This window comes from Pseudopodoces humilis, chromosome 6 (assembly GCF_049639895.1).
Source record: "Pseudopodoces humilis isolate 2021_Gansu_Grassland_sample_001 chromosome 6, ASM4963989v1, whole genome shotgun sequence".
NCBI lineage: Eukaryota > Metazoa > Chordata > Aves > Passeriformes > Paridae > Pseudopodoces > Pseudopodoces humilis.
The window spans coordinates 68,113,168-68,401,525 of record NC_142205.1 but is presented as its reverse complement, the minus strand read 5'-3'; the positions used below and the strand labels follow the sequence as shown (position 1 = coordinate 68,401,525).

The window sequence follows — 288,358 nt, the reverse complement described above, 5'->3', positions numbered from 1 at the left end:
CAGCAGCAACAGTGTGGTGCTCTGAGTCTCCAGCTCTGCCCGGCAGACGAAATCTCCAGCTCGCTGAACATCTGCAAGCCAAGTTTTTCATGTTCTATGTGAATGCTGCCGAACTGCACCAGGAAAATGGGCACAGGGGATTATCTCTGCATTGCTATGAGCGGAGGGGCGCCGTGGGGCTTCAGGCTGCAAGGGGGCAAGGAGCAGAAGCAGCCTTTGCAAATCGCCAAGGTAGGAGCATGACAGAAAGATGTTGTTGGAGTTTTGTGGGCACGGATGATAAGACCACTCTGTTTAAATCCAACCTGCATCCTGTTGGTGTGGATCTTGTTGTGATGCTTGTTCAAATTTGCTAATTTGTTTTACAGAGATTATACAGGTACTGATTCTGTCTATGTCAATAAAAAGGGACTATTACTTTTTGGTAGCTTGCAAGTGTTGCAAAAAGTTTTATTAAATTCCGAATATTTCAATTGTGACATGATGAGTGCCTTTCAGCTCCTGTTTGCTCTGCTCTCTGGCTCTGAGCGCACTCGGCACATCGCAAAACTCAATCTCATATTAGGAAATGCTGCTTCAGTCATCTATTTATGATAGTTTTTCTACTCTGGTCATAGAATAAATACAGCTTTATCATGAGAAAATGTTCTTACTATTTTGGGAATCCTGGAAAGCATTACACTGACTTCTCTCTGGTTTTGGAAAGTTTTCCAGTCTTAGAAGCAGCTTTAATAGATGCCAAACGTTCCCTCTTATATTTCATGAGCAATGCTGAAAATTACTGGACACTTTATAAATTATCTGCATGTATAGAAGGAGGGAAAGACAGATAGTAGAAGTTGACAATAAATTAAAAATAGGAACTGGTAGCCCCAACTTGCAGAAGTACTATTTCAAAAGTAGTTTTGTTAAAAATCAGTGCTCGCTCCAGTGCAACAATGAAGATTTGTCACAGTTATTAAGGCTTATGTAACTGTATGGAGCTGCATTCTGTTCCCTGAGACAAGAGGGACAAATTTTGTCCAGGGCTCTGAGCTCAGCAGAATACCTCTGGCTGAAACAGTATGGGGACTGATCATCATCCCATGAGCCCTGCTAACTAGTTAAACTGCGGGGGAGAGTTTAAAATGTATCTTATCTCCTTCCAGTGTCTTGACAATGCAGTACACTGAGTGTGTTTCCTTTATTTTGATATAGTATTTTAGATGAGTAGCTCAGTACTTAAGCTGTAACTTTCTCAAGGTGTCAATACATTTATTAATTAGTTAACTTGAATTTACCTGATCAGTTAACTTTTTCACAAACAGCAGAAACAATAAATCTACCTCATTTTATAGGTCTTTTTAGCTCCTCTGTCAAGAAAATAACATCTTTCGCTCTTCTTTTCACTTATTTCCAGCCTATCACATTAACCATATCCAGTAACAGAACTATGATTTATTGGGGGTCTGAACAATTTTTCTCATTCCTGTTAAGTTTTTTCTTTGTTTTTCTACGTTTTGCAAAACTTGAACATGCTCACTTTTTTTCTTACCGATGGGCAATTGTTGCTGTGCAAGTAAAGCCTCTGATAACAGATGGCAGTGGACTCCTGCCACCTAGTGAAAACTTGTAGCTAGAAGTCAAAAAATCGTGAGCAACGGTAAAAGGCAAGTGATTACATAAACCAAAAGTAAAAAGCACAGGGGTTTGAAAACAAGATTCTTACTAAACTTTAGTTTTCCTAATAAAAACGGCCTATTCAGGTGAGGGGTTTGTTTTGTCTGGTCTTTTTTTTTTTCGTATTCACATCCTAGACTGGGGCTCTTAATTCTGGGGTCTGTTTTAGGACTAAAAGTTGGGACTTGAGGTAGTTGTATCTTATTTCTAATGTATTTTCGGTAGTACATATTATTACTGTGTACTCCATAATCCCATTTTCTAAGTATAGGAAAGTATACCCACATTTAGAAAAATAATAATACGTATTTTTAGGAAAAAACTCACAGGTACATGTTTGCTGTAAATGAAAGGAAAGGCTCCAAAGGGGTTGCTTACCTTTGTTAGAGCAGAGGGAAGGACACTCAAGTTCTGTCATGAGTGGAGAAGTGATTGTGGTATAGATCTAAAGGGGAGAGGGATATGAAATGGAGGGAAATGAGATAATCCATTAAAATACGTCAGGACACAAAATTCCCAAATTTGCACTTACCTACTCTTTGCTAAAGGAAACATATTGTTTTTAAAGCTGATGGAATAAGCACTGCAGCTCACTGCCAGAAGCAGCTTTTACCAGGTTTTTTTATACCTTTTAAAATAGTTTTATTACATTTATAGAGAACATGTAAACCATCCGCGCCTTTGCCTAGCTCCTAAAGCATATATTCAAGTAGCAGTTCCACTGAAATCCATGAGAGTTTTGCCTAGATTATAAATTATTGTCTTCCATTACCACGTGAAGCATTAATAGAGAGATAAAGACAAACCTTTTACCAAAAAATATCTCGGTACTTCTTCACAAATACTTTTGCAGATAAAACAGGCAATTTTCAACAGCAAATAATTTTACAGCCACTAAATTAGATTCAAGACCTTTCAGTAATTTGTTAGTGTGAGATTGCAACAAACAGATTTTTCTGAAGTATGAGAAAGTATCATTCTGCTTTTTTAAACTCTTATTCAACACATATTTGACTCATTTTCTGTAAAGGCATAAGAAGTATTTAACAATTCTCTTCCTCTATTCCCTGGCTCTGACCACCAACTTAGTTTGTGAAGTCTGATAATGTTGCAAATACTTAATAAAAACCTATTTTCAGTTAAAAAGAATTTGCACATTGTATATGCTGTCCCAATATAAAACATAAGGGCTTTAAAAGAAAGTATTTTAAATCCTGTGTCCAAAGGCATACTGTGCTTAGAAGGTTATCTAATAAACGAATGTGATTTAAAAAAAAAACAAACAGCTTAATCAGGAGTCCAAAGCTAAGGAAAACAATGGTTGTGTGGATCCCCTCACTAAACCATGTCAGTGCTGTGCTGTAGGATGGCTTTCCCAAAGCAGGAGATGGGAAATCTCAGTGTAGCAGTGTCCCTAGAAGGATAAGTATCCAAGATACATAAAAGCTAAGCAATGCATGATGTCCTTTCCATTTTACCATGAGGTATATGAAAGAAGATTTTTAAAATTAATATAATTGTGGGTTTTTTAATTGAAAATTGCTTTGCAGCTTTTAATTTAAAATATACAGAAAATAATGGCTGGTTTTCTGAACTAGCATTTGAAAGGAAGTCCTGTGAGTTTTTCTATTAATACTTAACAATAGTTAACAGTAAAGATATATCCTTTAAGAAGCATCTCTTTTGCAACAGGCAATTTAATGGAGTTGTCCTAAAGATGATTTAGATTTGTAATTCAACTGCAATGTGACTCCATTAAATTATCTTTGCAAGAGAGGTACATTATTCTCAGCATATTTGTTACCTGCACCAAACAATAATTTTATGGACTCATTGTCAAAGTCTTGGTGCTCCAAGTTTGGGAACTTAACCAAATAGTTCTAATATTTAAGGGAGGCAAGTTGCACAACTCTGACCTGTAAGCACTTCAAAGGAAATCTGGATTAGTATCCTGAAAGTAAAAATGAACAGATGCTTACAAGGACACTTCTGCTACTGCTTCCCAAATTGTAGTTTTACCTTTGGCTTAGTAGGGACATGTGACAACTGGCTGCCTGGTCATTTTAGACTTGTGCCTTTGTCCATCAACATGCTCAGATTTCAAGTCTCAGTTTCATCATTTTGGATTCATTGGAACCTGAAACAGAAAGTGAAACTCAAAGACTTGGGAACTACCTGAACCAACAGTGTGAAAATTAATGTTTGAATATGATTACTTAATACTGGATGCACACAGAGGTGGGCTGTGTCGTGGTAGTTTGACTTTTTCTCTGCTTTTATCCAAAATACTTGACACATACAGAACAACCCCAAGAGGTTTACATCTAAGTTGTAAAGTTGACCTCTACACTTCTTCTAGCAGAAAAAAAATAAGGGGTGAGACATTGTTAGCACAGTTATGCTTTGGACCCTGAGGTAAGGCAAAACACGCCACTGTCACACATATATGTGTAAAGCATATATTGGTAAATAGTTGGCCTATCCACAAAAGACATCTCAGCTGCTGGGTTGAAGGAAACCTTTTAAAGTTGTTGTCATGCCCTCACATTGTCACCCTTGGCAAATACTCCCGCTTGCAGGCAGGTAAATGAGGTTAGGGAATGCAGGATCTTCCTCTCCCTCTCCACCACTGTTTGGAGCTGCAGTTGTCGTCGAGCTGGGTGAGGGCTCAGCCCTGGGCTATCGCCACCCTGCTGATACCGCCTCATTTGTACCCCTTGACATTTCAAACAGGATTTGAACACAACCTTATGCAATAGCAATCAGCAGAACAAGCCATGTTTAAAACATGCTAGTTGAACTTTGGCAGCAAAGGAGGGGAGTTTAGAGTCAACCTACATGATTTTAAACACAACTTGCCTTACTTGGCCTGTATTTGAAATTGTTTGTTTAAATTTGCTGGCTAATACATTTCCAAACATAGTTTGTTTTTGCAGCCTGGACAGACTCTTACTCTCAAATTCACCCTTCAGACCATCTGACACAGCTGGTATTTGCTGATATTCAGAAAACCCTGCAAGGCATATTTACATATTCTTTCACACAAGGAGTTACGTGGAAGATTGTGGGTTTATCTATCTTTTCTGGAGAGGATTTTGACTGTGTTACAAGCCTTGACCCAATTTAATAACCAATACATTTTTGCATGTGTTTAGATGACACAGTTCAACTTTTATTTAAGTAAATTCCTAAACTTCCATTGACAGACTGGAAGAAACGGGGCATTATGGAGCTTAAGTTAATTTATTTTGCAAAACAGAGGAACAAAGTAAGGTTCCCCAAATCTCTAGCTAACATAAACCACTGCTAAATAACTGTTCCAAAAAAATGTGACAGTACTAGTTGGAAAAATAATGAAGAAAAAAAATTCATACACCTTACCCACCAAAGGTTTACATGTTCTTCTAAAGGTTAGGGCTCTGTGTTCCCTACTTTCAAGCTTTTGCATTCCAGCCATTGTGCCAGTGGAAATGTTTAGCACTGGAGTCCCATCTAGCTGTTTGAAAGCTGCAGGCTGAACTAGCTCATGAGTGTATACCCTGCTTTGGATATGCAGGACTACATACCAAGCTGTTTTTGGCATGCTTCCCACTGCATTTAGGCAAATACAAGCATGTTTTGGATACATGGTATTATTCATTTGTGCTTATTTCCATCTGATGCTTTTCCAACTCTCACGCTAGGCGAGTTTTCAATGGAATAGAATGAACGCCATAATTCACACTGATTTTAAAAAAACAAACTAAAAACACTAAACAGTGTATTCCTACTAAATTAGATTAGCTGCTTTGTATAGAGCTTTGCTTCATTTTGTAGTTTCTTTGCTGGAAACATTTAAAATACACTGCAAGACATTATTACTTGTCATTGTTCTGTATTTTCTGCCATTGCATTCTTATTGAGAATGTGAATGTCACAGTAAGATTTCTGGCCAAGTTCACATTAAAATATCACAACAGGAAATGTTATTTACAGAGTCCTCTCAGATTGTGTCAGATTGTGTAAGAGGACACAGCTAACAATTTATGCATATCATGGAAGGCTATTCTTTCAAATGCAGAACTTGGTGTTCTTCCTATTTGCAGCAGAAATGTTTAGAGCAGAAATTACTTTAAGGGACCATATTTCATAAGTTAAATGCTTAGCACCCTATAAAGGGAGAGGGATTAGCAGAGATAGCTTCAGCTTTAAGAGGAATAATTCTGTGCATGGAATTAGCTATGGACAGAAATTATAACATTTAGATTGCAACCAGTACTCATGAGCACTGTTTGTTGGCTGGAACAAAACTGGCAGTAAAAAAACCCCTGGATATCAGCTTGAAGGTTTTAAATTTCAAACCTAATGTACACAAGTTACACAGTGGATTTTTTTTTTTTCTTTTCTGTAATTTATCCCATCTGCACCATTTCATTAGAATCTGTAGGCCATAGTCAATGGGAATTTTAGGATCAGACTAACGTACATTTAGGCTGGAACACTTCAGTGTGCACCAAAATCAAAGTGTTGTGTTTTGGTGACCTGCCAATACAACCTGGTGTTGAGCATGGTGAAGGCCAAAAATCTTCAAAACACCTCAGCACCTTGCTCTGGGTGGAGAGCTACGAACAGTGGAAAGTGGCTGCTTTATTTGTGGCTTATGTGGAAGGTAAATTCTAACAAAAACCTGGCTCAAAGCTCACCAGAGGAAACAGGCTTAGACCCTGAGCTGTCTATGATGTTCTGCAGTCCTAGGCACAGTATGGACCGTCCCTCTCTTATTTAGAAGAGAAACTCTGTCTGCACATTGTCATCCTACTTTATAGAAATATATCTTGAATCCTTTAAGTCTCTTTTTTGTTTTACATCTGCTTCCTACATCTGGGACTGGGCACTGAGGGCATGGGTAACCTTTTGCTTCAGAAAAGTTATGTCATCCTGGACTGAGTAGCTGTGGAATCATTATTTTATGAACTTGCCTTTTTGTAAGTATATTTGAGAAATATGGTACTATTTAGGAAACTGGATGCTTTGGGTTTTGAAGGCATGTTTTATATTACAATTCATTAGCAGATGAACTGGTGATGGGTCAAAACAATGAAGAAAGTAGATAAACTGTGGTGTTCTATACTGCTGGTTTCACTTGATACCTTCTTCATAGCATAAACATGCCACGTATGGCATAAATTGCTGTAATATCGAATTTCTAGAAAGTTTCTAAAATAAAAATAATGTAAGGCACCATATGTCCATTGTGGCTCTTCACAGTAAGAGAAAGAAAAGCAAACAGAATGACAGGGGAACATAATTTGATAGGACTAAATTTGCCCTTTCTAGTACTCTCTGCCTAATACAGGAATATCAGGAGCTGCTGGTTGTCTGAAGGCAAATGTGGCAAAGCTGAAGCTCTGTTTTGAAAACCTAACAGTTGAAATTTCACTAAAGGAACCCTTAAGAGAGGAGTTACTTTTTTCCCCACGAACTCATTGGGAGCTTTGCCATTGACTTCAAAGGGCAAAGGATTGGGTCCTAGTATATATAATATAGTGCAGTTATTTAATTAGAAGCAGATATCATGAATAAGAATCCTCACTGGGAAGAGTGGGGCAGATTTTGCTATGGATCTGTTTAGTACAGATTTCTGTGTCTAGCAGAAATCATTCCCTTCTAAGGAACAAAAAACCATCTTAGACTTTCGGGTACTGTGATAACACAGTTATATAATATAACTTTTATTCAAGTTATTTGGTAATTATTTGGTACATTTCTTTTCCAACCTGTCTTGGAAGTCTTGTGTGAGGATGAAGACACTCACTTGAGCTGAAGGCTTTTAAATCTGCTTATTTGTAAGAGAAAGAAATGCTTGCTAATAGTACAGAGTAGACTGATATTACTACAAACTAGAGGCCATTTATTAAAGGACTGATAATGTATCAGTGTAAGCTAGGGGAAAAATTTAGACAGTGGACATATCCCTCAGTTGTAAATGTTTAGTGGTTGAAGGCAGTCCTTGTAACTGCCCTCTCCCTTTCTTTAGCTCTGCAAACCGACTGACCTGTGTTGGCTGAACGGTATTTCCTAAGCAATTTAGATTTCAGGGCTTTGCTAACGCACCTCATTTTGCCTGATCAGCTCAGGCAACAGTCCTAGGAGCAGTTTATCTGTCAGATTTGAAGTGTAGAAACCCCCAGGTTAGGAAAGAGAAAAGGGAGAGGAGTGCCAGGCAGCTGGGGGTGACAACTTTTCCAGCTGGCACAGGTGTGGCTGGACAAGTCTGTAACTCTTTGACACTCCAACAATTTCACTGGCATCCCTTTGGAAAAGCTCTAAGGGTCCTGATTGTCATCTGTAAGAAAAGCATCTCTACAGAGAACCATACAACAGTAATTGCAATTGTTGTCTATACCTGTGTAATAGAAGGTGTTTCCAAAATGTGCTGCTGTCGAGGGGAATCACATGATGCATCCTAACAGCTTTATTCATCCACCACCAATGAAACAGCCATGTCTTTATTTACCTCACTAAATTCTCTTCTTCTCTGCCAGGAATTCTTGCTCTGCTTTCTCTTGTTATTCTCACTGTAGTACTTCTATTGAAATACACCACTACAACTACTTAAATATCAGTTTCAGTGAATTCACTGCAAATTGTGGGCAAAAATGCCTCTGACTTCAAACTTTGCTATTTGGTTAGAATAGTGCCCATCACTTCCACTGAACTTCCTTTGGACTGAAATACAGGAAGCTTTGTACTTTCATGAACTCTCTCAGCACAGAATTCTCTGAACTACTACAGCTTAACAGCTGTGGCTGGAATAGAGTGATCAGCATTTTGTTCCACAAATTACGTTTTCCTATTTTGCAGAGATCACTTCAAAGGCCAGCTGCCATAAGCCACTAATTTAATTACAGAGGATGCATATGGAAGTAATCTGAAAGGAATAAATAGCTTTCTACATTATCATATCTTCATAATGACCTTTTTGCATGCTGAAATAATACTTGCAGGACAGATACTGTAAGACTTGCTTGCAAAATCCTTCAAATTAGGAAAAACTACCATTAAGCATTGAAGTTTTAAGCAAATTCCAACATGTGATACTATTTAATGCCTAAGATACTCATGAAGGAGCAGCTGTTAAACATCCTTCAGAGTAAAAAAGACCAAAGTTTCAGTATTGTTGGCTTTCCAAAAAATAACAAACCAATGGATACCTAGGAAATTAGAAGTGTTTCACCTAAATTGTCAGTCCACAGAATAAGTATATTATGGTGATCAATATAAAATAAGCCATTCAAAAGAGTGGAGAGTTTCATTATAGAATACATAGTAAGATTACATAATTAGCCTTTGAAACAAAATGTTAGTATTAAAGTTGTTATCTCATGGTATTGATACTGTTAGTCAAAGTCAGTCTTTAGGTGCATCGTGCATTTTGGGGGGTATCTGAAGGAAAGTACTTGACATTTGAAAACCACAACCAGGACACTGTTTCCTCTGAAGGCTCCAGTCCCTTTGGTAAATGAATTTGCAGTGTGCCTTTATGTCCACTTTAAATAATCACCTTTTCATGATACTGTCATGATTGATTATCACTAGATGGTGCTCTTCACAGTCCCCAAAATCATAGGTAAGTGAATGTAAATACAGTTCTACCTTGGAGAAGTTTTGGTTGAAAGGTTTAACATTTCCTTACTGAAGCTGAAAGTATCATTCAGCTCAGTTCCCCTCAGACCACATAATTTTAAAGTGCAGAATTAATGCCCCCAGGAAAATTTGTATATAAACCAAGTCAAGAATCACAGAATGTCAAGTTAATCAAAATCATAACATCAAATTAGTAATTCCAAATCTTTCTTTCACTTCTACTTATTATTCCCTGCACACAAATAAAATGTAATCCCCCTTAAGGAGGGCTCCATAAATTTGTACTAGGGTTTGACTTGTGGTTTCATAACACTACAGTTAGGACAAATTTTGATCTTAGAAAAAAATTGACTAAAAAATATTTCAGTAGTGCAGAAGAAAGTGGCAGTTCTAATCCTTTAAAGAGAAAACAAAAGTATTTCTGCATATATTAATATTCATATTCATATAATGTTCATATATTATGAACATTAAATAGTAATATTACACACAACTATTGATTACATGCAGTGAAATAATAATTTAAAAGAGTACAAAAAATACTACCTCAAACCTCAGTTTCTTGCAGCCCAATATGATTACAACCTGAGCAGACAGGGCTGAGAGCCCTGGAGGTGTAAGAACTCTCCCAGGTCTTGTATCCAATTTAAATCAAATTTTGAGCTATATTAAAATGGTGTTTTTAATAAATTCCTCATTACCCTTTCTCTGCCCTCATTTTTAGTCTGTAACAGTCTGTAACACTAGATCTTCATTTTACTAATTTGATGAAGAATAGACTAACATGAAGTACAGCAAATCCAGGACTGCATCATTGACCAGCCATGGTGTTGGAAATCTACCCAAGTTTTGCAGCTTAAGCCCATTTTTACTCAAACAGTTTAAAATTAACAGATCAGTAGCACAGGTGTGATGTAAGTAAATTTTTCATGGTTGAATCTTCATTTTGAGGACCCTGATGCAGCTCCTAAACGTGCTACATTTTAAAGTAATTTTCCAGATCCCCAGAATAATGTAACCAAAGCATTTCTGATTTCATGGCATAATTTGTGACTACAGAAGGGGGTTGACTTTAAAGCCTCTTGTCATTCTAGTTTCAGTTTTCTTCCTCTATATTTACCGGAACAGTGAGAAACAATCCAATGAATCTTAATGTAGTGAGAGGCCCATGAATGCCTCTTTTTCTACACTGGCATGAGCAGTACAAAGGCTACAATAATTAAGCCTGAGGAGGTAGTTATGCTTGTGGCCTGTCATTTTTTTAGAGTTACACTATGAACAAACAGAGCACTGAAATGCATGGTCTGAGAACAATAGTGCCCAGCCCCGTACCAGCCTTCTGGGTCACTCACTGGTTGTTTGCTTCCAGGCCTGATTTGCATAAGGGGCCTGGAAAATTTGCAGAAGCTGGGAATTAGCACAAATTGATATGGGGTGCTAATTGACTCAGGCAAAAACTAAAGATGCACTGACCTGTTCAAACCAGACTTGGATTCCGGCCTTTGGGTTCCTGGACCGTCCAGTGCTGAAGAACAAAACCCTGGCACTGTTCATCAGCTGCTGGGCGCTGGGATAAAAATAGACAGGCAGAAATGGGATCATGTTTTAGCATAATCAGCTGCAGCTGAAAAGGGTGGGAAGGAACATTTCCTCTTCTGGAGAATGCTTTCTTTTCAGATGTTTCAGGTGCTGCTGTAGGCAACGGCATGGCAGTCGAGCTCACCTAAAATGAGAGCCAAACCAAATCTTTCCCCAAAGCCTTTTACTGCTCTAGACCCAAATACTTTTTTAAAGGTTGAAAAACACTCATTGTTGCATGTTTGTGGGCAGGTGTGTTCCATCAAGAGCAAGGAACATGTTTTATTTCAGTGACTGGATCAAATGTGCCGGATGCAGACGCAGTGATTCACAGCTGTAGGAGTTCCCTAGTGCCTCAGCCCCGTGCAGTGCTTCTCTTGTCTGATAAACATCTAAAATGCTTCTTCTAATAGTTTTCCATCAGATCATAATGAGAAGAAATGATACGTTAGGAAATCCTCTCTGCTTTTAGAGGTCTGTAGTACTGCAGACAGCAGTGTTCACCTGTGGGGATTCACATAATCTCATCCTATAACTGCATGTCCCTTAAAGTAAAAAATTACACTTAGATGCATGTGAATTTAGTTTAATTTAAAAGTTTTCATGAACTTCTGTGGATTTGTTCAGTTTTACATTTGCAAGATGCTCTCAGGCCAGATGATATTTTCATGTGGTTGGGTTTCCTTTTGGCCATTTAACTTGGCTCACACAGGCCTCGTGTATCTCTAGTTTCTCGTTTATTTTAACACAGTTAGTCACACCCTAAACCTGTATCTCAAATACACATCCTGACACAACTGCACTTGGCTGGTTTTGACTTGTTTCTTCCATGCTAAAGAATGTACAGTCCTCTCTGACACAGTGACATCAAAATGCTTTCACTGTGTTTTTTCAATTTATTGCGTAAGTTAATAAGAAGAAGGTAAGTTTCAGGGCAAAATAATAAAGAGAAAATGAAACTGGACACTGATTCTAGCACTGAATTTAATTTATGGAGGTGCTGGCCTGTGACATCTCTTTAAAGACTATGTAATCCTTAAAAATGTGCTTCCCAGAGAAACTTGAGGAGACACTAGCAGTCCATATAATAGGAGTTTTCCCTCAAAATTGTATTAGTAAGAGGTGTCAGCAAAGTCTTCTGAGGCAATCTGAGTCAGTTTATCATCTTTTAGGTGAAAAAAAGCACTGTACATGTTCACATTCCTATTCAGTTGCTTAAAAGGTCACTCCTGATCTTCAGTCAATACTCCTTACATCACCAGCATGCTGAAAACTGTGCCTGACTATAAGAGTTTCTTAAAAAGCTAAAATCAGTGCCATGAGATAAGGAGCTTCACAACCTACCGATTTTTAATGTACGTAAAAATTTGAATTGTTGGGAAGCACTTGCTTGGGAAACTAATACAAAATTATGGAACCAATTTACATAAATGTCTTTTCAGTTTATACCTGTGCCTTCACAAGTTCCTCCTGGCCTCTACTCCTTTTGTTTGGTGCTTGGCATTTGGAAAAATGCTGCAGATCAGGGTTGGCTTTGACATTACTAGGGGCTTCCTCACACTCTTTGGAAAAATCACCCATGAATGTCATGTTGTCATATTGCCAGATGTTCCCTCAGACTGCTTGACTGCTTTTTCTTTCACAAATAAGCTCTGAAAGCAGCACAGTGCATATGAGAGGAGAAGGCAGTGATGTCCATTTCTTCTGCTGCTTTTGTCTCCTGCTTTCAAGTTAGTATTTGACCTTTGTTAGGAGTTGACCCACTTTCCACAGGGAAATGTCACATGGAGGTTTTTGGATTTGTAGCTGCCAGAGTCTTCATTTCAGAAGTACTTACAAAAGGTGCCTCTTAATTCAGTACAAGATGCAGTTATTTGTTGCTTTCCTATGTGGTTTTCAGTCTAAAAATCAAGTCATGAGGATCTGGCACGGTTTAGAATTTAAACATACTAAGGTTACTTGGAGGTTCCACAACAAAGCAGCCAAGTCAGATGCATCATTTAATAGTGGAAAAATATGCAGGACATCTTGGAGCAAAGTTGGAGCAACAGTAGCCACACAAAATGAAAAGGGATTGATAGAGCAATATAACTAGGGCTATCTGAAATCTTTCTATGACCATGTTGGGGTGAAATCTGATGGCAAGCAGGTATTTTATGGCCACATGTTAATCTTCTTGAGCAGGATGAGTTATTAAATTAAATCCTCAAAATGAGCACTTATATTTTCCAGATGTTCGGTACAATCAAGATTACCCTGTTCATTTGCATGTGCTTGCTTCTTTTGTTGTTCTTTTTAGAAAATTCTTTAAAATTATTATTATTCTAACATCTGAGTAAGATTTGAAAATATTTCTTATTTTAGTCTCACAGCACTTTCCTGTTATCTTTCTTAATCCTTATTTCTATTATTTAAAGTTTCGAAAGAGACTGGGATTTAATTTAAACTAATTAAACAAGTAGAAATTTTGTCCTAGGTTTCACTATTTTGAGGAATTCAGCAACATCAGTGATAAATATCTGTCCTATTTAGCAGTATGGTTTTATAAAAATTACATCCATGCTAAGAAAAAAAGCTGTGGCTCAGCATAAATAACAGCACTTCAAATGGTGGTGTTTTTCAAGGCCCTACCTCCTTGACAGAACCAGCGTTGTGGAAAGTCAATGCTGTGTGTTCAGCACGTGGCCATTCCCTGGCAAGAAATGTGCACCTGGAGGTTCTGACCCTCTGCAGGAATTTCACTGCTAAAAAATATTTTAAACTAAACATCCAACTCGTGCCTATGATCTAATGGCATCAGTTACCGTGCATCCTTTTCCTCTGTGAAAGGTTTTTCAGGTAAACATTACTTCAGCTGCAGCGTTCTGTCTGTGGAACTGCATCCCTGACTCAGCAAATGGCTTAAAGCTGGCACAGATCTTGGACAAAGGTCATGAAAGTACTTCAGCATCTATCTGGGATGAGAGATGCCATATTATGCTTGTGTTAATACATAAAAATAATAATTCAGAGGAAGAAAATGAAATAAAATCATAAAAACGTATGCCAAAGGTCTCCTTGAAACAATACACCGGCTTCTTATATTAAGAATTGTCAAAAATGGCAGCATTAAAAACAACCCCAACTGGCTCCTTCCCAAGCTCCATGCCTTTTGGATTTCCTTAAAAATTCAATCTTTACAGTTTCAGAAGAATGCAACCATTGTAATTCAAGGACGCTCCCCTGCTGGTTTTGATTAATTTATTTTAACAACACAGAAAAGGTCTGCTGTAGCTCCTCTAGTAATATAAATCCCTGTTACAAAGGATTCTGTTGTCTCCACCTCTCTAATAAACGATAGTGTCAGGGGTTCAGAGCCAAATGGATGGCAAGACAACTTTAACAATTTGTCTCTGCTTATGTGTCTGAATTAATAGCAGGGGTTTTTTCCCCTTTCAACCTTTAACTAATTTATAACTCTGTTCTTACCTTCCTATATAAGTAACAGATCCAGTGAAATATTTTAATTTGCATACAATCACACATTTTATACTTTAAAAATTAATATCTTGAAAAGAATGTCAGATATCTTAAAAAATCCTCATAAAATAATTGTGGCTATCTGCTCAACTTTTTAAAACTTACTGTGAGTCTCATGATAAATGCAATTTTCCTTACAGTACCAGCTCGCAGAATCTTGTTCTTACCTGAGCTCCAGCTTTCTTTAAAATTAAAATACATTTCTGGATGTCCTGGACTGCGAAGTGATCCCGTCCCCAAGGGAGAAAAAACCCCAAGCAACTCCAAGTTTTTAATGTTTTAATCTTTTTTCATGTGGTACTAGAGAAACTGTTATTTGCTGGTTGCAGAGCTAATGGAACAAGCTTGGCAGGCCCACAGTCGGAGAACAAAATTCCCAGTGAGGATACCTAAATACCTGTTACAGTTTCGATGGACAGAAATTGAGTAGCACAACAAAGCTGCTATTAAAATAACAGTGGCTTTCAGAGGTTGCAGAGATTGTCACAGCAAATTACGGCATGCAGATATTCTCCCAAGTCCTAAGAGTATGTGAATTCTCCAGCATTCAAGCAGCATGATTCCTTTTGGGAATCATACAGCACTGGAAAAGAAATTGCTATTAGCTTACTTATACGATTACATACTCTTGAACTGTTTTCATTTCACATAAATATTAAATACTCCTTTGTTTAAACTAATTGATTAAAAAATATTAAATAAAAGGAAATCAAACCATTTTCAAGCTGTTTCTTACAGATTTCTGGTAAACTTGCTGCTCATTTGACAAGTTGCATGTGTTGTTTCAACAAAGCCCGTATGTGTGAGTGTATATACAGATGTTTTAGGCTAACATTAAACCATGTTCTATAGTAGGACTGTTTCTGTAGTCCAAATAAAGTAGGTAGTGTTTTCATAACTATCAATTCTTGGGTTATGGAGAATGTCTTCAAATAGAAATAGAAAGAAGTTTATCTTTACAAACAGGTCTCATTCCCTTAAAAGGAAGTTGTTTCTTTTTTCTTCTGCTTCTTTGGAGAACTGACTACAAACTGGGAATGGTTATTGTATGACTCATTTGGGAAGAATAGCTGCAGTGTAAAAAGTTCAGAAGGGATTTTAATAAAACCAAACCAAATTATCTTCTGTTTTGGGCATGATAAGGATAGTTTGAAAGAGCAAAATATGAAACTTTTCAGAATGCTATAAGTCAGCCTAATACTGTAGTGTTTTGAAGGGAAGGGAGAAAAGGTCAGGAAAGACTAAAACATTTTCCCCTAGTTTCAGTTCCACAGATAAGACAGAAATCCCCTTTCTTAAGGAAATTTTCATTTACTTTATTCTGGTCTGGTCTAGTCTGGCAGTGAGCTCCTGCATCTACCAGGCAAACAATTGACTGCCAAAACCAGACATCGAGCTTGGGAACGACCCCTCACTGAGCTATGCACAGATAATGGGACTTTCCTACTGCCATCCATATACTTCAGGTACTCCTGAAATTCCCCCAAACCCCAACACTGTCAGTTAAACTGTTAAAAATTATAACATTATTCCAATAAAACAACATTAATGCTGTTCTCTCACAGTAGAGACTGCAAATGCTACAAGTAAATATTACTGCATTACCCCCTGCATTGCCTTAAAGGATACAACAGCAAAGTTAGGACACAAAAACTTCTGTTAATGTTTTTAATTCAGCATCCTTTCCTTACAGCCCTCATGTTTGTTTTTACAGTTTTGTAAATGAAATCATGTCTTCAGCATGCCACTTAAAGTTGTGCTTCTCTTTGTGCTGCAGCACTTGAGTATCCTGCTTTCCAGGGGTTGAAAATGGGGTTATGTCTCATAAATTGAAGTTTTAGCAGGGTTTGTGATCTGTTCATCTTAGGAGCATGCTGTGAAAAAGTGCAGGCTAGCTCATGCAGTACCTGGGTGAGGGATGCTGCCAATTTAGCAAGTGTTCCATGCAAAACATGGGAAAAAGCACTTTTTTTTTTTTTCCAGGTTCAGCACTAGTTGTTTGCACATTGCTAATCTAGCAAGAGAATTTTATAAAATTTTTATTTTATTTCTCCCTTGTGTATATACAAAAGAATTGTAAAGGAATTTGCTGCATTTGTCACTTGCAGTGAAGTCACATTCCCTTAAATTTCAGACTATTATGTGGTTTTCTGCTTGAAAGTTCATGTCCACTGTTGTCCATTTTGTCCATGTCCAAGTTTTCCAAAGTGCTAGTAGGAAATTTTTTTACTATTTTCTCATGCTTGAAGCACTATGAAACTTTTCCCTGAGCATTTCTCCTAAGATTGGTCCGACTGAGGCTGAAGATATTAGAAAGTGATTTCAATGGGAGTTTCACATTTGGAAAGTAAAATCATGACTGTATTTTGGCAAGGCTGTTGATGTATCTGAACTCCCTTTCCTAGGAATTTTACAGGAGAGTGCTGAACATTTCACATTGCCATGAGGCTAACTGCATTTGAATCTTCTGAATATATCTAGAATTTCCTGTAGTCTTCAAGCTAAGTTTTAAAAGAAAAATGATTCAAAATCCTCTTCACCCCACTTCCAGCTTGCTCATGTTTGGCCATTTGGGAATGTCTTGGCCAAATAAGGTTCATGGATGTGTCACATGCACTCAGTTCTTTCTGCAAACCCAGAAATTATGACTCTGGGCTTTACAGTCTAGCCCAGATTTTACAGTAGAGCTTAGGCATGCAGTGCTGATCCTTTATGAGGTACCTGTGATGATGGGAGATCTACAGGCACAGCCATCATTTACCACTGCACTAGACTGTGGATAGATAAATTATAGAATTTGGATATTTTAATAGATTTTAAAAATACATGTATTTTATAGATCTCACATTTTAAAAAAGACATGGGTGAAGCTACTGTAGCTGCTGCTACTGTCCCAAAGTGCTGTTCAGTGTGGGGACCTAGCAGGTTGCTGTTTGGGAAAGGTCCTGCTGCTGGGAATAGGAGGCCAGCTGGGACAGGAGGCTCCTCCTTGACAATAGTCTGGATAGTGCTCTGCCTGATAATGAGGGGAGTGATATTTCAACAGACTGCAAAAAGAGAGTCTGTACCTCTTTTAAAGGCCTACCCTGGACCTGCAGGAGGGCCAAGGCTGGCAGCAGACAGGGAAATAATTCAGCTGAATTCAATTAGAGTGCATCAGTAGAAGTAAGTGAACTATTAAAATAAACAGTTTCCCTAAATCAGAAAGGGTTACGACCACAGAAACTGGAGCCTTTTCAGATTTCTTTATGCCATATTGAACTATTAATGCTTTCTAACATGAGCCACTGCATTGCAAATGTGCTGAGGACAAGATTGTGTTTAGGCTTGCACACGTGGCAGGGACCCACCTCGGCCCCTCTGACATCGGGCATTTTTCAGGATCCATGGCAGGCAGAGATACAGCAAGGCACTGCTTTCCCCACAGACTGAGAAGCTGCTGCCTTGGTTTGTGGATCAAAGGGAACCAGAGGTAACAGCATGAGAGAACCGGACTGTGAGCAATCCCCTCCTTCCCCTTTCTGCTGAGGATTGCTGCTGAACACCTGCAGAGAGTGTTCCTCCAGATTTTCCAAATATCCTGATCAAACCACTGGCCAGGACATAACCCTAACAGAGTAGACACAACCCAACACTTTACTAATGCCTTCGGATATCCTGGATCAATTTTCCTCTAAGTGCTACCAAATTGATTTAATGAGAGAGATTTTCTTGATTTAAAAGGAAGCATCCTGAGTATTTCCTGGACTGTAGATTTAATTTGTTTGGCACTGCTATAGGTATTCATCAGTGAGCATATACCTAGTTTTAATGTATAACAGCCACTGCACTTCATACTAAAGCCAGAGATTTAGGAAGAAACTGGGTGTGAGAAAGTGCTGCTTGCAATTGAGGCAAGTGAGTTCTTTGGGAAATATAGGAGTGCATTTCCCTATTGCTTTGACTTCCTTGATGGCAGCTTTTGCAGATATTTATGTCTAAGTGAAAAATCAAAGTGGAAAAATATAATAATACACAGCAATAGCTATTAGAAGAGCATGTACTGCAAGAGACTGCTAGGTCATATATTCAGGGGAATAATACAATGCCCAGCAGAGACAACAGAAATATTTACAAGTGTTGAATAAAGAAGTACCTTGGCTTTTAGGTGGTATTCTCAAATTATGATTTTCTGCCTAAAAGAAAAGAAGGATAATGAAGATAAACACAAGTTAACGATGAGAAATAAAGGAAACAATCTTAAAAAAAAATAATAGGGGAGGAAGCAGCATACATTTTGAATATGAAAAAAAAAAAGACTCCAAAGAAAGTGTAGTGACAGTCCATAAAAATGTTACCTCAAACTGATGTGGAATTTGCAGCTGAGCTCCCATTTCATTCAAAGGTTGAAAATGACAAGTTTCTACAAAGCAGCCTTCTCAAAGTTTGCAAAGGCCAATGGTTTAGATTATATTTTTCCTACTGCAAAGAAAAAGACTGACAGAGGTCAAGCACACAATTTGAAAGTTAAGTCCTTTCCCTGAGTCCCTTTCCTGTTGCTGCCTCCCCTCAGTGTTCCACTCTCTTGCTTTCTGAGTTCTCCTATGCATTAGTTGGCAGCCTCTGCTCATAGCAACACAAATTTACACACAGCACCACCAGAATTCCAACTTGGTGTGTTTTGAAAGCCTAAATTTAAACCAACCCTTATGGAAGAAAACTTAGCTGATACTTTTGCTGGAGGAAAATCTCCATGCTCACAACATACAATATCTGTTGTCCGCTTTTTTGCACTCAGAAGCAGAAACCTAAATTGTTTGAAAGATTTTTTCTTTTTTCTTCAAGTAATACCTTTTTTGGTTATGGACCAGTGGTGCTGACAAATATCCAAGTCTTGCCAGGAGCTAAACTACTAAATGTCCATCTAGTACATTTTTGACAGTACACATGCAAGATATGGCCACAGCTGTAAAATAACATTTTTAGCATGCTCCTTTAGAATATCTAAAATCAAAAACTGCCAGAGAAAGCAGAGCCAGTTTCAAACCTTGCTGTGTAACTGCAATAATTACTTGTGAAAGAAAATAGCCTGATGCACAGAACAAGAGTGACAGCAGGTTCTGTTAATCAAAGTATACTCTAATGGAGCTAAAGATGGAGTACAAACCAAAAAGTCAGAAATATTATTCAAACTTCCTAGCTTGACCCATTTTAAACTGTTGCAATGTGGGTGAGAAGTCTGTAATATTTTGTGCTTATAAATTTTTAGGCATTTGGATGCCAGGACCTAATTCTTAGCTTGGGCCCAAGACGGTTCCAGCAAACTCATTTTAGAAACATAAAGTTTTGATTATTGATCACATATTGATGTGATCAGCAGAACTGATTAATGGCAATGCAACATGCTGGTGGGCTCCTCTGGAAGAGCTAATTCCAGGAATTACTGCAGCAGTCACAGAGAGCTGATGAGGTGCAGGGATGAGTTACTAATCCACACAGAATAGTCCCACATTACAGGCCAGGGTCTAAACTTAAGAGTCAGATACAGCTTTTTCTGGAAATAGTTAGGGCTTGGGTTTCCAACTACTGCTCTTACCTGCAAACCTGCCTTTATCACATCTGAATTGTTAAGTGGATCAGTTCTGAACACATTTTGCTGTCAGGGCCTTATCTAATGTCTCACTGACCCTCATCACTCCACAGGCTCTGACACCCACAGTGTGCTCCTCTGATTTCATTTTGCACAGAGACATGAGTACACAACTTCCACCCTTGAATTATCCACCTTTAAATTACCTTGGTCTAAAAAGCTGTCTTTGAACACCTTGAATTTCTTAGTCTAACCTAACTCCTAAACTAGGCCCTATTTTCTTCTGCTCTCTCCTTGGTTTTCTGGTCCTTCTCCTCCATACCCCTCCATATAGATCAACTACATCAATTCTAACATCAGCTGGGGTGTTAGGGTCGTCTCTGGTCATTTCTACCAGGAGAAACAACTTCACTGTGCTTCCTCCTGTTTAATGGCATATACACATCTTTCCTGACATTTCCCATTCCTTCATCTCAGGTGTTTTAAGGAAGGGAGCTCAACAGGCACCAGGTAAAGGTACTGGGAAGCCCTGGTACATGATGAATACAACACCCGAGTCTGGGATTGTGAGGGTTATCAAATAAGGAAGAACAGTAACTTAAATGTATTAACTGCTTCACTACAAAGACTGTGTGCACAAGAAGATGTAAATGATGATGACAGTAGATTAAACTTGGTTCACAAGCCTTCAAATATACTCAGTATGACATTCTTTTTCATTTATGCAGCTGAGCAAATTTACTTCAGCCGGCAGGTGGGGGGTCTAAGAAAACTGTTTGGACTATAGAACATGGAGACATCTGTACAGCTGAGAGAACTTTGAAGATATGCCAGATTTATTTGGGGGTTTTTGTCTTTCAATAAGAAAAATCCTGGTATTACTTCTATTCCTCACACCAAAAATAAACCCCAAATGACAACAGCATCAGGGGCAGTCATTAAATATCTTTTGTGGCCCTATAGATAGGGTGTGACAAAACAGAACACTATATAAATGAAATATTAAATAGTTTGCATGTTATGCATTCAAACAACCAGCAGCCAAACACATCTTTGAAAGTGTTGATATGAAATACAGAAGTTGCCAACTCCCAGCAAAAATCATCTATTGTTGCTGGCAAATAGCAACATCCCATTACAGGATACAACTACTATTATTCTTCAGTATTTAACTAGGCTTGGCAGGCAGAAGGAGAAACAAAAATATACTCACATTCTGGCAATCTACTGCATGCTGAATTTTAGAGCATTAGGCCATGTAACCATCTTGTCCTATTTAGGAATTTTTTTTGGTCTAGATTCCTTTGTTTGGGTTTGATAATGTAACTGCAGGCTGATCCAAAATGACAATAAGCTTCATTCCAAGTGCAGTAGGAGAATGCAGGCACAGATGCTGCTTCACTGCTTGTCCATAAGGAGGATTGCAAAGGATCTGTTGGGCTCCTAAAGGAGAAAGTCTCTTGCTAGCACCTTTCAGGCAGAATTTGTAGTATTGCTGGTTTGCTACATTTGTACACAAAACAGTAAGGTACCTAAATTTCAAGCCAGCGTATCAAATTCTCTCATAACATAAATGTTCTAAGCATGAAGCTTGGAAAGACTGGATTGCATTTGAAGTTTGGGTGAAAAAAAAGTAACAGTTCCTCTCGTGCAGCTAAATTTGGAAAGCAAGAGACCCCAGGTCAGCTCTGCAGTGGTTTATGGGCTTCTTTAACAACATTATGCTACTCAGTACAAGTCAGGCCCACATTATCCCATTCCTCAACAGTGGGCATTATAGCTCCCTTGCTTAATAAGTGGAAACACTGGGAAGGTCTTTTCTATTTTCCTTCTATATTCTCTGTGCTCTGCATTACATAAATCTAAATTTTCCATTTGAGATTACTAGAGATTCAAATTCAAATGAACCTAAATGTGTAACTATCTTTTGGCTGCATCTAGACAATTGCTTTGCCTCCTCCTTTTATGATAGTCCTTCATCATTAAATCTTTCATGTTAAGACAGGTAACTGAAAATTTCAGGCTTCCAGTTCGCTGTTCAAATTTGGTTTTGAATCTCTGAAGGATACAAGGGGTAGAGCACATTGGAATTTCTTTATGAGCCCTACTGGTAGCTGTGCTGTTAGATCTCCCATGGCCACTGTGGAGGAGATGGCTCCAGGCCCCATGGACACATCCAACAATCCTCTTGCCAAAGTAACTGGACATCGTAGACATTGGTGCAGCATCACACAGAGGCCTCTCATATGTTATTGCAGTCTTATCTTTGAGCTTTTTTCTCCTCGGATGAGTTCATTTTTTCAATCCTAACATGAATTTGACACGATTTTTGGCCAAAAAGCGAGGCTAGTTCTGTGCCAGAAAAGCCCTGGATAAATGTGTCAGAACCTATTTTCATCTACTTGAGTCTTCCAGAACAATATTTAAGCCCTTCTCCCCATCCAGAACTATGCCTACCTTGAATGCTTTGTTTATTTGTAGGGTAGCTAGGCAACAAGGGAACAAGTACCCATGACCTGGTAAAACTGCATTATATTAAGCTGTGTCCAACTCTTTTTTAATGTCAAGAGATTAAATCAAATGCAAAACCTAGACCAAAACCATGGAGCTGTGGGTTTCTGAAGTTATCTTCATCTCTCATTTCAAAACATTAATACTACTACCACCCAGCATCCCTGACAGAAACAACTGTAGCCTTAACTCCTGATCCAAATCCTGCAGACTCTTGAGCTCACATTTGCTTTTTTACCATCAGCTGAAGATGCAGTTTTGATCAATCTTCATCTCCTCCCTGTTAGAGTGCATAGAGAACAATGTATCGTGACTCTGAGACCCCCAAAACAAGCTCTTGCCAGAGGAAGTGTGTGCTACCTGATGAGCTGTGGCTCTGCAAAGGGCTCTGGTATATGACAGAGCCAGGAACAGTGTGAAGGCTGTCAGGCTGAGTGTGAGGTAGGTTTGTCTGCCCTTGTATCCCAGTCTAGGAACTGGGAATACTGGGGAGCACCATGGAGGGGCGCGGGAGCCGCTTGGACACGTTCATTCAGGTGTAGCCAGATTCATGAGCCCAAGCTCAGGTCTGTGGCTGCAGCCAGCAGAGGCAAGGAGGATGCTGCAGCCACTTGTGGGAGCAGAGTGAAGGGGATATAACAGAGAACAAATCTGGCCAATTTTTTCAAGTGTGGCTTGGCCTCAGAACTGCTCAGAATCATTACTGTATAATATATTAGATGTGCCTGAACAAGCCGAATTTCTCGTTTTCTTGGACAATGAAACAATATTCCTTCTGTACTATAAATTACTGAAAAATACAAATTGAGATATCCTGTTGATATGTGGGTTTTCTTTCTGGTTTTGTTTGGTTTGGTTGTTATGCCTGGTTTCTAACAAAGCATAACTTTCAGTGCACATTCATGTCAGCAACGGCCTTATTTGAAACAGCAGCTCTTCTCAAGGTGCCTCGCTGGGTGATGACCCTTAATTCCAGGCATCCCAGCTTTGATTAAAACCACATGAAACAAGTTCATCTTTGTAACCTTGCACTAGTGGCTCGCCTGCTTTCCTCAAGCACACAAAAAGCCTGTATTAAGACTAACTCATCTTTATGTCGGTCACATTTTCTTAAACCTTGTCTGTCTCTCACAGTTTGAGCTCTGAACAATTTTTACAATCACAAGCATTCCTCCTGAATGAGGAGCAGAGTCATTCTCATTTTAAATCCAAGAACAAAATCATCTTTTCCTATAGGACAAGATTTCCTGCTCTCTCCTTTTACAGAAGTAAACTTCCTATTATCTTCCCTAGGGTTATAAGAAGATGAAATCATGTTCTTCAAGTCAGTGGCTATTCCTGTCCCTCCCAAAAGTAGCTCTCCAGAATGGAGAAGTGAAAGAAAAGAAAGGAACGTGGAATGCAAGAGCAAAACCACAAAGCTCTTTGGGGAATTGAAAATTTTAAAAAAGGGGAAAAAAGAAGGCAACACACAGCTGCCACCACCAGTAACTGCAAAATCCTTAAGGAAGAGCTGTGAGGAGCTGCTGTGTTTTTATTACCCATTTTAAGACAAGATCAACAAATATGGTACAGGGCTTTTCAACACAAGCCAAACTATGGCATATTCACATTATCACAGTGTCACAGGGCATTTAATTCCAACAAAAACCACCCTTTCTGATTTCTCTTTCCCTCTGAGCAACCACTACCTTCACTACTGCTGTTTTCTTTTTGTTTAGAGGTCCAAAATCTTGTTGGTTTTGTCCCTGTCTTTCTCTCTCAGGTTTTCACGGAGGGTTTATGAAAAGTTGGTATGATCTTTCATGATTATAGATTTGTGATTCCCATTTTAATGCCCACACCCTTTTCTTTCCTTCTAAGCAGCTGCTCTGATCATACAGGCCTTGTATCAATTCAGGTTTTTAAAACTGCACTGGAGATGCCTCAATCCAATCAGACACTTGTGGAAATTGATTAATAATGACAGCTTTACTGCTTCTATCCATATAAACATATTTTTATCCATCTTTCCCATTCCTGGGGAAGAAAAAACAGATAAATAAATGAGGCACTTCTAAAGTGTCAGCAGATCCCCAGCTCCATCATTACTGTTCCACACTTTCAAGAGGAATCCAGAGTGAATATTAAAGATATGAAATACTATGTGAGTTATCCTCTAGTATGACAGTATCAAATTTCTAAAATCTAGTTGTTGTTTCTAGCTTCTGGTTAGCAAACCAACATTCATTGCTTTTTGTCTGAGAGCACCATACAGTGTTGTGTGCTTTTCTGACTTTCACAGTGTATCCATTGCAATAATAAGCCATTTCTAAACCAGTGTAGACTAATTACAGCACATGGAGTAAAATCTCGTGCTCTGAATATATTAAGCATGGCAACAGAAATTATCTTAAGCACCTGCTCTCAAAAGTTGTAAAACTTCTCCTTAAATAAGGGAAATGCAGACAGAAAATTTAATTGATTAAACACCAAAACTAAGACTTTCTGGACCTTCTGTCCATAGGTGTGCTGATATTTTCTCAAGGTAGTGAAGCACTAATTATCCCCAAGACTAAAAGCAAATTCCTCATATAATAAATCCTGAGCATAAAGCAGCCACTACAGTTCCAATACTTTGTGAAAAATCAGTTGATCCTCTAATAGTTCAAATCCTGGCTGCAGAAATAATTCTGCTCATTGAATTATGAGACAGGAACCCTTTATGAGCCCCAGAAAGTAATTCAGCCTTACTAATTTTCCATCAGAGCTTGTAATCTTGTCTAAACATAAAATTCCAGATTAAAAAAACAATTAAAAAAGAACTTGAAAAACAGAAAAGTAATTCAATACTGATTTTTAAATTGTGGTTTCACTTTCTGTAGGAAGCAAAGGTTCCTGTGGGGATCACCTGAAGGAATGCCAAATATCCATAATAGACTTCAGCACTGCATTTCACAGAGTAGTGCAAACCTTTTCACAAATAAGCTAGCTCAGAGAAGCTTAGCTCAGTTTCAAGTAAACATGAAATTGCATTGTTGTTTCTTCAGTTTTCATGTGGACCTAAGTAAAACAGAGCAATTTTATCAGAATTTTGCAAGATTTGTATTAGTTCATTTTAATTCAATTACCAAACATATAAGCTGTTTATATGGACATACCCAGAGAAAGCAAAATTTAAGTTTTCACAGCAGTGCTTGTGAGTTTGAAATGTGAAGCTATAAAAACCACATACTTCAGAGTTTATAATTAAATAAAGGATGAGTGTCATCTCTACCTCCCTCTTTTAAACATCTGTAAAAAATAAAGCTAATTTAGCACAATATTTGATTTGAACATTAAGGTTGGTAATGCTTATAGAACAGGCATCTTTGTACAAGTTATATATAGAGCAATTGTAAAATTGCAATACAATTTTCAGTTTGTAAAATTACAATAAAATTGCAGACAGCAGTATATCTGCTTGTAATCTGGAGATATAGATAAGCAACCAGCAAAACATGGAGCATTATGTTGTGCTAATACAATGAGGGATAAGGTTTCTCAAAAAAATCTTGGAAGATGTGTTTTTCAGATCTTTTGGGACTGAGCCTATAACTCATAAACACAGATTCCTATCTACTCTCTCAGCCAGAAGTGGCACATGATGTGCACTAACAATAGTCATAACGCACCAGAGTGCTCAAGCACATAATTTGTATAAATATCCATCATTAATTTATACAAGGGCTATCAGATTAGGCTCAGAATAATGCTGATACAGCTGACTGAAGCACAGCACACAGAAATGTTACACAGTTACAATCCTGCAATGAAACATAAAATAGAGCCAACAGAAGTAAAAAATTCTGCATGAAGGTTCTATTGCCACAAAACTGGAGGTTTTTATAAGCCTGTATGAGACTCTGTAGATTAATGCAGGTGGTATTTGCTATACTGGTCCAAAGAGAAAATCCTCTCAGCATCTAAAACACACAGACCTTTTTTTTTTTCCTTTTGCAAGAGAATCGTAACTTGAGTTCTATCTTTAACTTGCTAAAGTGATTTCAAGTGTCAAACCTCAGTACTAAAGAATAGGACGGAATAGAAAGCACACAGCAGCCTCAGACAGGCCACTGGGGAAATGCTGAGTCCCAGTGACAACAACAATGGAAAAGGTAGGTTTCTGCAGCTAAAACCTGGAGCCAAACAGGTGCAGATGCTTTGTTTCCACTGCCATGGGTTTAGGTATCCTTCATAGGATTTAGAAACAGAAATGTGGAAAAATAGTTATGCCAGCAAAATTTTTTGTGTAGATAAAGTCCAAATTGAATAAATCAACTGCCTGGAGACTTTGTGCTCAGAGACCTGGCATTTATCTTCTTCCATCTTCTAGAACACACGTAGACATGATTGTTTTCTTTTTTTGTTTCTAGGAGACATAAGTTGAATAATCAAAAAAAAAAGATATCACGTTGAATACGCAGAGAGTTGACAAGATATCTTGGGAATGAATGTATCCACATAAAAATAAAGATAGAAAAAGAGGAGAACAGAGCTCAGTGAAGGAATTTTTAGCAGCATTAGAGCATAGTGTGTAGGTAAAAACATACCATGATAAAATGGTAAGAGTTAATAACCTTAGTCTTGCACAGAGGAAAAAAAAAAAGAGATAAAAAGCCTGAGTCTTGTTAAACTTTAGAAGTGTAATATAGATGTAAAGCACTAAAAATTATTGCTCTCATCTTATACATGCATAACTTTCTACAGAGTTCAGGCAGTGCCTTTACATCAAAGAGAGCTGGAATGAAGCCTGGTCTGGTGTCTGGCTGAGCCTGAGCTCCCTGTGGATTTATACAAGTGCTACAGAGCTGGGCTGGCATGGTCTGGTTGCCAATCATCAGTTGATCTTTTAGGGTAGCAGTGATGGAAGCTCAAGGGCTGGGCTTGAGCAGAAGCTCAGCAGTCCCTTGCACACATGAGCTGTAAAGCACTGCTGAGGATATAAATCCAGACAATCCTTTCAGAGGATCTTGCACCACTGATGTCTCCAAAGCTGAGCAGTAGAAGGGCAGAGTTACAGAGGAAAATACAAGCAGCAAGTAATGCTAACTGCAGCTGATTTAGCATAGAAAATTGTCAGGATGGAAGCTAAAACAAAAGTTTGGAAAGAAGAGTTTATAGTCTCTAAATGGAATGTGAAACTGCTGTACAAGGAGTGGATTCTTTTCTTTTTTGTCTGGAGAGAAAAAAATATTAAGGAAAAAAAATCCTCCCAAACCACTAGTGAGCTAATGAGGACTTCTGTACAAAATTACTTCAAAGTTTTCCAATTTGCTTCACTCTTTAACATGATTTATGAATTCCCAGGCTATTTAGCTTCAGTGTACCACAAGGAACCAGGTTTCCAAACTAACTGGATCCCGGTTTTTTGTGACATATTTAGGCAACAGTTTCCTGAGGATTTTCTTTTCTTGTTCAATTTCCTTGGTCCACATACTACTGAGATGCATTCAGTACCATTTTCTTACTGAAAGAAGCCATTTTTTTTAACAGTTTTCACAACTACTTTCATCTTTTTTTGGTGGAGAATATTAAGGCTAGTAAACAGTAATTCCCACTCTCTCACAGCAGAATAAGAGCAATTTTGATTGGAATTAGTACACACTTTTCTAGCCAGCTTTGGAAGAATCAGCACTGAGTCAAGTTCAATTACAAGCAGACTTGTTGGAAGCATTTTCCTTTCAGCAACAGCATTAGTCATCTGAAAATGTGTGTGGGTGTCCCTACACTTATATTTTTCTATACTTCATAAAGGAGCTCTCCCTGATAGCTTTAAGCTGCGATAAGCAGGCCAAAATGTCAATAAATATCTTTATCATCAGGGTAAATCAGCCATTTGAGACCAGGGAGATCCTAGTGTGCTCCCTGATAAGGGAATTACATAGGATGGGCAGCACTGCTGAGCCCATCCACTGTAATTATAGAATATTAAAGTATGCATTCAGTATTTATATCTGCTTACCTTGAGAGCACATCACAAAATAAGGTATTTGAGGGATAGATATGGTCTGAGGAAAAAATAACTGACTTAGCCATTAAATAAAAACAACAATCTAACCTGTTTAAAACAGCCAATATAGGTAACATAAAATGTGATAGCCACAGTCTGTGGAAAAAGGGATAACTGTAAAAATTATCTCCTAAATCTGCTTATTTTGAGAGTTCAGGATATGAGGAAATTCATATTAATAACATCCTTTGTAAAAAAAAAAAAAAAAAATACAGACCATGAGACACATGGGATTGCCTTGACTCTTAAGTTTATATTTTAGGATAATGCTCTCCAAAGACTCCTTGAACATTTCCTTGCTTGGCTTTTGTACAGTAAGTATGCTGTGAGATTTCAGGCTGACCTTTAGCTTTTGGAAATCCCTGAGTCTGTACTTGCAGAACAAGCCTGCACATTTCAGCTAAACAGAAGAAGGAAAAACAGTGAGGAATGTTTTGTTACAGGACAGACTAATTTCTTTTAAACAAAGGAAACACTGCTGATTCAACAAAATATACAGCTAGAGATGTGTTAAGCTGAAAGTAGGAGAAACACAAGCAAAATTTAAGTAAGGGGACATTTTTCTACATCTGGTTGACAATGGTTGCCATTACACAGAGGGTAAGAGGAAAGATGTTTCTTTTGCCTTGCCTTTTCTTGGGTCTGCATTGCAAAGAGCCTGTAGAACCAATCCTTTTTCCAGCTGCGTGTCAAATCCAGCATATTATCCTTTATGAGGGAATGGAATAAGCCATCTCATTTACTTTTTGGGTGCAATCTATTGTGGAGGAGCACATAAAGGACACTGTAGGATCACCACCATCATCATGATTGCAAAGCTCCCTGCTGGAACTGCCCTTGCAACTCGTCTCTCTCAGGCTGTAGTGTGAGATAGAAAGGGGTAACACAAAGCTTTGATCATCTCCTTATCTGCAGGGAGATGTGTACCAACGTTCTCATCAACATTCATATCATCTAAGCTGCTTCTTAGGGGAAAAAAAATCAAACCACAGCTAAAAGTTGTTTTATTAAGAGTGAGCAACCTCAATCCTCTTTTGAGATCTTGCAAGCCTACTTAAAACACTGCTAAAATTAGAATTTTGTCCTTTTTAATTCATTACAACCCAAATAGCTTAGGCTGAGACAATGCCAGTTGTTTCCAGACCCATTTTTCCCAGTAGACTGCTTTAAGGAACTTCTATACTGGGAAATAAAACTAATGTCTTGTTTGTTCTCATATCTGACTGGGGACAGCAGAGTTGCAAAAGAAATACAAGAGTTATTTGTTTATGTTAAGATAAAGCCCTGATGTAAGATGTCATCTCATTTATGATTTCTCCCATAAATTTAGTACACTCAGAACCAGATGCTTCTTATTCAGAGTGATTAATTGTAAGAAAACTTCTTAATATATGGGTTTAAGGTTTCTCACTTCATTTCATTGGAGTGTGAAAACAGACAGGAATGAAGTGAGGAGAGCAAATATTGTTCCAGAAAAAAAAAGGAATAATTTTTCACTTCAAAACCTGTGGTAAGATTAGCTCTTCTAAGTACAATACTTCAGGGCAGTCAAAACCGGTTTCAACTTCTCGTATTTCCTTTTGACATTACTGAAATAATTTCTAATTGAAAATTACTAGTGCTTTGAATGGAAAAGTTGAGTTACAGAAAAATGAGGAGCAGGGGTATAGAAAGAGAATTATTTTCTTAAGGGCCTTAACAGTAAGAGGAACATGAGCTCCAGTGCCTTGTGTTTGTGTCCATGTTCAAGTTAGTTGATGATTTCCTTATCTTCCTCAGCACGAGCATTAGAGCAGATGAACCATACGAGGGTTGTGCAATCCATATAGCATAGCATGCTTTCAGGTATTCCCTCTTTTAGTAATGTACCATCAAGCAAGGAATAATTCAGAATAATCATCAGCCAGGGGGTTTCTCTGATAAAAACAGGTTAAATGGGGTCTTCTGTAGGCTATCTCACTGAAGGCAAAGCTACTAGAGGCAGAGAAGAAATTGCTTAGAAAGGAAACAAGAAAGTAAAAACCAAACCGCTGTCAGAATTGGACAGGAAACAGAATTTCCATTCCAACATTTTCTTAAGGTGTATCTTCAAGTATAGGAAATTTCAGTTTTGATGAAACGTGTTTGGAAGTGCTGCAATCTTTGTAAATGACAACTGAAAAATTAAGCCAGCTTCCTCTAGGTAATCTAGTCACCAAAAAGCACTTGATTTCTGCTGTATTACAAGAGATTTTGAGGAATCATGTTAATAACAAATATCCAGCTGGACTGCAAGCAAGCATTAAAAGAAAAATGACTGGTGCCTTATAAGAATGGATCTTGCTTGCTGCAAACTTTTGTTGTTATATGCTATGCTTCTAAATACATAGATACTTTCCCTTAAGGAAAATCTGGAGAACAGGTCTGGATGAAGTAGAAATCTCTACATTAGTCATAATTAACTGTAGGGAAAGATTTTATTATTTTGTGGTCCGCACATATTGAGGGGTGGTACATAACATTCCCATATTTATTGCTCAGAGCTGAAGCTATAGTTTATCATATCCAATGAGTCCTACAAGTCATTAGCCTTTGAGAAAATCTCCTGCCATTTTGACAGTCTGAGTAGGAAGCCAGTACAGCTGTTGTGACACAGTGCTCAGAGCAAGTCTAGATGCAGAAACTGATTGAGAGGATAGACAGCAGTGCTAAATGAAATAGTTAATTTCCTTACATTACTCATACCAGGAATTGTCTGGGTTTACTACATCTCACTGCATACATACAGGAACAAGAAGAGACTTCCCAGAAGTGTTTTGTGTGTGTATGCCTGTTCTTTCCTCAATGTTTCAGTCTTGAGCTGCTATTTCAGTGTGTAATGCCTCTTCAAATACGGATGACTCATAATTGAGTATTCTCCAAATGCAAGGTGAACAAGCATCTGCAGGGGATTAGGGTGATGTCAAAGCCATTCCAGATTCTCCATATTAGATATGAACTTGGGTCAGGAAAGAAATGAAGCACTTGTTCATTGAGTCATCCAGACACTTAACTCATCTCAGCCATACTTTGGGAGGTAATTACACTCCCAATAGCAAAAGTGATCTGAAATCTGTTTTGCCAGATGAGTCCAGATGAAAGGCCTGATAAAGGCACTGGGAGCTATAGAAGTCTTATTTTCCATAACCAGACCATGTCACAGTCACCAAGTGGAGTAACCTTTTCAAGATGATTGCAGAATACTCTCTAGCACAGGCTGCAGCTTCCTGCACTGACCCCAGAAGAATAGGAGAGATCACATAATACACTCTCTTCTGTGGCTGCTGCCCTCTTGTGTGAAGTCAGCCAGGGCCTTATGGATAACTTAGCAATTCTGTGCCAAGTTATTCCAGAAAGGAATGCATTTCTCTTCTCATACGCTACTTCTCTTCAGACACAGAGGTAAAGTGGCTCTGTGTTTTCAAGTATTCATGTGGCAGGCACTCTTTCTCTCAAAAATATGGCTGAGATGAACCAAGGCTGTTTGGGGCACCATTCAAGACAGGTTTGAGTGGATCTTTTCAGTTACTGTGGCAACTACACATTCAGTTAGGTCCTGTAGACAGGGCTCCTGGCTGGTTTTCCCCTTTCCCATAAGATTATTTAGGTGGTTGCTTGCATTGAGCAGAGATGTGTGGGGCTGTTTGAGCCTTGAGGGGTTCTTACTCCACTGATTGGAGCTGAAACACTTCAAATCCACCAACCACACTCATGACCTCTTGCAATGGGGCTTTGTCAAAACCTCGTCAGCATAAATCAGGGCTTGTGGCCAGAGTAAAACTTCAGTGAAGAGCCACTGAATCCAGCTTCTAGCCCAGAGGATTAAACGAGCATAGGCAATTCCTGACAGAAATTTGCTTAAACTCTTCTAAAATCCTTCAGTGAAGGCATTTCTGGGACTCCTAACTTAGCAAAATCTTCCACTGTCCTCAAAAATACTGAATATATAAGTTTTAATTTACTTCACTGCAAAGTTCATTTCTTTCTGTTTCAAGCCTACAAACATGAACCAAAAATTTTCTTGCCTTCTTTATAATAGTTTCCTGCTGTGAAGAGGTTAAATCCTCCCTCTATACTTGTTTTTGTGGGGGGTTTTTTTCCAAATGAAAAAGACTGAATACAGTAAATTCCTCCCCAGCTTCCTCATAGGTCAGGCTTTCTAACTCTTTGAGCATAGTTACTGATCTACTTTGGACCCTTTCCAATTTGCCCACATCTTTCTGAACTCGACAGGGTACTCACAGCACCAAGTAAAGATGAAAAATTACCTCCCGTGTTCTGCAGATTGAGCTATCCTATTAATATGGCCCAGGATCACGTTTCCCTCCTTTCCTAAGGAAAAAACCCAACAGAAAACATAAAACCCCACCACCTACCTCCTGCCCCAGGCTTCCCTTCTTCGGTTTAGAACCACACTAAGCACTCCCCAGAACCTCTGTAGCTGATCTGGTGTCTGCAAGACACTTCTTGATTTATAAATTCCATTTTCCAAGTGAAACAGTTTGTGTTGCTCTAACAAATGATAAAAATCCACTTTTTGTCTTGCCAGATCATTTTGAATGTGGCTCTTTTACAATGCCAACAATCACACCTTGTGGGCTCTCATTAGTCAGTTATATGTGTATACTCTTGCTTCTGAGGGACTAATGAAAAGAAGAAATAAAAGGGCATCCTTTACATAGCTATATATCACTGTTTGGATGTAAATTGTTACTTTTTTTTTTTAAAAAAAAAGTACCATTTTCCAAAGGATCTAACCCTGCAAAGTCAGACAATAATGATATATGCCTTCAAAGGCTTGTAAGGAAATTCCTTCCCTGATGTCTCTGAGAACAACATTAGTAGTTTTCTAATCAAAGATAGAATCTTCTGGCAATAAAGTGTGGTGTGCTTTGTGTAAGAAAATACAGAAACTCACAGCAGATCTGTCATTAATGATAACAGCCAATTTTCAATCCCATGGGGATACTTTCCTCCCTAGAGAGATTTGGTGAAAATCCTCACATTCTCACATCAGATAACACGTGAAAGAGAAGCACAAGAAATGCTGTATCAGAATGGTCTTAGTGAGGACAAAAAAAAAAAAGGATCAAATGCCCTATCTCAGTTAGATCAAACTTGTGATTCTTATTGTTAATATGAAGACATTGTAAAAATAGATTAAGCAATGTGAAAATGGTGCTGGAGAATTTGCAATACTTTTAATGTGCAATATGAATGTGCTTAATTCCATCAGAACTTATGTCTTTTAATAAAGATGCTCGAATATTTCACATCAAATTACTCCTCTTTGCAAAACTGAGTTTTAAAGTCAATAGCTTTGGGGAGCAAAGAGTTTTATTGAGGGAAAGTCCCAAGCTTTCTGGGTTTTTTGATTGATTTGGTTTTGGTGGTTTGTGGGGGTTTTTTAACATCCTCAGCCTAAATGAACAGATCTGAGTATTTATATTTCACTTCAGACAAAAATATTCACACATGGAAAATTACAAAAAAGCCACCCACCACCGTAGCTGCAGCTAATAGTTTTTGTGTTTATAGTACTCATTTCCCTGAGTCTGAATTTTGGCCTTACCTCCTTTTCTTTTTTCCTCGTCCTTGTTTCTCTGCTCCCTTTTAAAATGTCTCAAGACAACAATTTAGGCAGTGTAGCAAACAGTACTCTGTCAAGTTACAGTTACTTACAAAATCATCTCAGTTTGTTGAATTGTGCATGATACCTATACATGTAATTTATTATAATTTACTTCGGGTATGTCCTACAGTGGCCATTTCTGATAGGGAATGAGTAGGAAGTGGGATTGTACGGAAAGGGAAGAAAAATTTTTCTATGATCAGACATTTTCATTGACACGGGGATTTACTGCCCTCTGCTGTTTGAGACAAGCACTGAGCAGTCAGGGAGCAGATCAACTTCAGCTGTAACACCAGCTGACTCGGGAAACTTGTCATCAGAAAATATCAGTTTCACCTGACAAGCAGAATTAAACTTGCACTGGTAGCAAAGCTTTCCACTAAAATAACACTCAATTACTGAGAAGGTCTTTGTTATTATCTCACTAAAGTAAAGCTACATTTTATTGCATTGTACAAAGGGCACAGTATGTGTGCGTGCACCTAAGCAACAGGAGAAAAAAAAAAAATCAGTAATTATCAAAACAGATCAAATTCCACTACTCTGCTTTTAATACATAGTCTGTCTTGTTTAAAGAGAGATTTGGGCCTTCTGATGGTGATCAACATTCACATAAATCCAGAACTTTATAAAGCTAGAGATAGCAGTTAAATTCATCAAATTATGGTTTTAATAGTGTCAGTTATGTTTTTATGTGCTTTATAATAATTTCATGATTTTTTTATCATATTTTTTTCTGTATCACAAGAAAGCAAGGATAGTGGGGTAAAAGGCAAAGAAACCATCCCACATTTGCCTGGTGTTCTTTTTATGTGATGTTTAAATATTGAGTTCAAATGAAAAGCACTTATGGTCACATACAATCAGACAATACTCAAAAGTACTCAACAGAAAAATAACTATTTAGCATTTCCCCTCAATCTCATTTCCTTTACCTAGTTTGTTTATTTCTTTATTGGATGCACAGAACAAGTATCACAGCAAATATGTTTCAAAAGAGCTACACAAAAGGACTCCAGGAGTTGTAAGATGTTTACAAATATTTTGGAAATTGGTGGCTTTTCAAATAAATTTTTATCCTTAACTAAATTCAGGCTTGTACTAACACATGCACAGTGCAGCTGGTTTTTGTAACATTGTGCATTTTGTGCTGCTGAATTAACCTTCAGCTAATAAGAGGAGGCCTGAGGAAATCATTGTACAATCATGACTTATAGACTGATGGTGTTTGTTTACAGCACAAGGGTGTTGCTTAACCCTATTTGTCACCTACAGCAGCATTTCAGTAAGAAGATGCTGCTGCTTTTGTTAAAGAAGTGCTTGGGCTCGCTATATACTTTTTAACCTTTTAACCTTTTAACCTTTTAACCTGCAGAACATGTTACTGTCTGACAAAACTGGAGACTACTGAGCCCAGGAAACAGAAGTGTGCTTACCTGGAGGGGCATGAGAGACAGACACTGGAACAAAGCTTAAGAAAAAATTGCGGATTGAGTTTATACTGGCACCAAAATTTTGAAGTTAATATAAAAAAAGAGTTTGCAAATGAAATATAAATATAAACCAATTTAAATGATCAAATATATATCACTAACCATTTCAGATGACCAACCAATTATGATAAAAATTCAGGTGTGATGCTGTGTCTCCCTGGTTTTCATGACTTTCAAGCTTTTTCTTCATCATACCCAGACAATGTAGTGGGAAAACCTCAGGTGATGCAGGGTTATATACCTTGCTGTAATCAAACAAAAAGAGATCTTGCCTCAGTTAACAATTTTTTTTCTCAGGTCCAAAAGTGCCTTGGAGCTTATAGTCCTTTATTGTCACCTTGGAATATGCATTTGTATATTAACGTATTTGTATTTATGTTTTTACAAATGGAAACACTATGCAATACATTTATGTCATTACTAAGAAGGTAGTGTTGATCAAACGGAAGCTTTTAGTTATTTAGCAATTATCACTTCTGATTTCGCTATGGACAGCAGCTAACAAAATCAACACAAATTCAAGGGCAGAAAAGTATGTTACAAGTGGAACATGAAAATTTCAGTGGAAATCACACTGAACAGGTTAATTGGGAATACATTCGGTAAGACAGATGACTGACCAGATGTACAACATTTTAAGAAATGGCTTGTCAATATCAGAAAAATGCTGCATTTATTATTAAAAGTGAGAAGGAAAAAGTTAATTTCCATCTGAATGTACAGCAAGCGAAAATCAGAATTAACTACTAAACCTTTAGCCAGTTGCTTGTTTGGGAAACAGTGCGGGGATTTGTTTAATCCCAGAAGAAAACTGTCCAGGAATTGTGGAAAGACAGCCCGGGATTCCTGCCTGGAGATAGCTGTCAAGGGGATGGAGCGAGGAAGGCGTCTTTGGACACCCTTGGAAGGACGAGGGGAACTTCATGGAGAGATTTCCTGAGGGCTGAGGGAAGAGGAGCCTCAGGGGAGGGGCAGAGGCACCTCGAGGGGAAGAGGGGAAAAAGCACTTCCCACTCCTGCGACGGGCTGCTTTGTGTGGACCCGCTCCAGGAGGATGCAGAAGGCCTTTAGCAGAGCGGTATAGCAGAGTTAGGGCCGCATTCCTGGGGTTTTTCGGGAACAACGCCTGGCCATTCCCGCGAAGGCTCTGAGGGCCCTCAGCATGGGCCGCTAGGGGGCAGTGCGAGACCGCGCCAAGCGCCGGAAGCGGGGCCCGATCCCGATTCCGATCCCGATCCCCATCCCGATCCCCATCCCGATCCCCATCCCCATCCCCATCCCCATCCCCATCCCGCCGCTCGCTCCTTCCCTCAGGAGCGGCCCCGGAGCCCCTGAGAGCGGCTGGGCCCGCCGATTGATCCGTCCCTGCCCTGTGCTCGCTGTCGGTCACCAAAGCTGATTTCACCAGAAACTCTGCAGACTGCTGCTAATAAAAAACCAGGATGGGTGTGTCGCGTGTTTCTGAATGCCAGTAATTTTATTTCTTTTGAGGAACAAATGTCAAAGTAGAGATGGTATTTCTCCCGCTCTCCCCGGCTCAGTGCTCTGGGTGGATGAAAGAATTTCCCGTGTTCGAGCTGTTCAGCCATCGCTGCCCATGTCCAGCTTCACCACCAACCAGTCTGCCCTGTACAGCCCAAGACCACTGTCTTTCCATATTTTACTGGAATGCACACATTACTTCCAGCTGCTGTGTCTCTTTCACCCCTCATTCAGTGTAGCTGTTCCCTGTTTTATTCCCCTGAAGCCAAAGAGGTTACGTCACAGCTAGCCAGATAATATAAAAACAGTAGAAAGCCTGGGCAAGTTAAGACCAGAATCATTTCAGTCCCATCCCTAATTCAGAATTCATCACAGCAGCTGTGTTGAACTGCAGAAGAAGTGGACCCAGTGTCCTTAATTTAGTTCTGTTACCTCATTTAGTCCTTACTCAAGCCAAACCAAGTTGGCTCCAGGTGCTGTGCTAACATTGGCAACAGCTGCTGAAACCGGTGTCACCTGGGCTGCCTCGGAAAGTCCAACCAGACCAGAAGCCCAACAGTTCCTCTCCAAACTGTGGGAGAAATCACATTGAGAACATTAATTCAGAGCACAAGTTCATTCAATTCTGCACAGAACTTCTTCCTATCTATTAATACAAACCCAGTGATTAAGGGTAATGTAATTAAGTGTTTCATGGATGATTCTATGTGATCAAAAAACAGGCTTCAGAAGAAGGCTCCCTAGCAAAGGCAGAACTTCAGATCCTCTTCCATTTTCCTGCCATTAAGTGTGACTTCTATGCTGAGTCCACCTGACCACTGCCTCTGATGGCTTTGCTGCAGCACCCATTCATTCTAGGTACACTTTGTACTCAGGATAACTAATAAATCTGTACCTGTAAAGGCTGAACCAAGCTTTACTTAGTTTCCCTGTGAAGGAAATGATAATTATTTGTGGGGTTTTCCCTTGTGTTGTCACATATTAGCATAGCAAGTTGTCTTTTGGCATCAAACTCTGCTTGGAACTTGTTTCTTCCCTCTTACATCATCACTTCAGATCAAGAGCTTGTCTGACATTTTTAATGGCTAAAGCACTTGTTTCAAGAAGTTGAGAGAAGTTAGAATATTGAAAAACAAATATTGAGTCTTTAGTTTTCATCTCGGTTCCTTCTCACCCACAAAAGACAACCAAGTGAGAGTATCTTTGTGTTTTCTACTTTTATATGAAATTTTTCCCCCCAACTGAGTAACAAATACTCTCACCTATAATAAAAAATAATGGTCTCCCCAGCACAGCCTTATATAGCTCTTTGAGTTGAATCTCTCTCTAAAAATAGAAATCTCTTTGACATTGAAGCCCAAGGCAGCAAGGAAACTTGCATTTCAAGCTGAAGCTTTTGGAAAGCATGCTCTGTATTTCCTTTACGAATGTCCCACAAATGTCCAAAATGCACGACCTGTCCTGTCATGAACTTTGAGCAAACAAGATTTTGTTTGCAGCCGGTGCTGTTGCAGCAATACCTTCTTAGAAACAAGCAATAAAAAAAAAAGTAAAAATGAAGAACTGGCAAAAGGTGCTGGATTTACAGCTCTGCAAAAATAACACTCTTTCTTTCCCTGCCCCAGTCCCAGACACAACTGCCAGCTTTTCCCAGACTGCCTGACTGGGCACGAAATCCTGAGTTAAGCTCAACACTTGCACTGAGGACAACAGGACAGACAAAAGCAAACAAACAGAAATCTCACACATCAGGGTAGCAGTTTTTTCCATTTCTCAGGCAGACATTCCTCTTGGGAATATACAGAAAGGAAAGGGCAGGGGGAATACAAATCCTCTCTATCCAGCCTTTGAAGATGCTGACAACTTGCTCTTACTAAAGTCAGGGACTAAACAAGCCAACTCTGCCAGCATGTTGGAATTGGAGACTGTAAGCATAGGAGGTATAATTCCTGGGAGCACTAAGTCCAGGAGCATTAAACAGAGCTCAGCACCTCTGTGTCAGACTGGCCTCAGACACAAATGTGCAAGGACAACAGCCACAGTTGGACATGGGAGCCAGAAGTCTGGCTCAGCTTCCACAACTTCTGTTGGAGTAAAACATCATTTCCTCAATGTTTTGACTACTACTATCCACTTGCCATGCCAAAATAGTTCTTCTTCCAGCACTGCAATATTCCCCTGGCAGCATATTTAACATGAATTTGAAAGTGCTGATATTTCCAAATTATGAAATGTGACTACTAATCTTAAAATCTGAATGAGGAGATGGCTTACCCTGTGACAGATTCATTCTTCTTTCAGCCTTCAGTACCAGGGCAAATCTCATGCTCTACTTGTAAGATACTTTATTTTTAGTCTGGTTGGTCCCACAGGTGATTTACACAGGATTTTATTCAGGAGCTGAAAGGCAGTTTATGAATACTGATCTCTATGTCAATTTAATGAAACCTGCACAATGGTCACATGTGTTCAAGGGTTGCCTTCTCAAGAAAGGATTAAGGGGGTGACAAAGAGATCTTTTCAGTAGAGATACTTATTCCTGTTTTTAATTGTCTTTGATTAAAGCCACTTCAGCTTAAGCCACTGAAAAAGCAAGATATCTTGTGACGGTTTGCATCAATCTGTCTATGGCCATTTTAGAGCTTGATGAAACTGATAAAATTAAAACTAGGCAAATTCTGGATATATTCTTTAAAAACTAAGACCCAGTTAAGGAAATCTCCGTGGCAGATTATGGGCTTTAATTTTTTGTTTAAAAGCACAGGTTAAAAAACTTGCCCATTGTTGTTGCCCAGGTGGGTGAGAAAGCCCACAGAGGGAATATTTTTGTCTCTTAATTCCCTGGGGGTTTTGAAAACATCTCTCAGGAGTCTCCAGCCTCCATTTCCCCCATCATTAGGGTTTCCAGCACAAGCACAGAAACCTCATCTCCTCTTCTGAGAGGAGCAGTAGGTCACTGGCCTCCCCTGGCAGGCTTGGATATCTTTGATGTACATCCACCCTCGGAGCCACCATTGCTCCATTCCTGGCCAGCTTTATTTGAGTCACCAGAGAGAGGTGAGGCTGATGAACATCCAGATTTCCTGATGAGTCACAAAACAGGAGCTGTCCAGGACAGCAGCCAGGCAACACTGGAAGGCCTTCACATGAACCTACGCGTTGGCGCTCACAGAACATTCACCAGCTTTGGCAAAGCTTTTCCTCCTAAACACCAAGACAAGAGGCCTGAGACTGCCTCAGTTTTAAAAGATTGTTTCAAAACATTACACCCTGAACATAAGGGATTTTAAGGAAATTTAAAAAGATTGATAATTGATTCTGCATGCTTTCTTTGACTGTTTGAATAGTGAGTCTTGGGCAACTTGTCTGAAACTCTATTTCATGGCTAAAGCTACTATTCAATATAAACTTGTACACTACCTGTCTAAGATATGAAGAATAGAGCCATTAGAGAAATGTCAAGGTAGAGTGAAAATTCAGTGAAACAGGCAGTTTTGAAATTTGTCAGTAAGAACTTTCATGGGAAGTAGGGAAGCTTGAACCTAGCTGACTTATTTTGAAAAGTGAAAGGAATAGACACAGTTCAAGAGAGGGCAACATGATGGAGTTTCATGTAAAACCCTGGTAAATAAATCTAGCAGCTTTTACAGAGGACCATTTTCTTTAGAATAATTCTGAGTTTACTTAGTTGAACAGTCTGGGTAAAGATGACTACAAGCACTGGGAGCTGGAACACAGCCCCTGCATGGAGCTCTCAACTGAGTTTGGGCCACTGTTTGATTCATGCTTCTCAAAAGACTTGGAAGACTGCTTTCTTGTGAAGATTATTTGGCATTGGGCACTTTGCTTGTGCATAACACAATAACTGTTTGGTGTATATTATCTAGATGCTGCCTTTACCAGATGCTCATGTTATTTGGTTTCTTTGAACAATGTCTCTCATTTGTGCTAATAAGCCACCAAAGCCCCCCTACCCCGTAATCTGAGATCTGGCCCAGTTGTGCTGAGCTTTGTACACACAGAAAGCTCCCACAATAAACACGGGGCCACTGCTTTCTCCACAGGGACTGAGGCAAAGCTTCCAGTTACCTCTGCATGATCCTGCTGGTGTTGAGTGAATTGCTGCCTCAGCAGTGAGGCAAGTAGCAAGAAATACATCACTGGGCACACATTTCAGGATAACCTTGACATCATTGACAGTGATAGCTACAGCCCTTGCTGAAACAGAAACCTGTAAGACGGCATTTGTTCCTTCTTGCTGCCTTTGCTATTCCTTTCGGGAGGATGATCATATGCCACGCTCATGTATTTGCAAGCTCATGACATAATGTTAAGGGATTGTAATAAACAATACCATTTCGGGCAATAGACTGGGGAGACCGAACATTTTAACTGTCACTGGAGTAGTTTTGCTTTAAGGATTAAATGTGTTGTCTCAAATCCAGATTTGTAATGAGAACCCTCCTGTCTTTCCTTCTCTGCCTGTTCCCTGTCCCCCTGTATGGAGAGAATTTGGGCAGGTGACCAATGGAGTGAAAATGAGACAGGGGAGCCACACAGAACAGAGTAATTGATACAGGATATGAAGCTAGGAATGAGTGGATTTGATGAAGCGCACACCAGTAAACTGAGTGGCTTATTTGCCTGCCGCCAGGATGGATTTATAGGCTGTGTGGCACTAAGAAGCCAGTCATCCCCCTACTCCTACCACCCCAAAAAACCCTCATGCCCCTTGTGCCCCCCGCCAAGCATTGCTTAATCTGAAAGGCAGGTCACAAGTCAAAGCATCAAATGACACAAACATGCTTTGGACTAAACTGGGGAAAGTACAAAGACCTCCAGCAAACTAATTTTTTTTTTCTTTTTTTTTTTTTTCTTTTTCTAAAGAAACTGAACAGTTCAGTAAATTGCCACATGCCTTTGTTGCTTTCTCCCAGCAGCCACAAGTCCAGGCTAGAAATGTTCTCTTTTTGACAGTGTGCATTTATTATATACCATCGTTCTTTTAGCACCACCAGCAGGTAAGTAAGGTGTCAGGTGTCAGGCTTTGCCTTTTACCTTTCATTTACCTGTCCTTTGACTGCAATTTTGGTATAAGAAATGTGCCCCTTTTTCTACTGGAAACAGCCAGTGCTTGGTCTTGGGACTGTACAAATACTGCATGCATATTGCAGTTTCTCTACTCATCAGTGACAAGAGCTCAGCCCCAGATTAAGCAGTGGATATACTTACCACAAGAACTGTCTGTAGTAGCACTTGTTGCCTCCAACTGTTCAGTGGCAGATAATAAAGACATTTTAAATCTCTATTTATTTTCCCTTAACCTTATAATTATAGAAATTCTGATCTCCAGGACCTAAGGTGTACTGCAGTTAGAGACTTTTGACTCTACCTTTATACCAAAGCACTCAGTAAAGGTGCATTACTTTCTCAATCCCAAAGAAGCACTGACAATTCAATTATCTCTCTGCATGGGGAGCAGTGGGAAGAAATGAAAACATAGCTACAGTGGAGAGATCAAAGCTGGTTAGGACTTAAAAATAAGGCAGGAAGCATACAGCCAGTCACTGCTCAAGCTGTGCAAGAAGAAAAGGGGAATGGAAATTGAGCAGACAATGCACAGCTACCCCACTGAGATGCAATGGCATCATTCCTCTCCTTGCCACTTGTTCCCCTGTGGCAAAAATTCACTGTAAAAAGGTAAATCAGCATGATGTTTTAGTTTTGACTACAAGTATGCAGAAGTACACCCCAAGAAAGGCTATGCACTGGATCTGTTGTACAAAATGAATAGCAGACTTTAAGTGCTGTACACCCAAGCTCACTGTTGGGAAATCTGCTGCGTCGCCAGCATACCAGATCAATATTTCAGAGGTCATTATCTCATCCCTTCTTCAGCTGCTAACTTTGGATTTCTGCCAGAAAAAGGCAACCACCAGTAAGATGATCTGCCAGTACATTAGGCAAGGCTTTTGGGAATTTGAGCAGGCTTTTCTTTTCACTGAGATCAGTCTGCTCTCTGGGTCCAAATGGCACAAGTGCTCTGTCAATATATAAATGGCCAAACAGGTTCTGTAACCCTCCCAAGACAGAATGTGCAAGAAGTTTTACGAAACTGCATTTGTCAAATACACACTGCAGAGAACTGAACCTTTATGTGAGTACTTCTGACACTGTGGGAAGGAGGAGACAACAATCACCGAACTGATCCACAATCAAGAAGTGTGATTTTACATGTACAGTGCAGCAGAAGAACTGAAGACAGAGTTAATCAAAAGGAAACCAATAACCACCTGGTACCATCTCCCCTCTGCAAGAATGTCCCGTGAGCTTTTACATGAGCAAACTATGATTAAAGGTCTATTTTAGCTGTGAGTTGTTAAGTAAAGCCAGAACCTTTGCAATGGTATCAATGGATTTGAAAGTTAAAAAGTACCTTTGTTTTACGTGGCTTGGCTTCCCAGATCTCCTATTGTGCCATGAGCTACTATAATATTTACAGCAGTGTTCAATTTTTCCAGTGATGATCTGAGTGATAATCAAAGGCAGCACTCCTGTGCATTCCAAGAGTGATATCCTACCTCCCCTTCTGGACAGACTTTATGAACACTTTGTAATAAAACTATGTCTGGACATAGTAACTATTTCCTCCTTTGATGTCTTTAATGTTATTTTGTCTCATAACCCATTTAGAAAGAAACCTTTACAGACAGACATGAAAGTGGATGTCTGTAGGCTTCCCTTAAGACCAGAAGGAGAAAAGGGTGGGCTGAACTGAACCCAATTCCCAATATCATTATCCTGCTCCTGGGAAGAATTTGGTGAGATAAAATGTTCTGTGCTTACCTTACAAGCCAAAGTTACTTCATTATTCAAAACTTTCCATTTGGGAGATAACTTAGAAGCATCTTTGTTTGACACAGTTAATTAACAGGTATTTGCATTGTCTTACTGGTCTTACTGTGTAGATCCTTCATACCATCCCCAAAGCAGGGGACACAGAGACTTCAAGGTAAAATATAGAAAAGTATTTTATACTCATGGTATCTCTATTCATATTATCTATATTTAGAGTAGCTAAAGTCACAGCACCTGAGCTTTAGCTCTGGGGCAAGGCTCCTCATTGCATTCCCATACATTCAGAGGAGCTAGGGAAGGGCTGGATCTCACAAATCCCAGTGAATTTGCCCTGTCTGAAGTTTTTACATTTTGACTTTTACCCTGACTGATTCTGAAAGAAAGTAGCTTATCTGGTAGAGAAATTTAGTCCAGAGAGGATGAGAACTGGAATCAGCTTGACGCAAAGTCACCTCCAGGCAGCACAGATGCAAATAGCTGGAGCCACATCAGGCAGCAGATTCAAGCTCAAGTACAGGCATGGCTAATGGAAGCAGACTAAAATTTGGTATGCCAGCTCTAAAGAGGACCTTTATAAAATGCATGCAGCCATCAAGGGGTCTGTATACAGAATACATACACCCAGGTAAATGATCCCACGCCATCTCCAGTCAACTGTTAACTCCACTGTTACCTCAATAGCATTTCTCCCATCTTGCTCATAACACAATCCATAAGCCTGAGCCCTGTCCTGCCAAAAATGCCTTCAGCTTAGACAGAACCTGGTATGTCTAATGAATTTATGTGGATGCAAAGCCCAGACAAGAGCTGTAGGCCAGAATATTTCCTAATTATATGACTTTTAAAACCTCTCAAGGAACTCCTCAACTACGCTACCATTACTCAGTTAAATCTACAAGTGGCTCAAATTCCCTTCCTGAAGATCTGATGACTCCTTCCTCTCTGCTCATTGCTATCTGTCTACTGACAACTACTTTCTCTTTATATACATATTAAAAGAGAAAGTTAAGAACACAAAGGTCTTCCAGTTTTTCTCACTTATGGACATTTTTTTTTCCCTTAAGGCTCATTATTTATAGAGCCCACACTGTAACTTGTGATGGCAGTGCTTGGGGATGGGGAAGAAAGTGTTAAGGTAGAAATACGTTTAGATATTCTTGTTGTAAACCTGATTTAAACTCCCCCCCTCCCCAGAAACCATGGAGTAAACACGGAGATGTAAGCTTGTCCCTTCATCACCCCCTCTGATTTAGCAATAGCAGTGTTTACCAGCCTGGAGTCTCTGAGCTATTTAAAGGATCTACAGAGATCCCTAAAAAACCCGAGCACATTAGGAGGTAGGCTTAACTTACTGTACAGTCCTTCATATCCAATCCCCAAAAAGCTCTCACTAACTGAAGGCTACTTTTCTGTCTAAAGGACTCCTGCATGCATAACCATTGCCAAACAAGGCCCTAGAGCCTTATTTATAAACTGTGGCTAAATTAATTTGATTTCTAACTTCATTATTAATTCCCTAACTTCATACAAGTCAAACTACTAGTACACTAACAATTGCACCTCCAAGTGCTTCTGTGTCCTGCTCAGAGCAAAGCACTGTTCATTTTATTAGAGTGACAGATAAATTTTAAATGCATTTGAATAATTTTCCAGCCACTGCCTTTGCTGAAGGGTTTATAATAGAAGAGATGAAGTGCGTTTTTTTGGTGGGTTTTGGGATTTTTTTTTAAATACTGTTTGCAGGAAACACTGATCTTTGATCCCAGATCCTGAACTTCATGACTAACACTTAGCTAATCAATTAATGAGAAAAAATAACTTCTGGAAAGTATGAGCTAATGTCAGATAAAATTAAACTGAGTAGTGAATACATTAATTTATTTATGCTGACTTTAAATATATTTAAGAAAAACATGTTGGCCAGATAAATTTATTGCAGCAATTAACAGGCAGACTTTTAATTGATGTAGTACTAATTTGTACATAGTTAAGTGGCAAAGCTGAGTTCCACTTCATGTACTTTCACATGTAGTACTATCTGTCACTTTGTCAGCAAGCAGAATACAACTTTCTGGATTTCTGGTTCTTCTGGTTTTTTCTCTTTTTTCTTATTCTTTACCATTTCTTATCTCTGGCAATACAACAGAACAATTCAAAAAACCTCAACACAAGGCACATTTAAGCAATGCCACTCTATTAGTTAATAGTTCTACAGAGTAAGGGTACTAATCCCAAGATTTAGGTTAATGATTACTTTTAAAAGGCTATTTAATAGAAATTTCTTAAATACATTTCTTCATTACTGATAACAACAAGACATCAAAGGTTGCTACTATAATAAAAAAAATTACTGCTTTAAAAGCTGGCTAATTGTTGGATCTGAGCAGGTAACATTAATCTGGGGAATCATTTTTCAGGAAGGGCATAACAGTAGTCAAAGGACACATCCTTTGTTACTGATGTTCAACCAACTGTGTTTAAAAGAAAACACAGTCACTGCTGGTAAAGTTTGCAGCTGACATAACTAAAGTAGTAAACAATAATGAGGATGGACAAGTGATCTACAGAAGTCCCTTGCCCAGTAAGCCTTACTATTTTGGGCAACATATTTCATCACAGCAGAACACAAGGCCAGCCACCAAAGACCCAAACCTACCACTGAGGACACACATGTAGATAAGGTCCACAGGAACCAGCTTCAAACCTTGAGGGGCAACAGCAGCTCAAATGAGGTTTCAGAGATCAGACAGGATATTCAGTGCAATAGGCTCTTCCAGAGGTGACCCCTCAATGAAAGAAACTTCTCTGTCTGTATGAACAAGGGGCCTTAAATGGCAGGGAAGGATACTTCCACTACATCCAGCAGCAAAATTTTCTGTCCTGCTGTTTAAAAGCTGCTGGCAAACTGAAAAAGTGAAAATAGTTCTGAAAATAACTCATGGTTTTTGAAATCTTGCTTTAAATTCAGAATTTTGCTGTGTAAATATATGTATATTTTTAAGCTACCTAAGTCTTAATTTATTAGATATAATTTTAGGCTAAATGGACTATGCTTATGGTCATATTGCTCATTTCCTCAGATTGGTTGCACAGCAACTTAGACATATCCCTGATCCTGATGCACAGCACTTAGACATATCCCAGATAAAAGTTTGTGCTCCTAGCTCCAGAATAAACTCAGTTCCAGGACAAGATTAAGATGCACATCATCCTTAGCAAAAAATCACTGGTAAAACTGAGATGATGAAATGTCCTAATAATTCTTCATTGTGCCATAAGAGAACCTGGACTAAAGAGTGTCCTCAAGTCCATTTGTCTCACTTTAAACTACAACTTGTTGACCTTGTTACCAGGTTCAAAATACCTCAACTCTGATCTGCTTATTATAGGGCTCAGACATGCACCCAAAATCATCAGCTGGTCAGCTGAGCCCCAGTTGCTGTCTGTGCATCCACTTGCAGCCACAACAAGTAACAGGTGCATCTACTCCAGCTTTTTAGCTTCATTCAGGGCAGCATTTTTTGAAGCAGATCTCTCTGTTATTCCTGATTTACCATGCCTTGTTTCAAAGCATGTAACATTTCTGGGTTGTAACTGGAGTGCTTTCAGAGTAAATCAAAGGAGATCCAGTTGCGTGGGAAGGAGTCTCCAGTTGGCAGAAGGAGACTTGATTTGTTTAAATTCAAAGCACTGCAGCATATACAGAATGAGGGCTGGGCCTTCCCATTTGCTTTCCCTAAAAATACCCCTTTTCTCCACACTCACAAGAGCACAACCACTGTGTATCCATCCATTTATTCTCTTTTTACTGGTTAAGAATCTGGCTGGAACTCCATATGCTGTGGGCATCCATGGCTACTCCAGCACGTGCAGCATCCCAGAGCCACCACCAAAGTTCCTGTCCTGCATTTTCCCCACATGCCTGTGTCTTGGGGAGGTGATCTTTCACCAGGCCAGCACAGCACCCAGACCTTGCTCGCTCACAGTTTCCACCTGAAATCTTCACAGACCCTCCTGAGCAGCCTCTGGAGAGCCCCCAGTTCCTGCTGCCTTTGAACTGGTGCCAGAGTGTCCTGGGTCCCCTGGGGTGCTCAGATAACACCCAGGTTAAGTTCTTCACATAGCATGGAATAGTTTTCTCCTAAGTTTAATATCTGTGTGGATATGAGGAATTGCCCAGCACCTGACATTTTAATCAACCAAGGGCACTCCTGATAGCGGGAAATTCTGGATACAGGATAAATCTGGGAATAAAAAGAAATTACAAGTTTCAGGTACATGAAATAATAAACAGTCCTAACTGAGGGGGAGCAGGAAAGCAATAGAGGCAGCACCAGCTGAAAATGGGGCAAAGCTCTTCAAGGTGCCCAGTAACAGCTAGTATCTTGGCAGGTTCAGCACCAGCCCAGTTTTGCTGTGTTATATTGGTACTGCAGGCATGGGAAAACTTAGGTCCAAACTTATTTTTCTTGTGGTCAGATGCCATTCAAAAAAAAATGATGGGAAAATGCACTTTTTCTTCCTAAGGAAAACTTCAACACCAGTGCATAGGAGAAAAAAGCACCTGAGAAATCCAGGGCTGCACTAGGAGGCAAGAGCAACCACTGGTTTTGTAAGAATCTCTCCTGCTTTACTACCAAATATGCCTTGCTTTAAGTTCCCAAGAACTGGATAAAGGTTTCTTACTGTCCTTTGTGTGACCAAGTTGCATTTCTGCTAAAAAAAGCAGCTTTTGTTTCCCAGTGGGGTCCTCAAAGGCTTTCTGCCAAAACTTTGAGAGGAAACTGTCCACCGAACACGTATTTTACCAGGGAGATCTTTCTTTCCACAAATCTTCTTGGAATTTTGTTGTTGTTTTTGTTGTTCTGGGTGGATTTTTATTATTTATTTATTTATATTCTTTTCCCCAGAAATCTGAAAAGTTTCAGTTTACACGAGTAAATTATTTATTCATTTTTGTGGGTTTCCAGTGAAAAGAATTAAAGAAAGCCAGAAACAATTACAGCTTGTCTGGCAAAGCAGTCTACATATTGTTGAGTAAGTGGGTGTTATGCTGAGACTGAAATAACATGAATGATGGTAGGATATTCTATCTTAGAAGCAACCTGCTATCATTTACCACACAATCTGCCCTTGCCTATTTTCTTCTGGGTGCTCTTTCTTCCCTTTTATTACCCCAATAGAAACACCAAGAAAAAAATAAATGGTTAATACTGACTTTATATAAACATTGTTCAAATTTGGGAGTGTTTTACTGCATGAAGTTTCAAATATCTCAGAATTGTGATCTCTCAACAATTCACAAGGCAGAAAAATGGACTGAGAAAACCTTTTAAGCACTTTGAAAGGAAAATCAATCCCCTTGTCTGTTTGCTTTTTTTTTCCTTTTTAATGCTACCAAGTAGTCCCTCAAACACTAAATAAAGAGAAACAGGTTTTCTTCTCACAATCTAGGTATCACATTATGCTATTTCAGAGTTCACAGGTTTCTATAATGGATGTTCATAGATTTTCTGAAAAAGGGTCACTCAAAATTCTTCATGGTATCTACATTAAATATTTACATTCAGGCCAAGAATGTCTTGTAAAATTTTAATAGCATACCTTCCTACTTAAAAAAAGATAGCAACTAAACCTCAACCCAAATGTTAGCTCTCATATGAAGCAAAACCTTCTAAACACTGCCTAAAGTGTCATTTCTTCCCAAGGCACAAGGATGTTTATGCTCTTGTCCAAGGCGAGATAAACAGAGCAGCATACCACTCCATATTTGTAAATGTTAACTCTGCAAGGTAGAAACTGCCTTCTGTATGCACCAGGCTTCTGTTCCTTCACTGCTCCAAGAGCCATAACGTGACATATGGGAATGTGTAAATTGAAACAGCAGAGATAGATATGGTGGTTCTGCCACAGAAAAATGTACAGTCTTACTGTTGTTCCCCACATCATCCTGACTCTAAGGAGCTTCCTTTCTGAAATGCATCTTAGGCACCAGCCCAGTGGCTTATTTGAAAATCTGGGACAATTCCATGAGTCTGTGGGGCAGTTCTACCCTCAGATCCAGAGTTATATCAGAAGTAGCTTCCCTAGAGTCAGAAGGGACTGACTCTGCTACTGTGAGTGTGGTGGAAATGCTACCTCTCTAAAAAAAAATTTCAAGAAAACTCTGTGAGAATTAACAAGGGTAACATCCTGAATCAGCAACTGGATATGGTATAAGGCCAAAATACTCACACCAACAGGTAGAAGATTGAGATCAAAGAACTCAAGGCCCGCCCTTTTATGTGTATATGTCATTCTAAAACAGATTTGTGCAAGAATCCTGGTTAATATAACACACTCTATGCCAAATATGTACTTCAAAAGTAGCCATCAACTGTAGGCATACCTTGAGTGTTGTTAGAGCTGTCTGGGTTTTTTTATGCAAAGACTGTGGTAAGTTGTAACACACTGCCAGAGAAAAAAGGAGTGAAACTGCAAAAAACTGAGCTGCACAGGATTCTTGAATGAGAACCTAACAGGGAAGTTTAGACCATAACAAGTGTGCTTTAATAAATCAGGGCACTTACTCACATGACTAAGCATGGATTTAGGATCTCCAGGGATGCAGATGTCTATAGTTTGGAGACCAAAACTACAGTTGGGCATCTAAGGAACAAGTGACCAGCATGTAGATAATGATACTCTGCCCAGAGAGGGCTGAATTTACATGCTCTTCTTTTACAATCTCAGTGCAGATTTCAGCTCTTCGTAGTCTTCATTTTCAGAGAAATTAATGAGGGGTTTTTGCAGTTCTGCTAAACTGTGATCAATTGATTGTTCTCTGTCCCAAATTTTCATGTCTCCCAGTTTTAAAAGAATTCATCTAGCATGTTTGACACCTAGCTCAAAAGTTCAGTAAAGCAGAAAGTTTTGTATTATTACTGGCCAGAGTAGTATTAACCGAGACAAGTTATTCATTTGTGTTACCGCAAATTTGTTTATGATTAGTATTATCGATCCTTTTGCACAGACAAAAAGCATGCTGAGGAATGGTTGCTGCTCTTTTCAAATGAACACTACTAATTGTGCCATTTGGAATTTGTTTTTGACTCGTTGTAGGTTCGCAGCAAAAGCAAAGCAGCCAAGGCTGGACTGTGTGAGGGGGATGAGGTGGTGTCTATCAATGGCAAGCCTTGTGGAGACCTAACCTATGCTGAAGTCATTGTTCTGATGGAAAGCCTGACTGACGTCCTGCAGATGCTTATCAAGAGGTACAGGAATGCTCAGGATGCTTTGGTGCAATTCAGTGAATCACCTGGAAAACGCTGGCTTTGAACCCACTCATTTTGCACACTTACACTGAGAGGTTCTGATAGTCCTGTTAATGTCTGTGACTCTGCTTGGATGGAAAAGGAAGACAGAGAATTTGAGCTGAAGGAGTTAATGTATATAATTTGAACAGCAGCAGTCAGGCACAGAATTAATAGTACAGTCTCCAAATGTAAGTATTAATACTTGCAAGGTGTCCACTACCATATATGCATACTGCAGAGCCTTGAGTTCAGTTATACTCTGCACCCCTTTGAAGCAGTCAAGTGTTATTCCCCACAGATAGGGAAGTGAGGCTTACAAAAAACAAAGGCTGTATAGATGGAGAAACTGTGTTACCCAGATATGCCTTGATGATGACATGGCAAATGATCTTCTTGGGTGGCAAAATATGTTAGTGGTCAGGAGGAGGAGAGGGTCTGGAAGTCATGAATTCTATTTCTGTAGCTGTTATCACCTCACTAGATGAGGTGGGGGAAGTCACAGCTCTCTGGGTCTCGGTTTCTGCCTTTGTAAAGCAGTGAGAGGGAATTCCAGTTTTCTTTGAAAATGTTTGAGTTTCTTAGAGCAGAGAAGCTTCATGCAAACTTGCAAGCAGGCCAGCATTACTGCTCACTGAACATCAGTCTGCTCCAGTGCCTGCTTTGTAATTGCCATCAGTGAAATAAATGCAACCTCAGTTCAGAGCCACCTACAGTAAAGCACATTCTCCCCAGACTGTTAATTCAGGCAGGATGAACTCTGAATTGCCTTCAGTGGGGGTAAGAAGAGGAAGAAGAATCTTGAAACTCCCACACTCCTTTTAAGGACTTAAGGCTCCCCACAGAGCTACTGCAGCTCCCTCTCACAGGCAGGACCAGGAAAGGATCAGGATTCATCATGACAGCTACCAGAGCAGTATCCAGGCTGAAAATAGGCACTTGTCTCTGGCTACCAGGGATGTCTGCACAGCATGTGAAATTCCTCATGGTTCCTGCAACCTGCACAAAGGAGCTTTCCTCAAGTGTCTAGGAGTTCAAAGTGACAGTCTGCCTTCAAAACTAGATGATTTCAAGGAGTGCTCATTTTATTTATAACAGACATTTTGCACGGTCTGTCTGTACGTGTCTGGGGCTGAGTTGTGGATCAGTGTGACAGGATCAGGGGGACAGTGGTAGCTGAGGATTAGAGCTTACCTTCCCCAGAGTGCACAGCTCCTGCTCCTGGTTCAGCAGGGGACCAGCTGAGTGCTCCTCATGTGATAGCTGCATTCTTCTGCTTTTAATTCATAATGTGGCTATTGGGACTGCACTTGTAAGAATGGTATTTGTGGCTGACCAGCTGCCTTCTCTTCAGCCATAGAAATAGCTCCACATACTTTGACTCCTGCCTGTTGCTGTTCCATAACTGATATTTCAGTTGTCTGAAGGCCACAGGATGCTGCAGCTGAAAGGGACTCTCCATTGCCCCTGACTGAATGAGCAGCAAGACATGTCCTGAAAATCAGAACCAAAACAGAGGGTTTATACCACATAATTCAGTGTTTCATGGAATGAAACCATGTCAAAAATTTTAGGAAAATTGAGTTGCTGAGGACTCTGAAAGTGACTATAATGTTCTAAAGAAATTCACCACGAGAATCTTTAAATTTTTTCTCATCAGCTCATCTCTCCCAAATCCCAGCCTCTGCTGTCTGTATCTTCCCAGGTATGGGAGAATGGACTGAAACATTTCTCTTCCCCTCCCACCTCCTTTGTGGGTACTATCCCTCTCAGTGTTACCCCCAGAAGGATTTTTCAGGAAGTATATTAGCATCATTTGAGAGCAGTGAGAAGCAAATCCTTCCTTTCCTGAGTAGCCACTTGTTAGCAGCCGTCTCAAGAAAATGGAAAGTGTGAGGAAAGAATAATTTAAGTGGTATTCCACTGGTGATCTTTACATCTAAGTATCTTTTGTTAGCAGGGAAGAATATTTGGAAGGCTCCTGGCTGTCCCTGAACTTTTTGCATGAAGGATGTGATTTTCACAGGCATTAATTGCTGACCTAATTCTGCTCTTACAAATCTTACTGGGAGGAAAATTGGGCTTTTAAAGTAGTTTTCAAAATGCTACTTGGCCTTTGATGTCTACCAAAAGTTTTCCCAATGCTGTGTAAGCCGCAGTGAGTTACTGACCAGCAGCAGTGCCCAGAAAATGCTGGGTTTACAGGATGAGAGGAAAGGGACACCCTGCAGGGCGGGCACTCCCAGATGCCGTGGTGGGGAGCACATCTCACTGACCTTCCCGGCAAGTGCTGAGCAGATGGATCCGGGAAACATGGAGAGAGGGGACAGACACCGAAACGCAGGCCTGCCCTTCTCACATCAGTGTTAGCAGCTCCTGGGCTGCTGCTGAGTCTGGAGAGAGCATTTCTAGGGAGAAGAAGGGAATGCTCTGTGCATGGCGACATGAAATGCTCCATGTAGGGAGTAAAACTTGAGCCTGTGACAAACCCTGCCATGCTGACTCCAGGAGTTCTGCTTCCTTCCTGGAATTACACCAGGGCTGTTGCTCCTGCAGTGAGCTGGAAAGGCCTGAAACAGAAACAATAATTTGCCAAAACAGAATCCGAAATGACAAAAAAGAAATCATACCCGGTATTCTGCCTTTTGACAGAGGCTACACTATTATGTCTATATAGAGTAGAAATACATCCATACGTAGCAAGGGCCTTTTAAGGTGGAAATCTTTCTCTCCCACACATACACACAATCATTCAACTACCAATAAAGGCTAACATTTAGCTGGCCCAGCCCCTAGTCCATATCTTACAAGGACATGTTTACAGATTTCTGTAATTTATCTGTGCGCGAGAGCAGTACAATTGATCATCCAAATAGCATCATCCGATGGGATCCAGCAGCACTCACAAAGAGCTCCCTAAATTAAAATCTGTCTGACCTTTACTAAGCCCCATATGTGGTGAAATGGATGTTACACATTTCGTGCTATTTGAGGCAGACCCAGACTGCCACAAGCAGTAAGCTGCATGACTAAAAAGCAAGCGATATTGAAGTTTCTTCAGCACACTGACAGATTTATTCCTTCTGCTGCTTCTTCCAACCTTTATTTCTAGGGGGTTCCAAAGTTTCAGACTAGCCAGGGCTGCTTTTGATTTCAAAAATCTCCATAGTACTTAATACTTTACTGGGGACATCTACCACTTCCCTCATTTGAAAAAGTGCTTTGCTACCTCCTAGCAGATAGAAATTCTTAATAACATGCTGCAGCCTTGCTGCACAGAAGGTTTCTCCTCAAATTAATATCAGTCAGTCTGGTCCAGCGTACTGAAAGAAGGAGTTAAAGACTATAGCAGGTGTCCTAACAGCAGTAAATCAGCTTAACTGGGCCAGGGGATTTAATAGCTTAGATGAAGGAGCTACACTGACATATATTGTAGGTTTCACAAGCAAGAATAACATTTTCCAGTTAGAAATAATATCTTTTTCAATAAGAAGGAATTATTGTATAGGTTCACTACGCTTTTATGCTGGACCACTGGAATAGGCCCAGAATATTTCAATTAATCCGTGATATATAAGGATGATGATCCTCACAGGAATTCATTGAATGTGAATTTCAAAAACACATTTGAATCCCTCTGATCCTTATCCAGTACTTCTCTATTCCTTAGAGAGTGAATGATTTGGGACAGGAACCACATGTAAGGATGGTGCCTGAAACATTTGCAGTAGTGGCTACAGAGCCAAAAATTAACCATTCCTCTGGTGTCATGCAAAGTTAATTTTCTCACAGACATGTGAAATATGAAGAAGTATTGTCTCAAAAGTCTCAGCAGCCTTTCTCTGGAAACCCTATAACAAAAATGTGTCTGTGAAAGCACACTGATGTTAAGAATGACACAATTCCACATTTCAGGTTTGTAGTGGGGTCATAGTTCTACCAGGGTCGTGTAATTTCCCTCTTACTGGACTGCTAAGTTGAACAGTTTTGAAAGGTCCTTCTATTTGAGACCTCTACATTCTGGGAAAATTCTTCTATCTAAGTGGACCTGGTAGAAGGTGCCACAATTAATTAGGGTGGGGAAACACTATGCAGAAATTGCTTTTGTAACTCTATTTACAATGGCTGTGCTTAAAGCAGCCTAATTTCTTGAATTGTTTATGTATGTGCAGATCCTCCAGTGGAATAAATGAAACCTTGAGCTCTGAAAGAGAAAACAGGAAGCACGAGAACATAAAAATTGAGGACTACAGGGAGAACACCACACTGCAAATGAACACAGCGCAAGAGATACCCCGTGGAGATTTATGCATCACAGAGATTTACAGTGGGACTCACCACGGAGCAGCAGAAAGCAACACACACTTTTCTGAAACGAAACAAGAGACCACACAAAGCCACAGAATTGCTCCTAAAGTGATAGGCACCCCCAAAGTGATCGTGACAGATGAGGCTGCTGTCAGAGAGACGACAGAAGAAAGGCCGGGTGCGATGGTTGAGCTGCAGTTTTCCCTTTCAAATGACGTGCACAAGGCCACCAGTGCTCCTGCTGTGACTCTCTTGGGGCCAGAAAAGTGCCCCCCTTCAGGCAGAGGACCCAGTGCAACACATGATGGGAGCAGCTCCCTCATTGCAGTTCCTCTGGGTGTAAAGGAGGGCAACATCCAGTGGTCAAACAAAGTAGTCCACTTTTCTAGCAGCAAGGAGGTGAAGAGGATCCAAGGTGCAGCTCCATCTATCCCCAGGGTGGAGGTGATCCTGGACTGCTCAGACAGGGAGAAGGAAGCGCCCAGGTCTCAGTCTGAAAGGGGGTGTGTTGATTCTCAAGTAGAAGGAGGGCAGTCAGAAGCACCTCCTTCCCTCCTCTCCTTTGCAATCTCACCAGAAGTCACAGTGCAGGGAGAAGACAGCAAGCACTCGGAAAAGGAACACAGACCTCTCAAGCACAGGGCAAGGCACGCAAGTGAGTATGTCCCATCTAATCATTTGCACTGCCTGGGGGCATCTTTTGTAGCTTTTGATATAATTTCAGGATTCAGAATGCATTAGGGAAAAAATGTTTAGAGATATTTTTCCTGCAGTTTTCTAACTTTCCCTGTCTCTTTTTCTTTCAAGTGACATTTCTGTTCTTGCTTTATATATTTTTTCAGGGTAATACAATGCTCCTGGTGATGAGCCAAGAGTGTACCCATGCCTTAACTGTGCTGAATAACTTTGCTTAGTAGACTTCCACTTTGAAATTAACCCATGACTTTGTCCAACTAAAAATACTTACATCTCCAGAAAGGGCTGAACTCTGCTGGTCTTCTCACTCGTATTCAGTGGCAATCTGTAAAATATTAACAAAAAGAGCAAGTTGCTTGCACATGTCTAAGTGAATCCTGTGGGTTTCTCCTTTTATAGCAAAAGCTTTGCATTGCCATTTGCATCATCAAAAACCAAAGCCATGCCACTGCTTTGAAAAGTTAATAAAAAAGTCTAGCAACAAATCTTGATGTTGTCTGCAGAAGAGATTTTGACGGACACCAGCATGTGTATAACTGTTACATGATCCTTTTGGTTTTGTCAGCCTTCTCTAGACTGTAAAGCGAACATGTTTTTTCTCCTGACTCCCAGACCCAGAGGTCAGCTTCAAAATGTGTCCAAGAAGTTCACATGGAAGCAAACTTGCCACTGGAGCCAATATTGATTAACTGGGTGTAGACGTGTATTATTTATTAATTAATCTATGTATTTCTTTGTTACTTTATTCATCTGAGACCTTTCTGTTGGTTGCTTGCTCCTTCCCAACAATGTGAAGAATCCTGTCTGGGGATTTAGTAGCAGTATGTCAAAGGTGCTTGAATGTGTGCAGTGAGATACTGTAGCAACAAACTATTTCATATGCAGCGTTGGAACTCCTCTGCTAACCCACTGCTAATTCCTCTGGAAGCATATTTTTAGCATGATAACCATTTGTGTCTCATTGGCAAGTGGATTAGGCTGTTACTTATACCTAAGTGTCTGTATGCAACCCACATATTTTGGCCATATTAAATGAAGTATAAAAGAAAAGTGCACATGCTTCACATTTTGGCTGAGAAGTCAGAACCAACTGTGGGACTGTGCCTGCATTTCTTAGGGAATTACTTGCAGTGCCTTTTATCTTAAAAGGCAAAAGTACAAAGAATGAGCTACTTTTTACATGATAAACACTTCTAAGAACAGAAGTCCTGTCCTTTTCCCACATCAACCATGACAATCTCAGTCCCTTCTAAACTGGTGGCAGGTCATTATCCTTAGGAATCACTAATTGGATACATTTTTTTGCATCATTATTATTATTATCATCATCATCATCATTATTAACCTATCTACATATTAGAAAAAACAAATTTCCCAGCACAGTGAATACTCTGTGTGCAGCAAATACTCTGTGTGTGTTTTCTGCCAAAGTAGAAGTTATAATGCAGCATTTAAGTCTGAACTAGAGAAGAATTTTTATTATGGGTCTTTGATCTCTTTAGCAGAAATTTTCTCTGTAAATATTATTCAGATTATATTTACCTGAATAGGTAGCATTCTAACACCAAAACCCATAGTTTTGGAAAATACCTTCAATGACTATTGTAAGCAATTGGATTGTCACAGGACTGAGCCAAGGATTTTGTGATTTGGCTCACCAACAATAAAATATTACAAATTGCTGGTTTGGGTGCCAAGCTCTTTTCTCTTTTACACATTCTTGTGAGGACCATTGGTCCAGTTGTGCAGTCATCTGGCATAATGGCAAAACTCCAGTTGTCTTTAATAGGAGAAGTATCAGACTCCATCTACTGACATGGCTAAAAGGATCATGACTAGAAAACACACGGCATGGCTTTCTTTAATAAGTTTGCTTTATTTATGCCAGCAAAAGATACTAAATAATTTACTGTTCTCTTTTCTTTTATCAGAGGCATGTTTTTTTCCTTGTGACTATTGATTTATTCAGGAATAGCTTTAAATTCCATATTTTTTGAAGGGAGGAGCTCTTGAAGCTGTCATTGATGAGATTCAGTGGTAGAGTACGAGGAAGGGAAAGCAGGAGGGACATCCCCTGACTAGCACTGCCCCATGAGACACATGCTTCATGTCCCATTGTAAGGAAGCAATCATGCTGATGTCCAGTGCATCCATCAGCTTTGCAGCTGCATCTGCTCCTCTTTCTCATGAGCTGATGAAAACCAGTAGTTTATGCTTTCAGAAACACAGTTATTGATACTCCAGTGAATAGCCTTGATAAGTTAGTTGAGTCTCCTTGGTTCTATTCTTCAATGTGTATTCACTCGTGCCACATTTCCAAAATAAATATTCTGTATATTTTATACCTTACAGAACTTATATTTCAGGCAAGTAATGCTTGTTAAAAGACTACTACCTGCTTTCATTGAGTACCACGGACAAACTCCCACATCTACCAAGGGTCTGAAAGTCAGTGCTGATACTTTCTGTGTATTCCCTTCTGGATGTATACTTGTTTTTAAGCAGCTGATAGGCAGTAGCATACTGACTTTTAGTAAGTTTGCAATTTGTAGGAGTAAAATAAATGCCTGTATGGCAGAAACTGCTGCCACTGTCAGACAGGATCTGCTCAGTTTCATTTGGTCTCAGATATTAAGCAGCCATGGGCCTGCCTGCTGGGAATGGCTGTGTAAGCCTAGGAACTTGTAGTCAAATACTTGGAAAATACCAGACCAGAAATTGGATAAATAAGAAAATATCACCTGCCTGTTGGTGCTGGGAATAAAAATTAAGAATGCTAGAAATAAAGACATGTGTAATGTTCCTGTTGAGCTAAGAGAGTCCTAAAGAAAGTGATGCAGCCTTTGAACTTGCATGGGTGTGTCTCCAAGGAATGCTGGGTATGGAATTTATAACACAGCTGACACCGTGAGAAAAGCTAGAGTATAATGAACTTGCCATACAAAAGAAATGTTTTCATATTTAATAAATTTCAGTACAGAAAAATACACTTCTTAGTCAACTTGTGATTTCATGGGCCGCATGAACTTAATGTGCACTTTGATTCTTTCCACAGGGCTCCGGCGAAGCGAGAGCCTGTCGGAGAAGCAGGTCAAAGAAGCCAAATCTAAATGTAAAAGTATTGCACTGCTGCTGACGGCAGCTCCCAACCCCAATTCCAAGGGGGTGTTGATGTTCAAGAAGCGCCGCCAAAGGGCGAGGAAATACACTTTAGTCAGCTACGGGACTGGGGAGTTAGAACGTGACGAGGACGAGGGGGAAGAGGGTGAAGGTGAAGAGGGGGACAAGGAAAACACTTTTGAGGTGAGTTTGCTTGCAACGAGTGAGTCGGAAATAGATGAAGATTTTTTCTCTGACATTGACAAGGACGGTAAGATCGTGACGTTTGACTGGGACAGTGGTCTGCTTGAGGTGGAAAAGAAGACAAAAAGTGGAGAGGAGATGCAGACGCTCGCAGACAGCACAGGGAAAGGGGCCCTCATGTTTGCCAAGAGGAGGCAGAGGATGGATCAGATTACGGCGGAGCAGGAGGAGATGAAGGCAAGCACAGTGCAGACAGAGGAGCACAGGGAAACCACCGTGACAGAGAACTTCCAGAAAGTGAGCTCTTCCGTCTATCAATCAAAAGAGGAGGAAATGTCAAGGCAGCAGACCTGTGTGAGCAAAAGCTACACAGACGTGAGCCAGAATCACAGCAAAGCGGTACAACAAAATGGCTTTGGCTTAGCACCTGGCACAAACCTCTCGTTTCAATCCTCTGGAACTCAAAAGGCAGCATCTTTGAATAAAACAGCGAAACCCTTCCCTTCTGGAGTTCAAAACCGAGCAGCTGCACCATTTTCACCCGTAAGAAATGTCACCAGTCCCCTTTCGGATGCAGCAGCACCGCCTCCTTACTGCTCTGTCAGCCCACCCGCTGAGGCTTTCTACAGACCAGTCTCAGCTCCTGTGGCCAGCAAGGCTGCCCCGCCCGCGTGGGCAGCCACCGAGCCCACGGAACACATCGCGTCCAGGGATGAAAGGATTGCCGTGCCAGCCAAAAGAACCGGGATACTGCAGGAGGCAAAGAGAAGGAGCACTTCCAAACCTATGTTCAACTTCAAAGACGCACCCAAAGTAAGTCCTAATCCTGCCCTGTTGTCCCTTGTACACAATGCAGAGGGCAAAAAAGGGACCGGAGCTGGTTTTGAGTCAGGACCTGAAGAAGACTACCTCAGTTTGGGAGCAGAAGCTTGCAATTTCATGCAGACTCAAACATCTAAACAAAAGGCCCCTCCTCCTGTTGCTCCAAAGCCTTCACTCAAGGTGTCTCCTTCCGCTGGTACTCCAGTTTCACCAGTTTGGTCACCTTCAGCTGCGGCTTCCAACAAGCCTCCTTCTTTCCCAGCACCATCCTCACCTCAGGCAGCGTATCCTGCACCACCCAAATCTCCACAGTATCCTCATTCTCCCGTCCATCCCCCAAGCACTCTCGACCTTGCCGGTCCTTTCAAAGGGCCTCAGGCCAGCCTGGCGAGTCCAAACCTTGCTCCCAAGGCAACACCAGTCACCCCAAGTGCTGGAGAAACAAAGCCTCCCTTCGAGATGCCACCAGCTATGAGTGGGAAAGGAGCACAGCTGTTTGCCAGGAGGCATTCCCGAATGGAGAAGTACGTGGTGGATTCAGAGACTGTGCAGGCAAACATGGCACGAGCCTCATCTCCAACTCCATCTTTACCAGCTTCTTGGAAATATTCACCTAATGTCCGAGCACCTCCACCCGTCGCTTATAATCCCATCCACTGCCCGTCCTACCCTCCTGCTGCTACCAAGCCTTCCTCTAAGGCCGCTGCTGCTACCAAAAACACAAAAAGAAAACCTAAGAAAGGTCTCAACGCTTTGGATATTATGAAACATCAACCATATCAACTCGATCCATCTTTATTTACCTTCCAACCTCCTAAGGAAAGCCTTGCCATGAAGCAGACATCGAAGCTGTCCACTTCAAAGCAAACACTGCCTTTACCTACCTACCTTCCACCTGGTGCTGGCTCTCCTACAAGGGCCCGGCCTTCTTCGGTGTACTCCGTGCCAGCCTACAGTTCCCAACCTTCCTTCCCGTCAAACGCCTCTCTCCCGGGAAATGAATCATACTCACCCACAGGCTACTCTGCGTTTTCTAAGCCAGAAACCACCACATCCTCTTTGTTTACTGCTCCGAGGCCAAAATTTTCAGCCAAGAAAGCTGGCGTCACTGCACAGGTGTGGAAGCCATCGGTTATTCAAGAGTAAACCCGGTAGCAGAAACTTAGTGTCCGTTTTGCTTTCAGTCACTGGTTTGCAGTGGTCACCTGGCACACAGACTGTGCCAGTGGTATATTCCTCAGCTTACTTAAGAATGTCAGATATATCACCTCAAATCTGGGTCCAAAATATTTGAACTTTTTAAAGGAATTAAAATAGATGGAAAATTTTAGCACATTCATGCATTTTAGCAGGTGCTTTATGGACATGCCATCCTGAAATGGAGAGGTACCATTGCGTGAAGTGAGCAGGACACTAAGTTTTTGCTGTAGGACTACAACAATAGAAACAGTGAGCAATATTCCCTGGTATGTCAAATTAACAGAGAACAGCTTTCTTCCCGTCCCTCTCCTCTACTGTGTTCTAATTACCTAGGGATTTGAGGACTTTGGTGGTTGTTTTTTTTTTAAAGAAGTGCCTTATTAACTAATAGTAATATCTATTATTAACACAGCATAAAATAGATACATTGTTAGACTCTGACTGATCACTAGCAGAATGCAACTGGATAGACCTTTAGCCTGCACAGAGCCTCATGGAATTCATTCAGAATCTGTCCTGGCTCAAAGGTCCTTCCACAAGAATCTGATTGATCAGCCAGGGGCTTAGCTTGTAAGCTATGTGGATCAGCTGTGATCCAAAATCATGAATTGCCTCTGTGATTTCACAGAGAACGTGCTGTAAGAGATGCTGGAGTGTTACGAAGACTAAAAAGAGGTGGAAAGACACCTGGACAAATTGTTTCAAATTTCCCATTTTGGGGAAATTTCACATCCCACATGCAGGCATATTTTTAGCCAGAGTTTGCCTTGAACCCAGCAAGTATGAGAGAAGCCTGTAAATCAAAATTATTGAGCAGTCAGAGAGGTGAGCTGGGTTTTGCAGCTGCAATGTAATGCACTGGTTTCTTGTGAAAGCAGTGACTGAGAGCTGGAGGGCTGCCTATAGTGTAGAGTGCTGATTCTTGCTCCCAGAGTACTATGTGCCACAGAAATTACCAGTAAATCATGATTATGACTGTGCCTTCCCACTAGCCTCTTGTACACTTTTCATTATTTTCTCTTGGGCCTCTACAGTGCTTCTTCCCACTTTAACTCTTTTTACTCTGGTTTTATCCTTTTATCTTTTACTTGTCGTATTGGGGACTAAGGATTGAAATACTGCTACTGGGGAAAACTTTTAAGAGCCTGTGGTCTTGAAATGTACTGTATAATCCTGCAGTGAATATAGAGCGAATATTTGAGTAGTTTAGCATGGCTTTCATCAGCATCAGTGGTGCTAGGGCTAAAACAAGGTGCTGTTCCTCACAACTAAGGGAATCAAAATCCATCCCAGGTGTGATCTTTAAAGTGTAACTCTGTGAATAAAGATGGCAGAATCTGTTGGTATATTTGTTTAAACTATCACTGAGCTAGTTACAGACCAGATTATGGACCTTGTATATCATTGCAGGGTTTCTAGAACTATCTTGACAAAGAAAACATTCCTAAGTATGAATAAAATCTCTGTGGTTTGGTCCCATAATGATAATTCAAACTGCAATCAAAGATGAGAAGAATGCATTTGGTTGCACATGCACAAAGCAGGCTGAATTAAAACTCTAATCAAACCAATAAAAAACACTCCTATGAATTTTGGACCTCCAAAATTCTACTCTTCCCTTCAAATTTTAGATTGGGATATTGACTGCATTAGAAGAAAATGACCAAGGGGTCTATCTCCCCCTTAAAATTCAGAAAAAATAATGGGAAATTCAGAGGGAAAACAATTTGGAAAACTCAAGGAATATTTATACTGCATTTACCTGGAAATAGAAAGTAGCAATATTTTAGTCCTTTGAAGATCTCCCTTCTACCTGTTTTCCACTGTCAATATCTGTACTTTTCTTCTATCATTAAACTTGTCCCTTTCCTCTCTGTCTGTTTGAGGCTTTTTCTTTTGGTTTGGCTGCTATTTTTTTGTTTCACTTCTATGCACAGACTGCCAGTATATTTTTGGGTGAAGTTTATTCCCTATGCTGGCCTGTTAATATGAAATCTCCTCCCTCCCCCTTCCTCACCCCTTTCCTCCCTCCTTTCTTCCCCTCTTCCCAAGTTCAATCTGGAGTTGCACACACTATTTTTAGGTAGCCTTTAAGACACCAATATGTCCTTGGGATAAAGATCCCCCACCAAAGGTAAGTAGTGCTGTGAAGAGACACAGAAATCCAATCAACCTCATGTTGCCTTCCATGTTTTTTTTGCTTAGTCTCCTCCTGTAAAGCACATCTATAAATTATAATCACGCATCTGTACTTGTTCATCCCACCACCAAAATAATATTTCCCTAATGAGATTTATAGCAGCTTTTTTCTTCCTCAACAAATGTTGGTGTTGATGCCTGTGGCAACGAGACACAGGAACTTAGAAAGTGCATTTATGCTGAAAAGTTGATCACATTTGGATTCAAATACAAGTATTTCATATGGCCTAGAGCAGCAACAGAAGGATTTTTAAAGCTCCATGAAGGGTTAAAAAGAAAAGTCTCAATGACATTAGTGCTCTTAACCACGTTTGGGTCTTTTGAAAATCTCATTCAAAGCCCAACTCTGAATCAGATTTCTTACATACACTTCATTCTACACACATGGGACTTGGATCCAACTTGGCTTCAAGGCTCTTTTTACTGATCAGGTGAGTCTTTAATTCTTGTTAATATTTCAAAAGACTGGTCTGCCTACAGTAACAGGTTTATCCAAGATGTAATCTCTCGTGAAGCAGACATTTAGAGGAAAGCTGAGCTGCTCATTGTCATGGATCCAGATGAAAAGCTAAAGACAAAGTCAAACATAGCTGAAATGTCAAGGAAATGACTTGTTTGTGTAGAGGAGCCATCTGAAATTTCACTTGGAAAGGGCAGTGAGCTTTTGTAAATGGTTTTCTGAAAAAGCTATTAGAATTATTTTATATGATATGGCAAGGCTGCCAAGATGCAATTGTTGTCTTTGCTATGGAAGCATATTTAACAGTGAATTTTAAGCCATCACCAGTAACAATACTTCCAGTGTGTTCACATTAAAAGAGGAATTTAAGTGGTTTATGACTATTTTAACACATTTAATTACAGCACAGACTGGAAGTATTATAATGCACCAGTTTTGATCTCACATTCTAGACAGCCTTTTCATAAAAACAGCTACCTCAATCAAGGGTTAATATACCTTCAGTTTATGGTTCAGTTATGAACATCTTACTATAAAACTGAATTGAAAAGTTTTGTTTTGGAGATGAGTGGCTTTCAGACAAAAAGTTCAAAATTCTGCTGCAAAGATAAAAGACAAAATTTAGCTCAGAACTGCTTAATTCCCCCTCCCTTCTCTAGAGGAATCACTCTTACCATGTTCCTGCTTGCCAAAAAATTATATATTATGAAACAAACAGAAAGAGATTTCATTGAATTTTTCCTCTAGAAACATTTATAATGTAAATGTTACCATCTCTTACAAGCCTCATTCTCTTGCTTTCTGCTCTCCTAAGGAAGAAACAAAAAATAAGAGGTTGAGGTATCAGCAGACTCAAATAAAAATAAAAAATAGGAAGTGTGGAGCTTGTGTGTGGTTCACATAGAAAAATCAGGGCCTAAATGGCAGAGTAGCAATTTTGAGATTAAATACTACTGGGATTAGAGGGAGGCAAGATAGGGGGACAAAACTCCACAAAAAAAGAGTGACTACCCAGGATAAAATACCTGTCCAAAGGATTTTGAAATACTGAAGCTAAAAGAACAATCAGTGAGTGGGGCTCACCTATTCTGCATATAGAGACATCTGACTATTTCCAGACTTTTGCTGAATTTTTTGTTGAACTCTGATAAAAGATTACAAGCAGTTTACCAAGCAGTTATAAAGCAGTTATCAAGAGAACTTGACACCAGGTGATGCGATCTGGAAGGAGAATTGTTTATCATTTATTCAGGATAAGAGCTCAACAAAGACCCAGCCTGACCATCACGTGCTGCTGCTCCAGCTGTTCTGGAGTGGGGAATACTCTGTACACTGTGAGGCAGGGGAACGGCAGGGGAATGACAACAACTAACACTATGCAAAATCTCTCTCCTCTCTTTTTCCAGGATCCTTTTCCAGATTTGCTAGCTTTAAAATTCCAAACCCTTTGGTTCTAAAAAGATTCCCTCTTCCAGTCTTGCCTCTTTACATGATGCAGCTTTCTTTGCCTGAAGTCAAACACCCGGGATTCCACTGATTGCTTTGGTGGTTTGGCACGGCAAGTGCAAATCTTAATCACGCAGCTTGGCATAATGGTATTTTATAATGACTCTGCTCAGCTTGGAATGGAAACACTATACAAAGAAGAAACTTGACAAATCCTGAAAAACCTGTGGATTCAGAAGCTCTAAATATGAAAATATGGGAGCCTGGTAATATCACAGCAGTCTTGGTGCCACCATCACAGCTTCACAGTACCCATGACAACAACTGGTCTTATTTTACAATAGACATTACTTTTGCATGCCATTACATAAAAGAGGAGTTGGAATCGCTCAAGAGTTATGTTTGACAAGTGGTTTTCAGGCTCATTGCTTACTAAAAGAAACACTTCAGGTTTTTATCAAATGATTTAAAAAGTAGGAAAAATCCTGAAGCTCTATGTTGAAATTATCTCTACAGATGCAGACTTGAACTCTTCCCTTACAAGCTAAGACAAACCATATGACAATAATCTCATGCGTTTAATATTTGCTTCCTTAAGTAAGGCAGGCAAAGACTTTATGTGCTAATCAAGTCTCCAGTTATCCTCCACAGCATTTAAAGGAAAAATCTATGCCTGGTTGTACTGATCTTGACAAACTTTTTAATTGAAGTGCATGCAAAACATCTGTGCAGGTTTCTCCCTTAGGCTGAGAAAACTCAGCTATGAGAAAATAACTTAGTGAACTTACAGACTGACTATCTGGAGGAAGGCTTCCTGTGTGGGGAGTTAATGTAAAGCCAGTATTTTCAAACAAGAATCCTTATTCTTTTGTACATTTTAAGATAGAAATCTTAAACCAGAGACTACCCTCATAATTACAGGCAATTAAAAGAGAAGATTCTATAAAATAACCTGAAAATAACCAGGTCATTTCTAAATAGGTGTCAAGACTGAACTGTTGAACAGATGGAGTGTTTCTCTTGATGTTTCCATCTAGATCTGAAACAGCAGATTGTAATGGTTTTAAGAAACATACAACAAACAGAAGAAAAGGAGGAACATAAGTGAAACAAGAAGTGAAATACATTCCCAATCACAGGAGCATGTTGGATTACAAAGGGTGACATGGAGCACAACACTCAGTTTCAGCGTGAGCTTTAACTGATGAAGAAGCAAAGAATTAAGCACAATTATATTATGATCTAAAGTTTCCATACAATGAAAACCTATGGTCAAATCTTTTCAGTTTTTTAAAAGAAAGATTATTTTTTCCCCCAAAACCATAAATAACTGCTACTGATTTTTGGGTTTGATTTGTGAGAATACTACTTCTCACAGCCTCTCTATGCAGGTTGTTGTTGGTACATGGCTCCATACTGCAAACAAAAGATATCTGGCACCTGGGTACACTTGGTTTTCTTCCTAGAGTACTGAAGTACTATTGATGCAAGCACTGACACTGTGTATATAAAATTATGAGAAAAACAATATTAAACGCTATGGTCTGGATCGCAAAGCAAAGGCACTTGGAATTCTTGTTGCCTGTGTCAGCTTAATCCAACCTTCTTGGGTGTTCATGTGGCCAGAACATCTGCAATTATGTCTTATCTGCTTTTTTTTTGCTGTAGGATTCCACACGGGGATGCCCATCTGACAAACAGCTCTTTGCTGCTTTGTCTTGACATCATCCCATGCTCAGCACTGTTCTTTACTCAATGCACACTCTTCAAAAAGTGACCTTCATACAGAATTATTTTCTTACAGATTTTTGTTGTTAGCACCCAAAACCATTCAGAAGTTCATCTTTTCACTGGTGCATTCTACAAATGAGTAAATAATGCAGGGGGAGAGCAGCAGTGACACCAGGACACTCTGTAACCCTGGGTGTGCAGTTCAAGGCATCTCCAGAGCCCAGCAGCACAAGCACAAGTTTTTCTATGTGACCCTTAACATCCCTCTGTGAGTGTTAACAGCTGACAGACTCCAGGTGGAATTCCATAAAGGGAATCCTCAGTGACCAGCTGTGAATTCCAACCTTTTTTACAATATGCTCCTGTGTTAGAGAACCCTAATATTTCCTAAACGAATCCCTGAAATGGCGCTGGTGGGGCAGAAATCCTGAAATGTAATCAAAATGCATCAGCACTGGGCAATGGTGCTTTTATTTCAGAGCTTTGGCACAGCTGACCTTCCAACTTCACTAGCATTGCTTTGAGGTAGCTTTTTAAGACCCAAAACAAGCCCTGGAACACTATCATGGAGCATGCTGTAACAGGGGGTTTGAACCACCAGGTACCTGTAGGAATGAATAAAACCCTCCTGCCTCGTAGGATATGGGGCTGGAACAGCTCTCAGCATGAATTTTCACACACAGGGACATTTACACTGAAATATGGGATGCTTCAGACACCAAGATTTGTGTCAGAGCAGTCCTAAAGAAGGCAGTGGTACCCTGTCTCAAGGTGGAAAGGTCAGAAAAGAGGGCAGACTTTGCTCTGGTAGCTGTGCAATATAAAATCCAGAAGGTGGCAGCAAATATTCTTCCTTACAAGAAATAAACAGTTTATTCCAAGGTAATCTAAAATGTCTATGGCCAAAAGTTTCAGACATTTGCTTTCTATAGGCATAAATGGGCTGTATTTTGAGAACTGCACAAGGATAAAGATTAAATGATAATGAACAGTTGATTTTCTTTCATTTTGCACAGGTGCAAAGTGAGCTAACTAAATAATTTATGGCAAATTAGCAGTAGTCTTACGTCTTTTAACCACACAGGCATTTTGCAGTAGTGAAGGCCTAATTCTAATCATTTACTTTCCTCTTCTACCATTACTTGACAACTAAAAAGAACTTTATTTTCCAAAGAAAAATTTGTCACAAAGCTTATGTGAGTTGCCACAAGAACTTATGTGAGATGGCTGACAGTAACTGCCTCAGTTTTTTGAATTCTTCTCACCTGAAATAACACCACATTTAGAAATTATCTGAATTTAGAATAAATTAGATTCCAGTCCAAAATTTCCCTATAAATTTTCAGAATCAAACCCTGAAAAGACAGCTTTGAGGAAGTCAGGATCAGGCCTGAACTATGTGATTCTAATCTATTCCTGGTCTCAGTACAGCCACTGACAAGGTTTTAGTTGTTAGACAGGTGATATTCCCTTCTTCCCCAGCCATTAGCCAAATTCCTTCATTCCCATTTTAGTCTACTGTAAAATATTTCTAGAGTTTCAAATAAAAATTATTTTCCCATTTTATTTCAAAATCTTTGGTAGCTGTATTGTAAAATAGCTGTAGCATTTCCTGCAGAGCTGGCAGCATTTCAGAGAGAAATTATTTTTTCATTACATAAAATTTATTAAATGCTTTGGGACAAAAAAATCCCCAAACTATAATAATATTAACAATATGTCTCCCTTCCATACTCAGTTAAGAAAGCTGAAGAGCTTCTTTCATGTTGAAAAAAATGGAAAGAAAAAAATAATTTTAAGGCATAAAAATTCATTATTATTTATTTTGTCCTATCATTTTCCCAGTGGTTTAGTCTCTAACTGCAGTGGCCATTACAAGCCCATAGAAAGCCAAAGGAGAAATGCATTGCTCTGGGCTTTTTATAAAGACAGAGTCACTTTTTGAGATAAAACAATTGTTTTACCTGCTTCCTCCTCCTTTGTCCCCTTTCTGTGTAAACAGCATCCAGGTGCTATTGTTAACTCAGATTTTAATGTGTTTTGATATGGGATTAAATACCAGGACCATAATGAAAAGATAAAAATAAAACTGCTTTAATGGCTTAGACACCAAGGTTTAATTTTTTTCAAGTGACTTCGTTAGGGAGGAGTTTATGTGGAGAGAGTTTCACTGGACTATCCAGAGTCCCGCTTTTGTCTCCTTGACTGGAAAAAAGGCAGCTGTGACCTGTAAACACACACACACACAGAGTTTTCTCTTACTGCAATGTGCCACCTGAGACAGAAAAACAGCTGCTGGGAAATCATTTCACTAAGTAGTATTATGCATTCTTATTTAGTCTGGAAAAGAAAAAAAAAACACCTTTCTGACTCCTGCCTTTAAAATTTGCACTATTTTATGAACCTAAGTATTGTTCTTTTTTGTCTTTGAGCTTTACATAATTAACAAGAAAATTGAAATTGCTCTAAGTTACAAATAACCCATTTTTCCTGACTATTGATTAAGACATTATTGAATCAATCAGTCACACTCATCCATCTTACATTTACTAGATCTATACCTGCACACACCTAAGTACTGCTTTTACATTTGTTTGCTTATATATGGAAATAGTTACTTTTGCAAGTAATATTATATAAATTTTAATTTATATTGACATACATCTTATAAATATCAGAGATTCTTGCAGTGCCATAAATGTTTGCTTTAGTGAGCAGTTTATAACTAGTTTGCATTTTCAAAATCAGTGTTAATCTAAACCTAACCTAAACAGTTTAATCTGTTTGCACAAACACCCAAAGCACCCAGCAGCTGTCAGGATTCTGTGATTGCAAAGGACAGCTCTAAATAGCCTTTCTTCTTCTTCTTCTTTGCGTTTAGGAATCACTTTCCCTTCAATAACTATTGTAGAAAAGGATTTTTCCTCTGAAAACATCCAGAAACTGGAAAAGAACAAATTAATCCATTAACAAATTAACAAATTAATTTAGTGTAGAGGGTTCTAGTTTATCTTACTGCATAATAATTCAACATTCTGTTGAATGTTTTACCAGAAGATTACAGGAATACAAAATGTGATAAAGTAATAATTCTGGTAACATTTCACTTTTCTCTCCTCCCTTGATTTCTGAGATGAAGAATGGAAAATCTCTACCCCTCTTTTTATTTTCTTATAGCTTAAGGGAGACAGAGGGGAGAGTAATTATTCTCTATTTACACTTCATATTTTCCACTATGTCTGGGGTTTGTGCATTGTTTCTAGTACATACTTGTCAACAGATGTATCTCCAAGATTTAAATATAAAGGGGAAATATTAGAAAGTATTAGCATGTCTGGCTGCTGCTGTCCAGCAGATGAATGACAAATTCTAGTGACTGGAAGTTGCTCTAATTCCAGAATCTGTGTTTGTTAGCTGAACACCAAAGTAATCTGTTAATTAATAAGTGGGGATCTCTCTTAACTTCTTCCTCAAATTCCTTCAGATCATTATGGAATGGACAAGGTTCTTCCCATATACTTCAGCCTTCTTCCAGGTGAATCATCTTCTGGAATGTTATTTACCCTCACAGGTTTTGTCCTCTCCCAGTCCAAGAAGATAAATATTAGTTAGACCCTCACACTGTTCAGTCCTTACTTCATGGAAGCAGAGATTACCCTTGCTTTACCAAAGCTAGAGGAAACAGATGTACATTTTCACATTTTGGAATTTGAAAGTTAAAACTCAGCTTATTTATTATAGGTAATATTAAAAGTCTTTAGAATTTTTTTTTCTAAAAACAAGCTATCAAGCAGGAAATGGAAACCCACACCAGAACTTCAACAAAATGATTCATTTTTGATAAAACCCTATCAACTAAGTGAAACACATTTAGTAACTCATCATTCTCTGATTAAACTCTATCAAAGAAAATCAGTTACTGCTTTATAACTTAAGGTTACACCAAAAAGATACTTCCATAACTTGATGAACTCTGGAGTTTTTCTCTGAACAGGACAGATAAACAGTAGCTTCATTTAAATGTCTTGAAAAGCCAGATAATTTATCCAACACTTGTTTCAACAGTATAATTTCCCTCTGCATCTCTGAAGTCCTACAAAGTACTCACAGGGATTTGAACTGGAATTTCCATTGAAAAAGGGGAACTTTTCTGTTCTAGAGCCCTCCTGAGAGGAGCTAACACAAGTAGACTAATGAGGTGAACCTATTTGATCAACTTCCTCATCCCTTTCCACAACCTTATCTTCTCAATTGCTTTATATTCTTAATTACCACTTAACTTCTTGTGGTTTAGGTTATCTGATTAATTGCTAACATGGAGGAGGGGGAATGGATTAATAATATTGAGGAGTTTCCTCTCTGGAAATGCAAACTGGAAATATCTGATCATAGCTAAGAGGTGAAAGGATGGTCCTGTCATAAAGCATCAGTTGTGAAACTTGTCAAAACTCTCATGACATAACCTCTGAGTGTCACTACACCTTTTTAAAGAGATTCAGGCTAAATACAAGCAAACTGACTGAAAATGATGAAATCTGAAGTCTTTTCCTCAGTTTCCATCTCTCATACAGAGGGCTGATATTACCTGAAATAAAACCTGAAGCAGTGGTCATTCAAGTTCCTTAAATGCAGCAAGATCCTGTGGCAGAAAAACTTAAAATGTACATGTGTTCATGTGTGAATCTTTGCTAGACCTTGAACGGTCACACACCTGGTTGACTGCTCTCTTGCTCATGCTCACAGTGTTTCAAGTTTGGGAAGCTCATTAGGAAAAATAACACTGGGCAGTGTTGTTCAGATTTGATTCTAGCAAAGCCTCTGGCAAAAAGAGCCAGGAATTTCACAGCAGATTTCAGAATTAAAGGCATTTAAGCCTGAGGACATGAATCAATGAGTGTTAATCGCTGATTTAGGAACCACCTTTATAGAAGCTCTAAGAACCACATAATTTGTGTGGCACAGAGAGCAGGTCTGGCTTGGGGACAAGCTGTACCTGCTTTGTGCGCTGCCAAATGACTGCTGCAGCAGAACCTTCTCACAAACACAGTTTCTGTTTCAAAGTGCTGCATTACTAAGAAGATTAGGATTTGTCAAAAATGAATGGATTGCTCCTATAAGTGGGTCGGAATGTACTGAAATTCTGAGGGCATTGCCTTTTAAAGAAGCCAAAAGTAGCGTCATGTAAGGGTATTAAGTGAACGATTGCATTAACGACTTTAATTGCTTGTGTTCACTTTTGTGCCCCAAAAAGGGGCACCAAAAAATAGGATAAGTCTAATAATTTCCAAGTAAGAAAAGCCTTTCTTAAAAGGAGATTGCCAAAGATACGTTCTCGGACAGATGTCCTAGACAGAGCCTGTTATCAAATAAATTAGGCTGTGCCTAATGTTAGAATCTTGTAAACACACACAGAACTGTCACAACATGACTCCCTTCTGCATTAAGAACGGTCTTTTCAGAGCAACGCACACCAGCTAAGTAGTGGGCAAGCTGCACAGTTGCTAATGCCACTGTACTTTTTCAGGAAAAGCCTGTCTTTGGTCTGCTTACTTTCCTCAAAAATTCCATTTGCTGTGCCTTTGTTCCTGTTTCTTTCTCTGCCTCCTGTCTTTCCAGTAAATTAGTTCTAAAAGATACCCGTAGACATAAAAAGGGACTTGCCAGGATTCACATGCCTTCAGAGTCTTTTGTTCCAGTTTGGAAGTGAAGAGAAGGGGCTTCCTTTCTTGCTGGTTAGTAATTGTATTTGGTATTTTCTCTCCCTAGGGAAGAAGCAGTGGCCGCTCATTATCGCTTCCTGGGAGACCTTCTTCATTCATTCCTCGAGCCATGTCTCCTACTTCTCCTCTTGTATTTCAGCCCGCCCCTGACTACTTCAGCAAGCCAGACACAGCAGCTGACAAGCCTGGCAAGAGACTGACTCCCTGGGAAGCAGCAGCCAGATCTCCCCTTGGCCTGGTGGATGAAGCATTTGGTCCCCAAAGCATGCAGGAATCCATTGCTGCTAACGTGGTGTCGGCTGCTCGCAGGAAAACGCTTCCTGAGCCACCAGATGAATGGAAACTTAAAGTTTCTTACGAGCCTCCAGCCCCCAGTGGTAGCGTAGCCTTACTAGGAGGGAAGCAGTCGGGGGTTCTATCACCCCGAAAAAGCTCCCTGTCTGCCCCCAGCCAGGCTGGCCCTAAGCTGCAGTATCCCTACTGCACTCAGCGCTCCACAACGGATCCTGATATATTATCCATGGATTCCAGGTCTGACTACTGCTTGTCAACAGCTGATTCAAACTACAACCCACAGCCAAGGGGATGGAGGCGTCCAACATGAGCAGCTCAAGGGCCTGGGGCATTTTCCCTTCCTCCAGCTCAGCAAGCCCTAAGATTTGAGTTGGAGAAGGAAAGTTTCTTGCTGGCCTGATGATCTCTGAAGTAAAAAAAATGAGGAGACAAAAATTGAATGGAGCACAGTTTTCACATGTCTGCAGTGCTAGCAGCCTCTAGAATAGACTCAGTTTTACACCTAAGATAGTTCTGTTTGTCAAAAGGCAAAAACACGCATTTCTTGGGGTGAGGGAGGAGATCAAAGTGGGTCAATCCATGTACACGATGCAAAAATCTAGCAAGGATGTAGAAAGTGACAGCAAAAATGTTTGCAGTTAAGCTAAAGTGGGAAAAAAAGTAAAATAAGGGCATTTTAAAACCAAGAAGTATTTTACAGGATCTTGTAGGTTTTCTGAGTATGTTTGACATGAGTTCCAAGTTACTAAACATAGTCACATTTGCATAAGTTCTAATGGAAGTGGAAGACTTTGAAGCAGTGGCTTATTTGCCATATGGTTTTTTTACTGCATTTCTATAATGAGCTAAGAAAGTAAATCCGTGAATACTTTTACTGTGGCAACAGTTAAAATACATCTGTGGCAATGGTACCTGAATCACCACAACATGTAGATACAGGAAATCGTACACAGTCACTCATTTCAGGCGGATTTCAGGACACTTTCAGTGAAGTTTTACAGCTTGATAATTAACCTGAAAACACCAGGAAGAAAGGCATTGTTAATAGAGATCAATACCATGATACTTGAACAACAAAAGAGATGAGGAGTGTATTTAAACTGGATTGCATGATATTTTTGTAATAAACTATCAAACAAGTCAGAGGCTGAACAGCCTTTATTTCTCTGAGAAACGCACTATTTGCTGAGCATTTACTGCTCCAGTGCCTGGTAATCCAACTGGCTGAGCAGTTATTTGAGTTTCTGAGGTAGCTCAATGTTTAGAAAGCTTTTGAGTTGTATCTTCAGTTGGGAAGACATAGATAAGTTGTTTAGCAAGGACAGTCCCTGCTCTATGTAGAAATTGGTACGTGACAGAGGGCTTCTGATACGTGGTGCACGGCGTGAGTCTAGGAACAAATATTTGGGTGGTTGGTTATACCTAAGTGATGTTGATGGATGTGAAGGGATGGTGAATAATTTTTGCTTCTGAGACATACCTTGCATTTGCAGCTTATTTAAACAGTAGAAATATGTGGCTAAAAATGTGTGTATTCCAAGCTTCCTGGGTAGTTTAGATGTTGTTAAAGTATTAAATGAGCACCCCGAGTTTTACAAAGTGCTGTCAATCCTCCTTATTTTGTGGGGAATTCTTGAAGGATCTGTCAAGCACAGTCAGCTGAAATTACTGCAGAAGCACTGTTAACTATCCTTAGTTGCAGTAAGGCTGTCACTGGGAGTGAAGGGATTAGATTAGAAAGAACTAAAGCATATATGTGGTAAGAAAAAATATAGTACAAACTATTCCCATCTGCAAAGAATTTTCACTTATAGCAGTTATAAAATGTAATTGGTATGAAGGAGAAAGGAAAATTAAATCCAAGTTCATTTGAGCTGGAACATCCCCTAAAAGCAAATAGTTACAGGGAAAATATAGCCTTAATGAGTTTAAGTTGGCAGAAATTCTGTAGCCAAACAGAAGTCTCCCTCAAATTCAACTGATCCTTCTGACCAGTCAGGAAATGAAGATGCGAGAGTGGTAAATCTTCCGAATAGGATCATATTGCTATAGCACTTTACAGATTTATTTCACTATATAAATTTGCAAAAAAACCCAAAAGTGATCTAGAAAAATGACATGAACAAGGCTGCCATGATAAACCTGAAAATGAGTTTTGCACCTCAGAGTTATATATGCACATAATCAGAGTAAATTTTCCTGCCACACAGGCAAAAATAGATGTTTCTTCACAGAGGCCTTCAATGTCCTCTTTTATCACAATTGGGAATATTCCACCAGTGGGGCTGTGGAAGTCCCCTTAGCCTTGAGGGCTTATCCTCAGATCTAACCCTATTGCCCTAGAAATACATGCCAAATCTTCACTTAATTTCAGTTAAATTATAAATCAAATTAAAATTCAATGAAATTTAAAGTTCAGGGTCATCAAGACCTTAATTATTCAATAAATACCAGGGCATATGCATTTCACAGAAGGCCTACATTCTGAAAAGTGCATGCCTCTCACATACTTTGCTGATCTGTGGTCCATATTACCATAACAAAACAAGTTCCTGTTTTTAGGTCAAGTTCAGGTTTCTGTTTTTAACTGTTTCTTTTACATCACTAAACAGAAAACCAGATTAATAAGTTTGCATTAAGGCATATTTTTACCCAACATCATTATTTTAATTCTAAGAATTGAGCACCTAATTTTTACATTCCCGTTGAGACTAGTGCTGTGAATTCTGAGGTCATGCATCTACCAGAAGCAAGTGTGTGCTTAAATTTAAGGTACATGCAATTAGAAATTGCCAAAAGTATTTTTAAATGTTGATGTTGCAAAAAAAAGTTATGATACAAAGTGATCCCTGGAAAGGCTTTAATGCTGTGATCACATGGCATTACAGAAAAACATTCTCTAAGATGAAGCCCTAATTCCCCACCCCAAAAACACAACAAAAATGGAAGTGAAGAGTTTCAGACAAGATCATGGACTTCTTGCCAACCTTTCTAGAATAAAAAATGTGCAGCCTTATAATTTCATTCTGTTCACAATAAGGAATTAATCTCTGAGTACTTCTGTGAACATAAGAATTCCTGACTCTGAGTTACATGTAGCTTTGTATCTTATGGTAGATTAATTTGAGTGTTTAATGTGCCCTACCCCAGATTTTTTTTATTTTTTTTTTTGTCCTCCTGCTGAGGATTTCTTAGCTCCCTTTTCCATGTGGATTCTCCCATATCTAATATGGAATGAGTTCCCAGTGCAGCATTTCCCTCAATAGCAACACTGGTAAATGGATCTGGCCTCCCCAGCACCATTTTTACAAAGTCTGTGGGCAATGGATTGTCTCTGAGATCTGTTCCTCTGCCACAGAGAAATGGAACTAATAAACATTTTTGAAGTTATTAATGGGAGGGCAGACTTGAGGGCAGGCATGCAGACAGATCACACAGCCTTGTTTAGAAGGAAATCAGGCTAAATCCAGATTGAGACCATGTAGTGATTTTGAAGATAGCAGCAGACCTGGACCAGTAAATGAAATATTAATGCATCAGAGCTTTAGAAGGACCCCACGGCACTTTTCACTTTCTGTCCTTCACCCCATTCCTCCACTGCATCTTTCTATCAAATAGTTGTGACTGTTGTGTGTGAGTTCTGAATATATTAACGCAAGAATTTCATACATTTGCTTTTGAATGCACAGATCTGCTCAGTAAATGTGAGGAAAAACTTCTCTCAATATTTTAAATCGTTGGCTTTGTGCTCACCCTTGGAGGTGTCTCTGTTAACATGCAGAGCATTTGAATACACAGTATAACTGAAAATTTAGTTTCTTTAGTGATGTTAGATGATGATGTTCACAACTCTTGTTCATAGTTTGTTTTCATTTTGGTGTGCTTTAACACAACCAAATATCTATTCACACTGCATTTCTGCCTAGTAGCAAGAGACTGTGTTATCTTTATAAAAGACTTTTCACTTCTGAAGACTTTTGCTCATTGCAAAGGACACTTTATTTCAAAGTGCATGCCAGCGATGTAAATTGTATCACATAATAAAGCGATTTGACCAATCAGATGAGAAACACAATTTTTTTTCCCCTAAATTCTTGTCTGTTTGTTTAAATAATCTGAACTCAAGTAAAACCTAATCTCTTTTTTTCTGCACCATTTTTAGACTCACTGACTTTGCCTGTCAGTGACCTCTTGCTGGTATGAGCTTCTAGAAGCTTAAATCAGCATCAGGTCAAAAGGCAACTTATCAAATTTAGTGGAATTTCATTTCCATACTGACTAAGCAGAGGAAGGAAACGCAGTGAAGCACAGTCTACCCAGGTTAAATAATACAAAAAGAGCTATTTTTATTGTTTGAACATTTCACCCCAAAAATCTGCTACTAAAATCTACTCACTATACTTACTTGTCTACTTTACTTGCACCTAACCCTCTGATTAGTTCCTTATTCATTGCTGTATTCTTGTTTATTCTCAATTGAAACATACTGTTCAAACATGAAATAAATATTGTGAATAAATTGTGAACTCGGTCTGTACACTATGCAGGCTATTTGGATAAATAGCTTTTCAGGAAATAAGGCCACCATATCCAGTCTAGCTGTGGCAAGCCAGATCAGATTTTCACTGTAGACATGAAACGAATCCCAAAGCAGTTTTTGCATTTGTAAAGCAAGCAGGATTTTGTCCCCAGTAAAACAAAAATGATTGATGCATGTAAAACTTGGGGAACTGAAAAAGCTCCTCAACAGCATTTTAAGAGCTTTGCTCTACAAAGGATTTGCAAGGTTACAAGAGACCCAGTACTATTCCTTTCCGTGGCTACATTTCCATTCTTCTTTGGTAAGTTCTTAAACACATCATAAAGAAAGCAAGCATAACCCGGATTCACAGTTTAACATAACTCCCTTGACTTCAGTAATTGGCAACAGATTAAAACTCTCTCTGCCAGTTGAACAGTCATAGGTTTTGTAGGGTGTTTCACTCTCCAGAGAATGTACCCTGGGTTTCTTGGAATACCCTCGATTTTCTGGAGCATTCATCAATGCTTAAGAGCATTTAAAATTACCCCACTGTGGCAGACTGCTCCCTTACTGAATGTGAGGCTGGTGGAAAGAGGAATTTTAAGTCCAGAAAGGTGGATGTTTCCAGGGCAGTGTCTGGTTTTCCTCAAACTGAATATTTTTTGCTATGAAATTGTTCCCTGGATATATTATTGGACTTTAAAAAGAAGCCTTGTGTTACTGCTGAGTCAGAAACAGCGCCCAAGATGCTGGAAAATGTCTGGTGTTTGCTCACATATTTTCAGTCCTAAAAAAGGACTTAAGCATTTCACACTCCAAACAAAATTACCTCGGGAGTGTTTGTGTGCATGCATGTCAAGTTGTGAGGGTTTTTTATGGAGAAAGAGAGGTAATGGTCAATTAACAGATGTTAATGGAGAGCTAGGAGAACATACTGTGCTGCACTGCAGTGCAAACAGCTGGAAGGTTACAGTACACTGACACATGTAAAAAAGGTGTTGATAAACCTCTAAATCTAATTTTATCTTTAAATCAAAACTCAAGGGTAACTTTGTCTAAATACTGCAGAGGTTTGTGACTAATTTTTTCCCTATAAATAAGGAAACCAAAGGAACGATGTGCTAACTGCTGGACAAAAAATATTGTATGTTGTAAATAATTTAAACCAGGCTGTAGACAAGCAGAATTTGTCCAAGGCAAAAATGGAAATTAAGAAGCTTTACAGAATTAAAAATCTGAATAATGGATGCATTGTTTCTATATATTCTATATTGTTTCTTTATAATTGGTATAGTTTCCCAGCATGAACAACCTCACTGAACTGTGGCAGCTATAAAAAAATTGCCACTCTTTATATTATAAACAACTGCTAAGTCATCTTCTTTTTAATCATGCAAATATCAATGGATCACTTGAGTTTAGTCTCAGAAAGTCAATTATTTTTGAAAAACAAGAATCAACATAAGGTCATAATATTCTTAACTATGTGGTATTTCTAATGTTTTGGGGACTTTTTCTAACAGAAGAGCTTCTAAGCATAAACTCAGTAGTTTTGATCAGGTGCTCATCAGCTACTCTGATTTGTAGTTCTCTTCAAGACAGTTAAATTTAAATGCAAATATTTTGCCTATAAAATAGTTTGTATACAAACACAGGACTTGAAACTCCCTAGTGAATTACTTGTATGCAAAATAGAATACTTTCAAGAAGATGATCCATCTGGGTAAATTTTATAGTTTCCAAGTGATTCCCCACCACAGATCCACATGATTTCATGAGTTTGTGAAAGTTCAAGATTACTTTCTCCACTATGTCTCTGGAGTTCACCATTCTTTACTTCCTTCTGCAGTTTAAAACCCCAAGAGTTTTTCCATGTGGCAGTAAAATTAAAAGATTAGTGTAGAAATTAATGAATCTTCCTACTGAATCAGTATGCCCTGAGAAAACTTTTATTTTAAAAAATTACTAAGAATGAAACAAGGCAACAAAACTCCTTTGACCATGTGGAGCAAAATCCTGATACCAGCTAAGTCAATGGGAGCTTGACTAATTTACTGCTTGTGCCAGCAGGGCAAGGACTTCACCTCACACAGAAATGTGCAGCACCACAAAACATGACAAATTTATAAGTACTGAATTGGTGTCAGCAGTTCTGTAGATTTCTGTAGCCTGTACAAATGAAAATGTGATTAACAAAACAATAAGACATTAATCAGATTTTGTAATGTTACCTTCTCTTAGGAACTTGCTCAATGATGCGCAGAATTATGGAGAGTTATCTCAGCTGAGACTCTGCTGAGGCTCAAGTTGCTGTCTTGGCCTCCTGTATAATCAGTGTGGAGAGGCATTCTTAAAAAGAAATTAACTCCATCCCCAAATAAATGCCTAAAATAGGTGGACTGAAGCACCAGGCACAGCCTTACACCACTCCAAACTCACCTAGGCTTGCAGAGATCTGTTTGGATAATTCTGCACTTGAGAAATGGATCATCAACAGAACAGCAAAACCAACTAAGGACAGTGAAGAGATGATTGCTGTTATTTCAGGGGCCATAAAGTTCTGGCAGATGCTTCTTCAAAATCAACTTGGAGGTTTCTCAAATGAGCAGATCACCACTCATCTCTTCCTGGATTTGAATAAGCTGCTGTTAACCCTGCAGAATTAGGTACAGATCACTGTGTTTTGGATGTTTATTACTGGAGTTAGATGTGAGTCCTCTGCATGTAACCTCAAATGAACAGCAGTATGAACACAGGTTTGGAGAGCAGCAATCCAAACAGATAACATTCAGACAAGTAGCAACAGTAGCTTTATTTTTCCCTGTGACCTTTATAATAATTTCTGCTGCTCTGAATGCTCTGCCATAAACTGTGTTCTGGAGGGCAGAAAACACAAAAGTAGTTAGGACTAAGTTCACAACTACAATGAGGATTATGGGCACTTCCAAGAAACATTGTAATGTTTTTCCCCCTCAGATAATAATTTGATTGTTTGTACTTTTCATATTTTTACTTTCCTTTTTTAAATTCTTGCCATTATTCATGACCTCCCTTTCAGATGCTACAGTGTGCATGAAATGCAAACTTTTTGACAAAGCTTACAAACCTCCTGAAAAACCACAGCTAAACTAAATACAGGAAACACATTATATTGAACACTCACCTACATATCCACAGGAAGCTCACATGCCACAGAAGATGTGAGGTAGGTAGAGAGCAAGAGGGAAAAAATAAAATCATGTTTTACCAGTAAAGCAGAAAGATTCTGTTATATCAGACTGTAGGACATGACAGGTTTCCAAACTTCTATTTCCCTCTACATTTTAGGGACTGGGACAAGGATGGTCAGTTTATCACTAAACACTTCAAGTTTACTTATACAGTTTTATCAGGTCTATTGCTCTAAAGTTTTGCAGAAGGAGACAAGCACTTGGACTGAGCCTAGTGCTGTCCGACAGAGGGCAATGGTACACAATCCATACAATCCATACTATTTGCTCTCCCTGACAAAGCCTCTGTTCCAACAGAGAAGCTGTGGCACAGTTAGAGATCTGTGAGGACGCCAGACACCAAGCAACACCATTATCAGCACGTCCACTGGAACTCAAATGCCATAGAACTTTAAAGCTTGAGCTAAGTCAGATGGTATAGGAGGCATTCATACAGCACTATTTAATGAGTCCCACAAAGACAGTAGCTAATTGTTCCTGACCTCAGCAGCACAGGGTGGACAGATGTCATTATCTCCTTTTACCAATGCAAGAGAACATGGAATGGAAAGAACACGTGCACTGCCCAAGGCTGTTGGGACAGTGGCAATGCTGCACTTGGATGGGGACATTCCTGGCTCTTACCTTCACCTATAATTCACTGGCTATTTATAGCAGTCATACATTCTTCACAACCAGCACAATTACATTCTTACAGCTCAGAAAAGGAAGAGGAAGGAAGCTCCAGGTCCTTTGAAGTAACAATCTAGTAATCCAAGAGACAGATCCAGTTATTGCCCAGACTGCCAGACAAAATTCACCAAATCCCATGAGAGAGAATGTAAGGCTTTGGAGTTGTTTACTCAGAGTAACCACAGCTGAGTGAACAGAGATTAACCTCAAAGGGCAGTAGAAGGATTAGTTTAAAATATCAGAATTAAAGGAGTCCACATTTGCTCACCATAATGGAAGCCCCTGTCTTCTCCCACGTCACCATGCTAGCCTCACCTAGAGTCTGTAACAAAGCAAACAAAACCAATCCAAAGGAACCAAATCTTAAGCTCCTATTAAATCATGAGCCTCCCCATTGGCCACTGCCAAATCATCACTGGCAATGTCTTCAGGCCAATGCCTGTTACTAAGGAGCACGTATTGTTTCTGTATCTGTCCAAACAGCAATGTAAAACATACACTCAGCTGCTACCAAGGGGATCAACCCTGCCACTAAAGGGAAAAGAATGGCACAGCCATACTCAAAGGCACCAAATGAAGGCATGTTTATACCAGGAGTCACTTCCATTAACTTGGGAAAAAGGTGACACACATGAAAAATTATGAAAGATGGTTCAAGAGTTTCTCTTGTGCCTCCTTGAAAACTGCTTTAATAAGAAACTATGATTAATTTAAAAATGAGTGAGCAGAACTTGACCAACTTGCCACTTCTTTCTCAACAAAGTGGAGTTAACAATTAACTTCTCCTTCTTAGCAGGTGGCATAACAATAAATGTAGATAAAATCAGTTTGCTGACAAAGTATTTTGATGAACAAAAAGCTTAAAGAAAAAAAAAAATCTGTGCTAATGGATTAGCAATACTAATTCCTGGAATCAGAAACCTCCCAGAAAGAGAGACAACAAGTACATAAACAGAAAACAGCACAAGCACTACTAGAGAATCTTTTTTGAATGCACAGTGGCAAGGAACAGCCTTAAGAAAATGAACAAATGTATAATCAGCTCATGTGATTACGTGTCCACCAGCTCCAGCCATTTCCATGCAAGATACTGAGGCACAGTCTCTGGGGGAAAGAGAAGGAAGTTGGCATAATTCAAATGCATTATGTGCACAGTCAAAAGTCACACAGACTTTGGTGTTTTCAGCTTCCTTGCCACGCAGGCCTAAGTTATCGTCCACTTGAATGACAGTACTAAATAGCTCCTTAATTTAAGTTCAAAAAGTAAACACAATTCAGGGGGAAAAGCAAAAACTTTGTCATCCCTAATCACCCATACATGTCTCCTCTTTCCTATTGCTCCGGAGCTTGGCTATTTTTTCTAAATCAACTGTCACAGCATAAAGATTAATATTTCCCCAATAAAAAACCTTTAGCCTTTGTATTAAGTGTGTACATAATATATTACACATATCCTTTTTTCCTAGTGCAATAACACTGAAGAATAAATTCTGTGAGAGTTTGGATCAAAGGGAGTCCACATTTCTGGCAAGTTTTACTCTTCAAAAAGCCCTAAGTCCTGCACCAATGATTTTTACTCCTGCAGTGGGTTTTTTGAGGGGGGTGGAACTGTAAAGACAACTCCAGAACTTTGCCAACAATAGTTTCTTTTAGTTCTGTTCACTGTTCTAGGCAAAAGAGGAATTTGGAAAAGCAATTAAGCTGCAAATGCTGGCAGCTTCTGTTTGATTTGACAGATAAGCTTTATCTGAATTAAGGCGTATAAAAGTGTTGGCACAGTAAGTGTTACTCCACTGGGCACAATGCCCACATTTGGGGCAGCTCAGGTAATGGAGAAATTACTCAGGAGAGCAAAACACACATGTACAATCCCACAGTGCATTCCCATACAGTGTGAGGAGTTTTGATTCCACATCTGTAGAATATCAAGAGTAAGAATGGAAAATATTTATGGCATGGCTGGACTCTTGTAAAATGGAAAATATGAGATGGTAGGAGTTTTGTTTTCTGCTAATCATCTAGCCAGCCCATTAGTCATGGCATGCCTCTAAACAGTGAATCTGTGAAGAAAGAAACAGGAGCAACAACATGAAGAGAAAATACAGCACATTTGAGGAATGAAATATTCTTTCTCCCATTTTAAAATAATTCTTCTTGCAAAGATGGAAGTATGGATCAAACTTTGGCCTTTGATTCTTCATATTTAAGAGTCATGTGAGTTCACAATTATTTGGATGCAGCAAATTACTTTTTATTAAAAAAAAATTAAGGGAGCAAATTGGTGATGGTGTAACCCAGCAATTTTCATTTCCAACACCATTGCTCACACTTGGTAAAGAATAGTATCCAACCCATTGTACACTGATTGTATATTCCAAACAACCTGTGAAACACATCTTTTCTGTGGTAACCTGTTCACTGATCTTTTCTGCATGACTTCAATAACAGCTAAAGAAAAAAAAAGGGGGAAAATGCCAAGAATTAATCACAAACTCGGGTATTATCCCTAAAACACATGCAAAGTGGTACAGTAGATATGCTTCACACCATGAAAACTATTGCAATTTTATGCACTTAAAAGGGTCAAATTCATAGGTATATTTGGGGATATAATGCAATTGTGATGTGTGATAGTTTTAAAATTTATACTTGCTGAAGTTAATGATACTGTATTCAGTTTCACTGACTAGCAGAGCCTTTTAAATGGGTTTGGAAACAATATTCAAATTTTTGAAATTTTTGAAAGGTAAGGTCATGACATGTCTTGATGACACAGCAACAAAGAAATGGTACTTCTAATTCACCACTGCTAACTTAGAATATCTGCTGAACTCTACATTTCAGTCATGAAGTATTCTAATTAACTTCAAAGTTAATGGCATCACCAGAAAATACCCAGACACTGGAAATGCCACAAAGCAGAGCAGCAACATTATCCATACCTCTTAGGGAAAATTCACTAAAGATGGCTGCTAACAATTTGCATTGCTGACTGCAGAAACTAGTTCCCTACATGTGAGACAAGGAAAAAAAACTCCCCAAAATCAAATTGGTAGTTTGTGTTGTTTCAATGGTGGCAATAGTGTTGAATTTTTTTCCAAGTTGGATTTTTTCCACAAGGAGACCACTTTGGTGGTGAGCAAAGACCTATCTTTTCCCTCAGCAAAATTAATAGTGACAAGAGAGAAACTCTGAGCCTTCCTGGATATTGAAAATACCAAACAGAAAACAAGTTCAGCCAGACCACAAGCTTAGAAGTGAGGCGTACATCTCATTTCTGATTATTGGGAGAAAACCACAACAGCAATACACCCTACATCTTCTCTGCTGAGTGCCTGTGAAAAACACCTAGAGAAGAACCTTCACAAATGCCAGACTTAGAGCTTTAGAACTATCCCCTTACTAATAAATAATTATTCTGTGACTTTATTAAACAAATAATATCTGAAAGCTTCTAAAACACATCCAGGTGTCCCTGCCTCACAAGCCTGGTTGTTAAATGACACCCAATGCCTCCAAGGTCAGCAAATATTGCATGGTTGCAAGAGGAACATCCCTTTCTTTGGTTGCATGATTGTCAGCTGAAGATGACCAGAGTTTATTTGGATGACATCTTTATTTCTACTATCTTCACTGTGTAAACACTTAATTTCTCAGCCAAAATTGAACAGGTCAGCAGAAAAACTTGATTCTTAAATACTCAAGAGTTTGAATTAAACTGATTCATTTTGCACTAAAATTTCTGTCTTTTTTGTATTGTATATTCATTTGCCAAAATACAGAATGTGCTCTTCCAAAAGACCAAAGCAAATTTCTCTCTCTTCAGAGGTCAAATAAGGAACAAATTTCCCTTGTACAACTAATACAGAATTGACATCTTATATACACTTAAAAGAAAACTCAGTCTGTCCTAAGGGTCAATTTTCCTCAGATCTCTTCACTGGAGAAAACCGACTTCCCAATAGAGGATCTGTTCCCTAAGAATCATCTACAACTAGCCTTTAACTTACTCTCTAAGTTTTCACGTGTCCTCAATAAAGAGAAACAGACAGTTACTGAAAAATGTTGGTCCAAGTTTGTGGTTTGGTAACCAGCAATCTCTGCTTCAAAAGTCCTTTTGCCCAGTATCGCATTGTGAAATCTAAAAATAGCCTAGCCTCTCTATTTACACTGCTGCATAAGGTAAGTCCCTAAATTCACGTTCAAAGCATGTAAATAAAAATGGCTATTCAGAAGCCCTGAGATCTGAAAACAGTAAATGCCTAAATGCCCATCGTGTCTTAAAATCAGCCCCCTGCTCTGTAGCCTGCATATGGTGCTGCATACGCAATTTTGGACACCTAGATTTAAATGCTTTCTAAACACAGTCTCAATAAAGCTGGTGACACTCTAAGTCAGGAATTTAGAGGCCTGCTGGTTTCTCCCAGTAGTATAGGTGCTTTCTAGCTTTTCCAGCCCAAATGTTTTCAGATGTAGGAAGAACAAAATAGGCAGCAGGTTCAACGTTACCCCCAGGACTCAGCTGCAGGTCCCCCTGCACTGAGTGCATGCTGTTTCCACTGACGTTCAAGCGAGCTCTGCATGTGCTAAAGGGGAAATCTTATTTGGCAAGTGACACTACCACACAGCATTGCAATCCACTGAGTACAGAGACAAATCCTGCTTTCATCCTTCTGCAGCAGCAAAGCCACATTAGCCGACACTCCCTTCCCTGAACCAATCGTGGACGTATCTTTGTTTTGATTTAAATATGTTCCTGTGCAGGAAGGGCAGAGGACGGTGATTTATTTTCACAGAAAAATATGAGCGGCTATAATGATTAATGGGAACATAATTTTTCCTAACACTGGGATGCTAAAAAGAGAAAGAAATGTGGGACAAGTTATGTAATGTGTACTTACTGAAATATGCTTCATGTCTCTGAAAGGAGACATGATTTGCCATCTCTGGAGTGAGCTTTGCTACTGAGGGAAACTTCAGGTGCCTTAAATCAGAAATCGATTCCCACTAATTTAGTCTAATTTATGGCAAAATGTTCGTCAAAAACTACTACACCCAACACCAGAATACCCACTGCATGACATATTCCCACCTCAAAGAGAACAGTATCATCCCTGTAACACGGAGGCCTAAAGCTCAGTGACACCAATGAGTACAAGAGCTGCCTTGCCCCAAACCCCCGAGGATAAAGCAAGGTTAACACAGCTGCCCTCTGTGTCACGACTGAAGGTTCCCGCAGACTATGAGACATTAGTCTGAATCATTTACAAATAGCAACTGTACCCAGAGGAACAAGTGTCTTGGAAAGAAACCACTGTTACCTAGGATGACACCTCTCTTGGAAGCGTGCTGAAGTTTCCAGGACAGACTCACTTCAGTTCAAGGGATTAGAAGGCATGTTCACAAAATTTTTCCTCAGGGCAGCACAGAAGTATCACATCATTTCTCTATTTTTTTCGTGTGAAACAGGATTAGGAACTCGTGCACATGTCTGCATCAAGAAATGGGATTATTAGCTGTGCTCTATGGGGCACTGGGGCCAGCCTTCAAACTTGTATTATGGCCTACACAGTCACTTAAGAAAAGAAAGAAAAAATTATCCATGTCCCTTCTCCTGCAGGCTGCTGGTCTTCAGAGAGGTGTCCCTTCATCCTTTCTCCATCAGGGAAGCATGGACAGAGGCTTCCAGACTGTGAGTCCAGTGAGGGGCTGTGGGAAACAGAAAAATGTTTTTCACATAATGGTTATAATAAAGTGGATTCTGATAGAGTCTAGAGCTTTGCAAAATAAGTAATTAGAAGTTATGTTAGATTGTATTCTTCATTCAGATAAAAGAACATGAATAAACCAAAAGCAAAAAAAAACCAACAAACCTACTTCAGAAGACGGTGATCTCTGGATACAATTACTCTTTATATAAAGCTTGTTATTATACATGAAGGGGGGTTGTTCTTTCTGGAGAACAAAAAATACACATGAATAAGCTCACACCCCAGTAAGTTTATCAATTGGGGGAAAGGGAGCAGGTGATAAATGAAACCTGGGGTTCTAAAGGAATCTTGACTTTGGTTGTCAAAACAGAAGTCCACTGAAGCTCTATGCAGAGGTCCCAGGCAACTGTACAGAGGATGAAACAACGGAGGAAGAAACTGCGTTAATACTAGAAAATGCTTCTTTAATAGATCTGGTCCAGGAAAAAGTGTTTAAAATAACTGAAACACGTCAGCAATAAAACAGGTACTGTATTACCCTGCTGCAGGATGCTCCTAGCTGAAGGGAGTAGTTACCATAAGGTATTGTATCGGCCACAGAAATGTTTTCACAGCAGGGCTACCTTTGGCTGGCAGCCAGAACGCCTGTTTTTGAACCAAATGTTGATAACTGCTCTCTTTCTCAAGTGTGGGGAAAAAAGGGAAACACCAAAGTAAGCTTTTCCACCTTATTTGTGCTGGTTTTGTTTTTATTTCTTTTTTAATATGAGGGTATTTTCCTGCCAGTTATTTCCTATGAAAACACTTGGCCAGCTGATTCCTTCTTGGGCTGTTTTATTGACTGTTTCCTGCCAGCACAGTTCCTGTGTGTGCACAACAGTGTTCCTACTTAGCCATAACTCCATCCCAACCTCTGTGCCTTCACACTCACATGGTGTTCTCAGCTTGGCAGACTTATGTTTAATTTGAAATGATTTCAGCATGAAAAGCTATATAAGCCATACTTAACAAACACAGGGCTTGATGGTACTCATGCCTGGATGTAAAAAAAATAGTCCAAATACTCTTCTTTATGTTCAAATTTGTTTCTACCCCTACAAACTTTTATTTGCTCTTTCAGACCACCTTTCTGTTGAAGTATCCTTGAACTCATGCTTCAATTAGTCCAGTCTTGCTTTGGAGCTGTAATCCCAGCGATCAGTAGATCAAACACACATAAAATTGAACAGGTATTTTCTGGTAGGATCAGGAGCTTATTTTTCTTTAAACCAAAAATAATTTCCCCTCACCCCCATTATTATTTACCATTTTTATTTATTTTATTATTATTATTTACCAGTGTTTACCATTTTAAGGCTGATTTTAAGTGGTGGCATTTTGCTCTCTTCTTTGTTTATTTTGAAGAGTTCACACTGTCCTGACTTAAAAACAAACATATGAACTACAAACCACATATAAAGGAACTCACCCTTTTCATAACAAAAGTCTTTTGTCTTCTCTGAGTTAGTTTCGAACCACCTAATTTATAGAAGTTAGATCAACAAGATACTTGCATCTTGAGTACTGTCAGCATCACAAGCCAAGCTTGTAGCAGCCTTAGCAGAGAAAAAAGAATTCAATGCTTATGAAGGCAGCAAGTTTTGGGGTTTTTTTTCTGAGTTAGGAACAGCAATGTTGCTGTCAGAATTTAATCTCAAGTTTTAAGGCTTTTTTTTTCCTTTTTTCTTTCTTTCTTTTTTTCTTTCCAGCTCCTACATTCATAAGGACTTGTATCTTCCAATAGCTTATTTTCAGCAAATTGAAAAGATGTCTGAAGCACATGTCAGACAAAAGTTATTATATACTTTCCCCACAATGCAGTTAAAACCATACATTCTTTATAAACCATTGTCCAGAAGATGGCTCTTCATTCTGAATGGCTGGATTTGTCAATACAAATTTAGGAAAAGAAGTATAAAACTAATCCACTGATCTGATAGTAGCAGTGGAGCTCATAAAAATCAGATATACTGTGAGATTGGCCTCGGATCTGCATCTTCAAATATTTTAAAAACATTCTATATACTTTAACCATTATGACATGTATTTTGGACTAAAATTTCCCCCTTCACCTTCAAAAACAAAACCCCCAAGATACTCTGCCAATCTGATGTTTGGCACTCCCCAGCAAACAGCAGAAGTTCAACAACTTGGCAGAATAGTCAGTCTTTTCCTTGAACTCCTATTTCATTTGGAATGCTTCCTTTTGAAATCACAGCGCCACATGAAAAATAACAAAATAAAATTCTCAGGTATCCAAATCCTGTGGTGAAGGCATCTAAATAAATTCTCTAGGTATGGAGAAAGAATTTGGAATTGAATGCAGTATGAAAAGGGTTTATCTGCAAACATCAACCTGCCAGAAAGATGTGCATGCCCTACAATATTTAAGAAGAAAGGATCTTCTCTTTAAGAGCCTTTTATTCAGGCTCTCTCCACATTGGTCACACTATGTCAGACTGCAATGTTGATTCAAGCCGGGAGAAGACTTGTATCCTTTTGATGGAAGAAAAAAACAACCCCCAAAGTGTATGTCAGGCTCACAGTGCCATGGACCACCCACAGAAATGAAGGAGTTTTCAACCAGTGACCATCAGAACGTGCACATACCGAAATAAAGCTCCCTGGCCAGCTGCTGGCTCTGATTAAGTCTTTGACAGCACAGGCTGGTGCTTGTGGCCTTAGCCCTGGGGATTAAATCAGGCTGTCGGCTTGATGTTTTCTTAAAATGCCTATTTCAACTGGAAACGAACCATGAAAGTGTCAGACAACTGTAAGTAATAAACCTTGAGGAGTCACCCCATATCTGTTGCCCCTTTAGGCTCAGTTGCAGCCATACCCACACCACAACCACATCTCTGGGCTGCTGAGGCAGTTTTCCCACTCTCAGGGAATCCAGTGCCTCCAAAAATGAAGCTCCATCCACACCTCTGCACAGAAAATATATTTCCAATGTGTCTGTACTAAATGCAGAAGGATCCCACAGCATGGAAAAAATGAAGAAAACTGAAGAAATGCTCCTATTTTTTTTATGGATTATTTAACTTCAATCCAATGCAGACCAGAGTCTCCAATTACTTGTACTTACAGAACCATGAATTTCAGTGAGAAGTATTATTTAACAAGTAAGATAATTAAACCAGCCTGCTGGCCTGTGAGCAAAGGCAATATTAATCTGTTATTCTCCTTTAGGTCTTCTGTTACAGACAATGCAGGTAAAATAAGGGGGCTTTTTTCCTCAGGCTTTTATGTGAATTGTTACTGGGTCTGATGCGGCAACTGGAAATCCTACAAAATAAACCATCCCATTTGTTTTAAAAAACTTGAGGCTAATGAGATTACTAAATCATATACAAAATCTTAGAATGTCTTCCTATGGATCCCAGATAAAAAAATTCTATTCTTTGGATCCTGAACAGAAAGACAACAGTAACAATAATTTTGAAAGCCTATCAGATTATTGATTATACATTACTGAATACATCAATGCCTCAAATGCAAAGATCTTTTGCCAATCTGCTCAATGTAGCTACAGAAAAAGCACCAATGAAGCATATAATTGAACTGAAAATACTTTATTTTACATTTGAAAAAGAAAAAAAATCCCTAAGCAAAAATTCAAACTGGACATATTTGTAAAAAATTGCTTTTCCCACACTTTTCATAGGCAGAGAAGGATATTCTACATAACTCTACAGTGGTCATTTTATTTTTTTCACTCAAACATATTTGAATTTAGAAGTGCAAATAGGGAACCCTGTACTGCCTCAGTCAGACTGCAAGACATATTTCATGAAAATTTATGACAACAGCAGCACTCGGTCTCATTTGCAACACATGTAGGAGGCCTAGGTTCAAAATTTAAGTAAAAATAAGACTGTAAGTACACTAAGATCTATGAGGGCCAGTTTGAATAAAGCAACTGTTGGCACTTTATGTCTACCTAACTTATTATTTGGCTCAGGTATTTTACAATAAGTTATACCTGTGAATTGCTGTCTGAAGCACAGGTGGACACAGAATACAGAAACATCAGCCTCATCATTAATTAAACAGCAACTTTGTCATTGTCTAGTAATTAGAGTCCCCTTTTTTTCAAACAGATACTGCCTGTATTGTGAATTATACACTACACATACATTACCAGTAGTTAATAGAATAATTATCCTGAATAGTTAATTGATTTAAATTCATGGCATGAAGTTAGGCAGACATGGCAGTCACAGTCTCAGGTTAAATTTAAGCACCTGTTAAGAACTGAGGCTTTATTCAGCATTTAAATTGCCTCTGTGGAGAGGAGAGGAGAAGCAAAGGGTGGAAAAGGAGAGAAAATGAGGGAGAAATAATTCAGTCTTTTTCCACTTGCCAGCCTGGGTGTCCTTTCTGGTCAATTATACAATTCAGAGGAAGCAGTGTGGTGGGAAAGAACTCACAAGGTGCTGGAAAAGACCAGACCCAAAGGAAAAGTCTTACTTAGTTAAATAAAAATGTCCTAAAGGAAGAAGAGAGGAAAATATTGCCCTTGTTACCAGACTGACTAAACATCCTAGTTTGCCACAAATAAAGTCGTTCTTCTCATTGACATGCAGGGCTTAATTTTTGTGATATCACATGATACTGTAATTCTTCCTTAGCTTTTACTAATAATTATGGACATTCTACTAGTGACATATATATATATATATGAATGATGTTTCAGCAACTTGGTGTATTTTATCGTGCCCTGAGCCTCTTTGAGCATAATAAAAGAAAGCAGCATTGAACAGGATCAGTTCTAGTTTTGCACTCATGACAGATAAACATTCTTTATTTCAGCTGCAATGACATGCTTAATTCTACTTTGGCTAAAAGCAAAATCTTTACACACTAATGAATTAAATTCTAGGATAGTCACTCTACAAAGGTTTTTAGCACTCAACTTAAAACAATAAAATTTATGTACTTTTTAGTGTTTCAAATACTTAGTTTACAGGAATTGGAATAGACTAAACATGAGACTATCCCATTTGGGATGTCTCTTGATATTTCCTCCTGGATTAAACATTTAAGTCAGTATCAATCAGATGAATTCCCACTTTATAATTGCTTTTGGATGTTGCTTTACTGAATTGCATTTGATATTACCCCCTCCCCCCCACCCCCAATTCATCAGGCTATTTTAACATTTGAGTTCTTCCCTTCAATCCCATTTGACAGGCTGATGGTGAACCCCTGAGACTATTCAAAATTGTTAGTTGAATAGATAAGATTCAACCAAGACTGTGACAATACTTGTCAGCACTTTTAAAAGTATCTGATCCAGGCACAAAAGCTAGGAAAAATCAACCATCAGCAATAGCAGCGGGTTGATTCTGATGGTGAGGATTAAAATGAACATTTCTTTGAGGCAGAGATGGCCAGGATCTCAGAAATATGTTTTGCAAAGCTAAGCAAAAGGAATACAAAGCTTGAGGGAAAAAAAATGCAGTTTTTCAGTTGGACAGGGAGACTTTCAGGACATTGGATCAGGCACATACATTTTATCTGTCTCAAAGTGCTTCTTGCTGGAAAAGGTCTGTACATTGTGCTGGTTTCTTTTATTACTCTCCAGATTCCCTTTACAGTCAGAATTCCTTTCTCATGTCATATCAGGATACATGAAATTTTCTGATCAATCCTCCAAGCCAATAAGACCATTGTTTTCTATAACAAAAAGGAACTTCCTAGAACAAACTCAAATCCAAATCAGAAATACAAGAACTTCACCTTGCTTTTACTGCCCCAAAATTCATCTAGCTGCATTCAGACAGAAGGGCAAGGTGGGAATGTTCCCTTCTGCCACTGTTTTACTCTGTCCAAAGTTTGCTGATGTCTTGAAATGTCTGTGCACTACAAATCACACATTTCTTTGATAAAATGACACAACACTATCCTGGAATGCTGGGTATTAGTGAGCTTCAAATTGCTGAAGGTTTTTTGTCCCTAATGCTCAAAGAAAGTGAAGGGATTTTGAGCAACGGTTTGCGAGGCGTGTGCTCGTTGAGCAATTACTCCCCAGCACGTATAATGCTGAAGAAAATCTCATTTCTTTTCCAGAGCAACCTCTGCATATCAGCCATCTGCCACTGACTTTAGCCATCAGCCCCTACAGAAGCACGGTTTCATCTTTCACTGAAGGATTAGCCCATGTCATTCTCATCCGCTATAGTCTTGCCTATCTATACACTTAACGCCTTATTTTTAAATGTCTCCTTCCTGATTAAAACACACAGGTTATAATTCTCAGGGGTGATGAGAAGATGAGGAGATGATCTCTACAGCTACCAGGGGGGGCATTCCATCAAATTTTCAATCAGCTCTGAAAGGGATATAACCTCTCTTTGTTGTGGGTGCAGCCGAATCTTTTCTGTTCTCTTCTTTTGCCAGGAAGATATGAGTGGCTGGAGTGTTGGATTCTATATATAACTGGTTGATGTCAGCTGGATGCCAACCCCTTTGGAGAGGATCAGCCCCCCAGTTTGTCTCAGTACTAGGTACCATGCAGATCCCAGCACAAGGGTACAAACCATCCAGGACCAGGCAGGTCATCCCCATGCATAACTAACTTCTGAAGCCTCAGCTAAAGGGTTGACATCGCTTTTTATCTGCACAACAAACCAGTAGGGTAAGTGTATTGTTTCCTGAAATGTTTTGACATTGTCTGTCCTACAAACTGTCATATACAAGACATTTATGTAACCTCTTGACTCTGCAACTTAAAAGATGTTTATATTTTTCTTATACAGAAATGCACCTTCTTTAAAGATGCCAGAGGAACTAGTTTCATTCCTCAGATTTTTAGATTAACAAATTTCAAAACGTGACATTTCTGAAAACATAAACCAAGATGTAAATTAAAATTACTTAGGAATTTACATCTTGTAGTATAGTGAGTAGATGTGAGAAGGCCTATACCACTGACACTGATTTTTGCTGAAGAATTTATGTAACCAGCTCAAAGTCCATTCCTTTGAATCTTCTACCCATCAAAACATGTCCTAACATCTGTCTGCAAGCAAGGACTGCCAGTGCATTTTGCAGTGCAGTATTTCTTAGTCAGAAACCCCTGACTTCACTCTTCAGCCCTTCTAAACAGGCTGTTGGAAATGAAAATTGGCCGAACTGTGCGTGCTGGCTCAACAATATAAAAATGTGTTGTTTTTTTGCAGCAAGGAAAAACCGTATCAGGAAATCACAATGTTATCAGACTCTGCCCTGGCCAAAGAGAGGAAAGAGCAAGCATCAGCCATTATGGATGAAATACACAGAAATGGTATAGCACTGAACCCAGCTGACTGCATATACAATGTCCTCTAGCCCTCCCTAATACAGTTTTTTAATCATAGAGTTTAACTCTCTTACAGCTTTGTCTCTGGGTGTTTTGCCATAAATAATCTTGTGGGAGTATCATGCTGCCTATGGTAACTAATCCTTTTGTAGTTGCCTCTTTTCATTTGAAAGCTATTTTCAGATGAACAACTGCTGTGGAGGAATGAAGTAATCTAACAGCTGATGTACATTCTGCTAGGATAGCCTTTCAGAACATTGTTTGGGGTTAATAACATGACTTCATTCCACTTTAAAAGGCTATCTTCTAAGAAATATCATGATCTGTAACCTCTATTTTTTTTCTCTGTTTCACTCTGCTTTTTTTATATAAATGATAAAAAAATTTGACACAAATCTTTACAGCTCTGTTCCTCTCAAATCTTGTCTTTGTAACTAACACATTTTACTAGCTTTTTGGCATTCTCTCTAATGCACAGCCACCAATTAATCTTTTTTGACAGAAATTTTACTTCTCTGTAGTTGCACTGATGAAAATGCAGGCACTTGTTGGAAGGTTGTTTAATTTTCTAAAACAGGTTCTTGATGTTATGCTTCTAGCATGACACCTCCAGAAGCAATTAACTCAGCTGGGAATACAAATCTGCTTGGCTCTCATTAGGCATGTGCTGGATGCTTTTGGAGAGCCTTCCAATCCTGCCCATGAAACCTTTTTTACCAGCTACATAAGAGACCAATTTTCTAAAAGTGATAAGCACCCCACAAGCTTCACTGCAACCACAGGGAGCTGCATTAATATTTAGGATTTATGAAAGTTATACCACTTTTGTGGGATGAAATATTGAACATTGAGTTCCAGTTTTGAAAACATTTAGAGTGGACTTTTGTTTCAAAGAGCTTGTGGTTGGTTTCTGCACTCACCCGATGACCACTGTGATTGCATAAAGAGGAGGGTGAGAGACTAAAGAATTTTTAGAACAAGAAGCTATGAGTTTGCCTGGTCCTACTCCTTCTGATATTTCCAGAGATTTTTTTTCCCAAGTTTCTATTTCTAAGCAAATACCTCTTTTCTATTTCCATTCTCCACTGAAAACACGCACTCAGATCTGAAAGCCAGCCTGTCCTTCCAGATTTCATTACAACCCCTGGTTTTTGTTTTGTTTTTTTTCTTTGGTATTATAAACCCAAGCACTACATGTGCCTGAAATAGCCTGTAAGCTCTTCAGGGCAAAAAGAAAAAAAAAAAAAGTCTTTCATATGTTTGTTTGGAACCAGGCATTTCACATGGTAAATGTTGCTACTATTCATAGCAATACTAATAAATGTAGCATACAGCCCTTGAAATCATTGGTGTATCTGGATAATCTGTACTGATGCTTAACATTTGCCTCACATAATCTTCCCTTTTATTATTTACGTATTATCAGATTTGCTGTCAAGATTCATACTCATAGTTATAGCAGTTTATCCTGCAAGATATTGCTGTGATATGTGGCCACTGAAGGCAATTCTAACTCTTCACAAAATTCTATTTTTGACTCTTCTCTGGATGTTTGGGGTATTTATATGTCAAGAAAAAAATGAAAGTCCATGAAATGGGCATGATAAGAGACTAAAATTTGTACAAGCTCAGTGAAGCCAGATAGAAAACAGAAAGATAACCAAAGCTGTGGTGACACAAAATAGAAGCCAGTTCTTTGGGACCAAATCTGAAAAATCCTCAGAAAAACCAAGGAGAAATCTGGCATTTAATTGGCTAGATTCAGTTCAACTAATTTTTGACATTTTGTTTTGCACCGAATCATTAATTCAATTACCTTAATTTGAGATCTAGAAGGTGAACTGCTGTATTTCTGGGCTTAGAATCACTATTCCTAATGACAGTCCTGCAACTGGTAATTGCATCAAAATTAATTGTACAGTTCCAGTCAGTCTCACAGCCCTGTGAAACTCTCCACTGCTAACACAGGTACACAACAACAGAAGGCTCTGAAACATAAACCCTAGCACCTTGGAGTGGCATAAGCATTCCTACTCCATTTTTATTTCAGGCCTTTTTATTATAATGCTTTCAGGTAAACAGTGACTCTCCACTTCCTTGTTAAAAGATATTCATAGCAGAAACATTTGTTGGTAAACCCCAAAACCAGCCAAGTTTTTTGGCAGTGTCTGAGACCACCTGGGCAAGACTGGTAAAGACTGAAAGTCCACCTCTGCTGTTGGCTTGTGGGACATGACTTTGTCCCATTTTTTAGAGAAAATGAATCATAAAACGCTGCAGGAATAGACACCAACTGTAAACCTTCTTACAGTCCCAAAGAGAAACTGCCTGATTAATCAGTGAGTGCATGCAGTGACCCCCTCAAGCCCTTGGTTTGTCACTTGTCAGACTTGGGCTGATGAGAACATTTCTAAGGCTACCTGCTAAAGGTAAACTTGGATGTAAATATATGTGTTTAAGGAAGCCCTTGGAGCTCATCACTTAAATCCCACGTCCAGTTCTATATTACTTCTTAAATGCATTCTTCAGTATCTACATGACTAACGGTCTTTCCTGATGCAGTTAAAAAAATCTTATTTATGATACTACACCAAACACACTTTCTAATATTTATTATTAAATTTTGTAGTCCAGATTAAGATATTCAGTAGATTGTAAACTGAAGGATTAAAGAAATATTAGGTAGTGAATCCAGGAGGAACTATATAAATCATATTTACATACAATTCGCTGTGATTTTAAGCACAGGACAAGAAGGACTTGGCAGGAGCAAATTAAAGAAATGAAGCTAAAAGGTTAAGATTAGGATTAAACTATGAATTAAGCGTTCAATATTATCTTGCAATGTCCATCTATGACATTAATGTCTTCTTTCTCTCATCCCCTAAATGTCCTCCTTCTCTCACTCTCCATCACCTTATCTGCACTGACACTGAAACTATCCCTAGACACACCATAAAGCTAGACAGATGATTAGATTTTACTTGGCAAGGAATTCAAATGAACTTTACACTTATGATTTTGGGATGCTGCCTGGATACACAATAATACACAACTGTGGCTTACAAAGTAGCTTGGAGCCTTCAGTTAACATTAACAGGAACAGTGTGTATGTAAGGGAACAGCAAGGCCCAAAACAGATAACACCCAGAGTGTCCCAGAAGAATCCCGAGTGCTTTGGACAGAGCTGGGCAGTTGCCTTGGCTCCCCAGTCTCTGAGGATGTGCATGCTCCCCATTCTGTGTGCAAACAACAAAAGCTTTTCTGTCTGAAAATGTTGCTGATCCGTGGGGTGAATTTCTTACTTCTTACTAACATAAAACCATCCAGCAGTCTCTACCCCCACAGTCATTTTGAGAAATGATAAAACAAAAATATGACTTGAGGTGTAAACTGCAGGCCACAGGCCAATAACAAGTGCAGTTATCTCCATGTCAGAGCCAAAATCCCACCACTATCAGTCACTGATAGGGCTACACTGGGCAAGCTGAGTCATTTTCTTCCATGTTAAGAACTCTCTGTTTTGTAACTAGCTCTTAAATAACAGGAGGTTGTTAGGATTTATTGCACACACTATTTTTAAAGGAGAAGTGCACAATCCAGCTCATGATAAAGTTAACTTGCGCTTGTTCCGCTGTAATCCACTGCAAGCATTCAATTGAAATTAGTGTGGACAGAAATGGATCAACAGTGATGCACTCCAGGGCCCATCAACTTGTTTGATTTACTAGGTGGAAAACTCTTGTCCATCCAGCTTCAGCTAAATATTTAATATACCTGTCTCCATTAAGTTTTCCTAAATGTCAGCACATCACATTGTTTTTCCAATATAAAGTTACTAGGAGACACATGCCAGGCTGAACATGCCATTTACTCAAAACAAAACCCTTCATAAGCAATATTGACTTTGGCATTAGGTACCTTCTGCAGTTAATTGATTTGTGATGTTAATTTTAAACTGGGCCTCCTGTCTGCTTAGTCTCACAGCAGGGCACACATTATGTATAATTTGTCCTCATGTCCTTTTAATGTAATAAAATACATGTCAAAGTTCATAATTTTACATCCTGGGGAACATAAGAATATGTGAAGCATAGAATGCCCTATTATTGTTATATTTCTTAAATTCTGCAACATTCTAAGCAAAAACAAACAGAAAATAGTTTATTCAGTGTTTAAGTTTCTGTATTCTAAGGTTTAAGTTTCATCTCTAGGTTGGGGACATTCAGTGAGAGTTCAGTCACTAAGCAATTCCTTGCTTGGTGCCACCAGCATCCCAGCTTCCAGAACACCACCATGAAGATGACCACAGGAATTCTGACATTCAGAGTTCTTTTTTTATGATCCTGATTGATCTCCCCTTCCCTTGCTTATGCATTCTCTTTTTCAAATTCCACAGGATATGAGTAAAGACATAGAAGAAATTTTTCCCAAGTGGTGAATCAAGAAATACACATCCAGTACTTCAGTTTCCTCTTAGAGAGAATAAAACCCCAAATGTCCTAAATTAATGAATTCCTAGAAGCACCTTGTAGTTCTTTGTTAGGACTCTCATTTTCCACACCTTGAGCTTTATTTTGAGAGTTAGTTTAAAAATGGTATTTAATAGAGACTGGTAGGTATGTTTAAAAGAGGTTCTCTCTTAGCTATCCAATGCAGAAACTTAACTGAAGGTTTGATGTGGAAACCCAGGATCAGAAGGAGTTTTGTTCCCAGTTTCAGCAGAAGCCAGTTTTTACTAGCCTGCTATTAATATAGTGTGTAGGACACTATAAATCTTATCTTGATAACAGCTAATTTGGAGCTTGAGGTGCTTATCCTCTTTGAAAATTCAGGTTTGTGGTGTTCAACAATCTCCCCCAAAATTCTGGAAGAAGGCTTAATTTCACTAACACCACGTGACACCGTGCTATGTGCTAGCAAAATATGCATGAACATGTGTTGGATTTCAGGTGCAGAGCACGGAATATTAGACATTTCAGACAAACAGAGGTTTGTACTTACCCATTGCATTGCAGTCTCACCCAGCCTGAACCTTGGAAAGAAGGTCAGCACGCCCAGAGATATCATGGTGGAGGAATTGTCGACGCTCAGCAACAGAGGGGCCAGGCTCTTCAAGCGACGCCAGCGGAGATCTGACAAATACACATATGAAAATTATCATTACGTGGCAAACAAGCCAAGAAATGTGAGTATTTTGTAATGACTTCTTAGTGATTCTACATCGGGCTCCTTGGGTGCTCATGATACACATTGTGTGTGATTTACTTGTAGTTTCAGGAAGAATAAAAGCTAAGTTCTAGAATGAGGATAAGAAGAAGTGAGCCAATTGTATTTTATTAATTAAGATCCCAATGGCAATTAAAAAAACTAAATTTACATTTCTTTTTATATGCTATAAGTATTTCCAACATCTTTGATCACTTGCTCACCAGAAGTTAAATTACACTGGGATAAAAGGGGATTAAGTTTGAGCTTTGATAAATCTTCCTTTTAAAAATACATCTGCACAAAAGAAATCCTGTATAAAAAAATCTGAATAACTCCACTGAGCACCCAAGGCTATTATTAAACACTATTATTTAAAAGCCCATCTATGAATACTGTCCCCCCATTTCTCCCTCTATTGAGGGATTAGAAGCTGCACAGATACATTCTGAGCACACCGTCAATCTTGTCAGAATTCTGTACACAATTCCATGATTTTGCTACAGTCTGACAGATCCATTTCCCTCTAGTCCACTTCTACCCCCAAAACCACAGAGTACACATGGTTTACAGTCAGTATGACATTCCAACATATGAAAAAATGATGCCTCTGGCTCCTATTCCCTCCCCTAAGTGTCTATTTAGCACCGCTGGTGGTGCCTGCATCATCTTTAGGATTCCGCCTGCCTAAGTTAATCTTTCTAACCTACTTCAGGATGACTAGAAAACATTCTGCCTTGATCATTTTCTTGTTGTTGTTTCAAGTTTAAACAAGTATTATTTGTTTGCTTTCCTACTTCAAGAAACTCTTACTCTAAACCAGTCTATATTTAAATTGCTTTTAAATATAGCATATAAATAAAAGCCTATGTGTCATAGCTAAAATAAGATGCTGACTTCTTATGAGACTCTAATTCTATATTTATGCAACAATGATTAAGCCTTCAGATGTTTCCTTAGAACCGATATCCCAATAGGAGGGTGGAAAATAACAGCATATCATGAATCTCCAGAAAGTGACCTGCACTGAATTTGTTATTTCTGCTACAAATAAAGGAAAAGACAATCCCAAACAAAAGCAGTTCAACAAATGCAGCGAGTTTTCAACCAATAGGGAAGAGATGCTTTGAAGAATCAACGCTTTGAAACTCAAAGGGCTCAAACTCGCCAGATTTCTTGACCCTTTGGGTAGCATGGGTGCTCTGTCTGGCACAGAACAGCTTCTAGTGTCTAGTGACCAAAAAAAATGCTCATTTTTGGTTACTTAGGCAATTGAAGTGTGAAGGGAATACTGTACCAAACAGCAGGACAGCGTGCTTTAGGACTGTACACCCTGGGAATCAGATCTGAGCCGTAAATCAGAGCATTACTGCAGCCTCCCCAGAGAATTCCATGCCTGAAGTGCTATTTCTTCCTGTCTGAATGCAGCGTGGAGAGCCCATCCAGAGTGTCAGAATGGATGGCCTCAGTGTGGAAGGAATCCCCCAGCATGCCCCGATGACACCTCCCAACACGCCTGACCCCCGCAGCCCTCCACACCCTGACAACATCGCCCCAGGTAATATGTGAGTCTACAGACACTAAACACATTCAGTCTCATTTCACAGCAAAGAAATTACCATTTTAAAGGCAGTATCTTCAACAAGGATGGACTAATGGACTAATATTAGAAAAAGACACATTTGAGTCAGGTCAGAACTTCTCCCAGAAGTGTAAAGTGATGCTTTTAGTTGATTGTGTTCATTTTTAAAAGATCTGATTTACCTTTTGTACCACATCTCTCTAAACTGAAAATGTATCTTAATATCAAGAGAGACTGCTCCCATATATACAGGCCTTAAAAATATTGACAAAGAGATCCTCTGATTTAAAACCACATTTATATACTGATTTTTCCTTGCCCAACCATTGTTTCCAATATGCAAAACCCTGCTCAACAGTCAGCGAGCTATTCATTGTAGTTTAATTATCCATAAATGTAAATCCAAAGCCACTAAGTTTTGCTAGAACCCTTTAGAGAGGAGTAACTTTAAAAGGAATTTGCCTCTGGCTGCATAAACTGTTCTTTTTTAAATCCTTAACTGTGAGGGTACTGTTGGCTTTATTTAAAGGAGTGAATTACAAGAAGGCCTTATTTTGTATTCTTTAAAGACTAGAGAAGGCTAATTTGTTTTAATTAATTTATTCAGTGATATAGCCCTTCTTCCTGTTTATGAATTATCCATGAGCAGACCGTGGTTTTTACAAATTCATTCTTTGTTCAGAATTACTCAATGCATGTTTTGTGCAGACCTTTTCCAGTCCATGTAAACTAGGTCAGTCCTGCTCTGCTGGTGACTGCTGAGGCTCTGTGCATCCCTTGGCTAAACACAATGCAAACAGAGGTAACTTCCCTTGCTAAGACATGATACAAATCTTCAAGCCTTTCTTTAGGCAAAAAAGACCTGGTCAGAGTAAGCCATGAGGAGATTTAGGCTTAAAGAATGAAATAGCATTCATTTAAAGACCGAGATGTAGATGTACTTGTGGAAAATTTCACTCAAAGAGGTAGAATTATCTTACTTTTAATCAACAGTCTCTTTTCAACATCTTTTTGTTAATTTAGCCCAAGGACTGTGTAGGTACACTCTGTGGTTTCAAACAAATGCTTACAATAAAAGCAAATTTATAAAAAACCAAAATAAATGTAGCCTCAAAAAAAGTTGGAATACTTCTTTTAGAGCAGTTACCTATCTAAAATGCTACAAATTTCCCCTGCCAGATCTCTGTTTCTGTGTAGCTGTGGCCTGGTGACTTTACCCAACTGTTCATTTTAACTCACTGAGAAATTCTGCTGTGTTAGTTTCTGCTCAATGCAGAATGGTGGCAAGGAAGCAGAACACACAAAGACTCATTATAATCATTTTACCTTGATCACACTGCAGGATATTCTGGACCACTGAAAGAAATTCCTCCTGAAAAGTTCAACACTACTGCTGTGCCAAAGTATTACCAGTCTCCCTGGATAGAAGCCATTAGGGATGACCCAGAACTGCTGGAAGCTTTATATCCTAAACTTTTTACACCTGAAGCAAAGCCAGAACTGCCTGACTATAGGAGCTTTAACAGGTAATCCTGAATGAACACTGAATTTTACAGACCAGAGGAAAATCACACCAGCTTTAAAAACCCTACCACCTGTGTTTGCAAGTGTATGCATAAACATGAACACTCACAGAGATTACAAGTGGTAAACAAGAGCATTAAGGAGCAGACTAGTCTATCTCTAAGGCATGGGCCCAAATTCAAACTGTAGAACTAGGAATAGAAGCTAAATTGCAAAAATATATTGAAAGAAAGAATCAGAATCCAGTGCCCAGAGAAGTTGTGGATGCCCATTGCTGGAGGTGTTCAAAGCCAGGCTGGACGGAGCTCTGAGCAACCTGATCTAGCAAAAGGTCTCCCTGCCCATGGCAGGCGGGTTGGAACTAAATCGTCTTTAAGGGACCTTCCAACCCAAACCACTCTATGATTCTATGATTCTGTGATTCAATGCACTCAATAAATAGGAAATATGAGCTTCAAAGTCCTTTCCGGATGCCTGTTGTTGACTTCAGTAGGTATGTTATTGTCAGATCTCTCAGGCAGAACTTTGTTTCTAAGTTGTATAATGCAAAGTACTCATTTTCTGTTTCTTTTTTTTTAATACAGCTCACATGGTTTCATTTTAGGCAATGATGGTGCAATGAACTTTATCCCACAACTAATCCCTCACATTTTTGTTTTACTGCTGTATAACATTCTTTATTTATTTGACAATCTTCAGCAACAAATTAACAGATTAAACATTGTTTTACTTACATAGTAACTAGTGTATCATGGCTTTCCGTAGAACTTCTAGCTACATGGACAACACTGAGTTTTTAAAGCTTTAAAGCAAATTCTTACTCGTGTCTTTTGCTTTCTTTCATTGCATCTACACTATTTTTATTTACTGAAGTAATGGACAACCCTGCTGAGTTCTAGACAGCTGAGCCAAACCAAAACCCCTCCTCAAAAGGCCAGACAGCAATCTATTGAAAAACAAAATTGTTCATGGCAATACAAACTTAGAGAAAAATACCACAAACATCACTTGTGTTCCTGATGTTGATGTGGGCCTCAACTATGAGTGCAAGCACTAAAACATCACACAATTCAACACCAAAACTGGCACTGCAGACACTGCATTAGTTCTGATTTCCTAGCAGCAATATACAGTGCCACGTTAATAACTGAGTCTGTGCGGCACGCTCTTCCCGGCAGACAAAATAGCAAATCCAAGTCAGAGATGTGCCACAGCTGCCAACATCAGAACAGTAACAGCACAGTTTATGTACTGTGCTTATTGTAACCTAAAAAACCATAAATTTAAAAAAAAAAAATAAAGAGCCCAAGAAAAAAATCTGAAGATACAAATAGATGGAGACAGAATCAGTTCTCCCTCTTACAAGAGGTGCTAGTCATTATTGTGAAGGACAGCATCAGACAGGGCACAGAGACTCCATTAACAGGGATATGTGTCTTGAGACAGTGTCTGATGTCTTCTTTGTGGATTTTAAGGCTGTCTCTGTGGCCCTGTGTTCTGTTAGCTGCCCTCTTTACAACACTAACTATTTGGATTTCTTTCTATGTGGAGTTCCTTTATGTATGACATGGCAGAACTGTGACTCACCATTTGGATGTCTGAATTTCTTGAACATATGTGCATTCTTATAAGGGAAAAGTCAATATTCTCCCATGTAACTGCCATAAAAAACTAAAAAAATTGGCACGTAAATCCAGGCTGTGAAATTGGTAAATTCAATCTAAAAAATAAACATAGTTCACCACAAGTCTCCTTCTCATAGAAAAAAACTGATATCAAGTAGAGAAAGATGGCTGGTGGTCTTTGCTGTTATAGACTTATGTTTTCTAGCAGATTCAAAAAGAAATGGAGAATCTGAAAAACTAAAATTCAAGATAATAACCTCTTGGAGATGATTTTGCAGCCATGATTTAGATGTCTACACTCCTAAAAATGCACAGGAGAGAGTTTGAAGATGGGATTTTAAACAACACACTGTCATGCCAGCAGAAGAAGACTAACTGGACTTCTTTGTCTAGATCCTACTAAGTCATTCTGTGCATCTAGGTCACAGCATCCTTGGCCTGCTTAATTGCAGTCTTGGAGAGAAAGCAAATGATACTGTATTAAACAATTAAAGTGTGATATAATGGCATCATTTTGTTATCAGCAAGGGTATCTACCTAGGCTTTCCATCCTGCCTCATCATCCGCTAAAGTGCCATTGTGTTTGTTCTCCTGCAAAGCACTGCTACAGTCACCATTAGTCAGGAGGGGGTGAGGTTAACAGCAAGCGTGAGCCATAGGATTCCCAAGGGAAATGGCCCTGAGATCCTTCCCGGTTCATTCACTGGCGTCTGTCGAAGTGGCACTCAGACTTTACAAACTAATTCAGGCTCCTTTCAGCTTTCCTTGTTACACAACAAACTGAAAAAGCAGCACAACCTGAGCAGGTAGGGAGGTCTGATGTGCTGGAACTGAGGCCCACATTCACAGCTTAAGAGTATCTTCAGCACTAAACAGCATCCAAATTTTTTTCCCCGCTGTCCAGCAATGAAGAGATGACTCTGGATGCTGCAGCAGTGCAATTTTTATTACACTAAGGAACTTTTTAAGACAAATAAGGAATTCATAGAGGTATTTTTTGGAGTCTAGTGTTCATTTTAAGCTGCAGGGACTTTGCAGTGCTGGCAGGTCACTGGAGGAAGAGCCATGGTGGCAAATGTCAGGAGGGTTTGTGCAGTGCAGCAGGGCTGTCAGTGAGACAGGCAGCGGTGCCCTGGCTGGGCAGAGGGGACTGGGGCTCAGAGGGGCTCTGAACACACTCTGAACACCAGGCTCCTCTTTCTCCTCCTCAGAGGTAAAACGAATCTGCGCTAGCAGAGAAAAGCAGCAGAACAGACCTTGCCATCTGGCTTCTCTTGGACATTCATTCCTATTAGGATTGAAGAAGCATTTACTAGTGAAAAACTTTCTTGTCGCTTTTACCAGTGTGGAAGCGCCAAGTAATTAATCTGTGGGAAAGCAGCATGAATCTGCATTTGCTGAGGAGTTTATAATATTATTTAAATTAGTACCTTTATTCCATCTGCTTTCTTGGAGCTGGATAAAATGTCAGAGGTAGGATTATGAGTAACATACGAAGCACCACATCTTACTCACATAGGACAAGCAAGTCAGACTAGTTCTGCCTCTCCTACCAGATAAATTCTCGCTCAGCTTTCTCAATTCCAGAAGACTACTCTTTCAAAAGCACTACAGGAATTCAGTCCATCTGGACTGGGCTCTGTTTTCATTGATTCATGGATTTTGAAGTCTAGTGTAAAATGGTAAGATAGAGAGTCTCACAGAAATTTTGGGTGCTAACTTGAAGTGATGAGAGATTAGTGGGAGCTGGGTGCTTAGCCAATTCCTTAGCGCTCAAATACCTCTGTGAAATTAGCATTAGCACTTGCACTAAGCTCCCGTGAAGCTCTGAGCATTTTGCAGGGTCAAAGTCTTTGCTCCTATGTCTTGTTTTTTAGCAGAATTAACGATAAGCAAAATGTTCTATGAATGATGATCCTGCTTTAAAATGTGAAACTCACATTTTTTGTGGTTATGTAACCAGAGGTGCTAATCTAATGCAGTTAAAACATTTCTTCACTTTCCCAAATCATTAACTACAAGCTGTCTCCTATGTTGAGAAAATACAATGTTCAATAAGAAAGACTAAGGGTAAAAAGTTAAAAATAAATCCTGTTAAAATGACAGCTAAAAATAAACATGATTGTGCCTGCTATTGTTAAATCAAGCACCTACTTTTTAGGAATATGCAAAGTGAATATTAAACAATCTGTTACACTTCCTGGTGCTATTTCCTATGGCTCTGAACCAGCATTTCCACCCTTATTATGAGCAGTGACTACTGGAATTTTTCAGGCATGAGATTTAGGCTTCTATACAATGAATCAGAGCTCAAGTAGCCCAGCTGATGTGCACACAACAGAGGTCATTACACCACCATGTTGTCAGACAAGTTATTGCTCACAAGAATATATTTACTGCTGCTGTGAAGGAAAATCAACATCTCCTAGCCAATTACTGTACTCTCCTTTCTGTCAATCATCATGTGCCCCTGGCCTATAAGGCAGGAATGCAGAGTTCTCTGAGGCCAGACTTTGGATAGCAACTGCAGGGGGGTATTTTGCCACAGAAGATACCTGAATTTCCAAAGAAAGCCCTCCTGTTTCTGTTACATACAGGAACATGCTCTATTGAAAACCCATAAATACCACAAAGAGGATGTTTTAGACAACAGAATTGTTTAGCAATTTATACAACTATCATAATTCTGTTTATTTTAATTATCCCTTTAATATACATATCAATGATAATTAAACATCACAACAACGTGAGAATGTGTATCGTAATTAGGGCAGCAATTAAAACAATATTTATTATCCGGTGAGATGTAGATCACTACATTCACTCTGGGCCAATTACCAAGCAATTACTTTTAATCAGTATCATACGGTATCGCTGTTGACATTGTGACCTAGAAGACATCTCCACAAGAAGAGCTCGATACCACAGGCTCGATACCAACTTTGGATAAACAATTTCCTTTGACCTCAAGAGAGTTTAATGCCTGGGCTAGCTGCTGCTGCAACATCTTGTCTTATCATCATTTGAGATACATTTTTAGAGCTTAATCCAAAGCAGTGTTCTTCTCTCAGGGAGGGTGCAAGCCCAGAGCTTGCATGATTTTTTATATCTCCCAGGATTGATGCTTTGGAGTTAACACCATCCCCTTCAACAAATGTTGCTCTTACCAAAATGCAGTGAATCATCCATGTAATGACAGAGCAGCACCACTTCTATGTCACAGATGCATTTTTCTGAACTAATCTTTTTGTGTGTGTGTACTTAATTCTTAGTACAAAACTTAGGGGTTCTATCCTGCTGAAAATTTTAGACAGACCTTCAAATGCTCTCTTTTAGTTTCTGTTGGTATTAATTTCTCTGGGCTTCTGCTATAATACCTGGAGCCACGGGAAATATATTCCATCAGATCTGTTCTTCTATACCACACATAAAATATACCAAGGGTGCTGAAATTCCATTTCAAAAAAATTCATTTTCTCATGCCACTGCATATCTGGTTTTGCAGAAATCAGGTGCTCTTGTGCAGTTTAAAAATCTGACACTCTTCACTGGCTAGAAAATATCCCAGCAAAGTTATGCGGCTGATTAAAATGCAGAGCACATACCATAGTCTGTTTGTTTGTACAAAGGAGGCTGGAAGAAGTGACAGGAAAACTCAAGGTTTTTTTTTCAGGCTGAAACCTGTATATACAGAAAATCAGGGGAGGTATTTGGAAATACTGTTGTTTTAAATTATTTGCAAATGCATGTGAATGTCAGTTCCAGCTTAGTGTTCCTTATCTTTCAGTTTCTCAGGCTTACTGCCTGAGGGAAAATTTACATTTAAATAACATGAAAAATGCTGGCTGAACAGTGTTTCAAGGTTTAGTTACATAAACATTTTCTTCAGAAACAAAGCTGGTGTATCAAGTCCTCACCCATTCCCTCCTTTCCAGAGCCTGTTGTCTTTGGCTGTTCCTTTCTGCTTCACTCATTAAGCTCCACTCCACTTGTATTGCTGCAACTGTTCGAGCACACTGTTATAAACCAGATTGTTGAAATTGGATTTTGAAGTGCTCCTTTGTTTAACCCAGATCACAGAAGTGACCCGAGTTTATAGCACAACCTACATACATTCTAACTGGTACAACAATATGGTGCTGAAACACAGCGCAGTGGGAGGAACAAGGAGCTGAGGAGAGGAGAAAATGGGGTGAGAAGTTTCTGAACTAATTACTTGCTAGAGAGAATGTGTTGAGCTACAGTTTCAGACTTACCAACTTATCACCAACAAAATAAGTTTAGTAACTGTGACTCACCAGTTACAGGGTTTTCTTGCAACATCTTTTTCTCTTGGCTTTTCCATCCATTTGAATTTTAAAAAAGGCTTTGAGCTTTATCTAAGGGGAAATTAATCAGATCTTAAAGAGAATTTCCCAGAAAAAAAATCAGAATGCTTTTCTCCAAAGCTTGAGAATGTAAACAAGGAATTGGAACAAAAATCTGTTATTTTCAGCTTCTGGCAAGAAAAGTATTTTTAAAATCACATTTAACTTTTATTTCTCTGATATCTACAGAGTTGCCACTCCCTTTGGTGGTTTTGAGAGAGCATCAAAGCTGGTTAAATTCAAGGTACCAGATTATAATATGCTGATGCTAAACGATCCCAGATTCATGATCCTTGCAAACCCTCTTGCTGCCAGAAGATCCTTCAACAGGACTCCCAAAGGATGGACATCCGAGAATATCCCTGTAGTGTTCATTCAGCCTGCAGAATCCAACACTGTTCCAGAAACAGAGGACCTGTGAGAGAGGCTGCATTCTACATGGTACAAAATGCTGAAAGCTGCACATCCGTGAATTTTTGGTCCAAATATTAATAAAGCCTACTGACAAAATTTTTCCTTGGAAGCTGGAGTATAAGTAATAATGTGGGATGCAGTGTCTCTTTTTTGGCACCCAGTTTCATCTGTAAACATGAGCTAAATAAAATAACTTGGAAAATATGACAGTGACATTTTCTATTTGTGTTTACATGTTCTTTTACTTTCTGAAATTTTTGCATGTCATTTAAGAACAAGTGTATCAAGAAAAATGAAGTGACACTACTCTCAAGGGCCTTGATAGGTACGGAAATTTAGGGAAAACAACCAAGCAAACTCTGCATTTAATGCACCCCAGGTCCTGCCTGCTCAAGATAAGCTCTGACAAATCAACTTTTTTCCCAAACCCTGCCTTTGGCCCAAGGTAAGAATCATGTCATTACTTCAGTGACAGCAAGTTCAGGCCATTTTCCTCCTTTCTGACTCTTCCTCAGCTGTTATGATGCACATCCGTGCCTGTGTCACCTGGATTTGTTTACAGAAAACTCAGTAAATTTGGCAATGACAAGGATTACGTACTGGGATGAAAGAGTACAGAGGTATTTCCTGGATGTCTAGAATGTTTGTATTATTCACAAGTAAAAAGCCCAGCAACGACTGGTTATGTCAAACATACAAAAATAGTATCACCAAGCTGTATTAGCACAAATGCTTTACTTACTAGAAAGAAATGTCATAGATCTTTCCCCCTACATCTCTACTGGGACTTAAAAGCATGAGAGAGTCCTTGCTCTTGATATACTGACAAGCTCTGACATTTTATAAATATCAGCATACATGTTCTTCAAATGTCACTTCAAGGCAGGTAGCTGGCAAAGGAAATTTTGCCATCCATTTCCTTTAATTTACTTTGTCACACAATTTTCACAAATATATGTACAGGTCCTGAACAGATTTAAGAAATAAAGAAATAAATTAAAAAAAAAAAAAAATCCACCGCATTGACTGAGAACACTTTCCTAGTAAGGGAGCATCTTGGGAATCTTAACTGTCCACATTGTACAACCATTAAATGGACAATGAACAAATATGAATTCTTCAAAGCTAAAGATGCAAGACTAAAGATAATAAAAACTATGGTGAGGTATAATACAAACAAGTTCTGGAGGAATTAGTATTTTATGAGCATTCATAAGGCTGTTTGAAGAGAAATATGAGAAAATTGGTACATAGCACGTATACACTGAGGACTGTGAAGGGTGGATAAATCATTTTTACTGTATTCTGTGTAAAAAATAAGCTATACATGCAGAGCAAGTCACCTTGCTTCTTACACAGCACACATAATGGCAATTTTAGTTCCCTGTTTATCCATGAATCCACTGGAACAGAACGGGCTCTGGAGGCTTCAGATGTTTGAGAGGCACTGAGCCTGCTATGGACATGTTCAACCGAAGGTCTGAGCAACAGAAATCACTGACAGCCCTTACGTTCTGTCTCAGCCTTCTCAAAGGAGCTGTGTCACCACAAAACCGGGAGCTCTGTTCCCCTCTCAGCTCAGTCTTTAGCTGCAGAACAGGAGCCCTGTGCCTCCTGTCTCGCAGCTCTGCCACCAGAGAGTTACAAGCACACCAGGCTGGAGCTTTCCCTGGAAGCTCAGCTGGCAAGGAAGAGTCTCAGGCACACCGTTCAGCCTTCCCGTACTGAGGGGCTTGTGCCAAACCATCTGCTGGGAAGAGGCCACTCTAAACTCCTCAACAGTGCCTGGGAAGGGTTTGGGAGAGTGCTAATTGGCAGAGGGAGGGCTGTGCAATGTGCTAAGCATTCAACAGCAGGCAGGAGCCAGTGCCAGTGTCCAGGAATGTTCCCTGGCTGCATCAGCCTGGATGGAGCCTCATTGTGCAAGTCCCACTGCAATAAACAAATCCCTCTGCCAAAACCCAAGTCGTTTGCCACAAAGGAACATCTCTTGGTAAGACTGGGAATTCAGAAGTCCACTGTTAACTTCATTGGGTTTTAGGACTTGCATTTATTTCCTCAGACTGTTATATTGCACTTGAAATGCATCCTATAACCAAAGGAAAGCTGTAGGGGGGCTCCTGGAGGCTTCTTTTAGCTGTAACAAATACAGCTGCAAGGAGAGATTGAATGGGAAAACACACAAATAACAGATTTACACAAACAGAAACAAACACAAGTTTGTAAGTATTTCAGGAAAAGTGCATTTAACACCACGTACATTATATGACAAGACACTCATATTTGCTTCAAAAAGAGAAAAGCACTGAAGCGTGAGAAGGCAGAAGTGAGAATAAATATACAATAAAAACACCTAAAAGTCTTAGTTCCCAAAGTCCTTTCACCTCATTTTATTTACATTAAGGTACCTGTTGCAGCAGTATAAAGGGAACTCAAAAATTAATGTAAATGTTTTCACTAAAAGTGTTGAATTAAGAAAATACATGTGCTATTTCCCAGTCTGTACAAAATACCCTATGATCACAATATGAAAAAGATAAATAAGAGATGTACATTTCTAACTAGCTCCATGTCTATAAGGGATTTTAAAAACATGAACCTTAAACCTTTTTTGACATGAAAAGTCAGAGTTCATGGCCTGTAAAGTCTGCTCTGGAGAAAAGAAAAAAAAAGAATTAACTGCATGCTCCCTTCTTAGAAGTCTGAAATATGTCAGCATGTCTTGGCTGCTTTCCCTCCTGCATGATCCATACAACTGACAATTGTGGACATAAATTATTATGAAATTATTATTCTATTGTCTCAAAGTATCCCTGTGTTTAAATTGGTTTAATACACATTGTCTCAATCAGAAGCAGGAAAAACACACTGGAGACAGAATTCTACTCCCAATGAAATCAGAGGTTTTGGCACTGCCCTCTGTGCAGACAGAACTTGTACATGGTATTTATTTCATTGCAAACATGCATTTGCAATCAGAATTTATACTTTGTATTCAGCATCAGAATGGGTACTTTGGATTACAGAGATGGGTCTAACTGTGTAGGTAGTTTCTTTTGCATTTTACATATGGTGAAGTGCTAACAACCCTTATCATGCCTTAGAAATACTCTGGGAAACTGCATGGAAATGCAGGGAGAAATGAGCCCATATCTAATTAGATCACTTTAAAATGATTTTCAGACCAGACATAAATAATCTGCACTCTACCTCAGCTCTTAGATGGATGGCCTTACTAACCAGCACAAAATATTCTGGGCAGAATAACCAAGAGGAAAAAACAGACTTTCTGGAATACATTGAGACCGTGGAGCATAAACCCCCATATATGTTAGATTAGAATTTCTCATTGTGAGGCCCATAAATTATAAACAGACTAGACAGAAACACCAGAAGATCCCTATAAGGCTGATAAGTCACGTAGCACTGCCTCCTTCATTATTCCTAGAGGCTACATACTGTTCAAAACCAAATAAAAAGTGATCTAAATGATTTATAAATAGTGTGTTTGCCACAGAGCTGTTATGTAACTGGGTGTTAGAATATAGATTTTAAAAAACAGCTACAAAATGCAGCCAGCATACTGGTAGAGTTTAAGAAACAAAAAATAGCATGTAAAATACTTTTACTGAAAGGAAATTAAATGGCCATTGAAAGGGTGAAATCCTTCCAAGGAAATAATGCATAATTTTAAACAGCCTGCAGACTAAGTGTTCAGAGCAAGGAAAACTGCTACATAGCTCTAACCCTGCTCTCCAAAAAGAAAAAGAAGTTATCACAGCTTAAGAGTACAATAGAGGAGACTCAGAAGACAAAAAGACGAATAGAACTTTACTGCAAGGACACAGTAATTAAACTATCTCAACACAAATAAAGGAAGTTATGACAGAGGTCTCCACAAATGGTATGGAAAAGATGATGAGGGAACAATAACACAGGAACAAACTTACTCTTAATAAAATGGTAAGGAACCAACATTAAAATTAACGGAATAAATATTTTTTCAAGAAATGCCTGGTTGTGGAATCTGGTGCTATAAGATGCTATGGGTCAAAAACTATTAATAACTTCAAAACAGGATAAACAACTTCATAGTGGTAACTATGCCTGTTATAGATAATGGCTACTATGGGATCTGCACCTGGAACATAGGAAGTGTGTGAGAAAGATCACCCCACACTTACCCCATTTCTTTCTATAAATATCTTCTACTGGGCACCATCAAAAATCTGGGAAAGAAGGATTTGTCAGTGCTGTGAAATACTTCCTGTCTCCCCAAAGCCATGTATTTAAGTACCATGTCAATTCTAGCACGTGCCATTAGTACTGATGTTGATTAATTTACATCAAAATATCCCAAATTAGGGGAGCAGTCAGAGCAAAGTCAATTCCCACATGGAAATGGGGACATTTAAATGTAAGCTGGAACCAGAGAGAGCCAGGGTTAACTTAAACCTCCCACACAACATATGGGCACTGCAGGGAACACAAAAGCCTGACCTCAGCTACGCCTTTGGCAAGACTCCTGATCCTATACAGAGAGCTCAGGTTAGGACACAACATACACAACTTTCTCCTCAGTCTTCCCTTTAATAAAACAGAAATACTAATGCAGGCTGTATAAAGCTTTCTTTTTATTATTGTATGTTTGGGGGTTTGGGTTTTGTTTTTTTGGTGTGTTTTTTTGCTTGTTTTTGGTTTTGGGTTTTTTTTTCATGTTAAAGAATTAATTTAATGGTAAAAAAAAGGAAAATGAAAAATAGCCTTACGTGAGTACCTACATAATATTCCTAGCTATGGTGTATAATGAATGCAAGAAGCATTACAAGTAGAATAACATTCTACTTTCATTTTACTTGAAATACTGGATTTCATTCTACAATGGGCAGACTAACTAATAAAAGTATCAACAAATTCGTCTTTGATTTTTTTAAAATAAGATGTAACTTTAGCTATTAAAAAGTCCAAATAATTTCTCATACTGTTATTTTTGGACAAAACTATAAACTAAATTCAGGATGAATTCACAACCCTTTTGTTTTCAGATGGAAATTGGATTTCCTGAGAACAGGCTATTCATCCAAAATACCTGGCCCAGAATTTGCAATACTTCCCTACCGCACAAAGACACTGTAAGACAAAGTTAAATAGCACTTGCAAGAGGCAGAGGATTTATAAATCACTGTAAGAGTGAAAATAAGCCCTGGTATTGTGAGCCAACTATTCTTTCAAAAGCAAATGGAGATTAAAATATTCGATGGTGTTTGTACAAAGAACAGCTTGAACTTTGCCAGTTCAGAGCTGGCTGTACTCATTAGCACAGGAATGCCCTCAGGCTGCTTTGCATGGAAGGTATAACTTAGAACTGCATTTCTCTGGAGTTCTGAAGGACATATGGACAGTCATCTCCAAAATTAAAAAAAAAAAAAAAAGGAAGTTTAAAGTTTCAAAACTTGAGGAGATCCTGGGTGCCAGGAGGCTGACCATACCCAGTCCCCATAGTGGGAAGGCTGGCAGCCATGCAGAAGTCCAGAGTGTATCATTTCCACTTCCCTTTCCTTTGAAAAGATTTCCTTTGAGAAGATTGAGAAGTTAATCTAGGCAAATACTAACTTGAAACAGTAGTTACTGTGGTCATTACCCTGCAGATTACTGAAAGATGACTATGCAAGATAACTACAAATGATTGTAAACAAACATTTGAGGCATGACAGGCTCTTCCTAGGCTGGCCTACTGTACGTCAAGGAGCCAAGTAAGGCTTAATTCCGGCAGCGAATTCCAGCACTATGTCATTCCTCAAGTTCTTAATGAGAACATTTTGACTATTTGCTGGCAAGGGTAAAAATAAGAACATGTTGTACGTAAAGGAAGGAAAAGAGCAACCTGAACTAAAATGGAAATGCCTATTTCCTATCCCGGTTTTGCAGTGATGCAAATCCTTTTCATTAGTGGCTCGTTGCTGAAAAGGAAGTGATACTACACACAGCTGAAAATGAAAAGTCTCCTTATATTTAACAATGTCACTTTATCATTCGTTCAGATGTGCCTTATAAAACAGGCAGAAGGAAAGGAAAATGTGGAAATGAGAAGCATCAGTGGGAAGGAATCAGCAAAGCAGACCTGTAGCTCTAGGGTTCTGTGAGATGAAGTCAGTGCTGTTCTAGAATGTGTTCCTTGCACAAGACATTTTCTCTTAGCAATGTTTAGACACCTCAACAGTTAAAAAACTTCTTCTAATTTTCAATCTAAATTTGGTCATACCCATTTTAATTTCTTATCATAATTTTTAAAATTAATTAATTAATACATGCTTCATTTCCTCTCATATTTGCTTCAACTGGTATATTCAAAGACTGGAAGATCTTTTATGCTTCAGTTGTCCAGACTAAAAAATTCAAGTAATTTTAGTCTCATGTCCACTCCTCTCATTTAGTAGGGATTTGAAACATATTTTTACAACTCCTCTAAGTTCAATTTCTTGCATGTGTATTCTAAGATTTGTTCTATTCTAAGGTCTCACTGACTACATGTACAACACATGTCATTAGTACTGTTTTATCTGTACAAGAAGTGCAGGGCTGAAACTATTTGTGACTGAGTTCGCATTTTCCACAGTGGCATCAAATCAGTGACTCACATCCACTCTGTCTTTGGCTTGCACGCCCACTTCTTTAAAATTCTCTCATCTTCCATCCGACAAGCTCTGAGCTTTTATCAGGGAGCCTTTCCCTGAGGGGCTCTAACAGATGACCTTGTACTTTATATCCTATCCCATTTTATTTCTCTGCTCCTCAAGCTCATCCAATTAGTTTGGCATGACATCACCCTACAGGGACTGTTTCCCCACTTTGTGATGTCAACAGAGCTCATTAGCAAGTTCTAGTTTTTGTGCCAGGATCACCAATGAAAAAATTCAACAGTATGAGTTTCATTATCAATTTTTGGACAGAGCTCCAACAACTTCTCCCTGTCATTGAGTGTAACATATTGCCACCTTTTCCTCTGGGCTATTTCTTTGTCCATCTGACACCTTAAACATTCCGCTTTTCTTCAGTGTAACAAATTTGTTTATCTAGGAAGCAGTTACTGTATCACAGAGAGAAAGTACGTAAGTCTGGCATGGTCTGTCTATGGCAAAAAAAGAAATGTTTTGTCCTATTTACTTCTACATTTTTTCCTTAAGAAGTCACTATAATCTTTACATACTGTATTTTAACCCTGTTATATTTTACTTGGGTAAAGACTGAGGTGCATGAGGAATCCAACTAATGGATTTTAAATCAAATAATGCTCAGTTTCTCACCCAGGACAAAATACAAAACATTTTTTGCATTCTATTATCTGAAGAACTTAATGTATTTTTTATTTTTAATGAGACAGAACATATATTTTGTATGTTATATTTTGTAATGTCTGCCACTATATTACTCCTAATTTTATATTCACTAAATTCTTCTCTTTTGTTTTCATTTTACTTCATGTTGGGTTTCACCCTGAAAGTTCAATTCAACCACAGGTGTTGTCTGTATGAATCAGATGTCTCTTTTCTTTTTCTGTTGCAGACATCCATACTTATTGGTTTACATGCTAGGAGGAAGCAACAAATGAGACCTGGAAACTTGAAAGGATTCTTGAAGACTGATGCAACGCTAAAAAAGATCATCATAAAAACTTTATTTTTTCAAGAGCATCCAGATGAGGACACAATTTTAAGCAGCTGTCAGATATACACAGCATGCACAGAATTTTCTTATACTTCAACTGTTAAAGCAACTAACTTTAAAAACAGGATAGTCTAAAATAGGAAAAGATTTCAATTGCATTGTTGTTCCACAGAAGTAGATTATTGGACTGGAAATTGGATTATCCAAGAAGAAAAATATTCAGTTGCAAGACTTACGCAACCCCCACCCTTTTCCTTGTTCCTAAAGAATGAAAAAAAATCAAGAACACAGAGACCTTGTTCCAGGCCCATTATCATCAAAAAAGTCTGGAGAAGAATGCAAACCAATGTTTCTTTTTCTCAGGGTGAAATTCTAGGGGACTTCAATGAAATTGCTTTTGCCACCCCACTGAACATCATAGCCCTTGAAAGCTACCAGGAAAAATTGTATAGTCAGGCTAATGTACAATGAATAAGAGCAAAATATCTTCTGTTTATTCCTGCACCTACAGGAAGAAAAGTTTAAAAAAGGTGGCTGTGCTCTATGAAAGTGTCCACAGCTAGCTGAGAGGAGGAGGAAAAATATCAAACTTGACCAGAAATGCTAGGCAGTTTTTTTTAAACTTGGCTAAAATGAACCACCACTTAACACTCTCTCATTGCTTCTGAAGCTTCACTTAGAGCTTTTAAGATGAAAAAAGCCAGTGATGTCTTTTTTCAGACAAGATCAATTTTCTCCTTCTTTCATTCATGTCTTCTTATGTCCTCAATTTACATGCATAAATTTTAGGCTCTGTGCAGGATGTGGGAATGAGATCAATCGGATGAGTAAGCTTCATGTGACTGCTTGCTACAGACTACATGAGGAAAACACTGCTAGAGTGTGTTTAAAAGAAAGGCTATGGGAATAAGGTGTTCATGGTAGGGAAGATCTGAGCACTGGAATGGAGTTAGGTAAAGTTCCCCATATGAAAACACATCCCCTTGTAGCTTACTGCAAGCTGAAGGTATATTTTTCATTTGTTTTGCTCTTGTTATGGATCCTTTTGTGGCGATACAGCTGAGCATACAGCCTAGTGAACTTGGGCAAAAGTGCTGTTGGGGCTTCCCTTCAGAACCCATGGAAAATGCATATGATTGCTATTTGATGCCACAAATAATTAAAAATGCTGTTTACCTTTTCTCTGGTTCTTCTCCAGCTTTATAGCACTCCATCCTGCCAGGGTGTTTTCCTTAAATCTTGCAGGATTATGCACAGCACTGAGCAAATCACTCAGTTAAAAAGCACTGCTCCTGGAGAGAAGCAACTGCAAGAACATATTGGAATTGCAAAGATTTTTTTTCTCCTCTCCAGAATTGTTTAAACACACGATCTGACAATACCCCAAAGGCTTAGAGAACTTGGAAAAATCACATAACCTGAACCCTTACCTTACTTAACGAAACTTTATCCTGCTACAGCTTTTGCAGAGTAGGGCCCAGTGTCCCTGTTATCTTTCAAATTACATTTTCTTCTAGGAGAATGATTCTCTTTATCCTTTTTTCTCTTGAGGAGAGTAGCCAGCCTCAAACACTCTCTTCAGAGCTCAGTAATTACTTCACAACTACATGATGGCAGTTCCCATCCACTGCAATGAAATAAGTTTTTCAATTAAAATGGCATTATCTCTTAAGTGTCTTAAAGTCAATGCTAAATGGTACTTGATCAGACAAAAATTGTTCATGGCCAGTAAAACAGACTTGATCATAACAGGCAGTGTGATGTGTGGTGGTGAACTAAATGCAGTTCACTTAACACACTTAAAACACTTAAAAAGAGAGCTGTAACTAATAAAGCACTCCATAAATCCTGCATGGGCTTGTGGAATTTTCTGCCTCAGACCTTACACACAATTTCCTAGTTTACTTTTTGCAAAATACTCCAGTAAGTACAGACACAGTCCCTGTTAAGTACACAAAGTTGATTTCACATGATTAACAGCTCATGAAGGAGAAACATCCATGCAGAAGAGTGACCATGACAAAATCAATGACTCAATAAACTCATTGCTTAACTATTTTCCAAAAAACCCTCCAAATTTTAGTATTCTACCCCTCCAAGAATTTGAGGAGGCATAATTTTTTATGAAACATTTGAACCTGAAGAGGATTGCAGTTGATTTAAAAGGTTGTTGCAAACATGTTCCAAGCATTAAGAAGAAATATGAAAGAAATTAGAGAACAGGTGTTCCAGTAGAGCTACAGGTATGAAAATGTTCATTAAAAAATGCATATATATATATATATATATATATATATATATATATGAAAAGACACAATATAACTTTTTTTCAGAGGAAGAAGTCAGAATTTATTTACAGAACAGCCATTGGCAACAAGATTGACCCTGGAACAGGAAAATTGTAACACCAAAATAAATCCTTGTGTGCATCTGTAAAACACAATTTGTAGCTCAGTCATTGATGAAAACAATGTGTGACACCTGCAGCATTGAGGAAAAATATTTAATGCAATTACCTTGGAACATTTTGATGTCTCCTATGTTAAGACTTTTCTTTTGGCATGTAGCTATCCATAAATGTGTTTTACCCTGGAATGGACATGTGCAAACCCCCAATGCCCTGGATATGCTTAAGGATCTGGATAAGTTCTGCCTCCTTTCCCTCCCAGCTTGGTGTTTTGTGTCACATCCTGAACTCCTTCAACCCCTCTCCTCCCAGTTCAGCACCTCTTCAGCTCTCCATCAACTCTCCAATGGAAAAATCTATTTACTAATAATACCAAAGTGCACTCATAAACCCACAGAAACATTCTTCTGCACCATGCCTGGCAAATATGCTGCACTGCCACAAACAGCAGCAGGAAATCATCTGCCCTGGTAGCATTGTTTTGTACATGCACCATTTATTCTAATTTTAAAATTCTTCTGCTACCTCATTTAGGGCTTCCTGTGCCGCACCTGTGTCACTCTCTGCCTGAACTGTATGTGGAAGGCTCTGCTAAGATCCAGTGCTAGAGAATCTTAAAATATACTATAATTAAAGCTCACAGACGATGCTTACTCCCAGAGGAAAAAAAAAAGGAACAGAAGAAACCAATATAAATCCTAAGGGACTTGTAAAGATTAGTGGTGAAAAACAAATCCATGCTGAAGAAAGGGCAGAGGCAAACACGAAAAGCAGAGTTCAGGGAAAGCAAAAATATCAAAATGAGGTCATAATCAGAATGAGGTCATAATCCCACTTTGGGGGACACAGATGCCTTTGCTTGACTGGCTTTGCAAAGAAGTAATGCAGGGATCAAGGACTGAACTGACACTACCCAAAACAATAAGCAGAATGCATTTTGTAAGTGTACAATAACAAGATGCATGAACAGAAAATTGGATTTTTAATTGCCAGGTTAACTCACTGACTTTCAAAATGTTTTAACCCTTAAATCTCTAGTGAGAATCTCTCAATAAACAGCTAAGAAAGAACTACACAACAAAGTAGTGCCAGGATACTGTATGAGTCTTAGAAGAATGGATCAAATATTCAATTCCCTTTAAACAAATCACGAATTTAGGAAAACAAAAGACAAGCTAATATGGTATCTGTTAAAAAAATTAAAAAGCATCTGGTTTAAACATCCTAATGGTTCAAGAAAAAACATTTTCTACAAATCCTGAAGTAAGTAATTCAAATTACTTGGAAGATGACTCCACAAATCACTGAAAAATGTGGCTATCTATCTATTGATCTAGCTATCTCTAGATGTGTAAGACAAAAGTCTGGAAAATTTAATGGAAATCTTTCCAAAGAAACACCAAATTAAAAAGCTGCTGAAAAACTTTGGAGAGTGAACCTACTAAAATGGCTTTGCTAGTGGGCGTTTTACACTTGCAATATAATGGAAGAAACTGTAGCAAAAAGTAATCTGAGGAAAATGTATCCATTTAAAAATGAAAACAAGAACAACAAAAACGTCGTATTTTACGCAATGAGCTAATTTAACAGTGCCTTGTATTCCATACAGTCATTTTGCAATCTGGATGACCTGAAGTAGGCGCAGAAAGGGAACTTTACAGGGAAATTATTTTATTTACTGTTGCAGAAGATGCTGTTGGAAAATTGGACACACTCTCAGGCACAGATGCACTTTTCCATTCCTAGAAGACTATCAGAAAGGCAATTGGAACAGAGAAAATACAAGTTGCCTCCATCCGCATGTGCCAAGGATTGATGTTGGGTGTGGTTGCACCTAAAATATCATTGCTAATCTAGAAATGGAACGTGTTAGTTAAATCTACATGTTTATCCAAGAAAAAGATCATAACAGTGGAATATAAAAGGTACTTGAGCAACTAGAAACATGAGCACTTGTGGATACGGAATTCCTATCTCAAATAACAAAAGGAAACACCACTCCCTGGCCAACATAATAGACCAGATAAAAATCAGAGGGAACACAACTTTGGGGCAGTGACTTTGAGGCAGGTGATGGACACAGGATCTTTCTGGGCCGCATGGAAGTCCAACGCGACTCTGAGGTGGATGTACACTCGCGTTGGGAGCGGCTCACAAGTCGCTCGATGCCAGTGCTATTCCACGGGCATCCCAAGGAAAGCCAACGCGCACAGCCAGATATCCTGCAGCGAGAACTGGAAAACAATTGCTGGAAAAAACAAGCGCCGCCGCGCTCATTTTAACGGGCTGTTAACTCCAAACCTGAGCGCCCCAGGGGCGCCCGCTGCGCCCTCCAGCCGTGACCAGGCGGGGAGGGAGGAGCGGGGTTGCGAGGGCCTCTTACCTCGCCGCGGCTCCCCCTGCGCCTTGGCCAGGACGCGGGGATCCGAGCCCCGCTCCCGCTCCAGCCCCATCGCCTCAGGCGCCATCGCGGCCCCTCAGGCGCCCCCCGGCCTCGCGCGCCTTCCCGCGCGCGCACCGCGCACGCGCGCCGGCCGAGGGCGCGGCCAACGCCTCCAATCGCTTCTCCCCTCCCCTCTCCCTCCCTCCCTCCCTCCCTCCCTCTCTCTCCCGGCTCGGGAATATCCGGGATACCGCTCTGGGAAAGCGTCCCGGCTGCCTCCCCACTGCGCAGGCGCGGCGGCGCCGGGCCGGGGAGGGGAGCGCGAAGGAGGAGCGGGAAGCGGGGGAAGCAAAAGTTGCCGTGAGGGCGGGGCCGCGCCCGGAGTCGCCGCCGAGAGGGGGCGGGAGAGGAGCTGCGTGAGGAGCCGCCGGTGAGCCGGGGGGACTGAGCCGGGGCTGGGATAGGGGCTGAGCCGCGGCTCGGGCAGGGCTAAACCGCAGTGGGTAAGGGTCGGCTTGGGCCAGGGGTCGAGCGCTGTTGCGGCCGCGGTGCCGAGGTGAGGACGGAGCGCGGAGTGCCGAGGAGGGCGGGACAGCCGCGTCCTCCCGGCTGGAGGGGCGGCCGGGGTTAAATCCCTGCCGGGGCTGCGTGGGTGGGGGTCAGCGGCAGCTGCGGGGCCGCGGCCGGCGCTGCCCCCGCGCCCTGTGTGAGCGGAGGGGCCGCGGAGCCGGAGCGGGGACCCCGCGGGCGGCGGTGCGGGCTGCGAGCGAGCGGCGGAGCGCGGTCAATGTTCAACGCGGCGGTCACATGCCCACCAGCGAGTTCTTCAGGAGTGTTTCCAGAGGTTGTCTGTGTGTCCGTCTGGAACAGGAAATGCCGGTACAGGTAGTGTTGGAGCTGTTTGAAATTTAATCAGTTTTTGCAGCGTTTTGGAGGCAGGGTTGTTTGCTGTGTGTTCTCGTGCAGATGGAGTTTCGGAGGCGTGTGGGTAGATGTATGCAAATGTACGCAAATCACCTGGTTAGCATCTGGTCTAAGTTTACCTATATCCCTTCCTTTGATTTCCAATGCAAATATTTTAAAATCAACTTTTCAGAGGAACTGTGACTTGTTCTCTCGACGTGCATTTTTCCCTTCCCAGAACAAGTGCGAGTTTTACATATCTTTACTTAGTGCTTTATTTTGCTCATGCAGCCCCCTGTCAAAAACACCAAATACCAAACCACTTAAGCTTTCTTAACTTTGAAGCTACTAGGATTATTTTAAGAACAACAACTTAATCGTGCAAACAGCATCGTGCCTGATTGATGATGCAGTATCCCCTTCCACCCTAAGGCAATGGAAAATCCCTTGACGATTTTATGATTACCTGCTCTTTTCTTATAGAATGAAAGGGTGCTTTTTGCTGTCAAAAAAGTGAGACCTCACGTTATAAACTGACTATAAATTAGTCTTCTCAAAGGGTAAATAATCCTTTCTTCCCCTAACAAATTGTTGCAAAGTAAGAGATACTGGTTATTTTTCTTAAGTATCGAGTTACTTGCATAAAAAATTATTATTCTTGACCAGTGAGATGTTGACAGTAAAAACACAAAAAATAGGCACTTGACTTTCATATCAAGCTTTGATAGTGCAGAATCTTTTTTTGGCCATACAGTATGCACGATGTGCTACTGACAAAATTATTTGGATGTGCGACCTGGAGGGTGTCAGGGTATTGGCACTCTCCTTGGTTATTCCTTGGTTTATGCTTCTTGAGAGGGTAAAACGGTTTAGTCATTGAGGGATGTAGTGGTGGGAACAAAACCCATTCACGGAACTCTTCACAAACTTCATGGTTTGGGCAGAAACGAGTTGGAGTTTGTTTGGGCCGGGTTAAATGATGATGGGTTGATGTAGGAACAGGATTTTAGATGCATAGACTGAGTGAAATGTTTGTTGGAAGGTTTGTACAGGATATGTTAATGTAGAAATATCTGAGGTATAGTGATTCAGACATCCAAACTTTTTTTTTGTTTTTGTCAAGCCTATAAAATACGTGTGGGTTTAAAGATGATGCTCTCATTACCATTCCTTGTAACTCAGTTTAGTCTTTTTTTTTTTCCTGGTAACTTAAGAAGGCATCTTTTTGAGGAAGAGCAGAACTCGGTATTTTGTATACCTGTTAATGATCAAACATTTCACAGATCAAACAACTGAAAGGCCAGGGCAATTAATCTCAGATAAAAAGGCAAGTGTGAGTATGGCTGTAAAGATACATTCTATCTTTCTTAGGCTGGGGGAAAGAGTACATTGTAGTCTTTGAATAATCGCATGAAAAGCAGTAGGAAGACTGAGAAACAAAAATCTTCTCCGTAGTGTCTGTGTGATGATTCACTGTAAATGCTGGCCCATGTCATGGGCTGGGAATTTGTGTTCTCTGAGATCTTTACTCACAGTTCCCATTGTAGCTATTTCTAAAGTCGGTTTCTCCTTGTAACAGATGAAGGAGGCTGAGCTGTGAACCTGTTGTTTTGGTTTTGATGCAAACAGGAAAGTTTTTATTGGAACAGCTTAAAGCAAAAAATTGTACACTTATACAAAAGCCATCTGGGATAGCATCTACACTTCTGGTTCTCCATCCTGGAAGGATACAGAAATGTGTGACATGCAGGAGCAGTGGTTTGGCATAGGAGGGACAGCTAAATAGGCAAGGGCTCGAGAAGACACAATAGACATCTTGAAAAAAGAAAAAGTCTGGGTTGAAAATCTACAGGGATTGTTTGGAAGAATTTCTAGAGGAGATATCATCAAATACCCCTTCAGTGTCTTGGGGACTTGTTGAGTCAGTGACCAAAGGAGAAAGAATGTGTCAGACCAATTCCAATCAGTGGTAATATCCTGGCACTGGCCTTTTCTTGTAGCATTGTTCTGTTTCTTCTTATATCTGTTGCAAGTCAGAGCTATTAATCAAGTTTTTCTCCCTCTCTGATGTTTAAAATAGTGAGAATTTGCATTCCTGTAAACATATTTCTGTGGCAACTTCTGAAGTGAATAATATAATTTCCAAAGACAAAGACTGGTGGCTACTAAAAGCATTACATGTATCTTATGGTGCATGAGATTGGTTGACAAATATATTTAACAGGGGGGCTATAGGTCAAAGGGGACAGGATCTGTGCAGGTGCCAAAAAATTATGATTCAGCCTCATTGAGGTGGGTGTAAGAGATTATTCCTTTCAAAGTTTGGACTTTTTCTACATTTTAAAAGCAGCTTCACTGTTTATTTCTTTTTTAAAATGTAGGGGAAAATCCTTACAACCTGCAGCACTGTCACAATACAAATCATATTTTCATTCTGTTTACAAAATTTGGCAATTTTAAATGTCAACCTTTTGAACTGAGGAAAACACTTGAATTCTTGCATTTGCAAGTTGTTGAATTTTTGATGAATTTCATTCTGTTAAGGAGGAGACAGTAACCCCAGTCCTAATAATAGTAGCTCATTGCAGAGAATTTTAGTGGCTTCCCATGATAACTTTGTTCCCTCATAATATATTTCATCACTCTTCCTTCACAATTTTTGTTGTCTTGTGTTTAAATTCCTAAGTTACATCAGATAGAAATTGATTTCCCAGAGCTGTCAGACTGTTGGGTGGGGTTGCCAGGCTCAGCTCAGAGGCATGAACTGCGAGCAGAAGCAAAATGCTGTGTGGCTTAGAAGTAACCCCAGCACAGGGCATGAGAAAAGGTTTGCCATTAGTAATTTGTGCAACACCCTGAGAACAGTCAAGTGAAGGCGAGAAGATGTAAATAACTATTCTTCAGCCAAATTTCAGGGATAGAAACCGTCAACAACTTTTGAACTTGCTGGCAGGTTTCCACTCAGTTTGACAGAAGGGATAGAAGACTCAAAGATGATTATGTACTTAGAAAGTGCATGAAAAGAGGCAGCTGGCTGGAAGAGAGAGACCTTGTAAGATGATTTGAGGAGCAGAGTTGGCTTATGCCCCAGCTAGGGAGAAAACTGGGAGAACTTGGTCATGAGGCAGAAAATTATCAGGAGCCCTGATAATACCAGGCATTGGTAGTTCCAGTGTTAACACAGCCAAATGTTTATCTCTTCACTTTTATCTCGATGGATATCAGAGATGCTTAAACCCAAATGTGCTTGTAGAAAGTGATTGTTTAGGCAAAATATCAGCTGCACTGATTTCTAAGCTTCTTTAGTGACACTGCTTCTTAAACTAAAGAGTCTGTGCCAGCCACAGCTACATGCTGGGGTGTACCAACCAAGCAAGGTGATAACGTGAGGTTCTGCTGACAAGTGGATTTGTTGTTCTGGAAGCTGTAAAGGCAAGTGCCAGGAATTTTTGACAGGAATGTGTTTTGTCCTGTGAGGCTGCACAGCTAAGGGTAGCCAGGTGCTCGATGAGATCACCTGTGACTGAAAAACAGTGACTGAAACTGGACAAGGTCAAAGGAGTTAGGCTGGTAAATAGACATTGGTTTGAGAGCTTATAGCCCTTGTTTAGTGTCTTTGGTTGAGAACAGTTGTCCGCAATCAATTCCTGTAGTTTGAAGGGCAAGAGTATTCCCTAATTCTCAGCTGCTAAAAATCTGTAGCATGTCAGTAACACTGTGTGAAATAACTCTTTTCCTGAAATATTGCACTTACTGAAGACTCAGTATGGTTCAATCACAGAGTGTTTGGGTTGGAAGGGACCTTAAAGATGATTGCGTTCCAAACCCCCTGCCATGGGCAGGGACACCTTTCAGTAGATCAGGTTGCTCAGCGCCTCATCCAACTTGCCTTTGAACATTGCCAGGGATGGGGCGTCCACGACTGACTGACGGTCTATACTCTGTCACTCACACCTTTGGCAAGCCAAGAGCTTAAAAAGTTCTGGTAAACCCCAGAGGTTAATAATGCTACAGTGCCCTCAGCAACACTGGCTTACCACAGACAAGGAAGAAGTCTTCAGGTCCTAATTATAGTGCTATTGACTGCTGAATTTAGGTTATGGAAGTCTGATCCAAGTCGCAGTCACCTAAAAGTTCACTCAGACTCGTGGTAGGTGAAGCAACCAAAACTGCTCAGCAGCATCACTTCTCTCGTTTATGGAGCCATCTGTGATGGGGATAGGCTTGTCAGCATATGAATAATATTCTTGTTGGTTTTTCTTTTTCAAATCAAAACTGAGATATTTGTCCAGTGCAAATTTTAGAACAAGATGCCACTATAGGCTTTCTCATCTTATGGAGAGTCTGATGACAAATTAATGCCATTGCTTCTGGCACCATTGGAAGGCTAATCTACCGTGCCTCTCTTCCTAATGAATGAGGAGCCACGTACCTTAGTATTTGAGGCAGTGGAGAAAAATTTGCAGTGGAACTTTTACATATGAAAACTTCAATTAATGTGTTCTGCAATTTATTAGAATAAGGTTGTGTGATAGATGGAATTTTGTATTCGCAGCTTTGTGGATGTGAAATTCAGCGGGAAGCATTTTAATGCAATGGGACAGTAACACAGAGCTAATCCAGAAACATTTTTTCATTAAATTCTTGCAGTGAATCATTATAACTTTAACTAAGAGCCAGCCCAACAGCTCAGTGCTTGGTTCGTGCAGTGTTAGTTGCAGGGCATTCCTGAAATGCAAGAGAAAATTACTTCCTGTAAGTTCTTAGTAAATGAATGCTCTTCGTCATTATCCTAAATTGTTCCAGAAAACTCTTGTTTCCAAAACAGAGTGTGTATTTCTGAGAAGATCTGAAGCTGATACACATTTCCAGCTACATTTTCTTTTCCTATCCTCTTTCTGAGTTAACTGAAGTGAACAGAAAGAAAACAAAATTGTTACATGATGTTCTGTCAAGGTCAGTTTCCAGCTTGATTTCAGACTCCTCGCTCAGTGCTGCCACAAATCACACTTACTATCTCCAGTATTATTAAATCAAATTACTTACGGGTGAGATACAGTAACATCAGTAAACAAACAGAACTCATCCGATTATTCATGGGGCAAAAGAGATTTTTGGTTAGGTTCCATTTATTGATTTTATTTTTAAATACAAGCAAGTACCAATGTTTCTCTTAAATAAAGGGGAATAGTTTTAGGGTTGCAAGACATCCTGCTGGTATTTTTGAAAGCCACATATCCCAGCTGTACATTATTAGAGAGCTGTAGAATGGTTTTGTGTGAATGTGGTGTTGCTTGTTCTGAGCTGAGCAAAGTTCTCTTACAGTTTATACAGTATTCCAACTACATATTTCATTTTTGTTTTTTAATGTTCCTCATTTTGCTAAGTTTACACAGTGGAAAAAACCATAGTGAGAAGCTGCAGGTTTTGAAATGTCACCCTTTTTTTTTTTTTTTTTTCCTTCTTTCTTTCCCACATATGCAATCCCAGTTGTGTTGGTTTATTTAAATTTATTCTGTTCTGTGCTGTTCCTTCAAATGTTTGTGTGGGGGATGTAGTAATGCCAAACCAACAGAATAATCCATTGTTGTGAGAGGATCACGGCTTGGGCTTTACATGTGGTTGTGGGGTTGTTCTGGAAATGGACTCATTTAATCTTCAACATGCTCCTTCAAGAACTGGAGAAGCAACCTTTTTTGCTGTAATTTGAAAAATCTTGGAATTGGTTACCGAGGCAGGGACCAGAATGGTCTTGCATTGCTGTTAGCACTGTTGTTCTGGTTGCTTTGAGAATGCAGCCAGGTTAATGACACATTTATGTAGTGTTTAGTAGGCAGTACAAACTTCTGAAAGCTGAGTACTAGCTGACAATCCATCCATAAAATTGAAATCAAAACCAGCTTAGTTTTTTCAGTGTTGAATAAGAAGATTTATTTCTTGGTAATGTTTTTGTTAGCTTGAAGATTCAAAGATTGAATAACTCATGTATTATCTTCTTTTTATAAGCTGTTGCTGGTTACTAGGAGAACCTTTACAGCAATTTTTTTGATCTTCGGAGATGTGAAAGAAATTAGAAGATAATAAATTATGCTAGATAAAATAACTTCATTTTTATGCCTTAAAAACAATTTTTAAGGTTGTGATTTCTTCTCCTCTTTCCTGGCTATTTCATCTTGCCTTTTTGTTTAGAGGTTGTTTTAGCCATGATCTCTTTCCTAATTTAGAAGCTCTTTAACATTTTGATTTTTGGTTTTGTTTTGGTTTTTTTTTAATAATTTCTGGTTTTTTTCTTATTTCAGGTTCACTGGAAAGAGCATGAAATAAACATGGAGTCTTCTAAACTAGAATATATTTCAGGGCTTACAGTTAGAAGTAAAAAGAAGATGGAAGAAAATGAGAGAACTGGAGTATAACATCTGACAAAAACTTTCCAGTTCTGTGATATATACATATAAACTTTCAATATAAAACAACTAATGATTTATAGTAATACTTTATTGATATCCCTGGAAGAAGTCAGTTATTGTTCAACTTGCTTAACAAGAACTTTTACTCTAATGACTTTTAACATGTTTTAACCTTGACTGGACACCTTTATTTATTTATTTTTTTAAGCCTGAGGGTTAAAAACTTTCTTCATCTGTATTTTTTACTGGGGGACTGATCCTGAAGGATGGCTCACAGCTGCTCACAGAAAATGGACTTAAGCCCATGGATGGTTACTAATGCACAGAGTTGAATGGAATGCCATGACTTTATGGTAGAACCACCTTCTTTGCCTTGCACCCGTCATATCCTTAAATATTTAAGCGTGAACGTCGTGATTATAAACTCTAAAAAATAATGGCATGGGTGAAATTCCTAAGAAAACCTGGGGGTAACCTTGGAAAAGTTTATCAGCCTGGAAGTATCCTGTCCCTGGCGCCTACTAAAGGCTTATTAAATGAACCTGGACAAAACAGCTGCTTTCTTAATAGTGCTGTTCAGGTAAGAAAAAACTTCATCTATTGAACATTTTTTGAATAGACTTTCCCAAGTGTGTGTGTGGGAAACAAAAATGGCAATTGTAGGACTAAGACTAATGAAGAATAATCCATAATGTATGAAGCTAATTTTATTCAGCATTTAACTGTGAAGAATTGAGAGTATTAATACTTTATTTTGCACAAAATTTTATTTGCATGTGTCAAGAATGTCTGAAAAACTTTCCTTTTGTATCTGAAAACATAGGAGTTAAAACTTTAAAACTTTCTGCTTGAATTTTAAAACTAATGTTCATGTCAAACGTAGCAAAATCTACTTCCAAAATTTACACAGCACTTTTTCATATGGGGCAACCATTACTACTTGTATTGACTAGGACATTATTTTTATTAAAATCTCATTTTCTCAGAATTAGCAAACGAGCCAGTGATACTGGGGAATATCAGAATATGCACATATAATGAGAGCTTTGATTCTAATCTTAGGAAAGATTTGGGGAATTAGAGTAGGAGATACACTTGGTAGCAAAGAAATATGACTTGGAATTCTCTTTATAACAAGATACTTCTTGTAACGCTCAGATTTTGGATCTGAATTTAATTTAATTTTTAAATTGTACAGAATTATTTGTCAAACTGGCAGTGGGTTTAATAGAGGCATAGACTGTCTGAAAGTTGGAAGACTTAAAACTGGCGTGGATTTAAACCTAGGAGATATGAGAGGTATAACTATGTGGTGTGTATGGTATCTATATGTGTTTAAAATAAAATTATACTGTAGTTTCAGTTGAGCATTTGCTGTTTTGTATCCAACGGGAGCAGCATGACCTATATTCTCTTGCAATTCTGCTATTTTCACTTAGATGCCCTAAAATGAGTAATTTTTAGTTCTAGTTTAAGACAGTCCTACAACTTCACAACACAGTGCTGTTTATCAAACAGTGGCAGATGGTTGGTGACTGCCCTTTTACAAGGAGGAATGTGTTCCTTTCTTTTCTTTTAACCTCTGCTCACGCCTCAGACCTGAACTTTGGACTTGCAGTCTCCAATGCATCCTATTTCATTTTAGCTTTTATATTTATAGATAGGATATCTTTTTCTCCCTGGATTTGCAGCTGTTGTCTTACTGTGCCTCTGGACAACTCATTTTTAGGGGTTTTATTTTTATTTTTTTAATGGACAACTTTCTGAACTGCTTCACTTCATCTATACCCAAGACATTAGATATTGAGCTCAGTGTGGTGTAGGGTATTTACACAAATAAGAGGTAGAAACATACCTGTGTAAGCACCAGGATTATTTTGATCTGTGGAAAAACAAATGTATTGCCGCAATCATTTTGATAAGAGACCATAAGGATATAATAGAGGACTTAACTCTTATGTGGAGCTTTAAGAAAACTGCTACAATCTCTGTACAGAGTTTAGATTGCTGCTTGTTTCCTGGAGAAACTTCAGCTCTTTCTCCAAAATACATTGTTTCAAAAAGTTTCAAAGACAGATCTAAATTTTAAGTCCTGAATGTGAAACTTTCATTTCTATCTCTGTAATTTAACAAACTAATGGAAAAGCCCCACATTTCCTGCAGCAATATTGGTACTTGAGTTGTATGTTATGTGAAATAAAAGAAATAAATAAAATCTTCTGTAAATTGTGTTAAACTAAGAGCCTTCAGAACTGATTACTTATTTTCTCTTTATTTTTTCAGGTATTATGGCAACTTGACATATTTAGACGAAGTTTAAGAGGTTTAACTGGACACGTGTGTCAAGGAGATGCCTGCATATTTTGTGCTTTAAAGGTAGATAAAAAAATCTGGGAAAAAAACATATTTCAAAATAAGGGAAAAATAAATAGTTTCAAAATTCGTGTCTGTATCATACCTATCTCTGAATATGACCAAGTAATTCTTGTGTAAAGAAGCAATTTAGTTTTAAGGACATTTTTAACAGATGTTTGTAAGAGAAATATTTTTTTTTGTATTTAAAGAAGATATTTTGCAGGGTTCTAGGTTGGTTAGAATGGGATAAGTTATTTTTTTAACAGTGTAGTTGTGATATTTAACTCCATGGCCTATGTACTGACCTCAAAAAAGAGAAGTTAATTTGTTTGGAAATATCTGTCCCCAGCTGTTCTGCACACTACTGGTTTTGCTTTCTTGGCTCTTTAAGATACTGGTTGAGTAATTCTGTTTGTTCTGCATTCAGAATTTTGTTCATTTGAATTTCCATGCAATATATACACTGCATGAGGATAAACAGTAGCTTGTTTGTGACTTGGGTGGATTTTTTGGTTGGGTTTTTTTTGTGGTCTTGGGATATTTTAACTCTTCTTACCTGTTAAACAGTGAAGGATAATTTATCTCTGTCAGCCTCTCCTATAAACTAAAAGCATAGGCAATAAATTCTGGGACTTGGACTGTGCAGGCCACCAAACTGAGCATACCTATCTGCACACCTGCTTATCTCTACTGGATGTTTGGGGGTTTTTTTAGCTGGACATATAAAGTTATGTTGCATACCAAATATATGACCTAGCAGCCAAAATGGGAAGTGACAAATGTTTTCAAAGCAGATCTGTTAAAAACTTCATTTTGAATGTTTACATGGGTACAGTGTCTGTAATTTTTGTCTGTAGTCCCTGCTTTTTGTTTTGAGAGGGAAGATTAAATACTCGAGAGGCACCCTGCACTGCGTCATGGTTAAAGCAACATTTTTTGTTAGCAGTGAAACTTTACTTCTCTGTTTTATCTTTGCCTTCTAGCTAACAGATTTTAATCATAGGAAACCTATGTAAAGAATGCATACCCTTATTTATATTTTACATGACTTCTCCTGACTTGCTTTGTCTTTAGTCTCTTCAGTTCTCCTTAAAGTTTGGCTTAGAATTCTTGACTGGGGAATACACCTTTAAATATCTGCAAATCTGTAATTCATTTAATAGCTTTTAACTTTCAGTTCTTTCAGAACCAACCTCCTTTACTTGCTAAATGATGAGCTCACTTGGAGGGCTATCTCTGCCAAAAAGAAAAGTAGCAGCCAACTGTCGCTTCTGGGAAATGAATTAAAAACCAAGTGCAATTTATTATCATGTTCCAGAAGTGAGGATATTGACCTTTTCTCTTGTATTCTGTGCGCTGGTTCAGCACTGAGCTAATTTCATAGCAAGGATTATTGGCATTCTATCTAATTGATGGGAGGTTTTGCATATCCATAATTTTAATAAAGATATACTGCCCTCCTAAGCAGTAAATATTGCATTATTTAGTGAATCATGAGTGGTATTACATTATGCCCTAAGAAATACACACTATCTGTAGACATGAGATACATATGGATGAACTGCTGTTCCAGGGGCCAAATTAAAAAAAGCTGTATAATTACAGAACAGGGCTTGTGTTGCCTCAGGGAGCTCAAATCAATCACTGTTACTTTTGTATTTTTTGTGTTGTTCTACAGGTTCAGTGTTTAGTTTGGTGCCATAACTTCTTGTAGAGGAATCAGTAGCAGAATACAAACACAGTAACTGGAAGAGAAAACAGTAATTTTGGAAGTTACGTGGGTCTATAAACATTCTAAATATAAATATTTCACACATTTATGCAAGAAACCGTGTATTTGTGTAGAACCACGGTAGAACCACAGTGTCTAGCCAAGCTAAGTAATCATTGTATTTCTTCCTAGGCAATCTTTTCACAGTTCCAACACAGCCGAGAAAAAGCCCTCCCGTCGGACAACATGAGACACGCCCTCGCGGAAAGCTTCAAGGATGAGCAGCGTTTCCAGCTGGGATTCATGGATGATGCAGCAGAATGCTTTGTAAGTGTTTTTATGAGAGTTGAGTAAAATTATGTTAGTTTAGAGGTTTTGGTAGCTCCAGGGTCATGGGTAGGATTCAGATGACATAATCCTGCTGAGCTTCTTTATGCCAGTTTAGGGCAACAGAGACATGGAGTAAGTGTCAGATAAGGGGTTTGGAGTACTCTTGCACTTGTTCCATACTTTACTCCCTTAGCTCTGTAGCTCAGGTAGAGCAGGAGGTTGGTGAGGATGATGAGCTCTAAGTCACTCCTAGAAATATTTTGATGGAGAGAAAGGGTACTTTCTCAGGAGAAGCACCTATGTATTTGAATATATTATCTATTCCTTGGAATGTTGAGTCACCAGCTATTGAAACACAGTGTGTTACAACTGGTCAGCTCATTGTCAAATTCTGCTGCAGAAGAGATTTCCATTTTCTTACCCAAGAGTGAGGAAATACTTGAAGATCTTGCTGTAGTTACTTTCTGCTTCAGTCAAGCGTCTTACTGAAAAACACAAGCCGCTGCTGCAGCCTGTAAAGGTGACTCCAGATGTCACAGAACTCTGGTAAAGAGGTCCTGATTGTTAGACAATCCTTCCTAAGAGGTCCTGTGTTAGACAATGAAAATGTTCACCATAAAACACCTGCAATATTAACCTTCAGACACAGATTTGAGGAGCAGAAAATATGGTTGCTGCTTCAGTTACTTTAAGCTTTGGACGTCCTTTGGGAGTATCCCCAAATTAACTCCCACCTGCTAGATGTTTCTTCACATACGTGGGAAAATCCAGCGCAGAACTCCTGAAAGAGGCTGTTTGAAATCTTGCAGTCTTGACAGGGAGACTCTTATTACTGCTCCATCTGTTCAAAATGCATTTGGACTCCTGCACTAATCATCTGTCTGATCTACCTGAATAGATTCACTTCTTCCCATTACCTCTGGTAATTTTTGTCAAAAGGAGAAAATGGCCTTGCTGATTCAGGGGACAAACTCACTGCAGCCATAGTATTTTGGAGTCAAGGGGCATAGCTGGAGTACTAAATTGTAATGTTCTTAATGTGTTCTGACTTCATCAGTTCAGTTTACATTGATATTATTTCTTTTTAGGAAAATATCCTTGAGAGGATTCATTTCCACTTAGTGCCAAACAGCGAAACAGATATGTGCACTTCCAAATCCTGTATTTCTCACCAGAAGTTTGCTATGACACTGTATGAGCAGGTCAGACCTTAATTTGACTGGTTTAACAAATACCTTGTTTTCTCTTTCCTGAATAAATAAAAACAAAAGTATTTTTATTTTTGTAGTGTGTTTGTCGCAGTTGTGGAGCATCATCAGATCCGTTGCCTTTTACGGAATTTGTGCGTTACATTTCCACCACAGCCCTGTGGTAAGAGCTTTTATTCTTGTTACTCCTTTTTCTAGATACACCCTTCTAGTCATATGCAAAGCATGCCCAGAGAAGGGCTTTTAAGTGTTAAAAAATCTATGTGTAATTTTTTGTTGCATGTATTTGAGCTACTGTTAAAAAGCAGCATTTGGATTTCAAAAACAAGGTGTAGGCAAGGCTTGACAAAAAATTTGTATTGCTACTGTTTTACCACTGTGTGTTTTCTTTTTAGTTATAGAATACAGTTAATTGAAATCTGTTACTCTTTAGAAGGGAGATCCATAGTTATGTAATTTATTTTTGCAGTAATGAAGTAGAAAAAATGATGGAGAGGCATGAACGTCTCAAGCCAGAAATGTTTGCAGAATTGCTGCAGGCAGCAAATACTGCTGATGACTACAGAAAGTGTCCTGTAAGTAAACAAAAATGTTGCATTACTTTGGGATCCAAGGGAGAACTTTTTAGGATTTTAAATCAGGCTAGAAGTATTCCTCTAAAAGAAGGGTTGTGTGTTGTGTTGCTGCTTCAGAACAGTCAACTTAGGGCAAACAAAGTTCTTACACTTATGTTTTATGGTTACAATTAGAGATTTCTGTTTTAAGGTGGTGATTGGATATAGAAATTAGGCTGTTGTCTTCATCAAAGTGTTTTTATGGTGAAGAATGTTATACTTCAATTGTTAGAAACCAACACCATGACTAAATTTTGGAATTAAAGACATTGCAGTGTTGTTTTTTTGAACTGTTGTTTTTTCTTGTGTAGTGACTCACCTTTGGATTTCCAATTTTTAAACACTTTTCCTTCCCTTTGTGGTTTTTGCTTCCTTTTTTCTAGAGCAATTGTGGTCAAAAAATAAAAATTCGTCGTGTTCTTATGAATTGTCCTGAGATTGTCACCATCGGTTTAGTCTGGGATTCAGAACACTCCGATCTGACAGAAGAGGTTATGCGGAATCTGGCAACACAACTTTATCTTCCAGGGGTATCTGACCTAAAACTTACTTTGTTTTTTCTAGAACTTAATTTTACTTTTTATTTTATTTTTTGTATCTGAATATATAAAAAATAGAAATATTCATGTGTGTTTTTTATAAGCACGACTTACCTTTACATGAAGTTTATATATTTATATAAAGTTTATGCCTACTTTTATGGTTCTTTATAATGTGCTACTTGATGTAGTTTCTGTGAGAGGAAAAGGTCCTGTTGGAAGTGTTTTGTTCCTAAGTACCATAATTAATCTAGGAGACTTCCAAGTTGAAAACCTAGGTACATAATTTTCAGTTTGAAATTTGTGAAATTATTCCGGAGCATTAATACTTTATTCTTTGAAATATAAAAAAAAAGCGCGCAAAACTGAAAAAGTTAAAATGGATGTAGTAGAGCAAAAATCAGTATTTACACTCAGGGAAAATTGTATCATGCAACAGGATATTAAATACCAGTTTATTGGTGTATGCCAGCAGTAGGTCAGGAAATTGAGGCTGTGTTTTACACGTGTTTTAAAATACGTAATCATTTTTACAGCTGTTTTATAGGGTTACAGATGAAAATGCCAAAAACAGTGAGCTTTTTCTTGTGGGAATGATTTGCTACACGAGCCGACATTACTGTGCCTTTGCCTTTCACACCAAGAGCTGCAAATGGGTGCTGTTTGATGATGCTAATGTGAAAGAGGTAAATATTGGCTTTACTCCTACCAAATTTTGGGATCTTTTCTTTTCTGGAGAGGGTTCTTCTGACACCAGTGTTGAAGAAAGTCGAACAACTATTTATTATTTTAACAAACATTCGGTGTAAGTAATTTTTTTAAATGGCTAGAATTGATTTCACCGCTTTGTGGTTGTGCCTTACAAATGGTGAATGTTTCAGAATGTTTGTGCACTTGTCTGTTGTTGAGTTTTTACTTCTTTTAATGAAAAAGAGGATACTGGCAGCTGTATCCATAAGGATGATCTGATTTTTTAGCCCATATAATACTCATTCCGTCTTTGTTACAATTTATGTGAACCACAGTGCTAAAGTGTTGTATCTTCATGTACATTTGGAATTAGGCTCTTGCTTAATGAATTACTCTTTCCATTTTTGGGTTCAGCACTATTGAAGAAGTTTTGGGGTTTTGTTTTGCTGTTTTTTTCTTAGATTGGAACAAAATGGAAAGATGTGGTGTCCCGGTGCATTCGGTGTCACTTCCAGCCATTGCTGCTATTTTATGCTAACCCAGATGGCACAGCTGTGTCTCCAGAAGATGCACCAAAGCAGATTATTCACTGGTCTCAGTGCAAGGCAGCAGGAGGAAATGGGGAAGACCTGGGTAATTAGATATACCTTTTTTTTTTTAATAACAGTATCAGCTCTATTTCTGAAATGGGGATTATAAAGGAGAAAAAAATGGATTGGCCTCTTTTTCTGAAATACTTTTGTTAACCGTTATCCCAAGAGTCTCAAAAGAAAAGAGATTAGTGTGTATACTCATTGTACCTGTTAATAAGGGGGTACAAATTGAGACTAATGGGTAATGGGAAAAAGTATCCAATCTTTTGTTTCTGTAATTTGTACTGCTGTCTCAGGCTGGCTTTTTAAATTTAATGGTAAGCATAACTTACAAGGAACTTAAATAAAAGGTAAATTGAATTTGACATGCTATTCTTCACATCATGTGTAGCAACAGAACATAGATTACTTCAGGGAGCAAAGAATTGAGTACCGGGTTTCACTGCAGGCTACAACTCTAAATATGGCAGTATATAAAATATTACAGAACCTTATTGCCTAATCTATTGGAATGCAGTGTGGGTTTTGGTGATGTTTCTCTTCTGGTTTTTTAATCCACAATTAAAAAGCTTGCACTTTTTTTTTTTTAATTAATTTAGATATTGGAAATTTAAATTTCGAAGCTTTCTATTTCTGAAGGTAAATATGTTGTTTTACAGGATTTGAAAAGCATTCTGCTGCTAAATCAGACCATGTGAAAGAGAATGGAATTGTAGATTCCACTAATCAAAGGAGTAATAAAAAACTTCAGCCAGATAATCCAGCATTCAGTAGAAGCCATATTCAAGCAAGTGGTGGCAGAGGTCCAGGTATGTATTCCCTACTTGCACCCCCAAAAAACCAGACCAGATATGTCTTATTATGAAATATTTCAGTTGGTAGCGTTTCAGGTGGGTTCTAACTCAGGACTAGAATTATTTCTAAGGGAAGAATTCCATCACTGACTCAGTTGTTATTCAAAGATTTATTTGATGTTTAAGTAATACCTGAGTATCTGCCATGAAATGTTAACTTTTCCAGAGAGAGCTGTAAATGCAGAATATTTATTACTCTTGTTATTCTTTAACTAAAGTGGCTCTTGAGGCCTTGTTCCATTTCTCAAACACTATCAAGCTTTCCAGTGATGTTGCTGATTAAAAGGCACATTAGTGACTTGGGGCTGAGGTGTGGCTCTGTGGGTCACTGGCTACTTGAGGAACACTTTTCCCCAGCAATCCTGTGATATCACCATTATTTGTAGTCCTGCATGTTAATGGAATTGATCTTACTGTTGGAAAGAAATCTCAAGTTGTTAATCTGTGTTAAATAATTCATTAGTCAGTTTAAATAGTCCTAATAGTAAAAACTAAGTCTTACTGTCCATAAGTATGTTTGTGTGTTCTGGTGATGAATGACTTTGGAGTATGATGTTTGACAAGAAGTATTTTTTTCAGCCAAGTTGGGATACGGCGAACACAAGGACAGGCTGAAGGACTTATCCAGAGAGTGTGCCCAGAAAGCTGCTGACATGAAAAGCTTCACATCTTTACGGAAAGACGCAGACAGAGGACCAAGGAAAGAGTCTGGGAGACAAAGAGGTACGTTTTAAAAATATAACCAGAGAACCAATGGATTAAATAACTTTTTGCATCAGTGCTGCTTGTGCAGATTTTTTTCTCCTTTTAAGAGACCACACTGTAAGATTAGGCTTTCCCAGTTTGCAGTATTCTGAAATCCATGCTGGATTTGTGGAGATACTGTAAGAACTGTTAAACAGTATCAGTTCAGTGACTGCTTTCACCCTGGAAGTGTTCAAGGCCAGGTTGGATGGGGCTCTGAGCAACCTGGGCTGGTGGAAAGTGTCCCTGCCCGTCGCAGGGCAGCTGAAACTTTGATGATCGTTCAAGTCCATTCCAACACAAATAATTCTATGAAATATTAACGAGTACTGTAATGGAACTTTTTTTTTTCCTTTTTGTTCTTGTAAGACTTGATTGGGGAAGACCGTTCCAGTGCTAAGTCAGGGTCTCCTCCGGTTGGAAACGGACTGAGGCACTGCGCGGATCAGCGGATCTACGGCAGCCAGGGAAGGGGCCCCTACAAGCACGACAACCAAGCATCTCACCAGGCAAAGCTTTCTGCGCATGTGCTCGGATCAAACAAAACGGAACCTTTTCCTGCTGGGGAGAAACCAGTGACAAGGACACGGACCGATGGTGTCACTGGCTATGACACGGACACCAGTCAAGACTCCAGGGACAAAGGAAGTATCAGGAGCAGGAGTAAAGGCTGGAAACCAATGCGAGAGACATTGAATGTAGACAGCATTTTCAGTGAGACTGAGAAAAAACAGCACAGCCCAAAGCACAAAGCAAACCTGAGCAGTAAATCTAAGCATGAAAAGGAGCGGAGCTTTAACCACTGGCCAAAGGAGAACCAAATACAGAAGGGTTTAATGACTATATATGAAGATGAGACAAAACAGGATACAGGAAGTCGAAGTTCACTGGATTCTGAGGGAAAAGGGAATGCTGAAAAAAGCAAAGGATTTACAGAGAGAAAAATCCATGGTGATAACTGGCAAATTCAAAGGACAGAATCTGGGTATGAAAGCAGTGACCATATCAGCAACGGATCTGCAAATCCAGACTCGCCTGTTATTGAAGGAATCAATACAACAGATGCCAAGAATGTGAAGGAAAGTTCTTCCTGCAGGTAATGCTAGTGCTCTTAGAGCTTGCATAGGTTGTTTTTATGGAAAAATAACCTGTTCTAACCTTTATGTGTTCTTCAAAACCAACACCACCCAGGAAAACATGCTTTGAAACTTACTTGAAGTCAGGTATGTGGAAAACTAAAGTGTACCTTGAAATAAGGGTGTGGGCAATTAAATGTTCAATTTACCTTCACTCTGGTTCTCTTTGGGAGGCACTGAGCCAGTTATCCAGGCACTGAGCCAGACCTGCTGAGCCCTGCTGAGGGGCAGGGTGTGTTCATTTGTAGTAATTGATACACTTCTTTACTTACAAGTTTTTTAGACTGTGTGTAAGTTTCCATCTGTAATGGAATAATACAATGTCCATATTAATCACAGCTGTAACATTGGTACAGGCCCTCACAAGGAGATGGGAATGGAAGCTGGTGAATCTTGGATGCTGTTACAAATCACGGTGCAGAAATTCAGTTTCCTAGATATCTCAGATACATATTGATCACTTGGTAATTGATTGACCTGTCTGAAATAAATCTTTGCTGAAAAGTGTAAAATTACTAAAACTGGTTGGACTTGATGATCTGAAGAGGTCCATTCCAACTTAAATTTATGTGATGCTGTGGAACAGAAAGTTATAATCCTTCCACATGGGGTTTTTAGTCTTGTGTATCTCAAACTGTTTGTGGAATGCAGATCCTTCTAAAACCCATTCATTCTTCCTTCGGATCTTGTTTGTATCCATAAAATGGAAAAGCACAGCTGGGAACCCAAGCCTAGTGTTTTTGACAGATCTAATTTGCTAGATCCAAGCAAATTTTCGGACATATATTTTCATGGCAACTTATTTCACAGGAAAAAAAACGGCAAATACCAGGATATGAAAGGGCCTTGACCTTTCTGCCTTTTGTCCCACTCTTTCCCTCCACCAAACTGTACAAAATCCCAGTATGCAAAAACCCAATGGGCTTTTATTGGTTAATGACATAATCACATATAAAGCTACTCCAACTCCTGGATGTATTTTCAGTGTTTGATGGTTGCCTCATACAGTGATTTTGCACAGTTGAAACTGTCTCGTTTTTAAGTATACCCAAGAGGCAATGGGGCACCCAAATGTGTCATTTTGTAAGGGAGAATATGATAAATTTCAAACAGTGTAGTTCATTAAGAAGCTGCTTACACTGTTGTTTAAACATTTGTCAAATAAACAAATTTTGTCAAAATACAACTGACTTCCTGGGACGTGCAGAAGTGCTTTAAATGACTGGTAATTTCAGTTGGCTTGCAATACCTACTAGTTCCCTGCTAACCTTTCAGACTCTGTCTCATAAATCCCCAAAAATACAAATTAATTACTTGAAAGTTCTTTTAGAAAGTGGAAAAAATTACTGTTTTGTTTTTAACTCCATTCTTCATGTTTCTTTCAGTATTTTTCTTGTTTTCCTGTCCTTTCAATAACAGGGTTAGTTTGCTTTTTTTAATTTAACTTCTGCCCCATGTATCATCTTCCCTGCCTTACTCTTGTAGAAGGTAGAAATTGGCAGAGTGTTTGTCCGCTCCCTATCTGGATTAGTAGTCCATGTTTTCTGCTTATCTAAACCAGCAAGATTTAGTAAACCCTCTGATATTTTTTTTTCCTCTCCTTTTTGGGTTGTGATCTTCAATCAAAAGCTGTGATCTTCCAGTTTTATTCCAGTTTGAGGGAAAAAAATTAAATGAAAATCCCTATGAATGAGATACCAAGGGGCAATCACAACTTAGAATAATATTTGTTATCAGAACAAAGAATTAATGAATAGCATATTATCAAATTAGGAAAATGAACAAGATGGAATGTTGATTAACAGTTTACACTTACTTAAGATACTGATAACTACAAATAAATTGGATTAGCTGTCCAGTGGTGTCTGTCAACAGTTTCATTGCTGTAATCACATATGTGCTTCTTTTACAGTGAACAGAACTTGCCAACCAAAAAAGCTGACAGTGTGGTACATTCAGTACCCCAGCAGAACAGAAACTTCCATGGTAAGAACCCATATAAAAATAAAGTTTTTAAAAACTGTAGTAGACATACCAAAATTTCTCTTCCCCCGCTCCCAGCCCCAAAACCCAAAAAACCCTAACAGAGATGACATGGTAATTTGGTTCATTCCCTGTGGTTTCCCCACAACCTTTTCTAAGAGATTGCTTGGTGAAGAGTAAGCAAGACTCTTTTTTGGTTTTGTTTTGTTTTTAATGTCTGGGTGGACTGTGGCACCATTGGTTTTCCTCCTAGATATGAAGCAGTATCAGGAAGAAACACTTGTAATAAGGAAGTCTCCTTCCTTTTACATACTAATATGTCTGCTGGGGTTTTATAAAGTTGATAAATGCCTTGGCATATAAATATTACAGGTCAGCCTGAGGCCAGCCAAAATCATTATCTGCTGTTGCTGAAACAATGGGAGGGTGCTTGTACAAAGAGGGGCAATAAATATTAGGCCACTTCCTCAGGAAACATTTGATTTTTATAGATATCATACTTCTTTTCGAATAACATATAGTAGAGTTTCTCCTAGGACTTAAAGTGGAGGTGGGGGTGTTGCCATAGCACTTCTACCTTTTCTGTCCTTATTCTAATTCATTTTTTGGTGCAGAAAGAGAAATAATTTGGTGTTTGCTTATTTTCACAACACAAAACAAACAAACCAAACCAAACAAAAAACTCAACCAAACTTAAAAAAAAAAAAACAAAACCACAAAAATGAGTAGCATAGAATGCAATGATCTAGTTTTGCATGAGATTTATTCTACTTTTGTACTATACCATTCTTATCAAACACAGCTGGATAGGAAAAAGGGAAAAAAACACCAGTGAAAAATACTTAAAATACCCTTTAGGCATGAAAAAGTAGTGGGTTATGCACACTCTCTGGAGAGTACTTAAGAATACTTAAAGCTTTCAACATGCATCCTACATTTTCTTTAAAAAAGTTTAGTGATTCCATGTGATCCTTGAAGGTATCATAAAGAAATCGATGATAGGATCCCACCTATTCAGCTATTCTAATTCAGTAACTAATTATTTTAAATATCTTCTTATGAAATATACATGTATTTAGCTCCATTTTGGAAAATAATACTTCTAATGGAAGTGATCAATGAACCAAATAGAGATCTGAAGAATCTGGTAATTTTACATGTGCCTGGGAATAAAGATTTATTTGGACTCAGTTTTTTGGATTGCCAAAAGGTGTCAGGACACCTTTAGCCAAGGACAACAGTAGTCATTTGTGGGTATCAGTTGTATTACCTTTTCTGAATTATTTGTATTATTCCACCTCTGAATTAGTTGTATTATTCCATCTCTGAATATTAAGAATGAGACATGGATTGGTAGGTAAATACCAGACAGACTCACAGAAAATAGGACTTTAAAAAACAAATGCTCAGTCCTTTCTGAGAGAGGAATGGAATGTAAGAAATCTTTGTTAGGCTCCCATGGCAACTCCAAAAAAATTATGTCTGAGTGGCTTTTTATGTGTGGAAAAACTTCTTATGGAAATAATGTTGGGCTTCTAATTATGCTCACCGTTTGTATAACTGTACTTTACCAGCTCCTTGTTTTTTACTGGAGCTGAATGAGGCTACTGTTGAGCACTTGAAGAATTCTGCTCCTGACTTATAAAAATAAACTTATTGTCAGAATATTATAAAGATAGAAACACTGTATCACGCAGTGAATTGGGAGAGCAAATGGCTGCTCCTTACACGGGCAGTAAGCAGTGGATAACTGTAGTACTTAAGCAAAGGTCCCACAAGGCAAATCCTTAAATTGTGTGGTCAGATTTTGGCAGGAAAATATAAATATTGAGCAAGCAGATGTAGTATCCATGATTTATGTTAATCACTTTGTGTTTATGAAGTCTGAACTTGATGAGCTGAGGAGGCAAAATTTTTTGAGTATAAAGAACTTGAAATATGAGCAGTGTGAGGGCAGAATTTCCAACCTCGTGTTCTGCAAGTTAAAGCAAGATTGATAATTTTGATGCTTTTCCCATTGTTTTTTAATTGTTTTCCCACTGTTCAGTTCAATAGCATGAGACAAGTCAAACTGAAATTCTGAAGTCCTGCTTAGTGTGTGAAGAAGAATCCAAATTGCCTTTGTTTACGTTTCACTTCTGAAACCCCCACAAACCAATCATAACTCTGAGAAAGACAGCTCATATGCTTAGGAAAACTGTATATTTATAGTAATAATTTAAAACATGCAACTGCTCTTAAGGAAATCCAGTTCTTACCCTTATGGTGCACTCAGTGTACATAAATATCAAGTTTAAAGAAATGAGTAGAGAATTAAAGCTTGTAGCTACTTAGTTTATTTACCATGAAAAAGAAACAAATGCTTTACTGGAGTGTCTTTAAGTAATAAAATAAAGATACTTAGGAAGGGCTTTGCTACTGAATGTTGCTCTAGAAGTAAAGTTTCTAGTATATAAGGATGTCTTTTTTTTTTTTAAGAAGATTTGTCACTATTTCAACACTAATACTCCATTTTGAACAAGTTATAACATGCTTACTTCTTTGACTCAGAAGTTGTTGTTACTCCACGTTTCCAAAACTTCCAATAAATTTGCCTGTAATTTCAACTGAATACAGAAAATGTTTGGGCTAACAGAGAGGAATTAGCCGCAATATTTATTACAATAAGTATTACGCTTTGTTGTTGGGGTTTTTTTATTGACAACTTAGGGAATATTAAAAAAAATAAAAAATCTAGGAACCATGCAGCTGAAACCCATAAAGCACAAGTTGAATTTAATGTGGAGTTGAGTTTTTGCTAGAGGTTTTGTAGGAGTTTAGTATTTATTTTCATTTGGGATTTTTTTCTCCACAGAAGCTGGGCAGATTTTGGCACAATGGAGATATTAGACAAGACCTTTCCCATCCTACCTGTGGGCTTTGTCCTACCTGTAGAATGGACATTAATCTCTTGAAAATCTGGATTGACTACCCAGATGTGCAAATAGATGTCTGTACATCTTAAAAGCAGACCGGTTTAGGGTTAGGTTTCATTTATTGCTCAGCTCTTAATGACCCATTGATAAGGATGTGGGGCTTGTGTGTCCCGTATTTAGGTTGGCAGAGAACTTAGAGCCAAAATTCCCAATCAAGCCAGCGTCTGGTTTTAACCGTGCATGGCTGTCCTGTCAGCAGAAGGGAAAATAACACATCTATTTTTAAGTTGGCTGGGATTCCACTGGCACAAAGCAGCTGGCGCTGCTGGATGTGCCCGAGGGAGCCACTCGCTGGGCTCTGCTGCCGTCTCCCGGCCGCCTGCTGCACTGCCCTGGGAGCCTGTGGACACATCCGGGAGTTGGGCTTGCAGTGAAAATTATCACAGCCTGCAGCAGAATGAAATATTTGTGTGTGAAATGTTACCTCGGTGTTGGCTGTCTCACTGTTAGGCAGTTCTCTGTAACACAGATGGTTTTGAACTCTCAGGTTAATTACTTGTCCATTACATGGGCTCATTCAGTAAGGATATTTTCCCATTAATATTATTGCTGAAGTTGTGGTATTGTGTATTGTGACATTTTTTATTATTATTTTTATCTCTAGACTTTAGGAAAGCCTTGAGGATATGGGGGCTTTGTCCTTTGTCCTGTGTGCTGCTTTAGCCTCTACTACCTGTGATCTTGGTCAAAGAGTTCATGTCTTCAGTCTCCTAAAGATAGGGCAGATACTGACCCTCAAAATGGGTATCACCAAACAGCAACACCCAAAGTTTCCAGTTTAGTTCTGCTCTGCTCTTGGGGTTTTGGCTCATATGTTCATGAGTTTAAAGGTCCAAGACTTTAAATTTTTAAACTTAGCGGGAAATAACAAATGAAATTAGGTGTAGCAGTTATAAGTCTAGTCTGTACATAGACAAAATAAGTCATTATATTAATATTATTATTAATAATAATAAGTAGCCATTCTTGTGAGTGGCTTCAGAGCAGGTGACTGATATTAATGGGCTAATCATGGCATTAGGAAGACTATCTCTAAACAAATAGACTGCTGCTTGTCACTTTCCAAGTGTTTTATTCTGTATGGTGTTGACACAAGTACTTCAATGCTTCCTTTATTTCCTGCTCACTCAGCTGCCTTGCTCAGAACTTGTGTATTTTCAGGGAATGATTCTTTGCCTGGGAATAAAAAGAACTTCTGGAGTGGGAGTGCAGTGGTGCTGGCCCAGGCATTCAGTGCTGTGTTTGGGGCATGTGGGTGACAGTGTTCTTTGTCTACCCAGTGTCCCTGTAAGCTTCACAGTCTGCTCTAGGGTTTGAGTTGTTAAAACCTACAAACAACAGAATAACCTAAACCACTCCCAATCTCTGCAGTATTCATTCTATTTAATCTTTGTAACACAAATTGAATTTTTAGAAGTCATAGTTTTTATTTTGTAATTTAAATGACGTTGGATGTTTGAATAAACACCCTTTTAAGAAAAGCTTCCTTTGAAAATGTGCTTTTAGCCAGATTAAATATTAAGGTGGTCTTGAAAACATATCTACAGGACTTCAAAATTGTGATAATTACCTATTTTCTGGTAACAAGAAAACACAGAAAGTTTCCTCCAGATTCTAAGATCTGACCTTCTGTGACAGATAATCTTCAAAATGGTTATTTTGACTCATCTCAAATCTTGAAAGAGATTGTCCTGTTGCATTTTATTTGTTTCTGTAATCTCTGAGGAATTCCAAAGAAGGTATTGGGTTGTATATCTATTGATTTTGAAATATTTTCTTTTCTAGCCCCAGATTTGAGAAAAGACCAGATCAGTTCTGAAGTTAACTACAGACCTCATCCTCATGTTGGTTTCCCAACAGAAATACATTTGCAGGTGCCCAGTCCTCCAGTAAAGAGGTAACCAAGACTGGCATATTCCTCTGTAATAGTTTAAGAAATACTGATTTCTGTTATGTTAAAATGAGTGATATTAAACATTGATAAGTTAAGGCACTCAATATTTTTGACAGGCAATTCCTTTTGAATTTGGCATTATTCATGGGTTGAAATTCTCTCTGTCTTTAATTTTGATGCTAGCAATGTCATCAAATAGCTTAGATGTTTTGAAACCATCTTACCAGAAACAGAGGGATTTAACATTTTGGACTGTTAACTGTTTGGAATTGTATGCAACATGCAGTACTAACCAATCTGTGATCAGTGTAGTCATCCCATAAAGCTTTGAAAAGCTTGTCTGGAAGGGGGGAAAAGGTTAATTGGTGTTCAGAAGGCACTGCTGTATCTCATTGTTTCTAATATGAACTCTAAGTGCTCAGTGTCTCCTAAAAACTGAGAATCTAAATACATATGTATCAACTTACAGTAGCATCCAGTATTTGAACAATGGATGTATCAGAGTCACATGGATGTTTAGAAGAAAACAGAGGTCATATTTGAAATAGTCCTGAATGTTGAAGCAATTTATCTTACCTTCTTGGGGCACATTTACATTTCAAATGAAAGAAACTCTGGAGTAATTTAACTCGACCTCCAGGGGCTGTATCCTATTGAACAAATCTTAATTCTCTTGTCAGTTTGAGTATTTCAGCAGTTTTACCAAGGCTGTTTTCAAATAAAACCTCTGTTATCTGAGCCTTTTCATGTTTTTATGGATACTCACATCCTGTGTGGTTTTGTCTTTTAGAGCTGAAATACCTGAGACCAACAGGAAATTTTTCCCATCATCAGCTCTCCAGCCAGTTGTCAAAGAGATTGTGAAGTCAGATAGCAGGAGCAAGGCAAACGAGCCGAACTCTTCCGAGCGGCTTCACGTGGACAGGTTTGAGAAGCTGAATGCGCCAGTGTATTTTGTGGATGGCGTGTCCCACCCCTTCCCAGACAATGCCTGTGGCAGGAAGCCCATCCACAGCGACCTTCCTCCCCCTGCCCAGCCGCAGTCCCATCACACAAGAAGCGTGTCCCATCACACTCTGGGTCCCAAGGTGGGGCTGCTGCCCTGTGCGCCTCAGAACCTGCCGGAAAGGCCGGCGATGCCCCCCGCCCCTCCCGGTGAGCACTCCGGGCACCTGCTCCGGAGGGTGGATCCCCTCTGGGTGCCTGAAGCTGTGTACCAGAACATTCCTCCCCCCTTACCTCCGAAGAAATATGCTCTGAGCACTTTGGCAGGATCAGAGAACAACTTGGTAGCGGATGTGAAATCAACGGAAGTGTTGCAAAATAGCCCATTAAGGCAACCAGGTGCACCTTCAAAATCTGCATCAGAAGCAAGTGCAGTCCCAGCTGAACAAAGGCTTAAAGAGCCCTTTCCAGGGAACGAAGTGTTTGTTCATAAACCGGATTCTCCACCTCGCTTATCAGTTAATGAGTTCTGGACCGTGTCTGAGAACATGCTGAAGAAAGGACCTCATCACACGGGACCCAGCCCTGGCTACGCGGATGGGAATGACAGCGTGTCCCTAACCACTTACTTCTCAGTAGACAGCTGCATGACTGACACCTACAGGCTGAAGTACCACCAGAGGCCCAAGCTGTATTTCACAGAGAGTGGAAGCTTCCACAAGGAGAAGCATCCTCCAGCAGCAGGAGTAGATCTGAATGCCACATACCCAGCCACTCTGGAGCCCAGGCATCCCACCCCTGAACCGAGGTACAAGGCAAACGCAGAAGGAATACACTGCAGTCGATAGGTTCTTGGAGAAACCTGCACCTGGATCTGACTTTGGCATTTAATGTAGTCTGTAAAGAGGCACAACCTCGAATCTCTGTGTGTGTGTGTGTGAGATAACCAGGTACCCAGCTGACTGTACTTGCTTGGAAGTTGTGACTGTTCAAACAAATATGCAAATAGAGGCCAACAGAGGAGAAGAGGTGCTAAACTTGTGGTTCTTTGATTTGTTACTCTAGTTGCCTTAATGCTTACCTCTGTTACTCAGCTTGTCTTCTCTGGTTTGTGTTCCATGTGGTCCCCTGCAGCAGCAGGATCAGCTGGATGTTACTAATTCTGTAAGATCTGGTTAGCTGCAGTGTAAGAAGGGTTCCTTCAGACTATGGTCACTGTTCTTTGACTAACAAAAGGGATAAGCATGCTACCACAACTAAGGCAGTACCTGTAGTCACAACACAGCAGTATTTGTGCTCAGAGGTAGCAGGAGGTGACATGGTATTTTTAACTGATGTCTCTCAGAGTCTGTGCTTTCACAAACCTTCAAGTGTCTTTAATGCAAGTTTACCCAGAGGATTTATTTTTTATTTGAAAAGCCTTAATATTATTTCTTTAAAAACCATTTTGGTTTGCAAATGTTAAATGAGACTTTCAAAGGGAATTGAAGAAATCGGCAGTAATATTTTCCTATTAATACCCCTGCTCTGTTAGTGTACATTTTTAAACACATCGAATTTATTCACCCTTAAAGCTGTATACTTTTATTAAATTTAACCTCCTAAGATACAAACCAGTATAACAGAATAGGATGCTAATTTTAAATGCAGAGTTATGCAACTATGAAAGATTGTGTAACATTTTAGAAGTATTTCCTACTTACATTCAGTTCTGACTTACTCTACTATTGCATGCAAAGTCAATGCTGCTATTTGTTAAACTCACCTTTTTTTTCCAGCTTGACATTTTTGTTCATGGGGATCACGCATTTGATTCTTTTTTTAATTTATTTTTTTTTACTAACACCTTTTCCCATTTGGAACAGTCCTACTCATGGATATGATCTGCGTTAGCAGATCAGGCTTGAATGTGCAGCCAGACTGGTGGCTAAGGGGGCATGGAAAGAAGAGGTTTTTCTTTCTCTTCTCTATCACTCTGTCTCCAGTTTTGGCAGCTCTGGAATTTACCTTGTCTTTTGTTAACCTGACTTATCTCAGTAACAAGGAGGAAGATTTATTTGGCTTTTATTTGGTTAGTTAAGTCAGTGCACAGAACCATCTAGTGAGTGCTGAAGCAGCATTGGCAAAGCCTGACACAACCCAAAAAGTGAAGGCAAAATTTTTCCATTATTCACATTAGAGTGTTAACTTGGGGTGCTGCTGATTACACCTAAACATCAATGCCTTTTATTATGAAAACAATGCAAGAGGGTTAAATATGCATAATAAACACTCTTACTTGCACTGTTAGTCGGAAAGGCTTTTTTTCATGTTTATAACCTTATGTACATGTGTTTTACTGCTTCAACCAAATGATGGCAATTGTTTAGCACAATTATCCGAGGTAAACATTTAAACAGTAGTTTTGGCTATTCTATGGCAAGGTCAGTTTTGTTTTTTTTCTTTTAAATAACATGTACCTTACAGTAGAACTGGAATATTATATGTATGCATAACAAACCAGGTATTTCAGATTAACCTTCTTTCTACCTTCTTGATCAAAATTCATTGTAGCACTTGGGCAAAAAAAAAAATCTAGAATTTATAGTGAAAATACTATGCATGTTTCTGTTTGGCTGCTAGTAAACAGCAACTTAAACAATGATCCTTTTTGTAAGAAAATAGTTGAATACAGAAGAACACTAAAAATGTAAGAACCTGGGTGATTCCTATTGTAATATTTTTAAGAGAGATTTCAGAACCTGTAAATTAAACTTTTCTAGTTCATCTAGCCATGTTACATAATATATATAGCCAGTTAAGTATAACTGTCCTCTAATATCTGTGTAAAAACAAAGATGATTGGAATTTGTAAATAATGTATAATTTGTAAAATGTTTTGCAAAAAAACAAAAAACATCTTGTATTTGAAATGACAGTATTTTTATGTATGGATAGCACAGCAACAACTGTGAGTGATGTTAGAACACTTATTTTTAAACATGCATAGCAATGTTGATACTTCTGTACCACGAGCAATATGAATGCCTCTTACTGATACCAATGAACTCTGCTCCCAGTAAGCACAACTGGTAAAGACTCTAAAGTCAGCAACTTAGTAACTTAAAGCAGTAACTTCGGTGTACTTGAGTCTCCTCGCTTAGCTCAGAACAATCTTACCAGCTTCCAGCTTCCTCTGTGACCCAGTTTACCAGGTATTTCATGATTAAATAGACAGCTAATCAAGGCACCTTCGTTTTTATATTTGACTCTGCACTCCGTGTATGTATGTACGTAATATTTGCTAACTAATATGTGATAACTCGTTTTAACTTACCTAGGGTGCCTATTTATTTTTTTATAAATGTCCCCCTCCAGCTTTAGATTTGTATGAGAGACTAGACAATTTTTGTAACAGTAAAGATATTAACAAGTCTTGTAATTAATATATTTTTCAGTCTTTAGAATTATTTACTTGCAAAGTTCTACTTGTTCAAAATATCAAGATAAAAATTTAAAATCCTCGTTGTCTGTTCTTTCTGTGTTCCATGTTTAAAAAAAAAAGTTGACTTTCCAGAACTACATTTTTAAAGTGACAGATAACGCTGCTCCTGTGATGGTTGAAAGTTTTTGTGGAGATGGTGGTTTGGTTATGTGAACAGTAAAATTCATCTTCTGAAATATTTCTTCATAAAGCTATTAAGTAGATTAAACTTTTTAAATAGCTATGAAATGCATAAAGCCATTTTTATACCATAATCCCATAGACTTGGTGACAAGTGATTGACAGATCCATGAGCTACCTTACTCTCTTGACTAGGGATAAACAAAATTTGCCAGGGTCTGTGTACCTGGGAGCTCCACGTGCCTCTGGAAGAGCTGGAGCCCAGTGCAGCACAAGCCTGCACTTTGTTTGCTCTTAAGTTTCTGAGATAAACAAAACATTTAACCTCAGATCTGGCTGAAGAAGAAAACTAAATTAGTGGAAGATACCTTTCAATTCAACTTTTTAAGCCTTAATAGGCTTTAAATCTCACCTGTCTTCCTTATCAAAAAAGAAATGGAGCAACATTCCCGTCCTTTCCTGACAGGTTGTTCCCTGGGGATTTCACTTGTGATATCATGCCAGAGAGTGGGGGGGGTAAAAAATTATATTGACTGTGTTTGTCTCTTTAATGGCCTCATTGGAAAAACTGGAACCCCCATTCTGGTGTTTGTGAGAATGCAATCACAGTTCTGGGTTCCTGTGCACCTTGAGTCAAGATATCTGAGCTTACAGGTACCAGCAGCCAAGATGATAAATGCCAGCAGGGCACAGCATCTCTATTCTTACAGCACAGCTCTGACACAGGGAACAAACCACTGCCAATAGCAAAACTGTCCTAACAATCAAATAAAAATAAAAGGAAAGAGCATCTGTCTATTTTTGCATCCCAAATCCTATTTAACCTCATCCTGGCCCATTTTTTGTGTGGGAAGATACTGAACCTCTCTGTACTTCCAAGTCTCTGCCATCTAGTTATTTTGTAATACGTACTCCTGGAAAACAAACAAACAAACAAACAAGCATGGACTGAGCTTCTCAGGATTACAAAACTAGTATGCCCAAAGGAAAAATTCTAAAGAAAGCTGAACCCCTTCATCCATAGCTTGAAAACAGTCTTCTGCCATACCTGCCCTAGTAAAAAGCTCAACTTCTATTTGTTTGTCCAAAGACTGCAAGAGACTCCTGCCTTTAACACAGGCTCGAAAGTCTCTAGTGAGACAGAGGAAATTGATTGTTGAAAGCTTTTAATTACCTGTCACTGTCTACTTAGAGCCATCCATGGCCGGTGAGGAGGAGGGAATCTTTATGTGTCATCTGCCAGTGACTCAAGGCTGCTCTTGTCAACTCCTCCTTCACAGTTTCTAGCAAGGAAATCAGAACCTGATTTATCTTAATCGGTAATTGAGGACAGGACACTGCTGCTGGGTTAAACACTGACATGTTTATATACATATATATTTATATTTATAAATACCAAGCCTGAGAGGGCTCAGTAACTGCTGAAGGTAAAGAAAGAAAAAACAGAGGACAGTATAATAGAAAACCAACTAGCATCAACCCATGAGGATTAACTTTTTGGAAGTAGAATGGCTGGCTAAGCTCCATCTCTTGAGGGAACAGGTCTGAGTTGTAACTCCAGTGCACACAAGAGCTGGGTTTTATTCTCAGCCACTCTGCAGGGTGTCCTTGCAGTGGATTTTATTCTAACAGTGAACACTTCCATTCCTGCACAACAAACTTTAGGGGCTGATCACAAAAACACAGTCAGTCTGTCACACATGACCCTTAAGGCACAGTTTAGGACACAGGAGCAGGATACAGGTAAAACCTGAACAGCAGCACTTGTGACACACAGAGATCTATTGCCACACAGTATGAAAATGTGCCTCCCCCATCGAGACTCAAGCGGAGTCGTGTTCCCAGCTGCTCGTCCCGCACAAATGCATTCTTTTCCATCGCCTGCGTTCCTAAGGTGCGAAATGGGTGAGAATTCCCTTGGTGGCAATGGCCCTGCAGGGAATAGAAAAGGTCTGGTTATGTTCCTAGTGCTGCACAGATACTAAAGAGCATCCATCACACCTCCTGAACGAAGAGCGTATAATAAATCTCGCAAACAAATCAACAAAGCTGCGGATGGTTTGGAATGAGTTTCCCGAGAGGCATTTGCGCTCCCGCGGCCTTCTGAGGCGGGGCTGTGGGAATGCCAAGGCTGCTCCCAGGGGCCCGCTCCTGAAGCGGGCCCTTCCCTCCACGGGGCACAGCCCGTCGGGCCTTACCGACCGACGGGCGGACGGACGGACGGACAGACCACGAACGCCGCTCCTCACCTGGGCCGCGCCCTCAGGGCAGCAGGTAGATAAGCAGGAAAAGCGCCAGGTCGAAGAGGATGAAGAGCCACAGGTCCAGCCAGTAGGACTGTCCCGACAGGGATCGTGACAGCACCCGCCCGCCATCCTCCTGCTGCCGCTCCTGCTCCTGCTCCTGCTCCCGCGGCCGCCGCCGCGCCGCCGCCTCCATCTCCTCGGGGCCAGGGGAGCAGCGCGGCGGCCCCACTGCGCAGGCGCCGCGGCTCTTCCGGGTGCGGGGCCAATGAGAACGGAGCGCACGTACTGCGGCCACGCCCCCGGCAGCACGCGCGGCGGCCCCGCCCTTCCCGCCTCAGGCACCTCCCCACCCCTCCCTTCTCAGGCACCTCCTCTCCCGCCTCAGGCCCCGCCCCGCCATTCCCGCCTCAGGGACAGCTTCTCCGTTCCCGTCTCAGGTACAGCTCCTCCCTTCCAGCCTCAGGCACCCCCCTGCCATTCCCGCCTCAGCCGAAGTCCCGCCCCTCCCTCCTCAGGCACAGCTCCACCATTCCCGCCTCAGCCAAAGCCCCTCATCCCCGCTTCAGCCAGACCACCCCCTCTTCCCGCCTCAGCCCCCGCCCCGCCATCCCCGCCTCAGCCAAAGCCCCGCAATCCCTGCCTCAGGCACCGCCTTGAAGGGCGGGCCCTTGCGGCAAACGCGCTGGAGATGGAGTGTTCCTGCCTGTCCCTCTGTTGTTGGGACAAGTGATGCTTGTGGTGGCTTCCCCAGTGCTGGTGACTGACATTCCTCCCTGCTGCTCCGTGCCAGATGAGATGCGGACATTGGGGAAGAGCAGGCGATCAGTCCTGTCAGACCGTGCTGGTCTTGTCCTGCCACCTGAGCTGGGGGTTGTGTGGAAAGAAACATTGACGAATTCGTCCCGATGCGGTTTCTTGGAGAGCAGATGATGTCCTGAAAAAAACCAGAGGACCTTTTGGGAAATCCTGAAGAAGTTTAGGATAATTAAAACTGTTTTAAGATACCCTCCTCTCCTTGAAGGTTAGCTGGAGCTTGTGCACGGAACAAACGTGGAAAAGTTCATGTAGGTAGTGTATTCTGTTCTTTATTTCCACAACACACAGCTGCAGGAGTAAATAGAAATAAATTAAGTTGCACAACCTGATGCCACACTCACAGATGGGATGTGTCACCCTCAGTCCCGCCAGTTTGCTCCATATTCAAATCAGGGCTATTATTTTCGTCCAGAAAAATGACCAGAAACCCAGGAGTGTGTGAAACAAAACCTTTCTCTTGGTAGCCGTTACCCCTTTTTAGCCTCAATATTAGGAGATATTAAGAGATTTTAATAAGATATAAGGCAGATTGCAGGCAGCTGCTTCTGAACAGAGCTTACTTTTCTTAAACACTTAAGTGTAGCAGTTTTCCTTTATAACTTCTGTCAATAAAAATAAGGATGGATTTGTCTTTATACAGCAAGTATTGGTTAAGCATGTGTAGTAGATGAAGTATGTTCTAGTATGTTCAGTTTTGAGGCAAGACAAAGATTTCCCTTCTAAGCGTTGTCCCCATCTGTATGATCTCCTTTATTTTTTGTTTTCCCATGATTTTGCACAATATTAAATACACAGAGAAACCTTTGTAAGGAAACTTAAGTCTTCATTTGAGAGCTTGTGCAAAAAATATTGAAGTTCTGTTCATGCAATATAGTTTCTGCAGCTTTTTGTATTATGACACTTCGGTAGGACTTAAAACAAAAGACATTTTAGCATTTGGCAATGGGGGGTTTGTTTCTTCAAGGCAAAACAGTAACATAAAGAACTAGCCCATGTTTTCAGCAGGGCTAGGTAACTGCAGCTAGGGAGGTGTTGTGAGAGGATGGACAGGGAAAAAAAAACCAACACAGAGGAAGTGTAGAAAATGGTCTTTTATTGTTCCTTCATTCTGGTGCAGTTCTGTGTGAAGTGCTTAGCCCCTCTTGAAGAATCTCTTGGACTCAACTCCTTCATATACGTAGGTCTGTTAAAAAATTAGGAAGGAAAATCAGTGGCTGGAATTGCAAAGTTTCATTTCCCAGATACGGTTCAGAGAGTTTTAAATATTTTATAGACAACTGAGAATTTTAACTAAAGATAAATGAAGCTATTTGGCTTGAAGAAAATATTTTCTACTTTTAGGAAAGCTCTTAAAACTTCTTTTGTTCATTTTATTGCAAAGTTGTATGTAAATGACTTCTTAACTCACCTGAACGAGTTCATCACCCACAATTTCTCTGGTTGCTTTAAGTACCTTTCCATTGTCTTTTCTGGTAAATGTGCCCACAAGTTTATTTCCTTCCAGGGTCCAAGTACCCTGTGGTGGGAAAAAAACCCTCAAATAATTTGCAACAGTTGTGACACTGATTTGGTTTAAAGGCTGTAGAATGCTTAAAGGTGAAAAAAGCTTAAAACAGTGTAATAGTGCTTTTTAGAAAGGCTGTAAAAAAGAAATTTTAATAAAAACCATTGGCTTATTTAAATACCTAGTAGCCAAGCTAAGTCTTTTTTACCGGTCAATACATCTTATTTTAAATAACTGTATCAACAGAGATTTGTAATTTCTTGCAAATACCCATTCTGCACTCTAGGTGGTGGACTTGAGTATTGGAAGAAGTAAAATTGCAAATCACCTGGATTTCATCTTGTGAAAATTGCTACTTGGCTCTGCTTTTTGGGCTCTCTGGAATCCTGAGATCCATGGTACAGTGTTGAACCTCTAACAGTAAAGACTCCCTTGTGCTTTGGTGTATAAGCTGCAAGCATTCCTGAACTATCAGGTTCAGGAAAATTTAATGGAATTCAGAAGTAAAATTGAAATTAAAAACTAGGAACACAAATTATTCATCTTGAAACTGCACATTACAAAGTCATTGTCATAAAGTAAATATTGAATTATGTAGGAAGACTTACAGAAAGTTCAGTCCCATCAGCCAGGCTGTACTCAAAGTTGACTCCCAGAGTAAATTCAATCTCTATGTTTCGGAAGTTGCTGGCTTCTTTGACATTAAATTTGTCCCCATTTTGTTGGATGGTAATCTTCAGATTATCATGGGCTCCCAGCTTTCTTTTCATCATGCCAACACCTGAAAAAATCAGTTAAATCAGAAAAAACCCCAAACCTCTGGAGCATCACATTTCTCCCTTTGAGTGAGTTCTGTGTGGCCAAGTGAGTTTATTCCAGCGTTCTGACCCAAAGTTTTGCCTTTTGGTTTTCATCAAGGCCATCTTCACTGATACACATAAAATACAGATCACTGTCTTAACTGGAGTGGTTAGATTTATATCCATATGATGCACAATTTGTACAAACTTTAAGTAACTATCAGGATGTTAGAATGACTTGAATCAAGTGTTTCTCTGAAATTGAAGAATGATGATTTCTTCCCTGTGTAATTTTACGTTAGTTCTATGTTGCCAAAATAATAATAAAAAATGATAGTTCAGCTATAGAATTCTCTTTAAAGTTTATCCATTCAAGTTATCTGAGCCTTTCCCTCAAATCCATACTTATAGATTATTTTTTCTCCTGAAATAAATCTGGAATTAGTTAAAATGCTTAAGATTAACAAATTAAAGTTTAATTAAAATCAGAACATTTCTCAGCATCTTCCCCCCCCACCCCAGAATATTTTGAAACTGAATGCAGAGGCAGAGCAGCCAAGAGTGAAAGGACAGGCTGGCCTGAAGGTAGCTCTCAGACAGTCTGAGTTTGTATTCATCTGGAGTGATATTTTTCCTGCAGAAGGGGTTGGAAAGGTGAGCCTTACCCATTGCCTCCATGAACTTCTCATAGTTCTCATTTCTGTCAATTTTCCAAGTGCCGTCGAATGCCATGGCTGTGCTTGCAGGAGGGCTGCTCTGCAGGGACGAGTCTTTGCACAGGGAATTTATGTACTGCCTTATCTTGAGAGCAATTTACAGCATGATGTGGCTGAGTAAAGCTCAACTGCACTGACCTCTCCAAGGAGAGGTTTCCTGTAGTTTAATCAAATTCCCAGTCCTGACCATGCTGCTTGCTGAATCTCTCTTATTGCCCCCAGATCATGACAGAATCTTTATTGCTTATCTCAATGAAGAATTGCTTACCCATCCATTCTATCCACTATGTGGAATAAAAATCAGGTGTCTAGTGAAAGTAATAATTAAACTAACAGCATTGCTTGACATTTTTTATCTCAGTTGCAGCTTCATGCTTGTGGTAGAGTCTTTAAGCAACTGGTGGTGATAATATTTACCCAACAGGACAAAGACAAGTCTCTATTTTGTCCTTTATAATTTTTCTGTTCTGCTCAGCATAACAAGCATGGGGCAGAGGATTTACTGAATGTCTGCAGGTTGTTTCAGAAAACTCTCCTCTTGCTGCCTGTCTAACAGTGAGCTGTGACTATTGGGATGGTAGTCTCTATTCATGTGATCACTTTTTAATATATATGTAGTTAATTCTCAGCAGCATTTAAAAATTCTCTTCATTATAACACATTCAGTGAAGAAACCAGCCAGATGGAAGGTGTTCAGGCTGATTACTGCTGAGGGTGACGAGGGAAGTACCTCACAATGTGCATTTCACAGCAACAGTTAGGTCTTGGTGTGTAGTTTTCACATGCAGGGTTCTTTTCCCACAATTTCATGCTGTTTTTGATCAACTGAATAATTAAAAAAATATTTCAGCCTGGGCCCTGTGCTGTGCCAATCATGCATTCCCATCTTACCCTTCAGCCAGCTCAGAAAATGGGCAGGCTTCATGCTAAGAATCAGATTATCTGTTTTTATTGCACTGCTGTGTATCTTGACCTTTGTAGTTATCACTGTCAGTCTCAAGTGATCTCTGTAGTGTATACACATAAATAAAACTACCCAGTGTCGAATTATAGTTCATCCAAGCTGCTGTTACATAACAAAACTGATAACTTCGTTTACAGTCTTGGCAGAAAGGTTCTTTCTTACAGGTTCTTTATTTTCTGCTGTATTTAGTAGAAAATTGAGGCCTAAAATAATGTGAGTTGCTCAATATTACAAAATATGACTTTGGTTTTTCTTATGTACTGGAATCATACAATCTGCTCTTCATTTGGAGCTCTTTTGTCTTCTTACAGTAGCTGGTTTTCCTTCTAAAATCACAGTTAAAATCAGTTTTATAGATTTTCTCAGTTGGAATATTCCACAGCCTTTTTCCTCCTTCCGTCTCCCTCTTCCTTGTGTGGTTTTCAGAACGGTGCCTTGAAATCTTGTTTTCTAGTACTGCTGTTTTCATGACAGTTTTGAAAGCTAAGGGTGTGTTCTTGGCTTTGTGGCTTTCTTCAACATGCCAGCTTCAGAAGCCTGAAAATGGAAAAACTTACTAACTTTGAAGTTTGATCTTTGGATAAGGTGGATGGCAATAAATTATTAACTTATATGGTTATGCCAACCTCATGCTGCCAATCTGTGATCATCGTAGCAAGGCGTATTGTGATGGCAATTGAGAGAGAAGTTCCAAAGATCAGGGTGACGAAAAGGCTTTTGCAGTGGGTTGTATTCATCTCTCCTGTTTATTGTTTTGTGGTTTGTATTTGAGTTGTTCTGACTAAAATTAGCTAGGACAGTAGAACTGTTGGGTTGGTTAAGGCTTGGTGCCAGCATAAACATAATATACTCATGAAAATATTGATTTCTATAATGAGATATTAATTCCTGATAAAACCATGCAGATTGATTGTCCAGTATTATGAACAATTATCATATTGATATGATAATATATCAATTTATTCAGTTTTCTACGGAATGATTCTTCATTATGTCTTGGGATGAGTTGAAAAGATGGATCCCTTACTGGGAAGTTTCATTAAGCATTTGAATCACAATACTCAATTTTGTATCAATGTGGCAAATAGTTCTATGCCAGTAAAGTCAACTTAAGCATTACAATGGGTGGCCTAGCAACCAGGAGCTTGATGGAGCCTAACTAATGCCATGTCTTGGATAAATATTTTCAAAGTACATATTGCAGTTGGGTGTTGCATTGCAGAAGGATTAGATCCTGCTTGAGCTAGATGTTTTCCTACTCCAGCTGCCTGTTTGCTGAATTTCTGCTTTTATTTTTGTTCGTGGAGGATCTCCTGGATGCTGCTGATGTGGGATTTGCTCAGCAAGAGAATTCAGCATTTGAGGATTACCTAGAAATTTCCAGTGAGTATAGATCCATTTGTCTGATTAGTTAGTAGTGGGCTGTGGGTTTTAAAATTTGCTCTTAAACTGTCTGTATAGACTGCTTTTTAATTCCTGTGTAATGGCTCTGATCCATAAAATGCTGCATTTTGGAGAGTTTTTTTATTGGAGAGAACTGAAGTGCAGGAGTTAATAAGACCCAGGCTGAAAAACCCTGGAAACAAAATTTAGGATTAAAGCAGTAACAACCCTGGTATTTACTTTATCAGTTTCTGTATGCTAAAATGAATCCTAGGATTACCTAGAATAATAGAATCTGGCCTTGTTTCAATGAAAAAAGGGTGACAGTGAATAATTGCCAATAAAAATAAGTGCTTTTTCAGAAAAGGTTAAATGAATCTCTGAGTATTAGTGCCATTTGACACTTGTCACATAGAGACTGATACACCAGTTGCCCAGTGCTTTTTGTCAGGCTTTTCTAGAGGGTATTTAAATTTACATCTGAATATTGCTGTATTACCTAATTTCTTTCTTTGCTTACAATATGAAATGTGATCATAGTATGGGGTCAAGTTATAGTCCAGTGAACTAAGGATGTACCATATTGAAAGTCTGCATCAGTTATTTCAGTTTCTCCAAAATCTGAACTGCACTTTTAGCTCATTTCAACATAACTTTTTAATTACTTGAATTTAATTACTTAATTAAACTCTTTCTCTTGGTTATAATATAGCTCCAAACCCCATGAAAGGTTATTGTGATTACCTGGATTAGTGGCTTGAATCTAATTTCGTCTGTAAAATGGTGAGCTTCAGAGTTCTTCTGAGTGCAGCAGTATAGCAAGAGAGCACCCTGTTATGGCTGAGATATTTAAATGCTTGTATTTGCAAAAGGAAAAGATGGTTTCAGATTGAAAATTTTTTCTTGATTTGGGCATCATGTGTCTCATGTAAAAGCAGAAGAGACACCCAGGTTCTGGTGCTCTTTCCAGCTCAGAAATGGACTTTCCATGTGACCTTGATCAAATTAACCCCTGTACTTATCTGTAAAATGAACTTTCCTTTCATTAAGAAGCTCCATATATCATAAAATAAATTGCCAGTGACTTCATTAACTACTACAATAAAAGCATCCTGGATGCTTATATGTAAATGTGTGATGTGTAAACTACACTTGGTATGATTTAACCATGGATTTTACTCCTAGAATTTGATGGTGTTAAAAAAGATAAACCTGTGTTAGCTGTAGATTTTTCAACCATTTTGCAGCCATCATGAACTTGGGGTATTTTTCAACTGAAGCGGTTCTGAAGTTCAAAAGTGTGCTAAGAAATGCTGCTCTTCTCTGAGGGGCTGAAAAACACAGTGACTGTCGGACTCCCTAAGTCTGTCCCTAAAGCTTACTATCAGAACAAACTCACTCATGTCAGTTTTTTCCTAAAAATATTAAAGGGTGAGGTTTCATGGGAATGTGAAATGCAATAGCCATCACCACTGCTGCTAAAAATGTGGCTAGAGGAAAGAGCTTTTATCTTTTCTGTTTGTTAATGAGGCATCAGATCTGTACCAAAAGAGAAAGACCTGGTGTAATGTTTGTTCACCTCTTCAACAAAAATGCCCTCGCTCAAGGCCGTGTTCTTTCCAGGGCTGGGTAAGAAATGGATCCCAGAGCTCCTGCTGCAAACACTGCCACTTCTCAGAAGGGAATTGAAAGCTCCAGCAGGCCAGAAAGACTAAGCAGCAGCACTACTGGGTTGGTGAGGGGGTGGAAGGGTTGTAGTCCCAGCAGCAGATGGTGACCTGATGTTTGCAGATATGCACGGGCAGTTGTGCAGTTCCACTCGTAAATTGTAGTTGGTTTGAGCAAAACAGCGCTTGTGTTTTGTGCTGAGCTAAATCCGGCCCTTCATAACTTCTTGAATGAGCCTGCTGTTTGTCAGGGGTGTACATACTTTTTGGTTTTGCCTAGAGCTAAAAAAAGTCAAGCCAGAAGTGTTGCTGTGAAGGACCTAATAGGCAAAGAACAGAAATTGCCAAGAAGCCCACTGGTCCAGAATTCTAGAAGGATCAGCAGTTTATGCAAGATGAGGCTTTGCTTGTCAAAAATAATTTTTTTCCTCAAGTTTTGGTTGAAATCATTGTGTTGACTATTTGTATCTCTCTTGCAATTGATGTTCCCCAGGAATTGATCTGTGGGGGCAGAGGATGAAGGTACATCTGTGTAACTCTTGTGTTAGCTGGTTTTGCTTTCTGTCAGAAATAAGCTGGTCTCTGACAGCTCTCAGGAGGTGCAGCTCCAGTGCTCTCTAGTGGTCACTGGCACTGAATTATTTGGTGTGGTTTTGAAACAAGAACTGCTTTAACTGATAGCTGATCTCAGTAGTACTCAGAAGCATCTTGATATTAACAGATATTTTTCTCTTTAGGATTTCTAGGACCTAGAGAAGTTACTATGAAATATAAAGAAGCAATGATTTGAATCAGGCATTGAAAATTCCACCTCGATAATACCAATTATAACAACCAGTAAAATTTGACATCGCCCTTTTTATTTTAAAAAGCATGAAAACAGTACAAAGAGAAGAATGAGGAAATAAGTAATGACCAGCAGTCTAACCACAGAAAATAAGCTGACCCTTATGTTCTCTAGCAGCTGTACAGTAAGTAGGTCTAATGATTCTCTTAAGTAATGTAACTAGCTTTATTCTAAGAAGTCATAGGACAGAAGCAAGAGAGAACACATAACATTCAGAAGACTTTAATACTGCTTAAAGGCAAAACATAATATACAGAGAAACCCCTTAACCTAGTACAAAAATACTGTGCCCAGAAACTATATATTTGTTCAGGTATTTTTAAAAGATAGAAGAATACAAATGGACAAACTCAGTGACTAGTGACTGTGATTAAGGTTTTTATTAAACTGTGGTAGGAATGTATGTTAAAACTATTTACAGTGCATTTCAAACTACATTCTTTAAGAGACACATGCAGGTGTCTGCCATGTGAATACAAAGAGGACTCAAATTCTAACTTCAGTTACATCTGTAAGGTACCTTGGGCATCAGTGGGAATAGCTGAACCAGCAAAGAGCAGGTGGGGCAGCTGTCACCAAGGGTAAGGGTTTGGTCCCCCTTTACAGGTAAAAAAAAAAAAGGTGGATTTAATCCATTCTTTCACTTTCTATACAGCTCCCCCTGAGGTAAATGGGAATCACAACAGTGACTTTAGGTGGGCATCTGAGCAGGTGTGAGGCCCTGGCTTGCCAAGCTCATGCTGTGGGAGTTTGTGGGAGCCAGCAATTGCAGAGCGTTGTCCCATAAATACACATTTACAAACACTGGGTACTCAGATATGAGTTTCTCTATGGAAACACCCTTCCTTACGTGGAAAAGAAACTTTCCCATGCAATTTCCATTCACCTTGCAATGACCAAGATAAAATATCCTGCAATTAGCAAGTGTCATTAATTATCAGGACAGATTCTGTGACGTTTCTTCTTCCTGTCAAAATCCATACCTAAAAACTCAGCCCTCGCTATTTACCATACTCTGGCCAAACTTATTCTGCTACTCAAGCTTATGTTTTAAATTAGTGCAAGCCCCTGAAAATGTACAGCAGGGAACTGGGAAATAAAGCTGAAACCTTGTGGAATGTAAACTGCATGTAATTTGACATGAAGAAAAGACCTGCAGCATCACAAACTCTGAAAAAATACTTCCTACATAAGTTTGCTTGAAATATTAGGTCTTTATAAAACCTTTAGAAACATGTGGATTTATTACAAGTGAGGCAATTTTTTTTCCAAAAGAAGTCTTTGCTATGTTTTTATGCATAACTGGAAGAGACAGCAGCTGGATCACTCCTCTCATTTTAAGGGCATAGATCTGATTCTTCATTATCTTTCTGTATAATGAGTTGGAAAATAATTTACCTGGTAATTTTGAAAAACCTTATGTATGAGTTAGATAAGTGCCCTGAATTTGTCAGTTCATGCCACTACCAGGTAAAATGTATTGGGTAGGAATTGATAAGATGCATGCAATTGTCAGGGGGTGATGCATATAAACAGGCTTTGGTTCTCTCTCAGAAATCAGCTATCATCAGTGAAATTAATTGTTTCCTTTTATCAGTAGCTGACTTGTACATGTGCTCTGTGAAGATATGAGTAATCTGCTCTTAACTATAAGCTGCTTCTAATTAAAAATTAACACCATCTCCAAAATCAGCATTACATTATTTCGCCCCCTCCCCCCCTTCCCCCCTTTCTGTAACTGTGTGAGAGAATAGAAAACCTAGGGCTTCTACAGGTAGTATTGCATGTGTGGCTAATTTCTTGGAAGAGAAATGGCACCTACAAGCTCAAGAGTCTCACTGTTATTTGGAATTACAAGAGGTAGGGTTAATCAGTAATTCGTGTGTATATTAACACAAGTAATTTTTTTCAGAACAAACCAAGAAATAAAAGTGTCCTTTAAGCATTCAACTGTGCTGTGGAGTGAGTTTGAAAGAAAACATGTTTATATCTGAGATCAAGGGATGCTAACTCAGTTGTCTTCACTGAGAGGAGTATTAAGAATTAGACAAATTGTTGTACCCAGAGAGTTAAATCTCAAATGTGACAATGGTTTCAATGGACTTAAGGCTGAACTGACAAAGTGATAAACTCCATTGCAGCTGGTTTCTTGTGTAAGCACACTGATTGTTACAACTAGACAATGTAAACTGGGGAGAATGTGTTTGAGAGCTGACTGAAATAATGAGATACACAGCTCATGATGAAATAATTAACAGCTGTGTGGCTGTAAGCCACCAGCTGGCTTGGAAAATGTTGAATTCTGAAGGCAGTGAACTTCAAGCAGCAAATCTGTACCTAGTCTGGGTTTGGTCGTTTTGGGGTTTTTTTCCTATATTGTTCCCTATCTAAATTATAAAAGGAAGGAGCTGTTTCTGTAAGGGATTCAAACAAAGCCATGACATGGAACCAGCACACTCTGATTTTGCCTTCAGGCAAAAAAGGCTTTGAATTTCATGAAATACAGCGCTCTATGCTTTTGAGGTTCTTAAACCAGTAGTTTAAAGGCTTTGGTTTTGTAGAAATACATACAGATACAGGAGTGTTATGATATTTAAATGTTTATTTTCTAGGAACTGTATTTATATGTATGTTCCAACATTTATGGTAGAAGGGATTCTGAGGGATAAATGTGTATGGATATGTAATTAAATATATGCACATATTGTATAACTGTTCATTTTAAGTGAACCTTTAAAAAATGTAACACCATGCCCTTTTTTTCAAGTCAAAGGTATGAATACAGCACTCCTTTGTAGCATTTATAAATTTAGTTATAATAAAGCTTTGCTGAACACACAATATAGCAAAGAAATACTGGAATATTAATGTCAAAGTTACATCACTGCACTGGGATATCATCATAGTTATCTGCTGGGTTGTCACCATGAGTTACTAGTCCCAACCATAATAGCAAGAATACACCTTTATATACATATATTTTATTCCTATTTATATTAAATATGTATCTCATCAGCATAATAATTATATTTCAGTATCTCAAACGCTCAAGGAGAAGACTATACAAGGACTATGCAAATCCTGAAGCAGAGTTTTCTATTTATCAAAAAGTACCTAAAATCTTTTTTTTGGGGGTTGTGTTGTGGGGTGGGGGCAGGAATACTGCACAACAGGAGTCCTGGAATTCTTAGTGAGTGTTGAAATCCATCCTTTTTTTTTTTTTTTTTTCTTTTATTTGTTGGGGCAGAATAAGGAGAAATGCTTCTGTAGAAAAATGTTTTCAAATTCACAGCTGCAATAATTTATTATTGGTGCTCACTAGAGAAGTATGAGATAGGACTGACTTAGTGACAAATAATTTAGGTTATTGACTAAATATCAGAATACCTTATCCTACATTTAAAAAATATCAACTCTATAACTCAGTATCATCTAACATTTTGAAACCTTTGCTTCATCTTTTCTTAGCTTCTGGCATCGTTTATCTAAATGAAGAAATTGGTTAAAAGGGGAAGTTTGAGTTGGGTTGGCAAGCTCCTGGGAAGAAGAATTTATTGCAGTTTCCAGTAGAATTTCCTGGTTTATTGTGATAGAACTAAATTCCCACACTTCAAAGTGCAATGCCAAAGGTGCTACTTTTGCCAAATACAATTGCTAATTTTAACTAAAAAACAATTATTACAGATTAAAAAACTGGAACATTTTGTGTGTCTCTGTGCAGCCAAAGTTACATGTGCTCTAATGCATTTTAGACTGCTGACTTTCATCTCCTTATCCTGTCTATCTGAAGGGTTGTATTCCTCTTTTGGGATTTGTCCAATGTGTATATTTTCTTTAATTGGGTCCCAATTCAAAACCATTTTTATTAATCATCTTCATTTAAATAATACACCAATTTTTTTTTTACTAGTGCAAGTTAATTGATTTCTTACTTTTCATAACATCAATGCCTCACATACAAATGGCAAATCCCTGTAGCACTCTTGGTTATTTTTGCTTTTGGTATTATTTTTTTCCTATTTCTTCAAGACACTATAATTAATCATTTTGTTAAAAATGCTTTTTAAGAGATGTTAACATGAAACTTTCTTCTAAGTGGTCACAGCCATTTTGTGGTAACACTGGCCTGAAGAATCAGTCATTGATGGTCACCAGGAGCGTGCCCTTCCTGCATCATTCTGATTCAGCTTTTCACCTTTTGCAGTCATTCTCTTCTGTCTCTGATCCAGTCTGTTGGTTAGATGATGTTGAAATCAACTTCCAAATGAAGTCAAAACCAGCGTACAAAAGCAATCCTGTTTTGTGTCCGTTTCTCTGCATGCTCCTTGCAGCTTTCTGTGGGAGCTCTTCTTCCATGGCAGCCTGTCGGTTACGCCGGGACATCTCATCCATCTTCAAGCAGTTCCCATTGGGCTTGGATAACTCAGACACAAGACTCTCAAGATTCTCATTGCCTAGTAATTCACAGAGGTCTTAGCAAATGTGTTATTCCAGCTGAAGAAATTTCTAAGACTTCCATCTAATATGGAAAAAACTCAAACCCTGCTGGGTGCACAGATTTTGGGGCTTTTCACCTCAGAACCCAGTTCTGCTTTCTGAGAGAGGTTAGCAAGTTTATGCTGGAATAGGCACCCCAGAGTGAGTCCCAATCTTTCCTCTGAACCTCTGGAAAGAGAACAGGCAAGACTGCTCAATACTTTTATAACACAACACAGCAAGATGGGAAGAGGGAGAGAAAAGGTGCAAAATGCAGTAGTCTTTCAGATACTGGCCACAACCATGATCACTAAACAACTATGTACATCTGTAAAACAACAGGCTCTCAGGCACAGTCAGTGCCTGCACCAGTACCTTCTTGTGGGGTGGGGGAGCAAAAATCACCCCTGCAGGTCTTTTTCCATCTCAGTCAGATGTAATTAAAGAAACATACTGTCTTCAGATAATCTTGGCATCTACACGGTCATGCTATATCTTGAAATGTGAAAAAAATAATACAGCAGTGGCAAAACATAAGCCAAATTCATACAGTGTTTAGCAAAATGTAGTACTCCCCTATTACTGTGTCTCCTACATGAACTTGAGCTTGTGGTGGTGAAATTGGCATCTCAGTTCCGTTTGCCTTGGTTGCTTTCTCCATTAATCAGGTTCTCTTGCTGCTCAGCCAAGGCTTGCCATTTCTGCCTGTTTTTTCTGCAGCCATCCAGCAAAGGGGAGCAGGCCTCTGACACGTGTGTTAGGGCCTGAAATAAATTGAGAACATGGAAAACAGATTGCATTCAATTTTTAATTTAAGAATGGAGAATGAAACATGTCTCTCATTTTTTCAGATTTCTCAACTCAGGGGAAGACTTGTAGATCACTAACTGCACTGGATACCTAACACAAGATCTGGGTACAATTTGGATTGGAATCACTTGGTAAGTGTATATTAGTACATATTTCAGGGTAAATAATTCCAGCTTTTCTAGTTGCTTCATAAATGGAAAGGTAAAACTCTCCCCTAGCAGGAAGAAGTATAGATGTTCAGGCTCTAGAACTGTGGGCATTCAAGCCTGCTCAGGTGTTCTGTTAAAGAGTTTTCTGTTTGTCCAAACTGTGCCTTTCTCCTACTGTAGAAAGTTTTCTGAGGCTTCAAAGCAAAGGCTGCCTTATTTTCCTGCCAGTTTCCACAGCACAGAAACACTTGATTTTCACAGACAGCAGGTAGTAGCTCCCTTTCTTTATGCCTGTTTCCTTTGAACTGGTGAAAGGGCATTCTTTTTAGAAAAGTTTATTGTGTCAGAGGGAAAAATTCAAGTAGTCATGCTGTTCCTTACACTGGAAAGTTCTTAAGAATTCGATTATCTGTTAATCTCCTTTCTTTCTCTCACCTTGGTTTCTGTAAAATACTTGCTACAATTCAAACAAACAGACTTTCACTCTAATGTTGTACTGGTTGAAAAAAAACAACCCAGAAATCATTATGTTGTGCTTCACACTATATTTGACCAAGCAGTTTCTCATACAGTTTGTAGCCAAGATAAAAAAAGCATTTCAGTGAATTATCTCATGCAATGCTTTGGTGGGTGATGAAAGAGAAGAAAAAGAATGGGATTGGAAGTGTCAGGTCAATTTCCAATACATAGCATATCACCTTTTGTATGACAAATTCTGAATTCTTTAAAACTTCTGAACATTTTCCATCAATGCACTACCTGGATACCATTCTTTCCCTAGAGGTCAAAGCATTAGTTTTGTGACTTGCCCTGATAATCCAGCATATAACACCAATTGCACAGAGGACAGCATTTTAACAAGGTTTAAAAAAACTGTGAAAAACTGTGAAAAAATACATTAATCAGACAAATACATAACTAATTATAAATACTAAAATAATAATTTCTTCAATTAATAATTATTGAGTTATGAATAATTTCTACATATGAACCACATGTAATATAAAATAAAAAATATTTTCTAACTAAGGGGCTAGTTTTTAATTTGATTTTTATTCCAATTGTAAATCTGTGTCTACCAGTGAACAGCTCTGGTTTCAGAGACTTGCTGTTCTTCCTTAGGCACCATACCTCATACAGCTGCAAACAAACAGCATCTATGAATCCAACCTGCATGCTGGGAATTTTGTTTTTCTTCTCTCTGTTCATTAGATCCTGCAAATAATAAGTAAACAAGCTCTGTGTTTAAATGCATTAAATAAAAACCAAAAGCAAAGAGAATCTGGAATTAAAAAGCAGCACCTTAAACAGCACAGCAAGCTGAGCACAGCGGGGGAACATTACAGGTGTTACAATGAAGAGAATTTGACTGCATGACTTCCCTCTGGAGATTGGCTTTGGGTTGACAGAGCCCAAATAGCCAGGCAAACTTACTGGGTTTGGATAGCTGCAAATAGGTACCAATTTAGGAATGTATTTCAGAGCCAGTTTAGTGACACTGATTTAGAGGAAATAATACTGCCTGTTCTTCTGGTTCACAGACAATGACACATTATTGGTGTTCTGGAACCACAGAACAAAACTGACTACTAGGAAGTCAGGGAAGGAGCTGGTCCTCTGTTGGGGTCAATGGGAGAAATTTTAGGTGCCATTTCCAAAAGACATTTTGCAAGAGGTGATTCTGCACTTACCGTGGGTTCTATGTTGAGTTCCTTCCGCTCTTTATCTCCTTGATCAAAGAACTCAGTAGCTACAAGCTCAGCAATCTGTAAGAGATTTCACTCATTGAGAGCTCTAAAAGTTTCCTTGCTACCTTTAAACAAGAGTGGTTCCTACCTCTCTCTCCTTAGAATTTATCATATTAGCCCCTCCAGACATTCTGAGACTCCAGCTCAGCATTCCACCACTGCCTTTGCAGTAAGAACTGGCTGGAGGAAATGAACTTTAATGCAGTTTGCATTTAGGATATCTTAAAAGTCAAGCACATACCCGTTGCTGAACAGGCCACGGTTTGGTTATGGCTGATAAGTCACAAGCAGTCATCAGCATTGCTCTGCAGAACAAACAGAAAGAAAGTGATAAATTAATCTATGTGAAATGTATGTTGTCACCAAGATGAGGACTAGTAAAATAGAATATAGAATTTCAAGGAACATTAAGTCAGAAAAACAAGTGAAATTAATGAAAGTTCTAAATGTAACTCCTTCACATGCTATTTAACAAAGTTTCTTATACAGAAAAGGTTGTACACTTAGTATTTCAGACCCAGGGACTTCAGTGACCTATGTGACAGGGCCAGCTTGTACAGACCAAGAGCACAAAGACCTGCTGGGTTTAATGAAGTTCACAGCAGCACAGCGTAGGAAATTGGGTACCCAGTAATATTAACTGACTTCTTGATTCACCTGCTTTTACTTACAAAAATAGCTCCTTTTGTGAGGGATCTTCCCAATTAAACTGCTTCTTCCTTAAAAGTTCGAAAAATTCCCCTCTCCTCCTTTAAAAGAAGTCAAAAGATTTAGCAGGATGCTGACATGATGCTAATATCCAGCAGTGATTATCCAGCCAAAGCTTCCTCTGACTTACTTGATGTATAGTGCCAGGTCTGTGGCAAGAATGGCTTGTTTTATCATTTTCAGTGTAGCCTTGTATTCTTCAATGGAAAGGCTGCTGAGAATCTGATTTCCCTTTACAAAAAAAGCCAAAAACAGTGCTATCAGTAAAATGGGCAGCAGCACACCAGTTTGCTAAGGCGTCTCTAAGTTTCATTACGAGTCACTTGCTGATTTCTGAGGTCATTCTTTTGCCCTCCTTCCTCTTGGAGATTCCCTAGTTTAAAAATAAAAATTCCAGTCTTCTTGAGCAATGGCAGAAAGCCACACAGTAGCGACATCATCACTGACTATTACAAAATGAAACTGCAAGCAGAGCAACATCAAAGCCTTCAAGTCCATTTCATTCATTAAAATTAAATTTGTCACTGGCTGTATCACAGCTTCTCCTTCCTCTTCCTTCCCCTCCCCTGAAGCAGAGGAATTATAACAGATTCCCATACCTGCCAATGCACCTCTAGTAAATTAAATTATTTTCCTTTTATGAAGCAGCATAAATAACAAGTTTTTAAATAGAAATATGAGCTCAGCAGCCCTGTGTTAAACCAAAGCACTGCAGAGCTTGTGAAGAGGAACTCACCTCCATTGTTTTTCCCTATTTACCTATCTGAATAGCAAAGGCTCACTGCAATACAAAGAATGCCAGAAGTACCTCAACCTGTGGCACAAAAGGAGCAGTCCTTTGAAAGAATCATGAATGCTAAATAACAGGTCTTGAGAATTAGTTAATAGCATCAAAGAAGAGGAATGTAGTTTTATTTGCATATTTACTAAACTTAGGTTTGGCTTCACTTTGGAATGTCAGCAGTGTTTGGTTTGGTCTCATCAGGGCTGCTTTGTATAAGTGTAGGCTGGAATGTTTTTTTGAAAGGAGAGGAAGGACTGGGGTTTGTTTGGTGGCTCCTAAGAGGTCATGAAAATGGCAGCAAAGCCTTTTGTTTCCTTTGGTCCAAGGAAGCAGGTACTCAGAAGGATGTTAGCAAGGCTTCCCTTATCAGGCAGCACTTGGAAGGCTTTGGAGGCACTCAGCAACAAAACTGTGATTTCCATGTTGCTGCCTTTGCTTTCTTTACCCAAAAAGGAATAAAGAGCACTTAAGAACATGTAAGGGTGGGATTCTATCCAGAGCCTAAAAATAGAAAGTAGAATAGTTTCCTTCAGCATACACAGGAATGTGGCACTCACTGGACTATTCAGGATCATAAGGCATTGATCAAAATGATGATGCTCCATGATTGAGTGGCAATACAGCTGAGCCAGTGGATGTTCACTTCTGAAGAGGAAAGAGATGGAGAAAACAAATTAGACAAACATATTAATCATCCAGAAATAACTTCCCTTTTAACATCCTCTTTGTAAAAATACAGATAAGAAGGTAATGTTGCTGCTTTGTCAGAGCACTGACAGCTCTGGTTTTCTGCCTTCTCTACCTGTAGAGACCAGCTACATGCAAGGAGTGAGAATGTAATACTAAGTTTCAAAAGGAGTGAAAGTTCCTTTATAGGAAGCAAAGGTGACACAGAGAGTTCATTCACAAGCACAATTTAGGAGACATGGCCTTAAACACCTGCCTGGAATATTTAGTCAGCTCAGCTGCTCAGCTTGTAAGTGATAATGCAAACCTAATAGGAAACCCACTGATACCAATGGAAAAATTCCTGCTGACCTCTGCAATGTGGTGCTGGGCCCAAAATGTTGATCAAGTAATTTCCTACTGTTAGTAACTGTAATGGTGTTTCATCATCATTCATTGTTACCTACCCTTTGCTCAGGGTAAAATCCAAAAAGGAAACTGCTTAGAGGCCAACAGTGACATTGATTCTACTACAGACAGTGAAAAATAGCAGGAAATCAATTCTAGGCACAGAACATAAAAATACCTTAATGCAAAACTTAAACATATCTTAGTCTAGAAAATAGGATTTATTGTTTGAATTGCTTTAGTCAAAGCTCCCTCACAGAAGCTCCTCCTCTCTTGAGGATTTTCAATTTCTCCCTGTTTTTTGCTGCTCTGTCTTTATTTTCAACCCCTGGTCCCACATCACTCATGTCATCTCTTCAACTAAATCTGGATTCTTCTGGAAATCTATTTTGCTGATGATCCTGGACCTATTACTCTAATTATAATCTGACCTACAAATGTTTCATCATGTAAGTACCTCTTTTTAACATATAATTCCATGAGATTTTCCACATGGTTAAGGACCATTCACGTGGCTTAGCGGCTGCAGGATTGGGTCCCTGTGTGAGTGAGTGCACACAGGCTGAAATAAAAGTCATAAGAGAAGACTCTGGGGATTTAGGAAGCACAAAAATGTGGAGAGAAAGATGGAAAAACAAACAAAAACACAGAAAGGGAGATTAAAGGATGCAAGCCCCTGAGGAATATGGGCTGGCTGCCCAGCACCTCCTCTGAGACCACCACAGAAGGGGCGTAGAGCAAATGTACTCGTGTGTTTCTGTAAGGAAACAAACCACAGGATGGTGCCAACACATGCTGGGTGAAATTCCCATTGAATTAAGTGGAATGCATATTGTGTCTCCCAGAGTTCATCCTGACTGGAGAGAGAAATATGTGAGAAATCTCTTAGGTTATCTTCCCAAGTACTGCTCCAAACTAGAGCTTGCTTGGTTCTCGCAGATCCTGGCTAGGGCTGGAAATAAATTCAGGTCCAGATTCTGTAGTGGCACTTGTGTCAAACCCCCACTCCAGGCCAAAGGGCACCGTGGCTTTCTGAGCACAGGGGTTTGGTTATGCAGCTTTCTGTGCTTCCTACTTTGCATGTGGGATTGGAGCAAAAAGAAAATAATCCCCCCCCTGCATAATTACCAAAAGGCCTTCAAGCAGTTCCCCTTCTGTAACTTCTACTGCCAGGACCATTTCAATTTTTGAAACCCTGCTGCTTAAGAAAAAGAATCATACACTGAATATCCACTTTCCCTGCTTCAAAGGAAAAAACAAAAGGGATTTGTTCCTAGAAATAAAAACTTTTGTATTTAGGTTTAAAAAAAAAAATTGTGGAACTTTCTGTTGAGAAAGGAATTACTAAGCTATAGCCGTCTCAGCTTTACAGCATGTGTAAATGTTAGATTTTGCTGTCTATGACACTTTCCCAGGACATTTTTGAGAGGAGATGACGCATCTCCAGATGTCTTCCAGGAAATTTATTTTTAAATAAATAAAGCAAAAATAGCTAACTAGTTCAAATCACTGCGAGGCTACAGTTACTGCTGGAATCCTCTATTACCAAACTAGAAAAAGGTCACTCTTCTAATGTTGTGGAGTTTGGTTTTTCTTTTCTTTACACATCAGTTAGTGCTACCCCAAACATATAATTGTGAAATGCATGAGTTCTGCTTCAGCTTACTTATTTTCTGTCTTTCAGTATTCTGTACTTTAAACAAGCTTTTCCTCCCCTACCATCTTACTTTACACACAGTGAGAACAGCAGACCACTTCTTCATAGGTCACTTCAAAACCATCCTCCAGCTCTGCCAGAAGAAGATACAAGCACACATTTCTGGCTCCCTTTTGCCCATCTCTGATCACACCAGGACACACTGCCACATCACAGGAATCACATTAAGCCAGGCTTTAAAGTAACTGAAGACTCGTGTGCTGTTATTTGAAGTGACACCAAATTGGGCAGATTTGAAGCTACTAGTAAATTCTAAAAAAACCCAGTATCTTCAGTTCAAAATTAAAATATGGGGAAAAATTTAGACTTGTTCAGATATTTCATTTTGATAATTTGAAACCAAAATATTTTGTTTAGTAAAAATATTTTTTCAATATTTTAAATATACTTTGCCTTTTTGTATTGTAAAGGCCTTTCTGTAATTCTAGATTGGATCAAAGTTAAAAAGTACAGGTAACCCACAATCAGTGCAGAACAGCCATACATTTTAAATGCGATTTTAACCATGTAGCTTATTCTAAACAACTTAGAATTCTCGAAAAATGTGCCTAAACCCAGAGTAAAACAATCTGAGTTCAAAACAGTGGGGAGACACCTTTGTATCAGAGGGCTGCAGATCTCGGTACTGTGTTGGCCTGAACAAGAAGGGAACAGCTGGGTTGGGCAGGGAGTGTTCTGAAAAGCTGCATGTTTCCTACACGCTGTCCTTTGGAAGCTGAGGCCTTTTGCTGGCACTTTGTGGGAAATGGGGGAGGAGAGCTGGGGAATGGGAGCAGGAAAACGCTGTCCCTGCACAGCAAAGGGTTCACTTCATCTGCCATCATAGTTAGGCAGCAGCTGAGGCTGTGCATCTTTGGACTTGTGAATGGTTCTGCCTGTTCCTGCATTTTCTGCTCTGTGAAAAGCTGCTCCTTTGCACAGCCCCACATCATTAAAGCAGTCAGTTTGTACCTAATTTAGCTCTGTACTTGTTCACTCACTTGTTTTTATTTAACTTCTCTCAGAGCCGCTTACCTTTGTATGTAAGAGTTGTTCACTCCCCTGTGATCCAGATCGTGGCTCAGAGTTGCTATCAGCAAAGCCAGCGTTTCTAAGTCAGTCAGTTTGCTCTGTATGTGAAGAATAATGCCAAAAGTGACTTGGGGGTTTATTTAGTGGAATTTGTTTTATATCTCAGACCTGTTCTTAGTGCAGTCAAAAGACTGTTTGGCAATGATAGATTTTATGTTTCTGCTAGGAAGATGCATCTCCCAATGCTTGCCTTTCCCCTCAAAGTAGAAAAAAATTGAGTTATGTTCAACACTGTTCAGACTCCAGAATCTAGGCCAGGAGAATCAGCAGGGAATGAATCCAGTGTAGTTAAGAATAAACAATTTATGGAAATTGCAGTGGAGACTGTCAGGATTCCAAAAATAGCAGGCAAACCATCAGGATCATCAGGGATTGCTCGACCGCACACAGCAAAACTACCATGTCCATTCCAACAGGGAAGGAAGATGGATGTCCTTGCTGGTGTCTCTTCCAGCACCTTTTGAAATTTTCATTAGTGAGATAAAGTTTGTAGAGGAAGGAAATGCCTCTTCCTCATTGGTATCGGATTTTGGCCTACAAATGGGATCTATTTATGCTCTCAGAAGTGCTTGCCCTAAAGTAGTATAAACCAACTAGTAACACCAAAGTGAGCAAACACATTTATTCAGAATGAACAGAAACATTCAGTTTCCTACAAGAATATAAAACAAAAACCTAAAAACATGTTTTGGAAGAATCTAGAATCAGTATCTCACTTATTTAGATGACCATCTAGCCCTAATCAGAATGATCAGGTTGTTTTTAAAATTATTAGGAGTCTTTTTAAGTGAAAAGTTGAAAATTTGTTCAAAAGCATTGGAATGAACATTTGTTTATTTCTATGTTTTTATGTTCTGTTGTTTATCTAAAGCTGTACTCAGCTTTGCATTTGAACTTAAAAAAATTCCTGCTGAAAATTTTAAGGAAACATTCTGAAAATGGGTCAGCCTTTTCTTCTCCACTTTTCTGACTTGCTTGTGGCATAAGCATTAACTTTAAAAAAAGGACATAACCACGTACATGCCTTATTTGAGATATTCCCATTGGGAACATCCCGATCACCACTTCCAGAGGATTTAACTGAAACAGGGAACAAAAAAACCGCGGCTGCAGTTTCACGAACCAAGCCCTCATAGCCCAAAGTCCTCAGCAGACAATTCCACTGGCAATACCATGGAATAATGAACATCTTACTGACATGACAATCAGAACTGGTGCATCATTAGAGAATTTGTCTTAATAGAGGAACTGGAAATGTACCTGAATTTTCCCAGATTTCAGAGCAGCAAACATGCACTGTGCTGTGTTAAAGGCGTGTCTCCAATTGTGATAAGCAACATTCTTCCGATAGTTTTTCTTCACACTTAAAATCCATCTGCAGAGAACCTTTAAGAAACAGCATCACATAGATTTGTTTTCATAAGAACAGATTTCTAATACATTCAAACTTTCTTAATCCCCTGCTTGCAAGCTCTCTTACTGAAAAAAAAAAATTCATTTAACTCAATTTTAAGTTCAAATATAACACCCTTGTAATTGTGAACACAGATAAGAACAGGCTTACACCCACTAGTACAGCTCCTAATTGAGTGTGTAATACTTGTGGCTTTGGGGCTTTATTACCAATGGCTGAATGTTCATATTAGAAGCACTGTTGTTAACTCAGAAACTGAGGTTTGTTGAGATACCTGTGAGAAAAAAAATCTTTGTTTATAAAGACATATTTGATAGAGAAAATTTATTTAGTTATTTAATCGTCTTAAGAGCTGTTCTGAAAATGAACATGCAGCTTTTCCCTCCTATCAGCTTGTCGAATCCCAAGCAGAATTGGACTTTGGAAAGCAAGTATGATAGAAGGATTACTACATTGCAGGGTAGTTTCTTTTTCTGTGCAGGAGGAAAGCGTGTCCTGGATGTTTTACTCAACAGTATTAAAATTTAGGGTTATAATTTTTATACATATATGTGTACATTTCTTTTCCTTACCTGTTTTATTTTTTTTTTTTGTAAGGAAGTGACAGATACGAAGTTCAGGTAGTAATTTAATGTTGGGACATGTTTGTAAAGGTTCTTGACCTTACTACAGAGGTGAAGCTAAGTACGAGGATATTCTAGAGATCAGATTAGGTAATAGAGCACTTTTGGCCCTTGAACACTACTAATCTAAATTGGTCTATAAACTGCTGATCTAGAAAATAAATACATGTTTTCTTTAACTAATGTGTTTGCCTATGAAGCCCTACAAATTCTGCATTTTGATAGAAATTTTGAATGTTTTGTTGAAAAGGTTGTAAAGCAAAAATAAGGTATTTAAAAATGAAGGTTTCTACAAATAGATGTTGTTTGCACTGAGTGGAAGAAGCTGGAGAGATTTTCTGTTTTACCTGTCTTGATCACCTCGGACAGATGAGGGAAATACCCAGAGCCCATCCAAGTTTATCTGCTTCAGTCTTTACTATCTCCATAACCATGAACTTCCACCTAATCTTTAATCTATTATTTTGTAGGAAAAGAATAAGATAATTACTATCTCATATGGACGTAGTGAACAGTGCTATTATCCTCTTAGTAAGAGTTTTTCACTTCCTGAGAAGTTGCTATCCTCTCCCTTCTCAGTATTCTGTTTTCCAGTCCATTAATCATAGACTTAAATAGATTAAAATTAATAGATTAAATTATTAAAATTATTAATCCTCCAGTAAAACCCAACTGAGGACAGACTCCAATTCTTCATATACCTTCCTAGTTTGTTAATTACTCTTTAATACAGATGTCCAGTTCTATTTGCTGTGGGATCATTTCACTACTCTGAATTCCTAATAATTAAGCTCTTTCTGTGGGGCAGTACTTGGCAGCAATCATACCTCGTGTTTCATTTGGAAATTTTGCACCAGGTTGAGGTCTGTGAACATTCGAATTGTGCACAGCGTTGTTTCAAAGTCTGACAGCTCAAAGTCACTGAAGTAGAAGTCAGTCAGGTTGAGAGTTTGTGCAGATGGCACTACAGCAGCCTGGAGAAGAATGGGAGAACACAGCTTAGCTTTTTAGAGAAAACAGAACAAATACTTGCTTTTTCAACAGACTAATTAAAAAAGAGACACTAAATCGTACCTTCAAGTGATACTGAAAACTGATGATTGCTTCTCATTTACTTCCCCATGCTTCTCTTATTTAACATTGCTTTATTACCTTAGGTTTAACAAGCACTTTTCCATAGATCAAGGGAATAAGGATGGAATTACCTGGTCAGTCTGGTTATCTAAATCACCTGAGGCAAATTGTAACCAAAAGTATTGATGAAATTGGGAGAATGAGAAAATAAGGCAGTGGAATTATATGTTTGTTTTTATGGGCATGCAGGCTGTAACTGTTGGCATTTTTCTAAAAATGGTGAGGAAAGAGATGTCAGTAAAACAGATTTGCTAACAGAATCCACATTCAGCATGATGGGAGTCAGAACATGTCCACAGGCAGAGTTTTCTCAGGGCTAGAAACCTGAAAAATTAGAGTTCATCTGTGATCAATAATTTTTAAAACCCATGGTCCATGGTTTGGGTGCAGTTTGCATGCATCCATAAACCTTCAATGTGAAATTTGAGATTACAAGGTAAACAACACACCTCCCCATCCTATGCTTTTAAATCTGAGTTTTTAATTGTCAGTAATATCTCCATGTATTGCATCCCTTTTCTAGGTATAAAATAGGGAATATTTCTGTCCTTCAAAATACCTGTGTTGAGGTTATGCTAAATCTTATATTAACTCTCATACTAACAAAATAAATACTAAGTCTTATACTATAGAACAAAATTTAGTATCATTTTCTGCAGCAGAATAAAAGCTGGGGTTCTCAGTGCTGATGCTTTAGAACTGTTTCACCTCAATATGAGTGTGGTTCAAAGAAAATCAGGTAAATCTGAAATGGTAAAGGAGATAAATCTTTGTGTTTATCTTCCTCTTGGTAATTATAAGGGAAAACATTTCTCCAGTGTGGGCAGCTGTGTCCCAGAAGGCTGAGGAACAGGAAAGGAACCATTTGTCAAGATCTACAATATTAGTACCTGAAACATGCAAATCCTTAGAATTATGGCTGCCAGCCTCTGTTCCGTATCAGTTCGCTGTCCTCTCCCTTGTGTGTCAGAATCAGGAAGTCACAGGAGGTTATGAAAAAGGGTATTGACACAGGGAAAAAAATGCACCATTCTTACACACTTCTTGTGCCAGTAATTTTGTGTCCCTGTTTGGATTCATGTGGGATTTCAGCTGTGAGCACGTGAAAGGCCTGCATGTTCAGTGGTAAATAATGCAACCGTTCAGCAAAGCTACTGACATATTTTTGAAAAACCTCAACTGCAGGCTGGTATTTCACAAGGAAAGGTGCTGGAAGGAGACAGAAGGAGCTCAAAAGAACACCTCATACCTCACTTCATTCATAATTTATCTTTCCCTTCCTTATCTCCTGCCTTTTACAGCCACAACAGTAAGTTTAATTTCAGCTGAAGCATAAAACCCCTGCACTCTATAGCAGTTTATAGTGTTGTTTAACCAGATTAGCTATTTCCTTTTTCACTTACTGAAGCCACTAGAGCCTCTGCCTCCTGTTTTACAGCACAAAAGTTCATCAGCTATTTTAATTTCAATTTATTGAGCCATGGTTTCTGTAAATACACTGGCCACAAAAAGGCTGCTATGGAAAACGTTGGGACCACTGTGTGGCAACTAGAAAGACTTTTGTTTTGTTTCATCTGCTTTGGATGATAAAATACAGCTTGCAGACAGTACTAGGCTCAAAGGAGGTAACTGATGCAATAGGACAGTTCTGTAGTGTTTGGAAATGATTATTAAAGTAACACATTTGACTGCATCCAATGCCATAAGGCAGATAATTAATTGAATAGAATAGTGTCAGTTGGCAGAGGCCTACAACCATCTTCTAGTCCAACTGCCTGATAATTACCTATTTTCAGATTATTTAGAAGCAAAAGGTATATCCAGAAAAAAATTCAAACTATTTTGGCTGTCTTTACACAACAATATGAGTGCAAAAAATAAAAACTAAAATAAAAATTCCATGTGTGCAAATAAAAAGGCCTGTTCTTGTGCTCTGGTATCACCTCAGACAGCAGTGGCTGACAGGCCAGGACTGTGCTAGGAAGCTGTGGACAGTTAAGCCATGCAGGTGGACACTGGCCCAGTTCTAGGTTTGATGTGGCTCTGTTTCATTGACCAGTAACGGTGTAACCACAAAGATTTCACCACAAGCCCTGAAGAGAAACTTCAAGAGAGGAGCTGCACTCTGGTCTTATCATGGCTCTTTATTGATGAGCAGCAGTGTGGTAGGACTGAAGTTCAAAAATCTCTGTGACACCGTTCTGGAAATATCCTTAGTCTCATTCCTTGTTATGTCATGCTACCCAGCTCAGGTCCCCTATGCCTTCCTTCCTCTCCATCCCTCCCTTTTGTTTTCATGCAGCAGGCGTGATGCCACTTCTCTGGAACAGCTGCTGAAGGCTTGGATAAACTAAGCACATGCTGTGCTTTGAAATGCACTTGAAATCCTAGCTGTAGTTATTCCTTAGGCAGTGGCTTCTAAACACAGAATTAAACATGAGTGGAACAGGATGCTGCTCAGAAAAGCAATCATAAATTATTTTTTAAAAAATCATTGCATTAAAAATTCGATACAGAATTTATACATAAGGCCATAACCTTGCACCCAACACGTGGGATGTTAGAAAGGTACCAAAGCTGTAAGATATACAGCATTCAGACTTAGCTGCAGGATGGAGAGTTCTCAACATCCTGCTTCTGGAATACTTCATCATTATAAGTTTGATACTGACATTGCACCAGCTGTGACTGTCTCAAACTCCTGAGAAAAATCAGCCAGCACAGGTTTGGTTCTCTCAGTGCTCTGGCCAGCTTTTCTCTCTCACTGTAGACATTGTAATAGTTCACTTTTATGTGATTCAGCTCAGGAACCTGTCAGCATAAGCTTCACTGTCATTTTTATTTCTAGAACATATGCTTCTGCCCCTTTAGGGATCTCATCTGTGTACAGGACTGCTCTTGGTTGTTCTATTGAAGCAATATTTCTAAAGTAATAGTAAAAAATTTAATTACCACTGTTACCTGCAGCTCCCTCGTTTCCTCCTCAGCAGCAGAAGCGTGGTAAGAGAGAACCTACAGGAAGGAAAAAGCAGCCCTTAGTACCAACAAAAGAGCAATGTGATAACAAGGTACTTTTCCTACAGCAGATCTTTCAGCGTTCCACTGCATTTGCTGATGAAATTTTCTGTCCATGCAGAGCCTGAGCCAGTTTTAGGGGAGCTCTCTGAATGCATATCTGCATTCAGAGATATGGGGAGAAATCTGCATCTTTTACACATCTCCCACAGCACAGAATCTTCACGAGATAATTAGGCCAAGAAAACATAAATAGCTTCTAAAAAGAGCAAAGAACTCTGATTTTCTCTTTGGAAAGTTTTCATGGCCCACTTTCAAATACAAATAATACACAAAACAGCTCTTATTATGAGCCTGACATTATTGCCATAGTAACTCCTTTGAGAGTTTATTCAGACATGAAAGCAAGTTTTACCCTAACTGAGACTTGGCACAAAAGTCTGAAAGACAATATATTAATTTTAAATTAAAAAAATAAGCTCAGATTTTTAACTAGTGAGAACATATGACATGAAAAAGTTACAGAGTTTTATTTTTTTTGTAACAAACCCATTTTATATGCTAACCTATAATCTGGCTGGAACTTCCTATATTATCTATGAAGTGTTATACTAAGAGACAGAATTGCTAATTTGCCATAAAAGCAAATGATTTTGACAATAGTTTTACCAGCTTTTTATTTACCATGACCTAATAAAGGTTTATTTGGGAATGGTAATGTTTCTTTTAGAGGCCACAGGGCATATAATCCCATTTTAGGAGCTCTGCAAACACTCTGTTTACATAATGAATGTTAGGAGATCCAAAGTCTACATATTTTTCACTTTCTGCTTCAAGTTATCACCCCTGAGTAATTCAGCTTCTCAGACTAAAGCTGTGAAGGCTTAACAGGAGCCAGTTCAAAGGCTGGGAGCAGGTGATGTTCATCATGGTATGGTTTCATGGAGTCTGTGGAAATTGCTGCTAACCTACAATAATGCTGCTGTTACTCCTCACACTGGTTTGTCTGAAGGACTGAGCCAAAATCATCACAAAAACCCTCAGACAAGGAGAGGAAGCCCCTTAATCTGCCAAACCATTTCCCTCTTCCTACGCAACAGAACGCACCCACTGTGCTGCCAGCTTGCAGCCTCGTGGAGAGGAAGAGATGCCTCCAGCTCCCCACTAAATCTCAGAAGTGAAGTTAGGACACAATTCCCAATTAAATAGTCTGCTGGCAGAGTCAGAAACAAGCAGAAAATTCCTGAGCAGCTCAACAGCCTAAATGCTGCTCTCCTGAGGGATATCTCCTAAGTAGCTGCACTTAAGTGCAGAACAAAGAGAGTCTGGGGAGCATAAGGACCTGTTTGGGGCTAATTAAAGACCACCTAGATTTGGGCTCACCTCTAATGTCACCATCTGTTTGGCCATGGCTCTTTCTACAGCCTCGTACATCTGTGTGTTCTGGATCCCCAGGCCACAAAAGATGACAAATGCTTCCAGGAACTCTTCATCATTTCTGTTGAAAGCCTTGATTTTTCCTGAGTTTTCTTCCATCTTATTCACAATCTGGCAAACCCCTATGCCAGGACACAGAAATGAAAGGAAGTATTACAGAGAGCATGTCACCATCAGGAATTAAGTTTAGGACAGATTAGCCTACAGTATAAACCACCAACATACATAAGTGACACATAGGAATGCTGTAGGATTTTCCTTTTTTTTTTTTTCCCAAGGATAATTCCAATGTATCATAAATATTCAAATATTATATGTATACATATATATATAGTAAATTCACATTTATTAGGATTTGTAAACCAAAAATGTAGGGCTTTATAGACTTGATCATCCTGTGAAATTCTAGGGTCGTTTTCATCCTAACTTTTATTATTAATAGTATTCTAGATTGATTTAATCCCTAAAGACAATTTGTCCTTTGGATGCTAATTAAATTTTTGCAACCATGCCAAAAGAACATTTATGAAAGTCAGAAGAGTGGTACACAGTTTTTGCTTCCTCTTTTGAGCCAGTACTAGGATTTTTTTCAAGTAAATGAACTAAACAGGGAATACCCAAGTTAAGGTTCAAAGCTGAAGTACACTCACTCATTTTCTGAGGATGTGGTTGAATTGCAGCCCCTTCCAAATACTACCCAACTCCTTGAGAAGCATCTGACTGAATTCAGCTTCTTAGGTTCAAACTTGCTGATAATTGCATTTGTTAATTTTCTGTTAAGAATTTCTGGACTTTTCTGTGCACATGTCATTGAAGAAGTCTGACAGGTAACTTCTGCCACACCTTGCTGCAGTTTAAATCCCTGACACCACTGTGAGCAGGAGGAAATTCAGAAATACACCTCCCCTTAGTTTTACCTGCTAAGCAACCAGAATATTAATTAGAGCAGCTGTATTATAGGAATATGTTGTCTTTGGCCAAAACTGCTTTGAGGTTGAGTACTGTCTTGAGGGAGTCCAAATGTTTTCTCACTCCCATGAGCACAGAAGCTGCATTTTCCTGGCCAAGTGCCAAGATATCCCAGCTGCAAATTAAAAGTTATGAAAAAAATTACCACGTGTGCATCTTCCCTATTACAGTAGATGATAAAACTGAGGAAAAGAATGCACATGCAAACTGTTGTTTTAGAAGAATTTTGGGCTCATAAGTTTTAATGTCTGGTGACAATGCAACATCGTCCTGTTTCCAAATTGTATTCTGTTTGGGGAACTTAGTATCAGAGTCTCCTCTAAAGACACCAAGACTATTACAGCTGTAATGGAGGGGATTGGGGTATCTGAATATTGCAAACAGAATTCTGAACCTTTATGGAATGAGATGGAAAGGAATGGATCATTGAATCACAGTACACAAATGTAATCCCATCAAAAAGGGTTAATTCAAGTAAGGAACAACATTAATTTCCTCAGGGGAAAAAAGAAGCTGACTTAGAAAACTCTTTAGGAAAATCCCATGAAACTGACTTTCAGATTTCTGTTTAGTACAGCTTATGACATTATAATTATTTCCATAGCAACTGTGATGCAATGAACACAAGATTCCCAACAGTGAATATGCTGCAAAAGCAAATGAATTCTTAAAAGGCATGGTATTTGCACATAAATGTCTCTTAAAAAATTAGAGAACTACAGTAAATATACTGTGTATTACTTAAGACTCTTCAACCTCTTTTAAAAACTTCCCCAAAGCTCTGAGAGGTCCACTGATTACAAATAAAGGAACTCCAAAGTCTTTCACTGGGACACAGTTATTAAAATCACATCAAGATTCTGTAAAGCTTTTACCACATACCTGTGAAATGCACAAGTCAGGAGAATAAAGTTCTTTCCATCTTTCTTGCTAGTAAGATTTGCTCAGGTTTGATGTGGACAGTTTTTCCTACCCCCATCCCACTTCCTAAATTCTGGTTTGGGGTATCCTAATCTTAAAAATAATTTAAAAAAGAAACCAGACTTATAATAATAGTCATACATGTCACGTAGTATTGTAAAGGAACTTCTGGGTACTGTCCCAAAGATAACTTATTGACCTTACTCTATTAAATAACTGAACATGAGACAGCTGTGAAACCATAAAATACTTCAAAGAGCATTTCCCAATGAGAATGACTCAGATTTGAAAAGCCCACCTAAATGGGTGGCCTGACTGAAACTTTCAGTTTGAACTTCAATAGAAAAATCTCAGTAGGAAGAAAAAAAGCAGATGCAACTGTTTCATCAATAGCTCACAGCATGGTGAAATATCTCTAATTAAAACTCCACAGTTCAGTCTTCATCTTGGCCTTCTAGGGTTTGTTGGAATATTTAAATAAAGTAATAAAAGAACTTGTGAAAGAAACTAATAGCAAAAGAAATTTGAGAGAACTGCATTAGTTAAAGATGAGGTTTCTCTTTTTGTCTCAGATGTTTAAAAACTAAATCTGTCTCCACAAAAAAGGGACATCATATTTGCTCTATAAATTGGGCCATGCAGTTTTGCCATCATTCTCAAAGAAAATTATTTTAAGACCATTAAAAAGGCATTCTTGGAACTCTTAATATTTACTTGCCAAATTTTTTAAAGCTGATGAAATTGGATCCATGCTCTTATCTAAGAATCAGTATATTTTATTTGCTCTTTGCTTGTGGGTCCCTGAAACCAGGAAACCAGCCAGAAACCAAGGCTGACACTCATTCTCTACTCTTTGGCAGCTTATTAGGTGAGCAATTTATATTCAAGATTGCAATAGACTTATTAGTTGAGAATATCACAATCTTCTCTCCTGGCTTGAGATTGCATGTTGCTGTGATTTTACTGTGGAGCACATAAATATATGTAAGAAATGTACAACATTATTTTTTTTCAAGATACCTACCTATCACTTTATTCTTTTTCCCATTTTTTATTGGTGTACACAGCAAACTCTTTATGCTCCGATTTACATTTTCTGCAGTGTCATTCTGTTAAACAAACAGAAAAAGATGGTTACAATTTTAAAGGCTGTTTTTCAGCTGGCTGAAGTGATAAACCTGTAGAACTGAGCTCCACAACTACTCTTGGTTTACATCTTCCTTCAAAAAGCAACCACGTGATCAACGAGTTTGCGCACAAACAACAGGCAGGAAAATTACTACATCTAGGTTCAGCATTCTGTACTCTTCCCAGGACTTTGCAGCATGTCCTGGGCTCCAACAGAAGGAGATTAATTTATTTGGGGAGTGGAAGGATGGAACAAAGAGATAATGCCTCCTTTTCAAACAGCTGGGGAGAAAAGGCCACAGCTCTGCTCTGACCACTCCAGGAATAATGCAGCATTTGTTGAGAAGGACATTTGCTCTGATCTCTAATTGTGTGTGACACCAAAAGAAATGGCCAAATGCTCATATTTCTGATCAAAGATTATCTTTCTTTTTTTATATTGTTGCTTTGTGCTCTGTACTGTGCAAGGACTGTACAGAGTATCTTGGCAGGATTTTCATGAGATGAATGTGCTGTTGAATGTCCTCCAAAGAAAGAGGCAAGCCAAGGTTTCTAGGGCACTGGCAACACCTGGGATTTCCCTCATGTAAGGGTGCATCAGCTTTCTAAACATTTATCCTACAGCCCTGCCTTGCCCTGCTCCTGCAGTAGTGCGAGTGCAGTCTCTGTGCTGCTGAAAAACATGATCCAGATTCCTTCTAAAACCACCATTGCTTTCTTCTTTATGGGTTTCTTTTACATACATAAGGTGAATTCCAGGCAAAGAAAAAACTAAAAAGAAATTGAAATAACTCTAACCCTACTGACCAGCCTGTTTCCAACAAAACATTGTTTGGATGATTCTCAAGGTATTAATTTTATTTTTAGATGTCTTCAAAATCATCACCTCTTTCTTTATTAATCAGTTAATCTATTAATCTATACCATATATCCATTGGATTCTGTCTGTACTTCCAGTCCTGCAATTAAGACAGGGTTAGTCTGAGAACTCAATTCCTGTGTTGCTCAATCTGTCACAGAAACCTACTCCAGAACATCCAAGAAAGCTTGCACAGGAAAAGAAAGGGAAACAACCCTGTCCCTTCTTTCCACTTGCTGGAACATTATTATTACATTATTATTACAACATTATTATTACACTGAGCACTGTCTTTTCTGATCATTTTGTTGTGTATCTATGAACAAATTTTGGTAAAAAGCCATCTGCTGACCATAGTAGCTCCTCTCCCTCTCATTAACCTCTTGCCAACAAGCTTAAACATAATTGTAGGAGCAGACTAATTTCTGTATTGAAAATATGGGAAAATACATATTTAAATACATAATGAATGCAAATAAATACATAATTCAAAGTTTGCTTTTAATTTTGCTACCTGAGCCTTGCCAAGTGACGTTCCCTCCTCACTCTCCAGTATCTCTGTGCTCAGTCATCTACCACATCACCAGCTCACCCTTTGGGAGTTTTGCCTAACACTTCCCCAAGAAAACTGAAGTTGATCCATCTCCACTGCAGCAAAGAACCTGGATCTGTAACACTAATCTTGGCCAGAATGAGATGGGAAAGGAAAGGATAAAAGAGAAACTTCTGAGAGCCTCCCAACACTCATTGTGCATTTGCACCATTTTAACTGGGGCCACCTTGACAGAAAGAGTAAGGGGAAAGCAAAAAATCTTTAAAAGTAAAACAGAAAAATATTTTCCATTTCTAATGGAATTTTTCAATTTCAAACCTAAGCTTATTTTACTTACTGTCCATGGAAATCTTCTGTCTTTGCAGACATCTGGGATGTTGAGTGGCTCCATCGTGTTCTTGACATACTGAGCATACATGTAATTGATTTTGTTCGTGTCATAGTCCCTGAAGGATACAACATTATTATTATGTGCTTTGCATAAAAGTGAGTCATTTCATTATGCCAGGCAGGTAATATCTTTCCCATATGAGAGAAGGATATATAGATACAACCAATAGATAAATAACGGAGTCAGAGTTCAAATCCTGCATCCTAATCCAGCTGTCATCACGAAACTGCAGCATGGATGGGTGGATGCTTTCCACCATTTCTTTAATGTTCAAAAACATTAACACCGAACACCAGACTGAAGAAATAAACAATTCCCTACAGTTTACACAGATGAAAGATAAAGAATGAACAGCTGGGTTTATATGGAAATAAACGGAACTATTTGAAAACAAACTGCATTCACAAATCCGGTACTCCTGAAAAATCAATACTGGATGAAATTCACATATTAGTTCAAGAGACTGCAGCAGGTATCACTTGTGAATTTTCTGCTTCTAAGTTCATTTCAAATTTGTTCTAAAAGTAAAGGGACAATCAGTCACATGGAAGTTGTGTTACTGAAATAGAACTGTCTATTCCAAATCAGGACATAAAGTATCTGTACAGAATCAATCATCTCCACTTCTTTAGCCACCGTTTATTTAAGGTATTTTAATCCTCTTAGACCCTTTGCCTGCCTTGGAGGAGGACCTATGTCCTACTTATAAACCTATACCCATCAAGCTCCTGTAGTTTCTCTCCAACATTTGACTTGACTTCCCTTATCCTCCCGGTGTAAGGATGTTCCAGGGCCAGAGGAGAGGAATTACTCTTTCCTTATTTCACACATACAAGGCAATGCCCCACAATTCTGAAAAACAGTCTGATTTGGGGCTTGATTCAATGTCCTTGATTGCATAACGAGGCTGAAACTTTTATATTATGTAAAGTAATAGTTCCCATCTAATCCATGTCATTATATTTCTGCTCTTGCCTGAAATTGTGCCCTTCAAGCATAGCAGAAGTTGTAACTGCAAGGGTTGAATCACAGTGCAGTCATTGGCATATAATTGTGTTTTCTCATGAACAAGAGTCTGATATGGCAACTAAACCTCCAAGATTCCTCTTCCCTATCAGGTATGAGAAACAAGTTTGTGGTGGCCCATGCAAGCAGCAAATAACATTTTGAGTCCATTAATAACCAGTCACCATCAAAGGGATAATGAGGAGGAAGGGTCCATTCTTAGAAAGCAGAAGAGGACTAAAGAGGAATTTTCATTTTCACCTGTGATCAGACTGTTGTACCCCTGCACTTTCTGGCTGAACACTGTCTAAAACATGGCTCAACAGCTTTTAGTTGCTCAAGTCACACACTATGGACATCATTCTCATATATATGGAATTAAACTTGATGTAATAAATATTTACTGCAAAACAACATCAAAGGAGCTCAGAAAATCTGTTTTCTCCCTGCACAAAATATCTGTAGTAGAGCATTTTATAAGCAACTGTGTCTCTTTCTGACAGTATTTGGATCAACTGCGTTTGATGACAAAGACAGTAATTGCCAAACTTCAATACAGAGGTTCAGGCTAACTTTGGGAACTATTTTATCTGGGTATTTTAATTCAGCTCCTTATCTCTTTCTTTTCCTCTCAGTTGAACTCATTAGTGGTTTCCCAAAGATGAGTGGGAGTTAGAACTTTAGGGCTCTAATCTTGATTTAGTGGGACATGTTCCTTGAGTCATCTTCCTTATCTATGAGATGAGGATAGCGATTAAAATAATTGATTAAAAGCATTATTTTGGTTATTATCTACTAATTTGCATATGTCTCCTCTACACCATAGCTCTCCACACAGATTTCTTTGAAATCAGTTTCAGAGCAGCTCCTCTGTACATTTCCATAACTTAGCCTTGAAATCCAAATATGTTCTTAGACTGGCAAAGTGAAGAGATCAAGCCCTACTCTTGCTCTGCTCAGTGCGGTTTTTTAAGGCAAGAGAGGTGGTCAATAGCCACTTCAGGATGAACAAGTCATAATTAATTGGTTTACCTCTTCAGATTTTCAGATGAATCCTCTAATTCCTCAGATTCCATGTGAAAGACACTAGAAAATGTATCCTGTAATATCAAGAGGATGTTTGAATACACAGGTGTATAAGGTTGTCATTATTTAGAACAGTATTACTCATTAAAACCTTGTTGCAGGTTGTTATCAAGACCTGTTCTGTACTAAAGACAAGTGTAAGATTATTTAGCTTCATTCCACATCTGTCATCGAGCTGGATACTGGATCCTATCATAAAGGTATCTTTTGATACAACTTGAAGTATCACTGTAGTGTCTTGAATCTCTACTCATGACCCAGAGAAGAAATTCTGGTATTTACAAGCCGTGCCAAAGTTATATGTCAGCACAGAAATGCTTTAATTCCACAAAGGCCAAAACCTCTCATGTTAACACCCAACCTGAGCAAATGCCACGAAAGAAAAGACAGAGAATGAAAAGACTACAGAACATATGAGAATGGAGGGAAGCTCACCCCACTCCCAGGGAATAAACAGTTCTGCCTTCAGACAAAATAAACATACTCACAGGACAGTCTTCATCCACTATGAAGATGGTACACCTCTGCACCTGCATGAAGGATATTATAGTGGCTGCTATCTTCTTCAGGATCACTTCCAAAGACTGCTGCTCTTCAAAAATCAGGCTGGCAAGGTCAAGAAGGACCTGAAGAAAAGGTCGTTTGTGAGGGTTTGACTAATTGATTTATGCAGTAATTATCGTTACTGGTGTCTTGAGTCTTCTCCTCTCCCCTGAATCAGGGAAGACAATGTTTATGTCTGTGACCAAAAGTAAGTTTTGGCTCTCACAGAATGCAAGGTAACAGTCAGTATTAGCCAATTTGACACTTTTTATGGAAGAACTAAATAGCATAATAAGCTGTCTGATTCAGTTTTCTGTCAGAGAAGCAGAATAGATTTAGGCATTAAAAGGTCAAATGAAACCTATGAAATCCAGACAACACAGTTACTTGTCCTTAGGAAACCCATTTTCCTATGGCTCAAGTGTGCATTCTCAAACCACCAAAGTGATATTTACACTTTTTAAGACTTCTGAACACAGTTATTCTTGGTTGTAATTCTAACAGATCCTAATTAACTCGTTTGGTGAAAACATTTAGTACAGTCTGCTGTATTTCAAAGCTGCTGTTGAAGTACTTAGGTGCTCAGATATGCTCATACTTTTTTTTTCCTCACAAGAAACATGAAGGCATTTTAATAAACTATCCAAATTTGTACCAATTTACAAACACTGGTAGTCAGTTGGAAACTCAGATCTACAGGAAAACTTTAAAACAACTGCTGTCTAGTCTTTCTCTGAAATATGATCACATCACACAGGGCAGGCATATTCACCCATAAAGGCCTTTGCATTAATAACCCATCAGTTACAAAGTTGGCAGCAAGCAGAGCTATGGCAATTTCAAGGAAATTCAGTTTTCCATTCGATCATTACTGAAAATACAGTTAGTGACTGTTACAGCAGTAATTGCCCAAAGGAACAGTCTGGATGCCCTCTGCTATTCCACAGGGATATTCCTGCCTGTAATTTCTGGAGTCTGACACTTCTGGTTTTTTAATACATCAAGTGAAGCACAGGATAACTTCAGGCAATATCAAGTGTATTAACATGGAATGAATTTTCTGACGTACAGCTTTACCTGCTTCCCCCTAGACAGGCCATTTCTCACAGCCCAGGCTGGAACGTGCCCAGCCTCTTCCTGGCACAGCTTGTGAGGAAAGCTTTATCAGAGACACACAGCATTCAGTCACAGGGATTAAAAGCAGCCAAGGAATAACTATCACATCAGAAAGAGGAAGAGGAGGCGCTGATAACTTGCAAACCCTCTTAATTTCTGTGTCCCTGGGACAAACCTGTTGGCCATACCTGATTGCGCCTGTTCTCGAGCAGAGACGTCTCGTACAGCTGAGCGTTGTGAAGAACAATCCCACAAAAGGCCAAATATGCTGCAAAATCCTGGAGACAAATGAACATCAACATCTCACAGAGAAAACATCCCACAGCATCCAAACTCTATTCGAAGATAAGCTACTGCAACGTTTTGTTTTCACTCTCAAGTATTAATTGATATTTTGTTATTTTTGGCAACCACATGTTCAGAGTCTGGGTTTTTTCCAGCTCCTTGTAATTTCTTATTTCCTCAAGAATCCCTTCTTTTTTTAAGCTAAACTCTGAAGAACATTATCTTGGTATGAGTAGGGTTCATCTGAAAAGCAGCTTAGAGGGAAAAATAATTGTGCAACAATGCATATTTTATCTAGAAAAACTGACCACAGCAACTTGCCTTTCTGAGGGAATTCAATCCCTTGGGAAGTGAAAATAAAAATTTGCTAACATAGCAAATGCAAAATTTTTTTCCTCATTCTGGATGGGATTCATTCTGACAGCCTGCAGATAAGCAGCGTGCATTTTGTTTTAAGGGGGAAATTCTCCAAGAGAAAGGGTGAATTCTGATTCTTTTATTTGTGATTGTCAACTTCAGCCTGAGCAGAGCCTGGCTTTTGCCCCACCTGTCTGAACATGAAATCTGGAAAGTTCTGAAAAGCAACTGCACTGGGATAATTAGGAATCAATTCTGGCTGCTCTCCTGATTCTCTTATATATATTTTTCATAATTTGTCTAAAGCTTTTTTTTTCCTGAAAATGCTATATATTGAAAAGTGACATGGTGTTGAAAAGAGAATCACGCCACAAATTTTAATATTCAATTTATGTTTGTTGGGCTTGCCAGGAGAGTTAGAACCAATTAATTAAAAACTATGTCCATTGAAAGTTATGAAAGGGTTTTACAATGCATTCCAGTAGAGTAAGCCTGTGCTTTAGAGATATATGACATGGTGATCCTGAAATGAAATTATTTCACATCCACATTTCTCATGGCCTCAAAGAAATAAAATTGCAATATTGCCAGTATGTTTACTTTCTCAGAGATGTTTAATTTTCAATAACTTGAAAATTTTTGAGCAGCAGGAAAATGAAAAACATATCTATCCCCCTTCCCCTATGAAAAGCAAAGAGACAAACATCCAGCTTTTTATACCTTTTCGTCTTGTTCAGTGAAAGTGCCGCCAATTCCGGATTTCTTGTTGATTGCTTGAGCCACACCAACAACCTGGGTATTCAAAATGGAGAAATGAGTTAATTTTTAGGAGTTTGGATTCCATTGCTAGGCATATTTATATAATTTAATATATAAATATATAATATAATAATATATAATTTATATAATATAATAAATTATCATTACAGGTATTCACTTGGTTGACTATGAAATCAAATGGTTAATATAATAAATGTCTGTCTCATGCATAAGCATTTCCTAGATTACAGGATTTGAAGACTTTAGCCTTTCCCTAATATAATTCTGTATTTCCATTCCTTTTGAGACAAAGTATTATTAATCTGACAAAGTATAATGCAAAGCTTTTAGATATTTTCAGATTTTTTTAGCATTATTACAAAAACTGATAGAAAAAGCTGCAAAGAGCTTCTTTTGTTTGAAGTGTACTTAGTGTAAAACCAATGCAAAAGGCTAATGGTGGTTTTTTTTCATCTGGTTTTTTTAGGAAAAACATTATCAGAGGAAAACTCTGTGGTGAGCATGTTTAAAGAGGTGTATTTAACCATTCATGGTCAAGTTGTAACTGCTAAACTGATGGAAGACATGTGGTTTTATTTTTTTAATGGAGAAGAAGGCGATTTATTGTCTCTCAGCCCAGCATTCCCAAAGTACTGATGTTTTAAGTAAGGCCGTTGTTCTTTGACATGAATCGCTGCCAACTGGTGGCTCAAAAATGTCTGAAATAAAGCTCAACTGTCAGCTCCATTCCATACAACCCCATTTTTCCCACAGTCAACCTCTTACTTACTTCAATGAGGAGTATTTCTCATCCAGTGGACTTCTTTCTGTAATAACAATGTACCACCAAGCCTATATGCTTCTCTGGCAGACTTTGAATGAAAGCAAATCCCTTAACCAGTTAATATGCTTTTATGTTAACCTACATGTGCAGAGGTTGATGTTTAGACCTCTTCTCATGCCACTGTCCTCCCTGGGTGCTGATTTAATTATTTTTTTTTCCAGTTTTGATCCAGCATGAGCTAAGACAACTTTAATGAGGCCAGAGGCTTTTCACCCAAAAGGTGAGTGCTTTCATGTTGCTTGTTTATATACATCCTCTCCATGAAAGGAAAGTCTGCAGTGCTTAAAAAAAAGCTATAAGAAAACAGTAAAAGGACCATATGAATACAGGGAAAAAAAAAGACTATTTAGGCTCCTTTCATCAGCACTCCAGGCCTCAGATACATGAACAAAGGCAGGTGTTCCAAGAGCAATGGTCAGTTTTAGATGTCTGGTAAGGTCTTTCAGTAAAGGATTTTAACTGAAGGGGAAAGAAATAATGAGGAGAATAAACCTGCAAAAATTTCATGTTAAGTTGATTAGGATAAAAATTTTGTGCAAATGCAAACCTTCCTCTTTTTAGTTGCTGTTTCAGTGGCATTCTAAGCTTCCAGACAACTTTATGTTGTGCCCATTTCTTTTTCATACAAAACGAACAGTTTTAAAATTAAACTGGTCCAAATTCTGGCTTCATTTTTATCAGCTTAAATTTCAGTGAACTTCTCAGAATTCCATAGAATATGGTGCAGACAGGAATGAGAAAAACTTCAGACAGGCATTTTTTTAGCTATTGGAATCTTGCCTGCCACCAGGTAATTAGGAGAAGATGTAAGAAACCTGAGAGGATCTGCTCCTGTTACTAAAGTAATTATGTAATTAGGACAAAAGTCAATCATGTGGTAGCATTTGGGGCCATGGAGAACATATGCCTGCATTTTAGAGAATACTAAGCAAAGTATGAAACCCAAATCCTCATTTTTAAAATTTATTCTAAACAAATCACAAATAGCAATAGGCCAAGTCTGTGATTTCCAGCTGGGAGTTATGTTTGCACCAGCAGAAAAACTGAATCAAAAGCCCAACTGCTCTGGGCTCAGCTACACAGGGAGCTAAAAAAGCTCAAGATATTACTCTGGACTGAAGAAAACCAAGGCTGAGGGAAAGACTGAAGTAATTGGGATCCGCTTATGCTTTGACACCTGTGATTTTACTTCTAACCACTGAAGTAAGCAGTGTACTGTGGAGCGCTACAAGCTCCTTTTCCTGAGCTTTCCTCCAATTTGGACTAGGCAGGTGGGGTTCTAGAACACAGTATTATCTAGAGGAATCCTGCTGTTCCCAACAAGAGCCTTTTCCCAGGTTTGCTCTATTCAAAGAGCCCAAGGGGTGAGCAGAAGGAAATTCCCCTTGGATCAGAACCCAAGTACTTTGCTATTTTCCATTCAGATCATATAATCCACACATAGACCATAGAAACAAAAAGCTATTTTCATGATGGAATTTTCCCCTTACTTTCAGTCCCAAGGAAGGACAAACCTTCCATCAGTTGCTGATTCAATACACACATGTGTTTCACCACATCTGAACACAGCTTTCCTGACTGCATTCTTCCTGGTAACACAGGTGATCTTCCAATGCTCCACTTGTTCTCTAACCTTTCTTTTCTAGCTGTGCTACTTTTCTAATTTAATAAATCCTGATCCACATTACAAGGAGAGATTTCTTCTAATTATCAGAGAACTTAATTTCTACTGTTTTCTTGCAATAGCTGAGTCCTGCCTCTAAAAGTAGCAGGCTACCTTGAGTACCCAGTAGGTGACAACTGATAGACTTCATTGCTGATGACTCTGCTCTGAAATTTATATGGATGGTTTCCTGCTGCAATTTTTTGCACATTAAAATTACAGGCCTAACTCTGTGAAAGCTGTTCCAGCTCTGCAGGCAGCTGGTGCCTTTTTCAGTAGGGTCTTACTTCAGCTGACTTCTGATGTAATTAATTTTGCTTCTTAAGGAGATAGCTTTTTTATTTACTTTGCTGGCACCTGAAGGAAAATTGCATTAAAGCCAAAGAATGGTAACAGAAAATGGGAAAATGGACATTTTTGATAAGAGAACATACCCACATCGGAAGACAAAGTGGTATTGACCTTACTTTGCTCTCCTGGTCTTGTGTAGAGGTTGGGTTCAAGCTTATAAAATTATACTGCAGTGACAGAACTGTATTTACAGACTTTAATTTTGTATCAACAGAAATTTCACATCCCTTTCTATCATTCATGCCAACAGTAGCCTCCACGCTTTGCAGCAGTCTATCTACTATACTGTGTCTCAGCGTAAGCTGAAAATCCATCCAAAAAGCAAATTACTGTCCTCCATAATCCTGCAGCAAGACTGCTGCCGGAACTGAGTTTATTTAAAGTCAGCTTGGCCAGACTGCTCTGTCCTGCAGTGATTGGGATGTGTGATATCTGAAGGGTTTACTGGGGGAGAAAATAACTACAGGTGACATGCCCAGTCCCATTTTACACGATAAAATTCAACAGAGGATTTTCAAAGGCTGTTATAAGTAGTAGCACACCTGATTTGTTGGGAGGAGCCTCCCAGTGACAGGAGATTGGGCCCAGTAAACAACAAACCAAACAACTGAGTGAGCATTGCCAGAAAAAAAACCAAAACAACATTTCCCTAGCTGATTACTAGGAAATTCCATCTTCCATGCTCACAGCTTGGGAGAAATGTCTCAGTTAATTCAGCTAAAAGCTCCATATGAGAAAATCCTACGGATTTTAGTAGAAATTAAACTGAGATTGACTTTTATGAAAATTACTATGCCCAGCTCAAAGAAAAAATAAATAGCAGCAATAACAGAAAAAATTGTGTCACTCCTGGAGATGATGTATGGTAGCTTTGGTGGCTCTGTGCTTCAGAGACCATCCATTCTCCAGGTATTCCAAACCTGCTGGAGAGCTGTTCTCAGTCTTTTATCAGCTCTGGAGAACTCCACAAGCTGGTTTAAGCTGAGGAATGGAGTAAGGATGTTTATTCCCTATCCAGTCCCGTCAAAGTGACTGTTTATTTATAAGTGTCTACAAAACCATGCCAAAGGTAAAGTTGTCTTACTGCACTGCACTGAGTCTCATTGTTACTAATTCCTGGGTCCTTTCCATGAGCTCTTTTGTGAATCAAATCGTTTTCATTTATGGAATTTCTTACTAGCTGTTATTTTTAAATGAGACTCTGGTTTCTCACACACCCGATGGAAATATAGGCAAATGTGAAAAACATCTACTGGAAAAATATCTGTACTTCAGCAGGCCCAGAGGATTTAGTAATCAGCATGAGATTTTCTTCCTCTCAATTACTGACTCTTTTGTTTTAAAAAAAATACCACTAATACTAAACAAACAAACAGAAAGCCCCAGTTGCTCCTCTTTCTCAGTGTTTATTTTTGGATGCCTTCCAGAATCATCTTTTGACCGCAATTGCTGACATCCTGGGCTAAGGCAGCATTCACAAGCATCAATATTTCTAGAGGGGCTTTGGGGATTTTTAAAAGGTCTCTTTTTGTTTTAACAGGGAGGAGCCAGTATTCTGGTTTGGTTGTTTGGGGGATTTTTAAACAGAAAAAGAAGCAGAATGGAAAATTAAGGACTGACTCACTGACTCCAACATCTCTCCAAGAAACATGTCAGTCATTTGTTACAGAAAGGATGAGAGAAACCTTCTGGTAGAGAATGTAAAACTCTGAAAAAAAATTAGGAACTGCCATCCTTTCCTGTAAGAAATCTTACAGTTTGACACCTTCAAATTATTGCCTATGAGTGTAACACTCCTCAAACTTCAGGTTGGCTGCACTTGTCAAAATAAATTCCTGCTTCATTTCCACTTGCTGATGCACTCAGGAGGAGGAAGCTGGCTGAAGACACGGCCCATTGCAGGTTTATTCAGCCCTTTAGTCATGGTGGACTGGACAAACAGACTGCAGCTCTTATTCCTTCTTTACCCACCACCAGCACCTGGTGAGAAGTGAGCACTTTCATACTTCCCAGCCAGCAGGGCTTTGTAGCTCATTTCTGTCCCCATAGCATCTTTTTCCATTTGACAAAATGAAAATGGCATGGCTTGGGTGAAACTGGAAGCCTTACATCAGCCTGACATGGACCACTGATCCCTGACAGTTCTTCACACGGCATCTGCTTCGCTCATCTGCTGGCCCAGGGCCAGCAGTGGCTGCTGCCAGGTGGAAAGAGGAAGACTTTTAAGAAGGAGTGGGAGTAGGAAGGGATCAAGTGCTATCCTTGGAAGAATAGAACAAAATAATTTAAGCTGAAATTTGCAGTACATGAAGAAAGGAAATACTGGCTGATCATCTGGGTCAGCTATAACAAGAGTCAATAAACAAGTTAATGCAGGAGTTTAATTAATTTAATTAAAAAAAAAAAGATTCAGTGCAGTAGAAGTCAAGATGACACTCTACAAGAGGAGTGAAAGATGGAAGAGCAGAAAAAAGAAGGTATGATGTCTTCAAATCAATCTTGGCAACATTTCTTTTTGGGAGCTTGAGCTTTCTGGAAGCAAACTATAAATGCTCTGAAAAATAAATGAATTCCAGGAGAACAAAATCTCCATTTCAAAGCTCTAACACACTGTGTGGAGAGCCTTACCTTTTATGAGTATTCTAAAACTGGTGATGTGGCTGAAGGCCACTACAGTCAGGATCAAAGAAAACCCAACCATACTTTCCTTACTCCCTAAATCAAAGAGTTCATCTCATCTTTTCCCCATTCATCGGATTGCATGGACTTCACTGAATTCACTCCTCAAATACTCAGGGCAAGAAGGTGTTGTTAGCTCATAATAATAATTCTCCCTACTGCAATAGCATGAGACAGGATGAGAGAGCTCCCATGAGAAACAGCATGAACAGGAAATATGGACAAGAGTTCAGTGAGCAGATTCACACTGTTTCAAATTAGGAGTGATTTAAGTTATGACTCGAGGATGACTTTTCTGAGTCACATTGACACTGTGTGTTTTCAGTGCCTGGCACTTAGCTCATAAGTAATAAATTAGGAACCATGTTGAGTTAAGGGAGTGTAAAAATAATCAGGTTTTTAGACAATGATAAAACCCAGTTTGTGCCCTCTGAATGAAGCAATATAGATACAAGCTAAGCTGAAGTACAGTAACTTAATCACAATTTGAGATAGACTAGTAAGTGTGCAGAGAACTTTCATGCTGACAGATACTGAGTACAGGAAGCAGGAACAGCGCTTCTGGAGTTAAATACATATATTCTACTGCTACATTTGGGATTAAACTCTTCCTGACAGTTCCCTTTGGCTTACATTACCCAACTAGATAAGATAAAATTACAGTCTAAACAAACATAAACAGTCCTGCTAAAAAAAAAAAAAGAGATGGTTGGTAGATGATGACTGCCAGCTAATGAAATTTTAAAGCATACACGTGACTGGAAAGTGAAGCGATCCCAAGATTGGAGCTTACCTCTTCCCTGTGATTCTTTATTGGCATACAGAGAATGCTCTGAGTCTTATACCCTGTGATCTGGTCAACTTCTGCATTGAATCTTGGATCCTGATACAATAAAAAAAATGCAATCAGTTCTTTTTCTTCCTTGGTTTATGGACTTGAAAAAAGTTTAATATTTTGACTGTTACCCAAGATAAGGTTTCATTACCTGCCAGTAATTATATAAAGTTTTTACTACCAGTGTGTTAACAACAAAAAAGCATTTGTGTGGAACATGAGTGCCAATAGATTAAGACCACTGCTATAAAAACCAAAAAACCCAAACCCTAGGAGAAGCTTTTTTTTTTGAGCCTAGACCATCATTGTAATAAATATGCTCATGGATTAACCACACCTAGTTTACCTTTTATCATCAAGAAGAAATTACAGAAATAAACTAAAAGATCTGCACCCACAGAGGAACACAGTTTCATAAAAGTGGTTAGTGGTTTTGTTTTCATCAGAGATTGCTCATTTCATATATTCACCTCAGTACTGAATTCTGAGTAATCACCTCAATAGAACTCTGATTTTTTCAGCCCTAGCTTCACATTTCTGTATGCACTTGTATCTACAATACATGCATTACAACCAAAACCACGGTGTCGAGTTTGCATCTTGACCGCTTTAAGTCAATACAGCACCAAATACAGGCACTAAAATGGCAACATTCCAGCACGTGGTGGTTTCTTTTTCAAGAATTGCTGAAGATAAATTTCCTTGGCTTACCTCATAGGCATTCTTGATGTTGAGAGGCTGCCCTATGGCTGCCACGTGACCCACAATGCCCTTGTTCCACTCCAGGCGAATGCAGTTGTTGGAAGCTTCTTCCAGGGTGGATCCTTCTGCCACGTCAAACAGCCTGCTCACGAGAAACTTCTCGTTGGAGCTGTCCTCACACACCAGGAACAGGGAATAGCGATCAGCTGCGATCAGCTCATGGATGTGTAGGAAGATCTTATGGCAAAGCGCTGTGACATCCAAGTGACTAGAAATATCTTTCACAAGTTCTAATAGTCTCGAGCACTGATCCCCTGCACTGGTCTCAATCCTTGGAGATTGCAGAGGCATCTGTTCCTTCTTGTCAGAGCCAGAGAGGAAGCTCACTGCTCCTACCGAGTCCTTGACAAAAATAGGCCTTAAGGGCCTGTCAAATTCAGAAGCAGAGATTTTCCTCGCCGGTGTCCCAGAGTTGGTGGTCTCGGCACAGGCAGGCTGGTGACAGGCACAGGCTTCGCTCTGGGACTTGGTTCCCTCCTTGCAGACTGGGATGGTGTGAACTCTCTCAGCAAACCATGCATTAACCATTTCTCTATAAAACAAAACCAAAAATACAGGGAATGAGGTGAATTGAAAATCCTCTAGCTGACACTGTGAAAGGATAACTAAACCTTTTCAAACAGAGGACACTGATGCACCTTTAGACTCCTCTGTATCAATGTTCTCCAATTTTATGCAGCACTTAGCCCACATTAAGCAGTAACATTTTTTGCCCCATGCAAAAAACCCAACAAACTATTTTTGCCTAGAGGAAATACCTGAATAGGGCAGAGGAGGACCACTTATGCTGTGGCTTTCAGAGTACAGATCAGAAATTTACACCACCATTTTTTGACTGAAAAGTTCCAGTCCTTTCTACTCCTAAGATTTGGATTTCTATATAAGACATATATAGATATATTAATTTGAAGACAAAATTTTCTGTTTCTAACCTCTAAAAAGATAAATTCTCTGTCAATCACCTACAGCCCCTCCTATTTTTCTGTTGCCAATATACTATTTTTGAGTTAACTTCCCCTACCCCTCCAAGTTAATAAAAAACGCTGGTTGGACTCAAAGTATAAAAATTTTACTTAAAAACCATTAAATAAACATGCATGTTACTAATTCAACCCCCTTCAAAATAAGAACAGACTGTTTTCATGCATCTCTCCTATTTCCTTTCCTTGTGGATGACACTCATTGTCTAACTCAAACCTAAAACTGTATTTTTAAGAGCTCATCACTAATCAAAAAATGGCATTCATCTCTAGTATTCAACTGTGCTTCTCAAATTAACTTTGCATTAGGAAGCCAATCCTAATAATGTCCTCACTAAATACAGCACATTGTTACGACATAAGCACACTTTTTTTATCACTATAATATTTTCTTGTCCAAAATCAGAGGGGTTTTTGTTTCAGTTTCTTTTTGTCTTTTGCTTGGTTGGGTTTTTTTTAAGTAAAGGACTTTTTATTTCATTTGTTCAGTGTTGAGGATTCCTCACAGCACATGCCCTTCCTCTCAGAAAAAATGGATTTTTGCTGTGTTACATAACATAACGAGCCTAGGAACAGCAAAAATCGTATTAACAAGTCTGATCTTTTGGAAACCTTTCATGGTGGTCATGTTTTAAATTTGGGATATTTTTTATTTGCTCAGCAGACCACAGGAATTCTGAGAGTGAAGCTGAATGAAGCCATGGAACTGAGTCAGGTTAGTCAGCTGCTGATCAGTTACACGCATCGGTGTACGTTACACATGAAAAGCACTGTACAACAGTCTTATTTTCCTTACAGCACACCTTGATCTTTGCTGTAGGATGCAAGCACAATTAACCCTTAATTCAAAGCAAAGTGATCAATTAAAACCTAAAGTCCAACAGTCCAACAATGCTATTTGTAACAGCAAGCCACAAAAGCAAAGTAATTTGACTTCTTTTAGGAAGGCTTGAAAGAGATTTTTTGATCACATATCATTTAGAGACCTCAACAGCAGGCAAACATGCTATAAAAAAAATGAATTATTAGAAACCAATGATCCTCCTTTATTAAAGCAGTGATACCTATTTTTTGTGCAGTAACCTCATCCAAGTGTTTCTTGAAGTGAAGCAAAGAACAACGAACATATTATTAGAAATTTGACTTTAAAAGTATTACTTTCAAGTACTTAAACAGGATAAACATTAAATGGGGGAGGTATGACCATTTATTACTGCAATGAATAATATGATTTGCATAGGACAGTGTCACATTTGCAAAAGCTGTTTCACTGAGAGTCAAAATAAGAAGCTAGCATTTGGTAACACTTGGAATTTTCATTTAATAGACTGAATGAGAAAGAATAAAAATTTTCAATGACCAAAAATATCCTTAAGAAAATTAAAAAGCTAAAGGTACAAAAATCTTTATGCAAATATAGTACAACCTCTAAAATCGATGCTGCTAACTCTTGTTAGCAAATGTGTTATATGGGGGTCCTTTTTATTTTACTCTGATCTCTTCATAATAAAAAATCACCAGGAAATTTTAGCTTCTCCATAACAAAACTATCATCTAGCACTAAGGCTACAGAAGAACCTGCAAATGCCAGCTGGAGGCATTTAAGCCTCAGACACAAGAAGGTAGGTATAGAAAAACTGATAGTTTTAAAGAAGATTGGTGATTTGACCCAGATTCACGTGTCTGCTGACTGTTTCTGAGCACTGAGGACTGGTATTAATGGAAGGTAAGACTGAAAAGTAGCAGTAATAACATAGTACCAGATGGAGGGTGTTCTCCAACAACTGATGAGGCTCAAAAACCATGTAATTGAAAATGCACATGTTTGAAGGCATGTTTGGAAGTGAACCTGTGCTTTTGTTGGGTGACAGCAATTTGCAGAACAATCTGATTCACTGCTTAATTAATCCTGAGGAAAGGAGTAAATATAAAAATCTATCATTCTCCTTATTTACACTGAATTTACATGTGTGGATGTGTTGGTACAAGATACAAGGCAGACAAAGAATCTGAAATTACCCTTCATGCATAAAGAAAAAGCTACAGCAGAAATTTGATTTATCAGTAGAAACCTGTCATTTTATTTATTCTGCTGCGTCGTGTTATGATTTCCCCAGGCCTTAATGGTGTAGCAATAGCAATCAGTAAGAACAATGTCCTCTGAATGCTAATACCTGTTCTCAAGCTGTGGCCATGAGATTACTAATTTTTTTTACCCTCTTGCCTTTTTACTGTGTAAAAGAAGCATGCTTTTCTTATAGAGGTTATTGAGGGATGTGGAACACAGCTGTAAAACCTTTCACATGAAAAGGAATTATGTTTAACAAGAACTGACTACTTGTTGGGTATCTATGCTGCTTATAAAGCACTTAAACATTGAACAGAATGATAGGTGGAGCTGCATAATTATGAGTAACATATTCCTGTCCTTTAATTTCTCTTGGGTGATGGTTCAATAATTTGCCAACAGTGCATGGTTCTCAGAAAACTCTTTAGATTAACAACAACTAATCCTTAACTAAATTGGGTAAAGCATGGTTTTCAAATTCAAGCCTTTTAAGCATTTTACTTTGGGCAACAGGAAAGCCATTCAAATTCAACTGGAAAAAGAACAGTGTTCAGTGACCTTTACGAAATGCCTCTTCTAACAAGGAAACTATTTAGCTCCTTTTACTCGCCCAGTTACACACACGGGTGGAAGAACCAGCATTTCGCATGAGCTGACGTATTCTAACGCTATTTAAAATCTCTCTGTGTCTTGACATGCGTTCTCTTGTTGACACTCAGTCCTATTTAACAATGCATGACAAGAAGGGTATTATGACTAACACAAGTACTCTCAGAGCACAGAATTAGCTCAGCAGTTATCTGACACCAGACACATCCTGAGCCACGAGTGAAGCTCCTGGAAATCAGCAACGAGTGCCATGTACAATTAAGAAGTAATTTTGAAAGGCCTGCAGGAAGAAGCCAACACTTGTGACTATTCATATGAACAGACTTCAGTTAGCATTGGAATTGTCAAGAGCTGATTGTAAGGACAAGACCCTGGCTGTAGTATCGAAGTTGCAGGAGCAGATACTGATCCATAGTGATCCATGCAGACAAACTCAATGCGGTGTCTCTATCCCACCACGGCAATCACCATGAGTTGAGGAGTTACAGCACCCAATATTCCTCATGACCAGGATGCATCTTTGCTGCACTATGATCCTTTAATACGAACCTTCACTCAAGAAATATGTAATTTATCCCAGAGCTCACGAACAGCAACAGTAGAATATGAAGTTACTATTTTTTAGTCACTCCCATCAGCCAAATCCAATCTTTCCTCTATAAAACATGACAGTAGTGACTGCTGAATTTGGCTGGTGACTTCATCAGCAGATGACAAAACTGGAAAGGAATTTTGAGATGATAGTGCTAAGAAGGGGATAAAAATGCAATGGCAGGCAAAACATTGAAGAAAAAAAAAAAGAGAAAATATGGTGTGATCCTCCCCTCTATCGCTGCTTATATACAAGCACACGTAATCTGCAGTACCAGAGACCTTGTGAGCTTCAGAGGAATTAAAACCCTTTGGCCCCGATTTGTTAAATACTGCACAGAAAGTAGACCTGCCCCCAGAGCAAGAAGTTTTTGGTATAAATTTGCAATAAAAATAGAAAATCGATGTTTGAGAAAACACAGGGACAAGGAAGCAACATGCCTTGAGCCAGGTCATGCAGGAGGGCACATGTAGAGCTGAAGAGACTCTTCCTGTATTTCCTGGGCTATGTGCATCAAACCATACTGACACAACACTAATTGCTATGCTACTCATATACTGGGAATATTAAATAATGTATTGTACCCATCTTTGCTTCATTGTGATTATCTTCAAAGCACACAACAGACTTCTCAAAAAAAAAAACAAACACAAAACCCAACCCAGTGAAGATGTTTAAGTATTAAAAGACAGGTTGTGATTGTCTTGCTTACATACAGCCACACAGCCTGTGTAAGAACACACCAAGGGGATCATTGAGCACAACTGCTTGGCACCTTTGGAGAAAATGTACAAAAACCAGAATGCAAAGGTAACACTGAGATGCAACAATGACAGTAAAAACTGCACGTTACTTGCCTGACACAAAGAATGTGTAACACCTGCAGTTCTGTAAAACAGAACACAGTGATAAGCAGTTTTCAGTGAAACAGCAAATAATTCCCTGTTTTCTCTGTTGCTCACAAAACGTTCATAAATACAATGTGTAAGGTTTTAGTAGTTGCGTGGACTGTTCTGCTAATTTTTCATTCCAGCCAGCAGTTATTGGTAACACACTTCAGGAGAGGGATTACAAACTTGCCTACTAGAAAATGCCAGCTTTCAGTGTCTGAATTCCTGTAGCCTAATCCTGTCGATGTTGAAACCAACAATATTTCAAGCTAAACTTTGGAACTGTTTTCTCAATTCCCTTCCATAAAATAACCACTAGATGTCTTCAAATTTCTCTCCAGCATCTTGACATAATTTAGACACAAAAATCATTTAAAGCATTAGCAAAAACTCCAAAACTATTTGGTTTCATCAGAGGAGTTTTAAATGCAAAGCCACCTGGATATTATAATTGCCTTCCCATTTTCTTTCTAGTACTTCCTATTTCACAATCACATTCTAAGTGGTTTTGTCTCTTTTCTAGCAATGGAAAGATTTAAATAAATTGTATAAGGCCTCATTAGATGGAAACAGTAAACTGACTGTAAAAGAAGTGTTTTCAAACTGACTAAAAGAGTAGATTGATAAAAACAATCGATGTTTTTCCTTAAACCCTTCCCAATTATAGTTAGTGGAGATGCCACTTCTCACAGTAGTAGGCAAGCAGTTCTGGAATATGAAGTACAACAGTGCCAGTTTTTTAGCACAATTCGGTCAAACATATTAGCATGCATTTAGCTTTAAATATTTCAATTGGCAGAAATTACTTCTGTTTGAATACAGTTCTTAATTTAGAATGCTAATGATTGATTCAAACCATGCTCATGAGACTGAAATAACTTTTTAGAATGATGAAATTTTCATCTTGTCTGAATGCTCTTTTTTTAAATAGAAGGCAGAGATTGCTTTATTAGCAATAGTATTCAGATTGGAAAACTAACACTGACAGCTATTCTTGGCTATTTTAAACTTTTGTTTAATAACCTAACTTCAAGCTTCACTTTTTACAATAAAGCTTTCTTCCACAGAACAGACTTTCTACTTGTACTATATAGAAAGACAGAAAAAATCCTCAGGGATTCAAGTTCAAATTCTAAAACCTGACCTTTATTTCTCCTCCCTATGTTTGCTTCTTGCTCCAAACTCAAAAAAAGAAAAAAATTAAAAATAACTAGGTACCAAATGATTTTTTTGGGGAAAGCAGTAGGATAATACCAGTAATTTCACTGAAATGTGGATTAAGAGTTAAATTCCCACCTGCTTGGAGATCTCATGTAAATCTTCGGCGGTACTTCATTTCCACCTGAATTCCTAAATTTAGGGGTTAGGTATGACTGAAGTGCTGCAGAGGCTTTGGCTCTCCCTGCTGGGGTGAGTTATCCATAATACACAGATAAGTGGGAAAAAATATGTATCTTTTACTAAGCAAATATATTTTGTGGTGATATTTTCAGTGCCAATGTGAAATTACAACCATTGTGTTATCCACTAGGGCATCTTTTCTGGCACTTTGCAGATAGCTCCTTTTGTATTTAATGCCCTTTTTAAAATACGGCTTTCTTCAAGTCAACCATATCAAAGAGAAAGCATTCCATATAAATTTATGTATGTTTCTTTTCCAGTAAGGAAAAGAAATACTTCTATACTGTGTTTTTAGTAATTATATTTTTACCACAACAAAACCAAAAAGCTTTAGTGGTGAAAATGAAAACAGGCAGTAGCATCTTAGTTCAAGTCAAGAATGTATTGCCTAAATCCTCCTCACATGAGGATTCTTCAGCAGATAGCCAATACAGAACCTTCACGATCCTTTATAACTTAGAAATCAAAGAAAGGTGTCAGACTTTCTTGAGTCTCCTGCAGAAGCAATGTATCCCTCAGCTCCACTTCTCTCCTCAGTTGCCAGGAATTTGACCCTCTAAAGTCAAATTCCTGTTGTTCTCTAAAAAGTTGTTCTCTAAAGTCTCCCCAGCTACAGCCAAAAAAACACCCAGCAATGGAAATGAGATTTCAATGCCTATTGGCATTATCAAAACTACTGTAATACGGTAATAGTTACCCTGAAACAGGAGGAGGCAAAAAGGGATGTTAACTGTCAGAGTGGTTCCCTCCATCTTATTTTCTACCAATTGTCTGAGGTTTACCAGTGTATTTAATTAATGTATTCTGCACACCCATTTGATTCTTTGTTGCATAGGGCAAGCAGAACTGAGTGAAAACACATTCTCCTTGTAGCTACTCTCAGTTTCTGCTGACTAGTTCATCTCCATACCAAAGATTCTGTGTAGGAGTTCAGTTTAGAGCTTTGGGGGAATTTAAGATGTAAATAGCTAGAAAGTGGTTTCTTATCATTTCTCAAACGACAATTTCTTCAGTCTAAAATAATTGCTGTTTTAGAGATTGTTTCCAAAATACTCCAGCACTCATCTCACTTTGCAGTTATCTCACTGCATTTCCAAAAACAAATGCCAGAAGTCAATAACCTTTGCAACTTGATGAACACAGGTAGCATTCCTCACCTTCCTGAATGCTTTTTGAATCAGTAGTTAAAAAATATTTTAGGCTCACCTTAAAACTTTGCTGTTATCATGAAAGGCATAAGGAAGGATATGGATACATTATTTATAAGCGGGATAACTATAAACATCATTACACCAACAAGAAAACTTTCCAAGTTTTCACAGAAATTGATTTTTTTTTCCTGTACTTAGTTCTCAGAAAAGCTCAGTAAACATCCAATAAAACCAAATAAGTGGGAGAAAATATTCTCATCCCCTGCATTAACACCACTGCTTCCTGTGGGTTTCAAGCCACACTTCCAAGAATCAGTGGGTCTGCAGCCCTCTTGTAAATGCTTTATACTGGGTAACTTAGAAAAGTTGCAGTAAACCCCAACTCTCTGCACTGAATTCTGTGCCTCCACTGAAAAGCTCCTTCAATCATGGAAGTTCAAAGCTCACTGTCTACTTGCCAAGCTCATGTTAGGAGCACATATGGTTGATACTGATGCATTTTTAGGATTATTATTTGTTAAGAAAAACGCAGACCACAGCACGTTTCAGCGCAGAAAACCTCGAACAGCTTTTTCTTTGAAAATCAGAATTTTCACTCAATTAGAAGAAATTAAGCACACATGCATTACCAATGCCTAGAATGCATATGACACATGATATTTAGGAGATTCAACTTCAGATAGCTGGCTCAAACTGCAAGACATTTTTAAAAGCTCTCCAGACAGAGACTAGAAGGCAAATGTCCCGACTAATGTAGTACCACAGGCAGCACATTATAAATTGATTGTCCACCAGCCATCAAGAAGGAAAAAAAACCACCCCAAACAACTGTGCTTGAGTTTTTCCCAAGTAATAAATGTAGTTGATATATTCAAGTAGTGCAATATCTGAATTTCAGCACAGCTCCCCAGTAAACACCAGTTCTGGAATCCTCAGTGAAGCACTGTGAAGTACCGTATCGTTAAGAACATCTATTTTTGCCAAATACAACCCCACCTTTTTAAATTTGTAAATATTTTTCAAACCTGCTAATAAACCAAGATGTATTTATAACAAAATAATCTTATTCGTACTGAAGGACATATAAGATTTGGGACAATAATTTGTCTTCATTATACCATATATTTAAGGAAAAAATAAAAGATAAAGGCAGATAAAAGCTGCCTGTAACAACACAGTTACTTCCAATTGAGAGGAGAAATTTTACTTTGGCTATTTTGGCAGTCTGCTACTTCTGAGTGCAAAGAGCACTAAGAGAGAATCACTCCCATATTTTTAAAACAGGGACAAACAGGAAGTCAGAAGTACAGAAATATTCCACAGCAGGTTGAAATAAGTGTGATATTTGAGCATGGCAATGCATGGGCTGTTTTTTCAAAGGAATGTAAAAAGATAAAACTTCAGGAAGACAAAACCTGTAATGAATTTAGCTATAAATGTGACCAAAAAAAATACCCCAAAACCCTGCAGATTATGCTTTTATAGAACCTACTTAGAACAATCATAGTTGTAGCAATAAAGCAGAATCACCTTACTTGAAAATGTTTCTGCTTCTGGGAAGGCAGAACATGATAGGAAATTCTAAAACTTTGGGAAGGGAAAAATAACAAGAAGAGCTGGGAAAAAAAAAAAGCTTAAACTTCATAGGAGCGAGGCATTTACAAACTCTTGACCCTGAAGTGTGCAGTACCAAACTCTCCAGCCAGAAGTTTTGAAAGGCAGCACAGCCTCAGTGAGTGAACCAAATTCATCTCATCCCCGAGTGTGCCGGTGACACATTTCCCCTTTGTTGTGCTGCACTTTGATCGTCCTGGAACAGCACCTCACGGATAACAGCTATTTATATTGCCTCCTCATGCCACTCAGCTCCCTGGTACGAAATAAAGTAATAAATAACTCATTCCATACCTTCCTACTGATGGGATCCCCATTTATTCACCTACTCAAAGGAGAGAGGACTCAAAGCTATTCACCTGGATTACACGCTTGTAGGATTGTAGCCTTGCACTGCTCACGTGGAATTCAACCAACGCGGTTTTATTGCAGAATATCCGTAGAGCCAGCCCAGCCTGGAAGGAGGCTGGGATGTGGCCTTCCTGCAGCCACTGCCAGCCTCGAGGCATTGCAGATCAAAATGCAAGGTGTAAGCCCTTGGAATGTGCTCATCTTCAGCAACACACCGGAGGGGAGAGAGGAACACAGGTGCACACTTGTTAAGCTGACAACCTGCAGCCCTTCTCTCCAAGAAACCAGAACATTGACCGGAGAGCGCAGCGACTCCAACAGATGTCACTTAATGAACAAATTGTGAATAGAAAGACACAGCTTTTAAAGTGCCACCTTGCCAGAAAATACAATTTCTATCAAAACCACGACAACAGACACTAATGCCAAACTGCCCTATGCAAACTGGATCAGGAGGCAACTATTCAATTATATGAGATGATAACCCTAACCCCATACTTTAAAAAAACCCACAAAACATACATCTTCTAAGTATTATTTAGACACCTAATTAAAACTTCTTTGTGTCTGGAAATTACCAACAGAACTACTATATAAAACACTGTGGGAATTAATTAATTGCAGAAAAAAAGATATTAACTATTCAACTCTCATTATAAAACTGTGAAATTAGGTTATAATTCAAAGCTCATTAATATGAGTGTAAACAGCTAGTATTACGCAGTCATAAATGATGGAGCCATTGATCTTTTCCTATTCCTACGTAGAAATATTTGAGAAACAGAAACTATCCATTAGCAATTGTGCCTCACAACATGCAGCTGAATATGCCTCTGTGCTCCGCAAGATACCAGATTAACTAACTTCTTAGACTATTGCTTTCAGGACCTGTGAGAATTTTGGCATATTATGAAACAAAACAAAAAAACACCAACCCAGAAGCAGTAAATTATGATTAAAAAAGAACTGAAACTAGCTCAGGGAACACTGCTTTACTTGAGAGAGTAAATACAATGCTAAGTAGCAAAACATTAACAGCATGGTCTTTGTTCAATGTTTGCTGCTCTGCAAAGATTCAGCTAAAACAAAGCATGGTATTAGATGGTAGGATTTTCTCTTTTCAAGCCCTAAGTAACACTACCAAATGGAACACTAAACCTCTTTGCAAAGTACAGAAGTTCTTTCAAACCACTCAGCTCTACATGCTATCATCTTTGAACCAACATACAGTCATTTATCATTTGTCTTTTCAAACACAAACTTACACAGAACAGAGGTATTCCTTATTATTTATAGTTTTCTATACATTCCATGCAAGACAGCAGAGAAGATAATTTTAAAACAATTGCAGTGTTTCCATCATTTCAAAAACATCACAGAATTGTTGCCAAGCGAGGACTCAGAAGTCCAAAGTCCCTCTCTAACTGCAGAGGCATTGCTGTCACAGAGACTCGACTGGATTGTATTTTCCCAAGCACTGCCTCTTTCAGAACGGCACAAACATAAAACTGTGCCTCGGAGTGAAAAAAAAAGAAAGGGACTAACCAAACCTGCCCATGGGGAAAACCAATCTGACACAGCGGTTGCTATTAATTAGCATTCCTATTTGTTCAGTGCTACTTCCAGCTTCCAAAGGAAGTGTGACCGGCTTAGCTAAGAATATGCTACTTCTCAAAGCTGCTAGCACTCTATTTCCTGGGCAAACAAGCTGCCCTTCAGTGCCACACGACGCACTGGTGTTCTGGAGAGCATCAAGGTTAACAACTTCCGTCTATGCGTCCTGCACCTATGTACAGCCTTAAAAAAAAAATAAATTCAACATTTAAAAGACATTTTAAAGGCGCTTTTTTTCCCTCTCTGTTAAATGAACCTAAGGAAGCAGCAGCAGAAGAAAGGGGACTGCCTGACAGATGGTCACAAGCAAGCAGGTGACCCCTGAAGCTTTCCAGCTCTCCGCGAGTCAATTATTAATGGGGATTTCTCTTCTTACCGCCCCATCCCATGCAGAGAGGAGCAGCAGCAGCAGGAAAACCTCATTCAGAATGCATCCATCCCCGCCAAATGACTCTGGGAAAAAGCAAGCCAGCAGCGGTGAGCAGATGGTGCGAGCGGCTCGGGAGCCGGGAGCGCAGCCGAGAGGAGCGCGGCGAGTCCGCGGAGCCAACCCTGAACTTCCTATCCCGAGCTCCCGCTAAGACATACCGTGGGAGCTGCAGATGGCCCGGGCTCTGCATCCCCGCGGCTTTGTTTATCGGAAAATATTCAAAATGGAAACCTGACTCCACTTCTAAAAATAGCCGAATTTACTCCAAGTCAACTTGAAGTCCCGCTGTTGAAGTGTGTGACAACAGTGAGCAAATACCTCGTCTTATCTCCAAAAGGCAGCATGTCAAGCCAAGAGGGGGGAAATGCCCAGACGAGCTCTTCAGGTCCTCAGTAGCGGGTTCTTCACAAGAACCGGCACCGAGAAGGGGCGAGCGCGGAGCGGCCGCCCCCGAGCAGCGGCAGCGCCCGCCGGCCCCGCGCCGCCCCCTGCCGGCAGCGCTCCCGCTGCCCGGGCTGCGAGCCCTCCCTGCCCGGGCTGCACCCCGCTCAGCCGGGCAGCGAGCCCCCCCTGCACCCCCGCCTCCCTCCCGGGGGAAGGCGCAGTGTCCCAGAGGCGCTCTCCCCGCTGGACGGGCTCCCGAGAAGCCCTCCTCGTCGGGCGGGGCTCCGGTCTCGGATGCACCGCGCACGGCTCAGCAGCTCCCTCAGCGCTTAACCCGTGGCCCTGGCCGGTGTGGGGGACCGCTCTCATGTCAAAATAAAGGTGACGAACCCACAGGGTGACGGAGCTCTTGGAGAGCGGCGCTTTGTTTTGAGATGACTAAGTATTGACATAACCCGCCCTCCCCAAGACATCAGATGCTCTTTGAGGCTTCTACCTACTCGCAGGGCGGGGAAATACATAGTTGCTCGCTACTCACGGGAAGTTGACCGTGTCTGTTTTGAACGGAGGAGAACACAAAATAAATGACTGGAAGCCCAGGGCAGGGAGCTGCGGGGCTGGGACAGCTTCCCCGAGCGGTGCCGGGCGGGGCGGCCCGGGGAATGACGGCGAGAGCCCGCGGGGAAGCGCCGCATGTGCCCTTCGGTGGCAGCCGCACGGAGCTGCTGCGTGGTGCTTTCAGTTCTTGCTCTTTCGAGAGTGGGGGCGGCGGCGGTGGGGTGGGAATCGCTTCTTTTTATTTTCTTTGGAGGCAGCCAAGTGCAATGGAACAGAACGAGGTTTTCCTGTAAAGAAAGGAACTGCCTCTATCCGCCGCCGCTCCGGTCTTACCTCGTAGCTTTTCTAACAAAGTAAGAGCGGGTGAAGTCGCCGTGATCGTCCAGCCACGCTTCCACCGCTTCCTGCTCCGGCTCGGGGGGAGAGCAGCGCTCCATGCTCCCGCCGCCGCTCTGCTGCCTCCCTCCGCAGCTGCCGGCGCTGCCTCCCCCGGCCCGGCCCGGCCCGCTCCGCTTTCCAGCTGCGGTGCCCGGAGCTCCCACCCCCGCCTACGTCCCGCTCCCAGGTGTGCGGGCAGCAGGAAGCCCGGCCCGCGGCACCTCAGCGCATCTCCGGCCCGGCCGCCGGTCCCGCAGCGGGCAGAGCCGGCTCCACCTCCACCGCGGCCCCGCCTGCTTCGAAAAAGTGGTAAATCGAGTGTCACTTTGAAGGGTTTCCCTGTCGGGTATCGATGTGTGTCTCTGACAGACCTCAGCCTGGGTACGGGTACTAAAGCTCTGGCTTTACCGTCCTTCATGCCTACAATGCGGCTGTTAGATCCGCTTTAGACTCCGAATAAGGACAGCCTAGCTTTGAGGATGCTCAACACACAGCTCCTACTTTCTCAAATTTAGACAGCTGGGACTGCGATTTTGGTTAAAACTGAGCACCGCTTTCATGTATTGTAGTTCCATTCTATGATGTGCACGTGCACACATAATAATTTATACTCTGCATTCACAATACACCTTTCACAAGGTCTGATGCGTATCTATGGCTTCCGGTATTGCCACACGTGCAGTGTCTTTGAAGGTAAGATAACAAATAGCAGAATGTTTCAGGGGAAGGGAATTCAGAGTCTTGTAAATTATTCCCCTGTGTAGTCAATTGAGAGCTTCATATTTTGTACAAAATATTTTGTGCTGCTCTAAACTCCCTTTCAGGTGTGTACAGACTCCTGATACAGAGATATATCTCCTATGTGTAGAGAGGTGGGGTTCTGCAGCTTGAGAAGGAGCTGCAGCAGGAACTTCACAGCAAAGGGATTAAGAGCCTGTCCATGAGCTCGAGGGAAAAGTTTTATCTTCTCTGTCTTTGTGTCACATCTGTGTGTAGCACTGACTTGGACACGTGTGTCTTGGCTGTGAGAGGTTTTGTGTAATAGGAGGCACACAGAAAGGGAGGTTTTACATGAACATTACTCTGTTGTAAAGGGAATCTCAGGGGAAATGTTGTGCATGGTGACCAGAGAGCAAATGTGAAGATAAAGCACGAGCCAGTTACACACAGCACGAGTCAAGCTGCTGTTCAAGGCAAAGACAAATCTTTCAGCAGGGAAATACAGAATTAGCAAGCAAACTGCACAGACAGATGTCATGGCAATAAGCGAAGCAGATGTTTAGTGCCAAAACCTGGAAAGAGTGGTAGGTTAGAAAAAAAATAAAAAAATAAACCTATTGTGAAAATCACAGATTTCTGCATTAACCATTTCATTCCAGGAAAAGAGTTCTGATGCTACAGCAGACATGGCAGTTAAAGCTCCTAAACTAGGTAGAGGTTTTGGAAAATGACACTATGTTAAAATGGTTAAGTATGTAAAACATACAATTATAGAATGCAGATTTTATAAGTAATTGAAATGCCATTCACTGAATGGTCTTACATGGAATATTGATCATGGTACTGCTCGTCCAGTCTTGAAAAGCAATTGCAGAATCATCAGAGGTGATCTAGACAGGAAAAACAAGGAGGACCAAACACATGGAAATATCTTTTTTGTAAAGAGGCAGAAAGAGTTTGTTTGCAAAAGGAGAAATACAAAGATATAATTTAATTACTGGTATTTAAAAAGTAGGATAGTATTTTCTCTCTGTCTCATAGGAGAGTAACAAGGTAACGGTCAATGCAATTATGTCAGCTGCAATAGATAGCGTCTCATTTCATGTAATTAGGAGTAGCACTAATAGAAATAAGCATTTATCCTGTGCTAACATCCAGTACACCCCAGTCAGGAGCAGAGGTTGCTCCAAGGAGTACTGTAAACATGTAAGATTAAATACCAGGCCAGCTGAGGTGCATCCAGCAGCATCCCTTTACTCCACATCACAAGGAACAGGGACCTGTGGCTGCAGCTGCTGCTGCTGGGGCCCTGCAGATAAGAATCAGTGAAGCCAATGCAAATTATTATCTTCCTGTGAATTCAGTGGCAAAGCAACAGTTCAAAGGATTGCTACCCAAGCAAAGAATAGCATAGTTTTTCCCAAAAGAAATAAAAACAGAACAGCTGGGGGGAAAAAGGGATGTCTTCTCCTTATCCGATGAATTTCCATGAATAATAATGAACATGTTGTTTTCATTTTTAAGGTGACAGGAGGGGACGAAGGCCAAGCATAACAAAGAACGAATGGTCAAAGTGGAAAAAGTCTTCCATAACTTCGGCTTCCAAAGTGCTCAGAAAAAGCTCCGTGTATCTTAGCTCTCGCCCAGCTTTCCAGTTTGTTTCCAGAGCTCAGAGGATAGAATTGATGTGGAGTAGCTCTAAACCCAAGAAGGGCTTGTAGTAATGACACACAAATAAAAATGTCCAGTTCAAGTTTAGAAGCTGCTTGAGAGCTCAGTGTTGAAGCCAGGAAGCTTTTCCATCAGCAGGCCATGCTATTGCTTGTGGATGGAAAATTATTTAGCTGAAATCTTTCATCTGATGTTTTGCAAATATTTTCATGTAAGGAGATAAAAAAGTGGGGGGAGGGGTTTTTTGTATGTTCAAGGCACATAAATTAGAAATTCTGCTAACTCAGGATAATTAGTAAGAATAAATAAGGAAGTATGTAACCAGAGGAAAAGTATTTATGTGATAATTTATGCTCAAAGAACTCTATATTTATTTAAATTTATTTGAAATTAATATAATTCTATTTAATTTCCCTTTAAAAGAGAAAAAATAACATTTCAGATGTCAACATTGTTAACTTGTCTGACTTATTCATTAGATGAATTGGAGCAGCATTTAGCTTTGCTATGAAGTGGGAATTGGCTGTCTTTCTACCATCTCTTTAATCTGGAAAACAGTTGGTACATTTTGGCTTCTAAATCAAGTTTAGGACTGTACTATATGGCCAGTGAAGTTAGAATATGATAAGGCAGAGGAAACTATTCCACTTCTTTATTAGCCAGCACTTTCACATGCATCCAGTGGAAGAATCCTAATACTAGTGAGGCAAGTTTCCATTTCCATTCCGTTGCATAAGGAGAGTGAAATAATAACCAAAATCCTATTATTTTGAAATCTAATCGTTATTTAGTGATGAAAATACTAAATGATGAGAATGTCTTAAAAGTTTATTCTCTCGGCTCTTTCCAAATAATTGCTGGAAATGTTTCCCCAGAGCTGCTCAGCAATTGCATAACCTGCCCTCTCCTCTGGGATAACAGTGTATACGTCCTACAGGAAGCCATGGAAAATAGTAGCTTCCTCCTATTTTGATTTAAATGTGATTGAACATTTGCGTCAATCAAAGTACCAGGAGAAATTATTGTTCACGTCAGGAAAGCAGCAGCTTCTCAAAGCGGTTTGTAATGCATGGATATTTGTCTGGAAAACACTGTCAAACTTTATCTCCTGAGAAATGTAAGTTAGGATTTGAGTTTAACATATTAGCATTTGATATGTAAATCTATCCATGTGCCCAAATTTTAACTTCTCCTGATTTCTATTGGAAATCTCCAGATAAGTTGAAAAGCAAATTGTTAGCAAGTCTCTCTCTTTTTCTCAGCCTTCTCTCCTTTAAGTTAAGTAGTGCCACATCTTTCAGTTCTTCCCTGAACATCATGTTTTCCAGCCCTCTGGTCATTCATTTTCACTTTGGGCATTCCCCAGGTTGTCTCTCCCATCCCTGCAGTGTCTCACCAAGCTAAAATGAAGTAATCCAGCTGAAGGTTGATCAAATCTCAGTGAAGTGGAAGGAATATTTTGGGTTCCTTGCAAACTCTGCTCCTGCTAATACAGTCACCCTTGCTCGTGCCTTCTTGGCAACAGCCTGATATTTTTGACTTCTGTACTATCTGTTCCCTTTTTTAATATATACTTGCCATGTACTCAGGTGCTGCCTGTGTGTTTACTTCTGACTAACTGCATTTTCTTGCTCTTGGACATTTTTAATTTCATCCTGTGCTTGCAATACGTCTCCAGTTTATCAAGACAAATTCTATGCCTGTCCTGCAATGTGCACTTGGCCAAGCTTGGCGCAAGTTTGCTGAAAGGCACCGGTCTGGGCAGTGATGATGGGGTTTGATGCAGGTAGGTGAAAATGTAGGTGGATAATGTGTACAAAGGGTTTGGTGGATTTTGCCTGGGAGGTGGTGGATAAGTAGGAAATGTGTAGGGCAGATTCATTCCAGGCCCTTTTCAATGGCATATCAAACCTTTTCTTTATTTACAATGATACTTGGCTTATTTTTAAAAAGCTTCTTAGAAATTGCTTAGTAATTTTCAAATAGCAGTTGCTCTTATTAGTACTTTTACTGGTAATTGGGATTTTGAAGTGAAGTATTTGCTTTATACCTGGTCTAACAGATGATATTGAATCAAATTATAAGGGGCTTGTTTTCCTAGTTGTGGTTGTTTGGAGATGGAGATTCAATGGCAAATGATATAAATGAAAAAACAGTCAGATTTTTTTCCAAGTACATGCCACTGCTATTTGGGCATTCACTCTCCTGTTTCTGTACTCATATACCACAATCCTCTGTTGAACTTCTCACATATTAACCTAACAACTGGAGTTTCTGAAGGCCCCCTATCATCACAAATTAGTCTCATTTCTCTCGGTAAAATCCTTGGTTTTCTGGAGCTGTTTTTTCAGGACATTCTCCCAGTAATGATCTTTTTGAAACCACAGAGAGGTGTAGTAGCACCAGCTCCTGTGTTGTGGTTTAATCCACCTTGGGCAATAAGAATAATTTTGCCTACACTTTGCTCTGGGAATGTGTCTGCTTGGGCCTATTACTTCTATTTCTTTCTTTTCACAGTAGCTCCTTTTCAAAAATCATTTCCTATGTTGTAAATGAGATTTTCTTTGTTCCTTTAATGCAAAACTTAGATTTCTCTGTGTTAAAATATAGGTCAGACCTCACAAAGTATTCTTAGTTGGTCTATATTAAGGGCCTGCCCTTCATGTTATTTATAGCTCTATAACTCTTTGTAATTTGCAGCTTTTTCCCTCAATAATTTTTTATTTTTGTTCAGATCATTCAGTATGGTTTGGGTCCATTTAGAATGGACCAGGCTGAGAGTATACACTGCTGGGGCTTTTATCAAAAATCCTGTAGACTTGTGAGCCAAAGCCCTAATGAAATCTTACAGGAGTTTACTTTATCAAACTAATTCATGGTCTCCTGGGAAAATAGGAAGGTTTTTTTTATTCCTGACAAAACTAATTTTCTGTGTTGACTGGCGTTAATTGTACTATCATCCTTTCATTGTACACTGATTTCTTCCTGTACCAGCCTTTCCATCAATTTCCCTGACGTTGATGTCAGGCAAAATGATCTGCAATTTCCTTATTAAATAATGGAACAATGCTTGCTTCTCCTCTGTCTTGGGGATCTTATGTGGAATTTCAAGACATGTTCTGCTTAGTTTGGTTCTTTTTAATTTAATCTTTTAGGGTTTAGATTTAGGGTTCATACCTGTTAAACTGGTATTGTTTTAGTTCTTGATGTTCTGGAATCTTAGTAGCGAACACACACATTTCTTCTTTAATAGATCACATGAGGAATATTTTAGTGGCACAGAGCTGATGGAGTATTATGCAGTGGACATAAAAATTGTTTTCAGGGCATTTTAGGAATGCACAGACATATTCTGGTATTGAAGGAAAATGTTAATCTCTGATTGTGAAAGAGCAACAGAAAAATTAAACATTAAATACAGCGAATAAAAGCATTATTAATGTATAACATTGGTATTATAACCTAAAGGTATAACCACAAAATTTTCACTGTTCTGAGCAATGTGAAAGGAAAATGTGTAAGAGATTAGTTTGTTACTAAGGCTCACTGCAGCACTGCTAAATGAATATAAAGGGTTTGTATAGCGTTTCAATTATACTCAAGAACAAAATGTATGTGAGCAGTCAGACTGAAAAGAGCTTGTAAGGACTGTGTGTCTATTTCTGAGTGTCCCATTTGATTTTGTTTTTTTGGAGAGGTATGGTGTATCCAGGATTCTTCAGTGTCTCCTTCACTTTTCATACCTATCCCTGAAGACGTCTGTGGTGTTGATGTTTGGCCAAGGGGATCTGAAAGGGATTATTCACAATGTACCATTGCTGATCCCAAATCATCAGCAGCCTCATTGAGAGGTTTTCCCCACAGTGCCTGTTCATTCCTCCTCATTCTTTTTTTTTAAAGCTTTGGCTGATGTGAGCACCTGGAGCTTTCAAAACCTTTTGATACTTGGTAACTAGTTTCTCTCTGGTAAATGAAAGAAGAAAACTATTAGAGCAAATCAGTGAAATTGATCTTTAGATTCTCCCATCAAATAGCTTGGGGTCAGCATCATCCTGCCTTCCTGAAGAAGTGAAGCTGTATTTCTCAGGTAACTAGTGAGTATTACAAGAGCTGCTGGGTCCAAATTGAGATAAGTACCAAGATTTTCACGTTTGATGCCGCTTTTCTGAAATTGTTACTTACGTTTCATCACTGGCAGGTTGCACACCATTAGGTTTCTGAGGCAGGGGCTTCCCATGGCCATGTGTTTCTGCAGCCTTTAGCATAGTTGATTCTTCATATGTGGCTGTAAAACCAGTGCAAGGGATGAATTAAATCTATTTTTGTTGGAATCCAAATATAATTTTCATTGCTTATGAGCTTTTTTATTAATCATCATCCCTCCATTAGATCAGTGAGGACAACAATAGTTGCCATTGGTGCTGTACTGTAGGTAGCTATAACAAAATAGAAAGCTTATGGGATTTCACTTAGGTTATAGAAAAAGCTTTTATCACAGCTAAAATTACAGAAAATGAGTCACTTCGTTTTAGTGCTACATTTAGTCTTCTAAATCCCCAGGGAGCTGATTTTCAGTCTATCTTTCTACAACCACAAGGGTTACACACTTCTGGCAGCTTATACCAGGTCCTAGGAGAGGCAGGAAGAGTTGTGTCAACAATGTGGCAGATCTCATTTGGTACCTTTGCTCCCAAATGGATAATGTGAGCATCTGAAAACAGCGTGCACCTCCCTGTGTACCTCCCTCTTGGTGTAGAGTTAATAAGGATATAAGTTTTTCTACTCTTGTTTATCTGAAAATTTCAAATTTTGCTTTTAAAATATATGTTTCTTATTGGTAAGAATAAGCATGTGCTAGCCTTTTCCAAATGAGCAGAAATCATTAAGATAATGTAAATATGATAATAATGCTAAATATAGGAAATGATGGATGTAGGCTTGAAACATGGGGCAGATGATAATCAGCTCAAGGTATATTAGTTATGCTCTCATGACTCTGTCCAGCAAAATTAAAAGTTTGTCATTTTTTTGCTGTGTTAAGTATGTTTAATTAAAATATTGTAAATTAGTGGCTGCCTAATCTGCTGGCCTGGGCTCATGGTGAAGGAGAATCTCGGCCACTCAGCCCCAAAAACAGGTCACTGGCTCAGCCCTGCCTGTTCACTGCTGTGGCACCTCACTTTTAATGGCCTTCACTGTAGATTTTAGAGTAGGGGAGAAACAAACTGTGTGAGAAGAAAGCTGCCAGAAAGAGTGAGGAATGTGGAGACAGCAGGGTGGAAATAAGCACATAATTTTGCTAAACTCTTCCAATACGGAACAATATTAGGGAGGCTCTTCTAAAACTTCTTCCAGCTGCTTGTGAGCTACCGGCTGTGCCTGACATTTCTGATTTCTGGCTTCTAAGTCTGGTCTCTTTTTAGAACCTTGAAAAAACCCCATTTTTATTTGAGCCTATTTGATTTATTTTAATTTGATTTATTTCCAGAGTAAAACATCTGTGTGGAAACAAGTTTGTGGGGTATTCTCATGGCTCAAATAGTAATACAAGCACCCCTGAGGAAATGAGAAGTGACACAGCATGGGCCAGCCTGCGAGGACAGCTGAGTGCTGTCCTCAGTTCATCCTGCTCTGAGTACATACATATTCCCTGCTGTTTTCCTCCTTTCCATGTGAGACTGGGTGACAGAGGTACAAAATGGACTGAAAAGCAGGATTTTGTGTGAGGGGGACATAGTATCTCTCTGCCATTTTGCTTTCCTTTGTTAGTGATGTAGAAGAGATCCTGTGTTCTGTGAGAATTTTATGCTACCTACACATTGCCTGTATAGTGACATTAGCAGGTAAAAACATGGACGGGGAAGTATTGCAGTATTGGAGTTCAGTACATTCATACAGACTTCAAATTCATTTATACTGTGTTATCTGAATTTGCAGTGTGTGCCTTTTGATTAGAACTGCCAACATCTATTTTTAATTTGACAGCTGAATTATGGGTTTTGTGAGGAAAACCTCACAGCTGATTAAATTTGTATTGACAGGATTGCATTCTGCATTAACAGGAAAACAGCTACTTCAGGTCCCCTAAATCGCATATTTTCCTCTGCTCTTACTTTAAGGCCCCCAAAACCCAGGGGAAATCAGGAAGCATTTGCCACCAGATTCTTTCAGTGTAAAGGAACCCAAACATGTCATTGCTAATTGAGTAAGTAGCTCTTTTGATTAATTTATGCCTTCTTTTAATCTGCTCTTTGTCTTTCAGATGTGGATTTATTTATCCTTCCAGCATTTCTGTCTTGGGCAAAATATTTTTGTTAGTTTATAGGAGATAAATCAGAGCTCTTCCCTCTAAATACTTAGTGGCTGACGCTTAATTTCTTGATCTCTGTCTGTGAATAAGTCTGATCATGTTTTTCTACTTAAAAGTACTCCTGGGAGGTAAGAGAATACAGAGCTGTACATAATGAAAACCATCAAAAGAAAAAAAAAAAACAAGACAAAAACTAATCAATCTTCTTGGTGGTTTTGAATTTTAGTGAGGTTGAAAGATGTTGATTTTCTATGGACTAATATTCATTTTAACTGATACATGGAATTTAATCTTACAACCAGGTAAAACAAATTTTGGCATTCCTGTAATCTTGTAATTCTATTGCTTGCTAGGGGTTGAGTTGTTTAGAATGGAAAGTGTATGACGAAAAAAAAAAGGATATAAATATATCTATAGAAACAAATGGAACAGGAACTGGAATTCTATAATGTTGATAGTTACTAATAAGGAAAGGAAATAAATACAAGTTGTTCTTAAACAAGCTGGTAAAACTGAAAGTGAATGCTGCAAGTTCTCCCAAGTGCTTCCCAGCCATAAAAACTCACAGAAAGTAGACTTTAGCACAGATACAGCCCAGTTGAGCATCGAGCTGAAATGTGCACAGTACTATTGTTTCCGTTTGCTAACAGGCCTGACTTGCTTCAGGGGTCCCTGCATGTTCTGGCTGGTTTTCATTCCAAGTGGCTCAAAGCTTTAGGACAGTTTGGTCCCTTCACATCTCAGTAGGAAAGCTTTGGATTGAAACAGCCTTCCTCATTCTTAGACAGAGCTTCTTTCTTTTTTCTTCTTTCTATTTTTTATTTTTTTTAAAAAAACTCCCCCAGGATTCTTGCTGTTCCTGAAGAGTTATGCTCATGAATAGTAATATAAAATAATTTCTGAAGCTCTTACTACAAGATAATTAAAAAAAGATGGGGGTGAAGTAACTGAAATATCTTTCAGTTTGTGTGTTTATCTGTGTCTTGGAATATCTATCAGTTCCTGCAATTCCAGGACCCTTCAAATTCACTAGCCAGCATCAAGCACATCCAGTGGAAAGACAAATACAACAAAATACTGTGAACGCCTCAAAAAAAGTAGGTTTCCTGTTGAAAAGAGACACCATTTTCATGCCTTCATCAGGGCATCAGTGACCATCTCAGGAGGGGACAGCACCCAGGCAGCAGAGAACCTGCTGGTGCTGGAGCTTCAACTGGAGCTCTGCACAGTCCCAGGAAGGTGTTAATATGATTCATTTAAAAACCTGGCAGCCACAAGATACAAATAGAAAAAATGCAGCTGGATTTATTCTGATGCTCCAGAGCAAACAGCTCTCCTGCTTCAGGCTAGAATCTGCTTTCTTTCTCCTTTTCCTCTGCTAACATTGAGCTTGCACATCTTACCCACTACTTGCAAGAAGAGTGTGGAGACAGCAGAACTTTCTTACCTTGCCTAAGTTTGCCCTCTTAGTTTTAGTTTCTTTTGGTAGGAATTGGAGAAATGTCCCTCTGCACATTGACCTTCCAGCTCAAGAGTGAAGTTCTTTTCTGGTGTAGCTTTTCTGGTGTCCTTACCACATTTCACCATATTCCATTTTGTTCTTGCTCTTATCATCACCAGTGCTTGAAAATACCTTACACTCTAGTGCCAGAGCAAAATAGCCTCTTCTCTTCACATCTTCCTCAGGAAACTCTTCTCTTCAGAGACACAAGTCAATAGCAACAGAGAGCCATCATTATCTGACCATGCTGCTGCTTCTGTTTTGCTGCTCCCCTTTTGATCTGGCTGTGCTCTGCTCACAGACCTGTGCTGCTTAGCAAAGGTCCTTGGGACACGGACCAGGCCTTTGTGTTTGGTACAGAGTGTTTCTGTTCTCTGGCTGAATGTCTTGACCTTTAAAAGGCAACTCTAAGGTTGTCAAAATGTGGTTTATTTAATCAAGAATCTAATTTGGAGAGAGCAACTCTCTGTTACAGGCCCCAAGTTCTCTTTGTGTACTGTTCATGCCGACACAGCTTTGCCCACACAAATGTTCAGGGACCTCAAATAAAAAGAGCAGTAAATAGAGAAGAAAAGGCATTCAAAATGATGAGGAAAGGTTTCTTAATATTTACATTCTTCCTTGGCAAAATGGGTAACTTGAATTCAACTTAATCTGTTTCAAAAATGAGAAAAGCACAACCAATATTTTCCTCAGCAGAGCAGATTAGTGAGCTCCAGTGAACTAAGCACAACACAAAGAAATGAAGCAATTTAAAGAAAACCATTAAAGGTAAAAACATTTGAGTAATCAACAACAGTGTTCCCTTCAGAACAGGGCATTACAACAAAGCTGCTTGTGCTGCCAGTCTTGTTGATTTTCACTGACTACAAAGCAGAATAGAAACTTTCTCCATAAATCCCTGGGTGCTAATGCAGGAAGGTGGCTGTGTAATCTGAGCTGTCTGACCCTGGCAAAGGAGCAGACTGTAAGCTCACTGCCTAAAGAACTGATTAAAAAGTTCAGTGCTGGGAGGAGAATTTGCTTCTTTTTTAATGTTTATCAGTCTAAAGAAGTTAAATAACTGAAGTACTATGAGAAGTGCATAAAAGCAGGGGAATGAAAGGAAAAAAACCCTGGTTTTGGGATGTGCCATGGCCTCTCTCACAGAGCCTCTCATTGATCTGCCTTCCAATTCATCCTGTCAAACAGCTGCTGTGGCCTGGGGTCCACAGGCAGACGAGCAGCACCATTCATACACCCTGCTATCCTGAGCACTGATGCTTTCCCTGACTCCTGGTAGTTCCTAGCCAGCTTCCAGAGCTTTGGCAGAATCCTTTACAGATGTCTGAGACACTGGGGTGACACAGAAATTCATACAAAAGGGATATGAAGTTAATGCATAGTTAATACTGTTGTCTTTATCTCTGTGAAATATCTCCAGGAAACGATACGTGCACATTGCATTAAAATTCCTTCTTGGAAGGTATATCCAGAAGTTAAGGAAAGAAGGTTTTTTACTAGCATGTGAGAGTTTTAATGTGCTGTCAGTGTTGGGGCTGAGATCCTTATCCACAGAGCACAGTGCACAGCTCGCTCTTCAAGGAGCCTTTTAATGTGCCATTCCAGGCAGCTCCAGAACCCAGCAGGAGGGGAAGGCTGGAGTGGCATCCTTCTCTTCTCAACACCACACTTTTGCTTTTTTTTGACTAAACCTCCCCAGTAAGAGCTGTCCCACTCAGGCCAGTCCCACAGCACGCTGCCATGTCCCTGTTCTTCCTCAGCAGTTCTATCAGGGTGGTAGGAAAGCTCAGGATTAATGCCAGTTTATGAAAGCACAGAATTTAGACCAAAGATGTTTCTCTAAGTCTCTACAAGAGTCAGTAGAAACTGAAGTGGCCATAAGTATACATTTACAGGAAAAGTGAGAAGCAAAGTAGTGACAGACAATGAGTATTTTAACAGGAGAATCAAATTTTTCCCTTTTCACCACATGTTATGCAAAGGACGACGGTGAGTGCTGTATTTGCTGGCAGTGGAGGGAAGTCTGGGGAATCTATTCATTTTCCTCCTCATTTAAACAAACACTCTCAGAACCATGACCAAGAAAGGAAGCAAAAGTACTTAGCAAACTTATATTAAGTGTTCTAACTCAATGTTTGTATTTTGCTCCTGAAAAATATACTGACTGTATTGATAGCACAGTAGTGTCCAGCTCCTGCAATCTGATGTGGGAGAGGGCTCAGGGAATATTTTTAACCTTGCATGGAAACCTAGTTTTATTTTCAAAATACCTGCAATTCAGAACAGACTGAGCTATTTTGAAGCAAAAATTGTGTCCTTCAAAGAAAGTTCGTACAACTCCCCCAGGGTAATCCTGTCTGGAAGAAAAAGGAACTGGTGCCCAGAGATAGGAATCCCTCCAAGGAAATCTGTCTCTTCTCCTAACTTTCTAGTGCTTTGGGAATGTGATTGTAAAACAGAGGTCTTGTGAACACCAAGGATATTCCTTTAGAAAGATGATTTCTTTTGACCAGATAGCTGTCTCAGATAATATCAACTTGCTACATAATGCCATTGCTAGCTAGGATTTTATAGATTTTTTTTGATGGATAAACCTGTGACTTTGCTTACTAATCAGGAAGCTTTTGCAGATAAACAACAATATTTATGAAATTATAATCCATTCCCTTAACTCTTTTTTTTTGACTATCAAGCCAGAAGTTCTCACTTTGGGGAATGTAAAGCAGATTTAAAATGTGACTGAAAAGATAATTTGGTCTTGAGAAGCCAAAATATTTAAATTTTGTTTACTTTTTATTCTCATCTCATAATTTTTAATGTTTCATGCTAAAATTCTCTCATGTCTAAGTAAACTTGTATTAGTTAAGGATGAGCTGCAACTCACAAATGCAATCCCCAGAGAAAAAGGAAAATCAATGAAGAACTGATAGGGGTTTTTTTGAAGGCTACATCTGAAAGGTTTGGATAAAAGATTGTAATTTCTTTCCATAATTTATTATCCCCACTATCAAAATAATGTCCTTTCTGCCAGAGAAGGGATAAATCATAAACTGCATTGGATGGTGGCTGTTGTGTTTTTAATCAACAGTGTTGTCACTGCATGGCTTGGTTTTCCTCAGGAAAATCCCACGTCTTTTGCAGAGTCGAAACAGAATGTTTTGAACTTATTAGCTGCCTTGAAATCAACTAGTCATAGAGATGAAAAAGAGGCAGAATTGTGAAAGGCAGGTATTTTATGGTAAGGAGTAGCTCATTATTTCGTCTTTCTGAGATAAGGACAGGATATGATGCACAGATTCCTCACTAAGTGCAGAATCCAGTAGAAACATCACAGGCTCAAGAGCAGAAATGGCTGTAGAGGTATCTGGATACTTTGCTGTTCCCTTCACCATCATATTCTCTTCACGACTGAAGATCTAATTAAATCCGAAAAGATTCGTGGGTCAAATTCTCCTCTCTAACCTGTGCTGTGTGTTTAGAGTGACTCATTGCACCTGGGTTTATCTGTATTTATGCAAACCTAGCATAAAGGAGAAGCCTGTTGATAACATTTTGCCCTTGGTGGGAGATTTGCACCTGAAGTGCTGTTTCTATCAAAACTGTGAAGAATCACCAAATCTGAATGATGGTAATGTGTTATTTCAGTTTGGCAATTTTGCTGTAAAAGCTGTTACTGTTTTTCTTGAACCACCAGATTCAGCTTTTTTCTAAAATAACGTATTTATTGCTTCTGTCCCACAATAGTTTGCAGAAATGGTCTTGTCTCTGTCTCCAGTGCTGTCTTGGGAATACTTAGAAGTGTCCATCAGTCTGAATATGTCTGAGTGACTAATCCAGTGTATGAACCCTAAGAGCAGCCCTGAGAACTTTGCTACCACACAGGAAGTGATGTCAGTGAGAGCTCAGCGTACATTTGGGTTATCTGTGTGATCTAGAGAAGTAAATTGATATCCTCTGGAATCAAGAATATTTGTTCTGATGCTTCAAGAATCTTATTCTCCATAACTCTGTGAACTTAAATCAGATTTGCATTGGTGAGGTTGCTCAGAAATAATAGATACAAAAGGGGAAAAACAACAAAGGGTCTTGACAATTATTTCTTGGCAATTCCCACTTCCCGTGAGAAGCAAACACACAAATGTTTTTTTCGAAGTGACGCAGATGTCGCCGCACGTCCATCGCTTGGGAAGGCGCAGATGGACTCATGTTTGGAGAAAAAACAACAGGCAGGGAGTTTGGAGAGGAAAAACAGTCTTTGATATTTTGTGGCTCTCACCTTCTGATAGAGGCGAGCACAGGCAGAGGGGCAGCAGGGCCGTCCCAAGCAAGTGCTTCTCCCTCCGTGCTTCTGCCAGGGCTGCTCTCAGTCAGAGGATGCTCTGCCAGGCACTTTTGGGAGAAGGGAGAGTGTGAGGGGCACAGGCAGGTTGTGGTAGCATCTGGCCATCAGCTCTGTCCCAACACTTGTGCTGCCAGGATAGTGAGAGGGATGCGGGGTGAGTGGCTTAGCATGGGCTAGAACGCCAGTCTCACCCAGCCTGCTCTTCTTCAAAGACTTGCTCTTTGAATTGGCTTCTTTGTGGAAAAGGAAATTTCCATCTCACCAATTAGTTAACACAGCTACAGTGCACAGACCAGAAATAAAATAGCTGTGGAAAGAAGGGGGAAAAGCTGGAGCTGTGAACCAGAGTAAGACGCTGAGTTGTGTAGTGGCTCAAGCTCTCGGTTACATGAGCAGGGCTTCCAGCAGTGCAGTTCCTTCCTGGATACAAGTAGGGATTTCGTTCCTTCTGATTTCCTGACATTTTTGTCTAATTAGCTAATTTACTGACTTGGTAGACAAAGAGTCAGAATCCCTTACCTCCATTTCATAAATTAGGATTATTTTTATTTATTTATTTAATTAGAATTATTTATTATTTGTTAAAACTAGTTATTTATTTATTACTGAAAAAGATGCTGTTAATTCATGATAAATATTCAGAATCCCATATGGATGAAGTAAATGAATCACACATGTACTGAACATGGATTTGAAACACCAGCCTGTCAGTGTTATCCAGTGGAATTTGGCCAGAAGTTGCACTACAAATATGTGGGATCTACTTTGTCATAGGTTGTGTTTTGCTTGCCTTCTACACTAGAACACTGATCTCTGATTTTGAATCATTATTTTCCCATTGGATATATGCAAATATGTCAGTGACTAGAAGGGGAGAAGGTTGGCAATTTATCTTTTCTAAGAGATCATCTAGGAACCAGCAAACTATCAAACAAGGGTTTATTCCTATCACTGAAATAAGAAGGATTGCACTGCCTGCTTTGACATTCCCAGCAAGGACAACTAAAAGCATATCATCCACCTATGGCTTGTACTGGAAAGAATTTAGTTTCCTTTTGTAATTTAGGTGTAAAAGAATATAAGGGCCATCAGAGAAAGAGGAAAAGGGGTTTAGTCTGTATGAGCTGAAAACAGCAGGAAAAAAGAGGCTGTTATTTCATCACCAGTGTGTAGGTATCTATTGCATGTGATCTCTGAAAGACTCCCTAAGTCTTTTGAAAAGTCTTGAAAAGTTCATATCTATTTCATCTGTATCTATACCTTTATCTCAAAAGTTTTTGTACACTGCCCTAAAGTACTCAGTTATGAGGGCAAGTTCAAATTCCTTTAACCCACTGCAAGAATGAAATTGTCACTTTGGAACTTGTCTTCTATGAAAAGGAAAAAAACCAAAACCAATCTGTAATTCTTTCTGGGAGCTTAACCAAAAAAAGTTTTGAGGGAAAAATTTCTGTTTAGGGGAAAACACTGAAAAGCCCCACATGGCCCAGCCTCAGCACACATCACATGTAGAGCATCACAGTAAGAGCTCATGGACACTCATAGGTCCTGAAGGGTTCAATAGCAAAGAAATGGTTAATGATGGGAAAAATTATGGGATAGCCTGTATTCCATGCAGCCTTATAAAGGATGTTTTCCTGATTTGTTTCCTATCCCATATGCAGGACTTGTTTTTGTCAGCCAATCCTTAGTGAGGCTGCTGAGCTGGGCCCCACTCAGGCTCCAGCAAACCACAGCAAAGAGGTTAATGCTCCCCAGTGCAGATTCATTAAAGTTTCTCATCAAGACTTGCCTTTTCTTCAGCAGAGGTTACTGATCCATATAATTTGATGACAAAGGTATTTGTGAAATTTGTGCTAAAGAGCATTCATTTAGAGGAAAAAATCCAAAACCAACAAATCAAAATACCTAGTAATACTTAAAGTAACATGGTTTATTTTGAAGTACCTGTTCTAAGGATTTAACTACCTCTGATTTATGTCAAAAATATTAGGAGAAGGTAATCTAGAAGTGTGTTAATGACAGAAACCTTTATATCCAGTTGATTTTCAGCCAAAAGAAGACCAGTGGTTTCTCCCCATGTCTTTTTTTTCCAAAGCCTTATAGTGCTGTTTGTTTCGGAGGTACGACCTTCTTGAAACCAAAGATAGCCGGGAAAAAAGAACAATTTAATTTACATTATAATTTGCAATTTAATTTGAGGCTGAGAAGACATTCTGAGAAGCATGGTAGCAATCCAGCAGAGGGAGAGTGAGATAAATAAGCCTGCACTAATGTCAGCACTAATAAGGATCCTGTTTTCAGCAGCTGAGGCAGAGTGGTCAGAAACAGCTCAATTATGTCTGTGCTGTACCACAGCTCGTGGTGCAGATAAAACCAGAGAAACCTCACAGTGTCTGGCTCTGAAGGCTGGCAGCAAAATACTGGAGGCCATTCCAGATGTGCTCATTGGGAATTTGAATAAATTCTTATTTTCTTTCAGCTTGCAAGGAGATGCAAAGCTTTCTTTCAGTCTCCAGACTTAGAAGATAGTTTTAAACAATGACAGACAAATACTTGGGTCTCTCGTCAGAGGCTGCTCCAGGTTTAGTGATAATTCAGGAGTTAAGGTGTTCTGTTGTGCCATTTGCTGGATTGGAATTCAACAGAGCTGTTACATTTCATCTCTCAGAGCTTATTTCTCCTTCTTCCCCCAGTTAGGAACTAATAACCTAAACCTGTAAGGTAGCCTCATATTGCAGATACCTCACAGCTCCTAAATACAGTGGGAACAGCTTTCCAGGTTGTCAAGTGCTGTTGTAAGACACATAATATTAAACATTGCCTTGACACATCACTTTTCATTTTTTTGGTGAGAACAGAGATGTGTGGAACTCTGAAGAAGACTTTGGGGCTTTATAAATGCTGATCGCTTTAAAGCTGGAGCTTCATCTGTGAGCTTAGAGGCATTTCAAATAAAATACTTTATTCTTTCAGGGGGTTTTTACATGGATGTAATTGGTCAAGTATGTACAAAACCTGTCTACTGGCCTTGCCTCTGTACCTATTTAGGGAAGCAGAGAGACTGTTTCTATAAATTATAATAAAATGTACAAATTGTATAGCAAATGACAAACATTGTAAAATGTTGTCTGAAAAGTTCAACCAAGCACTAGATACAAATTGAATTTGAATTCCAAGATTCCAGATAAACATATTTTTGTCTCTCCAGATTTATGAGCCACCCTCGTTCTCCACTAATTTCCTCTTAGTTCTTGGAGGTGTGTTTATATTTGGTTCATTTGGCCTACTCAAGCATCCTTTCTACGCCAGTCCCTAAGTTTGATTTTCCAGTCAAGTACTCTTCTGGGGACACTCAGCACATCAGTCCCTCAAGGGCTAAATTTGGAAAGCACAGCATCAATTGTTATCATTAACTGCCTTTAGAGTACATTGGAGTAGTGAGAGAAGTGATAGATTTCCCATAGCTTCCTAGAGAACCATTTCCTACTTCAGACCAGGACACATGCTCTGCTATCTGTTTAATCAAGTAACAGAAGGAGCAGTCCTAGTCAAAAGCCAGAAGAGGAACAATTATCTGGTCAGATAATTTGAACATCTTTAAAATTTGAATCCACAATGCAGCAGAGTATAATTTCATTTTCCCCCAGACATTAAAATTATTAATAATAAGTCACTATAAATTATGAATAGTACAAAGTGTTCAAACCAACTCAGCTGTAAATTTCTTTTGGCAAAATTCCAGAGGTCTACTTCGGTCTTCCAGAGAAGATTTTTTTGCCTGATACTGTGCCGCCTTTGCATTTCTTTTGTTTTAGTATCAGCAAAGAGAAGCAGAAGGCTGGACCAGCCATTCTTCTGGGCAGGAGCTGAAAAGATCAAGAAAGACTCCTGATGTTATCTTGAAAAAGGATGTAGGCTACTGGCTAAGGTTGGGAGTAATGGGAGGTGAGTTATTTCATAACTAGTTTGGATAGTTTCCATGAGCTGGTTAGAGAAAAATGATATAGTTCTGAAGCAGAGAAAGCACAAATAGGAAATTACTCTAATGAAAGCTTTTGTGAGCAAAGCCTTTCATTACAGCTATTCCAAATGTGCAAAAGGGCAAAGTAACAAGACTAAATACATTTTGTATTTTCTTAAGCGGTGCCCAGTGTCCCTTGAGCTCCATTTGTTCAAGTAAGTAGGAATATGGTGATGCAAAAGCAGATGGTGTTTGCTGCTATTGGATGACAGATGTTCCCTTATCCCTGAGATTATACAGTTAAGTGTGATGCATTTATAGCTGGGTTATGCAAAATACTGAGCACCCTCAGCTCGCATTAGCGGCCGGGGCAGCTGGAGGGGCTCTTGGGAGTCAGGGACCTTCTTAGCTGAACTCTTCTCCTCAGCTCTTGATTTGAAGATGTCCTGATCATCAGTGTTCAGCATCTTTGGGATCTGCCTGCGGTCACCCTCGCTAGGCCTGAAATCAAAGACCTTCCCTCTGTGCGTGGATCAAATGCCAAGGAACTCGATTGATGCAATTGTGCGAATGTAGCAATCCCACTGACAGTAACCGTGTTGAAACACACGTCTCTACGTTGCACAGAGGTGGAAAGGAGATAAGATAATCGCAGTGCTCAGTAGAAAATTCTCACTAAAAGCTAAACAGTTCCAGATGCTGGGCAGTCCCACCTTTAACTTAACACTGTTGCAGTGTAGCAGCGTTGGGTGAGCCCTCCAGTCAGCCCTGATCCTTGCTGTCCCTCGAACATGGCCCTCCCAGGATTATCAAACGGGGCTCCTCATCTTCCAGCAAGGTTTCTTTTGAAATGGCAAGAAGCATTTTTAAATTTATCTATATGGACTCTGAGATGAGGCTGGCAAATGTATGAAAGTCAGATTTAAAGAGCCACCAGAGGAGTGCAAAAGGGGATATCCCACTAATGGGAATTCTTATAAAATTCATTAGGAGGAATTTCTCCACAGTCATTGTTTATCAGTTAAAAGTCAATGAGAAACCAAGCTCTTTCTTATTTCAGGGCTGATTGTGTAGTACAAAGTACAACCACCTATTCTTAACTTCTGCATGTTACTGCATACTCTAGATGGATATAGTTACAAAGCAATAATTTAGGACACCTTGCCACAGGAGTTAATTCATCCTTGCCTTAGAAGTTCCTGGATTCCTGTTGAACCTTAGCTTTGACCTTCTCTGAATAGAAACAGGAGATAGAGACTTCAAAGCTGATACATTTCCTGGGTGACAGAGCACATGACCAAGTTTCTGTTAGCACATAGTAAAATAAATTTTCAGCAGTTAATTCCAATTGTATTTCATTTTATATTTGAGTGCTACAAATAGCAGGGTTCCTTTGTATAAAATTGTAACTTTGATTTCACTTGATGGTTTTCTGTGTTTTCAACAGCAGATTTTTCTTTTTATCCTATGAAATACTGTCATTTGAAAAAAAAAAATTAATCAAGGAATTGCTGCTTAAAAAAAAATAAATGGATATCCTATACCAGCTCCCTCTAAATTCTTCTCTTTCTTAAACAATGCTGCATTTTTATGTAAGCAATACGCATGCCAGACACTTGCATGAAAAATATCATGTGTATAGTGCACTTCATTTATTTCTTGACCTAACAACATAAGTTGAAAAAACACAGCAGTTTGCAGGAATTAAGTTAGGACATAAAACAGACTATTTATGTCAAGAGAAGGAGACAATTTGCATTAAAAGCAGAGAGATGATGACTCGCTACATAGTTCATGCAAATCTAATGTGAACTTTATGAAAACATGAAAGGGACTCGCTGCAGCCATGTGACAAAACACAGAGCATTGTCACCCCAGTCACACAAACAGTACAGAGTTTCACTGTGGAGACACCCAAATTCTGAATGTCAGTCTAGTAAGTGCACAAAGCCCATTGCTTATGGAAGTTCTGGATGTGAAAGTGCCTCACCACCTCCTGTGATCCAGGAAGGGTCTAGGGCAGCACTCCCTGGCAGCAGAGTTTCTTTCCCACTCTCTGCAAAGGGAGGAATTCAGTTACTGCAGGACTTCAGCAGGCACTGGTAAGAGTTATAGCAGCATATTGAACAAAGCATATTGTCTGCCTGAAATCATAACAGAATTTCAGGATGAGCAGGCTGGCATGAAATAAATATTTGAGGTTCAGTCCACTTCAGGCAATTTGCCTAAAATAATAGATGATGGTTAAAAATGATATTTGGTTTCCAAATACCCATCCAAATGCATTTTACTTGGCAGCTTGACAGAACAGTCATTTTTAGAATTTTATGCCATTAAAATCAGAGGTCAGATAAAGTGTAACTATCCAAACATTAGACTAATTATTGCTACCCAGTGTCTGTCAAGGGCTTTGTTCCTTGTCAAGATGCCTGCACACTTTAGCATGAATACTGTAACTCTCCTTCCCTAGCATCCCTCTTTTCCTTCACCCCAACCCACACAGAGTAGCATTTCAATAAGATTCTTCACACTGTGTCATAAATATTAATGACATGGAACTCAGAGCTTGGCATTTTTCACTAATGGCCCTCTTCATCACAGTTTCACCCCTGGACTGCAGCCAGCCCCTGTGTAACTGGCTGACGTTTTTTTAAAACATACTACTATCAAAGTGAAACAAAATACTGAAACAATTTCTCACTAATTAAAATTGTTGGCACATCCTCTCTCCACATTGTGTGCTTGGGATGTCATTTGGCACGACTTCCTGAACAATGCCCATGTTGGCTTGACATGGTTTATCTTGTAATTACAGTTTATGCTTTTCACCTAATCCTATAATAGCTCCAAATGAGCTGTGGATGGACATTTGATATAAAGTCAGCCTGGTTAAAAAAATAAATAAATTAGTACATATTTCCCTAAAATCCAACTTTTCTATGAAGCTTCCAGAAAATCTCCATAGAAAGATTAGATACCGTTGTTGGCATTTCTTAGTTCCTGTGATTATTTGCATAATTTCTGTCCTTTCAGTCTGAGCTGTACCAGTCATCTGAAATTGTAAATTAAACAACAAACAATGTTTTGGAGATATTTATGGCAGCGTTCAAGATTCAACGATTTAATTTTCTGTTGTGTTTCTGCCTGAATGAAGCATGTGCAGCTCGGTCTCTCCATACAAGGTAACGAGCCTTCTGAACAAGCTGCCAGACACTGACACACTTCCTGAAACAGCAAGTATGTGTTTGCTTCTTCTTAACCTTCATTTTATATCTGAGTTGGGACCACAATGTTCACATCCCACAGGCTTGAGCCTTTCAGTTTCTCGATCATCACTGCGGAACTGACATTTCACTGAAACAATAGGGTGAATGAGAACAATAATAATTTGTCTTTTGCCTTCAGCGAGAAGCAAAAGTAGAAGGTGGATAAGCAGAAACATATTCTGGGCTCATTGAAATCAAATGTATTTCACAATGTAGTGTGTGTCAGAACTTTTAGTGCTCTGAATTAAGCAGGATATAGAGCAAGCAGAACCATGGGATGGTAGGGCTGGAAGGAATAAGAAATCACCTGATACAAGGCAAAAGCCACAGCCTTTGGATGCTTCCTGGCAGGCATTTGTCAGCCTGCCTTGAAATCTTCAATAAGGATGCACAAAACCTCAAATTTTCCTGCTGTTCATGGCCCTTTCATTACAAAATATGTCTGATAATGTAACCTGAATCTTTCTTGAATTTTATCTTGTAACTTCTGCAGACACATAAAATAGCCTTCTACATGTCCGAGAGGCTGTTATCAAGGCTTTCCTCAGTCTGTTTGGCTAAATATCCCACTGTTCCAGTATTTCACCCTAATTCATAATTTATAGATCACTTCATCATTTTTATTGCTGTGTTTGGGACTGTCTCTGACCAGTCCATAGACTTCTTGAAGTGTGGTCCCTGACACAGCCACAGCAATCCAGCTAAAGCCTTATCAGTGTTGCTCTAGCAAAAGGGTTCCTCTGCAAGCTTGTCTGCTATCCACATTCCAGAATGACACTCTGTGGTGGCAGCAGCATGACGTTGTTAACTCCTATCCTGTCTGGTCTCAGATGTCATTTCTGTCCTTTCTACCTGAATTTCCCCCTCCTCAGCTATTCCACATTTTCTGTCTGTGCAGGTTATTATTCCTGAGCGCAGTGCTTACACTTGTAGAAGTCAAAAAAGATTAAAAGTTTTCCGCTTGTATCTCCAGTTTGTCACAACTATGTGGAATCCTATTCTTGACCTCCAGAGTACTGGCAATGGACCAGACTTCATTTGTCTCTAAGTCAAACAAGCCTCTTCTGTGATGTGACCTTTGGGTAAGGAGTGAAGGCACTGAATAACACTGGGACAGACCCCAGTGGAACATCCATTTGATACATCCCATTTGATAAGCTGTGCACTCTCACTGGACATTCCTTTTTCCCTAACTTGCTTTGGTATGAGACAGTATTACAGGCATAACACTAATGAATGCTAAATATCTAAGATTCATAGTTTTTCTTTCTGCTTTATTTCTCAATAATACAGTTTTGAAAAAAATTCCTTAACATGGAGTAAACAGGGGGACCTTTGAAAGCACATATTTAAAATAATATTTTATATTGATTTGTTTCTTCTTCAACATATAGAATTAAAATACCAAGAAAGTTATTTTGTTCTGAATTCTCTTACTATAAGCTTGTGCATTTTAAAAGTCTGCATAATTTAATGGATGGGTACCAAATGCAACTTAAATTGTCTTTGCTGTATGAAGACAAACTCATGATGTACTTCAAATTCAGGTAAGTATTTGAGTTTTAGAAACTTGGAGCATTTGCTGACTGGATTTCATCCATTCTGAAATCTCCAGCCATCCAATAAATTCAAGGTCAGGATGGGAATGCTTGGATCCAGAATGCAAGATCTGGATTTGCAACATTTTTAAGATCTCAAAGTTCTGAAAATTTATGAGTGTTTGAAGTTGGTGTTTTGGTTTGCCTCCTGCTACTTACATATATTTTTTTTAACTTGTAAAGTGCTTTTTTTAAGAAGAAGTGCAATTATGTCGGGTGTTTATCAGATATACGCCCAACTGCACATAAAATGGTAATGGGCCAGTCCACAACTGTGGAATGGGCTGTGATGTCCTCCTTTTGTTCAAGGCCTTGAAGTATTTTATAAACTCCTACTTTTAATTTATACATGTACTCAGAGATATGGAATGCTTTGATTCTTAATTTAGAACATTCATACCATGCTTTGTCTCCAGAAAACAAAGGCAGCTCACCTAGGAGTTCACAACTCGGAAGGGCTGTTTCCTTTCATTGCTGTCGCCGTTAGTATTTCCTATACAGCAGGAGCCCAAGTGTGAAGTGCAAAACTCCAACTGTTCTGTAGGGGGGAAGCAGAACCATTGTGTACTCAATTCTTTTTGAAGCAGAAGGAGTGGAGAATTGTCTGGCTGAAGTAAGAAATGCAGGGAAAAAACCTATAGTGTCTGTTTTTAAGGATATCATGGAATAACAGTGGAAAAAAATTGACTTGTAAGGAAATTGCCAGTTTTGGGTGATAAAATATTCCATTATAAAGGGATCATGGCACCCAGCATTTTCATGGTACATAGTTTCCTGAAACCCTAAACCCTTCCTAAGTGTTAATTAATTCACTCTGTAATTCTTCCTTTAGGGAAAAATAGTACTTTCATACCTTTTTTGACAGATGTTGAAACTGTCTCTGGAGGATGGAGTTGTATACCTCAGTTCAAAGCAGAAACAGAGATCTCGGCTCTCGGTTGTCTCCTCTACGAATATCAGGTTTAATCCTACAAGTTGGCAAGCACTTAGAACAGCCAAGAGGTGAAGGAGTCCCAGACTTTGTACAAATACTCATGGCCCTTTTACAAGTAATACTTGTGTTTCTGTCCTGCAGAGAGATTTTGGAGTGATATTGGGTGACCTAAACTGAATTTGTGTATAATTTGATATATTATCTTCCCAGTAGGTGTTTTCCTGGCGCTCACCCAGGAAAATCCTTGTGCAAATGGGTAAATTAGCAGCACTGTTGCCATTACACAGGTGTCACAAGCTGAGCTGGTGAGCTCTGCCCTTCCAGCACAAGTGAGCTGGGTCTGTTACCATCATTCTTGTGACGCCCTGGCAAGGAAGAGCTCTTTTAATCTGGCTTTTTTTCGAAGTTATTCGTTCAAACTGCTTGAAAACTATTCCAATGTGGAAGGCTAGGCTATCAGCATGGAGCCCTGATGCCTGATGTCTTCCCTATGAGTGCCTCGAGGTCCAAGCTGTTGTGGTGAAATGCAAACCTGAAGCCAGCCAGATTTATTTCTGTCAGCCTATAGCTCACTGCAGTTTGTTTGAGCTGAAATCTGAGGGCTTCCAGTGAGGCTGGAGCAAACAGAGCTCTGGGTAAGCACGTGTGGAGTTTTGGTGTTTGGGGTTGGTTCTTGTGCTTGCTGTTATGACCCTACAAGATTCCTGTAAGCCCAAACCCAGTGCTGGGAGCTCTTTCAGAGAACAGTGTGTGTGTGCAAGGAGCTGTGGCTTGGCATCATACCCAATTTACTTCCACAAATAGGAACTAAAGATGAGATCTTCTTGTGTGGCTGGATAAAATACATATCCTGCCTTACAGCTGAGGACACATGCAGAGCCTAAATCACAAATCTTCACCAAGAAACTGTTTCTAAATAAGTGGATAAGTGTTGGCCAATTGTTTATCACTTTTTTACTGCTGGTATGTCTTACGGGAGACCGGATGATTGGAGCAATGCAACAACATTACAGGAAAATATTCACCCTTTTCCCAGCAAATGCTTGCACTCATTTTTATTTGCATGTTGTGACAATATGTTTGCAGAAAGTGACTGTTGGACTTGAAATTGAGGTTAATTTAATGATGAGATGGAGTATATTTGAAACAAATTTAGTCCGGAAGGCTATCCAGTCAGGAAGGGGAAACAATATCAAGGAACTAAGTTGAGCAAACAACTCAGATACTGAATTGTGAATATTGAGCACTCAGAAAAATTTCATATGGGCTGACATTGGTTATCTTTTTACAATGAAGAGGAACTTTCTGAACTATAAAGGCTGGGTGGTATATTGACCAACAATTCCTCAGTATGAAATTCAGCTGACTCCACTGTCCCTCTGTTCTCGGTCATGCACACTTCATAGAGTATTACAGCCAAAATAATTGTTTCTATAGAATAAATTACTCAATTGCTAAGCAAAGAATAAAGAATATTTTTTGACACAACTTTCCTTATAGCTCTAACCATGGAAGTATCCAATTTTCTCATTTTTATGTAAATGAAACTCAAATAAGCAATCTTCCTGTTGCATATTCCCTTGGTCTATCTTGCAAAAATCATTAGGGGACAATTTTTCCACAAAAAAGAATGCAAACTGCTGTCTGCTTGTAAGTTTGTGATTCATGCCTCCTGTCAAGACTACCAAACCAGTAAAAACACTGGAATGTAAAAAAATAAGCATGATTATGTATTTCAGGAAAACAGTTTTCTCAAGAATGTTTCTGGAACAAATTTTCAGTGTTTAGCTATTTCTAGTTGATGTTTCGGTGATGGAATGCCTACTGGCCCAAATGTGTACTATGGAATTGTCCCACAGGACAATACTTTGCTGTAGTGTGTTTAAGGTGTTTTTTTTTCGGATTCCTGTAGCAGCAAATCCTTTAGCAGCTCATTACTTAATGGAAACTAAACAAAGCTTCTTCCAGGAAAAAAAATGTTGATCTCTATCACCCCACAGTGAACTTCTCTTGTTAAATACATAACACATGCTTTTGGAAAATATCCTCAGTTTAATCTGAGCAGTGTAAACTCCAAAGACAAGACCACGTCTTCATTCATCCATCTTGCATAGCTCAAAACTCCAAACTTTCTGGGAAAAAGAAAAGGAAGTGCAGAAGATACTTTTTATGTATACAAATCTCCTCATGTGATGTGACTAGGCTTTTGTCTGTTGTTCCTAATAAAAATAGCCACCTACACAAATGAGAACTCAAGGGAAAGCTCTTATAAATAGGGATCCTAGAGGCCCTGGCTGACCTTCTTTGCTCTCTGCTAACAGATATTTCTTTGGGTGTTTTTCCATTTCCTATGGAAACTCTTTCTGTTTTTTATTGTGCAGAAAGCAGTGCTGGCTGCTCCCTCCATACATCGTGACCTTATTGCTGTGTCTGTTTCTGCCAGAGTTGCTGTTCCATAGCTTTTCTGTTCCACTGGAACTGCCATGACCACTGGTATTAATTGTGCCAGAAGAAGTATAGAGTATAATTTAGGTGCAGAAGCCATGACCTGAGCAGCTGATAAGTTATACACAGGTTCTGAATAGTATACAATAACGATTCTGAGCTTTGACCATGAATAGCATATACCTCATGTACAATCTCAATTCATTTGGAGCAATGCTGTATCAGGAGGAAGGATGTTTTTAATATTTCACTGCTGCTGTCACTTGCAGGGATGCAGTCCACTGTTTCAGTGGATCTGTGCTGGAGATCCATTCCCCACTGGCTTTGGCTTATGGTTTTTGCCAAAAAAAAAATAAAAATAAAAATATTGCCAGTGTTTCAGCAGGAAAATGTTTGTGCCTAGAGTTGAGCAACCATAAAACATAATGCCATAAGTCTCATGGAACAATGAATAAAAGAAAAGGACAAGTTATTTTGCAGATGTATTTTGAAAACATGCTTTCAAAATGTTTATCCTTTCAAAGCATTAAATTACAAATTTTTATATCTAGTCATTACTGTTCTGACTTTGCACTGTAGGAATACATCTTGCTCCTGTTGTCCTTACTGTATCAGTGATTTATTCCCTCAGGAGAAGTCTCAGCATGTGGAAAAGAAACTATTCCTGAAATCAGTGAACTCTATTTTAAACTGGCAAAGCAGAGTTGCTCCTGTTTCTCCTCCAACTTAACCCGTAATTCCTGGAAGTGTACAGTTCCAAGATATAAACGTAGAAAACCTAAAATTAAAACCAGATCACTTGCCTATTCTTTTGAGGATTGTGGAATTGCATACTTTGTGTTTATAGTATAGCTGCCATGTAAATATAGAATATATAGCAAAATACTGCTTATGCCACATTTGTGTTTGTGGCTTTTTTCTTTGAAGTAATCACTTGTGATTTATGGTAATATTATAATAAGCTAGGACAAAATATTGTCTTCTCTAAGGAATATATGCTTTGAAATAAGGGAATGAACCCAGCTGTTAGATAATGCATGAGATCCACTATCCAAAGTTCTGTGCTGGTTCTTGGAATTATATTCAGATAATTGGATGGCCATTTTCTCAGTACCTTTAGTGAATGCTTTTTTTTTCTCAGAGGAAATAATTTTCTTTCTTAATTATTTAGGGGAAAATCTTCCACAGGGCATATATGTATGGAATAGCAAAGACAGTTCTTTCAGAGGATCTGGAAATACCAAATATTAAAGGATATTATCCAGAAAACGGTGGCTTGTCTGGCAATGCTTTAGCCATCTGCTGAGAGTGTGAGTACTGAGCGTCCAGTTTGCATATTTAATCTGCCAGAATGGAACTTAATTGTAATTTAGTGCTTTTTTCATAGCTTTCAATAATAGAAGGTGCTGAAAATTCTACTAAATTGGGTGCATTTCACATAGATTTCCTGTCTGGTCCTGTCCACTGACATGACCTAGATTCATTATTTCATACTCACTCTTATGGCCTTGGGCACAGATTTAAAGCCATAGTCATGGGGACTAATGAGGCATGAAAATATGGGAGAACACCATGAAAAATTAACCAAATGGTCCACAAGGTCAGTCCTGCTTTATAATTTTTGTAGCTGTTTTGTATTCTATTCTATTTTGTTTGGCAGAAATCTTCCATAATCAGGATCATTCCATAATTTTTTGACAGAGGTTTTTATCAAGTTTGGGTGATAGAGTTTTTAGTATTATGGTGAACTATTTTGGATTTGTTTAAAAAGGAACTTTGAATGCTGATCACCCTCAATAGATATTCCCAACAGAATAACAACTGCTCAAAACATCCAAAGGGAAAGACATTTTTCCATGAACATTTCAATAATTCTTACAGTCTTCCATGAAAATAATACATCTTAATGAAATAAGGGCATAGACTGCTTTTTAATTTCCCAAATAGGTTTCTGTAATTGTGAAGTCAGGTTGTGCTGAATGTTCCCTGATAGCTGGTCATGAGGGACAAACTGATAGGGATATGTGCTAGAAGATCCCATATCAAATCTAGGGCTAATTAGTTAGTTGCTGGCCTAAAATGTAAAGAAAAATGATTAAACCAAAAAGAATAGAAACAGCTGATATTTCAAACCTAGTAACAAAGGGGTATTAATACAGAATGAAGTCCTTGTCTGTGCTTTGATGTCTTTGACTCAAGTCCTTTCTTAAGAAAAAGCATCAAACCGCTCATATTCCAGCATTTTGTCATCCCTGTAAAAATTCCAGCTGCTGTTGTTGCTGAAACTGCATAAACAATTTGTTGTGCAGCATGTGAGGTGTCCTGCAGCACTCAGACTCGTGCTAGTCACGCTTCCAGCGCACCATTACTTCATCCCTGAGCTTCGGCAAGTCTGTTGCTAATTCTACAAGAGTTCACCCCTTGGGCAGGCAATAACACAGCACACAGAGACCGGGATGGATTAACAAATAAATATCTACAGAATGATTCCTTTCCTGTTGATGGCGAATGCCCTTTGTTTCTCCCACCACTATCCTTCCACAATGTATTTTTTTCAGGGTACATTGAAGGTGGATATGGAAGCAGTGCCATTCAGAGACCATTACAGGAAGAGCAGGAGCTGTAAGGCTGATGAGAGCTGTTATCTAAATGCCCCCATTACCCAACAGGCATCACATTGGAAAAAAGGTCAGACTAATCCAAGGAAAATAATGTGAGGAGAATACTGTAGGTGTTGAGTGCTGTGGGGATGAAGACGCACTACACTGTTCATTTTATCCTCTGGCTCCCTACAGGACTTTCCAGCACATCCTCATATTGCTGTGCCTCAGGTCAGGCAAGGACTGCACAAACTCCAGTGATCCCTCTCTGTTCCATCACACTTCCCAGCAGGGCCAAAACTGGAGAAATTTAATTAAATCTCTGGAATGTCAGGTGGAAGCTAAGAAAAAACACATGGCAGCTTAATATTCTATTATTCTGTTTATCTTTTTTAGGTCATATGTTAAAACTTGTGATCACTCAGACCCATGATAGCAAAGTCAGACAAACCCCATTAAGGGCAGGGAGGATAAAGTTTGTTTAGGAAAGGCAGGAAAATAGGGAGCCAACCATGCTGCTCTTCTACATCCTCTTCAGCCCCTGAGGGGACATCCTGCCCTCAGGACTAGCCCCAGTTTTTAAAAACAGAAACAAATACAGAAGAAAAATCATAATTTGAGCCCCATCTTATCCTTTCCCCTTTATATCCTGATAAAAAGAGGGAAGGAAGCAGAAGGAGGAAGAAAAATCAGCAGAACTGGGGGAGTTTGAGAAAAAAAGGGACTGATGCAAAAACAATTTCTCTTTAAGAACTTGCTCAAGCTCAAGGTCCCAAAAGTATCTTCAGCAACTCTTGACTCATAAAAAGCCTGGTGTGGTAAATATTTCTATTTTCACCTTCCCTGATTTTCAGGCTTTATGACTTCTTAAGGGCATTGTGATACATCAAAGTTCATCTCTCTATAAAGAGTTTATGTATGTGGCTGTGTGCAGCTTTTGTAGAAAAGCAGGGAGGAAACCTGGGGTGCTGGGTCACTTTGTCACCATGTTTAGCCATGTCACTCACTTCGGAGCTAAATACCTTCAGGGTGTAATGACATGGACACTGCATTAGCAGCAAAAATATCGATTCCAATTATTTGTGATTTCTGTCTGCTGTAAAAATGAGCCTTCTTTAGTAGCTAATGAAAGTAGCAACTAATCCTTTACCCAAATTTAATTTTATTGCAGAACTCTGTAGGTTTGTACTAGTTTAAATATTAAATTTCCACCTCAACAGCCTCTTTACACAGGCCAGGCCAGATGTGCATCTGGTATAAATTAGCATTGCTCTGTGGATGCTGTGAGAGACAGGAAGATTTCTATCAAGCAGTGCTCAGTTCCTGTATGATTAAACGTATATTATGTCAATCATTTGGGCATAAAATGCTTCTGAACCAGGATTGCTTTCCTGCTACTCTGGAAATATTTTCAAATATATGCAGCAAAATAATGTCAGGGCAATGAAAGGATGAAGTAACCTCAGGCTGTTTATCCAAATAATTTTTATCCAAGCAAGTAGATTTCTCTGGGACTGGTCAAAATGTTTTGTTTCAAAATTTAGCATAATTTTGAATACCAAACCATGCTTGAGATTAGGTTTAGCTACATTCACTTAATACTTCAATGTCACTAAGTGACACAGTGTGATCAGTTGGCCAAAAATTCAATTATTCACACAGCTCTATACAAGCTAGACAAAAATTTCTTTCCCTGACATTAATTTCTCCATCTTTTATGGATTATCTACTCCCTGGGTATAAAAGAGCATTGCTCCCTGAGCCCCTGAACCCGTAACTATTGGTTCTGATCTAGAGCAGTGATTTCAATCCATATCAAATGGAGAAAGTCTTTGTTTAGGCTTAAATTCAAAACTATTTTTGTATTGCCTTGGGAGAAGATTACTGTACAAAATGGCACAACCATGCATGTAAGATTGACAGATTTCTTGAGACCTGATTTATAACAAATTCTGAAGTTTAAAAATCTTCAGATTTCTGGATTTCTGAGAAATATGTTTTCTCAGAAGACATTTTCTGGATTTCTGAGAAAATGCTGTGGAACATCCCAGTCCTCACCTCTCCACTGAATGATCATCAGACATCTGAGATCCTTCAGAGCACCATTAGTCCTTTTACATAAGCAATCTCTGGCAATAGTTCAGGTCTAAACTTTCCCCCTGGAATAAATAAATACAACTTTTCTAAATAAGTATTTTAAACAGGCATTATACCACTCTTCTAAAATACTCTTTAAAATGCCATGTCTCTCCCTCTTTTGGAGTTCTAGGCCTTGATTTAATCTTCTCATGTTTTTCATTACTAAATACTTACTTCTGCTTCATTTCTTGTTTTTCCAAACGTTCCTGGTGCCACAGCACATTAAGGGTTCCCCTAGCAACACAAAAACACACTTTTCCTCAGAGCTGCATCTCTGTGGTCTAAAGCACTTAAATTATGGCCTCTCAGCTACAGCTTGCTCTGAGTTTAATTAAGAGCATTTTAAAATAATAATGACAAAGTTTAGGGCATTCTTTGATCTGCAGAAAACTGAGCAAGGGGGTCATACCTTGAGCTTTTTGTGCCCAGATTAGCAATGAAATATTTGCATCCAGACTTTATTTATACATTAAAATGTAATTGGATCCTAGGTTTGGACTTTACATTCAGTTTTGTTAAATGCTGTCTGTACTGGGGCTGGCACTATGTGGATACACAAAAGCTTTAGCTGAGGACTACCAAGTGCAATGAAATCTGTTTATACTATTCTGTATTTATTCTCTGTCACAATATTTCAGCTCTCCTGGAGTTTTACATGCCATAAGCAGAAGGATGTGTGTATGCACACACTTCAGTTTGCTCAGGTTTACCCAACCCTGACTGCAATGAAACAAAGAGAATGCGTTGACATTCGAGATCTGTTTCACTTGTTCCTAGCCCTTTCCAGCAGCACAGCTTGAATGCCTGCACAAAATCCTTCTCAGAGCAGTCATCTCTTTCCCCCTAAATGGAAAAAAATTCCTAAGAAAAATAACTAATTGGAATAATTTACCTTAATTTATTAAAACTACAATGAGAGAATGCAAGTAGGGAAACATAGTTCTTCTTCATTATGATAAATTCCTGAAAAGTACCTTCTCAAAACATTTTCAGCACAAAAGAAATGTTCACAGCTTTGATCCTTGCAGCTTTGCTTGTGTTTGTAATGAGAGAACTTCACTGTGCTGGATGGCACTCGCTGAATCCTAGTAGAACACTTATCTTTCATTACTTCCTCATTTTTCCTGGCACATCATACTATTTATTTACAATAATCTATGCATATCCTGCCCTTCCATTAGTCTTGCACCATTAAAGCTTAAGAACCGGATTTGGGAAGTGTCTTCAAGCCAAATTTCAAATCACTGATTTCAAAATGAGGCCTCAAACCCATAAGGTAATAAGCAACAGTTGTTTGTAAAACTTTCCAGGATGGGGAAAAGGCACCAGCTATCAGATAGCTATGAACGACTTTTTCCTTTTTTTATCTCCTTAGTCTTCTCCCGTGTTACTAGGCAGTAAAAATTCAAAGCTCTGCATAAAAATAGTGTCTGATTTACTCCCAAAGTAAGGCAGATACATTCGTGGTGATCTCATTGTTTGAGGTGGGTAAATGTAGTGGAAAGATAAGTTTTCTTACACAAAAAATATAAAACCTCCCAGTATGGTTAACTTCTATCTTTGGTCCCTGTGTATGGACAAACCCAGTTCATTCAAGGCCACCAGACAAAAAAAAAGGATACTAATTTTACACATTTGGGAGCTTTTTCAAATTTGGAAGAGTTATGTACATGCGAGTGCCTATCCACACAGGTCTGATCCTAGAAAAACACTCCTATTTGTGACCTTTTGACTATCAAGCTTTTTTATTTCCAGGCCTGTGTGCTAAAAGCAAAAGAACTGTGGGTTTATTCTGGGCAGATGTGCAGAGGAAATCTGCAAAAGCAAACTCTCACCTTTCCTTGAAATGCTGCTTTATTTACACTCTAGAGTATTTGAATTGATATGGAGCTGCTGCTGAAGGATTTGTGAGGTATGGAAACCTTTGGAAATCCTTTCTGTAAGAATGCTCAGTTCCCTCAGCTAGGAGAGAGATGAAAGATAAGAAACATAAAAGATAAAATTACAAAACTAATTTCTATGAGTTAATGCTAAATGACTTAAAGTTACCACTGATACTTAGATTTTCTCTTTCTGGAAGCATTTACCTTGTGAATACCCCTGCTGTTTCTGCTGTATATGATTTAATTTTAGAATAATCAATTATGATCAGAGACACATTTTTCTTTAAAACATTAGATAAAATTTGGTTTTGTTTTACCTTTCTGTAATAGTTTTTCCTATATGAAGTTTTAAGCATAACTGAATGAATTTTGAAAAATTAATTCATTTTAGTAAAAATATCTTTGAGAACTCTGTCTGGAACATAGGTTTAGGATTAAAGGAGTCAGTAGAAATAACTGAATGTACCTACCCATCTATGACAAATATGACAAATATTACTATTAAATCCTAAGTCTCTTTCTGTTTACCATTCTTCAGCGTCCCCAGTAAATGTTTTTATGATGTTCTGTTGCAATTTTCTTAAAAGAGGATGGATGACTCCATTAGAATAACTTCAGAGAAGAATAAACTGAACTTTTTATTGTACTTAAAAATACACAGCAAGTTACCATGGCATGGAGACAGATAAAATAAATGTAGGTTTCTAACATTAATTCCCCAAGTCTGTTCTGGAGGCAAACAGCATTTCCAGTTTGATTCAATTTGTTGTGTATATTTCCCCGAGCTCTCTTTCATTACACTGCAGGGTGCTTCAAACATTAGGAGAGCAGTGAGGAAAGCTCATCATTCTCACCCCTGTTGGTACTGGCTTTGTAGATGGAGAAGTGATTATACAATCAGGATTCTTTCTATCAGCCTGTGCTCATCTATACAGCAATGGGTTGTCAGCTCTGAACATCAGTTCTGCTTTTGCTCTTGAACATTGGAGTCTTTGATGACACCCGAATCTGAGGATGCTTTGAACTGCTACACAAATGCCAAAGCAGGCCACTCCATCTCTGAGAGGATAAACTGAGATAGAACAAAAGTCAAGAAAGTTTCCAAGAGAGGAAGCAAAAAGCTGGCTGTTTATTCTCAGCCAGATGTACTTGTCTCTTTCTCTGTCTGTTTGACTTAGTCCTGGCTCAGCTCTCTCTTTGTTTGGGGTTTGCAAGTATGAATGGGTATTATGACACTCTGTCTCCTGATGGTTCCATGGAAATAATTATGAGGAAAGGAGAGGTGGATGGAGTTACTCAGCCATTTTGGGTTTTAGCAGATATCCTGAAATTTCATACCCAGACAACCCATGGCACAGAGTTTAACATTGTCATTGCCTTCATTCATCCTCTTGCATTTCTGGTGTGTACAAGGGGATTGCAACAAGCAGTTCCCAGCTGGAGAGATTATATGTGGGTTGCCATTGTGAATAAAGGTTTATGAAAAACAAAATATGCAATCCCAGTTGCTCATTTCAAAAAGAAGGAATGAAAGGCTGTAAAATAAATATTTCAATGAATTAGTACAAAACTTCAAGCTTTCAGTTAGGAGCTCTGCAAGGTACTTGAGAGATAAATGGAAAAGCACTGAACTTAAAACACCAACAGTCTCCTTCTTTACCTTCCTATAATATTCTGAAATAGAAGCAGCTTAACTCAAAAGTAAAGTCCTGGCATACAATTATGGCCGTGTCACATGCCAGGAAACTTCCACTGGGGGCTAAAGGGATGAGAACCCCTGCACACACCAAGTGAATTTGCACAGCCCTCCCTTCCCTGGAAGTATTTTAATTCATGCTTCTCATGCCTCTGTGATGTAAAGAAAACCATTTTGCAGATGAGAAATCTGAGTACTGCATATTCACAGCCTGGTCTCCAGAGTTAATGCAAGAGTTCAGCCTAATCTGAAGAGAATAAGGTCTATGAATATTCAGGAACTTTGCAAACCGATAGCAAGGAACAATCCTCATGGGCTGACCTGGGAAAAGGATGTTGCTCTGCTGCTGTGCAGTGCTTTAATCACAATGCATTTCCACTAACCCAAAACGAACCTCAGGCCGTGATCAGGGAAAAAAAAAAGGCTCCTTTGTTCAACAGATTTCAAAATTTATTATGTTTATGTTTGACTGAATTATTTATCCATCTCTGGAAACTCAGGGATGACTGAAAAACAGTTCAGTGAACTGAATTTGGTGAACTTTCCATTAAACTCAGGAACATTTGGGTTCTGTTCTCACTTTCCAGTTTTCCCCAAAACCGCTTCTTGTCCCTGAAACTGAAATCGTTGAATGACAGGAGGATGAGCTAAAAAGCAGATCTCAAAATTTTTCTTGACAGTGATGGCAGCAACAGGATCAGCCATAAATGAAGGATGAATTGAAGTGATAGGAACAAAAAACTTGTTGCCCTTCTCTCTGTGTGGCCCTGCCTCCCTTGGGTGCCATCCCTTCAGGCAATGTAAAAGAGTGAAGTAATGAAATTAGAAGAGTCTTGGCCGATTTCACAAGGAAAGAATATTGTCCACAATGGCTTCAAGTCTTTTTAATGTTTGACACAAAAAAGTGTGTTCTCTATACAGGAGTACTTCACACCTGATGAGCTATAGAATGGTTTTCCTGATGAGAATCAGAGTTCAGTTTTACACATTTGAAATGATAGTAATAATAATTAAAAATATCTCACACTGATTGCATTGCAGCAGCATGGAAAACTTGTTTGCTGCAGGGAGCAGCTGTACATATTGCTGTATTTTGCACCTTCAGTACAGGTTAGCTGAATCATGTTAAATAGAAGTTATTTTGATGCAAACCTGTGCTGATTTTACCGTGTCACTGATTCATCAGCTAAAAGAATTTTTTAAAATGTATTAATTTTTAAAGTTCTCTTATACAGCTTGAGTATATTTGAATAACTCTGAAATAAAACATCTCTGTACACAAAAGGGAGCAAAAATATGCCTAGAGCATACCCAGACTTTATTTACTATGCCTGCAACCCAGACTTTTCCTCTGAGCAGAGCTATGTAGCTCCACAGAGTCATGTTAATAGTGTCATTAATCTTCCCTGCAGTAATCTGTACCTCTCAGCTTTTACACATTCAGCACCTGGGGCAGATTTGACCTGACAAGTTTGTCCTTGAATCCTGTCATTTACAAAGCCCACATTCAAAAAAACTCTCATGTATTATCAGTGCTGCTGCGTTTTATCAAATAACTGCCACCAGCTCCTGCCTGAAATAGTTCATTTGCAAAGCTGTTGCCACCAAACTGTGGAAACCAACCATCAGTCAAGGGCTTGTTTTGGTGCCTTTTTCATAGCGAGAGCAAATGAACTGCAGATGGAGCACTGTTTATACTTTCCCATCATCTCAAAGTGCCGGGAGCTGTCGCTGTGATGTCATTGCAGTTGGGCAGGACACAGAGAAGGCAGCAAGATTGGAAATATTTATTTATTGGGTTAAGGCTAGTTTGACTTCGCTATATAAAGAACACTGAGGGGCTGGAAATGCAAGGTACATGACCTTGCTTTTTGTGTAGACCTATAGGGGAGACACCACACGGGGGAACAATGTTTGATGCATCTGCTGATCAAATTGAAAATAGAAAGAACTTGTTCTTAGAGTTTATGTAGCTCTGTGTCAGCAGGAACTTCTGGTTGTTTGGAGTGGGGTGTATACCTGAAACCTCTGTCACAGAAATACTGGCCTTTCTGGCTGATTAAAATAAATAGTATAGTCCATTCCCACCCTCAGGTGTCTATCCATCTTTGGAAGTGGTTGTTTACTGACTGGCTTGTGTTGTGCATTAATGTGTAAAGCAACATTAACTGAGAAAACTGATCATAGAGTTTTTCCCTTCCTATAGCCTCATCCATGAATCTGTGCTTGCAGCAGGAATGCTGGAAGTCACACCAGTGACTGAGACAGCCACTGGAAAATCTTATAACAGAGAGCTGCAGAGCACACAAGCAGTGATAAAGCAAACAAATCAAGGTTATGGTATCATGAAAGGAATTTTGTCTGCCTGGCCAGAAAACAATTTTCTTTACAGTATTACTTCCTCATTGTCTAGCCAGTGTTTTGTGCTGCTAATTGTAAAAGCTGCAAACAAAGCATGTGAGCTTACTGTAATATTCTCTATTAGGCAAAGATCTCTCCAGCAACTTCTAAGAAGCTTTTTGTGTAACTCTGCTCTCGTAAGCACAGAGTTAATTTCAGCTAAACCAGTGTCTAGTAGAAGTGTGGGAATGAGTTTTTCATATGGCACCCCATGTAGGGAGAACAAATGTCCTTTGTTTTTATTTTATTGATGAATTTCCAAGGCATCTATGCTAAATGATTTTGTTCTGCCTGTAGTGTTTAGTGCTCAGTTTCATTGCTGTCTCTAGGAAAGTGCATTATTATGTGTTTAATGGTCACTTAAGGATCACTTAAAGTTTTTATTACAGTAGGCTTATTAATAGTGCACAGCTTATTTCTGGAGAGGTTCCGTTCCGCTGTTCGTGTTTAACTAACGTTTAAAAAAAATGTGAAATTTTAAAGATGTTGGTAATATCTCTGAATATTTATGTTGGAAGGGATTTCAGGAAGTGATTTAGTCCCATTCTTCTGCTCCAGGCAGGGCTAATGTCGACATTAGAACAGGATGCTCGTGGCCTTTTGCAGTCATATACTCTGTGTCTGTTTCCCAGCCTGCCCAGTGCCTCTCTGTTGAGCCCCAGGGAAATGTGCTCAGTGCAGCCACTCAGTTCAGCTCCCAGGGAGCCTTCGAAAGGCTTTGGGACCAGAGCTGCTCCCAGGTGCTGTGACCAGTGATTGTGCATCTGCCAGGGTGGGCCCAAAAGCCTTTTTCAGCACACTTGGTTTTCTCCTGCATCGAGCTAGTGCTTTAAGACAAAGGAAAGGAAATGTTCTGTGTGGTTCCATAGGGAGAAAAAACACTGTGGGATGTAATTTACTGAACTATCAGGAGGGGCAGGTATAGGAAGATATTTTGGAAGTCAAAACCAATAATGAACTTGCTTTCTATTCACTGATCTAAGGGGTTTTTCTGCTCCTAATTCATCACCCTTTCTGTCACTAATATATTCCTTCCCTGAATAATTAGGCTTGCATTAATACCTCTGGCTGACAGGAGAATCCTGATTTTCAAGATCACCAAAGTAAATACAGTCTGTATCTTCATCTCTCATATCCTTTTACTTCAGAACTACTTACTGACTTTACAGACTTGGAGAAAATGTGGATTATCCCACCCAGTGGGTTTCCCTGGTTCCGCTGAGCTGGAGATGTAAAAAATTAGAAGAGAATGCAGGAAAATGGGATCATAAGAGAAGCCTGTAAGAAATGTTCCCTTCGTGGGGCAATGTCCCATGATAATTGTGATAGCCCTAAGAATCCTCCTGCACTGTGGCCAGGAGGAAACAATTAAATACTCGAAGTCACAGAAAAAAGAGAGCAGCCACTGTGGTGCAACTGCAAACCTGCACAGGGGAGGACTAGCCTGGGTAATTTAAAAGATGTTTTTACCCTCAAGCTAGATTCTAACTTTGGCTAGGCTGGAGTAAATCAGGCATAATTTTACTGACATCAAAGTCCCTGCTCCACAGGATCTAGCTTCATCTCTTGAAGCTGAGGTCAAACCCATTAACTTTTCTAGGCAAGTGCTGCCCAAAATGAATGGGTGGAGCAAGGTCAAGCCTATGATTTTATTATTTTCACTTGGGCACTTGCACAATTTGGCATTCACATCTGTTTTTGTCTTTTAAAGGGCATTTCTTTTGGCATCTGAACTAGCAATTGTCTGTCCACAACTATTCAGCTGCCCAGTTTTGGATGGGGTGAGTATGGGGTAGGCCAGCTTGAGAAATACAGATGCAAAGGGGTATGTAGTAATTTTTAGGATGCTGTAAGAAAACTCTATTGGTTTCTAAGGGTCAAGATTCAGGCTATTATAAAAATAGAGCTCGTTTTTTGCCTGTATCAATTTTCTTCTTGCACGTTAATTTAAAGTTAGTGAGCCATATGCAGAGCAGAGATGAAGGTCCCTTAGTAAATGCCTGTGACCTTATTTTGAATGATCTATAACATTTTTTATTGTGACAAAATGTAAGTATTGGATGACTGCTGAGGTGCAGGTCCCAGTTCAGGTGGTTGTGCTTAGCTGCATGTCATTCAGCTGCAAACTTTTATTGTAATTTCAAATTGCTTTGGAAGCAGGGGATTGCTTTAGCTACATGCTACCTTAGACATTTCTAGTAAACAGAAATTTAGCTGCGGTTGCAGTTGCTGCTGTGGGTGTTTAATGCATTCCCATGCAATACCTCGGGAAGGGGCTGATCTGTAAGATGGAATAAACTTAGAAAACACCCTCCTGAAACTGTGCAAAGCCCAAGAGTCAAGGTGGGCTGTATTAAACTTTCTCAGCCAGCAGATGGCAATGAGCTGTGGCACCGTGGCTGGGGACACAGGAGGACCATCCACTGCAGAGCCTGGGAAATGCATGGGAGAAGCAATATTCCTATGGAGCACGTGCCTTAGGGCCTCTGATGGATCTCAGCAAGCTGGCAGTGACTGCAGTTTTCTCATTCCAGTTGGTGTGAATCAGTTTCCATTCCCTTGGTTGTCTTTTGTCATTTGCCACTTAGCAATGTCATGTTTTAACGCTCTCCGTGTCCTTTGGGTAGCAACCACATTCTGTTATTTCAGCTGTGAGCCTGATAACCTACTGAAGTGGTGATGGATGTTTTAAAGAAAATGGCAATTATCATGTGCAGTTATGCTGAGCTTGAAATCCCCTGGAGCCAGCGTATCCTGTTACCAGCAATAAGAAATAAGAGCACTGTGATCACCTAGAAAAGAGATGGTGATAATTTAAGAATGAGTTCTGAGAGACATATTTGCTTCTGGCCTATCCTAAGGTTGTAACTTTTTCATAGAGAAGAGGTAAAGTTATTCACTGGGATGTTTTCCTGTTGAGGCAAGAAAATAACCTTCAAGGACACCAGCAGAGCTGAGCTGCACTTCTCCCAGTAAGGTCAGCATTAGGAATTCCTCATTTTATGGGATGATCTGGGAACCCTTTATCCATTTGCAGGAAGGCATTCCTCTGTAGGTGTCACACTTCAACTGAGCACTTTCATTAGCAGTGGAATACTACAACAGCACTCAGGGCTTCACAAGTCCTTAACATCTGAGAAGAAACTGCTTCTGAGCGAGTCCCATGTCATGTTCTTCACTTTGAGATCCCAGCAGGGCAACGTGAGCCAAGAAAACTGACCAATGTGTTCTGCAGGAAGTCTAGTGTGTGGTAGTATGCACTGCAAAGGCCTCCTACAACAATAATACTAGAAATGGAGTTGCTGTAACAAAGCTGAACACCACAGACACAAAGCAGTGGTGTTGCAGACACTCATGCAAATTTAATTTCTTCTGTGATTATGTCAGTCTTTAGTTGGCATTCCTACAGTTTTCTCCCATTTTCTGCTTATTTTTTTTTTTTTGTACAGCTAAAGTATATCCAGCTAAAGCTCTGACTAAAACATCTTGAGATAATGACACTTGAGCATAATTTCTTGTATGCCCAGGTTCAGCTCCAATCACCATTCTGTAAGTACATAGAATAACAATATACTGCCTTTGGTAAAATGGTGTGGTCTAAAGAGGTAGAGATGAGAAAACCCCATAGAAAGTTCAGAGAGGGCAGGGAATTAAAAATCCAGGAAAAGACATGGTAACAGTGGAAAGATTGAATATCATGTAACATGCAGCACGTTGCCTGGCCAAGGTAAACCACACAATAAGTTACTGTACAAACAGAGAATCAAGGAGTGTATCATCTTTTAATCTTGAGGTGGCATCAGTGTAGATCTGTTCTAATCACCTTGTCATGCATAGAAGGAGCTCGTGTGGTTCCAGTTCCTGAAGAGGCATGGTAGCTTCTAATTGTTGGAAAACAGATAAAGCTTGTTCTCTGGTTTCACAGGTATGCCTAAAATCAAGCTGTCAGGCCTATTTCTATTTAGCTATGGTTTGGAAGGTGTCTAAGTGGAATGGCAGTTTAATGGAGCATCTGGATCTCATTGCAGGCCTGCTTTTTGTTTTTGTGTTTCTTAATTTATTATTACACTTTCCAGCTGGGCTCGTAGAGGCACAAAGGAGGCGAGACATGGCCCCAAGTCACAAAGCAAATTTGTATTCCAGCTTAAACTTGAAAGTTTCCTTCTGCCTTTTACTTAAAATATTAAATGTTAGACCTTCCAATACTACTTGATGGTATTTTTACTTGTCTCTTGAAGCTTATCTTATGATTAATATATAAACATTCCTCATTTCGAAAACAATTTTTTAAGGATATTATAGAAGGCTTTAATTTTTTTTCAGCTTTGTTTTGGTCCACTGCTGTATTTTTGTAGGAATAGTTGCTATCTATTTTTTTTTATTCAGGAGCATGTCAGGGGTGTGTTTGTGATTTCAGGACTCCCAGAGCTACTCTGCAAAATGTGCTGTATGTTACAGGTAATCAATACTTGACTCTTAATATGGATGAAGAAATAGCAGAACATGCCAGCTATTGACTGCATTATGTTGTTTATCCTGGTTATGAGTCTTCCTGCAGGCTGTTCATCCTCTCACTATCCATTCTCCAGTTACTTCTGACAAACTTTCACTTTGAAAAGAAAAAGGCAAAGGGTTGCAGTCACATTCACGTTCTGATCATTGCCTGCTGTGTTCCTCCCTCACAGGACCCAAGTTTGTTGTCCTCCCACTCTGTTAAACTGTGCCAAAATACAGAATGTAATTGAGAAATAATATATTACTGCTCTTGTAAGGAAATAAGGAAATCCAAAAGGAAATTCCACTTGTAAGTCTCTTCAATTCTGTTAAGGCAAACTGTATATCTGGTTGTCTGCTTGGAGGGGAAAACTGAAGCCCAGCCACTTAAATTAAGTTAAAGGTGTGTGTGACCTTGGATGTGCTGGGTGTTTTCTACATAAGTACGTTCTTGCCATTTCTGGTATCTGTGGATCATGTCCTTGGAACTGCTGTGTAATGCAGCCAAATCATTTCCATGGGCGTGAAGTGGAAAGACAAGAAATTGATCCCAGGGTTTAATCCGAATGAGATACACAGTTTTACAAGAGATTAAAGCAGGCTCTTGAGACAGTAAATAGAAATACATCCAGAAGCAGCCATTTCGGTGTCAGGTCTTTAGATTTATATTCATGCTCACAAATCTAATTACTGCTGGTGAACTGGAAATATCTATACCAGCTCCACTCTTCCCTAAAATGCTGCTGATCCAGCAAGTGCTTGTCAAACCTCAAACACTGGCCCAATTTCTTTTTGTTCATGATCCATGCAGAAAAAAGACAGGGGTGATTCCAATTACTTTTTATCACATCAATGAAATGGGACAATTTCTCGGAGTTTTGTGGAGCAAGATGTTACCTAGTGCAATTTACAGCAGCCACAGGGATGTTTTGTCAGAGGAGCTGTTCTTCCAGCTGGAACCATTGGAATATTTTCTGCACCCTTTCCTCCTGCCTCACCCTTGAACTGCTCCTGGGGTGAAGTAATGTGGAGGTAAAAGCAAAAAACTACAGGAGCACGAAGGAGACTCGTGAGAGCTGGGGGCTTTATCCACTTAATTGATGACAAACTGAAAGATGGATGGGACCTAATTGCAGCTGTGATCCATAACCTGTGGTTCTCATACATGCAGCTGCAAGTATGATGGTTCCTTCTCAAATGTCTGCATTTATTCCGGCAGTTCTGAGTATTGCAGTGCAATGCCTTGTCACTGTGTAACTTTTCTCTGTTCACTTAAATTCTCATGCCCTCACCACAGATTGACATGTTTCTGACTCACCTGGTAATAAAATATTGTCAGGATCTGAAACTCTCCATATCACTGGCCAACCATCAGTAAATGCACAAGCTCTCACTTTGGAGAGCTCCTAAGATGCTGTTGGGATGCATGTGAGAAATTCTGGCTGTGTCAGCCAAAAAGGCAGCAGACAAATGCCGAGAGAAGAGCATGTTAACAAGTGCAGGAAAGCAGCAGGCTGCCAAATGAGAGCATGCAGAGCATGGTGCTTTAAAAAGTACTGGAATTTGTTACTTTATTCTAATTTCCTGTGTTTTGAAGGTTTTTTTGAAGCTGTGATGGCACTGGAGACAGTAGTGATGATGAGCTGGAGGGAAACATAGCTTGCATGCAGTCCTCAATCTCAGAAAATTTTGAAACCTGAATCATTTTCTTCTGGGAAATCTTTTAGTGCCAATTACGTTCCAAAAGAATTTCTGAGGCAGCCTGCCCATCCAATTTCTCTCTTTTCCAGCTTATGAAATAGCAAGCTGATAGCATGCATCTATCCTTTTGACCCTGTGGAGCATAAGGCAGCTGAAAAGCCACCGGGCTGCCCCTGGAAGCTGGGTTATGCATTCTGGCCAAAAGCATGGAAGCTGTAATTGGTGTGGAAGATTTTTCTTCTCTTAATCACGCCTTCATATTTGAACCCTTTCCAGTCTTCCCAAAGAACAAGTCATTAGCCACTCCTTTGGAAGCAGAAAGGCTTGAGGCAGCATAGCTTGAGATTTGTTTGACCTTTCAGCTCTGCTTTCCTCTGAGCACAGGATTACTTCTGCTCTGTGCAATTTGGATTATGTAGGGATTCAAACATCTGAGAGAGCGAGGGAAATTATAATTTTTTTGTCAATTAATGAGACTTTTGGGGATCCTCTCTCTATTGTCTGGTATGTTTTTCAGGAAGTTTGGTGTTTTCAGAGTAGTTGCTGAAGTTACTTGCATGAAAATATGAGGGGCTTGATTAGAATGTGAAAGTCTGAAAATTCCTTCTGCTAAGGACAGGTCTTATCCTGTGATGTGTGTTGAAGGCAGCAAATATTTCACAGCCTGTTCACATCAGAAAATATTTGAGAAAAAATTCAGTATGCAAAAGGAAAGAGTTAAATTATCAAAAAACATCAAGAAATGGGTTATAGTTATCTGATTTGACTGTCCGAAAGAAAGAGAACACTGCTTTCCCCAGGCCCAAAAAGAGTTTGCAGGACTGACCTCTGAGAGAAACTGACCCAATATGTATGGGAACAAGAAATTCCTGAAGGAGCTGTCTCTGCCAGAAGAGCTGCTGCAGAGATGTTCCTCTTAAATGAAATAACACCATTCCTGTAGGAATTAAAATCTGACTAAAATCACTAATGTTATGGAAAATACTCCAAAACCTACACTGTGCTGTTCTGCATGCAGCTGCTCCAAAATACCCCAAAGAACCAAATGCTGTGACTTAAAGCCAGCAATAGCAATTCAGTAGGTATATAACATCTTCCAGTGTATGGAAACAAAGTCAGGGCAGCTGATTTAATTCACAGAAAATAGGGACTTTGTTTGGTATCCTTCAGTGATTGGTCGTCTTATTTTTGGTAGGATTTGTTTGATAATAGCCAACTGTAAATACCATTTGTACCATGTAACCCTGGGTTACTGTGATTCCCACCCTCCCCCTGGCTGGGGGAATTCGGGTTTGATCTTGAGTAACTGAGACAGAAGTACCAAAGTACAGTAAATCCAACATAATACTTTCTTACCCCAAAATACACATTCCAAAACACTGGAAGAACACAGCATTTTTTTCCCCCTGTATTATTTACTCAAAAACCATGAAAAATAATACAGTTCAGGAAGCTCACGTGTGATTAAAGGAATGTACTGTGCATGCACCTTAATACACAACCTACATAGAGTTCCAATTGCATTAGTGCAAGGAGTCAGAGGAGAAGGGAGTTCTAAAGGCAAAGCAGGAGTTGTTCCCAGAAAATGGGAGGGAGGCAGTCTAAAAGGAAACTTGACTGGGATTTTATTTCTACTTTGCATACAAGGCTGTAGCATGTTGGAACCTCACATGCATTCATGCAGTATTTGTCTTTTAAGCAAACTGACTAACATTGTGAGAAAAAGGTTTTAATGTGCAGTTGGAGCCTAAAAGAGGCACCTGGAAATAAGGGATCTAAGTCCATGGTGTATAGTCTGCCCTGGAGCCAGGATAAATTTTTTCCTACATGTGACTGAGGAGACCGAGGCTTGAGCAGAGCTGGCTGTTAAGGGCATGCTTTTGGTGACAAAGTGACACTGTCCCTCCTGGAGCTGCCAGGCTGTGCTGATGTAACCTGCTCTGAATGTGCCACTCTTCTCTACTTTCTAATCAATTTGGAGGGGTCACTGGCCATGCCAGGCATCTGTGTAGCTGATGGGGTGCACGACTCCTATTGAATTGTCTGTCTCCAGCTTGCATTATCAGGTTACTTTTCTTTCAGGGGCCTGCATAAGAGAACAAGCCTCTGCCCGGTGCCAATTATAAGTACAAAGAAAAGCCTTTTTGTTTGGGTTTGCCTTTGATGTGTGTCGAGAGGGAGCGTGCAAACCACACCGCTGGGTTAGCTGACCTCTCCGCGGTGAGTTCCACTTGCATTTACTTTTCAAATTGCTATAAAAAGTGAAGGGTTTTCAAAACTGTAATTCCAAATTGTTGCCAGCACAATCCCCAAACAGCTGCACTTTCTGCTGGGAAATGCCTTGAAGGCTGAAGGAGGGAGCCTTCCCTCCAGGCCGTGGGGATGTTTTACAGCTGTACGTGTGGCCACAAGATTAAAGTGACTTCCTTGGAGATCCCATCCATAGATGGGCTGGCCAGGCACTTTTGTGCTTATGAAGGATGACCTTGGCCTGTTGTCCCAAATGCTGCTGTGGGGGTTGGAATGTGATGATGGGAGATCTGCACATCCTCACCTTGCAGAGGCACCTTTCAGCGCCCTCACGTCTCTTTCCCGCATTTGGGGCCCTCCCAATCCGTAGGGACAGCCCAGAGAGAGTGAGCCCGGGGCTGGGGACATCCCTGCCAGCCCAAGGTGCTGAGCACTCCCATAACTCTGTGGAGCAGCACAGGAGCCCTGGCTGAGGCTGTGCTGACACCAGGTCTTGTTTCTGGTCACTCAAGCAGTGTTTGTTTGACATACCCTGAACTTTCTCAAGCAGCTCTGAACTGCTCAACTTCAGAACTTGACAGACAGAATTATTTGACAGCTAATTTAATAAAAGCTCTGCAATTAACAGGCTGAATTTGTGTAGCTCGTGTTCTTCAGGGCTTCATCTGAAGGCTTTGCAGATGCTGCACTGATCTACTAAGCTCTGCTCTAATATTGTTTAAAAGTAATTACCCTCACCATCTTGTTTCTGCTTTTCCGTGTCTAAACTATGCAAATTCAGGAAGCTGCCTCTTGCACATGATTATAAATTGCTGGCTGGGGTGAGATACCTAACAGGCATCTAAAATATAATAAAATATTAAATGCATTTTCATATTGTGCACGTTCTGTTTACGTATTATTCACCAGAGACTCTGAATTTGCTTCACAATAATAACCACAAAGGGAAAAATTCTTTTCTCAGTAATGAACAGATACAGCAGAAGGCTTTTGGCATGTAGTTCTTCCCTTGAAGTATTTTGCCTGAAAAGGGTATGAAGAAAATCTCAATAAAATATTAAGATTTGACCTATTGCTGATTATGTTTGAAAAGCACAGGAGAGAGTCATGGCAAGAATAGGAGGGAGAAGGAAAGCAGGGTGCCAAGTGTATCCCTTAAAAATGAAATTTTTTTGATTTGTTATTAAGAAGAACAGCAGGTTTTATTAGTGGCATATAAACACTGAAACCTGGAAGTGACAATTAACAGCAGCCCACGGCTTGTTAAGTCCATGATAGAAGGTTATAATTCATATGCCATCTGGATGTGGATATTTTGTTGAGGGCTGCTCTCAACATGAGCTTATCACTTGGTGCAAAATATTCTCTTGCAGGAACATGTCTCAAAGAACAGCAAAAGAACTGAGGGGCAACAATTTTCAGGATAAGAATCGATAAATTCTGTCAAGGAAGGAGATGACTTTATTTTCACCTTTGGCTTATTGATACTACTCTGAATTCAAAAGAAATTTCACTTAGATCCTGAATTCTGAGTGGAACTGGTGGTCTGTTTAGACTGTGCCCTGCCACAGACTTTACCAACAAAACTCATTCTAAATACCTGGCAGGAAACTGAAAATGGGAGAAAAACATAAAAATGAAATATTAAAGATAGCTTGATGGAATCTACCAGCTCATCTGACACATAAAAAAGAAAGATGGGAAAACTCGTTATATTTAGGCAAATAAAATAGAAGACAGGTGATGTGTCATACATATTACATAACAGAAGATAAATACTAGTGTGAAGAGATTATTTAAGTGATAACACTGGCACATGAAAACCTTCATGGTGACTAAAAGCCACTTTAGATTTTAAGTAGGAGAGGTCTTTAATTTTTAAAGCAGGGAAAGCCCAGAGCCTTGCAGAAATTTAGCCTCAGGAATTGTCTGAAGCAAATCAGTTTAATTTAGCATTTAAGAGAGAGAAAATGCATATACAAGTGGCAGCAGAAATTAAACTTTCAACTGAAATCACAGATGAGGAGCTCAGTTTGTGAAACACAGCACATTACTTATAGAAATGTTAAGTCATGGATCTGAAGTAATCTGATGTGGATGTCAATTATTTGAGCATTCTGTAATTAAACCCAGACTTTTCTGTTAGCTGTGGCTGTCTCCCCATTGTTTTGAAGTGTTTGACCTTGAATAATATTTGCTGAAGTAGATGTCTACAGCCACAATATCACACAACATATTTTGGAGTTGTGGAAAGATGAGCTCACCAAGGGCACACACAACCCACAGCCTGATCCACGGACAGATGTCAGCCCAGACAAACAATCTGATTTTCATGTATTCTGAAAGTGCTCTCTGCTTGCATGGACATTCAGAGATGTTTTTGACAAAGTAAGTCATCAGTTTTCCTGCTCTCACCAGTCATCTTTACAGTGGCACTTCCCAAAGATGTGTTCTCACCTGAGATTCACCCATTAGTCATGTTACTGACTCAGCCAGGCTTCCCAAAGCCTGGCCTATGTCTCCTATCAGTTTCTTCCTTGTGCATCCTTTTTCTTGAATTATTGCTGATCCAACTCTGTATTAAAGTAATTCTGTGTGTACATTTTATACTAACAAACACATTTGCTTATTTTGCTAAGGACTCTCAGGAATCATCTTTAATTTTTAAAAAATGCTGCATTAAAATTGTATTTCCCACTGAAAGCACTAGGGCTGCCCCAATAGGCCATTAAATTACATGAGATTTAGGTACCACAGGATCCTCCCCTTAGCATGGGAAAGATATAAAAGAAGCCTTAATTAGTTTCAGCCCAGTTCAAAATGAGACTCTACCACACCAGCTCCATAGTGTTGTTTTTAGAATAAAAAAGTGTGAAAATCACAGCTGGGGACCTCAAAGTCAGTGAAGTCATTCAATCATTGCATATATTTGGAACACTGATGTTTTTGGTCTTATGAGTATTGTAAGAATCACAACTTTCATCATGCCTAAATGCAAACCTTATAGAAATATTCCTTACAAACTTAAAGTCATGAAGCAAATTGATTTAGGGTTGGGGAGACATTCTGTTTGGCTTCCTTTTTAAAAACAGGGTCATCTCAGAAACAAGTTTTCCTCTTTAATTTTTCAAGGAAATGGAAGAAATTGTTTAAAATACTATGCCGGTAAAAATACTGTTCTAATATTTTAATCCTCCATATTTTCTGTTATATTCTGTTTTCTGTGAAGCACAGTCTGCATAAAGAAATTCAGCTGCAGAAACCATTGTTTAAAGTGGGAAGCTGTCAATTTCTGACAAGTTGCAAATAGCTAACTTGAAAAAATGCTCCCTGGTATCTTGCCCTGAATGAAAAAGAACACATCTCTTCTGACATGTGTTCTTGCTATCTGCTGATCTCAGCATTTAAGAATGTTTCAGAATAGGACAGGACTGTATTAAGGGAACTTGGATGAGTAAATCCTCTTGTGGCTCTTTAGGAAGTTATAATCCACAAAAGGACTTCACTTGAAGGAGTCTCTTCTACTTAGAAGGCAAAAAGGGGAAATTAAAACTCCCTATTGCAAACAGCTTGCTATCTGATTTTTCCCCTCATGTGCAGCCAGATTTTTCTGAGGGAAAAACTTGAATGATAATTGCTTTTTTCCAAAGCAGAGCAAGGATTTTTTTTAACAGATGCTGACTGATTCTGTTCTGTGCAATTGGACTGGCGGCTCTCGGAGTACTTGTTCAGGGCTGCCAAGTTATGAAATGTTTGAGGTACAAGCAGAGTGTGAATAAAGCTTTTATTGCTTTGAATAAGACATCTCGGCTCAAAATTCCCTTGCTTACATTTGTGTGGATATTAATGACCTGTTAGTTGAATGTGGATATAAAAATGTCAGATGGACTAAAACAGATCAAATCACATTTCTTCTTAGCTTTGCCCTTTAAATGTTTTATGGTTACTATGACTCGGCGTCCCTCCTCTTCTCATGGTTTGTGTTACATGGTCACCTTTTTAAATACAGATACAGCCACAAATCACGGGCTGCTTTTATTGTCATTTATATCAACAGAGTTGTTGTCTCTGCTTTCCTAGACTAGGGAATAATTTCTAAGTTGGATGAGTGAAGAACTCCTTACATTCTTCTTTATATTTGAGATGATATCTCTGAAAAATAGCAGGTTTCCCAGGGTCTAAAGTATTTTAGATATGCTAGGAGAAGCTTCAATTAATCCTCTTAAAATCTGTCTCAAGTCTTTAAATACTTTTGTTGTTGTATTTTCAGATTCTAGATTATACTTTTATGTTTGCTGGTCTTTTTTTCCCTAAAGAAAGTTTTTTCATTTAATCTGATTGAATGATTTAAAAATTAGTGATATGACCAGTTTTTCAATTCTCCTTTTTAAGTGAGGACAAGTAGGAAAGGCAAATATGGAAGAATTTTGTGTTTCAGAAAGGAAATTGATGCATTTAAAACACATTGAAAGAGATAATGAAATTTCACTATTTTATAGAAAAATGACTATAATTTTCAACCAGACCTAGCTACTAATACCTATTCATGATATTACTTAAGTGATTACACAGCATTTCAGGAATGATAACCGATGCTAGAAATGGCCCAGTGAATTTGAAGGTTGCTCCCTTTCTGGTGCTGCAGCACAAGCCTGATCTGGACAAGATCCTGGGCAGTAACGCTGAGCAAGTTCAGAGTTACAACAGTGTCGTATTTTGCTCCTCTTGTCACCACGGATTCTGAAGGCTGTAAAATTCTCCCGTGTTTCTGATCCTTTTCATAATATTGTTGTGTGATACTTTAATGGTGCAAGAGTTGTGTCAGCACCCTGTGAGCCAACATCTGGAAACCATTAATGCTTCGTGGAGCATGGGATGGCACAGACACCTCTGATGCATCTGGAAAGAGCAAAACCTGTCTGTTGTGCCCTGGTAGGGTGGGTGATTGCCAGGGGAAGGCTGGGGATCTCTCTGATTCTTCAGACAGACTCCTGGCGTGTGTACAATAGCTGAACCTATAGTATGACCAAAAACCTAAATGCTGCGTGGAAAAAGGATCTGGAATATTCCTCTCCTGGTTTTTGTTAGTTACAATCTGTTAGTGACAGTCCAGTCTGTAAAAAGTGACAGCTACATCTTTGTGGATGAATTACCCATGCAAAACAGATCTGAAACCAAATGTTTTGGACTTAATTGCATGTCTTGCATCACATCTGATTTATTGATGTGCACAGTGGCTCTGTGGCATACGGCAGCAATCACAGGTAGGATGTCTTGTTATGTGTGACATGAATGATACAAGAGTATTTTTCCATGCTGACATGGTTCATCTGCTCAAACTTAAAGAGCTCATTTAGCAGGGCATCTTTATTTTTCATCTCTCCTTTATTCTCTTGTAGTGGTAGCATCAATTAATTATTCAGCTCCGAATTCAAACCCAAATATTTTAATCTTGTGGAACAATTTATGTAAGACCAATTGTGTCTGATTATTACATATTTTTCACAGAATCTAGAAAAGCTTAGTCAAGAAGAACAAGTCAAAAGTCAAGAAGAACTGTAGCTTTTCATTAGTACTGTTTTCTGGACACTTTCTTTGTTTATTAATATCATAACTGGCAACTCTTATCAAGCTCCCTTGACTCTCCTGGTGCTGCTAGGAGCTGGGACTGTTCAGGCTGGAGAAAAGTGCAGAAGAGACAAGTAGAAGTGATGCTGTCTTTTTATTTTATTTTATTTTTCCAGAATGCCTACAGCTGTGATTTTCCACTCAGTGAAGATTATTGCCCCAAAGGAATGAAGAGTAGGCAGATGCTCAGAGAACAAGTGATACGGATCTAAGAAGATATTAAGACCTGCAGCTCATGACAAACTAAAACCTTTTGCAAACAGAATTACAATTAGCTGTGTTCTGATGGGATTTGTGAGGACTCAGAGAATTCTTGGTGGTTCAGACAGAGAACTTGAACTTCTCCTAATATGCCTCGTTTTCTGTCAGCTATGCAGAGGCAATGGAAAACATTTGTCAAAACAGATGGCAAGTTTAGCCCCCCGCCACTGAATACAAGTGGGAAGTTCAAGGTCCAGTTAATGGCTGCTGAGCCAAGAAACATTTGGAAACTTAGTTTAGCATTGAATAGACCCCAAAGAATACACTGTTACAATTCCAGGATCCGCGGCTATGGCCAAGCTCGGAATGCTGCGAACAGTCATTTCACAGCTTATGCTTCCAGCCAGAACGAAGAACTGCTGAGGTGCACAAAAACTGAGATGTAGCAGCTAACATGGTTTTCTGATTTTTTTTTTGAAAAGACATGTTTGACAGCTGCTTCAGACCAGCAGAACCTTTCTTTGCCCAGTGCTTCTTGATATTTTACTGCCACTCAGTTGCTTTTCCTACACTAAAATAAATATTATCTGAAAAGCAATTGTGTGCATAAAATACACAAGGAGATGAAATGTGAAAATCTCTGTTTTTTCTATTAAATCATACTGGCATGTTACACTGAAGTAAGTTTCACAGAATCTCTAGTTTAATTGTGGAAATTATGATCTGCGGAGCTGAAAGGTTTTAATTGCCGGTGGTGTAGCTACTGAAAGCAAAACAAAGTCACAGAGATGTTTTACATGCATCCAGTCCAACAAATACTGGTGTAATTTGTGCTGATTAATAATGAAAAAGGTTCTTGCTATGATTGAAACTATCTACTGTTAAATGAGCAAAGATTACTTGCCTGAGTTTGGAATAAGAACACAGAGAAAGCTCCTACAAAGTGTTTGTAACAGTGATCGGTGCTTTATACAGACCCTGATCAAGATCCTAAAAATTTAGTCATATAATAGTTTAGAAAAATAGATTTTTCTTATGGAATGGGTGCAGTAAGTTCAAGGTTAAACTGCATCATTTCTGTCTCTACCTTTGCATCCCTTGTCCTTACATCAGGAACAAAGACCAGAAGTGTAGCACTTGAAAACACAACTAACCTCTCAGTCTTGCTCACAAGTCCCTGTCACCAGGAGCAGAATGTTTCTTCCCAGTCGAGTCTTGCTGAGCTCCCTTCTTCTTTCTTCACACTGAGGGGAATGTACAGCAGCAGCTTAAAATTGAGGGCAAGGGCTAAAATATAACTTTTGTGGCTGATAATTGTCATACTACCCACATTTGTTTTCCACAGTTTCACAGGAATGACTTCCTAAGGATTAGTTAAGGATACCTGATTATTTTACTTTTTTTTTCCTTCTAGAATTTCACGAACCTACAGGATGGATGTCATGAGTGAAAGCCAAGTTGCTGTTAACTATATCTTAAGGTAAGCTGTTAAACACCCAATGTTGTTACTTTTTTTTTGTTTATTTGGAGTTGTAAAGAAACACTGATGTGCATTATACCCTGAGTAACTTCCAAGTGAGTATGGAACAATGGCAGGTCCTTAATTTCCATACCAGTGATTTCAGACTGGACCTAGAGACCAAATTAAATATTTAAAATCCAGGCAATCTTATAAAGATGTGCAATTCTTCCACTTCAAAACCCTTTATGCAACAAGTTTGGCCAATATGTCACCATTGCTTCCCTCAAAGCAGAACTGGGAGATCCGTGAAGAAAGCTGTTAAGTGTTCCCTTGGGATTTAGGCACTGCTGCTCAGTGCAGCAGCAGCAGCAGGCAGATGTTAACACACCTCAGTTGGCAGGGAGATGCAATTTTTAGATGTCTGTGTGTTCCACATAACTGTGGCAGATGTACAGTGAAGCCCACAGAGCTGTGGGAGCTAATCACTAATTCTGAGGGTCTTGGATCTTCCTGACAGATAACAGCTTGCTGTAGTGGCTGTCTCCAGAGGCTTGCTGATATTTGGAAGCAAAACATTTCAGTGCTTCTTTTCTCGACAATACCTGGGATGAATTTATTCTACTGTTGTCTAAAGATCCCTGTGGACAAGGATCTGTCTTGAAATGGCTGCAGAGATCCAAACTGAGTGACGAAGAATTGTGGTTGCCAAATTTGTTTACATAAATGGGTTTTTTAGCTGAGACTTTCGCTGTGTGGTTTGACACTAAAAGAAGTCATTCCTGGATTGAAGCACTGGGAAACAGTACAAGGGGATAAAAAGAGATGTACAGAACTAGAAAACAACTATTTTAACTATATGCATAATTTAAAATAGGAAAAAAAAAGTCATTAAGTGAATTGCATTTTTCCAAGTCTGACTAAGGAACAAGGCATTTCTTCTTAGATTTGTGAATGTGTTCAGTACTGTGCAAAAAAGAGAAATGCTCTTTTGGGTTTATATTTCTATAAACCTAGGTTCTGCCACTTTAATCTACCAGTGACAATAATGCAGCATTTTATTTCCTGATTTGTTGTGACTATTAAACCTATGAGCTTGGATAATTTTGTTAAAACACAATTAAAATTTTACAGCTTGCCTAGTTATCCTCCTAGTCAAATTTGTCCTCATTTGAAAAGGCTCTTTTCTAATTTTGACTTATTAAATTATGTGAGAAAGATCAAAGGTGCCCTCCTGTTCCTTATTACAGAGGATCAATGGATCAGATAATTCAAGGTTTGATAAAATATCTCAGTGAATTCAGCTGTATGCAGTAATTATTATGTTAATAGGCCATTTTCCAGTAAGAGTTAAACTCCCAATAAACAGCATCAATATGTGCTAAACAAGTACCTTTTTCCTGTGGAACATGGTTCTGTTTTTATTTCGAATTTGAAAATGTCCCGTGTCCTTTTCAGTTGCTAAGCTGTGTGATTTACTAACTGCTCTCGATGGATTGTATTGGCATCCCATCAGGACTGCATTCTAGCCTTCCTCCCTAAAATACAGGCAGTTCTAAGAAAGCAGAGCTGTTCTTGTGAAAACAGCATTTATATATTTCTCTTGCATGTTTATCCTCAGCATCATCTTACTGGGAACATGTTTAACCTGCCAAAAGCTCTTCTGAACTCTGACTGCAAACCTTTCCAAAGTCCAAATTTCTCATGCAAATGCCATATGACCTCAGGTAGGTAGAGAACTCCAGGCTCTCCAAGCACGTTATCTGCAAGCAACTTTACACTTTTCTGAGCCTTTTGGCTGCTGCATATTCAAAGCCCTGTTTACTTATTGCCCTTGTCATCTAGTCAGACTGCATAGCTTTGATCCAGGCAGTTTGCTTTCGGTCTTACCTCGGGATTCACAACCTCATTGTGCTGAGAAGTCTGACCCAGGCGCCTTATCCTGAAAACCTGGGGCTTTGTGTTTGTTTGATTAACTCCCATGGCTTGCAAGCGATCCAGCTTTTGTTCAGTCGCTGTTCTGAAGGCTGGTGCATGGCTCTGCACGGCTTGGGCTTTCCTTAACCAACATATGGACTATAATATATTGTTTGTTTTGAGTCTGATGTCATGGGAAAAAGTGTTGCTTTAGTCAGTATGGAAACTTGCCCAGATACGTTCGACTTGTTTCTTCCTTGACTGTAGTATCTGCTTGAAACTTTTCACTTGCCTTCTAATGGCTATTCCTGCTCATCCACAGGCTGTTTCCAGTCCAAATATAGTGCTACTTGATTGGAAAAATCCAAGACGCAGTTCTCTTTTTGGCACATTTTTAACAATCCCAGCTAAATCCCTTCTGAAATGCCACGGTCCAGTTTGTCATAGAAGGTCACAGGCTTGCTGAGGCTGTCCCTCTGGACATTTCAGTGGCTTCTGGGTCTGCACAGCTACAGAAACTCAGCTGAAATCTGGAATGTTTTTCAAACCCTTTCTTCCCCTCCCTCCGAAGTGGCTGTGAGGAAGCAGTGACCGAGGGTATCCTTGTGAAACTCCTATTGACCCCCAATATGGAATGTGCAGCCAGGTCAGGGCTGCATCGGGGTCTTGTGTTTGGGGTTTGTTTTTTGTACTGAGGGAACCTTTCAGATGATGTTTGGGAATGACTTTGAAAAAACAGCTAAAGTGATTTTATTTGCTTGTCTGCATAGCTAAAGGATATTAGTCAGGGCAAACTAATGTAACTCCAGTGATATTAATAGAGCTGAGTCAGAACAACTGGAGAATAAGCCCTTAAATTCTAGGGAAATTATTATGGTGCAGGCTGAGTTTCAAAGGCTCTAATGCTGTCTAATAATGTTAGGAGTCTCTAATACCTAACTAATTCCTAATTAGCTTTTCCTTCCCTGTCAACTCCTCTGTTATGCCTTTTTTGTTGATGTCAGAGCTTTGCTGTAAGAAAACAAGAACTCTGTTTAAGATAAACCTGCCCTGAGCTGTGCCTACAGATTTGTAGTACTTGCCCAGGACAAGAGGCTCAGCAGGCTCAGGGCTTGCACACTCCCATTTGAAACACTCCAAAAAAAAAAGCAGTGTTTCTGCTTTGTAAATACCAACTGGGATTTTTTTGTAACTTCTAACATAGCTGATTAGGAATGGATTTTCCTGGGGACAAAGATACCATTCTAACTTGAGGGTTGTCTCACTGCCAGATTTCAAGCTCCTCTTATAAATCACTATGGCTCTTCAGAAAACAGATGAAAAATATGAATGTTGGCAAAACCACCGCCCCTCACTAAGTTTGTTCCAAAAAGGGCTGAACTATTTTCTACCAAACTTAAAAAAAAAAAAATTTTTTTTTTTTTTTAAAAATTGCCAATTCAAAGAAGAAGAAATTTCAACCTGGACACTTGAAATTTGGCTTTATAACTTTTCACACATTGTGGAATTAGGGCTTTCTCCATGCCTAACTTCATCTAAACACTCCAACTTTTGTCTGCATTAGAAAATTTATGCAATAATATGAGGAACTACATGTATGGAGGTCTTTGCTTGGTTTAAACTGAATTTGGAGGATCTTCTGAATACTATCAAAACAGTGAAAAGGGTCCAAGATCCCAGCTTTTCTCAGGCAGTATTCATCACAGAGGGCAAGTGTGTAATTCCACCAAAAAATAAGACATGCTTAAATTATTAAAATAATGCATATTCTATTATCTAAGGCGGTTTGGATTAGTGCTGTGTGGGGAGCTAGGTTATAAAACAAAGAGACCTTGTAGAGCTCAGTCTGTCCTGGACACCTTAAAATGCAATGCAGAAGACAGCAAAATGAATCCATCTGCAAACGGACTCAAAATAAACCACTTGAGTGCAATTTTCCTTTTATCCACAAGCTAGGACAGTGCTTTTTGTTACCTTGTCTAATCTATTGCATTTCCAGGTTATCTATCAACACAATTTCAGTTCTCCCCTTTTATAATATGATGAGAAAGAAGCCAGGAGCCAGGCAGAGAATGTACTGACCATTGTGACACCTTTGCAGCATTAAATGGTTTTAGCTCAGGGAAAAGTACCTGGCCTTTGGAAAGACCTCTTGGCAGTGACAAATGTGCACGTATTCTGATACTTTATGTCCTGAGATTTTTTCTTAGTTACTGTTCTTGATGAAAACAATGTTTTTAAAATAGTGGAGATGATATCCAGGATATTTTTGCTATTTATAATTCCCATTGTTGCAGCTCTCTGGGGATGATTAGGTCGGATGACTTCAGTGGTGTGATAGCTATTGATATAAATAACTTTTCAGAAGATTTCCTTGTGACTTCAGGACAAATTAACCAGCAAGAAAAACATTTCTGAAGGAGTTTAGTTACCTAGCCATTTTCTGAATACCACACTAGGCACTGATCTGCATGCAGAAGAGATAAAAACCTTTAAAAGTTAATCTTTGAGTGCTTGGGATTTTCATTAAAAAAATCAATTATCAAACACCTAGATCCCATTTTCAGGAGTCTTGGGCTCCTCGGTCTCTCAAGTTTTTCTGACTGTTGTGTTTTCTGAGAAACTTAGAGAAAAGGAAGAAATGCTCACCTAGATGAAAGCAAAAATAAGCTGTATTCATCAGTGATCACAAACAGGGTATAGTTCAACGAGTTGCTAGGGAAATCTTGCTAAGGGACATGTCATTATCCAAAACTCTCCACTTACTTGAAGCGTACCTAAAGGTTTGCTGTTGGAAAAGGCCTTTCCTTTGAGATTTCCAGTGTTTCCTGGTTTCAGCCAGGAAAGGAATAGTGGAAGAAGTGCTTCTTAGTCTATTTTGGTACTTCTGATCCCTGAAGAAAGGAGGTAGAGACATGGTGTGTGTTGAAAATAAACTAACCAAGTTCTATTTGCTCTTTCATATGAGTCCGTTTCATTCTGTGTTTTGGTTCCAATTTTAAATCATGTTTTTGTGGACTAATGATTACAGAAGACCAAAGATTTCAGTTCTAAGTAGCCAAAGGTGAACCTGCTTATTATTCTTTCCCTTTCTGAGTTCATGCACCCAAATTCTCCAACTTTGTGTGCTAGTGGATGTGTTTGTACAAATACAGTTGGATAACCTCATTAGCTTACCTGTGAAAAATGGAATTCTTACACCTATTTGGCAATTGATTGAGAGACCTTGGATGAAGAATCTGCCCCTACAATTCGATTATTTAATCAGAAGAGACTTCCTTAAGTCAGCAACACAAAATGCTGAAATCTTTGAGGGGCTCTGACTCTTCACAATTTTCAGTTATTTAACTTAAGGCAGGAGCTGCTTCCCCTCCATAACAGGTCTACAGAGGGAATCCTATAAAGGTCTGCTTGATTTATTGAAAACACAGATATTATATGGAAGCACTCAAAGCTTTCTTTGAGCTAACCGCAGCTCTTTCCTTTAGCAGGATGAATTTTATGCCAATGAAATGCTCACCATGCCATGCCATGTCATTTGTTCCGTGGAATCACAAGTGTTCCTCAGCCCAGCAGTGCTCCATGCACCTAGAAACTTCCCTCTCTGAGTGACAGCCCTGTTTTTCTTGGAGAATATTTGAGAAGTGTTACAGAGCCATCTAAAATTGGAAACCTCCAGAGAAAGAGCAAATCCCTTGGTCAAGGAAATATGAATATATTTGAAATATAGTAAAACCTCAGAGACTTGCTGAAGTCACCTAATCAGTCAGCAGGGCTTCAGAGTGGGAACAAGGCTGGCACCGTGCACTCCCTGGTGCCAAGTGACTACAGTCCTTCCCTGTCATGGTAAAATTAATGTGTTGCTTAAGGTAAATGAACTGCAGTGAACCTTTCTGGGAAAAAGAAAAAAAAAAATAAATTAATTGTTCTTAACTCACTTGCATAATGAAAATATAGAGGATTAATATGTTTTTACAGTGAAATAAGTGCATTGTCTTGCTGAACACAAGCCACATTACTGAAGATGGTGGTGACAAGTAACAAATACTCTGGAAAGTGTAGGAAAGGCAATTGTAGGATCACACGCAGCAATCTACCCACAGGGGAATGTTTCCCTTCATTAAAGACTTTATAATTTGGAATTATAGACTTGCATCTTTTCAAGGCACTTTTCTTATTTCCAGTTTAATCTAGATGACGTTGCTAGCCTTGATATAAACTCTGGGAGATGCAATCATGTCTGGGGGAAAGAAGGAAGCTTCACTCTGTGAGACATTATACATGCTAAAAGATAATCCTTGGGCAAACTGATTATAATACAAGCAGCTCACAAAAGTAAAATATATCCTGTGTAATATTCCAAAAGGAGCAATTTGATCAAATCTGTTCCTGCATCTACTGCAAACTGAAAAGCTGCTTTAGTTCTGGCCTAGTTTTCTAACCAGAAGTTCCCCACTGATATTTCCTTGGGTGCAGATAAAGAAGCATGTGCCTAAAAAAAGAGTTTATCAGCATTAATTTTCAGTTCTACTCATTCCACCAGTAAATGTGTAAGTGCAGTGTTGTTTCCTCCATTCTTCACTTGTCTGCAGATTTTGGATGAGTTGGAGCATTCACTGTCCATATGAAACACGGGGCTGAGACTATTCCAGAATTTGGTTGGTGTAGTGAGCTCCAAAGCTCTGCATTTCCATTCCTTTATAACAGGTATTAATCTGGGTATCTTTACCAAGGGAGAAGGTTCTTGTGGGAATATACAAAAAACAAGCATGATTCTCTCTTTCTCTTTTGTCCCAAAATCCTCTACTTACTCCACCCACAGCTATTTTGACTGTTCCTTAAAATATTTTCTCTTTGAAGTTGCTGATTAATGCTGATGATTATTATATATTTGGTTTTGTTTCATGAATTTCTACTTAGATTTCCATGAGGTGATTAAGGTCTTAAGCAGATCCTCTGCCAGGACTTAAAAATCTTAAACAAATTTAAACAAATTCACTTTTGGCCATCAAGCCAGGTATTGAATGAGGGGATAATACACTTACTATTCACCTGAGGCCGTCAGGTGCTGCTGTGAGCTCCAGCAGATCTATAAAAACATGAGGAGAGACTTGGCGAGTGGATTATGTTGCCACTCAAGTGTCATACTTTGGCATATGTGACTAGGATTTCTCCACTGGAAGTAAAGGATTGAAAAGAGATACTGTCTGAAAATCAGAGGAATTTTGTTGCTCCCCCTGGTATTTTTGGAGCAAGCTGATGAGCTGAGACCCTACCAAGTGGTTCCTTTGCTGCAGAGAACTGGCCCTGAGGAAGCTGACACCTGGCAGAGTGGGATGTTCCTCCTTTCCCTGTGCTGATGCTGCTCCCTGGTGTGTGGGAGAGGTCATGGTAGAAATCCTGATTTCATGAGTCACATTAGATTCCATTTTGCTCATGTTTGCTCTAGGTGGATTGTGATAATGACCGGGAATCTCTATCCTTGGAACTGAGAGAATTTTTTGAACCTCTATGTGAAATTTCATACAGATTTAGAGATTTGTTCTGTGAAACCATCTCTGTTGCTAAAAAAAAAAAATCGTACTTTTCAAAGGTCAAATCACAAGTTAACCAATCTCTGCTGCCCCACTTGATCTGAATTTACTGCTTCCAAAAGATAAACTCTTTGATTACTGCTATTCCCTGCAGGCAGGAGGGCAATGGATTTGTTCAAATTAAGTTAATTTTCAACATTAAAAGCTAATCAGAAGTAAATATAGTAGAAGAAAAAATTTAATAAAAGCCACTTTCCACTCTAGCTCCAACAAAATTTCTCCTACTTCCATGTCCTGCCTTGTGACACAGCAATAACTGTAAAATAAAATAAAATAAAATAAAATAAAATAAAATAAAATAAAATAAAATAAAATAAAATAAATATAAATATTAAAAAAAAACAAAGGGCAAATAATCCAGTCTTTAGGAAAAATAAAAAGCTCTGAAAAATCTGTTTGAGTTGCAAATAGGCACCTTTGCTGATGCATTCGGGGCGCTGCCAGGCTTGAATTGCAGATGGCCCCTGTTTGAAAGCCGATCGAGTTACAGCTTCATCCACCAACAGATGGTGAGCAGGACAAGGCTGGTCTCACTTTTCAGGGCTCTCTCCTCTGCACTGCCTTGGCCACAGGCTGGGAGAAGCAAGGAGCAAGGTGATCCTGAGGGAACACTGCAGGCACTGGGAACTTTGGTGCCCAGCTGTGGCACCTGCAGAGAAATCACAGCAGGGTGGTGGTGGAGGGGCCGTGTGTGCCTCTTGGAGGGCATGGGAAGGTTGCTTCAAAAATGACCCCTGTGCCAGAGTGTTCTCTGGCTATGAAAGAAAGATCTTTGTGAAGGGTAAACTGTCTTTTGCCACACGTGCCCCTCTAGGAAGCCTTAGTCCCATCACTTCAAATGATGGAGAACAACAGATTTTGCCTCAGCACTTGTAACATACCTGTACCGATGCATCCTCTCCTTGCTTCCAGTAAGCAAATTTACTGTAAATTAGCATGCAAACTAATTGATGACAAAGTCCCTTGCAGTGTCTTTTCTATGTGTCCTTTGTGTTGTGGGGCATGGGTTTGAGTTTCAGGCTTTTTGAGGAGACCTTATTAAAGATATCACTAAGATACCACAAACAAGGCAACGGCTTCTATGCTTTGATATTTATATTGGCTCCTGACACACCTCAGATAATGAGGTTTCTCTGCATCAGTTTGCATCATAAATTTTCATGTAATTTAGTCTACAAAGAAAATGTGCCAAGGAATATCTGAAAGCTCTTGGGCTTTTTTGACAGACTAAAACAGCAATGCAGCCACAGTAAAGGCTTTGTGGCGCTCTGTGGGGATGGATGAAGAGGGTAGGAGGGAGTTCCATTTACTGAGGTTTGCACAGAGCATATGAAAACCTCATCACGCTGTGGGGAAATGCAGGCTCTGGATATTTCTGCTGGTAGCTCCCCACACTCCTGGGATCAAAAGGTGTGGGCAGGGGAAGATTAGTGGCCTGCTGTCCACTGATCTGCCTTTGAGGCTTTTGATTTACCTTCAAGCACAGGTGAATCTCTGTGGACATGAGGACATCAATTATCCTCAGCCCTTATATTTCCTTGGAATAGCTAGAAAACTCATTTCTCTAAAATAATGCTCATTACAGACCCGAGTTTTCCTCTTCTCTTGCTTAATAGAAAATAGCTATGGCCTGTGGCCTTGCATAAGAAACCAGCTGAATTCAGATTTGGGTTTTTTTTCATGGCTTCCTCTCCTGCTCATGCTGCAGACTTCTCTTGCTCAAAGGAGCTGGCACATCATTGCATTTTTGCAAAAGTAATGGGTTCCTTCTGAAGGCATAAATCAGAAAGTCCTAATAAAACACAACAACCCCAGCAGCTGATATACTTTAGAAGCAGCTGAAGATGAAAAATCCTTCAAACTTGTTGTTCTCCTCGAACAGCTTGTGTTCAATCTGTTCCATACAAACACAGTAGGAATTAACCTTTCCATGTGTTACTATAGGACAAACACCACCCTGTGGATGTGGATAGTTTCCATTGTGGAATGCTCCACTCATACATATTTGAAATATTAATCTTTAGACCCCAGTGCAAAGAGTAAATTACTTTTGCACTGCATTCCTTTCTACAGTTTGACACCTTTTCAAGCTCATTTGTCCATGACTTTTGTATTTTCTTAGACATTTTTTTCCTCCTTTCCTTTTAAGAGTTTATTAGTTCACAAAACCTAAATTATGGCATTTATAGAAGCTCTTCAAATAATTAAAAAAAGTTTGGAAAATAAATTATCCAGCATTCAAATGTTTGCAAGTACTATAGGCTTTAGTGAGGTAGTGGATCATCTGCAGCTATTTATGGAAAGTTTTACTGTATCTTTTAATGTCAAGCTTACAAACAGTGGCCTTGGAACATTAGGATACAACCTCAAGTTATCTGCTGCCCTACTTTGAGTCCCATGGTGGTGTCTTTCAAGAGTTCTCTTGGCTGAAAAAGGAAAAAAGGCTTTGATATATGACTGAATGCCTTAAGGCACAGAAGCAGGGAGCTTCTGTCCTTGCATAAATGAGGAATGACAGCAGCAGACAGGAGGAGAAAACTTCAGGATGAGACGTGGGAAATCTCTAGATGCATCCTTATTTTCATGATTGGTTAATGAAATGGTGGGACTGGGATTCAAGGTGGATCCCTGTTCAAGCTAATTCTAAAAGTGAGTAGCTATGTCTTTGTCATGAACCTCATAAAATGCTTTTGTTTAGGTGCTTGAAATGAGAGTTCTTGGATATGAGGCTCTTCTCAAAACGTGGCCCTAACTCAGTGCATTTCTGAAGAAAGATTGATTCGGTCGGGTGGACGCAAACATCACTCACTCTGGTAAGAACCTGCCACTGCACATCTGGGAGCAGTCTGAACATGGGTCACTTCATAAAAATGTCCTTAATCCTACAGATTAAGTGCAATAACAAGTTGGTAGTTTTTGGCATAAGGCAGAGACCTGTGATAACCTCTGTGACCTCTCTGGGAATTACAAAGCAGGTAGAGAGTGGTCCCTGAAAATGCTTTATCTTTTATGCTCAAGAACAACCTCAGCATTCTTTTCCTTTATCTTAACATTCCAAATATATAAATATGACAGAAAACCACTAGAATTGCACTCCTGATAAATTGCCACTGTGACCTTCACCATGCCCTGGAGTGTCAGCTTCATGTGATATCAGCTAAGGCTTTGTGTCATGATTTGTCACTTGTGCAGCTGCCAGATGCTCACAAATCTGTTGACTCTGAAATTTGATGATAAAAGCACTGTGGGAATTTAATAACGAGTCTTGGTTTGTTTGTTGATCTTGATCTTAACATCCATAACCTGAACCATTTTTAATATGCTGCTATCTAGCAGGCACTAAGCAAAAGGTGAGGACAGCCCAAAGTAATTATTGCAATGGTTAACCCATTCCTAAATGCCGTGTATGAATGACCAAGTTAAATTTCCACATATAAGCACGGTGTGCAAGGATTAATTATTATTTTTGTTAGGAAACCATAGTAAACCGATATTCACTTTTGTAGATGCCCTTTTAATAATTTCAGTGCACCAGTAACCTAATGCTTGGAAGAAAATACTACCTCAGCAGTACCTCTGTAATTAAGATTTCACCTCCCAGAGTCAGGCTGCCTTCATGGAGTGTGCTGTCATGGAGCTGGACACGGCTTTGTGATACCCGATATTGTTGTTTCAATGCAATAGGCAACTTCACATTCAGCTGGAGCAGTGCAAATGATAATATTATGGTCTGACAATGTTATTCTTTTAATGGATGGTTTGTACCTCTAACAAGGAAAGTTTTATGAAATTTGTATTGGCTTGATTTACAGAAAGTGTACTCATTTAGTGGTTCACTTTGACATAACTTTTCTATTTTTTATTACTGCTTGGTGCATAGGAAAAGAAAGGTTTTTAATTTTTTTCTTCCTTTTTCTTGCTTTTGTCTTTAAAATGCTCCAAAGGATCTCTGTGTACAATGTGGTTTCAAACAGAAAAATATATTATTTTTGAACAGGCATTTTGTTTTAGTAAGTATCCCTTTCAGGATTCTTGTGTCTTTATTGGTATGAATGGCAGAGCTTCAAAGGATAAAGATAAATACTTCATTCTTAGCATTGAAAACAACCTACTGTCAGCAGAAAAGCTTTTTGAACTGGTTGGAGCCTTGATCTGAGAAGTTATTAATTTCTGACATCTCTTAGGCTCTTTCTTTTCAGCTTCCTTTCCAGCCAAAACAAATGGCACCGTTCTGCTTCGAGCTGGGGCTTTGGGGCAGGAGTGCCCTGGCAGTGGGTGTGGGTCTGTGCCAGCCTCGTGTGGGGCACCTGGAACTGCAGCCTCTCAGTGGGGTCACTACCTCCTGCCTGGGGTTACTGGCAAATTCCTGAAATCTCCTATAGGGGCCAGACTTCTCATTTATGAGCTTAGGCACTCGGGCCTGGAAATTTTGACTTGTGCTTTTTCAATAACAGGAGTGCACACAAGAGAGAAACAACAGCCTTTTGTTCTGAACAATCTTTTTCTGAAAGTGAGATCTAGGTAGAAATTTTACCTGTAGACGTGCCGCCTATTTAATTTAAATGCCTTTTATGTTGTTGTTTTTTTAAAACCTTCCAATTTTACTCAGGCTAGAACATCAAAATCAATCTCTGATCTATTTTCCTATCACACTCACCCCTGAGAAGGAAGATTTTGCCAGGAATATTGTGTGGGGCAGGTAAGAGATTTAAGCTTGGGGCAGTCATGCAGTCCCAAGAGGGACACTGCAGGAAGAAAGCAACAGGTCTGGGTGTGTGAATTCTGCGCCCCTGTGGGGAAGGGACTTTTCCCAGTGCTTCTCTGATTCTGGGGCAAAGCCCAGACTCCCTTTTCCACTTGAGTTATCTCACTGCAGGTCCAGCAAGAGTGTCGTGAGTCCAGCACTCAGTGAAACCACTTTCAGCCAAGACTTCAGGAACGGCCTTGTTGTACTCCCGAGTTCTCCAGTATTCCAAAAGCACAGGTCATATCTTAGGGGTGCTGATTTGTGCTGTTTGCTGCTGTGACACTTCCCAGCTGAAGCACTAGGAATGATGGATGTGGGGAGGTAACACTAAGAGGTATTTGTTTGGAGTCAGTTGGCCACGGAGGGGAAGGGAAGCAGCAAGCCTGACATTTCATTTTCCTGCTGGTTTCCTCCCTCTTTTCCATGTGCTCCATGCCTCTGCATGAGGGCAAGGAGGAACTGCCCAGCACTGTGTGAGCTCAGCTTGGCTCTAAAGCACCAACAAAAGCTGTATGGATAGGTGTTTGGAAATAGGCTACGCAAAGAATATTTACATAAAGCTTTTAAACATTTTCTTTCTGTTCAGCTCAAATTCCAACTCCTTGAGCAGGTTCCACAAAAGACCATTCTTGAAATCAAGTTCCTACACAAGATTTGACATCAAGAAGACAAAATGACAGTTTGTCCAAATTAATGGACTTGAAATCTGTTTTCCTCTGGGAAATGTTTAATATTGTTCCTTGATGACTTGGCAGATCACAGAAGAGAGTAATGCTTTCTCCAAAGTTATGTTCTCTACTTCTGAGAAAATAGCAAAGAGAAAATGTTCACTGTGTTTATCCTTAGAATCCCTACTGGACTCCAAAGTCTTCCACAGATGAGGGGAAATTTTAAAGTTCAGGGTCCTCAATAAGAAAAAGCAAGAGACTTCACTGCTTTTCTATTAAGTTCACTACTTATTAAGATTCTTAATCCTTAGCTAATTTTTTTTTAACATTTCAAAATAACTTCCATCATAATGTAGCAGCTTTCCATTTGCAGAGCTTACAAATCTGAAATATAATAATTTTTTTCTTTTGCTTGAACTAAACCAGTGATAAAAATAAGTAGGTTCATATTGCTGGTTTTGACAGTGAATGCCTAAACAGACCCCTTTAAAAAAGGTTTTTACAAAGCTAAATTACTTCTATAGGTGAAACATAAATGAAAAAAAATAATTAGCATGAAACCTATTTTTGTACCACCACTGAACCTCTAGTTTCCATATTTTTGGTGCTGGTTGCAACCCCAAAACCAAGTATCCCTTTCCTAAGTGGAATGTTTTCAGCAGCTCAGAAGACAACATGCTCAGGCCTCACACCAAAAGCTGCATTTCCTGCAAGTTGGTTCTTTTTCTCCTAACCCAGCTTTTCTTTGAATCTGAAATAATTTTCAGTCTCATTGCCAAGAATTAAGTTAACCCTTGTGAAACAGAGTTTGAAACATGTTTCAGGTTTCCTTTCTTCCTTGAATAAAGAAATTGGAGCTTGTGAAGTATCCTTTAATCATGCATCAGCCCAATTATTTTTCAATTAACAATTTAATATATGGCATCTTCCTTTGCATTTTTCATTATTGAAGGAGTGTAAGATAGTTTATTTGTAGGCAAATACCTAATAGAGACAAAGAGAATTTTTAATTACTTACTGGGTATTCTGTATGTATCATATCTGAGCAGTAACCTAAGGAAAAGGTCAGTTAAAAACATCCATGGTCTTTCACAACAAAATATTTAATTGGAAGGATCTAGGACAGAGTCCTTGGTCATATCCAAACTAAGAGAGTAATAAAAAATATCTTCAGCTAGAAAACAGATGTTTCAACACAATTCTGTGTGATAGAAATGTTTGAAAGAGTTTGTTTTAATTCCTTGTGGAAACAAAAGCAGATTTTGAAGCCTTGAGTGCAATCACAAGATGGATTTGTCCTTGGCTGGCTCTGCACTTCAGCCAGACGCCAGGAACTGCTGCTGCCCCCAGCTCAGCTTTCCCTGCCCATCCTGTTGGACTGGGCTTATACTGGGAAACAGTGCTCCCCACACCCTGTGGAGGAGAGACTGTGCTTCCACTAGATATTGGGGAGCTGCTCTGCTTTCAAACCTAAAGCTGAGTTTTCCAAGCTATGAAAAAGGGATGGTAAGGAAACGAAAAGTACCCACTGAAGAAATGGAGAGATGAGTCCTAACAAAACCAGGGAAACCAAAGGCAGAGTAGATTAGGAGTAGCAGTGCAAATTAGCATTTGTGCTGTCTGTGAAAGGGTAGGGCTATTGTGCACAGTGGAAATAACCTGTAAAACACATGTGCAAATGGCTGAGACCTCCTGGCTGAGACCCTGCCCCAGCCCTGACACATTCCCCTTCAGGGAGCTCCTTGTATGGAGAACCTGACATGTGTGGGAAGCAAAACCTACCATAAGGCTTGGGTGGGTGAAAATGACCTCAGGCAGGCCTTTGAGTTGACCAGATAAAGTCATGCACCTGCAAGCAGCCCTGCTGGGCCCCAGAGATGGTCACTTCCAAAGTCTTTGATCCACTCCACTTCAAGTCTTTGATCTTTTTCTCCTTTCCTCTTCCTTTTTCTTTTCTCCTATTAATTCTCTTTTAATTTTCCCACCTACTCTAACCCCCTTTTCTTGTTTTTTCTTCCATGCTTCCACACTCTTTCCTTCTGTGTTTTCCATATGCTTTCTTTCCTGCTCCATTTTTTCCCCTACATTCTTCCCTCAAGCCATGACAGCTTTTAGTTACAATGAGAAATGACATATTGTGGAGGTGCTCTATTTTCCAACCTCTTCCCATGCTCACTCCGAGCTGGGAGCAAAATGTTCCTGGTGTGCTGCCAGCTGAACCTCTCACAGTGCTACAAAACTGGCTCCCTCCCATGCATGTACTCCAGGGATGCACTCCCACAGCACGAGCTTTTTGTCAGCTACTTCCTACGTGGCTGGTCCTCTCTTCCTTTCCAGCAGAGGACCCAGCAACTATAAATCAAACTATTTACACAAACTGTCCTTTAAGCCCAGAGGTAGGAATTCTAGTTATCAAAACACGCCTCTTTCTGGAGAAAATGGCAAAAAACCTTTGATGTACCAAAACATATGTGTTATTGCCTTATATTTATCATGGAATTTGGATGTGTTTGAAACAGCAGCATCATTGCTGTGTTCACTCTTCTGCATGGGTTGGGATGAGGTTTGTATTTTGCATTTTCTTTCTTCTTGAAGATTATATGGGGATCTAATATCATCTCCTCATGTTAAGCAGGCAAAGTCAGACTGTCTTCCTTACAAAATATTAAGAAAATACTTTGTTCCACTGCAACTTTTGGCCTCTTTTTGGTTAGCAGCTGTTCACATCTTTTAGGATCGTAGGCTTGCTACTTGACATTTTTTTGCAAAGAAAAGCAGACGCCATCTATTACCTCAACCATCATAAAAATTACTTAAGCTTTTAGTGTAATTTCCTTCCTTCCTTAACTTCCAATTAATGCATTTGAAACATACATTTTTTTCTCTCTTAAATGCATTCTGAAACTGTGGAACTACTCCTGCTTCCAGCATTAGTCTGCAAACAGTAAAAAAATGCATAATATTCTTTGGGTAGGATAGAAACAGGAAATAGAACACGATGCAAACTCTTGGCTCATATGAATGCTAATTTATAGCTTTAAATCATTAGATAGTGGCCCAGTTTCTGTTTTTAAAATTAGATTCCCTTTAATATAAAGAGGCAGAAAGATAAAACATTTCATGGTGTTTGTCAGCGCAGGGGAAGGCACAAAGCTCGAGGAGGAATGTTATATAACATGTCCCATAAACACTTCTGTATTTATAGTAGTTTATTAATATGTCTTCCTCCTTTTGCTGAGATTGCAGGCCTGGAGATCTATTCCTTATATAGTGGGTAAGCAGGGCTTTACCTCTGCTGTACAGTCAGGGCTTAGGCTCTCCCAGTGTCAGTTCTTGGCTATGAGCTCAGAGAAGTCAGTATCCAGAAGAGTCAAGTCCCACTTCTTTGCTGTCACAAAGGCAGCTTCATCTTTGCTGCTCAGATATTTTGAGAAGAGTTTAACCATTTATCTCTGAGTAAAAGGACATGCTAACAGTAAATACATCTCCTCTGGCTTTCTTTAATTAAGTTTATTTCTTCAAGTATGTTGTTTCTATATTTATGGTAAGATAAAAGAACATGCAAGCCAGTTGGAAAGAGCACTAATCTTCTTTTCCAGGGCAGGCTGTGAACAGCCTTGGTGTGTCTGGGCAGCACCTGGAAGAAGATTCCTTTCCCATGAGGAATTTGCCCTAACAAGACCATCTTTCCAGCTCACATGGAACCCTAAAAGCTGAGCTGGCAGGGTCCCCACAGATAAGTGCTGCCCACAGATAAATAGTCCATCACTCCCTGTCACAGCATCAGAGCAAGATACATGTCTTCATTGTCAATGTGCCAACAATGGGGTGTTCTAGCTTAAAAACTGCACTGCAGACAATCCCTGATTCGTCCCCAGCCACACACAGCTGGATTTGCAGAAATATCTTGCACAGATACAGCAAAATCCTCCAGGACTCATCTGTCCAGATCCTTCATTGAGTGATGCCCATGTCCTAGATATAGCTACTCTTTCTTTAGGGGTTTATTCTTTTGGTTCCTAGAGCTGCTGGCACCTGTGGCCCTTACTGGTCTGGCTGCATGCTCCGTGCTGCCCGTGGCCACATTCAAATTGTGAGCATATGGTGCTCCCTGTTAGTCCTTTCAATTATTCCTTCTGTCTGCCTCCTCACAGCCATATGTCGGCTGCTTGCAGTTCCTAAGGAATTCTGTGCTGTTTTAATTGTCCATTTTCTCTCAGGAAATTCAGACCAGAGGACATAAACATATAAAGCAAGAGGATTTTAAATTGCTCATGTTTCCACTGTGCCTGTAATTAATTTGCTCTCAAACTGAGTCCACAGGAGTGTGCTCAGACTTGAAATTTGGTTTCTGGGAAGAGATAGAGGAAGAAGCTGGGTTTGAGTCTTGCTCTTATGGCCTTTAACTCCTGTGTGAAAAGCACAGGAGGTGAAGCAGGTCTCCCTGCACCAGCACCAAGGGATTTGGATTATTTCATAGTGGGTGAATGATCATGGGCATCTTGTCTGTCTGGCACAGTCTTTCCAGCTTTTTCCACGGATGACGTGAATGCCAGGACCATCCTGCCCCATCAAGAGGCACAGCTTCAAGCTGGAGCATTGACTTTGAGGCCCTGATCATGAAACATTAAAAAAATTGGGGTGGGAGCAGTTCCACTTCTGTTCTGTAAGCTCCTTGCTCCAAAGATCCTGCAGAAATGTCAGTTATTGTTTGGTATTATTCTTGGAAAGGCATGTGGGCAAAATCCTCTCAAACAGGAGCTTCTTTCATAGCTATCTTCAGAGCAACTCTAATCACATTACATTTTCTGTCTCTTCAAAGATCCCAGATGCCTCTCAGGTCATGTTTAATGCCTGGATGTGTTTATTATATTGATGGTAATTTACCTGCAGAGCATAATTACTACAATTCCTACAGCTGGTGATAAAGTGCACAGAGCTGGTCACCACAGGAGGTTTTTCCTCAGTTGCAAGTGAATCCTTGAGTCATTCAGAGAAGTGGAGAGCTTTTCTGGGGAAACAGAGCTCTTTTAACAGTGCCTATTTTGTTGCAAAGATTCCTTGAGTTGGTGCAGTAACATTTGGTAAGTGAAGATGCATTTCTGTTTCTTCCACACTTCCTTGGTCCTTTTTTGAATTTTCAGTCCCACTGTGGAAGCTAAGGATCATTTCCATATTTGCCAGGCTTCTGTGGTCATCTATTTCTTCTCTTGTCCTGCCTCCACAAGAATTGAGGGTCCTTCTCATCTGTGTCAGTGTGAAAGTGTTTCAAAATCTCAGTCCTGCTGTGCTGCTGTGCAGGCAAAGTGCAGACAATAAAGCAATATTAAACCATAATCCAGTTTTAATGAGATTGGGAAAAAATTGATTGAGGAGCAACTATGAGATTTGGTACAACAAATATCTACTTACTGTATGCAATAAATTTGTTCATTACAGGCTGGGATTTCACTGCCCATGTGTGGAGATGGGATCTTTGTGTTCAGCTGCCATGCTGATCATGGCATCACCTGTGTTGCACACACTTAATTTAACACAAACTACAGCACCTATTACCCTCTAAATTCTCTCCCAAGAAGAGAGAATTTACTGCTTAACTCAGATTTCAGTGAAATCAAAAGACTAACTTTCTCAAAAGCAACATGTTTGAAACAACTAAAAGGAAAAAAGGAAAGATCACAAAGAATTATGACTATCCCAATAAGAAACAGCCTTTTAAAAGTGAATAATTTCCTAGGCAAGTAATATATCTGTGGGAATATTTTTGCTTAAAGATTTTGCTTAAGCTTTTTTCTTTCTTTCCTCTTTTTTTTTTTCTTGTCAGTCCTAATGAAAATGCTACTAATAAGTAAGTGTAACTTAAAAAGTTCATTTTTACAGAATTAGCATGGGCCTCCTGTTATGTTGGAAAGAACATGAGTTCAGCTGAAATTAAGTTTTGGGCTAAAGGGCACGTTTCTATTTTAGCTGTGCTTTAATTGCTCCCTATTAAATTAGTGTTATATAAACTAAGATTTAGCATAGTCCTATTTTTTATCCCATTTTACAGTCAGCATAATAAAGATCCAGTACTTGATGACAGAAAGTAACAAAATACACACTGTCAGAACATGTGGCCAAAGCTGCTATTTCGGCTGAAAATGCACTTCTGGAAGGAAGGGGAGCTCTAGAGGAGTGGTTGAATTTCTGATTCAGTCTTTCTGGTCAATGCAGTTTGAAATCTCTACGAAGTGCTCTGATACCCCAAATACAAAACCATAAGAAGCTACTGGGATTTTTTAGGTGCAAAAGTGTGCTGGCTTGCAATAGACTGATATTCTTATTCTTCATGAATAAACCTAAAGATACCATGTTTAATTTCTACCCAACACCAGCATTAGAACTGCAGGCATAAAATGAATTACTAACAAAGCAAAACTTATATTTGCACCACTGGTAATTATTTTTTTTAATATATTCTGGGCATGTGTCTTCCAAAGGGTATGCTAAAGCAAGGAAAGAGATTTAGGAGATGGATGATAAAATTTTAGAAACCAAATAAGCATCTAAAACTTATTAAAATGGGTTAAGCTCAGGGGAACAGTAACTTAAGCACTAGATTTTAATAGAATTTGGAAGGGATGAAATAGAGTATTTCACACATTATGAGCAGCAGCCACAGAACTTATCAAGCATACAGATCAGATATTTTGATTCAAAATTGAGTTTAAAAAAGAACAGGAAGAATGTTTCCTGTTGTATGTATTTATGTGAGACACTCTTAGTGACCACTTAGGGAATAATATGAAGAAAAGTTTTATTGGCAGATAGTGCAGTTTTCCAAAGGACTGTGAGATTTTAATGCCACTGCTGCTATAAGGGTGTGATAAGTTTGGAGAAGTCTGTTAAAGATGCACAGTTCTTGGTCAGGCTTCTTCGTATAATAAAACTTGTGTCATTAAAAGAGAGGCTGCAAGAAGGCACTGAGAAATTACAGTCAAGCTGAAGAAACTATGCCTAAGGTGAAAATAGACAATAAACAAGTATCTCATAGTTAGGAGTTGAGTGAAAGTGAGAAATAAGTTAATAACAGCAACAAGTGAGGCTAAAGCATGGCTGTCTCTGTTGCATGCTTGCTGTAACCCATCTGGGCTCTTCTCAGGAACAGTCCGTGATCACAAAGACCATATGTGCAGCAGCATCTCAGCTCAGCGAGCTGCTGGTTTGAGCTACTCATTTCCTTACAGTCACTGGGGTTAGTTGGAGCCAAAGTGATATTAATTTTAATTAGGGTGAATGAAGAAAAAAATATTTCCATTTGTTCTACTAAATCCCCTGAATTTCCCTTTTAGTTCCATATGGAAAACCTTACGTTAATTTCCCAGTGAATTTCTGTTTGTAGAAAGAGAAAGTGGTGAAAGTAGCCCCTGTGTGCTGGCAGAGGTGTTCAGACCTCAAAGGCAGAGGTAATTATTCAGAAAGCAGCTTGTAGATGTGGTGTCTTGTAAACTGGAGAAGAGAATCAGCAACAAGAAACCACATACCCAAGGGAGCACTTCCACAATGCAAATTCAGAAAAGCAAAACTTGAAAGTGGTGTCAGGAATTCATGCGCTATTCATCATCTCGAGTGTTTTTATTGAAACCATCTGGTGGGTGATCCATAATAATAATAATAAAATACCACCAAATCCAGGTGTCTTCAGATCATTACAAAGAGATAACAGGGTTGAATTCCAGCAACACCTTCCAAGTTTTGAAGGATCCATGAAGAAGTGACCTCTTTGAATTAAATCCTTATCTGGATCAAAATGCAATCCTGGGGCTACAGCACATCCCAGGCTATACTGTACTGCAATGTAGTCTGCAGTTTTTAGGCCTAGCTAGGATGGGGCAGGAATCATTCCTGGCTTTTTCCTGCCCTACATGTCCACTTTTTCCCCATAGAAATCAGGGTACAAAAGGAAGGAGAGGAAGATGCCAGGAGCTGAAAACAGCTGTGGGAAATCCCTGGAGCTGAGCTCCAGCCCCAGCCTCAGAACGGGCACCTCTTCCTGCCCCACGTTCCTCCTGACACCAGGAGTAGGATCACATCGTGCATTTTGTCAATCCATTACACTGCACCTAGTTATCTTTATGCTGAATCCTGCAGATAAGGTGTTTTCATTCAAGCTTATCTCCCAGAAAGGGGGCCAGTCTGGACCTGGATAGAAAGAGGGACGGAGAAGCTGTCATTTCCCATTCTTTCTTCATATTAAAGTGTTTTGGAATAGAGATTTTGAGATTTGGGAATGCAGTGAGTTTGAAGGTATTCATTTCCAACTCCTGTCTAAAAGCTTGTGAGGAATGATTTTTCTTTGACAGGGAGATACTGAGAGCTGAGTTAAAGCAATTAAATTAAGCACTGTGAAAATACACAAAGCCTTTCTACATTGGCCATATGGGGAATTTAGGAAGACTGTGAAAACACCTGAAATGAAAGCACCAGGATATACACAAAATAGGTCAGGTTCTTCTCTCTGCTGCAGATTTAAGAGCCTTTTCTTCCTTGATAAAACCTACCTGCCTAATCAGCTCTGCCTCATCACATAGCACCAACTCTTACATTAGGCAGTGCCTTGACAAAATTGGCTTAAAGAAAAAAATAACATGTGTTTGCCAGCATTTTTTGGCTACAACTGCAGTGTGTCAGATGCCAAGGTGGGAGACACTGTTTTGAGAATTAACATTTTGACAATTACTTGATAATTTTGAAAATTAACATTTGTTTGAAGCATACCTGCACATGACTGATTTCTTTCACTATTGGGTTTGTGTACTGACAGGAGCTTATTCTTACTATTAAAAACCAGGAAAAAAAGATAATGAATATTTTTCTATACAATATATAAAAAAAAATTACAGTATAATTAATATGTGTATAAAAAACTGGAACTAGCAAGACAGGCTTGTTATCCTCCTTTAGAAACAGGACCTGGTTTTTCTTTAGGAGCTCTTCCTAAGGAAGTCTCTTGAGTCAGAAACTCAGGTGATGTGAGAACACAGCATTTGATTTAGAAAGGCCTTGATCCCACCAGGGGTTATGGAAAACTCTCAGGGAAGAATCAAGTCTTGCTGAGCACAGCAAGAGGAGCAGCACAGTTGCTTTGGATTTCTGTGTTTTATTCCTGTTGAGGCATTCTCCTCATCTCATACCCGATTTTTCCAGGTGAGGGAGTGCCCCTGCAGTATCAGTCTGTCAGCTGATTGATCACTGTTATTTCTGGACAGGGATGCTCCAAGCTGCTGGAACCAAGCAACTGTGCTTGGCTTGCTGCAGGTGCTCTCCACAGCTGTGGTCTGGGCAGTGCTACCCAGAGTTACACAGCTCCTTGATTCCCTTCTTACTTATTCCACCTCTCCTCAGGTGTTTTGGCAAATTTGCCTCATCCTT

The 288,358-nt window shown here is 39.2% G+C and overlaps 5 protein-coding genes and 2 long non-coding RNA genes across 20 annotated transcripts in view; 3 read left to right on the top strand and 4 right to left on the bottom strand.

Moving 5' to 3' along the window:
* SYNPO2 (synaptopodin 2) overlaps window positions 1-79,143 on the top strand; it is a 79,145-nt gene extending 2 nt beyond the window's left edge. Inside the window, exons 1-5 of one of the 3 annotated variants that reach the window (XM_005533146.3) lie at window positions 1-231; window positions 51,078-51,229; window positions 55,441-56,231; window positions 59,328-61,513; window positions 73,200-79,143. The exon at window positions 1-231 is cut by the window's left edge and continues 2 nt beyond it. In XM_005533146.3, coding sequence (XP_005533203.3) covers window positions 103-231; window positions 51,078-51,229; window positions 55,441-56,231; window positions 59,328-61,513; window positions 73,200-73,757 — 3,816 coding nt within the window. In that variant the 5' untranslated portion in view covers window positions 1-102 and the 3' untranslated portion in view covers window positions 73,758-79,143. Of the gene's footprint in view, window positions 232-51,077; window positions 51,230-51,279; window positions 51,460-55,440; window positions 56,232-59,327; window positions 61,514-65,662; window positions 67,085-73,199 lie in introns of those variants that run through there. The other 2 variants (XM_088056239.1, XM_088056238.1) reach the window with 2 other exon arrangements.
* LOC106628734 (uncharacterized) lies at window positions 37,126-55,690 on the bottom strand. The gene is made up of 4 exons (XR_001332171.2): window positions 55,607-55,690; window positions 53,545-53,838; window positions 52,463-52,762; window positions 37,126-37,689 (listed from the first exon to the last, which is right to left on the bottom strand). It is a non-coding gene; the product is annotated as an uncharacterized LOC106628734 (long non-coding RNA).
* A 14,963-nt stretch (window positions 79,144-94,106) lies between the features above and the next one.
* MYOZ2 (myozenin 2) lies at window positions 94,107-109,851 on the top strand. Its single transcript, XM_005533145.3, has 6 exons — window positions 94,107-94,264; window positions 94,809-94,912; window positions 99,946-100,115; window positions 101,564-101,693; window positions 103,060-103,243; window positions 109,423-109,851. The coding sequence occupies exons 2-6, from the start codon at window positions 94,837-94,839 to the stop codon at window positions 109,652-109,654; spliced, it is 792 nt and encodes a 263-aa protein (XP_005533202.1). The 5' UTR covers window positions 94,107-94,264; window positions 94,809-94,836; the 3' UTR covers window positions 109,655-109,851.
* A 12,599-nt stretch (window positions 109,852-122,450) lies between these two features.
* USP53 (ubiquitin specific peptidase 53) lies at window positions 122,451-151,487 on the top strand. Of its 2 annotated transcripts, none has more exons than XM_014261686.2 (16): window positions 122,451-122,532; window positions 129,305-129,992; window positions 131,696-131,788; window positions 133,671-133,805; window positions 134,897-135,010; window positions 135,097-135,179; window positions 135,486-135,591; window positions 136,014-136,160; window positions 136,706-136,855; window positions 137,321-137,492; window positions 138,112-138,261; window positions 138,886-139,029; window positions 139,420-140,146; window positions 142,099-142,172; window positions 146,930-147,041; window positions 147,829-151,487. In XM_014261686.2, the coding sequence occupies exons 2-16, from the start codon at window positions 129,849-129,851 to the stop codon at window positions 148,829-148,831; spliced, it is 3,354 nt and encodes a 1,117-aa protein (XP_014117161.1). In that variant the 5' UTR covers window positions 122,451-122,532; window positions 129,305-129,848; the 3' UTR covers window positions 148,832-151,487. The 2 variants fall into 2 exon arrangements, with proteins under 2 accessions (XP_014117161.1, XP_014117162.1); XM_014261687.2 differs by lacking the exon at window positions 122,451-122,532 and adding an exon at window positions 122,869-122,987.
* Window positions 151,488-152,931: 1,444 nt separating this feature from the next.
* On the bottom strand, window positions 152,932-154,054 carry LOC102104313 (uncharacterized). Its single transcript, XR_015772663.1, has 2 exons — window positions 153,837-154,054; window positions 152,932-153,519 (listed from the first exon to the last, which is right to left on the bottom strand). It is a non-coding gene; the product is annotated as an uncharacterized LOC102104313 (long non-coding RNA).
* A 1,671-nt stretch (window positions 154,055-155,725) lies between these two features.
* On the bottom strand, window positions 155,726-157,721 carry FABP2 (fatty acid binding protein 2). Its single transcript, XM_005533142.3, has 4 exons — window positions 157,619-157,721; window positions 156,762-156,934; window positions 156,058-156,165; window positions 155,726-155,832 (listed from the first exon to the last, which is right to left on the bottom strand). The coding sequence occupies exons 1-4, from the start codon at window positions 157,683-157,685 to the stop codon at window positions 155,782-155,784; spliced, it is 399 nt and encodes a 132-aa protein (XP_005533199.1). The 5' UTR covers window positions 157,686-157,721; the 3' UTR covers window positions 155,726-155,781.
* A 7,393-nt stretch (window positions 157,722-165,114) lies between these two features.
* PDE5A (phosphodiesterase 5A) lies at window positions 165,115-268,442 on the bottom strand. 11 transcript variants are annotated; one of them, XM_088056408.1, is made up of 23 exons: window positions 267,912-268,442; window positions 265,717-265,806; window positions 219,390-219,492; window positions 199,746-200,328; window positions 198,993-199,082; window positions 192,624-192,695; window positions 191,450-191,539; window positions 190,091-190,228; window positions 189,549-189,616; window positions 187,458-187,566; window positions 185,605-185,689; window positions 182,637-182,812; window positions 181,191-181,250; window positions 177,932-178,078; window positions 176,328-176,453; window positions 175,011-175,105; window positions 171,763-171,850; window positions 170,552-170,652; window positions 170,385-170,462; window positions 169,955-170,018; window positions 169,657-169,731; window positions 169,097-169,180; window positions 165,115-167,770 (listed from the first exon to the last, which is right to left on the bottom strand). In XM_088056408.1, exons 3-23 carry the CDS (start codon window positions 219,470-219,472, stop codon window positions 167,636-167,638), a joined length of 2,547 nt encoding a protein of 848 aa, XP_087912534.1. In that variant the 5' UTR covers window positions 219,473-219,492; window positions 265,717-265,806; window positions 267,912-268,442; the 3' UTR covers window positions 165,115-167,635. The 11 variants fall into 11 exon arrangements, with proteins under 11 accessions (XP_087912534.1, XP_087912538.1, XP_087912539.1 ...); XM_088056412.1 differs by lacking the exon at window positions 219,390-219,492; XM_088056413.1 differs by lacking the exons at window positions 219,390-219,492; window positions 265,717-265,806; window positions 267,912-268,442 and adding exons at window positions 209,461-209,653; window positions 211,655-211,708.
* Between the last annotated feature and the right edge of the window lie 19,916 nt (window positions 268,443-288,358).

What these genes read in the sequence shown, in the direction of transcription:
- PDE5A (XM_005533141.3), bottom strand. Translation starts at nt 212,875, where the DNA reads ATGGAGCGCTGCTCTCCCCCCGAGCCGGAGCAGGAAGCGGTGGAAGCG. An exon ending in TCATCTGAAAATCTGAAGAG is followed by an intron (nt 187,567 to 189,548) that starts GTAAACCAATTA and finishes TGTATCCTTCAG; the next exon opens with GGACTATGACACGAACAAAA. An exon ending in GAAAAAGAATAAAGTGATAG is followed by an intron (nt 182,813 to 185,604) that starts GTAGGTATCTTG and finishes GTCCTGGCATAG; the next exon opens with GGGTTTGCCAGATTGTGAAT.
- MYOZ2 (XM_005533145.3), top strand. Translation starts at nt 94,837, where the DNA reads ATGTTATCAGACTCTGCCCTGGCCAAAGAGAGGAAAGAGCAAGCATCA. An exon ending in GGATGAAATACACAGAAATG is followed by an intron (nt 94,913 to 99,945) that starts GTATAGCACTGA and finishes ATTGCATTGCAG; the next exon opens with TCTCACCCAGCCTGAACCTT. An exon ending in GACTATAGGAGCTTTAACAG is followed by an intron (nt 103,244 to 109,422) that starts GTAATCCTGAAT and finishes TGATATCTACAG; the next exon opens with AGTTGCCACTCCCTTTGGTG.
- FABP2 (XM_005533142.3), bottom strand. Translation starts at nt 157,685, where the DNA reads ATGGCATTCGACGGCACTTGGAAAATTGACAGAAATGAGAACTATGAG. An exon ending in CTGATGGGACTGAACTTTCT is followed by an intron (nt 156,166 to 156,761) that starts GTAAGTCTTCCT and finishes TTCCCACCACAG; the next exon opens with GGTACTTGGACCCTGGAAGG. An exon ending in TGGGTGATGAACTCGTTCAG is followed by an intron (nt 155,833 to 156,057) that starts GTGAGTTAAGAA and finishes ATTTTTTAACAG; the next exon opens with ACCTACGTATATGAAGGAGT.
- USP53 (XM_014261686.2), top strand. Translation starts at nt 129,849, where the DNA reads ATGGCATGGGTGAAATTCCTAAGAAAACCTGGGGGTAACCTTGGAAAA. An exon ending in TTCTTAATAGTGCTGTTCAG is followed by an intron (nt 129,993 to 131,695) that starts GTAAGAAAAAAC and finishes TTATTTTTTCAG; the next exon opens with GTATTATGGCAACTTGACAT. An exon ending in ATGATGCTAATGTGAAAGAG is followed by an intron (nt 136,856 to 137,320) that starts GTAAATATTGGC and finishes TTTTTTTCTTAG; the next exon opens with ATTGGAACAAAATGGAAAGA.